The sequence below is a fragment of the Ictidomys tridecemlineatus genome, chromosome 13, assembly GCF_052094955.1.
Source record: "Ictidomys tridecemlineatus isolate mIctTri1 chromosome 13, mIctTri1.hap1, whole genome shotgun sequence".
Taxonomy (NCBI): Eukaryota; Metazoa; Chordata; class Mammalia; order Rodentia; family Sciuridae; genus Ictidomys; species Ictidomys tridecemlineatus.
Window position 1 is genome coordinate 5,148,962 of NC_135489.1, and position 288,358 is coordinate 5,437,319.

General features: G+C 40.2%; 1 protein-coding gene and 1 long non-coding RNA gene across 11 annotated transcripts; one reads left to right on the forward strand and one right to left on the reverse strand.

Moving 5' to 3' along the window:
- Positions 1–94,786: 94,786 nt before the first annotated feature.
- LOC120885320 (uncharacterized) lies at positions 94,787–105,468 on the reverse strand. The gene is made up of 3 exons (XR_005727854.2): positions 104,847–105,468; positions 100,240–100,486; positions 94,787–95,179 (listed from the first exon to the last, which is right to left on the reverse strand). It is a non-coding gene; the product is annotated as an uncharacterized LOC120885320 (long non-coding RNA).
- A 1,051-nt stretch (positions 105,469–106,519) lies between these two features.
- Neto1 (neuropilin and tolloid like 1) lies at positions 106,520–216,137 on the forward strand. 10 transcript variants are annotated; one of them, XM_040272110.2, is made up of 11 exons: positions 106,520–107,503; positions 109,484–109,537; positions 109,778–109,915; positions 116,307–116,555; positions 172,533–172,574; positions 172,654–172,820; positions 183,467–183,695; positions 203,212–203,325; positions 207,133–207,688; positions 208,639–208,713; positions 209,563–216,137. In XM_040272110.2, exons 1-10 carry the CDS (start codon positions 107,476–107,478, stop codon positions 208,697–208,699), a joined length of 1,638 nt encoding a protein of 545 aa, XP_040128044.1. In that variant the 5' UTR covers positions 106,520–107,475; the 3' UTR covers positions 208,700–208,713; positions 209,563–216,137. The 10 variants fall into 10 exon arrangements, with proteins under 10 accessions (XP_040128044.1, XP_005339936.1, XP_077886015.1 ...); XM_005339879.4 differs by having other exon boundaries at positions 106,522–107,503; positions 172,693–172,820; XM_078029882.1 differs by lacking the exon at positions 106,520–107,503 and adding an exon at positions 109,053–109,149.
- The last annotated feature ends 72,221 nt before the right edge of the window (positions 216,138–288,358 follow it).

Below are 288,358 nucleotides of genomic sequence, written 5' to 3' on the forward strand. Positions count from 1 at the left end.
AGCAATTCTGTAACTTTCCTTTCATCTCCTTGGTCAGATTTATTCTAGATATTTTTAAGCTGTTGTGAATATAATTTATTTCCTAATTTATTTTTCAGAGAGTTCATTATTGGTATATAGAAAAGACAATTGATTTTTTGTGTGTTTATATTTAATCTTGCTACTTTGCAGAAATTGTTTATCAGCTCTAGAAGTCTACTGGTAGAAGTTTGAAGGATTTCTAATATAGGATCATATCATGTACAAATAAAGATAATTTTAATTTTTCCTTTTCTGTTTGTTTTCCTTTAATTCTTTCTCTTGCCTAGAATAGCTCCTGCTAAAATTTAAGTAGTATATTGAATAATGGTAGGGAAAGTGGACTTCCTTGTCTTGTTCCTGATTTTGTAGGAAATGCTTTCACTTTTATTTTGTATTTGGCATGATGTTGGCTTTGGGATTGTCACATATAGCTTTTGTTATTTTGACTTAAGTTATTTCTATTCCTAGTTTCTTTGGGTTTTTATCATGAAGGGGTGTTGAACGTGAATTTAATCAAAGTTTTTTTTTTGTATCCATGGAGATAAATAATCATGTGGTTTTTGTCCTTGATTCTGTGGTGTATTATGTTTATTAATTTGTGTATGTTGAACCATCATTGCGTCCCTGGATGAGGGTTACTTGATTATGGTATATGAGCTAGTAAATATGTTGCTGAATATGGTCTTCAAGTATTTGATCAAACAGTTTTGCATCTGTACTCATTAAAGATATTGGTCTGTAATTTTCCTTCCCTGATGTGCCCTCATCTGGTTTTGCTATCAGGATGATACTGGCTTTGTAGAATGAATTTTAAAGTATTTCCTCCCTTTATATTTCATGGAATAATTTGAAGAGCTTTGGTGTTATTTCTTCTTTAAAGATTTCACAAAATTCAGCTGGGAATCAATGTGGTGCTAGGTTTCTTTGTAGGAAGGCTACTTTTTAAAATTAATCATTGAAAATTCCATTTTCTTGCTTACTCTTAGTCTGTTGAAGTTTTCTTTATCTTCTTAGTTCTTTCTTGGTGGGTCACATGTGTCCAGGAATTAATCCATTTCTTCCAGAGTGTCCAATTTATTGGCTCCTTAAAATCTTCTGGATTTCACTGACATTTATTGTAACATAATTCACTGCTAATTTGCTATGTCTTTTCCTTTGTTTTTGCTAGTTTGGCAAAGCATCTGTCAATCTCATTTCCCTTTTCAAATAACCAACTCTGTGCTTCATCAATTCTTTGTATGTTTTTATCGTTCATTTTATTATTTTCAGTTCTGATTTCTATCATTTTTTTATTGTTGTAAAAATCATTTGTTCTTATTTTTCTAAGACCTTGAGATACAACATTAGGGTGTTTATTTGAGGTATTTCTGACTTTTATGCAGGTACTCATTGTTATAAACTCTCTCTTAGAGCTGCCTTCACTGTGCTTCTATTCTCACTTGATTCTAAGAATTCTCTGATTTTTTTTCAATTAAGTATTATTCAATCTTACTGTGTCTGTAAAATTGTTTAATTAAACTTTTTCTTCAGACTCATTTCTAATATAATTCCAGTGTGCTATAGTAAGATGTAAAGAATTTTCTTAGTTTTTTTTTTTTTTTGGTATTTCCAAGACTTTCTTTTGTTGATTTATATATATAACATATTTACTAGCTCATATTATATAATATATATTATGGTATATGAGCTAGTAAATATGTTGCTGAATATGGTCTATATATATATATATATATATATATATATACATATAATTTATTTATTTATTTATTTATTTGGAGAAATCTTGAGCAGCTGAAAATAAAAGTGTATTCAGCTATTACTGCATAAAATATTTTATAGATTATTAAGTTCCTTTGACCTAAAATATAGTTTAGCTCACAGAATCCTTGTTGATTTTATATCTTAGTGAACTATCTATTAGTAAGTGTGGTGTGTTGAAGTCATCCATTATTCATGTATTGGGGCTTATTTGTCTCATTATGTCAAATAGCATTTGTTTATGAAATTGGGCTCGCTGACACTATAAATATTTACCACATTAATTCTCCATGTTTTCACTTTTAGTCTGTGAATGGCTTTGCTAGTAAAGTATGTTTCTTACAGAGAGCATATACTTGGGTCTTGTTTTTAAACTTAATCTACCAGTCAGTGTCTTTTAATTGGAGAATTAAGACCATTTCCTTTCTGAAGTGTTTTACAAGGTATCTATTACCTACTTTCCTAATTGGATTGTTTTCCCTAGCTCTCTCTGTTGTTTTTATCTTCTTATTATGTGTGTAGGATTCTTTTAACTTTTGACTTACTGGCCATGAATTCCTTAGTTAATGCTTATCTTGGAAACTTTTTATTCTTCAATATGAGAGACAGCTACCTCAATATTACAATCTAGGGTAGCAGTTATTTTCTCTTTTTTGTGTTTTTTTCCCTTTTCTTCTTTCTTTCTTTATTTCTTCCTTCCTTCCTTCCTTCCTTCCTTCCTTCCTTCCTTCCTTCCTTCCTTCCTTCCTTCTTTCCTTCCTTCCTTCTAATTAGGTCTATGTGACAGCAGAATGCAGTTGTTTTCTTTCAGGGCTTGAAATATATCATTTTGCTTTCCTAGTGTTTGAGCTTTTCCTGGAAAATTAGCTGTTGCTCAGATAGGTTTTCCTTTACAAGTGACCTGACACTTCTCTCTTGTAATTTTTAAAACCCTTTCTTTGTTCTGAATTCTTGTCATTTTAACAATGTTGTGGAGAAGTACTTTTCTTGTTATATCCATCTGGAGTTCTGAATGCCTCTAATAGCTACATGTTCATTCCATACCCAAAATTTATGAAACCTTCTGCAATTATTTCACAGGTTAAATTTCTATCATTAGCCTGGATTTTCACTTCTGCCTAAAGACCTACAAGTCTTAAATTTGTTTTTTTTTTTTGTGATGTCCCAGAGCATTTGGATATTCTGCTCATATTGTTTTTTCTGTATCACTGACTGAATGTTCCAGTTCTCTTGCTTCATCTTTGAGCCTCATATTCTGTCTTTTGCTTTATCTAGTCTACTGGGGGGATTTTCTATTGAGGCTTTTACTTACTTATTGTGTCTTTTATTTCCAAGATTTCTCTTTTATTCTTTTCCAGAATTTTTCTATTTATCTATTCAAATGTGTTTTATATTCTGTCCTGTCTTCCTTAGTTCATTTCTTAGTTCATGCATGAATTCATTGATTGTTTTTATCATTAAGTTTCTTTTGGTTTGTCTGGTACATCCTTCTCCTCAACAACAAGGAGTCAGTTCCTGGGAACTTTGAAGTTTTGGAGGCATCTTATAGCCTGTTTCTTTTATGTTTTCTGTTGAACTTTCTTTTGTTGGGATGGATATCTCTACTGTTAAGTGTCTGTTCAGTGAGTTGCTTTCTCTTTATAATATGTCCCAGCATGTGAGTTTATCTGATCTTCAAAGGGCCCACTCTATATGTTCAGAGTGCTACCTTCAATCTCCAGCAACACTTTGAGAGGGGAGAATGACCATTAATGACTGCTACTGCCTGAAAGCAAATGACATATGACCATACAGTAAGAACTTAATGAAAATTTTATCTAAATCTCCACTAACCGAGTGATTATATATAATAAATTATTATTTATAAAATAAAATTAATATTTAACTGCATACAAAATGTATAGAAATGAGAGAGAATGTAAAAGAAAACAAAAGAAGAGAAAACAATTTTTAAAAATGAAAATACAAGAGTGAGGTGAAAGAACAGAGAGAGTAGAAAAACAAGAAGAGAAGGAAAAATGAGGAAAGAAGGAAAAAAATAAAAGAAAAAAAGAGAAATCTAATTAACAAAATTTAAAAATCACCTAATATTAAATTGAAGTGTGAAATAATTGATAGTGGTGGAAAATTGAAACTAACCCCATAAAAGAGAATACAGGTGAAATATAAATGCTTGTCTTTAAAAAAGATCAGCCATCCTCCTTGCCAAGGTGTGTAAGATGCAGACTTATTCTGGGCCTTTCCAGTTTTGCTATTGGTATGGCCCATGCCCCAGCCTCCCTGGCATGTTCTCCAAGGGGCTTTGGGAGTGGAGGCTGCAGCAAACCACCTCCCAGCTCTGTACTGGGGTGGGCGCTGGGAATTTATTGCTCCCATGTCGAGTTCAGTCTCTTCCTTCCAAAAACTGCAGGAAGCTGGGCCACCATGGCCTTTCCACCCCGTCTTCACCCATGCCTCCTCTGACAGAAGCTAGGTGACTCTGTGCTCTCCTGTGGGCCTGTGAGCTGGCAGGGCCCCTGGGGACTCTGCCAGGGTGTCCCCAACCTGGCCATCAGACCCCCCTGGTATAGGTGCCAGTTTGTGTGCTCCCAGAAAATGTTTTGTGCCTCAGGAGAACCATCACAGGCCTAGACAGCCAGGAAAGCCTCACTCTCCCCTCCTCTGGTGCAGAGCCATGTGGCTCTGGGAACCTCTGTGTCCCTGGATGTTGTAGAGCCACACAGGTGGCTGAGTGTCCCCTGCCCAGGGGCTGAACCCTCTCCAGGCCAGGAGTCTTTGGGGTCTGGGCTCTGTGCCCTCAGGTAGTGGGGGCACAGTGGGCCTAGCCCGATTCCTTCTGTCCAGGCATTTCACTGGCTCTCAGTTCCCTTGACCTCACAGCATCAGGTGGTCAGACTTTCTACAAGGTCTTCCTCCAGGGCAATTGGTGCTGTGATCTCCAGGGGAGATGGAAATGGAGAGAAGTGTGCTTCTTCAAGATACAGGCCTAGGCATGACCCCAAGAAGGTGGTTCCTGCCACAATTCTCTGCTTACAAACTGAGGAAAGTGGCCAGTCCTCCTATTCAGTCTCTGGTCCAGTCAAGTTCAGACCAACCTCCTCGGCTGATGCTGCTGCAGCAACAATTGTCTGGAATGGCCTTCCACTCTCTCCCTTTGTACAGGTCCCTCTCCCTGGCCCGCCTGGTCACCACAGGGGCAAGTATGGATTTCAGGAACTTCCAAAATGTCTGTCCCAGTGACCAGAGTCTCTGAGTCTGTCCCAGTCCCATGTTGAACCTCGGTATGTCCCCTCAGCTCCCACTCATGGGGCAGCTGTTACCCGGGTGTTTCGGTTCCCATCTGCAGAGGGGCTGGGCTGCCCAGCCTGCCTCTACTCCTTGTGCAGGGTTAGATTTCCATAACCTGTCAAAGTGTTCTGTGAGGTTACTAAGGAAGCTGGAAGCAGGCCATGTGAAATATGTGACAGCTCCAGCACAAAAATATAGTCACAGTGACTTCTTACTAGACAGAAAACCACTACATTAACATGTTTGCAAGGCATATTTTTTATTGAATATAAATAAGGAAATGCCCTGGCATTTCCAAGTAGTTGTCATTGAATCATCTGCTGATGTCGCTGCCATTTAGGTTTTTCTTTTCACTGTCTGGACTGTGTCGGTTTTTGCTTAACCTACAGACATGATAATAATATCCAGCTGTGCCAGAAAGAAAATACAGCTAAACCAGTCTAGCTGTGATGAGCAAGCATTGCCCTTGAGATTATAGAAAATTAAATATTTTTCTCAACCAACGAATCAGTATGTGTGCATTTGTTCAAAGTCTGACGGAGACTACATCAAGCCTTTGCACTAAAAGAACAAGACTGCCTATTGTTACACTAAATGTTATCTATAAATGCTCACATACCAAACGCTGAGCATCGTTTCAAATCATCTGAAAACTCATGCATTTTTTTTGAGAAATCTATTATTTATCTTTATTGTTATGCTATCTTTAATAGAAAGAAAACTTGTCATTGATGTTAGGTCAAATGAGTAGGTGATACTCCATTCAAGACGGAAGACGGTTTTGTATAAATGGAAAAAAATAATTTCTTCATATAGATTTTGACCAATGACTGATGCAGAATTTTTTAAAAAACTGACTAATAGTCTTAACTTTGGAATATATTTGGACTTCAACATGGAAGTATGCATTGATGCAGGAAACTATATATGAATTATCTGTTACCCTTTATTTTCAAGAATATTAAGTGCCATTGGACCCTGTAAAAAAGTCCTTTTCTCTGATGGAAACACTGAAAACACTAACAGTAACTTCTAGTTTGCCTTCTAAGAGTCTGTGCTAATGAGTGTGGGGAGCAGCAATGATCTGGGCAGGAGGCAGGAGGCCTGTGTTTGATTGTGATGTTGAGTCTGATGACTAGTGGACTAGGAGAAACAATAATAGCACTTTCCATTTCTAAAATATTGACAAAGTTTACCCTATTATTACAAATGACATTTCCTGAAAATTCCATGCACAAAACAGGATACAAATGAAATAACACTTGTGTTAATCTGCTTCCCATTACTACATTGAATGTGTGAGGCTACTTTATGTCAAGAAGAGGGTCTGTTTGGGCTGATGGTTCTGAAGGTCTCTAAGATCAGGTGGTCCCATGGCTTTGGGCCTCTGGCAAGGGCCACCCATAGCAGCAGGAGCTTGTGCTGGAGCAAATCATTTCATGATCCAGGAAACCAAGAAGAAGAGAGAGGCCCGGCTCCCACAATACCCTGTGAGGGCAGAACCCCATGGTCCTAGGACCTCCCTAGAGGCCCCCCTCCTAAAAGTCTGCCACCTCCCCGGGGACCAGCCCTTCAGCAGGTGGGACATTGTGGGTGGGGGAGTTCATCCAAGCTGCCAAAATATTAGTACTAAGGATGTTTCTTAATGGAATGTTCAAGAAGTTGATGATAACGTAGGAGACTGTTCATTGTGTTATGATCCCATTAACAGGATTTGTGAGCCTAAAACTAAAATAAATGTGAATTATAGGTATTGCTATTTTCCTATCTAAATTATCCCTAATCAGTGTGGCCTCTCACTTGCCAGATACATTCTAATTACTTTTAATTTTCTCTATTATACTTGAAAATATTTTATGCAAATTTTTCATTATGAATAAGTTTAGATATATACTGATGTACATCATGGAATTTATTTTTTTTTAATTTTCTATTATCAACAAAGATATCCTAAAAATATTTTACAATGCAAACAAATGAATACATCTCTGTAAGTCTACATCTTCCATAGGGCCTATATACTTACATAATTTTTGGAGATTAATCTTTCTATGTGAGCTTCATATAAATTTACCTTCTATGACTTGTGATTTAAAATTCTGGCAAAATGCTACATAATACATACTAGCATTACTATTTTTTGAATGGTCTGTCTTTCATCGGTTCATGTAAAGCAACACTTGATGAAGAACAAAGAATAGCACTTACTCAGGATGAGCTCAGCACCGAGCTGACCCAGGCCAACATGAGGAGGGACTGTGCAGGAGGCAGGGGGGACCGGGGCTGCTGGTTCCCCAGCTGGACCTCAGTCCTGTGTTACCCAAGGCTGAACTGTTGTAGTAGAGTTGCCCCCTGACCTTGCTCTGTGTTGACCACAGTCCACTCTGGAAGTTTCTCTGTGGACCACACTCATACCGTGAGAACGTGGGGAATGCAGTGTCATGAAGATGCCCATGGACACAGCTACCACAGAAGAACCTTCAGAAGCAGGTGCATAAGGGGAATACTGGAGTTGTTGGATTTTAGCTCTGACTCCTCCGTGTTGGCCCTAAATCAATTAATGGCACTATATGAAGTGCCTCATATCCAATAAAGCAACAATGAGACCTGAAAACTTAAGAAAAAATGAAATAAAAGGGTCTAGTATGAAGTATTCACCCCAAAGCAGAAAAACAAACAATCGACAATGGTTTGAACTCATTAGAAAATGTAGTACCCTTAGTTTCCAATTTTTCTCTCAGTGTGAACTTACAATCATGTATTTTGTATTTCTTTCTGCAAATGAAATATGGGGTACTAAATAATAATTTTAAGAACATTATAAATGATTTTAATTTCATAGAAAATACCAAAATATAATTAGCCATATTTCATTGCTACAGAAACAATATTAAAAATGTGTTTAATTGGAATCCAAAAAATGTGCTGATTGTATTTTGAGTGTTTTTTATGGCAAAGAATTAAAACAGAAAAGTGTGTCTAAATATTCAGAAATACCAAGTCTAGCGGTGGTGAATAATGAAGGATCTTTCAGTCGTAAGTAGTTATGACCTTATGATAAAGCTTTAATTTATTTTTATATCTTTAATGGGCATAACTCAAGGGGCATTTTTGATTTATAAGAATTTTCAATATGACCATGTCAATGCAGAGAGTCAATCACTGTTGTTAGCTTTTTAACAATTTCCTTTTCACCTTCAAATGAATTGTTTTCTTAATCAGTATTTAATATTAAATAACAATATTTAAATAAAGATGAAATTAAGATATTATATAGCTGTGCTTTTACACTGAGTTAAAATGCCTATCTGATGGTAAAAACAATACATTCAACATGCTGTAGTGTGGCAAAAAATTACTTGTTTCAAATGTCTTCCTTTTTCTCCAAAAGTTTTTCCTATGGAATTTATCAGGAAGTCTGTTATGCAACTTATGCACTGGGTGAAATAAGCCAGGCACCTGATTTCTGCATGAGTTCACTCACGGCATCTTAAAGAGGTGACCCACTGAAGTCCAGAGCAGCATGGCTGCTCCCAAAGGTGGGGACCGCCAGGGAAGCTAAAGAGGGATTACACTGGTGACAGGATGCAAAATTGCAGTTAGATTAGGGAAGGAGTTCAAGGTCCATTTTTTTGGTGAGGTGACTACAGGTAATGGAAGCATATTGTACTCTTGAAAAATGCAAAAAAAAAAAAAAAAAGTGGATGGTAAGTATTCTCACCAGGAACTTAAGACTCTGAGGAAATGCCTTCCTTAGCCAGCCAGGTGCAACTACTCCACAATGTGCCAGGAGTCTTGCTGCACTTAGTACATGTAATTTCTTGTCTCAGTGTCTTAAAAAAAAAAAAAAAATATATATATATATATATATATATATATATATATATATAGTCTGTGTGTATATATGTATATATACATATATACCATGTATATATTTATATATATTTAAGTGTATATTTATATATAATATATATACACACAAGAAAAATAAGACTTGCTTCATATGTGGAATTTGAAAAGACAGTAAAACTACAGTCAACTCATTCCAAAGATATTGTCCATCAAGACTGCAAAATTCCACCAACTGGTTCATATACAAGTTATCACTCTTCAGCTTCCTTAAATATCTTTGTCCCCTCCCCTGGTAGGTGAGCCTGTCAGGCTGTGCAGCGTGCACAGTTCAACCTTCCAGCAGCTCATCATGCAGAGAACAGGGTTGTGTCCTGCACACATAGGATGGGAAAGGAGAGTTTTCAGAGCATGTTTTTATTAATCCAGATCATTCTGTTGAGTATGAAAAAAAATGCTAATTTAAGTTAAAATGAAACAGGATATTAACACCCACCAACAAGGGACTGTGGAGTTTAGATTCAATGTTCCCCCAAAATTGAGAATTAAGAATGTGATTTTATCCAAGGAAATATTAAATTCAAAGGCATGAGTTTGGGACTGGAAATAAGAAAAGTGATGAAAATGTGATTGATGTACATTATTGATGTACATGTACATTAAATCCACAGATACAAATTAAATTCCTGAGATTTTTGTGCTACAGATTCTGGGCAGGCCTTTCCAGTTCAGGTTTGCAAGGCTTCTGTCTAAATGTCTCTGCTTCTTCTAAGTGCAGTGGGGACTGACAGTGGACTTAGCTACTTTGTACAGAATCCAAACCATCCTGGGTTTTGAGTTTACCTGTGGCCGAAACATGTGAGAGGTAAACCCCAGAGCCAAGCGTGGAGCACTCATAACCCCCCAGAGAGAGAGAGAGAGAGAGAGAGAGAGAGAGAGAGAGAGAGAGAGAGAATACGCTCAGAAGCCCACAGGACCTTCCTCTGGGCCCTGTGCTCCCACTTGTCAGTAAACCACTGTGACACAGGAAGCGTGTCCTGTGTGCCCAAGACAATCAAGCTGAACCCAAGCCTGGTGACAGTGACATCCTGCACATTGTTCATAGTTTCCTGCAGAACAGCCCTAGAGGTTTGGGGACAGCCACCTGCTACTACCTAACATGTCCAGTGGGGACGCTGGGTCACTGAGATGGATGCCATGGAAGTAGACGTCAGGCACCTGGTACCGCAGGTGAAACTGACCTGTCCCTTGGTACTGAGCAAGTTTTCTGGACAATTCCACACACGCATTAGAAAACTCTTATTAAGGAAGAGAAAGTGGACTTCCAGTTTATTCATGGCCTACACAGGATGAAACACTAACTCGAATATTAATAAGAAATATGAATCTTCTTATTTCCCAGAGAACATGAGCATCTCATGTAGATTTATGATTACTCAATCATTGACACGGAAAGCCTGTCTATTCATCTGAATCCTGTTTTTTCTGTTCCTGAAGGGAGAAGGATCCAGAGCCACGTACTTCCACTGAGTCCTCAGTGTCTCCTACCCTGCTGCAGGGACCTCAGAGGCTCACTCAATAACAAGTAACTTTTTAAATGTGTTTCTCAAGGTCCGTTGTAAATATGAGCCCAGGCAGTCAGACCCAGCAGAGGGACTGCAGCGGCCTATTCTGTCATCTTGTCACAGATAGTGTCTGTGCTCCTGGTGCTGATGGTGGTGCACAGAGGGTTGGTGAACTGAGGCCTGCTGGTGTGTGCACTCCCTATGGGGGACCGTGCCTGTGTAGCCACATCACTCCCGCGGTGGCCTTGCTGCACATCTTGCTTTCAGAAGGACTGTAGGTTATAGGCTGGTGGTGGGGGTGGGGAGCAAAGGTATTCGTATTATCTAGGGAAATTAGACTGGTTCTGTGGCACCAAGGCTGTAAACACGTCACTGAGGGGAGACTTAGGAGGCCATGTGTCGCTCTGGCCTACGGGCTCAGTGCTGTTCCACCCGTGCCCTGGTCTCAGCTCCGACCCATCCAGTCACTCCTTGAACCCTGTTGTGTTCCAGTTGCTAATATATTTCTCAAGGAAATCAGTACAGCCACACATCGTGCACGTTTGTAAAGTTCACACAAACTTTTAAATTAGCAGAGTTTTATAATGGAGGCATCTAGCCATTAATTTGGATTCCCTATTTTTTAGTTTTTTCATCTATTTGAATAGGTTGAGGTTGACACATCTGATTAAAATGGTACTAGCTTCTCCCAAACCACTCTGAAGACATGTAGGGGTGGTTTCCCTAAGAAATTTTTTTAAATTAGCTAAATGGAAGGGGGCTTAAAGCTTAAATAGTGGAAGCCTTTTATTTTCTAAACAGATATTGGCATGCACAGTTTACGACGATTACACATGAACAAAACCTGTGAAGTTTAGCCTCAGCTCTTAAACCTTTCCGTAATGATTTTTATTAAAGGAATGTCAGGTTTTATGTATTGGTTATCACTGGAGACAGGGGAGACACTAGCCCTTGCTCTTTTGGGGGAAGTGAACATGCTATTTAATAATTTGGGTTTTCAGAAACAAGCACTTTGGCTTCCATACTTAATGAAGCTAGTCTGGGAATAGACTTTGTTGAAAAATTAAGCACGTTTATAAGGCCACACATATTGAATTTTGGTGTATGTTAATATGTTTATAAAGGAAATTCTGAAATACACCACTAAGATATCACATCCAAGCGTTGGATGCTACCATCCCGCCATAGTTGGCTCCCTTCTATTGTGTTACACAATTAATTTAAAAATTCAACTAATTAAAAAATAGTACTATCTTTACATTCCCTTTAGCCTAGTTTATGAATAAGTGCCTGCTTTGAAGAGCCACAGCCAAGCTGTCTGTGTTTGTGTTGTGTGTCTTCACTCCACTGTCACCTGGTGACTCAGCTGAGTGTGTTCATGTTACGGTGCTGGGAGCAAAGGTGGTGATCCAGCCCTGATCAGGAACGCTCAGCTGTCCATGAAGGAGGAAGGAAGGAGGGATGGACGAGCAACCACTGGGGCTTGTCAGTAAGGGCTCTGTGGACCTGGTCATGGACAGGACACACAGAAAGGAAGACAGATGGACTGGTCCTTTAATCTCACATCACCGAGAATGTAAGCATGAGTGATTTGTTTAAGTAACTTTTCATAGAAATTGTCATAGACTGATTTATCATATTTATGCAGATACATTTTTGATCTTCTTAAAAAAGAACAGATTCCAATTAAAACTTAATTTGGTATAAAATTGAGTTTCTCAGATATCTATATTGCCATTTTAGTTTTGTACGATGCAATATTTATAGGCATGTTCAGCCAACATTTTACTTTAAATTGCTTACAACATGGAATTGATTATGCCAAATAAAGAAATGTCTTGTTCTTGGTTGTGACCATAGAATATTTAAAATCAATTAATATTCCAAAATTAATTAGAATGCAATTCACGGCTCACAAATTTCACGAATAAGGTCCTCGTTAGAAGAAAGACATAAGGAGGCATTCTGGGGACAAGATAATCGGTGCATGTGGAATTTGCTTTGTATTTTGTGGGAGGATACTATTTTAATTGCTTTAATGGCCCAGGGAAGTGTATTTCTTAGCTGGACTGTAGTTACTGAGGCTCAGAGGAGAGGCAGGACTTTGTCAGGGGTGAGGGGAATGAAGGTGTGCTGTGAGTCAGAGTCCTGTGGAAGTTCACTTTAGATTCTGAATGAAATAATGGGACAAGTAACAGGCTGAAGAGCAAAAGCCTTACTTCCTCCAAGGGGCCATGGAAGCTGCTTCTCCAGGTCATGTACGGTATGCAGTCCACAGATGTGGTGGGGCAGATTCCACCTCCACAGACAAGACCTCAACCCCGCCCTTCTCCTGCATGCCTCTGTCCCATGTCCACCTGCACAAACTGAACGCCACTGAGTGGCTGCCGAGCGACTGGCAGATGGGACTTCTTTACCCTTGAGATTCTCAGGGAGCCAGCTCCATGCTGCGAAGAAGTCCAGGCAGCCACTGGGTGAGGTCCCAGCACAACCTCCGGCCTGAGCCAGCACCAACCCCTGACCACCAGCCATCCAAGGAGGTCACTGGTCCTGGTAGTCACCCAGTGCTGGGGTCAACAAGCCAGAGCAGGAGACAGGCCTGGCCGACCTGCAGAGTCCAGTCAGACACAGGTCTTCCTGAAGCTGCTGAAGGCTGTGCACTGCAAACAATGCTCCCTTTAGGGACAAGGGTCGTGAGTTTTCCTTTGTTTCCTTGGGGGAGTTTATTTCTTTGTTTTGTTCCCTGGTTTTCTTTTTGTTGTCAGTTCACCACAAACTTGCAGCTTATATTCTGAGGAAGAAAATATACAGTTAATTATCAAAGTTCTAGAATTAACCACCAAATACTATAGGAGACAGGATATCTCGAGGGCCTGTATCCTCTGAGAAGTCCCAGGAAAGGTATGTTCAGAAAAAAGAAGCAAGTCTGAACAGTATTTTGTTGTTGGTTTGTTTGTTGCAGTGCGGGGCATGGAACCCAGGGCCCAGTGCTTGCTAGACGGTCCTCTGCCACAGAGTCACATCTCCAGCCCCTCAAACGGATTGAACTCACAGTCTCCCTAATCACTGGACTGAGAAACACATGCATCACAGGATATTTTTGATAACCAAACTTTGAGAAAGGAGGAGTGCAGAATTGTGGGGGTGCTTCCAGACGGAGAGAGAGAAAAGGAGGCTGTTCATGGGAAAGGAGCTCCCATGGGAGGTTTTTGAAGATGTTCTGGCTGTGGTGAGATGATGTCTGAAGTAGCCATGAGTGAGAGACGCCTGCAACAGGGGCCATGAGGGAGGACCAGAGGCCCTGGAGTGGCACGGCCACACCATGTGCTCAGGAGGCTCCACTGAGGACTGGGCCACGTCATTGCAGAGGACAGACTGCTTCTGGCCCCACCCTTCACCCCTGTTAAGTGCACGTATCCCAGGGGTTCGTTTGATAACCAAATTTGGAGGAAGTTGTTGCTGTGGTATCTGCCAACACATGTACATTAACACAGACCTTAATACAGCTTTTCATTTGCATCAACATAAAAAAATATACTCTAATTGCTTTCTGTCTTTTGGTCAGAAGTTAAAGTACTAAAAAGCTTTAAAGAAATTATCTTTCTTCTAAAACTGAAGATTCATACTTTTCGGTGCACAGTGAATGCAGGTTTCAACAGACTCAATATTGGATAAAAGGCTCTTGATGACATAGTTCTTTTCCAATTTCCTTTATTAGTTTCTTTATAGGATATAAAGGTATTTTGGCTGGGTGAGATTCATTAACAGCTGAAATAAAATACAAAGCAATTCATGTGTCGGTGCTTTTCATTACATAGTTTATTTACTGAGGCATATAAAATCTTTCTTCCAACAAAAAATGGTGAGCACTACTACAGTTCATAGTGGGGAGCAAGTTTTCTAGGAGCGAAACAGGTGTATCCTAACCACACAAGATTTTTAAAAACAATTTTGAGTTTTGTCATTTTTTTTTATTGAGGTATGGCACATTTCTTCAAAATGCCCTATAAGTAGCAGATACTGAAAGGGCACTTTGGGACGTATGATCAGTTCTATCTCTGTCTTTGACCCCTGAGAACCCAAGCACCTTCTTCACTTGAGAACGATTCTTCCAGCTGTTACCGCCACCTAACCCACGTTTGCTCAGGTCGGGAGGGACGCTTGACCAGGCAAGGGGCTCACCAGCAGACTCTCCTGCCCTCTCCGCGGTTCACCTTGCAGCGTCAAGGTCAAAGGTGAGAACAGTGGTCAGCATAAACGGGATCCGTAGGGAACACGATGGCTCCCACCAAACCCTCCCCATGTCACTGGGGCCACATGGCTTCTAGCAGTCAGAGCGCTGTCACTTACACAGCTGTTCTTTTTAAACAAGTAAGTCGGCTGTAATGAAAATATTCAGCCCTAAATATCGGTGTGCTTCTCCCATTGTGCACTTCTCAAGTACAAGGTGAACTAGAGGTCATTTTCAAAGGCTGTCATGTTGTTGTTGTTTCATGAGACATTTAAAGAGAAACCTTTTGTGTGGAACAGACATATTGGTGGAATAAATGAGTAAGTGGCGCCCATTCGTTTAGTATCAAAGGCAGGCCTGCTTTGTTTCCAGCCTGAACTGACAACGCGGAGTGCACCTGTTGATGGGAGTGACGGTGGCCCCGAAGCCAGCCGAGGACTGCCGTGGAGGGGGAAAGCAGACCAGGAGAGAGGCGGGAGGGGCTGCCGAGAGGGGAGTTCTCTGGCAGTTTTTGAGTGGAAGACTTTCCCATGAATGTGTAATCCTAGGACCACCAAGGAAATGACCGGGAACAATCAACCGCTCCTGAAGGACTCTCCATGCCTCAGGGGGAAGAACATGGGCCTCAGCTCTGCCCTCAGTGTGGCCTGGGAATGCAAGGTGACCTCCTGCTCTATGGCTGCTCACCCAGATGTGGGACAGTGACGTTTCCTAAAAACACAGTCTTCAGTTTACTCACTGTGTGAAACAGTGCCTGGGCCACACGAGTGGGCACCTGCACTCCCTATCAGGTGTCTGTTCAAACAGGCAAAGGAAATGTGTAAAATACAAATGACCAAAGAATGTGTGCAACTGACGCTCCACGGTTGGTAAAGGACTTGCTAGAGAATCTGGAGAAGGGAAGATGTAGATTACCCCGACAGCTAAGTCTGGATGGTTTACTCCATTACTTTGGCAGCAGAGATGAGAAAAACATCAGGACTGTGTGTGGGAGAACAGACATGGGCACAGCTTGTACCTGCCGTGGTAGAACTGGGGGACTGTGAAGTGCCCTGACTTTCTGCTTCCCGTCTCGGAGTCTGCATCTGCATGAATCACTAGACAGCAAAGACATATGGATCAGAGTCATGGTGCCAGCCCCCCACCAAGACTTCCCCCAGTCCTACACAGGAAATAAAATAAAGCAAAACAGTTGAACTGGGGGCAGGCCTCCCACAGCCTGGCCGGGAAGGGTGTCCTGCCACCACAGTCTGAAGTCATCTGACTGTTTTTCTGACATCTACATTTTCTTGGCCCATATTCCATTTTTAAGTTTTCTGTTCTTAATTGAACTTGGGGCCTGTACTCCTTGTCAATATGGTTGTGCGGTTGTCAGTGCTAAGAGCTGACAGCTTAAAGTGTCAGCCTTCTGGTACATTTATACTCAAGTAAAAGATTATGAAGTCATCTTCATAAAACTTGGAGTAAACTTTACCAATTGAATGATGCATTTCAACTCTACAGTAACAAGAGAAGAAAGGGAGAATTTCCTGCATTTCTCCCTATGTCATATTAAAAGGTTGATCTTCTACAACAAAATGACTATTCTTCCTCTACGTTGTCGTCAGGCCTTTGGTTACAGTCATGAAAATTTACCTGACAGACGCGTCCCGTCAATGTGCATACTTCAACTTTTGGGGCCGAGCAGGCATATTTAATAAGAAAGGGTTCTGTGCATGAAGACTCAGTGTGGACTAAAGAACCTTCTGTGGGCTTATTGGTTTTGTCATTAGCATGTTTCCAAGAAATGCAGCTGGGCCCATCCCTTCTTCTTTCTGGAGACATTTCCCAACTGTCAGGGGATAGAGGGTACCCCAATGGTGCTGTTACCTCCTTCTCCCCTGGGAGCACTCAATGTCTACACTTGTGACCACTGAAGCCATCAATTAATCTTCCCTTGGAGACTCCATTTAAAAATCAGTCAACTCAATATGCAAATACATCCACAAGTACAGTCTTCTGCAAAAACCCATGTGTATATAACGTGTGGGTATAAAACAGAAAAATTACAACAGATGGAAAAATAGAAAGAGATCATGGTCTCATCTGCCCTTCCAGGAACCACCCTTAACAGGTGTGGAGTTGTGAGCTGCATCACATTTTGGTCAACATTAGGCTGCATGTGTGATGATGATGCCAAAGGTTATAATCAAGCTGTGAACTCTTGCTGTCCAGAGATACCACAGAAAGTGCAAGGTCACAGTACTTCCCATTGCCAAACACATTCACAGTGACCATGTAAAGTATATAATACTTGAGGAGTGGCCCTGTTACTAGTTTATGTGATTTACTATGCTCTATTTTTATATGAGCATCCTGCTACTTGTTTAAAAAATTCACTGCAAAACAGTATGCCAGCTCATGCTGGTAGGAGCCCTGTATCTCTGTCGACTGTGCCTCCTGATGGTACCTTGTCCGATGTTTGTACAATGACAAAGTCACCTAATGATGCATTTCCCAGAATGTATGTATCCCCATCATTAAGTGACGCATGATAATTTTAATGTCTTTTAACAGAAAGCATCAATATGTGTTTGAAATTATTGACAAAAATGATGCACTTTTATTCATTTGAAAATATAAAATTTTACCCCCAAAACTGATACGGTACAACATAAAAAGATAAAGATAAATGTAAGACATCAACAATTGGGTATCAGAGAGTTGAAATATTAGAGGTTTTCTACAAAATTAGTTTAGGTGGTACTTAATTTTAGAAAACCAACCAGCTGTTTTTACAAGCCAGACATCTCAGTCACCTGTTGAGTCTGCCGCTGGCTCCCTTCTTGCTCACCTGTTCTCAGGCTCCTTGGTCATTCTGTGGCAGAGTCTGGGCTCTGACCTCACGGTGGGCTGTAGGTGAGTGTGGCGCGTCCCGTGGTGTGCTCCCTTGATTCCCCTGCTGACTCACAGACGAGCCTCAGCACCGTCCTCTTAGCTCCGCTGCGACCAGTCATCATGCTCTTTCATCCACGTTCCCTGGACATAAAAGACCCTTCAGAATAAGGGGACTAGGGAACAACAAAAGCTACATCAACTTGAGCTTCTTATCAACCATTTCTAAAGCCCTGAGGCCACTTCCTGTTCCCCAGTGGACTGCCAGGGGCCAGCAGATTGTACAGCAGAGCCTGCTCTCAAAGCAGGGTGCTTACGAGAGGGAGGAAATCACAAATGGCGAAACTCAAGTTCTGAAACTCAAGCTCCTGGAGGTGCTCAGCTCTTACAGTTCCAGCCACAGTTTGACTTGCAAGTAACTGAAGAGCAGGTTATTACTCTTGCTCAATTAATGTGTCTGCTTTGTCTTTGACTCTTCTTCATCCTCAATCCATCACTCTCAATCTTAGGGGAAAAAAGGATTGTAAAAGACATTCAAAATGATATTAAAAATAGCTCATTAGTTTTCATGAGGACAGGACCCTTTTAAGATTTGCAGAGAAAATTGGCTAAATGTTTTAAAACAAGCCTCTGACAATCATCTTCTCTCACTGATTAGTATTATAAGATTTATATTACATATAAAGATAAATTTAAGGCATCAATAATTGCTGAATGATCCAAGGACCGAACAACTTTTCTATTTTAATATTTCATTTCCTTAACTTACATTTTTACTAATAATTATAATAATATATTCATTCAATTCTTACTCTCAGACTTTCAGCTTTCTTTTTCCTTATTGTGGTAACATGAGATTCACTCTTTCAATAATTGTTTTCCTTTTATTTCCATTTTTTAAGTTTGTACTAATGAGTTATACATGACAGTAGAATTCACTTTGACACATCATACATAAATGGAGTAAAACTTCTCAATCTTCTGGTTGTACACAATGTAGAATCACGTTTCCCCTACATCTTCACCAACATTTATGTAGTCATGTAGTCCTGTATGCACATGATGTAATAATGTCCGATTCATTCTACTGTCCTTTCTACCCCCAGACTCATCCCTTTCCTTCACTCCACTCTACCTAATCTAAAGTAACTCTATTCTTCCCTAGCCCCCACCCCCATTGTGGATTAGCATCCACATATCAGAAGAAAACATTTGGCCTTTGGTGGTTTTTTTTTTGGATTGGCTTATTTCACTTAGCATGATATTCTCCAGCTCCATCCATTTACTAGCAAATGCCATCATTTCATTTTTCTTTAAGGCTGAGTAATATTCCATTGTGTATATATGCCACATTTTCTTCATTAATTCATCTATTGAAGGACACCTAAGTTAGTTCCATAGTTTGGCTATTGTGAATTAAGCTGCTATAAACATTGATGTGGCTGTCTCACTGTAGTATGCTGATTTTAAGTCCTTTGGGTATAAACTGAGGAATGAGATAGCTGGGTCAAGTGGTGGTTTCATCCCATGTTTACTGAGGTATCTCCATACTGCTTTCCATAATGGTTGCACCACTTCGCATTCCCACCAGCAATGTGTGAGTATGCATTTTTCCTCACATCCTCACCAACATTTATTGTTTCTTATGTTCTTAATAGCTCAATTCTGACTGAAGGGAGATGAAATCTTAGAGTAGTTTTGATTTGCATTTCTCTAATTGCTAGAGATGATGAACATTTTTTCATATGTTTGTTAATTGATTATATATCTTCTTCTCTGAAGTGTCTGTTCAGTTCCTTAGCCCGATTATTGAATGGGTTATTAAGTACACTATGCAGTATTGTTAACTATAGGCAACATATTGTACAACAGATCTTTAGAACTTATTCACCTTTGTTAACTGAAACTTTGTATGTTTTGAGCAGCACTCCACCTTCCTCAACCACTGGCAGCTACCATTCTACTTAATATGTCTCTAAATTTGACCCTTTCAAATAGTTCATTTAAGTAGAATCAACAAACCACAAGTGAAGACAGAAAGAGAGGAAAAGAGGGATAAAATAACTAAAATGCCCAGGAAACCCACAAATAAAATGGCGGAATGGGAATATAGCTTATTTGGTAGAATGCTTGCTTCACATGCACAAGGCCCTGGGTCAATCCCCAGCATCACCAAAAAAAAAAAAAAAAAAGGCAATAGAACCATCTTACCTACCAATAGCTACTATAAATGTAAATGGATTAAACTTTCCAATCAAAAGGTATAGAGTAGTCGGGCAGATAAAGGAGGAAGACTCAAGTGCATGCTACCCACCAGACTCACTTGAGAATCAAAAGCAAATATTGACTGAAAGTGTAGGTATGAGAAAAGAAATCCCATGCAAATAATCATCAAAAGAGGGCAGGATTGTCTGTAGTTTTACCAGTAAATAGAATTCAGTATAAATCTATCACAAGAAAAAAAAAGGCAGTTCATTACATAATAATGAAAGGGACAATGAATCAGGGAGGTGCACCAATTATACAAGCTCCCATCAGAGCATCTAAGAGTATACAGTAAACATGAACAGATTTGAAAGACAATATAGGAATCAGTGCATTCATAGTGGAGTTTAATATTCTATTTCAGCAATGGATGGAACACCCAAATAGAAAAATCAAGGAGAAAATGGTACACATGGGCAACACTACAGCCCCAAAGGATCTACCAGACATGGAGTGCTCCATTGTTCCATTCAATAGCAGCAGGATATGCATTCTTGTCAAGTGTCCTCACAACATCCTCCAGGACATATGCCATGCAACATAACAAAGGCTGAATTTAAGAGCATTCAAATCATTCCAAAAACAATAGAATGAACCCAGAAATCAGTAAAACAGGGACATCTGGGAAGTTCACAAACATGTTGAAATTAAATAGCACATACATAAAAAAAAATCAAAAAGAAAACTAGAAGCCATTTCAAGACAAACGAAAATGAAAACACAACTTTACAAAGTCTGCAAGATTCAACAAAAGCAGTTCAAATAGGGAAGATTATAGTGATAAAATCTATATGTTAAGGAAGAAGAAACATCTTCAGTTCACTGTAACCACAAACAAGAAATGAAAACCGAACGAAAGGAGAATTACAGTTGTGCAAGCCATACAAAAGTCATGAAAGAATTAAATCATAAAACTGAAGTAATCTAATCCCCTGGAGGAGAATATTTGTAGAAGCCATAATTTTTTTTTTTGGAGATAGGAGAAACAATATTTGGTCATACTGGGGTCTTTGAGCTTTATTTTCTTTCTTTTTTTTCTAGTTTATTTTGTGAAGAAAATGGAAAAGTAACAAATATTTGGGATAGATAACTCTTGGGCCTGTACTTCATATTGTGCTGTCGTTCTTATACATTTTATGATATTAAATTATTTTCAAGCATTGTTAGAGAAAGGTATTTAAGCCAGAGAGTTTGGGAAGGATCATTAGCACTTAATATTCATAAACCACTGGCTGTGCTAGAACCTATTTAATGCACTCAGACTATTGAGAAGTGGGGCACATACTTTAAAATATTCTATCTAAATTAGGATCTTTCAAATTTAAGGCAAAGAAGAAAAGAAATTTATTTTGAGGGAGAAAGTGTGGCACATATTCGGCATGCAATTAATATACGCTGTATAATTATAGCATCCATGAGAAAGTAAATATACACACAGACACTGGTCAGACCACATATGAAAATAGAACTCTGACGCAAAATCTGTAGCAATTTATTCTGAAAACCAAACCACAACTTCTGCAGCATTCTGCCCCAAATGGCCAGGACTGCCTGCTTCCCAATTTTTGCCTTGTCTGCATGTCAGGAATGGCCAGAGACATTAACTGTCCACTCAAACCTAACACAGATGGCCTGCTTCTAGCTAGCCAGCCTCCAGCCTCCCCACTCCACCGCTCCATCCAGAGCACCCCTGAAGACCCCCACATACTCCGAAGCTCCCCACTACCTTGTCCAGCTTTGTATCTCAGCCTCAGGGCCATGGCTGACCCCATACTATGGGCATCTCTGAATAAGCATCCTCTGCTTCTTCCCATTTGATGGTATTTTTAATTTCCTTATCTATAATCCATCATTCCTATTAACAGTTTGGCTTTGAAGACAGATGGCTGGTTTGGAGTGCAGAAGGAATGAAATCTGCTAGGTTAGTGGACTGGACTCTGTGGCCTGAGCTTCCACACAGTGGCAGAAGAGCTATCACAAACTCACAGGCAGTGTGCTACACACCTTTTTCTGTTGAATCATAAACATTTTAATTATCGCCTATGTTTTTATTGTCTTGTTGCTCAGTCATGAAATTTAATTTAAGGACATTTCTTTTTCTTGGTTATTTAAGTGACTGTGGACTAACCTGGGCTCAGCCATCCATTAGCACCAATATAATAAAACTTGCCATTCAATGCAGAGATGGAGCAATTTTACACCACATTTTTGTGTCAATTAAATAGGCTACTTTTTCTATACTGTACGTGTGATTTAATTCATCTTTAAGATTGGGAAGGTGTTTCCATATTCTACATTCTTTCAGGAATCATGTTAGAAATGTTTCAACTATTTCCAGGAGCTAATAAAAATTCAAAAATAGGGATTGCGTTTCAGTGGTAGAGAGCTTACCTAGCATGTGTGAGGCACTGGGTTCGAGTCTCAGCACCACCTAAAAATAAATAAATATAATAAATTATAATAAACCTCCATCAACAACTAAAAAAAAATTTTTTAGAAATTTCAAAATACATAGAAGACATATAGAAATCCCCATAACAGAGACACTGAAACAGTATCTACAAAGACACAGCTGATTAACCTAGTGATCAGAAATCCATCTCGGAAGGTATCTTCACGGGGCTTTACCCAGCACAAGCAACTTCTAAGGGTGGTGAACCCAAGCCTTTTGGGGTAGATAATGCCTCTGTGACCCTCTCAGCAAGACCAACAAGGGCACGGAAAGTGATTCAGCAATGTCAATGCTGGGAATGGAGGAGCGGCTCTTATTGGGTTTTGGCAAATAAAAGGACACATTGTCAACAGATGATGAATGAGATTTGTTACATGCTACTATGCAACGTACAATATATGTTTGAAACAACACAATATAAAATAACATAAGGGATTATTTTACATGTACAGGAAAGAAAAATTGAATCATTTTAACAAATGCTCGAGTTTAGTTCTCATTTTCAGCTGTAGAATAAAATCACAAGGTGGAAATCTTATGTTTAAACAAAGTCGAGTGTGTCTACAGGAAAAGCCGAGCGCTGTTTTCACATCACTGAGCCACGAGGCCTGAGCGCCTCCCCTCTTAGGCACTTGGTAAGCATGAGGCAGGCACTAAATTAAACCCAATTTGTGCTCCTTAAAGCTGTTTCTCCACTTCAGGAAATACCACTCCAACCAGAAGAGAGGCATCCCCTCAAACTGAATTGCAACTGACGTTAACAGGGGATTGCTTTCAGAGACATATATTTTATAGTATATTATTTTAAACTTCTCTTGTAATTTCAGCCTTCAATTAAAAAACACACATATGGCATAGTTCTCATTAAAATGTCACAGTCTAAATAAACCAAGGGGTGAGAAATGACATTTGTAGGAGATTTGATAATGAGGAAAGAGGAGGCACAGAAGACGTGCCAAGGCAGGGGAAGGGTTTTTGTGGTCTAACAGAGATGAAAAGTTACTCTATTTGCAAATGCGCTGACAGAAATAATCAAGTTTCAAGTAAGATGAAGGTTGCTTAATGGCTCCAGGTGTAAAAGTGGGAACGAGTGAAATCTGTCCTCTGTACCATCCATTGACATGGAAAAGTCCAACGTGCCATGTCTTCCAAAGGCAGCCCCAGTGTGCAGTGGGTGCTTTCGCTCCTTTTTCTCTTTAGTCTAGAAAGTTCAAGCGCCTGAAACGAAAGTGTGTGAATCAAAGTCTGAAATGACACCAGCCAGACTCCCAAAAGGATGTAGGCATATAGGGCATTTGCTACTTTCAGGTGGAACCACAGCAGTTCTTGTGACCTCTAGCTCTGTCCCCTTGCCCCAGTGACACTGGAAAAAGAATGCTGAGATCCAGTGTCTCAAGGTGGTGGGGTGCCCTCGGCTGTCCACCAAGAACATGCAGCTGGTGGGAGAAGCAAAACTTTTGTTCAGTTGCAAAAATACTGCAATCATTGTTAAGGCCTCATCGACCAGCTGACCTTAAATGTCAGTCATGAGAACTTCACTTTGCATATTTGCAGTTTCTTCCAAATAGTAAGCCACGTCACAACACCATGTTACTTTTATTATATAAAATTCACACTAAGTTAGAGATGGGAAAAACTCTGAAAAACTCAGCTTTTATGGATTCTACATGTATCTAAATGTACCTGTATTTCTCAAAAGGTCAATGTCTTAATAAAATAAAACTGTTTGTATGCAACTTTCTTGTTACAAAATATTCAAAGATGATTTAAAAAGGAAAAAAAAAGGTTCAAGAAATTTCCCATAATGGAATTAAAATAAGATCACCAAAATAATGTCTGTACCTTAAAAAAATTTACTCACAGTCCCTTTAAACATGAGATAATTCCCTTTAACAAACAAAGCATGAGAAATATACTAACGATTTAGGAGACAAAAGTATAGGAGTCTGCTATTAAATTTAAGGCATAAAGAAAAGCCAAAGTCCTCATGTATACTAAGTTCATTTTTCCATCACTTAAAAGTGTTTCAGTATGAGTTCTCTGAGGGTCTGGCTACCTAACAGAAGCATGAATTCTAATGACTGGCCCAAGTTTGCATCACTGACATCAAAGCCAGGTGGTTAGTTCTGAGACACCCCATGTGCCTGGAAACGTGCTCAGTGGGATCATGACAACACAGACCTTTAGGGAAGTTTGTAGGCAGGGCGCTGTGAACTTTGTGTTTTATATATTCAAGGTCCTACATAATGCAATCTGTACTAGTCTCTTTGTGGAATTTTGATCGTTTAAAATTTGCTCTGAAATTATAGAATCTGAGATTTTTAAACCAGCAAAAGATAATTGAGGGGATAGAGGTGTTTGGTATTATCAATTCATCAATTTATAGCATGCAGGAACCTTAAATCAGCTAACCCAACATGACTTGTCTAAAATCCCATGTCAGATACTGGTGGGTACCATGAGTGGGCTCCAAATTTCTTATTTCTGATTCAATGCCTGTTCTTAGTAGCCCACAGCCTAATGTGGAGAATAATAATTTTTGTTAACATAAATCCTAATAAGGTCTAGATTTTAACTTAATCTTTTAAAATGGCCTCATAAAACCTATTAAAATATGTATCTAAGACTTCCAAAAGTAAAAGACCAAAAAAAAATATTGGTGATTAAAAATGCCTAAAATATTAAATGTACCTGAGTACTAATATTGGCGAATTTAAGATGTATTTCGTTTCCTAAAGAGGATTCAATTTTTTACATGTAAAAAACTATGTTATCTAAAAAATGTGGTTTCACCATAGAGACAACTTCAAATAAAGAGTGGGCTGGCTTCAGACTGACTTGTTTGGAATTAAATCTTTTCAGATTAAAAAAATATATATCATATACTTGACTTTCAAGAAGGTAAACAATCTGATTTGGAATAATTATTCAACTTTATCCACTGTAACCTCTGAACAGTTCCAGCAACTCAACAAGTGAATGATGGTATTCTAATTTTCAGTCAATATTTATTAACAAATACTGACTTAGGGGAGAAAGAGTGTATTTGTTGAAGGATGCCAACAGGAAAGGTCGCTGCTATGAATTGAATGTGTCTCTCCAAAATTCATGTATTGAAGACCTAACGGCTAGTGTGATGGTATTTGAACTTGGTGCTACCGAGAGGTGCTTGGGTTTAGATGAGATCATGATGGTGGAGCCCCCAGGACAGAATGTGTGCCAATGTGAGAGCAGAAAGAGACCAGCCGTCTCCCCACCATGTGGGGCACAAAGGATGCTTAATGCAGGCACTTTGACCTTGGGCTGGCAGCCTCCAGAGTGGTGAGGAATGAAAATCAATTGTTTAATACTCTACTGTATTTTGTTACAGCAGCCTTAGGTGACTGAAAGAGTGGGGAACAATAAAGAGAATCTTTGTTCTTTTGCTGAATATTATTTAGTTTCAAACTATTGGGGAAAACGCTTGCTTACCATTGTCAGGTGAAGTACGAATCTTTGAGAGAACTTAAAAAACTGTTTATATGAGAGAAAACTAAAGGAGAAGTGTCACAAGTTCCAAAAGAAATGAATAGGCTAGAAAGCAGGAAATGCAGAGCAGTGCTGATGTGGTTCTGTGAGAAACCTGCAGTTTGGGGCCTGTAGAAGTGCGTCCTGGAGCACCAGGGGCACCTGTGGGGCTCTCCCCTGTGAGAGTGCTGGGTGAAAGGTGATACGGGAAGCCCACTTTTTGGAGACTTATGGTACACACACATCACACACAATGAAAGAGATTATGCTAGGGAACTTTCCTTCATGTATCCGTGCAGTTGGCCACAGAAAACCTTCCATTCAACAGCAAATACTGCTGAAAACAATGAAGCTGTTAATTCCCCAAGGCACAATTGGCAGAGTTTTAAAGGGACGAGAATTTGAGTCAGATAAATACCTTTTCCCATATATTCTGTGTATAAGGGAATGTATATAAAACATCAGAACTTGGTTTACAAAGGTGCAGGAACTAGATGGATACTAGGGTTAGAGGTGTTCTGGCAGCCAGCACAGGAGAATAAGGCAGAGGTCTGGGCTTTAGAGAAAGAGCTTGCGGATTGGTGTGGATGGAGTGGAATGAGCAAGGGAGCAATGGGAAGAGCAACTGCAGGATCTGGGACAGGTCATGGAGGGAGGGGGAAGGCATGGAGGCTTTGGGTGCTCCCATGAGAGGTGGGAGGCCGGCACACGTTTTCTAAGCAGGTAAATGCCGTAGTTGACTTTGTGCCTGTACCATATTGAGAACAGACTGTTCTGGAGCACTAGTAGAAGCAGGGAAGCCACTGTTGGCAATTCAGGTTTGAGGGAGACTGGACAGTCACGGCAGCAGAGCAGGTGAAGAGGAATGTGCTCAACCTTGGAAAATGTGTGGTTGACATTTGAGATTCCATGAAACCAAGTGGTGCTCTGTAGTGAGGGCATGTTAAGCTCACTGCTTGATGTGGTAGAATGTTGCAGGATTGAAATGGTTGTGTTGTGTGTCAACTTGGCTAGGTGGAGTGCTCAGGTACTGGGTCAAACATTAGCTTAGATGTTTCTATGAAGGTATTTTTTAAAAGTGAGATTGACATTTAAGCCAGTAGACTTTGAATAAAGCAGTTACCCTCCATACCTTCAGGATACAGGCTAGCCTCCAATCAGCTGGAAGCCTCCATACAAAAACTGTTTGAAGGTAGCGTAACAACTATTGAATTCTGGTTTTTGTTTTGTTTAGTTTTTTTATGAAAGTCACTAGGAGTACTGTTGAAATGCCCAACCCTAGGGATAAACAAGACCTACTGGGTCAGAAGTTCTGGACACAGGACTCAGAAAACTGTATCTCATAACTCAAAAATCCTGGTGCAGGGCTAGGTGCGGTAGTGCGCATCACATCTATGATCCCAGCAGCTGGGAAGGCTGAGGCAGGAGGATCTCGAGTTCAAAGCCAGCCTCAGCAAAAGTGAGGTGCTAAGAAACTCAGTAAGACCCTGTCCCTAATAAAATACCAAATAGCACTGGGCATGTGGTTGAGTGTCCCTGAATTAAATCTCTAACACCCTGATACCAAAAAAAAAAAAAAAAAAAAGAATCCTGGTGCAGGAAGTTAAGGATCTGAAATTTGAAATTTTATCACTATACTGTTTGGTAAAAGAATCATAAAAGTATTGTAAAAATAAATTTTAAAGGTTTTTATGTTAAATCTTTGTCAGTGGAAGAGTTTAAATTCGTATCCTCACTATTGTATTAAGTGTCTATTATTATTTTAGTAAGGAAATGACTGTGTTCATACTGAAGCATTTCTCCTCAGCCTCACACAAGATTAATGCATGCTGCAGGAAGTAGCTCTTTCTTTTAGACCACCCCCTAAAGTTTTGTGAGCAGGACTACACCAACCTACTTCACAGATGTAAAGAAACTTGAAAGGGGATTTGTTCCCTTGTGCATTTTTTCTATTTGGAATGTTGAAGGTGCTTTTCTCCAAGTATCCCCCTGAACAAATTTTATGCCCTAATATTTAAGGTTACTTAAATCAAAAATGCCATGGAGACTGAAAAACTTGTTATGTTGTATGTGCATTCACTGGGGAGTTTAGTATACCATCATTGATATTTAAAATATGTGGTGGTGGGTAGAGAGTGTGGGTGTCAGCTGCTCAGGACATTTTAAGAATAACTCAGTATCGTATGAGTGTTTTAAAAAGGTACAATTATGAATAGATCTGGCTAGTATTTTTATGTTCAGTTAAAGATATTTGCCTATCCTATATCAATATTATTCCAGCAAATGCATTTAATTTGATGGGCTCCTTCTCTAGGAATTACTTGATTAAACTCTGACTTTGCAGAACTTCGTAGGTTAAATCTCCAGTTACCAGTGTCATTACTGCTGTGTTGTTCTGTGCTGGGAAATAACAGAGCCTCTTGTTTATTTTGTGTGTAAGTAAATGACAGAACCATTAAAAATGGTTTTCAATATTATATTATTTTCAAGATAATCTGGTAAAATGAGAGGGGATAATTAGTACCTTTTTATAAATAAAATAAATGGATATCCCAAGCCTTTGAATGGCTCAACCAAGTAAACCACAAGATAATGGTGAAAATTGGGGGACATGTAGATCTGTGGACTCCTTATTTAGGGGTGAATTACTGCGTTTTGTATAAGTGACCTATAATAAAGTCTGTTCCATGAAGTTTATCTATGTGGACGGTCATCTACCTACACAGTATGTTTCAGAGGTACTGTAACATTGGCCTTCCCAAATCACTTCCCAGAGAGGTTGTCTGAAACCCATGGGTCCACCTGGTTACTTTCTTTCAGGATGCTGTGTGTACTGCTTGAAGAAAAACAAGTCAATCCTCTCATCCAAGGATGGGTCCATGGATTCAATCAACTTGGAATGAAAATGTCCAAACTAACTGTGTCTGTACAAAACATGTACTATTGTTTCTTTTCCTGATTCCCTAAACAATACAGCCTATAGCGATGCTATTGTACTAGGCACTAAAAGCAATCTAAAGGTGACTTAAAGTGTGGGGTGTAGACAACACCATACCGTTTTATGTAAGGGAGCTGAGCATCCATGGATTTTGCCGCCATGCGGCTCCTGGACCACGCAGTCCCTCCTGGATGCCAAGGGATGAGTGTTTATCTCTGGGCATGCTACCAGTGGCACTGTTGAACAGGGGACCTTTGATGGCAGAGCAAGGGAGGGGCAGTGGTGCCTCTTCTGTGGCAGTGCTGGCTGCAGTGTTGGAGTAGTAGGTGCCTGGGCAGGCATTAAACCCCTGGAGGGCTGTGGGAGAGAGCAGAAGTGCAGGAGAGGGTCCAGGGCACCTTGGCTATCAGTACCGCTGACCAGGGCCTGCCCAAGGCTCTCCACGGCAAACTACTCCAACTTTAGTTAATTTTCATGTGGATAGCTGCACGTGCCATGGTCTTCAAATTGGCTGTGATTAATCAAGGAGTTCATGGCTCATATCCATAGCACTCGCCAGGCTCATAGTTCACGAACGTGTAGATTTATTTTACATTTCTGTTTCCTGTGTACTAAAACTGAAATGTCAACCTGAGGTCAACAAGGAAAGCGAATGATTAAATGTCAAAAAGAAAAAAGAAAGCCACCTACAAAAGGCGGTGTGGGGATTTTGAGGGAGAAAAGCTGTTTTGTTTTGTTTGTTCTGAGAGAAGAAAATGAGGTGCAGTGGTCTGCAGAAGGTCACCAGCAGTGGCTTCTTCGGGACTCTGGACTGACTCCTGAACCAGGGTCCCTGTCCACTGCTCTTCCGCTGCTTCCACCCTCCCCCCTTGTCAAGCTGAGTTATGAATTCAATAAAATCACCAAAGCATTCCAATTTTAAAGTCATCTCTCAATATGTAGGCTTTTTTTTCAGCCCCCAAGTTATCCTTAAAAAGGCTTAAAAGTATATCTGTGCTCCCTTTGCCGGATTCTGAGAGACTGAAGACACTAAAGCTAGTCTGTTTATCTGTATCACGGTCCATTCGCTTCTGACCTCTGCGACCTTGGGCTGGTTACCTAGCATCAGTGTGAAGGTCTTAATAATAATGGCCACATTTGTTTATTGCAAGGGAACAGCAGTAATCAAGTTAAACACTCAGAGCAGGACCTACCAAATCCAAGCCACGTTAGATGTGCCCCTTACCAGGTAGGATTTGGTCACAAACTTGAGTGGTGAGTGATGTGGGAACGTCTACTCCCAGTTGGAGTCAAAGTGGTCTCATTAAGATTCAGACTGCAGCTATCCAGAAGGTGTTCATTAGTACTGAAAATTCCAGCATTGATTTGCTGTTTGAGATATGAAATATGTTTCCATGCATAATGTAGATATAGTCCTTTAAATAATTTACCAGCCACTTTATTGTCTCCAAAGAAATTTTTTTTAAATGTGTGAAAGACTAAGAAACCAGTAAATCCCTTCTATTTGTGATTTAAGACCAGAGATTTAGAAATGTTTACTGTCTTCATTCTCTGTTGAAAACAGTTCTCTAGTGCAGTGAGCATTGTGTTATTTTAGGTTTTGTTTTCTTTAGGGGGCATGGTATCTTTGCATAAATACAGAGGAATTATTTGCTGACCATCTAGAATAGGATCTCTCTACAGGCCTGTCAGCTAGCATCTCAATATTAAACTAAATACCTAACAACGTGAAATAATGGTATCCAAATTCCTCATGACAATCTAACATCCTCACATGATCTGACCCTGATTTTCTTTCCAAACTCATTTCTAAACACATTTTACTTGCTCAGTCCACTCTAGATCTGATGGCTTTTTTTTTTCTTTTTGTTTTAAAACATGTCAATTTAGTGCACGCCTGTAATCCCAGCGGCTTGGGAGATTGAGGCTGGAGGACTGTGAGTTCAAAGCCAGCCTCAGCAAAAGCAAGGCACTAAGCAACTCAGTGAGACCCTGTCTCTAAATAAAATACAAAATAGGGCTGGGGATATGGCTTCCTGATCGAGTGCCCCTGAGTTCAATCCCTGGTACCAAAAATAAATAAATAAATTGGAAAAGAAAAACCTTAGTCTTTTTTAATTATTTTTTTAAATACAGGACAACAGTGGAATGCATTATAATCCTGTGGGGGGGAGGGCTGGAGATTACAACCCAGGGCCTTGTGCATACAAGGCAAGCACTCTATCAACTGAGCTATATCCCCAGCCCTACAATCCTTATTTCACATATAGAGCACAATTTTTCGTATCTCTGTATATAAAGTAAGTTCACTTCAATTTATGCCATTATACATGTACTCTTTTTTTTTTTTTTGCATTAACCTTAGTCTTTTGCACTTGGTTCTCTCTCTCTCTCTCTTTCTCTCTCTCTCTCTCTCTCTCTTTCTCTCTCTTTCTGCACAGTTTTTCTCCTGGTTCTTCACAGAATTGTTTTCTTTGTCTTAGCTTGAGGTTCAGAACAAACAGTTGGCTGCCTTGTTCTCCCTGTGGTGGCAGCCCTGGGATCTGACAGAAGGCCACGGGACAGCCATGGGGTGAAATCCAGCCCTTTGTTGGTCCACTGGCGGTCACGCCAGCAGAAGTGTCATGTGCTGGGCAAGCAAACCCAGGTTCACAATGTGTGCGTGTCCCAAAGGAACCCTTTTGCCGTCCCCACAATGGGAGGGTGCGGTTACAGCTCATCTGTCACCCAGGGGTCAGGCTGCTGTGTGCAGGATTGGTTCAGGTCAGGGACTGAAGACCCAGTATGGGTCCCAGTTGATGGCAGATTAAGTATTCAGCAGTTGCCAGGTCTTAATCAGAAGCCTATGAGTCCTCTCTACTCCTGCCACTGAGGCTGCTGTGTTGATGGGCCCACTGAACATGGGTGAGGGGAAAAGGCTGAATTATATCTCCTGAGGTGGGTGCTCATGAGCTTGCCCATACTGTACCAAAATATCTGAGATAGTTAACTTAGAAAGAGGGAAGGTTTATTTGGGTTCAAAGTTTTGGAGGTGTCACTCTATGGTCAGTTTGCCCATTGCTTTTGGACCTGTGCCAAGGCAGAAGGACATGACAGGAGCCCATGGTGGAAGAAGCCTCATGGCAGCTGGGAAGCAAAAGAGAGAAAGGAGAAGCTTCCTACTGCACCCTTCAAGACCATGACCCCAGTGATCTAAGACCCCCTGCTAGCCACCACTTCTTAAAGCCTTCTACCAGCTCTCTATAGCACTAAGGTGGGGTTCAGCCTTCAACATGTTCCATTGGGGGTTCATTCAAGATCCATAATATAGCAAGGTGGTATCTTTGTCCTCCTAATTTTTAAAAGACTCTCCTCCAGTGCCTGTCTCTGGGGTGAGATTCTCAGGCAGCACAAAATTGTGAAAGTGTATCCACCTGCTTCTTCCAAAAAGGACTTGAGCACCAATCTCATGGTGTTCTTTATAAATTCCTGAGCACTCACCAAACCAGTGGCAAAAGTCTATGAGTCAGTACGAATCAGTGCCTCTGTCCACCTTCCACTTCAGAAAGAGTGGACGTCAACTGTTCCCTGGGAAGACCTCTTTTTCACGATGTTCCTTCCCGTTTGTCCCCCAGTGGTCCTGGACTGCTGTAGCTGCCCCTGCTGAGGTGGGGCCAGCATGTGAGGGAGCACCAGCTAGACAGCAGGCTCAGGATCAGTGTGTCCTAGTGAAATGGTCAGAGAGGTCTCTAAGTATCCTCAGATGGATTGAGAGGAGAAACCATGAATGGTGGCTGATGACAACAACCTTGGCCACCTGTTCTTGCAACCTTTAGGACCTGCCTGAGTTCAGAATCATACAGCCCACTTCCATCTGCTAAAGTATGGCCCTTCACACCCAAATGTATGGCAAACATCACCAATGTTAGCAAAACCACCAATTAATGTTGGGAGCTCAGGTCACAAAGTCGCCTGATGTCCCATGGTTAAGTCCAGTTTCTCCAAAGACTAAGAGCAAGCCAAAAACTACCTCAAAAAAGAAAATCATCATCTGAGAGGGGAACATGGATTTGTTCCAAAATCCTGGAGGTCTGTGCCATGATTTGAGCATCTGTGCTTGCCTGAGGCACCACATAACATCCCTGTCTGCTGTGGACACATGGAGCAACCTTGCTCCTGCTGGAGTCTGGGGCAGCTGATGCTGCAGCTGGAACTTGCTGCAAGTCCTCCTCCTGCCCTGCCCCATGCGAAGCAGGCAGCCTTATGGGTTACTCTGTAGATGATCAAAGCAACACACTCAATAGGGCACATATTACCTCTAAAATAACATCTCGGGTCTTTTAAATGTACCATCTTAAAAAGGATTCTGGAAAAATAGTTATTTTAAAGTATACAGAATTTAGAAGCATGTGCTTCTAAAAAATATATAATACTTTTGAAATGGTTATATCAAAACCCAAAAGGTCCCTTCCAACACTAAAATTACATAATGCATAAGTGATATTCAGGACCCACATACTTTTCAAAATAATCTATCACTGACAAAGCATGCTGTGCTATGTATACTCTTAATTTCCACAAATGATGAGTCAGTCTATTTTAAATACCATGTAAAAGGTCATTTAGGTCAAGAAAGCATATGATTTCTTCTCATAAAAATTTTCTGAATGAATAGCACAAATTTACATTTAAATCTGTTTTATAGGAGACAATTATTAAAAAATTATGGAATGAATATATGTATATATATGTGTGTGTATATATATGTATATAAACACACACACACACATATGCATATATATGATATAAAATTTGGTGACTTTCCATAGTACTGAAAGTCTGTAGATTCTCCAGAATAAACCTATACATTTTCAAAGTTATATATCTATAAACGAATGTGTTTCAGTTTTCTATTCTATGTAGAATGTGTAGGCATAACAATGTTTTGTGTTATAGGCTCTAAGTCACACTATAAATTTGTCATGTATATGAAATAATTCCAACATTTTATGATAAAATAATCAAGCAGAAGGAATGAATGTATTATTCACTAAAGCATATATATCCAACCACTGGAAATCAGTATTTGAGATTATTCTATGTCATTTAACTCTCATGTCTAATTCATCAAGACTTCAATCAAATATAAGCTAAATGTTCACAATTCCAAAGCTTAATTCTGTTTTAAGACATATAATAGGAAATCCAGCCTCTTGGGACCTTCTGCAAACCAGCACCCAACTGGCTGAACTTATCGTAAAACCTGCCCAACCCCATGCCCTGAGGACGCGGTCCACGGTGGCCTTAGGGTTGCTCAAGGCACGTCTCCCTGCTTCCTGTTCCCATCCTCTCTCACATCTCTCACTAGCCCTGGGCCCGCACCGCTCCTGGGGCCTTCTCTCCACCCCTGCACCACTCACAGGCACGCCCACTTTCAGACTGGACTTTACCATCCCCTCAGGAACAGACCAGCACTGCCCAGCACTAGACAAACACATTATCAATGATATGCAAATTGCTCTGATTATGTGATTGAGGTTTCTGAATGGGAAAAGGAATTTTATTTTCTCAGGTTCACTCTATCATAGACCCGGGTAAAGATTCAGGCTTACAAAACAATGTGAATCACATGCCACAAGTAGCCAAACTCTGATTTTAGAAAATTCATCATGGAAGGTAACTTGCCAAGTGCTCACTTAAAGATGATTTATTTTAAAACCAAATTACTTTAGCCTATCTAGAATCTTCCATTCTAAAAAGAAGTATATAACATAGATGGATAGAGAAAAGTTCACACAAACAGAAAAGCATGAATTTTGCCAGTTAATTCATGTAAAAATAATTTAATGTAATCATGAAATCCCGTGGAATATTTATCAAGAACGTACCTTAAATAGATACAATGTTTTACGTAGATGTCACTGCACAGGCAGTCCTCTTCTCATGGGCCAGTGTCCACTGGTCCTCGTCCCAGCAGTCAGCACCCCTGCAGCAGGGCTGGAGTTGGACAGAGCGCAGCAGCAGCTACTCCTGACCACCACTCACAGCACCCAGGTACAGTCAGGCTAAGTTTACTTAATCATTCCACCATCCAGGCCAACGGGCTGCAGCTGGACGAAAAAAGAAGAGCCTCACAAGAGGGGGTGAGTGGATCCGGTCAGGCTACCCACACTTCAGTCAGTCTCAGGACCATACCATACGTCCACCATCTCATTCCTCATCCACTCACACTGCATAACCCTGTGTTGGTCAGCTGCTTGTCCTCGTGATTAAAACACCTGTCAAGAACAACTTAGAGGAGGACAACTTCCTTTTGGGATCACGGTTTCAGATGTCCCAGTCATTGGTCAGCTGACCCCATGGCCCCAGGCAGGAGTGAGGCAGCACATCATGGTCAAAGGATATGGCGGAGGAAAGCAGTTTAGATCACAGCAGCCAGCAAGAAGCAGAGGGTGAGGCAGGGGACAGGGAGAGAGGGACAGTATTAGCCAGGCACAAGATGTAATCCTCAAAGGCACGCCCCCAGTGACCGGCTTCCTCCAGCCACGCCCCATCTGCCTAGAGTTACCACCAGGGAGTTCATTTAAATTATTAATCCATCAAATGGATGAATGCATCCATGAGGTATTAATCTCATCATTTCACCTCTGACCATTCCTGCATTGCCTAAACGTGAGCTTTTGGGGTGACACCTTATTTCCAGCCATAGCAACACTCAAACACTCATTGGTGCGTGTGCTTCTTGTATGGTGAAGTAGCACCCCAGGGTCTCTGCATCCATTTATCACATCTTTGGCCACAGTTGCAGCAGTCGCACATACACAGTTCTTCTTGCAGATGGAAGTCCCCGCAGGCACACGGTGGATCTGCTGAGTTCCAGGGATACTTCTTCCCGCCCCACCATGAAGGAGCAAACGGCTCTCCTGAGTCAATACTGGCAGAGTATGAACTCTCTTCTCTACTCAGGGGCCTATTGGCCTAAGGACCCAACAGGGCCTGAGGCCAGCCATAACTTGAATTCTGAGGATCATTTACTAGGTCCCTATTCAAGCACAGTCTAGGGCCGAGAGAACAGGAAGCACAGAGTACTCAAATGGACCTATTCTGCTGCTCTCTTCTGGCCATTGGTCAAGGTTATTCTACCACTAATACATAGCCCCTAGTACACCACCTTCTTCATAAAGCCGGTCCCTTGGTCTAAGGCAGTGTTGGGGGAGATCTGGCGGTAGTTATTATTCTGTGAGTACTCGGGTAGTGCTGCTGCCTGGGCCATTGTAGGCAAAGAAGGCCATCCCAGAATATGACTCTTTCTAGGGACAAACTCTTTCTCCTGAACATGGAAGGAGTCTGACACAAAAAGGCTGTCATCACATGACTGTTTTATCCTGAAGCAGATAAAATAAATAAATAAAGTATTCCAGTTAGTGAGAAGGCATCAATCGGGGTTATTAATTGTGAAAAATGTACCCTACTGATGTACAAAATCAGGGGCAAAGTTCACTGGAGCTTCATGTTATCTTTGCAATGTTTCTTTAAATATGAAACTTTCCTAAAACAAATTTTTAAATAAATAAGAAAAGAAGACCTGGGGCCAGCTAGACAGCAGCCTGCATTTGTCTCCCTTCCTACCAGCAGACATTCCCCACAGCAGGGGGGGGTCTTAGCAGACGGACACTTTTGAACACAGATTATGTCCAATCATTAGCTGACCCTAAAAATACAAACCCAAATGTAAAATCCAGAGCATTTGCAAACAAACAAAAGGCTTAGGCAAGACATCAGGGCTTCTCCAGTAAGAAATGAGCACTTCCTTGATCCAGCCTGTGTGAGCTGTAAAAGAAAGAAGAGCAGCAATAGTCTTCAATGGAAAATACCAAATCCCTTCCTTCCTTTCTTCCTTCCCTCCTTCCATCCTTCCTCCCCTCCCTTCTTCTGTCCTTCCCTCTCCCATTTGCTTTTCCTTCTAATCTGACTTTCCTCCAATATTCCTTCAGAGTCAACGGTGCACATTACAGAACTGAGCAGTTTTTAAAAATGAATGAGACTCTTAGACAAATCAAAACGGAATTTCGAATCCAAAGATAAACGGTTCTGGGGCTGGGGATGTGGCTCAAGCGGTAGGGCGCTCGCCTAGCATGCGTGCGGCCCGGGTTCGATCCTCAGCAGCACCACATACCAACAAAGATGTTGTGTCCGCCGAGAACTAAGAAAAAATAAATAAATAAAAAACAAAAACAAACAAACAAAAAAAACCCACCAATCTTTTAAAAAAAAAAAAAAAAAAGATAAACGGTTCTTTGTTGTTCTTGTTTTCTGTACATGAGTTTTCTTTTACATAGAGCAAAGACTACTAATGTAAGAACATTTTGACACCCAGCTCTGACATTTCCTCTTATTCCTCTAACACCCCTGAGTCAGTTGGAGGAGGATACTTGGCCCCGGGGAACTCTTATAAAAAGCTAGGGCTTCTTACCCCCTTATGAAAACATGGCAGAGGTCTCAGGCAGAAAAGAGGCCGAGGAACAATCTAGCTGCTCAGATAAACCAAACTGAACTCCTTCCAATGATGAATGTGGCTACGTTATACTGGCATATTACAGCCAGACACCTGCTTTTAATTTAAGGCCTATAGATATCAGCTAATTTAAGGTGGATGTTGACCAAAGTGAAAAGTCTGATTGCAAAATAACAGGTGCACCAGTGACACAGCAGCTCTGCTCCCCAGAACCTCACCACATCGTAGGCAAAACAAATCCAGCAAGGGTCACAGCACGTGGGGAAGGGGCCACTCGCAAGGGCTACGCAGCATGGAAGTGCAGCGCCTACTGACAAGCTTGGGCCTCCACCAGACGTCAAGCATCGCTGCATCTTATTAGCTTGGAGCCATCTATACTTGCTTATAGAAGTAACAGAAGACAATACAGGGATACTCAAGAGCTAGCAATTACTAGCTCCAGAAGGGGTGAGGAACAATCCGCACCAGCAAAGCACTGTGCGCTCAGAGCTCTCCTCCACCTTCGTGCACAGCACTGAGTATGCCATCTGGTCATCATTCACTCCTGTCGCTGTGCATGAAGCGAACTGAGGCTGCAAGAAGGACAAGAAGTTTAATAACTTCCCCAGATTCATGTGGCAGGAAGAAAAGGGGTCAGCGTTCATGTCTGGTTGACCCTGTTGTTTGGGTCCTTGTCAAGGAACTGCTATTCTTACACCCAAACACTACCTAATACAGCCCCAGTAACACACCTGCATTCACATACAGGACACCCATTCAGCTGTGTCAAGCAGGGTCCCATGAGAACATGGAATCATTCTAGTTGTTAGGCAGAATGCAGGAAGGAGGCGACACACACCTAGGCACTAGCCAGGTTTTGAAGACTGCAAAGCACAAAGGTAACAGTGGGAAATCATGGTGTGGCAATGCAGGAAGCGGCCACTTCTGAAAGCTCAGAAAAACAAAGGGTTAAAGTTATTAGACTATGGGAGCTCTGAAGAATGAACTCTTCAATGGGACATGGATGTCTAAGTGGAGCCCTGCCAGCCAAGGAACATACTCAGGAACTCAACACAGGGGCCCATGTATGTGTCAAAGAAGAATGTGGATGAAAACGCTGGCCTGGCATCCAACGCAAAGTAGACCAGGGTGGGTTTGAAGCTAAGTGACAAGAGCTTAAGAGCCAATGTAATCACCGAGGCTGTACTTCTGCCAACTCCGATGCCCGTTTTGTAATTTTCAGAAAAACCTTCCATAGGTGTGACTAGGAGGAACACCACCATTGATGGAAAGAACTCCTATCAGGAGCTACTGTTAAGTGTTTTATTCTCAGCATTCTATTGGATGTCCATAGGCCTTAAGTTACAAAAATTAAATTTATAGAAACATTCAGACCTTCTTTGGAATGATATAGAATTCATATATGTATACATATAGATAGATAGATGTTTATTTATAAAATGATGACTAAATTTCATTTGCATTTCAAAATTACTTCAGGAGTGTTGACATTTCCATCATAGACCCATGACTAAATATAGTTCATCATAAAATATTTACTTAAGTATAATTGTACTACAAAAACTTATTCAAATATCAGGCCTCTTGACGAGATTTTTTCACAGTTGTATTAGATCTAGACAGGAAGGTTAATCACAATGTAATTACTCTGACCTTAAACCACATATCTCTTTTTATACATCATACTATTTTAATACACTGTCTGATTAGCCATCTCATGTATACAAGCCTATTTAGAAAAACCAGTCATCATTATTGTCATCAGAACACACAGACATCAGTAAGAAGTGGTACTGAATGCCTCCTCAATGTTCTGGAGATCCTGGGAACCGTACAGACTCGAGTCCACCAAAGCCGACACTCATATAGTGCCACACACACGAGAGCTTCCACACTCGCAGTGACTCCCCGGACACCAACACTTTACCATCTGTAAGTGCTGTAAGAATTGAAAGGAGAGGGAAATATCCCTATGTGAAAGACTGCAGTGTCACCAGCAAGGGCAGGGGCACCTGCTGTACTCAAGATGGAAAGAAGGTTGCAGCATGTACAGGAAAGCAGCTTTGCAGGGTCCACTTCAATCACCATCCAAAACCTCTCGGTCCAGGTGCAGGGGCTTCCTTCTCCCCAGAGGACACCTCACACCCTGCAGCCTGTCTTTCTCTCTGCTGTCCCCCAAAGACAGCCATGGTTTTGCTCTCTGTTATTACAGACTAACTTGCATTTCACATAAAGGGGACCGTGCAGCCTGGGCAATGTACATGCATGCACCTCACGTGTTCTGGATTTCATGTCTGTCTTCCTTCACGGGGCATATGACTTGAGAGTTTCCTCCATGTGATTTATGTATACGGATGTGTTTCCTCTAATGCCAAGTAGTTCTCAATCCTCAGTTGTGTGGATCATCTTTTCAAGGGTTCATGGACTTCTGTTTGCGATAATGAATAAAGCCACTGTGGTCATGTGAGTACGAGGCTTTATGTGGACATGTATCTCTTTCAATTCTTTTGGGTAGATGCAACTCTTTCCTTTTTTATGATGCTGTTGTTTCAGGCCACTCACTCAGAGCAACTGAACTTACATTGAAACAGTAGTTATAATCATGAAAGCCATATCTGGTTAACTATTAATGTATTTATTAGAATTATATTTTCTATTTTATTTTTAAAAATATTTGTCAGTCATCCTAGTTACTTTAAATTTTGCATATTTATCTTCAGATAAGCATAGAAGCTATTCTTTGTAAGACCTCATAACACAACAGCTCAAAAACTATATTGTCATGTGTGTGTTGGGGGTATGTTTCTAGATTTTCAATGATGTTTCAGAGTGTCTTATAGGAATTATATTGTAACTGTAGACTGTTAAGGTCTATAAACAAGTCGGGATGGCGCCTGGCATTTTGCCAGGGGGAGTGGTTTGTGAAATGGCGCCAGGGAGGCATTAAGTATGGAGATTCCTTATTGGTTGACTGCTGTATCTAGTTTATGCTAATTAAGATAAGCTGTGTGGAATGTATATATACCCCTCCTGTCCTACAATAAACGGCTCCCACTCCGGCTGTATCAATGTACACAAATTGTTCGTCACCCCCCGGTTATTTTACTGCAGCCGGACAGCAGCAGTAGATTACTTTGGATAGTATGTACTTTTAAACAGTTCTGATTTTACACATTGCTTTGGTATTCTTAAGACAGTTGGGGAAAGTATGTCTTAAAAATTGATATCCAGTATTAAATACTGGTTTGAATACCAAGCACCTATGTGGTAGTGGGGCACCCTGCGGTAACTGCACAAGTTTCCAGGTTGAGTGATAACAGAATTTAGTTTAGTCCTGCAGCATATTCTCTCTGTAGGCAACACAGATGACTCTAGCCCGTTTTTTTGACATACAATCCAAACTTCCATCATAACAGCTGCATAGTGTAAGGGATAATTGTTATTTTACTTATCTGCCTGACTATTGAATGCAAACTGTAGAATATAAGTGTTCTAAAAAGGAGAAAAGCAAGCTTTTATACAACATGCAAGAAAAAAGAAGGGAAGTTGAGAACTGGTGTATAAATAACCATGCTCACCAAATAATCCATTTACTCCCTCACACTTCCCAGCCTTCCTTGAGTTTGGCGTGGGTTGTACATGGTGATAGTGTCAGATGGGGTTGGAGAACTACAATTCCAGTCTACTGCCACCGTTTCTCATTGCCCCTTTGTCTGTGTCTGTTGAGGTCACAGGATGACATGATGAGGGGTGAAATTCCAACATTCACCTAAACTCCTGAGAAAGTTGCTGGAGCCCTGTGAATGAGAAGTGAACTGGATGTGTTTAACCTGTGAGAATTAACCGTTTGGGTGTTAGAGCAGCTAGCGTTAGACACCCCACGTATTTTCTTAGACAACTTAATGCTTATTGCTTATGGCTCATTGTTAAGAATAAGAGTCTCAGGGACAAAAGATTGGCTTGCTAATAGTAAATATAGTATGCTGGAGAAGTTAGGGTTAAGCTCTTAAGTACCACCTCACTTTTGGAAGGCATGAGGAGAACAATTATAATCAAAGATAATCTTGAATTCAAAGGTCAAGTCAAAAAATAACAAATAAACTTCCCAACCAAGGAGACACTTATAAAAAGATCATGCAGTCAACATCATAGGGATCATTTGAGATCTTGATCTCATGGTGATCCATAATGATATGTCACATAAGTAAAGTAAAAAGCATCGGCACTTACAGAATTCATTTATGCAGCGATTCTAGTTGATTTATTCCATGAGTGCTCAATGTATTTTTGCTGATATAAATTTAGCCATTAACCCTAATCCATAATACATACCATTACTTTTTTTTTCACAAAAGCCCTTGAATAGAGCCATCACATTTAAATCAGACCCTTTAAATAGTTTTTGCAAATGTGTACTGAGAAGGAATTATTTCTTAAACTAGGAGAGTATTATCAATGCAGCTGAATTACTTTTGAGTAAAAGACTTGATTTGGAGAGCTCAGTGATCCGTGTTGTGTGAAGAAAAAATTTCATGCCATATTTTGGTAATTTTCTAAAAAAAATGATGTTTCGGGGGGGACTACATCACGAAGTTCTCTAAAATAAGATGAGGAAATTACTGTTGTTTCCTCACTGTATGTTAATTGATAATGACTGAGTATATGCAGCCCATGTGAACTGGCCTCAATGGCAAGTGAAATAAGGTCACAGAATTAAAACGACTATGCAGGAAAAATGTTAGCAGTGTAGTCCTGAAGCTGCCCACCTTAAAAACACCTGCTCTTCAATAAGTCCTTGTGCTTTCCAGAGGGTTCCCACCACCCCGTGATAGATTGGCTCACTGTGACTCAACTGTTACATAAACAATGTGGCTGCAGAAATGACTTTGTTATCAACGCAGCCAATCCCCAGCATCAACCCTGAGCTCTGAGTCTCCAGTGAGCTTCTCCTGGAGACGCCCTCAGGTCTTGTCCTCAGAGTTTGGCAATGGTGTGACTTACTCCTGCATTCCACTCACTTGGCCATTCCACATGCACATTTGCGGCCATTTTCTGGGTTTTCTTTGTGTCCTTGCCCTGTAATAATTCACAATTGTGTTTATAACTGTTCAAGTTTTGAGTCGTCTTAATGAACCATCAAGAGTAAGGTGGTCTTAAGATCTTTCACATGGAGACTTTTAAGTTTTCTACATAAAGCCGCAGGAGTTCTGCAACAAATGCTACTGTTGGCAATTTATGTTGGAACTATAACAAAAATGACTGAAACTATGCATGTATCTGTAGATATCTTTGGTGTGAGAATATTTGCTGGTTCTTGTGCACATACTCAGCTAAAATGGGTGGAAGCTCAGTGACAGGGAATAGAGTTGATCCTAAACACACTGTGGTTTCTCACAAAAAATGATATTAGTAAAATTATGAACAAAGTCGCGGATGGGGCCTAGCTGTCTTTAAAATAAACGCAAATGCCTTCTTTCTTGTAGAATTTATAGCTTTAGAATTCAATGAGTAATTGCTTTATTTAGAAATATTTTTAAATGATACAAGCATATGGACTACTTTATAATTTATTTCCAGGATATCCCGAAATACACATATGATTCTCAGGACCATATCCTGCCCACTCGAGCTTCCCAGTCACCTTCTGTCTGAGTGTTCACTGCACTGAACCCCTAATTCACAGGAATGGCACACTCTGACTCCAATGCACGGGCATCACTTTGGGTCTTCAGTGGGTATAATTTACAATTTTGAACTTTGACTATTGCAGGATTCAGAAATTAAATATCATATTGCAAAAGAATTAACACAAATTTTATCTATGATTTGTCTCTATTATCACATTTTCAAGTACTGACTGATGTGGTTTATCTAAACCTTGCCCCCACACCATCAAGTGCTTTGTGACTTCATTGTTCTTTCTAGTATGTCATGAACATTTGATTTTCATTTCAGCTAATAAGATCTGTAGGTGTAGAACCTTGATATACTATGATTTTTTATGATTCAGAATGAAATTAGTAATGCTCAAATTATATCTCTCAGTGGGATTCTTCTAACAGTAACTTTAATACTATGTACTCCAAGGTTTGACCATAGAAAATAAAGCAGAATTATGCTCAGGTAGAATTAACATTTTGAGAACAAGATCACATCATAGCGAGATATGTCAGTCTCTCAGCAGAATAATGTGAGTGTGCAAAGGATGGGTTTGGTAGAAACGGATTTAATTATTGGTCTCATATGTTAAATTATATTTAATTTTTCAGTATACAAAATTACAACAAGGTCTATAACATAAGCTTTCTCATTTTCACATTTATTTGGTCAAGTCATTAGCAATACTTAAGCAGACATTAACATATACCAGGACATCTTATATATAAAAGGAAGACATTTTATAATGTTAGTTATCATGCGTAAGAAATGTGCTCAATAAATTCATGATTTCCAAATTTTTACTTCTCTTTAATGACCACAGTTATAGTGAAAAATATAATTATTCTCATTTACTGGATTTCCTAAAAACAAGTGATTTTTATTTTCTCATATTTCATCACATAATATCAAATTTGCATTTTAAAATGGTCCATAAAATGTTGTCAGATTAATATACATTATATGATTTTGGATACATTGTTGTGAACATGATTATTGATTTATATTTTACCAATGCTAACTGAATACAATCTTTTAAAATACTCAAGATCCTTTCACATGAATCCCTGAGCATATTGATCAAAATCCTACTCAAAATGTATTGAATTTTGATTTGTCATTCAAATGAGGATTTAATATGTTTTTGGACTGGGATATTATTTGAACTATGTTATTATTTGCTTACACATTCAAACTCAAAAGTGAGTTGATGCTTAGTAAACTAAGAACAAAGAAGAATAACATCTAATTACCTATTTTGATCATTTTGTAAAATAAGTATTATTTTTTCTGGTACTAGAAGACCAATATTCCCATCAAAAACAACTGCAAGAGGTACAGAAGTAGTTTCACAAATTTGTGCCCAGGTCTATGCACTGCCAAGCTCCCTGACGGCCAGCTGAGCTGCAGAGGGAGGGGAAGCCAGGAGGGCGGTCCGTCCTTGGCACCACCGCGCCCTCGTGCCTGTTGCCAACCTTCTGCCGCAGCCACAGTTCTGAGCGAGGCAGAGAGTTCTGCAGTCTCAGGGGGCTGCAGTGGGAGTAAGAAAGATTGAATTCCGGATTCTCCAAGGAAATTGCCTCAGTAAACACACACGATTTTAGTTAGGATCCGAAAATGACCGTGCAGTGTAGGAATGAAGGCAAAATTGGAGAAGCCAGTTCTCATAAAACTCAAAGCCAGGTTCAAGCAGCTCCGTTTGCACTCGGAACAAAAGCTGCTGCCCTTATCCTAACGGACATCTGTAAGCATGACTCCTGCCTGGCCAAAAGAAGAGCATCATCCAGGTTCCTAAATTATCCTTAGAATTTTTCAGACACGGTGTATCAATCAATCTGAAAACCTGCGCCTAAGAAAGACAAGCACTTGCTATAATCAAAATATAAGAATAGGAGAATAATACAGCCAGAGGACCTGACAGTATTGCATTTAACCAACAAGCACTTGAAAATAACGACGAGGGGGGCTGGGGATGTGGCTCCAGCGGTAGCACACTCGCCTGGCATGCATGCGGCCCGGGTTCGATCCTCAGCACCACATACCAACAAAGATGTTGTGTCCGCCGAGAACTAAAAAAAAAATAAATATTAAAAAAAATTCTCTCTCTCTCTCTCTCTCTCTCTCTCTCTCTCTCTCTCTCTCTCTCTCTCTCTCTCTCTCTCACTCTCTCTCTAAAAAAAAAAAAGAAAATAACAACGAGGAATGTAGGAAATTGAGAAGAATAATCAAGGGGGATTCTAGAAGTGAAAAAAAAACATGAAAACAAAACTAGTTCTATAAATATATTTTAATATCAATTAGGACACACCTGAAGAGGAGAATAGTTCATTGAACTATATCAGAAGAAAATGCACATACAAAGCTAAGGACATAAGAAGCAGGAAACAGAAACCAATTGACACAGGCAGGATTGGAGTCTGAGAAAAAGAGGAGACACAAAAACAGGAGAGAAGCAACATTTGAAGACGTAATAGATGAAGAAACAACTGTTCCAGTGTGAAACAGCTCAATGGGAAGATTTGCAAAGCCCCATCACCCCAAACAAGGTAAGTACAAACCAAACCGCCCAGGATATCATAGGGAAACTTACGGTTTAAGAGGAAGAGTTGAAAACATCACAAGAAAAGTTATCTTAAAGACACAGAAGGGCTGGAGTGTAGCTCAGAGGTAGAGCCTGAGCAGAGAGCAGGCAAGGGCCTGTGTTCACCACCCAGCACCACCAACAAAACAAACTAATGAAGTAAAGAAAGAAAGGTACAGATGACCCCTCACAAGATAAAGATAGAAACCCCAAGGGACAAGACAAAGGTAATGCTGTACTAGATTTCACTCTTTCATATTTTATGAGCTTTATTTGGATATGATTGACACATTTTGGTGTGCGATGTGATCTTTTGATGTATGTAAACATCGTGGAAGCTAGTTAGATTACACACTGCCTCAGGTACTCATCCCTTTTGCATAGGCGAGAGCATTTAAGATAGATATTTAAAATCTTTTGCCGGTTTTCAAGTAGGCAATATGTTCTTATGCCTGTGGTTGCTCTGCTGTACCACAGGCCTCACGCTTTGACCAACATCTCCCCATTCCCTCCACCCACTGGCCACTGGTGCCCTTCGTTCTGGCCTCTGCTTCTACGTGCTGAACCTTCTCAGGATCCACATGTAAGTGAGGTCCTGTGACGTTTGTCTTTCTGGGTCTGCTCTGTTCCCTCCGTGTGACACTGTACAGACTCATGTGTGATTGCCAATGACAGGACTTCTTTCACAGATGTCTCTTTAACACGCTGATTTCATCTCCTTTGGATGGGTACCCAGGAGTGGGGCTGCTGGATCATAAGGAAGTTCTATTTTTAATTGATTGGGGAGATTGGATGGAGTTTTCTTCAGATAGAAGAAATAGTGATTCCAGATGGAAGTATAGATAAGCATAAAAGAATACAAACCTCACCTAAGGTAAATACATAGACGCATCTAAAAGAAGTTTGATTGCAGATTGATTAAAGAAGATACTAATCATACAGTCTTGGGTTTGTGTGCATATATGAAAAAAAAAAGTTGATCAAAATTGCACCATAAGCTAGGCTGTGAAACTAACACAGAGTTAAGAGTGTTTAAGGAGGCATTTAAAGCTTACTGTATCTTCTAGGATGTATTAAAAATAGTGTTATGAAATTCAATAAATATAATTCATCACATCAATAGACTTAAAGGTAAGAATCATAAGAATCATAAGGTCATATATTAATTGATGTAGAGAAAGCATTTGACAAAATACAGTACCCCTTCATGTTCAAAACTTTAGAAAAACTAGGGATAGTAGGAACATACCTCAACATTGTAAAAGCTATCTATGCTAAGCCCAAGGCCAACATCATTCTAAATGAGAAAAAATGGTAACATTCCCTCTAAAGACTGGAATAAGATAGAGACACTCTTTCACAGCTTCTATTCAACATAGTCCTTGAAACTTTAGCCACAGCAATTAGAAATTAAATTAAAGAAATTAAAAGGATACAAATACAAAAAGAAGAATCCAAACTATCATTATTTGCTAAAGACATGACTCTATATTTAGAGGATCCAAAATAACTCCCCCAGAAAACTTCTAGAATTAATTAATAAATTCAGTAAAGAAGCAGGATATAAAATCAATACCCACAAATCAAATGCATTTGTATACATCAAATATGAATCCTCTGAAAGAGAAATTAGGAAAACTACCCCATTCACAATAGCCTCAAAAAAAAAAAAAAAAGAAAAGAAAAGTACTTGGGAATCAACCTAACAAAAGAGGTGAAAGACATCTACAATGAAAACTACAGAATACTAAAGAAAGAAAATGAAGAAGACCTTAGAAGATGGAAAGATCACCCATGCTCTTGGATAAACAAAATTAATATTATCAAAATGGCCATACTACCCAAAGTACTATACAGATTCAATGCAATTCCAATTAAAAATCTCATCATCATTCCTTATAGAATTAGAAAAAGCAATCATGAATTTATTTGGAAAAATAAGAGACCCAGAATAGCCAAAGCAATCCTTAGCAAGAAAAGTGAAGCAGGAGGCTTCACAACCTTAAACTATAGTCCAAAGCCATAGTAACAAAAATAGTATGGTATTGGCACCAAAATAGACAAGTAGACCAATGGTACAGAATAGAAGACACAGAGAAAAACCCACGTAAATACAGTTATCTCATACTAGACAAAAGAGCCAAAAATATACACTGGAGAAAAGAGAGCCTCTTCAAAAAATGGTGCTGGGAGAACTGGAATCAGCAGGCAGCAAAATGGAAATAAACCCCACCATGCAAAAAAACTCAGCTCAAAGTGGATCAAGAATCTAGGAATCAGTCTAGAGACACTGAGACTGATACAGGAAACAGTAGGCCCCGACTTCCTTAACAAGACTCTGAAAGCACAAGAAATAAAATCAAGAATTAACAAATGGGATGGACTCAAACAACAAAACTTCTCAGCAAAAGTAACAGTCAATGAGGTAAAGAGAGAGCCTACATTTTGGGAGTAAATTTTTGCCACATACACCTCAGATAGAGCACTAATCTTCAGGATAAATAAAGAACTCAAAAAACCTTAACACCATTAAAACAAACAACACAATCAATAGGTGGGCTAAGGAGCTGAACAGACACTTCTCTGAAGAAGATATACTTTTTTTAGAGAGAGAGAGAGAGAGAATTTTTTTTAATATTTATTTTTTAGTTTTCAGCGGGCACAACATCTTTGTTGGTATGTGGTGCTGAGGATCAAACCCAGGCCGCACACATGCCAGGCGAGCGTGCTACCGCTTGAGCCACATCCCCAGCCCAGAACATATACTTTTGATCAACAAATATATGAAAAAGTGTTCAACATCTCTACAATTAGAGAAATGCAAATCAAAACTACTCTAAGATTTTCTCTCACACCTGTCAGAATGACAGTTATTAAGAATACAGACAATAATAAATGTTGACGTGGATGTAGGGGAAAAGGCACACTCATACACTGTGAGACTGAAAATTGGTGCAGCCAATATGGAAAGCAGTATGGAGGTTCCTTAGAAAACTTGGAATGGAACCACCATTTGACCCAGCTATCCCAATCCTTATGTATACCCAAAGGACTTTAAATAATCATACTTCAGGGATGCAGCCACATCAATGTTTATAGCAGCTCATTTCACAATAGCTAAACGGTGGAAGAAACCTAGATCCATTCATCTATCCTTCAATAGATGAATGGATAAAGAAGCTGTGGAATAATATACAATGGAATGTTACTCAGTATTAAAAGAGAATAAAATTATGGCTTTTGCAGGTTAACGAATAGAGTAGGAGAATATCATGCTAAGCAAGGTAAGCCAATCCCCAACAATCAAAAGCTAATGTTCTCTCTAATAAGTGGATGCTGATCCATAATGACACGGCTCACAGGTCAAGGTTAGTAGACATTGGTGAGCTCCAAATGGTGGTTGTATCGCTTCATTGTGCTTTATTCTTTAATGCTCATGAGGTAAATGAAATGTTGCTTATCCACTGACAGATTATTTGGTGTTTTGTGCAGGGGAGAAAGAGAGCAGGGCAAGATCCAGGCATTGAGAGAAACAACCAGAGAGTAAGAACTGAGCATGGTGTTAGATCTGACCTGACTGCTATTTGGCATTTTATCAAACTGCTCAGCATTTCTACAGAAACTCACAGAAGTGGGAGATTTGCAAAATTCCAGAAGAAAAGCAGAGAGTTATCCTTCGCTTTTCATTGTTTTATCTTATTGTAGATCTTCACAAAATGAATAGGAACATATCTTATATCACTCCAGGGGCCATAGTAATCAAAAATATCCAACTTTCCTTCTTTTTCCCTAGATTTTCTAGAAATATATTCTTCCCCCTTTATTTAAGAATCTATGACACTCTAGAGAAAATTGTGTGTGTGACTGGACATGGTGGAGCACACCTATAACCCCAGCTATTCAGGAGACCCGGAGAAGTTAAACTCTGTTTCAAAATTAAAAAAAATAAAAATAAAAATAAAAGGCTGGGGATGTAGCTCAGTGGTTTATTATTTGTCTAGCATGTGCAAGGCCCTGGGTTAAAAAAAGAAGAAGATGTGTGTGTGCACGTGTGTGTGGGGAGGTGAGAGAGAGAGAGAGAGAGAGAGAGAGAGAGAGAGAGAGAGAGAGAGTGTGTGTGTGTGTGTGTGTGTGTGTGTGTGTGTGTGTGATTGCATACAAAGAAAATAAGAGATGGGCTAGAGATGCAACACAGTGGTAGATCGCTTGCTTAGTATGTGTGAGGCCCCGGGTTTAATTCCCAGCACAGCAAAAGACAAGAACGAAAATACGGCAAATACTATATATTCTTATATACAATAAATTTGATTTGGGACGAGGAAATATACAGAGGCACTGGCTCTCCGAATAACAAATTGTGTACCCTGTGCATTTGGGGACTTCAACCAAGCCAAAACAACCTATTTATAAATGGAAAATTTGTATGATGTACCTTGCTTTAATCATAAAATTAGTGAGAATTTTCTTTTGCTTTGACACATTTTATTACCCATTAAACATAAATATATTTTCCCTTCCCCATAGATTTGAGGAGAATGCACCATTAATTTTCAGTACTAGCAAGCAAGTGACTATCATTAGCTGGTAAAAGTCTAATTCCAGTGATTTGTGAAGTCAATATTATATTTACTTATTTTGCGGTAGGTTTATTTAGTTAGACTGAATTTAATTTGAGGGAAACTCTGAGTATCTTATTCTAAGCTGCATTTTAATGCTAAATACACATTCATATGGGAATCTACAATTCCAAATGCTTCATGATCCATTGTAACAGGAAGTTGGCCACATCACCTTCCTTTCAAGAAGCTCATGGAATTATTATTTCAAGATGTTGTATTTCAAGCTGAAATTGAAGAGATGTGGAAATTTTTATAATAATATTCAACCAAGGTTTTTGATTAGATATAATGCAGCATTTTCAAAGTCTTAAATGTATGCTAATTTTTTATTTATCCAAGTTAAGATAGCTTAAAATTATGTCTTTGAAATTCTTGTTGAAAGATTTGGAATAAGTTACACACTTTTATCATCAAAAAATGAGTAGTTAAAAATTAACAGCGAAATGTGAGGTGAGGGCATAGGAAAGGTAGCAGAATACAACAGTCATTAATATGGTATTATGTAAAAATGTGGATGTGTAACCGATGTGATTCTGCAATTTCTATTTGGGGTAAAAAATGGGAGTTCATAACCCACTTGAATCAAATGTATGGAAGATGATATGTCATGAGCTTTGTAATGTTTTGAACAACCAATAAAATAAAACAGATAAAATTCTGCAAAGTAAAAAAAAATAAAATAAAAAATAAAAAAAAATAAAATAAAAATAAAAATGAAGAGCGATGTGGGCAAATAGTAATAGAGGCTGGTCCTAGTTCATCCAGTGGCAGGAGGAGGAGGAGAGCTGGCCAGGTGTGGAGAGCTCGCGCAGGCTGACTTTGGATGTCCCTGTGCAGTTCAGCTTGGAGTCACCCCTCAGTGCTCTGCCGCGACCCTACTGCAGGTTCCTCTAGGACCTGATGGGGATCCACTCAAGAGTGATGTCTGACACCGGAAATGTCCTTCTGCTTTCTCTCCTTCCTGCTCTGAGGGAACATGGCAATCTTGCAGCATTCAGACAGCTTGCCACTGCCACAGCCAACGTCCTGCCCTGTTCACTGCCAAGAGGTAGAGTGTCCCCTGAGAAGGAAGGCCAGCTCCGAGCGAATGGCAAGGAGGGGTCCTTGTTTCCTCTGGAAGCCTCATCAGCTGTGCAGGCCTAGTGTTCACAGTCTCCGAATCCATCACTCTTCCTAAGAACACTCACCAGGAGTCATGAATCTGCTGAGGAAAATGTCAAGAACGCACAACGAAGGCCAAGATCAAGTGCTCTCTTGAGTGAATTGGTATCATTTAAATGGGTGTGAAATTTACAGTGAGGCCACCTTCCTTCAGGGAGAGAGAGCGCAGATGTTCTCCAGAAAAGCATGTGATAACAAGAACTGTTTCCAATCACACCATTGACAAAACGTGACCAGTGCAATGGAACCGGGCATGTAGATTTCAGAGGCTGTAAATAAGAGGAAGGTTCCCAAAGAAAAATTCCAAGTGGAAAAACAGGTAGAATCCATTTTCTTTCTAAGATGTGTGCTAGATAGTACTGTAGATTGAACCCTGGAGTGCTATACCACTGAACCATCTCCCCAGACATTTTGTTTCATTTCATTTCATTTTAAGTCAGGGTCTTGTTAAGTTGCTGAGGCTGGCTTTGAACTCACAATCCTCTTGCTTCAGCCTCCCTAGTTGCCGGGATTACAGGCATGTGTAACTGTGCCCAGCTTAAGCATGTTTCTTAATTAAAATATTTAATAATCATAATAATATTATGACATAGGTACTATTTCTATTTCTGCATTGTAGATAAACAAATTGAAGCACTTAGGTGTTAATTAACTTGCCTAAAATCACACAACTAATAATTGTGTTTCCTGAGTTTTACCATTGCCATTATTCCAAGGAGTAAGCATTTCTGGAATGCCAAAACATTTTTTTAAACTTTAATATAATTATTGGCTATATATGTGTCTGTTCAGTTCCTTTGTCTACTTGTCTGTGGCTTTGATATTAATTGATTTTTTTCTGCATTCTGGGTTTTTTTTTGTTATTTGTTGGTACTGGGGGATTAAATCCAGGCGTGCTTAATCACAAAGCCACATCCCCAGCCCTTTTTATATCTTGTTTGGAGACAGGGAATGGCTAAGTTGCTGAGCTTGGTTTTGAACTTGTGATCCTCATGCCTCAGCCTCCTGAGCTGCTGGGATTATAGGTGTGTGCCACTACACTGGCTTTCATTGTAGATCTTAATCTGTCAAAGGACAGCATGAACCTGGAAGGGGGATTTTGAGTGTAGAGGAAAGGGATCAGGGGGAGGGCAAGTAAGGGAGTATCGAGAAGTGAAATTAATCAATTTGTGTTCTACGCATGTAGGACTATACCACACTGAAACCCATAATGCTGTATAAATAACATGCATCAATTTTAAAAACCCTCTAAACAAGATGGGTATTTATCCTTTCTATATTACTAAAAAAATGTATTTCCGATACCTTTTTGCTTTTTGTGATTATTATTTACCAAACATTCCATGAATTATATTGTTTTGATCATCTGTATACAATGATAATTACAATGCTATGCCTATTTGGAAGAAAAAGTTTAAGAGTCTTAAAAACATTTTTTAATTTCATATGCATGTTTGCAGAAAAATACTATGGTCAATAAAAATAAAATAAAATAGTCTTAAAAGTAAAATTATAATAGGGAGGAAAGATAAAATGTAATTGGGAATTCAGAAAGGGAAATGCATAAAAATACCTGAAAGTTGAAGAATATATTTTTTCCTACATATTTCAGAAAGATTCTGTGAGTTTTGAATGACATTGATGCCTATTATCTATGGCACATACCTAGAGATAACATTGTTGTGGTTCATAATGCTGGTGTTTGTAACAATGTAGAATCCATCCTTGACAACTCTTTGAACTTGCAATGGGAAATATGAGATGCTGATTTAAATGAGAGGAAACATGTTTGTTTCCAAAGACACTGGTAACATTATTTGGAATTCACAGCTGTAAAGAACTGGGAGATGAGTGCTTTCTGCACACCTGAGATATCTTAGCCATAGCTGGGAGCCCAGGGTAGTGCTCCAGGGTACATGGAGAAAGCCTTCATTCCTTCCCAAATTTGGCAAGTGTGCCCTTCTGGCCTCTTCCCTGGCATACCGAGGAAAAGGAGATAGACTTGAATTTGACTCAGTCCAGGCAAAGGTCACAGCTAACCACTCAGAGGGGCTTAGGAAAAACCCATTGTTCCTGATTAAGCACAGGGTGTGAGGAGTTGCCGCTAGACTGTAAGTGTTTGGAAACCTCTGCCTGCGCAGGGTGTGTCTTGATGAGTTCCTTTAGCTGCCTGAGAATAAGACAAGTCTGCAGATGGGACATTTCAGCAAATGACGTTTTAGCAAAAAGACCCAAGAGAGTTATTCTCCTTTTCATTTTCACTTAACTTCAACAGTTGTAAGTCACTTATAAGAAGCATTTGGCAGTGTATCTTTGAGGATCGTTAAGAGGTTTATAATGTCTCTGTCCTGGCAAGCCTCCAGAGCAGTATTCCAAATACCCTGGATCAAAATGGTTACACAGAAAGAGCCACCAAGAGGGACTGGATGATGCCGGCTGTGTGAACCTTTAGGTGCTGCAGATTTGGGAGCTCTCCTCCTCCTCTACTGCCCAGGGTCCACAGTCACAGAGCTGTATAATTCCCTTGGTACCAAAGTTCTGAAAGACATAACTGTCACTTTCCTATAGTAGAAAATTTAGTCTGGGATTGTTCCTTAACTCCGCTTGATGGTGGCATCCCTAGAGAATAAAGGTAGTTCCCAGAGCTACAGACTTTTTCACACATTTCAGATAGCCCTAGGTTCAGAGTCTAACATCCACATTCCTGAAAGCACAAGTGAGCCTCTAGATGTGCGTGGGATGCGTGGATGCCCTCAGAGCGAGGCCTCTGCATCCCCAGCTGCACAGCATCAATGGACCTCAGGAGAACCTTGAAATCAGCAAGCCCCGGCCTGAGGGTGTCCATGCTCTCTGGGGTGATCAATCTCAGTAATGACTCTACCTTGTCAGCTGGCCCCTGCCTGTCCACTCATCTCCTTTCAGTGCAGTTTTGCCCCCTGTCCTGGTGGTGAGAAGGGACAGTCTCAGAATGCACAAACTGTTCTACCCACACTAGAAGTGCTGTAGGGTGGACAGTCACAATGGAAGCCCTCAAGGTGAAGGACAAGATGAAGGCTGTGCCCGTAGACCGGAAAGCTTTTCATTGCTACTTTCACAGATTGCCACCGACCCATCATTCTCAAGGCTGATACATTTCCTGTCATTGATTCTGATAAGTTCCCCAACCTGTCAAGCATATTCCATGAAAAGTAGCATGCAGGGCCATGTAGGGGCTGCAGGGCACTGTCCACTGTCTGGAGGCAAGATGGACATTTGCTTCCTGTCCTCTTCATCAGACCAGGAGCACTGTTGCTGGTATTTGTTTGACTTTTACCTTGAAGGTACCCTTGTCCTCTGTACAGAAACGAGGATAATTTCAAAAATTATAAAATATTGTTTTTAAAAATATTAAAATGTTCCTTCAAATACTCCTTACTATAGACCTAATAACTATAAAAGTCAGAATAACTGAAAGTGCATATCATGCTTATAGATTGATGTTTAATGTGCTGTGATTAGTTAATATTTACCTGCTCACTGGTAAGAAAACTAACTCAGTTCTATTAGTGACTATTTAGGATCTATGAATTAGTGTGAGAGCCTAACAACTACTTGCATTGTTTATGTTAAAAGAAAATATATCCCATTTTTCAGGTAAAACAAGTAGTTTTTTTCAGAGGCAAGCCCTATTGTCAAGAAGAGACTTCTTGCTGAGTGCAGTGGTACATGCCTCTAATCCCAGCAGCTCGGGAGGCCAAAGCAGGAGAATCACGAGTTCAAAGCCAGCCTCAGCAAAAGCAAGGCGCTAAGTAACTCATTAAGACCCTGTCTCTAAGTGAAAAATAAAATAGGGCTGGGGATATGGCTCAGTGGTCCAGAGCCCCTGAGTTCAATCCCTGATACAAAAAAAAAAAAAAGAAGAAGAGAGTTCTCCCAAATCAGCCTCATGTCCAGGAATCTGCACCAGAAAAGCCTCCCTTGTTATTCTAGCTGATCAAACTCAATCTGCCTGTCCTCTACATACCTTTATTTCCCTTTTCTTTATAGCATTTAGCAGTCTCTAGCCTGTGTTTCTGTATCATCATTCTCTTTCACTGTGAACACAGAAAATGAGACTTGACAATTCCATATGAAAACTCAGGGGAAGGCACCTGTTTAGCTTTCTACAGCAAATCTCAATTTGAAGTAAAAAATGGAGAAGTCATCAAGGCACAGATCTGTCAAAAAGAAATTGCCTAGAAGGGATGAAGGAGAAGAGCGTGAGACATCCATTTGCTCTCATGACCTCTCGGCAGCGCAGTCAGACACCAGGAGAGGAGAGGAGGAGCAGGAGAGATCAGTAGGGCCAGGCCGAGGAGCAGGGCCCCTGAACGAGGGCAGTGGGCAGAGACGCCTTGTGGTGACCCCAGGTCACAGGGCTCAAGGGTTCACTCAGAAACACAACCACAAGGCCCGTCTTGAAGAGTAGCCCTAAACCTGTCAGGGAAATCAAGAGAGAGGAAAAAATATTGAGCCTTAGATTGATGGCACTCCAGGATGAGGAAAATTAAAATTATTTTAAAAAATATATATATGAAAGTAAAGACATGAGCTTTCTGATTTTATGTCAAGAAAAATAAAGATTAGCTTTCATTTCTTTCAACATGGTTTATGTGCAATTTGGTACTTAAGTTTTCTTCCTGTTTCTATGTTTTTATTTTTATTTTTTTCTTCAAAAATGTCACTAGTACCTTATCCTGAAACAATTAGAAGGAAAGGAGTATGGGCTAGGAGAGACCCCTGGGGCCATTGTTCACAAGTCTGTGCCTCCCCATAAACCCTGTCACAGAATTTGGTTGACAGGTCAGGCCAGCAAGGTTGGGGTTAGAGATCTCTTGAGCTGGGATATGCCACTCAATGTCTGATGCACCAGTTTTATGGACAAGACTGTGTATAAGTGTTATTATCCCAAGGTCTAGGTTCGGGAGCACTTCCTAACAGTTTTGCTGGGATAAAATCTTATATTCAGTTGCCATATGGACAGGATGTGAGTCTGAATCTCTGCCTCATTGCAGAAGCACCACGGGGCTCCCGGGTGCTCCCAGCCTTCGCAGACCAAGGTGCATGGTCCACCGTACCCCAATGTACACGTTTGTACTCATAAGCTGCATTTCCTTGCAGAAATGTGTACACACCCTTTTGTTTGACATCTCTTTCAATTAACTTTAAACGCTGTTTTAATCGGCAGACGCTTCCAGCGTGGAAAGCTGGGCTCACAGTGTTTATTCTCAGTTTCAGCAGATTTGAGAACCTTCAATAGTCTGGAAAAGAATGATGGGAATGTGATATTACATCCTTTCATCCCTGAACAAGGAGCAATCACATTCGGCTGATGGTGCTGAATAAAGTGGATTCACACTAGAGAAGCTCACGTAATTTCCCAAACCCCGGGGAGGTCCTGGAGGCATATTCTCACACCAGAGCCCCTACCCACGGAGAACAGGGAGCCATCAGTGAAGGACAGCTAGACACTCTGCCCATCTGACAAATCTGTTTGAATTATTTAAAACTTTTTATGTAATTAACAAAACATTTTGAATGAAAACTATTATTAGATGTAATATTTGTATATGAAAGTTCAAAACTCATACTGTGGAATTAATAATCAATAATAATCATCTAGATCCTCACTACTAAGACAGAAATTCAAAGAATCTTGTAGATATGTTGCAAATATTTTTTAAAAAGGGAGGTGATACCTGAGAACCCAGAATATGCTCCACAGTGACATCTCAGAAGGGCTAGATATTAAATGTTGACTTTGTTACTGGTGATTAACCTCCCTGCCCACCATTCTAGCATAACTCCCAACGAAACTTGAGCTAACAATAAAATATACTCCCTGAGGGAATAAACCTAAACTGGGATTCTGCATTAATACTGCTGATAATATTAGACTCTGATGCTGAGTTTATCTGATCACATTTATTTGAATGTTTCAGTATTAATTCAATAAAGTTAATTTAAATCTGTGAGTTAAAGGAAGATTATTCGATAACTGTTGGGATAATCAAGCAAATGTTTAGTGAAAAAAATAATAAGTCACACGTGTGTGTAGCTTTTGATAAAATAAATCCCAAAAGGATTGATTATACAAATAAACCAAAATAAATCAGGAAATACTACAAAAATATATATTATAGACAAAAATTGGAACATAAGATTTTTGTAATCACAAAACAAATTAAGGATAATTTTTTTAAAAAACATAAATGTCATTATCTAAAATACCACATTTCTCTCCATGACAAAAAAATTGCCACAGTCATATAGAAAATTTTAAAAAGGGGGAATTCACTTATGACAAATAGGAAACTGTAGACTTTTTATTCCTAAAAAATCAATGATGACAAGTTTAAGAGATAAATAAACCAATGGTAAAAAGACAAAGAAAATTCCAGAGTTCTCTGAAAACAGAAATGACTTTAATCAACATGAAATGTTATTAATTTCATTCACAAGAAGAAAGAAGATGAACAGGGCCATAAGATGTCATTTTTACATAAATATTGCAAAGATCAAAGTGTTTGATAACCTGACAAAGTAGAAGAAAGAGACTTCTCAAGTGTACAATCTTAGTTGCTAAAGTACCCCCCCACACACGCACACACACTCCTTTAACAAGAAGACCACAAAGCCCAGCTGGTTGGAAAGATGAGCTCCTCCATGATGTCAGCACACCTGCTGCAGGGGCGCAGTGCTGAGTGTGGCCAGGAGGCCTTCTGGGATCCAGGCATCCTCCCTTCCTTGACCTCCAGGCCCTCCCCAGAGGTCTGTCCTCTGCATAGATCAGTCCCTGGTATTCCTACAAGTCACTGCTCCAGATTAGTGGGCAGGCACAGGCATGGAGAACCCTAGACCCACGACAAGAAATGGCACTGAAAGCGTCTTCTGAGTCTTCCCCACCTTCCCCCACTAAGACCCCAGATGACCAGGTGCCTGGACTGTGAGCTGTGGTCTTCTGACAACCAGCTGCTCCACACGCAGCCCTCAGAGATAGATACCATCTGCTGATATGAACCTAAAAGAGCAAAGAAAAACAAAATCATCACAAAAGCAAAAACCTCACAAAAGGCCCTAATGACATAATGGGGGCAGGTGACAGATGACATTGACATAGAAAAACAGATAAAACGGAAGAGCATGTAGAAATCCCAGTATAACCTTTAGGAAAATATTCTTGTAAATAATTGTTTTCTGAAGAGTAAAATTTGTTTATATATATATGTGTGTGTGTGTGTGTGTGTGTGTGTGCATTAGGGTGTGTGTATGTTTGTGTGTGTCTGTGTGTTTACATCTCCAGGGAAAGCACTAGTCATGCATCATTTCACAAATAATATCTTAATAAAATTTTAAAAGCATAGACTTTTAAACCGTGATTTGATAAAACTATAAATAGTTTAAAATGTTCTTCAAATACCTTGATTGTTGTAAATTAGAAACCCATTTTCTAATAAATCCTAAAGAAAAAAATAATAACAAAAATTGAAATAACAAACCATTTAGAAAACAAAATAAAATTATAGAAAGTAAAACATGCAATTAAGAGAGCAAAAAGAAACTGTGAAAGCTAGACAAAACACTTTTCATTAGAAATCCAAGATCATATAGATCATTTATACAAGTGATCTGCCACATATATACACATACAACAGATATAACTCCTTGTATAGTATCTCTGAAATAAAAAAAATCAATCTAAATGTTATATGTTTGAAAAGTGTATTAAAATAGATAAAATCCCTTAGGGAAATTAAGAAAAAAGAAAAGATTTTTTAAAAATGATTGGAAATGAGAACAACTAGCCAATCACCTTAAAAAAAAAGCTAACTCCAATTATGTAACATAATATTACTATATTATACCCATAAATGTAACATTAATTCACCAATATCATCTAGTGTATTATTATTATTATTATTATTATTATTATTATTATTATTATTATTATTATTGATTGAACTCAGGAGCATTTAACCCCTGAGCCACATCCCCACCACATTTATTTTTTATTTTGAGACAAGGTTTTGCTAAATTGCTTTGGGCCTGGCTAAGTTGCTGAGGCAGGCTTTGAGCTTGTGATCCTCCTGCCTCAGCCTAGAGAGGGATTACAGGCTGTGATTACAAGTGTGCACCCCAGTGCCTGTCAAGTGTTTATTGAAATAACACAAAGAATCAAATTGTGGAATCAGACTCCCAAGAAACTGACAACTCATCAAGTATCACAACGCACCCGTGGTGCAAAGACCGAATAATCCAGAGGCAAAAGCAAAGGAGGAGCAGGTCTGAAACCAGGAGCTCAGCCCTGCAGGTCCCATTCACCCCTGGCCCATCTCTCTGGATGAAGAAGAGGCAGCTGTGCACAAGGGGTGCAGTTCATAGTTGTGACTCCAGAGAGCTGGTTAGTCGTGAAACCATTCAGCACTCTGGTGTCTCTCCTGTGAGCTCCTATAACATTTTCCAAGGAGTCATGTCCCATTAAGGGACAGTAAACGCTGGCTTCTTGGAAGTAATCCAAGACACCCAGCACATTCAGCCTCCATGTTCCACAGGGTAAGGCCCCTGGATTGCTGAAACTGTTAACTTCTTGTCAGAATGTGTGATAATGGACTGTTTCACTGTAATTTTTATTTCCTGGGGACTTCCCACTGGTAATAGGGGAGAATAAATTGCAGAACTGCTGCTTAATTCTTTCCATCCCAGAGGACCATCTTTAAATATCCTCATTGTCTTAAAAATACTCTGTAAAGCAGTTTTGTCCTCATGATTCACACATGACATTTGATTTTCAAGTCTCTTTATTTTAATCAAATATAGAGAAGTCCTTTAAATTTTTTGTCATTTATGACAATGACTTTATTTTAGAGTCTACATTGATTGTTCTGCAGGAACTCCCACATTCTGGTTTCTTTGCTTTTCCCGCTCATTGTTAGAACACATAAAACACTGTTGGCAGGAATATCACATGGGTGATAATGTACCTTAGACATTTTACTTTTATATTCCCAAGTCATTTAATTCACTACTAATCATTATTGATAGGATGCAGTGTGGATGCTGTGCCTGGTTCATCACATCGGGCACATTAGGAATCCATCCTGTGATGAGCCAGGCACAGCATCCACACTGCATCCTATCATACATACAGGCCAAAGAAAAAAACTCCCCAAATAATGACTTTTACGTGCATCTAAATGTATCATCTAAAGCACGATTATTTGTTAGACAGCTTTTCTCAAACAAGGAAGGTTCTTGAACCCAACCCTAAACAGACGCTGGGTTGACAAGCAGTGGGAATGTGAGCCCATGGTCATGGGGAGCGCGGCTGCAGGCTCTGAGTTGAGTTGGCCTCCGAGAAGATGAACAATGCTTTCCTGCTTCCTTCTTTTTCACATAGCTATTCTGCTCTGAAATCTGCAGCAAGAGTTGTTCAACCTTTGGTGGAGAACATGAATTGGTGTTATGAGCATGGTTAGTGCCTACGTAAGTCACGAATTGCTATTTTACCATCTTATTTCACTGAACTCTTCAGATAATTTTCCTGGTGATATTTATATCTCAATTGTTCCCCTAGATTTAAAAAGCATTTCCTGGCCTGTTGACTGTTTCCTTGCACATTCCTAACCTGAACGTTAGTTACAATGCCAGCCGTCCCTGTCCTTTAGTGAACTCTTTGCTGCAGAGTGCAGTCCTCTTGTGACTATGTACATAGTCACTTCCTGTTCTTTGTACATAATGTCACTTAGCATTGATTTAACATTTCATGACTTTTCACATTAACAGCAACTTTTTCACTGAAAATTCTTAGTATCTTATATCTGTAGTTTAAGAGGGTCTTTTAATCTAATATCATTCAACTCTTCTAATTTCACAGATGTATGAACATTTCTTAATATGAGACCTAAATTTCAAAGCATTTGGTGATACTTATGTCAAAGCATGATTTTCTGAGGAGTCAAAAATTGTATAGACTATATAGATATTGCCTATATTCATATTGATAAATGACCAAAGACCCTGTACAATAATTGCTTTTTGTTTTAATTAATTTTACATGACAGTAGAATTCACTTTGATAAATCAAACATAAGTGGAGTATAATTTCTCATTCTTCTGGTTATACAGGATGTAGAATCACACCAGTTGTATAGTTATATATGTACGTAGGGTAATAATGTCTGATCATTCTACGATCCTTCCTACCCCCATGCCCCCTCCCCTCCCTTCACTTCCCTCTACCTAATCTAAAGTAACACTATTCTTCCTTAGTCCCCTTGTTGTGAATTAGCATCTGCATATCTGAAAACATTTGGGTTTTGGTTTTGGGGGATTAGTGATAAGTTCTAAATGCCTTCTAGAAATAAGTGGCATCATGATCATTTCCACTCTGATACCATTGAAAAGAACTTGGGGTCAGGAGCTCCAGATAGGAAGTTGACTGGTAGGCTATGGTTATGGGGTGAGGGAGAATAGATCATCATTAGAGAAATGTCAGGAAACCCCACATTTGAAATTAATTCACAGAACAAAGAATGGCTTATTACTAGATATTAAAGACTGAAGTATTTTTGGACATGAGAGCACAGGACAGATACCCACTTGGGTCACATAGCCCATGACCTTACTTCAACAGGTTGCATAGTATAAATTGTCACTGGCCAACATGTCCAAGGTTATGTCTAGGAACTCCCCCTTTGGGGAAGAAGTAATGTTATACTATTATATTATTTTAACTTTCTTCACTTATTTCATTTTTCTAAGACTGAATTAATTTTTCTAAGAATTAATTCATCAAGACATATCTCAGAATTCAAAATTTAAGTAGTAAAGCTTTATGAAAGAAAAGATATTACAGAAGATATATTCTAATTTGATTAACATTTAATTTGGTTACATTGTCTTTTCTGTTTGCATGTGGGTATTGAAGGATCAAAGCATATCACAAAAGGTTAGAATTAACTTATTGGGATTCTCTCCCCTCTAACTAGGTCAAAAAGTGTCTCTTTTTTTTTTGGCTCAGGTTGTCATGAAACTTAAATTCACGGTATATTTATATATATAAGAGTATATAATTAAACCCAGATATTCTTTGTGTTATATAAAATTGTATGTTTCTGTTTAATAGTTGTGATGTAGATTTTTGTTTTTATATGCATTAATGTATTTCATATATTAATTTTTGTCACATTTGTTCACTACAAATTAGTTAAAATGTATGTATTTTCTAGGATAGAAAGATTGTTCATTATAATGAAGAAGTATCTGTACTCTGAAACTTCTGCCCTCAGCCCGGCAATTGAAATCTGTTCACTGTGCTATGTGCTAGCCTATCCTTTTCAAGCCAAGCCAACGGACCAATCCAAAGACATGCAATCAAAATGTGTCTACAGTATATTGAAGCACATTTTGACCACAATTGTAACAGAATTTGACTTTTCACAATAAAAAATGAAAATTATGGTTTCTAGTGGTACAAAGAAAAGATCACCTTGAGTTTACTGGGTAAGGGCGACTGGGCTCCTGGAGACACACCTACTTTGTTCTCACCATGCACATGACTTATCCAGATAGCCCTTTAACTTAGCCTTCCTTGTGGTCATACTTTGATGTGTGAAACTTTTCATTTGGACTATTTAATCAATTTAATGATATTTGTTGACTTTAAAACCAAGAATATTGAATAAATTTACTTAAGCATTTGTTTTTCTTTTATTTTCTCATATTCCAAAGTACCTATATGCTAAGAGATATAATGTCATAAAACGTTCTTGTAGATTAGAAAATCTGAAAATTTTGGCAGAAACTAAGAAGCAGAGATGAGAAAACTATGATCCCACCACTAGTCAGTGTTATCTTTCAAGGTTCATTCCAATCCTGCAATTAAATACTACTTATAATCTTTGTTCTTAAATCTGAATTATAATTTCCAATCTAAAGGATAATTGGTTGATGAACAATCAATTCTGATTGATTAATTATGTTTTTTATTAACTGTGATTTGATATTTCACAAGGAAAAAAATAATATAGTATTAACAAAGATACTGTTGCAGATGCATGTGAATTAATAAACTAGGTAGGGAATGTAAGCATTGATCAATCATTTTATTCTGGAAAATGCTTAGTGAGAAAAGCTCCCTGGGAGAAGATGCTGGGTGAACATACAAAGATTAAAGTTCTAGTCGAAAAATCTAGGAATCAGTGAGAGAGTAAAATATACAGCTAAGCATCATAGTGTGAAAAACACCAGCAAAGAAGTGAGGAGAGAATCCTGTTATGATTTGGATATGGGATGTCCCCTGAAAAGCTCCTTCGTTAGGCAATATAGGAATGTTCAAAGGTGGCATAATTAGATTATGAGAGTTGTACCCTGATTAATCCATTTAATGAATTCATGATTTGAATGAGTTGCTGGTGGCAATTCTGGGTAGGTAGGGGCTGGCTGGAGGAGTAGGTCACTGAGGGTGTGTCCTTTCCCAACTCATCTCTCTCTCTCTCTCTCTCTCTCTCTCTCTCTCTCTCTCTCTCTCTCTCTGTCCCTCCCTTCCTCCCTCCCACATTCTCAGCTGCCTTGAGATGACAGCTGGCCTCCACCAGGCCTTCTGCCATGATGCTCAACTTTACCTCTGGCCATAGCAATGGAGTTGGCCAACCATGGACTGAACCTCTAAAACTGTAAGCCCCAAATAAACTTTTACTCCTCTACGTTGCTCTTGTAGGGTATTCTAGTCATAGCAATAAAAACTGACTAAACACAAATTACAATGTGATCAAGAAACCAAAGACTATTGCTGCTCTCAATAGTACAAAAGTTCCTTATACTCAGACTTCAATGTCAAGACAAATATACAAGTAATTTCATCACAATCTAAACTGCATTCTATTTTAAAAGGCAACAACATGAGAAGGAAGGCTATCAAGCACAAATGCTGTTTTTTTTTATTCAAATCACTCATTTTGAGGCATTTCACCAAGATTGGAAAAGATCAAGTATTGATATTACTTCTAAACCTGTGAACATCTAAAATGATGGTGCTTATTTACTTCAACAATGAAAAATAAGTTTTTATTACTACAGTTTTCATATTCATTAAAAATATGACATTTCTATTAAAATGGTTTTATGATTGAAAAATAAATCTCCAAAGTCTATGTGTTTCTGATATCTTTTATCTATGGAAACTTCATAAATTAATTTAAAATGATGATGGATTATTCACTATGGTATGATTATTCTCTATGATTATCAGTGTTATCCAACATGATCTGAGTTTGCCCTGATGTCTAAGAAATAAATAGCCCAGGAACACACTACCCTGAAATATTTAACCATCTAATTCCCATCCCTTCATACCTTATTGCTTTCTGTATAGAAATTATAAAGTGGAAGTTAGTGTAACCATTTCAATTCTAGAAATATACAATACTTACAAAAAGTGACTGAGAGTTTAAGCAAATCTATATATAAATATGCTGATAGAATTACAAGTTCTATTGAAAAACCTCTAATCTAACAGCTAAAATCTACAGCTGCTACCACACCTAAGTCAGAAACAGCAAGGAAAGAATAAGTACAGACCTGATCAAAGTATCAAGGTGAAGTGTGGCTTCTGTAGAGAAGCTTGCAAATTCAGTGCCCACCGAGGAGGTTCAAAGTAAAATGAATATCATTCTGTCTTCTCTCCTACCTTCCCTACCTTACCGCCTGCAAACCAGATCAGAAATCACAGAGCAAGGAAGCTGTCTCATGACTTCCATGGACGTCCTCCTCCAGAGCAGAGAGCCGGGTGGAGGAACCTGGCAGGAGCAGCTAGCTGTGAGAAATGGAGCACACTCAATTCATTGAGTTGTGGAAAAAGATGTACTTGAAAATCTACTCAAGCATGGTGAAAACCATTTATAGCATTTCACAAGACAAACAAACATTGTGAATTCTGTATTCTATTGTGTTGACTATTTTTATTTTTTTAATAAATTTTTTTTGGTTTTACATAGGCACAATATCTCCATTTTACATGTGGATCTAAGGATCAAACTCAGTGCCTCACGCATGCAAGGTGAGCACTCTACCACTGAGCCACAACCCCAGCCCTATGACTATTTTTCTTTTAATTTGTGTTCTTGTACTTTGTCAACACAGTGGAAATGGATTGTAACAGAGATGGCTGACAAAAATGAAAGATGATAAAGTTTCACAGGCAACACTTGATGGAAACTATTTACATAAAATATAATTAGTATGAAACATTCCTTGTTGCATTCTAATTCTTTGAGAATTACTTTGCGAGGAAATTCTTAGTATTCATGTTCTTATTGTTGCATTGAGCAATGTAAAAATTGAATATTAAGAAGATAGAATTTTGGTCTTTTTATTTGTGAATGTTTCACACAATAGTGTGGTTCATTCTGACATAATCATACATGCATGGAATATAATTTACTCTACTCCGGTCCTCAGTGCTTTCTCCCCCCCACCTCCTCCCACCTCCTCCCTGCCCCCATCCTCTTCCTCTCCTTTACTGGTATTCCTTCTATTTATTTATACTTTTTCTTAATTTGTGTGTGTATATATATATATATATATATATATATATATATATATATATATATGTATATATATGTAAAATCCACTGTGCTATATTCACACATGTACACGGTATAATTTGGTCATTTTCATCTCACTGTTCCTCTTTTTATCTGTCCCCTCCCTCTCCTCCCATTCCCCTTTCTCTGTTCCACTGATTTACCATCTATTTTTATGAGTTTCCCCCACCTTTTTTCCCACCTATTTCGCTCTAGCTTTTGCATATGAGATCAAACATTGAGCCCTTTAACTTTTCAGAGTCTGGCTTATCTCACTTAGCATGTTCTCTGGTTCCGTCCAGTTACTGGCGAATTCCATGATTTCATTCTTCTTTGTGACTGAATAAAATGCTATTACACACACACACACACACACACACACACACACACATTTTCTTACTCATTCATCTGCTGATGGGCACTGGGGCTGGTTCCAAAGCTTGGTTACTGGGAGTTGCTGGGAGTTGTGCTGCTGTAAAGATTGAGGTGGCTACTGTGCAGAAGTTATTTTAATTTGATGCTGTCCTACTTATTGATTCTGGGTTTTATTTCTTGTGTTTAGGAGTATTGTTAAGATTTAGGGTGTCTTAATTATTTGAGATATTAATGTTTAGGGTGGCTATTTGGAGTGACCTGGTTCCTCTGGGCAGAGGACCCCCCCAATGAGATGCTCTCTGTCTTCCCCTTGAAAATATACCAGCTAAACTGTTACATTAAATATTTTCAGAAACAATTTTTTAAATTAGCTATGAAAAATAAAGATATATTTTAGGAATAAAATAATGAATAATATATTTGATTCTCAAAATAATATGAAAACAGAGCTGATCTCTTCCATTTCACGGTTTTTGCTCTATTTATTGTATGTTTTATGAAACAGATGTTCCTAATTTTAATCTAGTCTAGTTATTTGAAGTGCCTCTTACTATTATCTTTTGCATCTTAGAAAATCTTACCCTATTTAAAGGTCACAAAGGTATTTCTTCTTCAGTCATTTCCCACAGAATAGCAAAGTGGTGGCTCCGAGATGGTGGTTCAGTATTCCTGGTCACTGCACTTTTTGCCACAGCCATCGATGCTGACCTTTCTACAGAGGTCACAGTGCTTAGAGTGCTCCACATGTTGATTCCACTTAGTCCCCACGATACAGGGGATAAGATTTATTCTCCTCTTGTCTTACAGATGAAGAAGGAGAGGCCAAGTCCTCTCACGGCTGTCTCTCCCTCGACCATAGTCAATGTCTGTGTCGTTTTGGGCACCATTTGGCCTGTATGAAAAGACTGGACACCAACTGCAATGCAGGAATGGAAGACTTGAGATGCAGAAATTGAGCGCAATTTTAAATTTTGTCTATTGGGGAAAAAGGTCATTTTCTGTGTGCAGAAACAGGGTTAGAGACATGGGGTAGGACAGGAAGGGCTGCTATCCTTCAATGTTTGTTGAAGTTTCTGTGATGTTTGCTTGGAAGAGGGTTCAGCCCTTTTGCTCCTATGGTTTATGCTATAAATACTTTCCAGGTAGTCTCCTTACCCTCTTTTTTTCCCACTGTGGCTAGGTGTCAACATCAGCATAGCCTTGCAAGCCAGGTGCTGAGGATGCAGTTTCCTTTATCAAGATAACGTGTCTGAGTGCCTTGGGAAGAGAAGACCACCCTGCTCTGGGATGTCAACAGCCCTTGAGCTGAGCAAGAAATGCTCTCAAGCTGCTGAGACCACAGTTCCCTTTTGAAGCAGCTAATATAAGCTTCAGTGCAACATCATAGAGTTAGCAGGGAAAAGATCAAGTATTGATATGAACTCTAAATTTGTGACCATCTGAAATTATGGTGCTTATTTTCTTCAACAATGAAAACTAAGTTTTTTATTGCTATAGTTTTTATGTTTGTTATAAAAAAGTGAAAGCAAACAATTCAAATCTTATTTTATTTCCTTTTTTCATAGAGGAAATGTTATTTAAAATAGAAAGGGCAAGAACAGTGCAACTAGAAGTAAATGAAGGTTTGAAAATACACCAAATTCTACCATGTAGTTGCAATGAACATTATTGTTATCATCTATATTAAGACAAATCAAAACAAGATAGTCATTCAAAAGGCAGAAAAGGACAAATATTACCATCCAAAATTATAATAGAGTTTAAATGTAGATCATTCTTGCCTCAACTTCCAATAAAACCCTGAAAATTCCAAAGAAAACCGATTAAGTTTAAAGGAACCATAAATTGTTGCCTATGAAAATTATTTAGAATTAATTTTATTTTCTTCTTTTAGGGATCCTAAACTAGAAGGTAAATGAGTGTTTTACCAAAATATGCCTTATTCAAGGTCTCCAATTTAATGTTGTTTATAAGAAGAGGAAAGTCCAGATGGTGACCTTCTGTCCGGTTTTCCTGGTTCCTCACAGATGAAACTCTAAGGGTAATCATTTGGTGGGATTTAGATTAGCTCCCAAGGGCAGGTAGAGAACTGCACTCTTACTTTTCTGACAAAGATGAAGAGAGTTCGGAGGCCATTTGGCTCCTGGGCCCCCGGTGCTGCTTTTGCAGGAGACCTGCCTTCGCATTTCCCCTGGGCAGTGGTCCTGAGAGTGGTATCTCTTCTGGCTCAGTCACAAAGTCGGGGACTTCATCTTGCCTCTCTGCTGTCTCAGGCATGAAATCAGCTTAGCTTAGCCTGTGATCCTCCCACATCTTTGTTAATTATTGAGGTTTTACCCTGGCTGGGCAAATCCCTTCCTCAGGCTGACTGTGCCTGGACTTCCCTGTCATTTCCTCCATTTTCGTTACCCAAGAAGACACTCTGTGGCCATCTGAAACCAGGCCCCCTCCCATGTCTGCCATGAGCCGAGGCTGCGATGGCCTTTGGGTACTTCCTTTGGTTACAACAGTCCCTCCATGCCAACCTCAGACCCCCTTTCAAACACTGTCGTCCTCCCCTCTGGCCTCCTCCAGCCTGTTTACAACCTCTTGCTAAACATTCCTCATTTGCTCTGCAGTAGATCTCTAAACCTTACAATATCGATGTCTTCTCCTTAAAATATACACATGAGCTGAATGATGGCAGATGGCTGACTTTGCCAGAAGGACAGTGTTCCACACGCTGCTGTGATGTGCATGGACGTTCATCAGTGGGCTCTGTCAGCAAATGTTTATTTTAATATTTTATCATGTACTTGCTTGGATATAAAATGCCAGTTAAACAAATATATTGGGGGCACAAATCTAGGAAGCAGTCATATAGAAATGCAGCAACAGTGCTTACAATGGTGTTTGAGAAGTTGTCAGGACAGAGCAGTAGAAGAGATCTATAACAAGGAAAATCATTCACTGTGTACAGAGTATGTCTGCACCTGTGTGTGGAAAGGAAGCAGTATGTGCAGGGTTTAAGAATGTAGACTGAACCAGAAAGACCTCGGAGCAAATCAACAAAACACTCCTTCCACCTTTGTGACAACGGCAGGCAAATTGCTTAAGACTCAGTTTCCTCTTTCTCAAGTGGAAAAGTGGAAAATTTGAGCAAGATTGTATGCCTAAAGTACTTTGAACACTCAAGAAATTTTATTTGCTTTTATCAACATCATCATTATTTCTCTATGGGAGAGACTAGAGTCAAAAGAAGTTTAGGGGAAAAGCCTGGGATTAGAGGTTAACCGTAAGCACAACGTGAGCTGTATTGCCATTCCAAGGCTGGATAAGGTAGGGCACTTCTATGCTCCATTCCCAGAAGAGATGCCGAGGCCTCAGGGAAGCAGCGGCCTCTGGCAGGTTGTGGTGCAGAGCTCTGCAAACTCAAATGTGAACAGCAGCCACTGGGAGATCTCTCTAATCAGTGATCCGCAGGTCCTTAGGTCAGCATGAGGTCTGCATCTCTGATGAGTAGAGCTGCTGCTGCTGACTTGGGCAAGGGTCCAGAACAAATTTGGAGAGTATGCTTCATTCTGGACACCAAATCCAATGAATACTGACAAATTAGACACTGACTTTAAGAAAAATCATCCAAAAGTTAAAAAATCAAAACTTGTTTCAATGGCAAGAGAAATAATGGAAGGGATGCGTATATTAACACAGGAGTTAACAGCTCATTTAACTTATATGAAAAACATTGCAAATAATTTATTATTGAGAAAATATGGAATATACCCCCTATATTCCAGCCTTGTGAGGATTAAGCAACTCTGAGATACTTAAAAATACTAATTTGCGGTACTCGGCAATTGTGAAGTATAAAAGTGCTAAAAAAATGTCCTTATATGTTCAGTCTTGCTAATGTCCTCTTGTTAAGGCATAACATTGATTTTAAAATATTTATTAAATAAATTAATATATGTGTATACATATATTAGGCTATTTAATACACACACACGTTTGTAAAATTGTGCTTCTGCCTGGAAACTCTGCAAAAATACAGTCTGCATTTAACAACGCACAGAGATGTAAGCTAAGTAGATCCATAAACACGGATTCATATAACAAATAAAATATAAGACAATGCAATACTACAATAGGTAAACTGAATGTTCAAAGAAAAGCAAAGATGTAAAATGTATTAAATCTTGCATCAGCAAAATAATTTGTAAAAACATCCATAAGATCCAGGAGTCATACACAGCCAAAATCTCAGCCACATTTAATTCATTGTAGAGAGTGTGCATGCCATACTCTACTCCAAAAATTAGTTTAGCAATTTATATCATTGCATGATTTCTTTGGTAAGAATCTACAGACTATGTACCTATAACTGGATATAGTGGTTGGTTTACAAACACATGGCAATTGAATAATCCCTAATTTCTTAAAATTACTCTAATGAAACAACACCAAACCTCTTGATAGTTGGCTTATTTTGATGCGACTTCATTTTCAGTTGGCTTCTGTTTCTCTGCCAGAATCACTATTAAATAGATTGCTAGAACCACTAATAAAAGCACATTGCTTTACAGGTCACTTTGTCAGACAGAATGTATATGCTAATCTAGAAAAATGGTGATTCAAGTGTAATTTTATGTATTAAAAATAAATACCATCAAATACTCTTACAATTGTATAATGCAGCTTTTACCTCTCTATGTGGGATGTTGGGTTATATTTTGTTAAATGCTTCCATAATGCCAGCATTAATCAGATGCAGGTAACAGGGGAAAATCACAGTATTTGCCCACAGTTGGCACTGGCTCTTTCTGAAAACAGTGGCCAAAATAGAACTGCAGGAAGAAAGCTGAAGGCGAAAGCATTTGAGGAGTTGCAACGTGTGGGCATCAGACAGTGAATGAGACATTAGAAACAAATTTAGATCAGTTATGCCAAAATCTAAATTTTAAATCAACTGTCAAGCTAAGTTGTGCTGCTTTCTGTAGTTATGTAAGGAAAAATTTTAAAAAAAATGTACCTAATTCTCAAAGGCCCAAGGTTAAGAATCCAGGTGACTACAGTATTGATTATCCACAACCTGATACACACTGTGCTGTAGATGTTGTCACTGACTGCGATAAGACAGTACTTCTACAATAGAGGTGAGAATCAGAAAACCAGGAACTTTAACTGCGCTCTTTGTAATGAAATTCTCAATTCTGAAATACTCAGAGACTAGAAGATATGATGCTCACGGGAAACTAACACTCTGAAATAAGGCCATGATAAGTTCTTATTCAACAGAGGAGGGTGGTATATTGTAAGGTAGCATTTTATATTGTACAGTGGTATTCTCTTTTGCTTTATTTTTCTGTTTTTTTTAAAAAACAAAAAACTATGAACAAATTCATATTCTTTCCTTGGCCCTCACCACTCCTTATTCTGAAATCACTGTAGTTTGTCTCAGCCTTATTTATCGAGTTGAAGTCTGAAGGTCAAAGAAAGACTTATGATTTCACAGGAGGACAAGTGGCCAAAGAGCTTTAGTGAACCCAGGTTCCTTATTAGACAGGTCTTAGGACCAGGTGGAGACATAACAAGGGCTGTAAGTGAGTCCATGCCCTGAGTCCATCTGATGGGGGAGGAAGTTTCAGGCAGCCACCTACCAACAGCTGGTTTTAAAGAATCACAGGCACACACACAGGAAATAACAGAGTCCTCCAGCATCTGGGACAGATAAAGAGCAAGTGTCCTAAACTCCTTATTCTGGAGCATCTTTTGAAGTACAAAGACAACCTTGGTAAGCCTTCTTTTCAAATAATGCCCATTTGGACAATTCTGGAAAGATCAGATAAAAGAGGTGGGAGGTGTTGAGTGCTGGAAGTAATGTTAACTTTCAATTTTTCTATATTTTAAAGAGACAAAAGAATAGTGGCAATTGTTTGAATAAGTGTATTGCACATTATTTGAAGAAAATAAGCACCAAAGCTTTAACATAACTCACCCTTTAATACACTGCAGTATGCAGAGTGAAGTCACTAAATATATATCTTAAAAGCATCTATTTATATAGCTCACCTGCCAATTTATTGCAGTTTGAAATTATTGCACTTTGAAATGGTTACTCGTTCTGTTTTAAGAAATTAACGTCTAGGCATTTTGAAGCATAACCATGCCTGCCATTGCCTGGGGCTTGGAGCACCTTTTCACTTATGATTGATGTTTCTGCTTCCATGTTTCAAATTTACCTTTTTCACCCTATAAAGTTGAACAAAAGCCGCACTGCCCTTTGGGTGTGTCATTGATCCTTACCATGGGACACAAACAAGAAATATCTCAGTTCCAAACTGAGATTGAAATTTGCAAGATTGAATGATGGTGATATAATTGCTCCTTTGTATAATAATTCCAGTCCCAATTTATCAAACTATGATCTCCACATGTAGAGGCCATATTTTTTTAAAGCATGGAGAGCTGCTATTATAATTTTTCAGAAGTGAAAAGTCTTTGCTTCAAAGGCACAGACATTTTGTAACGTGCAACATGAACACGTGGAGAGTGTGCGAACTGCTGCTTGCTCTGAGTGCTGGTCGTGATTATTGCTTTTCTATAATGAAAACTTCTATGAAGTAAAATCATTTGATTTTAAAAGTGTATTCATTATTTCTGAGGTAAAGAAATAGAATCCCCCCCATGTTATAGATTTTTCTGAAAATCATTCTTAGGTTTTATATCTAAATACAATCCAAAAGAAAATTTTCTACGAAAAGGCAGGGATCTAATACACCATAAAGGAGATGATAAAGCTAATAACTAGGTAATAAAAAGATTTTTAAAAGCAGTGGCAATGCTTGATGGAATTCTATTTCTCAAGACTTGAATTTGGGGCTCTTTTGTAAATTGCTACACAATGTCATCATGTCGGTAGCCAATTATATGAATTCACACACATTGTAAGCTTGTCGATAAGAATTTATTTACCAAAAGTCATAATGTGATGAATGCAGTGTAGTCTGATCTGATGGATTGAATCCTGAAATGAAAAGTAAAAGACATTAATGGAAAAAATTTATAGCAAAAGTTGCCAATGTTGGCTTCTTGGTTGTGACAAACATGCTGAGGTAATATGATTGGTCAGCACTGGGAAATACTGAGGGATGTACCAGGACTCTCTAAAGTATCTTTCAACTTTTATGCAAGTCTAAAATCATTCTAAAATAAAATCAGTATTAAAAGCCATAATTATCCAGTTATGTATTTTTATACCTCTGCTGTGAAAATTGCAGTTCTTTGATTTAATATCCTTCCTTAGTTTTTTATAGCTTGTAGTAGACAAAATAATTAAAATCGATTTGTAATGTTTCCTCCAAAAAAACCCATGGTAAATGACAGCTTATTTTTCTGTTCTGCTACATCATTCCACTCAGATGATAGAGACTAAGATGAGTTTACTAATTATTATGAGTAATTTTTATTTGTTTAGCAAATACTATTTTTATTAAATGTGTTCTAGAATGTTTTTGAATGCCTCAGATAGTGATCAATTATAAGCAGTAAAGTTTTTTTCTTTTCTTTTGCAAGTAGGCTGTTCTATACTTCATATTCTGGAACGATGATCCTCACTTTTGACACTTCACAACCACATGAAGTTCCATAGAGTGTCTGACTCCCATAAAGTGGTGATGACGATAGTTCCTTCTCTTAGATCAGATGTCACCACCACAGAACAGTCTGTGTGTTCCTTCTGCCCACCAGTAAAAGACTAGCAATATTTGTTCATAGAAAATAGACTCTATTTACCAGATATTGAAGAGATAAATCTGCTATGTGGATTCTAAATTGATTACAGCTATCATGCATTAAACACCCTATCTGGCAGGAAATGGGAGAAAATTGAAATGTTCAGTGAATCTGTAACCAGAGCTCTTGGGGGAGATATTGTCCAAAGTGAAAAGATAACTATCAGAAATTCACATATGCTCAAGACTGGGAAGAAATCAGAGATGAGCTGAAGTCTAAGGAATTCCAACATGAGTACTACTGTGAACCAAATAACAGTGACAGCATCTACAAAAGGAGGACCCTCTGAGGGAAGGGGGTGGAACATGAAGTTCGGTTCAGTCTGAGACTTGTCAGGCACAGCTCTAAGCAGAGGAGATGCAAAAAATGTTCATCCATGCCCTCCGTCTACAGGAAATCCCAGGATAAAGAGAGTGTCATGATACAATGTAACCAGCGAAAGAATGAAGGTGTGAGATGGAAGACAGGGACCCCCTCAGTTCAGGAAAGACGAGCTGGAAAGGCAGGAGGCTGGAAAAGCTCTGCTGTAGGGGCTTGGTTCTGAAGGCAGACCAGAGCTCTAGAGAAATCCAGGCCTCGGTGTCTTCATTTCCAGTGGCGTCTCCAGTATCTTCCACCACATGTCTGGTGTCCAAAAAAGTGCTCAGTAAGTACTTAATGAACTAAGTTGTGCAGAGCATTCATTCACACATGCAATACCTCTTCTCAGAAAGACCATCACACACAAGACACTGTGAGCGAACAGAAATGAAGTCATCCGTGAGTGACTTCGTGGAACTTGTATTCTAGTGGGGGAAGAAAAAGGCAAGAAATCGAGAAGGTGTAGATGTGGGCGCTATTGGTATTGGGTGGTTAGAATGAGCTTCACTGATAACATTAGGGTGGAGAAGAAGGGGAGGTAGAGGAGAAAAGTATCTTGACTTCTTGGTGCTAGTCCACCTGGGAAGGTGAACTGTGCAATTATGCAAAGCCCTGAAATGGGACATGGGCCAACCTGAGCAAGTGAATAAAGTGGAGAAATAGGAGGAGACCATGTCAGAGACATGACAGCAGAGAGTTTTTGTAGAGCAAAATCAAGGACCAGAATATTCCTTGACCCAATGGAATCCAGTGGAGGAGGCTGTGCAGGGTGGAAGCCCCCAGCTTGCTTAGGTCTTGCTGGGTGATATGTGGACATTGCACCACTGGGGAGCTCAGAGTGAGGCACCAAAGCCCAGTGGAAGGTGATTGTTCCAGCAGAGATGGAGAATGACACGGGGCATTGCCAAAGGTCGATTTGAAGAAAGGGTCACAGCATTTACTGAGGAAGGACAAATAAAAGTAGGAAAGAACAAGCAGGCAAAAGAGAGGAGCCCAGGGAAAGCAGTGGCCATGAGGACAGAGGACACTGCTGATAGGCGAGTGCATGAGTGCTCAACAGACAGTGGAAAGTAACCAGAGGAAAGAGCAAAAGCATTTTCAGGAAACATGTGGCTCTAGATGATGCGAGTTAAAAATCCAACAATTCCATTCCTTTTCTTTCTTTCTTTCTTTCTTTCTTTCTTTCTTTCTTTCTTTCTTTCTTTCTTTCTTTCTTTCTTTCTCTCTCAAGCTTCTCTGCATTGTTAAATTTTGAATGGACAGGAAACAGAAAGTCATTTTAGACGTAACATATGCATTTACAAAATAACAGAAAGTTGTGAATCAATGTGAAGTCAGAGGAGATGTCTAATCAACACATTCCCGTCAGCTTATGTCTTTTTCTCTGCTAGGAATTCATTGAAAATGGACACTAAATATAAATACTAGCAGATATGCACCCTGCATTAGCTTCCTGAGGCTACCTGGAATCATTACAAACTCTGTGGCTTACAAAAACAGAAATGTTCTCTTCCACTGTTCAAGAGATCAGAAATCCAAACTCAGTATTGGCTGAGCTGACTCCTTCTGGAAGCTGTAGGAGACTCTGTCCCTGAACCTCCTGTGTCTGCTGGCTGCTGGTGCTGACCCTTGGTGATGCTTAGCTGAGGTTGTCCTCACCTGGGCCTGCATCTTCACTTGGCTGCCTTCAGTTTCTCTGTCCCTCTTTACAGGATCCTACAGGGACACACATCCCTGAGTTGAGGATTCACTTTAGGATCATCTTTTCTCAAGACCCTTACTCCAAGGACCTCTGCCTAAACTCTTGTTCCAAATGAGCTCAGCTTCCTGGTTCCTGGTGGCCTTGAGATTGGAGGATAACATTCTAGCATCATGACTCTCTCGGACATGCTTTTCCTATTTTGTGGTCAGTTTCAGTGGCTTCCTTTGATCCTTTCAGAATTTCCTGCACTTCTTCCATAATCCTCTATGACAAGTGGCTTGAGGCTTATTAGGTAAAGAAATTTAAAGCAAAATGACTTTTTTATGACCAGAGGTACTCTTAGTAAGTATATTAGCAGTGAATAGCAATCGCTAGTATTTACGGTATTTTTTAAGAAGTTAACCTTTATTTTTATTTATTTATTTTTTTGTTTGTTTGTTTGAATATTTATTTATTTATTTATTCTTACGTGGTGCTGAGGATCAAACCCAATACCTCACCTATGTTAGGCAAGTGCTCTACCACTGAGCCTCAGCCCCAGCCCTATAGATGTTTTAATGAAAAAAGTAGCATTTTCTTCTGAATCTCAGAATTGCTGCATTGCTTCACAATTTTTTTGACATAATATTTGTATTATAGGAAAATAATCTATAAGGCAACTTGCTGTTTGAGAAACACGGACTATATTGAGGAAACTAGACTGTAATTAGCATGTTCAGGGGCATATTGTGCACCTAAACATAAAGTCTGTACTGGAATACTTTGTGAACTTGAGTCTAGAACATAAGGGACATAAAGGCACAATTATGACCCCACTTCAACATTGACAGTTCATGATGCAAAATTTGATTCTAATCAGAACTTAAAATATTGATAACAAGTTTTCTTCTTTGGGGTTAGACATATTCTATCTTTCTACAAGAATCACCATGTTACACAAAGTTTACAAAATTAGTAGTTTCATGAACTTACATAAGAACCAAACAAATACTTCATGTTCTATTTAAGAAATTCCTCATCTTTTGTGCTCAAGTCACAAAAGCTATATAAATACTTGATGCTCCACATTATTTAATTGTATGAAATATAATCTATGGTATCTAAATATTCTAAATATTTTAGATGATGCTTTCATTGCACAGTTCATTCATAACAATGTAAACTCAAGTGATCTAATTATGGGCTCTCCTGTGGGCTACTGAGTGTCTCACAGCTAGAGTAAACATGTTTACACTAAAGCACCTCTTATGAGATGCAGCTACTAGATATAACTGATGCATTTTAAAATGTCTAAAACAACTTCATCAATTTCAATAATTCTTGGTTTCAGTCAAAATTTGTGCCGTAATGTTCATAAATACATGTCGGGGTCCCATGTGCCAATTGGTACATTGGTATAAATATAAGATTACTGGATTTAAGTAATATTTATAGAATAAGGTTTGTGGCAAAATCTCAGGAAGTTGTAAAGTGGCCTTTGTGTTTGAAGATAGATTTGCTGCATATTCTGCTAATGCTTCCTATTGTTTTTAAGCTTACACCGTTTCCATAGTTACCGTATGAAGCTCCCTATCGCCTCTTTATTTGTAACACAGTAAAGGGTAACTTTAAAACAGGCTGAAAGAGTATAATTTTCACTGAATGTTCTTTCAGATAAAGCAATTTTTATTTTACTATCAAACTCTATAAAACACGCACTTATGAGCAGGAAATCACGATAGTGAGCATGAGTAACAATGCTTCATTTTCTAGTTGTTGTAGTCAAGGAAGGAAAGAGAAATAAGGTAGTTCTTAGCCTGGTTGATTTTACCTTATTACAAATGTCTAATCTTGTTTTTAGGTTTGTAACCATAAAACGCCCATTTTTTAGTTTAAAAATACTTGACGATTCAGAGTTTTTAGATTCTTGCCTCCGTGGAGACTCATTGCGACTCATTTGATGGCAGCTCTTAGGATGGTGGTCCTTCCTTCCCCTGTGGCTAGAGAGGCTCTATCTTCCTCTTCAATGCCATGTGCATCAGGGTGAGGTCCCTCCTCTTTCCCAGAGGCGCCTTTCTGCACTGAAAATGCAGGGGTGGTGGGACAAAGTGTCTGGCCTCTCACTCGCAGAGCTGTGGGCTGGGGAGGCAGGAAGCTGTGGGAATGAAGGACCCCTGTCTACAGGGAGTGCTGGGCACCTTTCAAAATAAAGGCAGAGCATTCTGCAGATATCTGCTTATTCTGGTTAATTCTTCCATTAGAGAGGCAAGCACAAAATGTAGCAAACAAAGGCAAAGAACGGTCTTCGCCCCAAAGGCAATTTCTGAGGATTTCTGTGGAGCCTTTGACTTCCGTTGTTTGGATGCATGTTCATAATTTGATGGATTTGAAGCGTGAAGGTTGTATTAAGTAACTGAATGGACCAATCTTTCAGAAACTTCTACCTGTGCCTGCAGGAGTCACCTCATGACTTTGGAGCTAATGACTCCAATACACCAGTCATTTGTTGCGCTGAAACATTTCACAAATAGATGCAACATGCTTGTTTTTTAGTGAAAAAGAAATACAGTTTCTATATATGCTGCTTTCATTCTCGTGGGGGAAAGAGATTGTGTTCTCAATTTAAAGCCAAATGCTATCATCAATATCCCTTGGAAATTCTACTTAATTAAAATGCTCGAGTCATAAAATGTGCCAAATAAAAACTTGGTTAGGTTTTTCAATTAACTGCATTTAATTAGAATTATATAATATGGAGAGGATCTGCTTGTTTAGCTTATCCTAAACCAAGAAACTCTGGTTTGGCCAAAATAAAGAGCACATTAGAAAAAGTAATGAATAGGAATAGAATAAAATGTTCTTCTCAAATTAAGTCCTCATCCAGCTGACACAACCCAAAGGAGCAGCCGCGTGTTTTCATGCAGTCTCTACGTCCCTCTATGTCCCGCACAGTCCCCGGGACCCTGCCTGCTGCAGCTGATTGCCTGCAGCCACGCAGTTATGGCTCAGACCACAGGGCAGCACTGGGCCTGCTGCCTTCTCAAACCCATTACAGGTCTATTCTTGTGAATCTGGCTTGAAAAAGGAAAAGTTGAAACAAAACAAAAACAAAAGCAAAGCAAAAAACCTGGCCCCTTTTAAACCAGATGAAGTAAGAGCTATGATCTGATTCCAACCACCAATGGAGATCTTCAGTTCAAAAAGGCACACCAAAAAGTCACCTGCATTCCACACCATGCAACAAGACTCCACCTCGAGGTTTAAGAAGAAAGGAAAAGGGGCATGCCCCGGGACAACCACAGGCAGGATCAGGGTTGGCCATGGCCCTTCTCTCTGAAGTCAAGGGCAGAATTTCCCCGGGTATGAGCAGGGGTGATGCAGGACATTGCCCCAGGGGAGGAAAAGCACTCATTAGTATTGAACTATGGACTAAGAGAATGGAGGTGAAGGGAAAGTCCAAGACGCTCCACGCTTGCAACCAGAGCTTCACCTTTACACACTCCCATCAGGAAACTTTTCAGAATCGCAGAAGTCTCGTAAGGACAAGCTTAGCAGGTTATGGCTCTACCTGAACACATTAGGAATAAGGGAGCTGTGTCACTTGGAGTGGAGCCTCACTTCAGTGTGTGACCACATCTGGAGCAATCTGGAGAGTCAGGGCATTGACAGGAAGAGGGAGACCCAATAGGTCAAGCTCCAGGCTTGACCTGGGCCGAAGGTAGACAAGAAATGTGGACACCTACATCTTGAGATTGTTCGCTGCTATGACTCAGTGAAAGTCACACCTTTGAGTTTTGAATGTGAAGACCTTTCTTGATGCTTTGCCATGACCATAAGTGGCCCTGGCCTCCTGGCTGCGGTCACACCTGATGGTTTTGATGCTGACTTCTTCCATCCTCTCTACCACCCCAATGCACTGATGTTGTTATGCACTGTCTTGGCTAAGAGTGTGTAGGGGGGCCAATGACCCAGGCTTGGCTCAGCCTCTCCCAGTGATGGTTGTTTGTCATCTGGTTCTTACATGCTCCATGATTGATTGTGCTCACAATGTTTAGACTCTAATGTCAACATGGACTGGGCTTGCAACGGTCATCCTCAAAATAGCTGTCGTCACCCTTGCACTTGGTTTGAGTGGCTGAGTCCTCCCAGAGCCAGTACAGGGAAAACCTAACCCAGTGCCTGGGAATCTATCTTAGTTAGAGAGTGGTCCACTGCAGATGTGATTAGTTAAGATGAAGTTAACTGGAGTAGATGGGCCATAACTCTGTGTAACCATGTCCTTATAAAAAGGACATTTGGAAATTCAGGCACAGAAACAAAGAGAACCCCTCATGGAGGGGAAGGTATTGGGTTGATGCTTCCACACACCAGGGATGCTAGATTGTCAGCAGCCACCAGTGGATGGGGAGAGGCATGGGGCTGATTCTCCCTCACAAATCCTAAAAATGGAACAAGCACTCCAACCCCTTGATTTCAGACCTCCTCATTCCAGAACAGTGGGGCGATATACTTCTCTTTACCTCATCCTGTTTGTGAGATCTATTCTTTATTCAGCAGCCCCAGCAAGCCAGCATTCACCCAGAGAAATGTGTGAACTGGAAACTGGAGAATTGTCACTAAGTGCACCAGCTGGGGGAACATTTTGGAGTCCTTCCTTTTGGGGACACACCCTTCTCTGCATTCCCTGGATTCCAGTTCAGAAAACAAGTTCAGTTCCAGAAACTGAGCGAGGATTTCAAGCTATTTTTTGGCTTCTGCTTTCAGCATCTTAGTCTTGGACCCCCTGATTTCCTGTGGGGCACAAGCCCAGTGCTACTCTGTGACTTCCTGTCTACATTCGGTAGGACTTACATGTTCCAACTTATCTGTATTCTGCATGATATTCAGGAGATCAGCATCTTTGGCTGCTGGCATTCAAACCACCGTGATAGATCTGACCTTTCAACCAGGAGGCCTCCATACCTCAGGGGTCTTTTGTTCCCGATCCTAACAGTTTGCCTAATCATAATGTGACCACTCTCATCACCAGCTTGGCTGGAAGAAGAGAGCCCAAACCAAACATGTGTGATTCTGGTGCTTCTGCCACCAATCCAGTCATTTCAATGAGAACTAACTATGCCCTCCATGCTACTGGGTGGCTCATAACTATCTGCAAGACTTCCATCCTCACCGAGTACATCAACCCCAGCTCCTGAGTCTTTCCTTCCTTGTTGCTAACATCTGTTATGCAATGCTGGCCTTCCAACTCCACTTAATGCTGGATTCAAGATATGCAGACAGGTAGACATTCACGGAGGCTGGAAAGAAAATTACCTGAGTGAGTGCTTAGTTATGGACGCACACCTCACCTCCATGCACAGAATTTTGCCTGCTTGGCATCTATTCTCCTTCCCATTCCCCAGGCACATAACCTCAGGTCATCCCCAGACAAATCCAATGTCCTCTCAGGAGATCAATCCACAGTCAAGAATGGTGTAGCCACTCAGGATACTTATATCTAACTTGAGTTCGGCCATTCTCAAGCAAATCAGGCAATCGGCAAGACTCCTGAAATGCCTAGACTTCCCACTCTTTTACCCACCTTATTCTTAAAAATATTTAGCAAATTGTTGACAAATACGTGAGGAAGACACATACCTACGTTGCTGGAAAAGCAGATAAAACCCAACCCTACATGGTACATTTTCATCACATTTTAGAAATCAGGAAGAATTTGGATATTTTTAACATGTTCAGAAATAAACATGCAGTGAAACTATGCAAGAGTCTCATAATTTATTTTTTCTTATTATTCATACCAGACTCTAAATGCTTCTGACATATTGGGGAAAATTATTTTTAATCAAGAATTTTATATCACACCAAACTGTAAATTAAGTGAAGAATCAATAAAGGATTTTCCAGACATGAAAGAACTCAAAAATGTCCTTCCCCTTGCAAGTTGTTCCCCCTCCAAATTACATGAAAATGCATTCTTAGTCAAATAGACTATTAAAACAGGAAAGTGTTAGATCTAAGATATCAATAAAGTCCTTATAAACACTAACAGAAAAACCAAATGCAGACCAGATTATGCAAATTATCATTAGCACCACCACCATCATCAAAATTAGGTAGCTCTGCTATGCTCATTTGTATCATATTAAAATTTAGAAGAATTTTAGTTTTATCTTCAAACCACTCCATCCTCCAATTGATGTCGTCCCCTGTTCCAGATTCTCTCCTCTTCTTGGCTTGTTAAATTTGATTCTGTCTTTTTTGACTTCAAGTGAAGGAAACAAGTAGAGACACAACATGGTCTTAATCTCCTGTTTCTGGAACAGAGGGCTCCCCTCTGCCTACACCCCTACATAAAACACCCAACCCTCTAAGGCCTGCCTTCCCTAGTCCACTGGATTCATGAAGGTTGGGAGAATCCCACAGAAACCTCATGATCAGAGAGTGGGATAAAGCGGTCCGATGAAGAGTCCTTGGTGCAGTGAGGGAGGAAGGGGGATGCATAGACAGCAAAGGCCTGGGAACCGGAAGAGCCACTGGAAAAGCAGGTGGGCGAATGAAAAGCTCAAGGTCAAAGCTGAGAGGGCAGCTGGGTCAATCAAAGGACTCAGAGGTTTTCAGGAAAACCATGATCCTTAGAATACCTGCCACTTCAAACCTCAGAAACAATTGTGCGGCAAAAGGACATTACAATAAGAAAAGTCGAAACTCCACTGAAAAGAGAAATGAAAATGCGACAGAAACGCAGTCCTGATATTTGTGATACACCAGTGGACCTTCTAGTGAGCGCTGCTTGCAGGACCCTATGGCTGTGCACACCACCTGTTCATTTTCTCATGTGATGGAGATATTTATATATATATATCTCCCCAAAGGATGAATTGGGAGAGGGTTGTGTGGTGGGAGATAGCTGAATCCTTATCCATCATAGCAAGAAGCGAACAGGTGTTGTCCAACTCTGAGAAATCAAGACTAGCAGTCTGCCTTACTGTAAAGATACTGGCATGGCTACCAAAAGAAAGACATGAGGAAAAGAGATAAAGGAGAAGAGAAGGTGGGGATCATTTTTCATTAAAAAAAAAAGATTTTAGGTTTATTTTTCTATTTAGCCATGTTTATGTATTCTTGGAGTAAAATTATTTTTTTCAGGATATGCTCAATGTATCTATATTAGTCTACAATTAACTCTAGATTCATGGAACGTTTCAAGCTAAGAATTTTTTTTTTTTTTGATTTCCCTGCAAATCTTGAAATTTTGAGCAACCTTAGTGTATTTTTTTTATTTTTTTTATTTTTTTTTAAATTTTTTATTTTTTTATTGGTTGTTCACAACATTACAAAGCTCTTGACATATCATATTTCATACATTAGATTGAAGTGGGTTATGAACTCCCAATTTTACCCCAAATGCAGATTGCAGAATCACGTCGGTTACACATCCACAATTTTACAAGGTAGCAGAATACAACAATTACTAATTGGGCATTATGTAAAATTGTGGATCAAGCTAAGAATTACATGAATTTTTCAATACCCAGAGAAAGTTTTCTTTTTTTTTTTTACCTTTATTTTTCTAATAAAATACGAACATAGTCTGGAAATGAATGACCACTTTCCTTCTTGTCTTACACTCATGCCAAGTTCTCACAATGGGCAAAGTTTGCACAACCCCAGTTTTGATGCTGTAGATCACCAGCTGAGTGTAGAAAATGGAATGAACAAGTGAGACTTTGAGACTTCATTATGCAGTCCAGGCATGACTTCTCTCACCTATGAGATGAAATAAATATACAGACCTGCCATTCATCTTCTCACCAGATATTAGAAGAAGATATCCTTAGGCAACTGTAACAGGGAAAAATAAAGTCAATCAAAATTAAACACTCTGCTTCTCTTGAGCTTTGTACAATTTGGTGTCTCCTACTCAAATAAAACTAACGACCTTGCATGTAAAAATAGGAGCACACTGCTCAAGAACTTGAAGGAAGAAAGAGAGGATGGGATTCCTTGCAGCTTGCTCCCACCTGCACCTTCCTCATGGACATGCTGCATACACCAATACCTCCACTGTGGGTTCTATCTCCTTGTCCTCTTCCTGTTCTGCTTCTGCAGGCATCTGGTTCCTCTCCCAACAAGTCTCTGCAACCTCCTGCGGAAATGAGTTTATTTCTAAAAGCTTTTTACTATTGGATAATTCTTGAAACAGATTTTTTTAAAAGAGTAGGTATGGAGGACAGTGTGACTGCTGGCTGCAATTAATGCATGAGATGATTTGTTTTTCTAATACATGATACACTTTCCTATAGGTGTTATGGGTTTCATCTTCAGGGTGCCAGTATTTTGAAAAAGTTTCAGTACTCAATGTTGAATTTCAGTATTAATAAATCTAGATATCATTTTTAAATCTGTAAAATCAGACTCTAAATGTTCGTGTAATATTAGAGAAAATTATGCTTTATATGGAGAAACAAAACTTGACAATAATGACATATTTTAAACCTACTGAAAATTCTAAGTGGTTTTAACAGTCATGGTCCCGTCAGCAGCCAGTCTTCACCATCTCACCGACAGCCTGCAGCTTGTCCTCCATGTTCAAAACAGCGCTAGAACTTTCTCTGATACTCCCCCAGGAAATGTGCCTGTAATGTGATTTATATGAATATACTTATAATTGCTGTGGGTCTGTTTCTAGGCTAATACTATAATTAAAATGAGCTATATTATCTTATGGCTCAATATCAGATTTTCTTACAAAAAAGTAATTATTTATCAATAACCCAGACTTAGAGATAGTATTTCATTATTTTAAATAATAAAAATTTATTCTTACATGTCTAAAGAATATTTTGGTAAGCTTAATTTTCAATGTTATTTCTCACCCCTAAAATATTTCTAAATGACGATTTTTGTAATTGAGTGTAGGTTAGACATTTTTTTTTTAAAGAGAGAGAGAGAGAGAGAGAGAGAACTTTAATATGTATTTATTTATTTTTAGTTCTCGGCGGACACAACATCTTTGTTTGTATGTGGTGCTGAGGATCGAACCCGGGTTGCATGCATGCCAGGCGAGTGCGCTACAGCTTGAGCCACATCCCCAGCCCAAGGTTAGACATTTTAAGAGATAAACATCACCTCTAACTTTCATATTTTATTATTATATCATACTCTGTTAATTCACTAGCCATTAATTCGTGCACACATTAATCATTCAATTAAGCAAGTGATAACACCGTGGAGAAACGGTATGATCTAATATTTAAGTACAAGAATTCTGCAGCAAACTGGCCTACATTTGAATCGGCTCTTTGGTAAATGAAACTCACTATGCCCAAATTTCTATGCAGGGAAAATAGACATAAAATTTATGTAACTTGTAAAATTATTTTTTTAAATATGTTAACACATGTGAATTGCTTAGAAGACTCCCTGGTCCAAATAATTACTAAATATTTTTAGCATAAATATATGTGATTCAAAAGGGTATATCATTATTATAACTGGTATATGTTGCTGTTTGTAAATGATTATAAATAAAAAAAATGGAAATGTGGGAGTATATCAAACTCAAAAGCTCTGCATAGCAAAGGAAATGATCAAGAGAGTGTAAAGATGGGTGGGGCTGGGGTTCAGTGGAAGAGCACTCTTCTAGCACGCGTGAGGTTCTGGGTTCGATCCTCAGCACCACATAAAGATAAATAAATAAAATAAACGTATTGTGTCCAACTACAACTAAAAAATAGGTATTAAAAAAAAAGAGTGAAAAGACAACCTAAAGAATGGGATAAAATATTCTCAACTATTCTGCTGACAAAGGATTAACATCCAGAATACATAAGGCTTTCCTATGACTCAATAGGCAACAAAAAGTCTAATTAAAAAGTGCGCAAAGATCGTGAAAAGTTCTTTGAGTGGTTTTGATTTGCATTTCTCTAATTGCTAAAGATGTCGAACATTTTTTCATATGTTTTTTGATTGATTATATATACTTTTCAAAAGAGGATCTACCAATGGTTAGCAGGTATATGAATAGATTCTCAATGTCACTCATGACAGGAGAGCGAATTGAAACTACAAAAGAGATACCACTTGTCATTTAAGTAAAATAGAAGCACCTTTGTTGATTAGCACCTATAGATTTGGAAAACTGAACATCCAGCAAGAGAACTACAGGCATAATTTCACATAGACGTTCAAATTATTGGGAATTTTTTTCTGTATCATTTTGAGATCCTGTTTTCCATTTTTTATTTTATTTATTTATTTTTTTAAAGATGAATATTTTATTCAGTTTCCATTATTTTATTAAATTATTTATTTATTCTAATTTGTTATACACGATGACAAGATGCAATTCAATTCATTTTACACATATAGAGCACAAAGTCACTGATTGTACACAAAGTATTTTCACACCATTCATGTCTTCATGCATGTATGTAGGGTAATGATGTCCATCTCATTCCACTATCATTCCTACCCCCTTGCCCTCTCCCTTCCCCTCCCTCCCCTTTGCCCTATCTAAAGTTCCTCCATTCCTCTCTTTCAGCTCCCATCCCCATTATGAGTCAGCATCCTCATAACAAAGAAAACACTTGGCTTTCTGTTTGTTTTCTTTTTCTTTTTCTTTTTTGTTTTTAAGGTGGTGGGGTGGGGGTAGGGGGTGGAGGGTGGGAGGATTACATTATAATCTCCAACTCCATCTATTTACCTGCAAATGCCATGATTTTATTATCTTTTAATGCTGAGTAATGTTCCATTGTGTATATATGCCAAAGTTTCTCTATCCATTCATCTACTGAAAGGCATCTGAGTTGGTTTCACAATTTAGCTATTGTGAATTGTGCTGTATATAAATTGAGATGGCTGTGTCCCTGTAGTATGTGTCCCGGTAGTATGTTATATATATTGAGATGGCTGTGTCCCTGTAGTATGGCTGTAAGCTGATGAGTGGGATAGCTAGGTAAAATGGTGGCCCCATTCCAAGTTTTCCAAGGAATCTCCATAATGCTTTCCATATTGGCTGCACCAATTTGCAGTCCCACCAGTAATGTATGAGTGTGCCTTTTTCCCCACATCCTTGCCAATACTTATTGTTGTTTGAATTCTTGAAACCTGCCATCCTGAATGGAGTGAGATAAAATCTTAGAGTAGTTTTGATTTGCATTTCTCTAATTGCTAAAGATGTTAAACATTTTTTCATGTTTTTTGATTGATTATATATCCTCTTCTGAGAAGTATCTGTTCAGTTCCTTGGCCCATTTATTGATTAGGTTACTTGTTTGTTTGTTTGTTTTGTATGTGTGTGTGTGTGTGTGTGTGTGCGCACGCGTGCGCGCGTGCTAAGGTTTTTGAGTGCTTTATATATCCTAGAGATTAGTGCTCTATCTGATGTACTTATAGTAAAGATTGGCTCCCATTCTGTAGGCTCTCTATTCATCTCACTGATTTTTTCTTTTACTAAGAAGAAGCTTTTTAGTTTGAATCCATCCCATTTATTGATTCTTGGTTTTAATTATTTCGCTATAGGAATGTTATTAAGGAAGTTGGGGCATAATCCAATATGATGGAGATTTGGTCCTACTTTTTCTTCCATTAGGCTCAAGGTCTCTAGTGTAATGCCTAGGTCCTTGATACACTTTGACTTGAGTTTTGTGCATGATGAGAGATAGAAGTTTAATTTTATTTTGTTACATGTGGATTTCCAGTATTCCCAGAAACATTTGTTGAAGAGGCTATCTTTTCTCCATTGTACATTGTTGGCGCCTTTGTCTAATGTAAGACAACTGTAGTTATGTGGGTTAGTCTCTGTGTCCTCTATTCTTTACTATTGGCCTACAGGTCTATTTTTGTGCCAGTACCATGCTGTTTTTATTAATATTGCCCTGTAGCATAGTTTAAGGTATGGAATAGTAATATTACCAGCTTCACTCTTCTTGATAAGGATTACTTTGGGTATTCTGGTACTCTTACTTTTCCAGATGAATTTCATTATTGTTTTTCTATTTCTATGAGGAATGTCATTGGAATTTTGATTGGGATTGCATTGAATCTGTATAGTGCTTTTGGAATTATGGTCATTTTGACAATATTAATTTTGCCTATCCAACAACAAGGTAGATCTTTCCATCTTCTACTGTCTTCTTCAATTTCTTTCTTTAGTGTTCTGTAGTTTTCATTGTAGAGGTCTTAACCTCTTTTGATAAGTTTATTCCCAAGTATAAGTACTTAGCAGGGAAATTGGTAGGTCCGATGACAGTTCTATACTTTCTTGAGCAACCTTCATCCTAACTCCCATAGTGATTATGTTTTGCATTATCACCTTGGAAAGAGCTCTGATTTCTCCACAGCATTCATCTTTTTATTTGTTTCTTTATTTGTTTGATAGCAGATAGTTTAACAGTTGTACTATTGTATCTTGTGCTTCTGATATGCATTTTTTCTGGAGATCAGTGGTTTTGAGAATCTTTTCATATAACTGTTGGTTATCTGTGTGTTTTTTTAAACATGTATCTTTAATAAGTCTTTTGCCCATTTTCATTTGATGATGATGATAATGATGATTATGGTAACTGCTACTTTGTCATAGGAGTTCCTAAATATATTGAATACTAACATCCCATTAAACATATAATTTGCCTCTTCACTGCCGTTTGCTTTATTATGCAAAAGTGAAGTTTTGGGTTTTGTTTTACTTATTTTTGCTTTTGTTGCTTGTGATTTTAGTGTCATGGATGAATGTTGTAAAATGTTCCCACTCTGTTTTTTTTTTCTAGGAGTTCTACAGTTTTGGGTTTTGGGTGTAAATGTTTAATCCATTTTAAATGGTTTCCATGTATGGTGTAAATAAGGCTCCAACTTCATTCTTTTGCAAATGGATATTCAGTTCTCCCAGCACATTTGAAAGTATTCTTTCCCTATTGTTTATTCTTGGCATCTATGTCAAAGATCAGCTGACTGTATAATTGTGAGTTTATTTCTGAGCTCTTGTATTCCACTGGTCTGTTCATTTTACTATTGATGGGAAGAATATTCTATTATAGGTGCTGCTACCATTAATATTCTTGACCTTGCAACTTTGTTCTAATGCATGCATCTCTATTGGATACATACACAGTGAAGGAATTGCTAGATTATATGTATGCATATTTTCTATCCTTAGACAAGGCCAAAATGCTTTTCAGAGACGGTGTATCAATGTACTCAGCCAACATCAGTGTATTATTTGTTTATGCAATTTGTCATAATACATGGTACCTTCGATCTTTTAAATTTTAACTCTTGAAGTGGATGTAAAGAGAAACCTCATTGTAATTTTAATTTTCATTTTTTTTGGTGACTAATTGAATTGAACAACTTTTCTTAAATTACTGTTTATCTGGAGACTTGTTTGGTGAAGTCCCTCTTTAAATCTTAGCTTCTTTATGTTCTATTTCTCTTCTTAATTTTTTTGTTCCAATTAGTTACACATAACATTACAATGCATTTTGACACATTATACATAAATGAAGTATAACTATTTATTCTTCTGGTTGTACATGATACAGAATCATACCTGTCCTGTAGTCATATATGTATATAGGGTAATAATGTCTGATTCATTTTGTGATCCTTCATACTCCTATACCTTATTCCCTCCCTTCACTCCCTTCTGCCTAACATAAAGTAGCTCTATTCTTCCCTAACTCCCTTTTTTATTCTCTGTCTAGTTTGAGAAGTTACAGACTGCAAATATCTTCTGCAACTCTGTACCTTGTTCCCATTTTTAATGTCCCTGATTTGGGTAGAATGTTATTTCAGTCAAAAGCATTTTATTTTAATAAAAGTTTGCAAATTGTTTTCCATTATTAGTAGAGTTTTGTGTGTAATAGAGTTCAACAAATCTAAGAGTCTTAAAAATATTTTTCTGTTTCACCTTCCAGAAGCCTTACTGCCTTTTTCTCATAATAGTCCTAATGTTACCTGCGATCAGTTTTCATAAATGTGTGAGGTTTTCAACATGCATTATCATCATCACTTTTTGAAAGACTCATCATTCCCTTCTGTTTGCATTGTCACCTTCACGATTAATCAAGTGTCCATCAAGTGCGTCCATCTGTTTCTGAACCCTCCTACTCATTCCATTGGTATACCTCTCTCCCTGCACTAAAAGTACACTGTATCATGGATTTGATAAGTCTCCATGGTCAAAAGCTATTACTCCCTTGATTTCTTCCTCTTTCTCATGAAAGACTGAGATTTTTCTATTATTTGAATTTCTATTTAAATTTTAAAGTCAGTTTGTGATCTTCCAAAAATATTTGAGATTTCGAAAAGAATTACATTGAATTTTTAAATAAATGTTTCAGCTTCAATTAACATCTTTGCGAGTTAGTTTCTCCAATCTATGAAAATGTTAAATTTTAGAGTCTTTTCAATAGTATTGTAATGTTTTTTTTATGTAGAGGCCTTGCATATTTTTGAGGTTTTTTTTACATTTTTGATGGTAGTAAAATTGTGCATTTTTTACTGCATGTGTGTATGAATGTGTCTGTTCATGCACATGAGCTTTTCTTGCTGCTACTTAGTTGCAAGTATAAACATATTTTTGGTGAAAAATTTTACAGGTAGTAACCCTGTTTCACTCACTATTTAATTTCCATAATGTATTGGTAGATACTTCTGGAATTTTTCTATATACAATCATATTGTCATCAAATATTTGTAGTTTTATTTTGCACTAAGTCTTGCATTTTGTTATGCTTGCCTTTGGTTAGGACTATTAGCACAGTATCGATTCAGTAGCAAGAAGCTGACTCATTTGTACATTGGGCATAGTTTTACTATTGTGTCATTATTGACAGACAAGAAGGTCCACTTTCCTCCTAACCTGCTTTTGCCTGGGGTACTCTTTGAAATTTACTAAAGTCATTTTATACATCTCTTACAATGTTTATATAATTTTCTTCCTTTTTCTGTTAATTGTACTAATTAGTTTTAAGATTAAAATACAATTTGAAAATTAAACTAACCTTGCATTCCTGTTTAGAGTGTAGGATTGTATTGGTTTGATTTTTACTGATTTGGCCATTCAATGTAGAAATTAAGCAAGTAATTTGTCTTTTAAATCATCGAATATCTCTTTTATTAGCCTCCTTCATTTAAAAGCTTTAAATGAGGTATATAGATGTTTCATTAGGCTGCTGATATCAGAATTTATCATACATGAATATAATATCTTCATGCATGCTCTTTAGAAATATATTTCCCACAATTTTAATAAGGCAAATTTCAATGAATTCTTAGACTAAATAGATTGATTACATAGGAAGGTAATTATTTTCCTTTAAAATAGGGATTTTAGGTCAACTATACCCAGCTTCTCTCCTGATTTCCCTTATCTGTAAAATAAAACTGATAGCTCTTTGATGCTACTATCTCCATATTTATAATTATTTAAGAACTATTTCTTTATTGATTCAAGGTCAGTAAAATAAATTTTTACTGTATATTGCTTAAAAATATTGCTTCCATGCTTCAAGTGATTCATTTTGGTGATATTATTGATTATAGCTTTATTCTAGCTGACATATTTGAACTTTGACAAAATGAACACCTAAGCCAAGAAATAGATTTTGGATTTTGTTCAGATTAATGGTAGTAGCCAAAAAGACTGAGTCATTAGAGCATTGATATGATAATTTTCTTTGAGGGAATTATGTCTTTTTAAAAATCAAATTTATTTTAACTGGTACATGAAGTTGTACCATATTAATGGAGTAACATTATGTTTTGAATACATATATATTGGGTTATGTTTAGATCAGGCTAAACAAATCTATCTCCTCAAATGTAACATTTATAATTTCTTTAGGAGAAATACTAGGAAATTATATTTGCCAAATTATATTGCTATGTTGTACAAATATATAACAATGAGTCCCATCATTATGTACAACTATAATGCACCTGTAGAAAATATAGAAAAATGGTTTTGAAAAGGAGAAGGGAACCCTTCCAAATCCTTTCTTCTGGCTTTTGAGAATGTATAGTACATTATTGTCATCCAGAGTCACCCTGTGTGCAATAGCACATCAGAACTGCTTGCTTCTATCTAACTGAACCCTCTGGTCACTCTCCCTATCCCTGCCTACCCCTTTTCTCTCCCCAGTCTCTGGTGACCACTGCTCTACTCTTAGGTTCTATGAGATGCACCTTTCTGATTCCACATACATGTGAAATCATGTGGTGCTCATCTCTCTGTGCCTGGCGTGTTTCACATAACACGATGATCTCCATTTCCATTTATGTTGTTGTAAATGTTAGGAATCCAGTCTTAATTACTGCCAAACAGTATTCCATTGCATATGTAAATCACATTTTCTTTAGACATTCACCAGGTGGTCCTTTTGAAGATTTCATTTGCACTCAGCTAAATCCTGATCTCAGTCATAAAGAAATGTATGCTTTTTATAACAAGATGTCCAGCGATGAGCCACGCTTCAGGCACAAGTCAGGGCTCTGAGTTCTCAGGTCTGCAAGCCTTGGCTTCTCCCTTCTTCCTGATGTGTGCATAGCATCTGTAGACTCAGGGTGGCAAGAGAACAGCAACATTATGGAAAGACAACCCTGACAGTGGAAGGTTCATAATACAATCAGTCAAAGGAAGAAAGTAAGCCTCCTCCTTTCTGCATTTCTTTTCAAGGTCATGGTACAATTCTTTCTAGAAAAACCACATACACTCGTCCAAAATGATCATTGGCAGTGGTTGGGGCACCACCATCACCATTTTAAACACTGTTTAAGCTGAATCTGTGTGCAGAAATGATTGATCACCTTCACAAAATCAGGTTTGAATAGCTGAAGTCAAAGTGAGCAATAATGATGCAACAGTAGCTGTCAATGACTAGACCATCTGCACTCCTCTGACTACACAGCATCCCTTCCTACCCTCCACTCTGTACTTACACTAAAACACAGGTCTACAACAGATGCTCTCTTTCTTTACAAAATCCCCACCTTCTCATCGTTTTAGTTCTCTAGTTTAAAGTCCAGGATCTTGTGGCCATGTGTAATCTGCTCTAACATGTCTGGAGGTAGTTTTTATAGAGCATTTTGATAAGGGAAGCCAGAAGAAGAATATGCACCCCAAACATCTAATATGCAATGGCATAGAAGAAATAGGATAAAGTGGAAACTGGCATTCATTAAACAGAACGGGAAGCAACATGAGGTAGGTCCTGGCCCAGCGCCTGCCTCAGTTCCTACCATAAAGGACGAGTGAGAAATCACTGCTTCCTTAGCCAGACACCTGCATTCTCCTCCCCTGGCTCAGGTGGAGTTAGACTGGTGTGTGTTATTCAATTATTGCCAAGGACAGAGGAGGGAGACCTCCATGCTAGGAGCATATGCCCACATCTTTCCTCATTGATAACATGATACCTACGCTAAGAGACAGGACTTGTGTTGGGATGAAATATCAAAAGCTGCTGCAGACACGGGTTTTTAATGAGCAGATATCTTTTCTTTAATATTACTTTTGACTTTTCCATCATCACACTGAATATACTAATTGTAGAAAATTTAGAAAAACAGTAGGGCAAATAAAAGATTCATAGCATCAACCAATTTGGGATTCACCTTTTTTCCTGCTTTTCTGTTCTTTCTTTCTGCCACTAGAACTAAAAGACATTTTCAGATTCAAAGGTGCATGTTGAGAGCCTGCATTATAAATGCAATTGAAAAAGTCCCAAGAGTCACCACTGAGGGAAAATGAAGCTTTAGGAATCCGCACCATCATCATCATCAACGACAGGGATGAGGACTGTAGTAGGTAAAGTCACCTCTCTGAGGGGACAGTGGCCAGCAGAGGATCATATACCTAGAAGAATTTTTCAATGTACAGGTGAGAGTAGAGTAAATAATTTTCAAAAATAAAACTTATCAAGAATGTGCATATCCTGTGAACATCTTTTCTAAAATCTGATAGATACCAAGTTTTGCAATTTAGAAAAAAAGCTAACATTAATTTATCTATAATTTGATGAAAATAATTTTTTTATTGAAAAAGAGTACACCAATGACTTTTATGATATATAATTGATCAAGAATTGCAATCCCCCATTTAGGGTACTTTATTAAGCCATTCTAATCATTAAAATATCTTTGCTCCATTTTATCATTCTAAAGTGATTGGCTATATATTTTTAAACAAGGCTATCAATTTTAAATGGCTATCAATTAAGAAATTCATAAAATTTCAAAAGTTATGGAAACATAATCAAATAAGAGATCTTCCTTGAAAACTGGCGTCTTGACAAACTCTTCTAAAAAGCAAATATGTCCTGAGCTCTCTGCCCCGGACCTCTCTTGAAGCATATTGCAATCCATTTGGTTTATTTCAGGATAAATCAAGACAGGAAAAATAATTTGATCTGTACTTGACTCCACTTATTTAATATATTCTATTTCATTTGATAATTTGCAAGATCCTGTGTGTGTGTGTGTGTGTGTGTCCTAGTTCTTTATCAAATGAAGTTTTCCACAGCAAAGAACAGTCAAACCTGATTTCATGCCATTTCTCTTTCTCTGATATCCTCTTAAGTCTTCTTGGAAAAGATTGCTTGAGAAAGCTACTGACAAATTCACATTCCACAGAGCAATCGGGAAACTGAAAATTTTCTCTCCAATTAAATATGTGCCATTATATAAATTAACTGACAGCACACACACAGTAAAACTGATGCTGAATTTTATTAAGAATGATAATTTTAGGAGGAATTGATAAATTTTAGGCTTTCAGGTAGTTCTAAAATATAGAACATAGAAATAATAATCATTAAATCATTTTATTAACAATACAAAAGCTGAATAAGTTTGAGTGTTTCACATAATGTCTATTTTCAAGATATCTCAGTAGCTTATTAAAGTAAATCAGAATTCAAGGTATACCAATGGTGCATTTTTATTGACTAAGCAAAATGCTCACATTGTATTTTAGTAATGATTTTAAAAGCTATATTTCATCTTGCATTTCTTTTCTCCAAGTTATGCTTGCTGTGACAGACTTTAATTTTGTATTCAATATTGCAGAAGAGCAGATTTTCTCTCCAAGCACCTCTCTCCATATGTATGCAGTTACAAGTCCTGAGTTGTGTGCCTAAAATTAAAGAATATGAGTCAAAGGTATATACTAAGAATATTTTATAAAAAATTCGTATTGCTAAGGGTAACAAGAACAATGTGTTCCATCTTGAAAATACAAGTTTTATAAAGAAAAAAAATAATTTCAAAAAAATGGATAGGAACATACTTAAAACTAAATTGTAGACAAAAATAAGATAGTATATTTTGATCAAGTCTTTCATTATCTCTCTACCTATCTACCTATCTCCCATCATTATTCATCTATTGTCTTTTTCTAATGTAGGAACATTAGTAGAGAGCAATACTTTAATTCTTTGCAGAGGTGGCATGTCCTGTGGTACTATTGCCATGTTAGTTGGCCCTGGCTCTGTGGTTGTGTAGGGAGATTTACACTAGCTCCATACATTGGCTATTTGTGGATCAGCCTGACCTTCTCTCTCACTCCCTTGCAATCTACTCTGTTTATCAATATAGAATCTTTTTGAAAAGTAAAACAAAAACACACACAGGAAGAGACTTTCTTGTATAAGTGTTCTGTTTTTCCTTGGAGAACAGTGTCATTTGAAAAATAACTAGGCAGAAATAAAATAAAATAATATCTACTCACTAAGGCAATTGTCATATTTATTCAGATAATATATTATTTACTCTAAAGACAGTCAAACTAGTGATATACATTTATCACTAGTTTGACTGTCTTTCTACCTTCTTGGGAATCATCCCAACTTGATTGAGGCTCTAAAGCTGTAACAACTATCACAGTATTCCCATTTTAAGAGTTAAGACAAGTTCCCAGATTGAATGTAAGGAGTCTGGTAGGGTCCCCACAGTAGCCATATGAATTTCACAAGAACTATCTCATTCGTATTAGAAAATAAAATTGTCTCGTGGGTCAAAGGAGACACCGGCACAAACACAGTAGGCAGTGTGCTCAGTGTGAGATGCAGGGCAGGTGCCTCACTCTCATGCTTTCAAATTTGCTCCAATAGATGGCAATGATCATCAGGAGAGACAACAGGATCACCTGTGACTTAAACTCCATTGCTTGTGTCCCTTCACTAATTACAGACCAGTGACGAGGTTCAAGGCTCAGCATGTCTCTACTGGGAAGTCCTAATGACATGAAGGACAGTTATCTTCAGCCAGACCTTGGAATCCAAGGCTGGGATAGCAGGGTACTGGGAACAAAATATAAAAATCAACAAGGTTTTTCATAGGAGACAATATTTCTGTGACTTGAAATTTGATGATTGATGCTTACTTAAGTAATAAGAAAATAATAATAAAATACAAATCAACTCCTGGAGGTCTTCTTGAAGCTTCAGAAAGAAAACAATGGCTCACAATGAATCATAGAGAAATCCTGAATTTGAGGTTTGTAGCTCCCTCCAGACCCACTCTCAGGTAGGCTAATGAGCTGTTTCCTCAGAAACATGACATTCCATACTATTTTTCTTTATTTTTTTCCAGATGCCTTCTAGGAAAGAGTTTCAATTTTGTTCATTCCAAAACACTCGTTGTTTTTTAATGTGTATTTCAACAGCAATCATCATTATACCTGATATTTCTAATGTATTTTACATCTGTATCAGTTAAAATATTGCTATGAAATAAATTAATGCAAAACACAGTGACTTAAAATAATGATAAATTTCTTGGTTTCGATTTTTGGGATAAGCAACTGGACCTCAGATCAGCTGGGTCAAGTTCTGGATGCTGGCACCTGAAGTCACTTGCTCCCCAGCAGTGCTTGGTGTCTCTTCTAGTACTGCACAGTTTGAGGTTTTCTCACTGAGATGCTCCACAGGGAGCTGGCTGCTTGAGGGGGATTCTGCTGACATGACTCACCCATGGCCATGGCCGGGTCATCATCTTCCAACAGGCTGTGCCAGAGTCCTCAAATAGCAATGCAAATCTTCTTCCCCCATTGGTAAGCCTTGGCCAAGTCTGTACCTGCTTTATGTTTGCCAAAGTGAGCCCCAGGGCTGAGCACAGATTTAGGTGGTGAGGTGTAACTCCAAGACATTAGGAGGAGCCTCAAGGTCATATTTTAAAGGATCCTTTAGACATGGAGGATAGAATTGTGGTGACCATGTTTGAGAAAGTTTTACTGCACATTGTAAGTTCTTCAGGTTTCTGATAAATTCCCAGTGTGGTGAGTGGTTTGTATTGAGTCTGTGTGAGTATTATGCATGGTGTTCCTGTCAGCCTATTTGCACAACTGTTAAATAGTTTGTCAGTCTCTTGGGATTGGCAGCTGTCTTGGATGTGATCCTTATATAAAAAACAAAAACAAAACAAAAACAACAACAACAAAAAAAAACACAAACCCCAAGTGTTACCTTCGTCTTTCCCACTTGCATGTCAGGGGTGAGGGTTTGGAGTGTGCCTCAAGGATGCAAAACCTCTGTTTTCTTCTTGATTTAGTCAGTCCCTGTACCCAAACTCACCAGATCCTTGTCCCAAGTTCTAGGGCTTCCAACTTCCTTTGGACTTTCTCAGCCCATGAAGAACAGGATGGGGAAGAATGCAAGGCTGACAAGTACTTCCCACTATTGCAACTGCTCTGCACCATGGCCTCCCTGCTGTCCCCTGATACTGCATTCAGCTGTCGCTCACCCTCATGCTTCTAGCCCAGGGGCAGCAATGGGACATGAGTAGCAAAGTATGTTTTTCAAGGATGGGTTTAAAAATACCTCAAAATCCTCATGCCCTCCGGCACTGTGACCATGTCCTTCTAATATTAAAATACAGATTCTGTTTCATTCCCTTGAATCTGAGTGGGACGTATGACTGTATCAATCAGCTGAATATGACAGATCTTGTGCCATCTTCAGGAGCGCTCGTCCACTGGCCTTGCAGCTTCTGCTTCCTGTTCCTAGCAAGTCAGAGCCACTAGAAGAAGTGTGGCTAAGCCAGCACTCCCACGTAATGAGAAGCCACGCCATCTAGGGGACCCCAGAGGAGGAGACATCATTATGAGGAGTGGGAGAGCAGCAGATGAAGCAGCAGGCAGAGAAAGCGGGCACACCATGCCAGTCATTTGGGTGGGGCAGTTCTCCTGGAAGGTGGCCCTTTGCTCTGGTCCCTCCAGCTGACAGCATGTGGGGCAGAAAGAAGCCACCCTTCCACTGGTGACTAGTTGAAGACAAATCCTTGCAGCTGTTCGTTACATAGTAGTATGTGTGCTCCTGGAACATAATGGTACTCAGAAGGGCAAAGATGTCACTGTGGTAGAAAACTAAAGAAAGTGGCATTGGTTTGGGGACTCAGCCAGAAAAGATGTCTTAAGGGACCTAAAGGTGACAGTGGGAGCAGAAAAGAGAGTGCAAATGTGACCAGGATGCGAAGTGACGTGTGCTGTAGAGGAAAGGAAAGGGTAATAAAACTGCCATCCACAGTGATGTGGAAAAAAGAAACACACTTGATAATGTAGTGAATACGACTAAAAAGCTCTAGAGCATGGATGCTCAGATATTTCTTTTAGTTGTATATGATAAGGTGCAACTAGGCAGAGAATAACTAAAGATGAAGCTGATCAGCTTCCAGGCAGAATATAGGGCAGAAGTGAGCATCTGGATCTAAAACTTGCCATTTTCAGTATTTTCAGAAGGCAAAATACTCTCAAGACTAAGAAACAGATTCAAACTATAAATCATATTTGGGAAATGACCAGTGAAACTGGGCTTCAGATTTTCAACTAAAAGAACGTGCATTGGGCTGGGGTTGTGGCTCAGTGGCAGAGCGCTTGCCTCGCACATGTGAGGCACTGGGTTCGATCCTCAGCACCACATTAAAAAAAAAATGAATAAACAAAATAAAGATATTGCATCCATCTAAAATTTTAAAAAAGATTTAAAAAGATAAAAAATAAAAGAACATGCATTAAAAATTCAGGAACACACACACACACACACACACACACACACACACACACTAATCTTAAGGCAAACCTTGAAAGCCCTTAAAAGGAGAATAGGGTGAGTGACATTCTTGTTGGCATTTTCCCACTGCTTCTAGTTTTATTCCAAGACAGAAAGGGCACTATCTTAAATAAGTTGTGGATGTGATTTGCTTCTAAAGACAGGAACCCAATCTATAGGAAACCCCCCAAATTTGGGGGAAAGCTGTAATGGAAGAAGCATCAAAGTAGGATATGATGGCATTTTTACAAAGCTGTCTTTCAGAAATTCTGTGCTGATAGCACTTAGCCCTCTCCATATAAACAAATGTTCATTCATGGCAGTACACACTCTCCAGTACACACTCTCGTGTACCCCAGTACACACTCTCCTCTGCTGCCAAAGAGTCTCTCTATATAAAGCTCATATCTATAGATATGCCTACAGCTATAGTACTACTTATACTCCTTTCAATATTCATGTCTAAATTATATTTACATTTATTTATTATCAAGCCAATTTTTAAGTGTTAATTCAATAATGCATCAGATAGATACATAAGGCTGGAGAACTTGGTATACCTCATGGGCAAGATCAATAATGAATAATAATACTAATGCATTTCTACTTTCTATTTACTAAGAGATATCTGGTACCTTGCTGTTTTTCACAATGTACTTGTCATTTTCTTTTGTTGTTCTTTGAATTGCTGCTTTCGAATTAACTCTGATGGACACTCATTACATCCAGCAATGATCTGGAGGTTTATACACTTTGGAATAAAATCTTCAAACTGAACAGCAACTTTTTTATCCCCCAGTAAGTCACAAGGTCTGGGCTTCTACCAGCTGTTACAAATTAAGTGCCTTGTTTTGGCATCAGCTCCTTCATTTTTAAAATTATAAGATTGAGGATTACTAATGAAATGCATATGGAGGACAGGCAAATAAGCCTACCTCATTTTAACTATGTTCTATGTCCTAAATGGTGAAAATTATCGTCATACAATGTAAATAGAGACGTAAAACCGCACCTTCATACAAATGAAAGGGCAAAATGGCAGTGGTATGGATATTTCTGCCTTGGCAGCAGGGAATAGGTGAGAATGGAGGATACTGAGGTGAACTAACCATTGCTTGTTCTGTTTAAATTAGCTGCTGGCATTCAGTACCTTTGGTTAACTGTAGGCCAATCAAGAATTCTGAGGGAAGCAGAGATTATCCAGAATTGAACTCAATAAAAGACATTACTCAAAAGCATCCTCTTGTATTCTTTGGCTCAAAAGAACTCTGCTATACTTTCCCGTTGTAAATTAAAATAATTTTAACGTATTCACTTCTGATCTTCATTCAGATATGAACCCAGTTCTCGTATCCTGACCTCTGTTCTTGGGATTTTTCATATCTCCATTTTATTATCTACAAGAAGAAAACAAAAATATTCTTTAAAGTATTTGAATTTGTATCCCATGCATGTATAAATTATTCTCCCTTTAATTCCTGTCACTTTCACTGACAGAGACCTAGGCTGCTTGGAGGACTGTGTTGAGACAGCCCTCAGAGGCTCTTGGAAGGTATGGTTTTTCTGTCCTTTCCAACAACGCATTATTTCATTTCATCCCATTAGAAGGCATCATTTTAGATGGAATGCAATTGTGACAGCAGTCATGAGTTGTAGATAGCCTAGTAATAACTATAATAAATCCTTCTAGGTCCCAGAGAAGTGTATTGAGAAAAGAGCTGTGAATGTCAATTAGAAAATTGTTTTAAAGACTATTATTTCAATGGATAATTTACTTAAAACATAACGATATTTTCCCTTGTTTTTTGAAACTATCATAATCCTAGCTGCTTGGCAAAACTTCTATCACATTACCACTTTTTAAAATTGCATTATTTTGTAGCTTGGGCTACCTTAAAATTAGGAAGAGGGCTAAACAGAGCTATTTCATATATATCCTATTTCTTTCCTTCTTTCTCTCCTTTTTGTGTTTCTTTCGTAAAAGTCGATGAAAATATTTTAGGACATTTCCTTATGTCATATCAATTATAAGAGAATGGACATTCAAAGAAAGAATAATGGCTTTGTTATTACCTTTTTAAAAGCATTATTTTCATTCATCACTTACTTTCATACAACAAAACATATTTCTGTCTTCCAAATGATTTCTTGAGTCAGAGGTGAGTCATGTCCCACTGTAACTTCCAGAGTTCTTGTCAACAAGAAAATCTTGGCTTTTATTATTCTCCTTATCCACATAAGAACAAATCAAAGCAGCATTAAATGTCCCAAGTAGTGATAGTTGGTAAATTTATGGGATATTATTAATTCATATTATTAAGGGTAAAAAAAACACCCAACCCATAAGTTATAGTCACATATTGAATTAGCAACCTTAAGTAATATTTAGTCTGTATTCATTAATGGCTATTTTGGCACAGAATGTGTAGATTTACTCTGTAGTTTAACTTATGTTTTCTAAGTATGGTTAAATCTGTTTGTCACCTAGGATAGAAACTTGTTTTTTCCACAAAGTGGTAGTGAATGGATGTTGTGATTTGATACTGTACCTAAACAGAGATTTTATACTTTAAACCTTAGGATATGTCCTCATAATTCTTTCTGTGGTTTATTCTGATTTATAAATTGCAAATTGTTAATCTTGTTATTACGAAAATATTTTGATGCCATTTTATAAGCCTGTCAAAAATCAATCAAAATGAAAATATTTCCAAAATCTAAGCATAGGTAGTAGATAGTAGAATTATTTTCTCTCCCTGTGTCTCCCCAAATTGAGGCAAAAATTCATTGTCTTGGGAGCACAGTGTCACATGTGAAACAACCTAGGTAACAACTCTGTATCAGAAGCTGCCAGTTAATATTGGAAGATCAAGGACATACTGTGAAAGTTCTTTTCCGCAAAGGGATGATATTATTGTGCTTTTAATTCTCTATGTAAGTACTTCTAAAAAAATTTTTTATATTTCTCTAGTAGTGATCGTAAAATATCATCTTTGGTTTAATTGTAAGATTTCACAGATTTTGACACATCTTCTATTTTGTGAAGGCTTCTCATCTGTCAGGATACACCTACAGATGGTTGAAAAGAAATTGTTTATCAATATTCCTGAAAACCAGCTTCATCTTTAAGTATTGCACATAAGTTTCAAGAACACTACACTATTTGGCAGAAAATTATTTAGAAATACATTTTTGAAAACCTAATATTATGGCTTGTATGTTGATGAGTTAATAAAACAGGAAAAAAACAAACCTCTACACTGCATAACTGTGAAAAGAAATGAAAATGTTATTTAGAAATAAAAAATATTAGCATAATGTGGTTGTGTACGAAGCACTATTTCATTTCACTGTTTTGTAACATCTTCTCTTTTAGCAAAAGAAAGGCGATAGCAAAGATGTAGCAGTGCTGCAGGAAGGCATCCAGTCTGCAGGAGCTTCTATGTCTCCTACAGAGAGTTGCAAGCGCAGAGTCAAGAAGTCATGTATTTGAACTGAAGCAGTGAGTGTCTCCACCAGTGGACCCAGGGTTTTAGAAATCTGTCTTACCTGTCATTTTTTTAATTATGCTCTTGTTTTTATTTTTATTTTTAATGTTTTTATTAATTCATCATAATTACACATAATTTTGGGGTTCATTTTGACATAATTATACATGCATGGAATATAATTTGCTCCAACTCAGTCCCCAGTATCTCTCCCCCTTCCTTCACCTCTTCTCTCCCTATTCCCTTCTCCTACTCTACTTGTCTTCCTTATATTTATTTATAGTTTTTAAAATAGTGCTTTGCAGATGTACATCAAGGTGAAATTCATTGTGTTATATTCATATATGTACATAGAATAATTTGGTCCTTTTCACCCCACTAATCCTTTCCTTTCCGCCCCTCCTCTCTCCCCATCAATCCCCTTCTTTTGATCCAGTAATCTCCCTTCTATTTTCATGGAATTTCTCCTTCCTGCCTTTACCCCCTTGTTTTGGTCTAGCTTCCACATATACAACAGTCAATCCTTGACTTTCTGGGCCTGGCTTATTTCACTTAAGATGATGTTCTCCAGTGCCATCCGTTTACCAGCAAATGCCATAATTTCATTCTTCTTTATGGCTGAGTAAAACTTCACCATGTAGCCAATTGTTTTCTCTGATAATCAGATGCCGACCACAGTGGGGTGAGAGGATAGGGAAGAATGAAGGTACTTTGGTTTGTGCAGAGGGGAGTGAAGGGAGGAGTTGGGCTGCGGGGATGGGAAGGAAAGTAGAATGGGACAGACATTATTACTCTCTACACATGTGTGATTACACTACTGGAGTGACTCTGCACCATGTACAGCCAGAGGAATGAGAAGTTGCACTCCATTTGTGTACACTAAGTCAAAATGCATTTTACTGTAAAATAAATAAATAAGTTTTTAAAAATTGCCTTTGAGAAGAATGCCTTAGATGAATGGATCAAGAAAATGTGGTATCTATACAGTATGACGTTTTACTCAGCTGGTCATTGTTTTGAAGTTGCAAGCCAGGAGGAAACCAATGACCCTTAATTGGGGCCAAGAAGTTTGAATTCTGCATTATCTTTCATGGTAGTCACTATTTTAATTCTAACTTAGGGGAACCAAAGGAGGTGCCCTCCTTTCCTTAGCGAAATTTTCCCACATTGTTTTCTCTTAGAAAGAAAAATCTTTTGGGGCCTATTAGAGAGGTAGGATTACTCAGCAAGAGGAGATTCTGGAACTCAAGAATGAGATGGCCATTTGCCAAGCAAGTAGCAGGTAGCGGAGGGTTAAAAGGATTTGTGCATGTGTGATGAAGAAAAGGAAAAGGGATCATCAAGGGAAAAGGTGCACCTGCAGCCTGGGAGGACCAGGGGAGAAGGGCAAAACCCTCTGCTTGTGCTATGCCTCAGCTCCTGGTGATGGAGTCCCTTAGTGTACCTCTTTGCTGAATGGGGTCCAGAAGGTCTACACTCAGGCCTTCAGCATGGAGGCCAAGGAGGCAGTGAAACTCCTCAGACCCAGGCACTGCACAGGTAGGAGAGTACTGGCACTCAGGACCAGAGAGACTACTGTATGAGAATTTGACTTCAAACAGAAGCATGGTCAAGGTTTACAGTCCTTTCCTGGATTTCCATCCTGAGTTACAGGATTCCCCTTGTGCTGCAAGGACCACCCCTCCAGCAAAATTTGTCACGGCCACTTCCAGTGTTGGGTTACAGCATCTATGTCTTGAGAAACTGATCTAAGAAAAGAGGAAGGAAGGGGTGGGGGATTCAGCCTAAATCCAAGTTTTCATTCCTCAACTGTGATTGAGAAATGCAGTAAATTTCCTTAAAATCCTTTAAAATGTTGCCACGGTTCCTTTGAAGAGTTTAATCATTTTCGAAGGAAGGCATATTTTGGATATGAAAAATAATGACCTTCCATTCCTACGAAAGATTCAATATTCAGCTATCATCTCGCGTCTCTGGCAATTTTACAAGAGCCCCACCCCTCTCCTCCAGAGGTGACCCGGATCCAAGCGACACTGCCCAGGCATTCTGTGTCAGTTATTCATACCTCTTCAGCTGTCCTGGACAGACTGATGGGTTTTGTTTCCACCGGGTGGGGCGGGGGGTTCTCCCTCAACTCCACTCCCACGGTGGCTCCCCACTCCCCTCCCCTGCCCTGGCTCCGGAATCTTACTGGTCACTGGGCTCCAGCGGACCACACCTTATTTTCCCCTCCATCCTTTTACAAGTGCATATGTGGGCAGATACTTACCCGCTTTTCATCCATCCTCTTGCCCCTTTCCCTTTTCTTGAGCTTGTAGCTCCCCTCCCAGGCCTCGGGTTCAGGTGGAGTTGGCACTCTAAGGGCGCGCACCGTCTCCCCCGCTCATCATCATCACCATCACCATCACCATCATCAGCATCATCATCGTTATCTCTCCCTTCCTCCGCCCCCTCCTTGACTCCCGCTCTCAAGCTCTCTCTCTAGCTCGCTGTCTTTCTCCGTTCCCTCCCTTCCACATCTGCCAGCCTTTCCTCAAATGGATGGACACCCGCTCCACTTGCTCACTTTACCCCACCATTAAGGAGTTGCAGCTTCCTGGAGATCGAGGAACCAACAACAGCTTGGTAGCTGGAGTCTTGAAGGTTGCGTTCGGATCTCAGGAATCCCCTCTGGATTTGGGGGTCATCTCATTATCCCTCATCCCAACGTATTGGCAGGAGACCTCCACCTTCTCTCAGCGCTGTGATGGGGAAAATGTGGGCAGGAGCGCGGCGAGCACCCACACCCCGCCCATGCCCACGCACCCACGTGGGCGTCCCAGGGCCGCAGCAGCAGCAGGTGCAGGGAAGTGAAGGCCAGGAGCCAGGCAACAGCGCCCCAGCCTCAAGCGCTCTCCAGTTCCTCTTAAGACCTTCCCCCCCCCTCTTTCCTTAGCCTTTTAGGGCGACCCCTGTCTTCACAGCACGGAGTCGGTGGGCTACCGGCCCCCTTTATCTTTCCCCACCCCCAGCTGCTCATCGCCATCATCCCAGACCCGAGCGCAGTTGGGGCTGTGAAACCCGAGGCTCAGGGTCGGGGGATGAGCGCCCTGGAGGTCCGGGCCACAAGGGCAGTAGCAGAGCTTTGACTGCCTCTGTGAGCTTGAGGTCCGGCCCGCACAACAGTGCTCCGCGTGGGTAGAGTCCGCAGAGGCCCGGGAGGGCGGGACGCATGTGGGAGGGGAGGAGGTGCTGCTGCAGCGTCCTGGGAGGGACTCCCCACACTCGCGGCGCTGCCTCGTGTTTACTGTTATTTGGTATTCATTTATTCTCTTTTTACAAGCTGGGGCTCTTCCGGTGCTGTTTCTTCCCAACTCCTTTCAGAGTTTAACGCACCAGGAGCGCTGATGTTCTTGTGTGTTGGGGTTGGGTGGGGGCATCCATGTTTATCTGGGGATGGTTTTAAACATTTTGAATAGGGGAAAGATAAAAGGCAAGAGCTTGCCTCTTTGTAGGGGCAACTTGACGGGGGCAGCCTTGGTAGCTGGCCCAGTGACTTACGGGGAAACTTTCACAGCTTTCCCATTCCTCTGGAGCCCAAGTCTCATCTCCCAGACCAACCGGTGTAGACGGTGAAGTCTTTACCCACTGTAGAGGTGAGAAGGCTAGAGCGGTCCCACTTCCCTTAGAGAGACGGAATCCAAGGGGTGGGAGAAAAACGCACCACAATTTCTAACCCTTAAAAAGTGGAAAACCGAGCCCCAAAGGTGATTTTCACTTGATGGCCCCTCCCCCTTCCACGCCATGTATCCATCACCCAGATACAGCTGGGGATTTGCCCGCGCCTTTCTCGCCCCTTCTACCCAGACTAGAAGAGTGACTGATCCCAGTCTGGGCTTCACCCCCTCCCTCCTCCCTCCCTCCCCCCGCACCCCCCCATCCAAAGAGCTGTGATGTCCTTGCTGTCGCCGCCGCCGCCGCCTCATTCCGCCGCGCACCAGCCCTGGGGGCGCCGGCTGCGCGGAGCTGCCCAATTTCACCCCTGTCTCGGGCTTCCTGGAGGGTCCTGTAGCGCAGGGCAATGACTAAGGCGCCCACTTGGTAACTCTGCCATCTTCCTGCTCCTTTCTCTTCCCTCCCCGCCCCGCCCCCTTTAGCCACCCCCGTTCCCCTCCACCACCCTCGAGCCCTCCTCCCAGACGCCCACCCACCCGCTCCTCTTTCCGCAAGATCGCAGAGGTGGCGCGGAGCCCGGCAAGCCGATGACGGACCCCTTCCTCCAGTCTTCAATGCCTCAGCGGAAGATCCCCCAGGGCTGGAGAGAGGACTGCTGCTGGACATCCTCCCTGGGAGGCTGCTCCGACCTGCTGCTCGGGGTGTATGAGACTGGGGACTGAGCGAGCCCCAGTCGCCGCCGCCGCCCGCTCCGTCGCTGCCGTCGGTCGGGACCGGCCCCCGCCTCGCTCCGCCCGCCGCCCGGCCCCAGCCCGGTCCCGGCTCCGGGCGCCCCGGGGCTCGCCCCGCGCCCGCCGCCGCCCGCGCGCCGACTGCCCGCCGCGTCCTTCTGACAGTTGCGGCGGTGGCGATGATGCAAAGGAGGAGGGTGCTGCCGGCGGCGGTGCTGATGGTGGCGATCCGCGCCCGGGTGTGATGCGAGCGTCATGGTGGGGATGCTGGCTTCGCGGCGGTGAGAGCGAGCGAGAGCGAGAGCCAGCCAGGGGCGGAAGACGGACTGTTGGGATCTGGCTGCTGTGTGGGCTCCATCTCTTTCTGGCGTCTCTCGCGCGCTTTCCCCCCTGTATTTTGTTCTTGGCTTGCATATTTAACATCTCCGGACTCCATCCTCCCCCCACCACTGAAGTCTTCCCGTCTCTAAATGGAATTAGTGGAGATCGGAGCCTCTGGTGTAAGGAACAGACATGATCTATGGACGCAGTTTGTTTCACAGTGAGTACCTTTCCCGCCGCTCGGCCGGCTCCCCGTGCCATTCCTCCCCTCCCCTCCTCCCCGCCAAACGCGCAGGGGAAAAGCCCAGCCACCGCGCTCCGCTCCAGCTGGACCCCGCAGTCCCAGTGAGTCTTGGGGCAGATGTAAACTTTCTGTATTGCAGCATCATAGAGCCGGGAGTGGGGGCGGCGCACAGTCAGGCCAGGAAAGACAGGCTCTCCTAGGGCAGGAACCTCGGGGTCCAGAACCTCCGGGGTGCAGTTCAGAGAAGGGCACGTGCGCAGCGGCTGCAGCCCCGGAGAGAGCGCAGGTGGAAATAGCCAGGGAGCAGGGTTTATACTTGATGGGACCAGAAGAAATACTCCTCTGCCTGGGGCTTCCGCAGCCCAGACTCCCAGTCCCATGGGCAATCTAAGGCTCTGGAACCCAAGGCTTGGGGCGAATGCCAACTTCCACTCTCTTCTGTCCAGTAGACCTAACGCTGCTTTAGAGAGTGGTGAAGCATGCAGTGTGGGGTGGGAGGAAGTGGAGGAAAATGGCATCAAAAGTCGTTAGGCAGGAGGCAAGGTAAAATATGTGGTGGCAATTTCACATTATAAAGCAGGGATATTAGAGTGTTAATCCTGTGCCACGCAGTTAAGACTAGCTTTTCCCTTTCAAACATAGTATGCGTTCAATAGTGTGATTCCATGAAAACACCGAAAGCAGAGTAAGGAAAATACCAGATGTACACCCTGAAATTGTGGATAGTTGCCTCTGTAGTGTGTGTGTGTGTGTGTGTGTGTGTGTGTGTGTGTGTGTGTGTGTATGCAGAATCATGGCGAACTAAGGTGACTTTTGCGACTTAAATACACAAAACAATGAACACGACAAAAGCAACCACCAATGTTTTTATACAGAGTAAAGATGATCTCGTTAGAATATAAAGTAATACAGTTGACACCTTCTTGAATATTATATCAGGGCCCAGATGATTTTCTTGGATTAATATTCAGGCATAAATTCCTAAGCTCCTGTACTGAATTTTATTTTAGGATATTATTATGAATTATACTCTTTCTCCCTAAATTCATTTTAAGTGGAAATATGAGCATGTAGACCTTTTATCTAATTCAGCATCAAAATAAATAAAAAGAAATTAGTAAAGAAAAATTAGAAGTTGTGACTACTAGATGGCTTTAATATCTTGTAAGTTTTAGGGTTTTTTTTTAAACATTGAGCAAATCAAGAGTATAGAAGCAAATCAAGAGTATAGAAGTTTGGGTTATAATACTATTGCAGATTTACAGTTAAATTACAGACCAGTGTCTCTGATCCAGAACAAATGACTTAATAAAATACACAGATAATAAATTTCATAGCCCCCAAAAGTGCTTGGGACAGGGATACTTGGTGATTCTGTACATTTTTTGTGAGACCTTTTTATAATACTGCTTAATACCTCCAATCCACACTCATCTGTTTGGCTTGATCTTCCTCCCTCCTTGCCCATTGGATTAAGGAAGTGTTTATGTTCTAGAATGCAGCCACATTGGCAGTGTGTTAAGATCAACCATGGAACTCTTCCTCTTGTTTGTCTCTTTTCTCCTTTTACATGCTGTCCCTGTCTCTTCCCTTAGACATGCTAGCAAAACCCTTCAAAAAGGGTAATTTAATAACAGCCTAGATCTTGAAATCTCACTATAACTTGTGTGATAATAGTGGAATATAATGTTACCTCTTAATATTGAAATATGCTCTGGCCTTAGGAGCTTGGGTCTCATCCATTCTAAGTATGCATTACTTCCTTTAGGTATTCCCAAGTTTTTCCTCTGCACATTCTAAATTGGTTTTTGCAAGTTCTGAATCAACTGATAACAGTTAATAATATAAAACTCTCTACTTTGGTATTCTTTTATCTTTAATTGTTGTTTTATGCTCTTATGAGATTTGGTCATTTCAGAGTATATGATCTCTTTCTATTTTCTCTTTCTGTTGCAGTTGCAGCAAGTTTAATCATCCTCCATTTGTCTGGGGCAACCAAGAAAGGAACAGGTATGTTTCCTTGAAAAAATGCTAGTGGAAGAACTCTAGTTATTTGCATTTTCCTGTATTCCCCATTCTCTTAATATTCCAGAATATCTGAACATTTTATAGTGTGTATAATTGATTGGTTTTAGCTAAGAGAGCATTTCAAAATTAATTTGCTAATGGATATTATAAGAATGTCCTCTCTATTTTTAGTATTATAAAAACTGGATGATGGCTTTATTTATTTATTTATTTATTTAACAGAAAAACAAACCACCTCAGAAACACAGAAGTCAGTGCAGTGTGGAACGTGGACAAAACATGCAGAGGGAGGTGTCTTCACCTCTCCCAACTACCCCAGCAAGTACCCCCCGGACCGAGAATGCATCTATATCATAGAAGGTAAGGACAGGGCCAGAGCCGGGGAGCACAAACACAGAACCTGGCCTTCTCTGGGTTTTGGATGGGCAATATGCACATAGACATTACAAAAATTGATTTTGTAGATGGTAGAAATAAATATCTCTGAGTGAAGCAACTGCAAATCTGGAATAAGGCTAATTACTGAAGTTATTAGCAGTGGGTTATGAACAAGCAAATTCTGTTAAATAAAAACAAGTTAACAATCTAAGAGCCTATTTTCAGCTGATTGAATTGGTTTAGAATTCCAAAGTAACAGACTGGATTGTAGTTGGTGTAGTGTTACCTAATGTGTAATATTTTTGAAAAACTGGTATTTTTTTAAGTTAATAGTTATTAGAATGACCTATGCATTCATTATTTTCTTATTTGAGGCATAAAACAACACAAATATATTGAAGTCAAAGATGTATTTATACTCATGTTTTATAAACACTAATCTGAATGGCAATTACCTTATTTTGTGCTACCAATTGACATTACATTTTTAAGTGAAAGTCAGAGTTTTAATTTATGAAGATTTCTTTCACTAGCTTGGAGGATAAATAGTACTAAAAAAAGAGACTCACCTCTCTTTGAACTTATTCCATTTCTGCTAACTTTGAGACACTTCTGTGTTAAATATAACTTTTAAAAATATATGAATATTTTATCTAGTGATAAAGTTCATCAATACTTTAAATATCAGTGCCAAAACAGGTAAGACTTATGATACCCCTGCACACACATAGACATGCACAGAGGAAGCTAATTTAGTGAAAAAGGCATATGTGCTTAGCATCAGCATCCAGGTTTAAACTAGGGAGATGCTCATTTGATTGATGTTTCAAAAGAAAAAGGCTCCTGCTTAACTGACTTCAGAATCATTATTTAGATACTATTCTTGCACTCAGGGATGTAGCTCAGTAGTAGTACACCTGTCTAGCCTTCATGAGGCCCTGGGTTCAATCTTCCTTAGCATTGGGAAGGAAAAAAAAAGATGGAAGAAGTAGAATGATTATTTTTTTATTGTAATTTTGAGTTTAGAATATTTTTCTTCCCCTTTCCATGCTTAAAGTAGAACTTTTACCAAATAAGTGGCATCCTACACAAAGGAAAAACAATAAACTCTGATATTAAAGGAATAAAACAAAAAATCTGAGATCTGACAGTTTTGATTGATAGACAAGGAAATTGAATTATGGAGGTTCTGGCCTGGAAATAGTTGTTCTTTTTGTCAAATTACTACCACATATCTATGAACTACCTATGCTACAAATAACATAGATTACAAATTTTGAAGAACTCATCAATACATACATAATAAGAAATATTTTTCTTGTCCTTATTTTACTAATTAAGAAACTAAAGCAGAGAGAGGTTAAATATCCTATGTAATTCACAGAATGATAATTATTTTTGAAACAATATTATTTTAAAATAATAAATAAATTATTAAAAAAATAAAATCACCTTATAATCTCTTATCTCAAAAATTAATTCAGAAACAAATCTTTGCATGTTAATTAATTGCATTTTCATGTTTATTATTGTTTAAAAATAAAAAAAAACATTGCTAACCTTGATCTTAATACTATGTACAAATTCTCATTCACTTGTAGTTATGTCAAGAACAAAGCTAAGTGAAGAAATGGATACAACCTATTTAACTATTAATATTGCTTCTATCCCAGTAACTCAAGAGGTTGAGGCAAGAGGACTACAAGTTAAAGGCCGCAAGGCCAGCCTGGGTCACAAGGCCAGCCTTGTTTCTTAATGAGACCCTGCCTCAAAATTAAAAAATAATAATAAAAATAAAAATAAATTCAAGATGTAGAGAATTTGCCATGTTCAGGACCCTGAGTTCAACTCCTCTAGTACCTAAACTCTTTCTGAAACATGTTGCATATTATTTAAATAACACTGAACAGCTGCTATTCTAGGTAGAGTATAGAGAGCATTGAAGAATGTCATGCTATTTGCAATAAGATGCTTGCAGTGTGGCCTGAGCACTAAACTCCTTTCACTTAGCAATCTAATAGGGCTAAGAGATTGGTACACAAGATGGTTGGAAGAGGAAGATGAAAGAAAAGCCTGTCAGGAAGAATGCCAAAAACTTTCACTTTTAAGAATATTCAGGAGGTAATCATTCTATACAACATATGCCAATATTCAGAGGTGTGGCAGGTTGGGAGCTCCTTGTGTTCCTGTGAGGGACAGAGACAAAAGAGACCAGAAGAACCTGAATTCCATCTGTCACACTAAGGAAGCTGGACTTTGAGTTGAGACAACAGGTACCATGGAATAATTTATGTAGAAAAGTGATGAACTGAGATTTTTGAAGAAGGAGAAACTAAGAAACTGCTGTAAAGGACCAAGCAAATCCTAGTGAAAACTTGGAACTAAAGAAAGGAACTGGTGATGGAAGAAAGAGAAATATTTAGGAAACAGGATCATGAATGGGTATGGGGTGTGAAAATAGAGAATAGAGAATCCCAGGACCATTCCAAGACACTTTGCTTGGTGATGTATTAGGAAGAGTGTCATGCCAGACAAGAAATGTAGGTGGAAAAGAGAAAAAATAATGTGCTCCATTTTGGCATTTGTGGAGATGCCTTAAGAAGAGATTGGATATATGTATCTTGAGCTCAGTGGAAAGATCTCTGCTGGCAAAGCCTATTTATAGGACACAAGCAAAAAGATTGTTACTGAACTTAGCGATGTGAATAAAATCACCCAAAATATTTGAAGCTTTATGTTTCGACTCCTATAAAATCTGACGATGGCAGGGCCCTGCCTGTGACTCCTGACTCGGCTGGTCTCAAGTGGAGCCCAAGGGTCCTCTGGGGAACACCGGTGGCATCCAGGGCGCTGGCCTGAAATGAGAGTAGAGAAGATGTGGGGTGGTCTTCTGGACATAACAGGGAGGGCACAGGCAGGCAGAGAGAAACCTGGGGGTGGCAAGAGTATCAGGTGAAGGACCTCACGGGGCTGGTGAAGGCGGAGTTTCAAGCAACAAGGAGTCAGTTGCCAGGGAGCCATTTGATACAGCAAGGGACATAAGGTAAAGGCGGAAGGGTATCCTGCAGGAACCAATTAAGAGTGGCCACGGATTTAGGATGTGCTCTCCTTTTGACACCAAGGGTGAGAGACAGTGCATGCAAGAGTAAGGGACCATGTATCTGTGGACAGTGGGATCCGAAAAGTGGAAGACAGGCACTTGCTTGCTGCCGCTCGCACATGCTCTCTCTCTCTTTCTTTCTTTTTCTTTGTCTTTTCTTCTATTAATGGGAAAAATACAACTTCAATTCTAAAACTAATAGCCTATTCTGCAGAAGTAGAGGTATTTTTTTTTTCTTTATGGGGCACTGGGGATTGAACCCAGGGCCTCCCACATGCTAGGCAAGTGCTCTAATCATTGAGCTCCACCCTCAGCCTTTAGTTAATTTTCAACTTAGAGAAAGAATCTCACTATGTTGCCCAGGCTCGCTTTGAAATTGCAATTCTCTTGCCTCAGCCTCCCAAGTAACTGGGAATATTTAAAATACAAGAGAAAGAAGCATAAGCAAGGGGTGAAGTTTCTTGAGGTAAGATGGGTTGTGATAAAGAGTACAGGGGACGTCTCAGACACAGAAATTACATGAGCTCAGGAGTTCAGGTGGTCTTAAATTAGAGGAAATGAACTGTACGTATGTGCACTGTTCCAAATGAAGTGTCCATGGTGCACAGCATGTTCAGAGAGCTCCAGGAGTGTGAGTCTTCTCCAAATCAGCCAGTTTTACATCAAAGGCAGCTCTGAGAAAATGTGGATGTGAGATGCAGCTGTGAACCGAGCATTTAGAAGGTGAAAATAAATGCATATTTAAGGAGTTGGATGTGGACAGCTGGAATTCGTTTACTTGTGCCATAATCACTCATTTTATAAATCTGCAAGAATTTTCTGGCATACCTGGGGTGGGGGGCAAGGAGGTTCTGGAGATTGAAGCCAGGGAAACTTTACCACTAAAATACATTCTCCAGTATTCTCTTCCTCCCTCCCTCTCTCCCTCCTTCTCTTCCTTCCTTCTTTCCTTCTTTTTTTTTCTGTCTTTTTCAATTTTTAGGCAGAGGATTACAAAGTTACTGAGGGTCTCACTAAGTTTCCCAGGCTGACCTCAAACTTGCCCTCCTCGTGCTTTAACCTCCCAAGTTGCTAAGATTACAGGCATGTGCAACCATGCCTGGCTGGTAGACTCATTTTGTCTTAAAAGGTTATTTAATTATATCCTAAAACTCAGCCAGTGGCATTTTCATATGTGGGTATATATGTAGGTAATTTTAACATGCTGGAAAAAGAAAATCAAATTTTCCACATACAATGTACTCTAATAAAAGCCAGAGTGATGGGGCTGTTTTCTGAAGGAACATGGAGCGGTTTGCTTCTCCATGTTGGACAGAACTTAAGTGACAGTGATGATGGTGAGAATAAATAAGCTTGTGTCAAACAGCCATGTCTTTCCTAATGAGGACGGCAGATGGGTGTGTGTTGCGAGAAGACAGGCAGATAGCTCTGAGTAAGTCAGCCCTGGCTTCTCACGGCTCCACTTGTCCTAACACTATGTTATTTACATCTAAGAAAATTATAAGGATCCTGAGTGGTTTAGAGGGGCCAAGGACACCTCTTGGATAAGGCACCAAGATAACACATACAAATGGTGGATGTGGTCTAAGCGCGTCAACGGGTTCAGTTTCTCAAGCATCTGCCATTTTGCTTTCAGAATACTACTTGGTTTTCAAAGCCATTTCTTAGGGTGTTTTCAAATTTGCAGATTTCAAAATATTAATGGACACTCTTCAAATCTTTCATTATCTTGGGTATTATGTCTATGGAACTCTGTGGTGTACATTAACGTCAGATAAAATTATGCCTGATTTTTAATGAGTCATAAGCATCTCTTTTAAATGTCTAGTAAGTCAGAGATATTCATAAGGATTAAGAATGATTCACAAAATAATCTTTTTACATGATCTGATCTTTTGCCTATTGATTTTTAAATTTGGACTTGGAGGACAGTGAAATTTTATTTTACTGTTCCAGTTATTGCATATCTCAGTTATATACACATTTTTGGCATCCATGAATAGAAGGGCTTAATTTTTAGGTCATCAAGAGTGATAGTGAATACACATTTAATAATCAGTGGATGGTGGACAACTGCCATTCAGCATGGTTTACTGACCACAGGGACAGCACAGCCTGATGCCGTTCAAGCGTTTGGAAGGGCAAGTAGTGAGGAAGTCCTCCTGGGCCCAGGGCAGTGGCTGGTCATGAGCTCCTGGCCGTTTCACCAATGAATGGCCACTCTGGAACATTGTGGAGGGTAAAACTGACTTTTAGACTTTTTTGGGCCTGACAAGGGGGAAGTGGGAGGCATTGGCAAGTGCGTTCATGTGGAGCTTTATGTGGTCACAGCCCCAAAGGCCTCTCCTGGATCTTTTAGAGAGCTTGAAAACATGTATGAAGTTAAGTTCATTTGTAGTTCAGTCAAAAAGACTTTGTTTTGGAAATCCTCAATGGCAGATATTGTGTCATGGTGCAGAAAGAAAGAAGATAGACAAGATATGGTCCTCATCTCTCATGAGCAGAATCAAGAGGATTCCATTAAACAAGGCCTCCCTAAAAAAAGATGAATTAAAATTTGAGTCTTTAGATATACAATAAAGTGGAAAAATACATGTTCACCTGAAAGGTGTGTCATCTGAGAAAACATAACATGTTGGAGGTGTTCTGAGTTCGGGCTGTCTGTGAGTTGATAACCCTCGAAGGAGGGAGTCCTCAAAGCTTCTCCTGTGTCCAGTGCCCTGGCCATTGTCCTGCAGGTGCCAGAGCTGCTGAAGTTTAAGCTGAGGGTGACAGGATCGGATCTGGGTTCTAGAAAAACTGTCCCTAACAGCCTTGTATGTACACTTGGAGCTAACTGAGATTCCTGCGTGGCTTCTCTTCAGTGCTCCTGTAACTCCATGCTGAGCTCCTCTCAGGTCGTGTCTGACCTTGAACTTGAGTACTGATATGAGAAAAGAGAACAATGCCTCTCTACCTTCTATATCTGAGGTGCCAGCCTTTCTCCCAAATACCATCCTGGTGTGATAGTTCTGTGGTAGACATTGAAATGGTTGTTTTAGATCAAAGTAGCATTTTGTGCAACATCATCAGTTTTGAGGACTACCCCTTCAAACGTTTTTACGAAAATACCCTTTAGAATACTGAGTATCCTCTGATTTCTTTGTATTTCCATGCATATCATCTTCAGAGTTCGATAAAAGATATAACAGTTAAAACCCAAAATAGAATCAGAAAAGTCAATCTAAAAGATTTAAGAAATGCCCTTCTAGATGCAATCTTTCTTTTTTACAGCTGCCCCAAGACAGTGCATTGAACTTTACTTTGATGAGAAATACTCTATTGAACCGTCTTGGGAGTGCAAATTTGATCATATTGAAGTTCGAGATGGACCTTTTGGCTTTTCTCCAATAATTGGCCGTTTTTGTGGACAACAAAATCCACCCGTAATAAAATCCAGTGGAAGATTTCTATGGATTAAATTTTTTGCTGATGGAGAGCTAGAGTCTATAGGATTTTCAGCTCGATACAATTTCACACCTGGTAAGTAGGAGCTTGTTTTTTTCCCTCTATTTATCTATGTGTTTTTCTTTCCTAGTATTCTATCTTCATGGTACAAAACTTTTGTAAGATATTGTAATTTTCCACAGTATATTAGAATTCTATTTTAAACCAAACCTACAATGCTCTCTCTTTTCACTTTATAAATTCTGAAAGGAAAAGAGATTTTCCTCAAACTTAGCCAACCCTGGAGTTAAAGTGAAATGACTCAGAAGTCCAAATGATCACTAATAACACAATTAATTAAATGGACTTATGAAATGTGTAATTTGAGAGGACAGTACATCATAAAGAAGCTATATATATGTGTGTATATATATATATATTCCCAATAAACTTGAAAGGGCTATTGTAGTATTATTAAAAATTATTTATTAAAATGATTTTTGGAGAATTTGAATTTTAGAAAGTTAATTTGTTCTAAAAATTACCATTTTCAAAGCAAATAGATCCCATTATAAAGCAGTTCAATGTCTGTTTTAGAAATGTAAATTCCTTAGGGTTTTGATGAAAAGAAAACCGAGGTCCATAGCAGCCAAATATCCACTTTCAATATCTGGCAGACATCATGGGCAATTATAAAATTATGCAGTCTCTGTCAATTTTCCCTTTAGCCTGTTAATATTTTAAACAATCTCAGATGTAGACTGGCTCTCTTCCTGAAGTGTTAGCATCCTTTACAATACAAGTGGGTTATCACGTTTTTAACCTGCAAGAGCACCACACATTCATCACTTGAGTTTGATGAAGTGAAGTTTTTCTTTTAAGTGGAAAATGATTTAAATTATGCACAACATATTATGTGTATATGATTAAAGATTTTTTTCAGCTTATATATTATGTTTCAGTTAGGTTATAATGGACAAAAAAGTACATGTGAAATTTGTTGAAATTACCATGTTACAGAGGTAACATACAAATAGTGTTTTGTTGAATAAAGAATTAAATTTTTTAAAATAATGTAAGGTGATTCATGATAACTTTCATTATGATCTCATAGTATGTTAAATCAGATGATAACTGTATCATGATTCAACCTTCAGCATTAGGATTATTTGATAATATCACTAAGGGATTGTGGTTTTAATTATGCTTTGCTGTTATCAGACCACTCATAGAAATCACAAGTGTTTCACATGCCACATTCAAATGAGCTTGAATTTTTTTCAAAAAATTATGAACATTTTTATTACTCTGTCAAATTGTTAGCCCAAGAGTTCTAAATGGAAATGTGTTTTTTTCTTAGTTGATTATTTGGAGTTACCCTGAACCTAAAGGTAGTAACATGGGGCATGAAATAGCCCTTGTAAGCTGCATTTTCATTCTGGGTTTGGTGATGATGTGGGAGCATGTGTAGGGTATAACACTGGTTTTGTAAAGGCGGGACCAGCCAACCCCTTCATCACCTGGCCACACTGTCCAGGTTGAGCTCCCCTTGACAGACAGACTGCTGGCCCTCTCGCTGCTGGCTCAGGTTGCCAGCAGTCATTTGGGTGCCAAGGCATTGTTCTTTGCTGGGTTTCTTTGGGGCCTTATGCTTCGTCTCTAGCAGGGGAGGATGCTATTGCCAGGAACCTCCAGGAGGTAATCCCAGATAATTAGAGTGAGTCGAGGATGGGCCTATGCTTCTTTTTCATTTAGATAATCTGCACTAAAGCTGGTGGGGAAGCCTGGGCGTAGTAGCTGGGGGATGGCAGGACTTTGCAACATGTCCATGACAGAGATGACACTGTAGGGCCCAAGGCCGTGGCCTGAGTGGCTTAACCATGTCCAGCTGGTTCCCTGAAGAGACAATGCAGCAGAAGCCACTTAGCTATTGACCCAGGAAGTGGGCCCAGAGTAGCCATGGCTTAGACAACACTTGAGGAATACACACTCCTCAGGCTTTAGTTGTCCTTTGGCTTCGTTCTTATCTAGTGGTGAGACCTGCGGTGACTAGGGGAGCTTGAGTGGGGAGACTTGCTCAAGCCAACTTAGTGGCTCAGAGTGTGAAGTAGAGCTGACATCCCCATCACCACTGCGAGAGGCCCTGGTGCGGGAGCCACATCTGGCTTCCTGACCCGGCTTTTTTTTTTTTAAATTTCATGCAGTAACCTTGGACATAATCCCTAATATTTTATCCTTTGATATTTTTAAATTTTGAAATAAAGATAGTATTGATATTCCCACAGGATTGTTTGAAAGATAAGTCATTCAGTACATGTGAATGAGTTTCTTGAGTATAAGACCTCAACCATTAGCACCTATTAATTTTTTAATTAACTCGATTTTGTGTTCTTTAAAAGGAAAGGAGGTTTGGCATAGGTTATTGAGAGGCAAGCAAGTGTCTTGTAATTTTTTTTTTTTTTCAAGTTAGAACCTCTTGCTCTGTTTCTTGGAGAGTCAGGATGAAATCTAATATTTGCATCTTTTCACTTTTTGGTAATGTTAATGGACCTAGATATCAAGGTGGGGATTATAGTTATTTCTGATGGCATAAAATAGATCATAAAATATGTAAAGGCAGAAATAACAGCAAAAAGGCCAGGTGGTCTTTATTATTTTCATGAATTTACCACAATCAAACATAGAATCTCAGAAAGTTGATGTCAGCACATTGAGAGAACATCTCTCTCTTAGGAATGAGTCTCATTTGCCCAGGTAAGAAAATGAACATACATATGTAGTTATATTGTTATAAATATATGCATATGTACTACACATATATACATATACACATCTGTATGCACACACACACAAACACAAACACACACACACACACACACACACACTTTCAAAGTAAATTTTTAGAATCACACGCCCAATTTTTTCTGCTTGCAAAGATATGTAGCCAGATTATAATCAGATTAAATCATGAGTGTGCAATCCAAAATTTGACACTTAGTTAAATAACAAGCATACTTAAGAGCACTGTGCTAAGGTTCCTGATGCTTTACTTCCATAGCAGGGATTGATTTTTCCAATGGTGCCTTAGGTCTCAGACTCCCCAGGGTTTGTTCCTGACCCATCTCTGGCTTCCATTATGCCTGACTGGCACGTTAATTTCTGTTAACCCTTATCTCCAAATTGTTTCTGTTTTCTCAAATCTGAATCTCTGACTTCCTTTTCTACTGAACTTTAAAATAGTGGTCTTTTTATCCTGGCTCCTGCTGTTCCTATTTTCTGTGATTCTGAATTCCCAGTGACATCTGGGCACCCGCCACCTGGAGGTCATATGTGGACCTCTTAGAGGGTAGGATGGCAGAGCCAGAGAAATACCATGGGCAGTCTTAAAGAAAGCATTTTTGTTTCCCCTGACATATTTTGATGATTCTTTACTCTTTATTTCACTAACGGTTACTTTTTTTATCTGAGTCTTGTCCAGGGCCACGGTGCCATGATGAGTCACCTAGAATCGCAGTCTAGCACGCTTAAGGATTGGGAGATTGAGGAGGCAGTCAGCTAGTTCATAGCCTGGGGTCGGCAAAGCACATGAGAGGGCTCACTGAAAACCCAGAGCTCTTGGGGAGGCTCACAGATGGGGACTTCTGGTTTTGTGAGGTCATCTCAGCAAACACCGTCCCAATATCAAGAAGAAGGATAAATGCAGAGTCACTGAAAGTGCCAAAAAGTTACAAGAGGGAAAATTTGATAATTCACATTTGATAATTCGATAATTCAACAAGAAAACAGAAGACCCATGAAAGTGCTCCTTACACACATTGCTCTCTCATATAGTGAGGCCTCATTTTAGAAAGTTTAAATTCAATCTCTCATAAAATAGAAAATAGCTGGAAAATACCTCAAAAGTACTTGATCATACTGCAATCGTGCACACCAAGCTCACAGCAATGGTTGCCCCAGGTAGAGGATGGCAGGAGGTGAGGAAGGAGGAGGACTTTAGGGGCCCAGTGAACATACAGTAAAAATAGACTCAGGTTTCATGATAATAATAATGCTTGCATTTTTGAAAGAATTTTTTATTTTTGGTATTACTTGTTTTAATTAATTATCTAAGAGCAAAGGTTTTCAAAAGAGAAAGTACTATAGTTGATGATTTCAACGTGAATACTTAAAAAGGAGAATATGTTTCTCCATATTCCACATTTTCTTATTCAACCTAACAGTGCATTCTGAGAATAATTTTCCCACAGCCAACTGCCTTCTTTCCTCAATTTTCTTTGCCACTAGGAAACATAATCTAAGAGGAAAACATGGCCTATGTTCTCTCTACCTGTGGGTCCAGTGGCATCATGTGGGGGCTTTATGGTCAGCAGTAAGGCACACACCCAGGGTGCTCTCTTTGGGGACAGGGGATGGGTGGTGACCTTCCCAACCTTTTTTGTAACAGATGTCTTTTGTTAGCCTTTTATTTTCTAATGAAGAGATTTTCTGCTATTTACAGACACGGAATGGGAAATTTATGGAGTGGGACATTTTTGGAATCTTCCGCTTTTGATGGTATTCTTTTCTGTACTATTTTTATGAAACAAAGTTACACACATCCTACTGGTTAAATTTCACTTAAGGACTAGGGCTCAAAGTACCAAATAGGTGAGGCTGAGTCAGGCACTGGCATTGAGGTGAGTGGAGTTGTTAAATATATAGAAATTATTATGATACTTTGTACTTAAATAGCAGCTTTCATCGGAGGCACTCAGAGTCTTTTAGGGACATTCGAGCCAATTCCTGGCCTTGGCTCCTACCGCATGCCGCTGGGCTTCAAAGGCAATGGAAGAGTCCGCGGTGGTGTGGGGATTTAAATTGAGCATTTTAAAAAGATTTCTATGCAAAGTAGAGGAAATATATTATTTAGGTAAAATGTTATCATGGATTTGATGTTTTTTTAATTATTCAGAGCAGCTGTGTGGCTCTCTGTCACAGAGATGTGATGCCATTTTGAAAGTATCTCAATTTTCTTACCTAGGCATTCAAAGTTCTGACATCCTTTCTGGTGACAAAGACAGAAAAAAACATCTAGTTATTGATTCTTTTTTCAGTATCTAAAGTCTAGTTTGCATTTTGCATTAAAAGATGGAAGAATAGAAGGTTTTAAAGGCTAAGGTTAAAAGAAGAACTTTTATTTATTTTTCATGTAGAAACAGGAGAGTAAATAAATGTAGACTACCGTATGTTATCTTTTTAACTATTATATTTACACTGTTAACTCCAAAATAAATAGTCTCATTTCAGCCACAGCAAAGACTGTCCAATGGAAGGTTTAAGGGGTAAAATCACATTTCCTCTTGAGGCATACTTTTCAAGAAATGAAGTTAAAAACTTGAAACTCACAGCAGTAACAAAATTGGGACTGCTTACTAGGCACCAGAGACCTCCATGGGAATGATCTCTTCTAACCCTATCGCCCTCACCCAGCCGAGTCTTGGCTGACCCCATCACAGAGCAGTGGGCTCAGGCAGAGGGATGAAGAATAAAGACAGACACAAAATGCTGTTTTGTCTAGGTGGGTGTTCAGGAGAGAAGCTGAGAGTGGGAGAGAAAAGTTCCAGGATTAGCTCCCATCTGTGCATAGAATATTGCAAGCAACAGCAAGGAAAAGGGAGATTGGGAAGCAGTTCCTCTACTCAAGGGTGCCCTCTTCATTTCCTGGAGAGGTAGAGAAAAGTGTCCAAGGCTGTTTATCTTTATTTAGTGGCTAATCGCCAGGATCACACCATGCAGGATCCCCATCTATTTTCATTGTAGATGTGTATCTTCGTTAGATTGCCAAGAGACCTAGGAGTTCATTTCATGGAACCCTTGCATTTCAGAAATAAAGAAGCCAGAGGTCTAGAGAGAGCATTTGTCTGGGTTCATGACCTCTGTGCAGATGTTGACCTGATGCTGGCTTATCCATTATGTAACACTGCGCTGAAGCACCTTCTACAAAGGGTGGAGATTATGGCTTTAATTACATCACATCTTGCAAGTGCTTTTAGTGCAGTTATATTAAGAAATTTAATTAAGCTCTAATACTACATCACCCACATTTCACCATTAACTGGTGCATTAATTTAAAATCACCTCTCTCCTCCTGTCACAAAGGTCTTTCCATTTGCAGTGACCAAAGAAACAAAGGTCTGTCCCCGCTGGCCTCTCTCTGCTTTTCAACCCATCTGAGCCTGGAGTGCGGGCTTCCTTTCCTGTCCTTCACTAACATCTGGTCCTTTGCTGGAGCAGCACTGTCTTTAGTTGACACTGTGGCACTCATGTTAAATATCCCAGGAAAATGCTATCATTTCTTGCTCCAACTTACTACAACTTTTGTACTCCCTAACACATATGTATCTTTGGCTTTTTTCCTGTGATGTGAGTCTCCTCCAGTCACTTTAGACCCTACACTTCTACCTAGGACTGCTGCATCCATCTGTGTATCTTAAGCTCGCTAAATTGAGGGAGCAAGATGGACGTGTTGAGAGACAGTGCATTCAGACCCCTGGGATCAGGGCTGCATGCAGACATGGCTCTATTTACTAATTTACAACTAGATGCTTTAGGACCAGTTGTGGCTGTGCTTTAAACTACTGTAGGGTCACCTGTGCATCCAGTTCCTCATCTCAGGACCAACATGCACTCTGCTACATTGCTGCAATGGGAAAGTGCCTCATTTGAGCAAGAGGAACATTTAAGAAACTTGATAAAAGCAAAACAGAGAAATAATGCGTGTGCTCTTCCTCTATTTTGAATCCTTTTGTTTCTAGGTGTGTCTAGTTACAAAGCTTCATGACACAATATTCTTTTTTCAGAAACATAATATTTCATATTCAAGAATATTTTTGAGATTATGAATACAATATTTTTCACAATAAAGTATTTTATAATCTGTTTATTCTTTGAAACATTTCCTTTTTTAACAATTTGCAGATGAATTGAGGCTTATTGTAAATTTAGTCATGTATAAAATAGGTCAAGAAATTGTCAGAAAACTCAATGTTCTTTGTCTTAACCAAAACTGTTTCCTATTTTAGAATTTGTTTGTCATTAAAACTACTTAAGTACAACTAGCATTACTCTTTTTAAAGTGGATACAAAAACTATCTTGATTTTCACTGGGCTGCACTTGCTGCTCATATTTATTCACTATATATTTATTGATCCCCCGTGCTACACTGTAGAAATATAGTATGTGCGTGACTTCAGACTGTACTACAGAAAATTCAGTCTCTTAGATGACTGTCATGCCCACTTCAAATATGCACATCCTCAGCCTTGCTGTCTGTGAATGTGTTAGGCTCTACAGCAAAGGGAGATCACAGAAGCAGAGGAGATGAAGGAGGCTTCTCAGCTAACTTTAGGGAGATTATCCTGGATTTTGAGGGAGAACCCAATGTAATCACAAGGGACCTTCAATATGGACAGAAGGGGCAGAAGAATCAGGATCATGTGATGTGACATAGGTCTTCAGCTGACTTTTAAGATGGATGAAAGGGCAAGAAGCTAAGAAACCCAGAGGTTCCTACCAACTAAGAAAGGAAAAGAAGGCATTCTTCCCTAAAACATTCAAACCGAAACACAGCTGACACCTTCTCTTTAGCTCACTGGGATTCATTTCAGACTTCTGACATCCAGAAGCATAAGATAATATGGTTTCATTGCTTAAAGCCACTAAGTTCATGATAGCAGCAGAAAGAAACAATTTTAGTTCCTGCAAGTGGAATGTTGCTGTAAAAACTATCTTAAAAATGCAGGAATGGTTTTACAATTGGTCAGTGGGCAAAAGATAGAAGAAACTTGAAAAGCATGTTAGAAAAGGGTTTACATTCTGTTGAATAAACTATTAGAAGAAATATGGATGTCACTAGGTCTCCCAGTGGGACTCTCAAGAACTGAGGAGCATGGCAGAGAAAACATGCCTGCCTTAAAGAACAGCTCAAGCGTCACAACCAGGCTTCTGGCAGAAATGTGGAAGTTACAGGTGCTGCTGGCAAAGGCTCAGTGAGGAATGGGGAGCATATATTGGGAAACCCAGAGAGAGGGAATTCTTGTTCTGTTGAGTCAGAAAGATTGGCAGAATTATATCCCAGAGTCAGGTGGAAAGCAGAACTTTCAAGCAATTAACTTAGTTTCAGAAATTTACTATCAATTAAAATCTAGGGTATCTTTGTACAGGATTGGAAAATCCTGGTGTAGAGCCAATACTGAGCTGGAGGACCTTTTGCTAACTCCTAGAAATGCCAGAAGATCGGAGTAGTCAGTCTCACAAAAGGCACTCTGAAATGATCAAGTATGTGATTTAGAAGCATCTTCATTCATTTCAGCAGAAGTCAAAAGGAATTATGGTGTCATCTAAGGAGGACCTATGAGAGAAGCCTGTGTCTAATGGAGTGAGTCCCATGATATACATAGACCCACAATGTTCTTGAGAATGCTATATTGGCAAAAGCATTGCTATTTTGAACTAAATAAGACAACAAAAGAATAAAGAGAAAGAAGATTACCAGACCCCCAAATATCTACTAGCCAGAAACATGCTCTTGTAAACATTCAATGCAAGCATCTGCTAGCTCTTGTGGAAAATGTAGGCTGACTCTTCTAACTCAGAAGGCGGAATCCCAAGCCCAAAGGGCAGGGCTTTGAGCTCAGAAGACAGAGCAAAGAAGCACAGAATAGTTCCAAGGCATTTAAACCAAGTGAAATTTGTCAGCTGGATTTCAATATTGCTTGAGATTATTGAATTTTTTCCCTTTTCATTTTTTTGAAGGGGGGTGTTGGCTTTTTGAGCAGGAATGACAGTAAATGGTATTCTACACATGTCCCACCATTGTTTTGGGAGAAGGAACATTTCTCTTGAGTTTCATGGTTCAGAAATGGAGCAAAGTTGTACCTCTAGGTGGGTCCTACTCAGAATCCACCCATATGGGATTTAGATGATCTCAATGTTTGGTGTGGAGCTTGTGCATAATGGGAATTAGACTTTGAGTTGATGTTGTGATAGGTTGAGACTTTGGGGTTGAGACCTGGTAAGAAATGAGCATGTTTTGCATGTGGATGGGGTATGAGTCTTGGTGGGCCAGATGTCCTACTGTGGAAGGAGGAATATTGACCCCAAAAGATGTCTACATCCTGAAGTATGGACCCTAGCAATATTTTATATTACATGGGAGAGGGAAATTAAGGGTTTTGTGGATGGAAGAGTCCTTTAGCATAGAATAGGGAGGCAGAACAGCCCAGCATGAGAAAAGCCCAAGTGACCATTATTGGCTTTGACAATGGAAAGACCCATGAGCCAAAGAATGGGCAGTGTCTTGAAGCTGGAAAAGGCAGAAGAAAGATGCTCCCCTAGAGCCTCAAGCCGGGGACATACCTCTGCCAGCACCTGATTCAATCCAGTGGGGCACTTTCTGAGTTTCTGACCCTGAACACTGTAAAATAATACATTTGTGTCATTTAAAGTCACTATTCATATGGTATTTGTTTCAGGAGGAAAAAGAAAATTAATATAGCATGCAACTTAAATTTTAAAATATAGGTTAGAATCTGGAAAGTGGTATAGAAAGTAAATAAATTATGCAAGAATTTATCTGTGGGAATAACAACATAATAATTTGGATTTATCAGTTCTGACTTTAAAGACACTTGTTCTAAATGCAAAGTATAGAGTCCTCCCAGCTAAAATTTTCTACAAAATTAATAATTTATATCTAGATTATATATACACATATGTATATTTGTCTTCTTATGTCATTTGATTTTAAATGAATTTCCTTTTATAAATATGTATGAAAAATAATCTACAATCCTTTCCAAAGATGTGCATAGGATGGTGATATTTTTGTTTGTGGCAATAATAGCTATTTGTAGAACCTGGCACCCTTGAAGCCTCTGCCTCTTCACGGCATATCTGCCTGATGCATTTGTGCTAAAGAACTGGGCTGTTCTTGCTGGCTCAGTTGGCCAGCTGCCCACCACTCCACAGCTATGCTGACTTGCTTGAAATTCTGCATCAGTGTGTCCTTACAGCATCTTCCCTTTTCTGACTACTTTCAGACACCTTGCTTCAACTAGACTCCCGCAGAAATTGCAGGGTGACTGTAAATAGTAGAGCTGTTCACAATCGGCAAGGCACATGTCCCCAAAAGAATTGAAGTTGACTTTTTTAAGCAGGAAGACATATCGGTCATAAATGTGCCACTTCTATTCTGTCTCCTATTGATCATAACCCAAATCAGAAGATTCCTCTGTTCCCTGGGAACTTGTCTTCAGAAATCTGCACTTCAAAGCCCCACAAGTCTCTATATCTGATTCAGAGAGCATCCTAGCTTAACAGGTGTGACTCAGAAGTCAGCAATATCTCCATTTTGCTCGTGGGCAAGGTCTGAAAGAATGTTTTTTTCCTCTGGCAGTTTTGGCGGGCAAACAAAATAGAATTTGTAGAATGGTCTGGGGCTGGGCTGAGGAAGTGGGAACGCACACAAGAGGGTTGCCATGACAATGAGAGGTAACATCTGAAACGGAGTTTCTGTGAGCATAAAAATGAATCAGCCTTGCAGAGACCTGTTATTGTAAATAATTGTTTAACTATTAGAAAATTCTTCCTGGCTTTCTTTGCATTTGTACTTTGCTTTCTTTTAAGAATCATTCTCAATATTTGCATCTCAGTTTTAAACAAAAAGAAAATGATTATTTAAAAAAAAATTCCACTGAGATCATCCTCTGTCCACAGCTGTGTTGTGGCTTGGATGCCATTTCTGTCCTGCCCATCTCACGCTGGGCCCTCCTGGGTCTTGCCTGCTCTTGCCTCCCTCAGCAGGGCGGCACACCTCTTTCCTTGACAACTGCAGGCCCTGCATCTCCCACGACCTCCCACTTGCTCCTTCTCTGGGCTCTGAGTTACATCTCCTGATTCTGGAGCACCATTTCTTTTGTGTGTTCCTGGTGTGCTCCCACATTTTATAGAAAAAAAGAAGCATTTATGTTGGAACTATCTACTAGCCTGCAATATAGGAAGAATGTAGCGATTATATGAAAACAGGGTATTTAGTTTCCTGTTCCAAATGCCAGTGCTGACATTTACGTTCACTGCGCTAGACTTTTCACTGTGTAGCTTGAATTAGAAATAGTTTTTTGTTCTAACAACAACTTACATATTCTATTCTAGATCACAAAATAATACTGCAAAGTCACACTTTCCATAAAATGGTTATAAAAATGTGGTTGGGAATGACGTTCTCTGTGTCTATGGGTAAAATATACTTTTATGCCCAAGAGGTACCATCATTTTCAATGATTCATAGTTATTTTTAAGGTGATTTTTATTTCCTCATCATGGAAAAAATTACTAGTCACTTGTGGCTATCAATTTATAATACATGGTCACTTAGAATATTTTAGGTTTTTCCTTAAAAATATATAGATGATGCTCGGTTCCTTTCAGAGAATGTAGACAGTGTGACAGATAATTACTGTGGTCTATTTGTGTAGTTCTTCAGTTTTTTATTTGTGCATTAACCCATGTATCATGCCACATAGTTTCATATGATGCATATGTTTACATCATGGTACATGTGGGTCATGGTTTCATGAAACAGTTAAACATGGACTAATATGTCAGATTATCTGAGTTCCATTTCTGGCTCACTTTCTTGCTTTGTGACTTTGGGCAGCAGAAGTTAATCTCTTCAACATTCAGAATTTTCATGACATCACATGGATTACATATTTTGCTGCCTAGTTACTGGTGTCACTGAGCATGTGGTCATATGTGACCACATCTCACCCCTGATACACTGTTTCATAGGTTCATTCAACAGCAACAGAAGATCACTGACCTCACCGTCTAGATTTTGTACTCTTGCTAGATGAGAACACTGTTGAGATTGAGCATCTACTTTTGAGGACCTTATGGTGTGTTTAAAGATAAGAATGTTTAGACCTGATGCAGTGGATGCTGTGCTGTGAACGCAGTGCCAAGTGACCTTTGAGAAGTGGGCTATCACCGGATATGATGTGAGAGCCGTACCTTTGTGGCTTTTTCCCACACAGCCCTCACTGCATCCTCAGGGTGTGAGGTGAGCACCTGTGCTCACCGAGCCGTGCTCCATCATGCCCTGGGGAAGGGCATTACAGTGAAATACTCTTCCTACCACCCACACTGAGCGTCTCAAAGGAAGGGACTTTGATGCACCTGTTTAAATATCCAGTGCCTCATCCGTGTTCGGCAATGGCCAGAGCTTGCTGAGAGTGCTAAATGGACCCCTGAATGGGCCAATGAATGAATCAATAAGTGGATGCAGTTAACCTATCAAAGAGGGTAGAATGAGCAGAACACCAGCTATGAAAAGGGTTGCTAAAAGGTGGGGTCTAAAATTGGGAGTGAGACCATTTGGAAAGTAGTCATCTGACTTGAAAGGGAAGAAGTTAAGAGTGAAATAATAACCAGATTAAGATGATCGAGGGCTCTGTAAGACATGACAGGGATTCACACAGAATTTCAGAAGTGGGAAAGAGTATATTTTATATACCATTTCTGTATACATATTTAATTGAATAGTAACATTTGAGACTTTCGTTGCAGGAGTACTTTTTCAGAAGGTGCATGATAGATTGAGTTCAGAGAACGAAACCCAGGAAGAAACCACAGTTAAAACACAACTAGAGCAAGGCAGGGAAGAAAGGGTGAGCACCAGTATTAAGGTCCTGTCTTTGGCAGGTGGTAAAAGAACAAATCAGGAGAGGGTCACATTTAGTAGCCACTGGGGGTGCGTGTGGAGAAGAGGAGTAAGAGTGGCTGGGATTTGGTGAGTGGTCACATCACACTTGTGTTGGAGAACAAAAGATGCCACTGGAGACTTCCCAATGAGATGTCTCCGTGGCTGTGAGACCTCTAGGGCTGAGGCAGAGTTGAGCCACCAGGGAAGAGGGACAAGCTCTCCGGGAAAACTGCTACGATTTCTGGTATCCCTGTGTTAAAATGGAACATCACTGATTTGAGCCAATGCACTTGTCTAAGCAAAGTAGAGTACAAACTTGTGGATTTCAGAACTCTGCGTGTTGCTCCATGTTAGCCTTTTTTCTCGTGGGCTAAAGGCCACTTAGCACGCTGCCAATCGACGCCAGTTGTTCTTTGGGGAATAGTTGGATCCTAAAAATGAAAAGTTTTATTTTTTTAAGTTGAGGGGAGAGTTTTTGTTCTGTACCATGCTTGGAGGGTTCCTTTAAGTAGAGAGTTTTTCCAGATATTTGGAGAGGACTGCTGTCCTGAGGCTGGTCACTGAAAAAGGTGTTTCCTTGGGGTATTTCTGAAAGGGACGAGGGTGGACATGAGTGATATTGTGTAATAAGTGACCAGCCCATTTAGAAAGACGCTGTTTAGTAGTTGGCTGTTCTTCTTGTGTAGCTTTGCCATGCTTCTTTTTAGGAATGATCTTATTGTTTCTATGCCTCGTATTAAAAATACCAGATGACTGTTCTCAGGATGACTTCAAGTTTCTTGTATTTGATTTTTGATCGTGTTTATAAAAGGCTGGAGGGAATGCTAGAACAGAGCCACTGCTTCTATTCATTGCATCGTTTTCTTGTCTTTCAGACAATGCTTACTCTAATACTGTATCTGTCTCTTGTTTCTGTCCATTGGAATTTATACTAGTTGAAAATGCACACTTTACCACTGTGAAATAACAATACCTGCTATTGGCTGCTACTTATATGGGGAAGTAATTTGGAAAATATTCTGACATATATAACCTACATAATATGAATAACTTCTTTCTTATCACATATATTCAGTTTTGTTTATTAGATGAAACACACCCTCTGAAGTTTCCCTGTAAAATGGTGCTGCAGAATAATATGTGATAAATGCAGTCATTCAAAATTAATTCAGATGAAATATGGTACAATTAGGCGATGATTCCTGCTTTCCAAAAATCCCATTATAAGAAATTCATCTTAATAAAAATAATGAGTTATTGAATTCTTGTTTTATGCCAGGCATAGTTCTAAGCACTTTGCACACATTATCTCATTTGATTTTTATAGCCCACCTCTGAAGTATTATATATTTCCATTCTTTATTTTTTATTTTTAAAGGATACTTAGAATGTTCATCTTATGTACACGAGTTCATCCTCCAAGCAAAGCTGAGATTTGAACACAAGAGTATGTGTTTAGCTATTGCGTCCCACATGCATCCTGTAAATAGCTATTTGCTTCAGGTTAAAACTCAAAGACACTGATTATTCTTGCCCTCTGTAATTTTACTGAGTACTTTCAGATGTTTTTAACAATTCTAGAATTTGCCTTTCTTTATGCTCTGATATCTTTCATACAATTGGAACATTTGTCCATGTATGAGTTAAGCAAAAATTTCCCTCAGAATTTTAAAATAATAATTTCAATATTATTTCTTTTTGATGGGCATCCTATTAGTAATTAATATTAGTAATAATAGTACTGTTATCTTAAGAATTAATTTTAATCCCATAACAATATCCCATAACAATACCATTCATATTTCCAGATATATTATAATATATACTTGTCATTGGAAAATGATGATTAATTCAATCAATATTATCAGTTAGTAGTGGAAAAAAGTGAATAATGATTCCAAATGTTGAAATAATAAAGGGCCTTAACCTTCTTCGTTTTGAATATATTTTACCCATAAGACACTACTGCACAGTTCTATGTATCTTAAAAATTAACTTTGAAACAATATTAAACTTACAGCAAAGTTGTAGATATAGTACAAATATCTTCCCTCCCTTTCACAACACATTTTTTTCTCCAATCTGGTAACTGAATGTAGGGGTGCTTTTACTACTGATCTACATCTCCAGTTCTTTTTATTTTTAAGCTTGAGATAGAGTCTTTCCAAGTTTCTGAGAGTGGCCTGGAATTTGTGATCTTTCTACCTTACTCTCTCAAGTAACTGAGTGTATTAATTTTTTGTCACTGTGACCAAAATAAGTATTTAACAAGAACAACTTAGAGGAGGAAAGGATTATTATGACTCACAGTTTCAGAGTTCAATTTATGGGAGGATGGCACCATTGCTTTGTGCCCGAGGGGAAGCAGGACATCATGGCAGAAAAGTGTGGTGGGAAGATTGTCCTGTTCATGACCATCAAGAAGCAGAGAGAGCAGGGTATGGGGCAGCAGGAAAGATGCACCCTTCTAGGGCAGCCCCCAGGAGCCCACCTTCTCCAGCCATGCCCCACCTGCTGATAGTAACTAGCCAGTCAGTTCATTCAAAGTAGGGTGGACTGACTAGGTTACTGCTCTCACAGTCTAGTCATTCCACCTCTGAATATCCCTGCATTCACCCAGGAGCTCCTAAGGACAATGGTGGATTTATAGGCAAAGGGCACTATACTCAGCCTTTCATCAAGTTTCTCCCTATATGTTTTATTGGATGGCTTACTATGTGAAAATGGTATTAGTCATGTTCATGTTTTCATTGAATTTCAGAAAAAGCTAAATATATTTTCTCTGAACCACACTTCCTTGACTATGAATGTCCAAGTGCTACAACCCTTGGTTTAGCAGGTGGCAGCAGATGGAAGTACCATGTGACACAGTGAAAGAACACCCAGCTTTGGATCAGAAAAGACCAGGCTGACACTGGGTCTTTAGATTTGGTTAGTGGATAAGTGAACACAGATCTGGGATGAAAGGCACACGTGAATTCAAGCACTTAGGATACCATCTTGCTATTAATTAAAACAAACAGCCTTTCTCAGCTCAACATGTCTGCCAAGTGCTTCCTATAATAACTGTTTGACCCAGTTTTTCAAGGATTAAATAATGTCTGTGTAACCTGCTCCACGGCTCCTTTGCAACTCTGCCGCTTCTCTAGGGCTGTTACAGACTGGTCTCAGCCATCTCAGTCCTCCATACAATGGCCAAGTCGTTCATCCCCAATACAGGTTTTGCTAAAGGTTTTTCAAGGACTTGAGTTAGGTAGTTTTTCAAATATCAAAAAGCAACTTTCCTAAATATTTGGAAGAATATCTCTCAAAGCTCTGTTCCCTATCTCCTTAAAAACCCAAACACAGGTAGAATAAGGGCTGTCCCTGAAGCCTGGTCCCAGTTACATGACAGACCCCTGCTGCTCCTCAGGCTGGTGCTACTGCGGGTGAGGATGCAGTGCCTGGGACAGAGTGAGGCACAGGGCACTCCCCAAAGGGGAGCTAGCAGCATGGACCATGTGGAGGGCACTGTTCACTGGCTTTGAGTCAGGGCTTCTGAGAGTGTCTTCACTATACAACTACAATTACATCCAGCAGGATCCCAGCCACAGACAACGGCTTTACCAGGAAGTCCACCCTACCTAAATTAGCCATCGTCATATTGGTTAAATCAAAGATCATAATTTCCAAGCTCCTCCTCCTTTTTAATTTATTTATTATTAGTTTTTTTTAATCTCAGAATTTGCATCAGAACAAGCTCAGATTTCCCAGTGAGTCACATAATGTATCATGTGGGAGTTTTCTCTAGGCCACTAACAGACTCCCCAAGAGCTCTATAAATCACCCTCAGTTATTGCTCCCCACGGCTTGTAGCAATGTAAGAATGATCCTGGAGATTGGAAATGCTTGACTGGCATGCCACAGTCTAGCTGGTGTGCGTGCTTGCTTGTGCTTCTCACATGCTGGTATTAAGTGTGATGGATTCTAGGTGCAAGATGAACAACTGCCTACAGACAACAGCTGAAAGTTGTTAGACCAAGAATGTGATCTTCTGACATCTCCCATCCTCCTGTGAACACAGAAGGCAAACTAGGCCCAGCAAAGGTGGAGAAGGGAATTGTGATTACCCCCAACATCTCTGGTTTCACACTTTGCAGTTCTGCCTCCTTCTGACACTGCAGCCTGCAAATGCTCATTCTGAGCTAGTAACCCCACTGGAGAAGGGCCCTCTGCACCCTTTCTCACTAAGAGGAATCCTCCTTGAGGAGGAAATTTACTTGCCCCTGCTATGACCCTTTAATTTAAATAGTGGGGCACCAGGACCAACACTCACACTGATTCCAAAGGCATGAAACATGGAGTCCATACTTCTAGGCAATGGGACCATAGACAGATGGCAACAACTTCTGACTATGGAGCTAATGACAAAGACTTCAGCTGGCAGAGAGCATGCCTCCACAAGATGTGCATCAGTCCTCCCCATGTGCTAGGAACTGGATGAATAAATACAAAGCCCTGCAGAAAGTCCTGCTCAGGAGGAGGAGACCAACAGCGTGATCTTGGCAAATGCAAAGGGCTAAAGCTAAATTCAAAAGAAAAATGAACTTATAATAGCCTTCACTGAATATGCTTGAATATTCGAACCACAGAAAAGTCAGCCTGTCCCTGTTCTGTATCCCTTTCGTGCCGATAACATTGCCGTATTTACACTCTATACCCTAGGGAGAGTTTGTACCTTTGTTGTGACAAGAACTAAAATAATTCGGCATTTTAAAGGCATTTGAGGAGTTCTACTGAAACAGGAGAGTTATTCACCTTCAAGGCACTTGCATAACATCGTGGTCCCTAGGGGCGCTGGACTAAGAACTTGGACATGTGACCGTGGCAAAGTCCTTCCCCCACCGAGGCCTCCATTTGTAAAAGGGCTGCATAGAACTAGATGTCATCCAAATTCTTCAACCCTGACATTCTGAAACGGTGGCATTCTTTACTGTCCCATTAAAACTGCTTTTAGGAACATTGATCACTTGATTTTTCAAAATGAAATTATAATGTTTTCTCTATGTCCCTGTTTTATAGATGAGTCATTTGAATTTTGGAGCATCGAATGTCTGGTACACGCTGATGTGACTAATGACTGGGGGAGCTCAAATTTAAACCCTCTCTTTCTGTCTCTAAAGTCTACTTTGTGTCTTTTCACTCAAATTGGCAGACAGCAGATTTAGACTTTTCCTTTCATATATTCAGAACGTCCCCTTGATATTCGGTTCTTCACAATAGCCTGTAATAAGAAAATATCGATCATCTTTCCCATGTGATTTCTTTTGACTTTGTAGAAGTTAAAATTTGTTAAAGGCCATGTGGTTGCAAGTGCGGAGGAGAGCTGTAAGAAAGAAATGGTACCAGGCCAAGTCTATTTATGTCCTTATGCTCTGTCCCCTTTGATCCCTAAAAAATCCTAAAAGCTTAAGCATTCTTATGAACATTACGGGATGTAATTTTTCCTGTTGCCTCAAAATTTTAGTCAGGTCTACAGTTGAGGAAAACTGGTGGTGAGAACAATCCCAGAATCCTACAGATGTCATAGGGTGCAGCTGTGCCTCACGTTTTACCCTCAGTTCCCCAGTAACTTTTAGTAACTGGAATTCTGAAAATTCACAGTGTCTTTGAGTAGGAGAATTTTAATCCTGGCTTGGGTCTCTGAGAACCAGGCAGGACACTGTGGGCTCCTGCAGGAGTGGGCACCAGGATGCTCTAGAATAGGCTGCCAGTGGACACAGGGATACCCGTGCCCAAGGCTGGAAGGACAACTGCGTCTTGCTGGAAGCAGGTCAGAGTCTGGAGTCTGGATGGAGCAGCCTGGGTGGCAGAAGTCATGTGAGCGGCCTCTTCTCCCCATCTGGGTGCAGCAAGAATGTGCAAGTTTCCTGCGTCACATGGTCCCAGCGGAAGCCCTCTAGAAAGAACCACCCATCACGATGGCCTGTCAGGGAAATGAAAACCAATGCTGTCACCAGAGCTGTCTCAAGACATCAGCCAGAGAAAATGGGTGTGGGAGCTGGAGCCAAAGTGCTCACACCACTGCTTCCTGTGTCTCATGGGGTAGGTGTGGGGAGTCAGAGGTCGCTGCAGGTGTCACCTGCTGAGCTCCTCTCCTCCAGCCAAGGAGATGCAGAAGGTGAGAGGGGAAATGGAGCTGGAGGAGGGAAGGCAGATTGGTGCCTCTTCCCTCTGTAGGTCCCTAAGAAAAACACTTGTTAGGGGGTGGGAGGGGGTTTTAATTTGACACTAAACACTTGCTCTTGACTTCTACGTGGTGTTTCCTGTGAAAATGAAAGTGATAAACTAGGTTTATTAACAAATGTCTGCACCGTAAGGAGGAACAATACTTTGACTACACTTGGATTTTGCTGATTAATGCAATGGTTGTTTATTCTTAAACTCACACCACTTGATATTTTCTCATCTATCTTACTGAACTTTCTGTGGAAATCCAGTTCTGCAATCAGAGCTCCCACTGGGTTCCTCAGATCTACTCCAAGTATTATTTTATGATGGCCAAATTTGAACTCATCAAGTTAACTCCATTTCCCCAAATGAACATGCTCTTCTGAAAAATACCCCAATCCCAAGCGGCTTTCTGTGGCCTTTTAGATATTGACCATACCATCGTGGCCTGATGAATTTGAATCATTAATCTTGTGGGATTTTTTTTTTCTCCAATCCTACCAGTCTCCTTCTCAAGTAAGACTTTCATTCATGCAAAACAGCTTGTAATTTAAATCTTCTGGGCCTTTGCCTGCTTCTTCTGCCTGAAGTGTCTTTATCAATTTGCTCAGTTATTTGTGGATTTATTCATCATATAAGTAGTGCATATTTGCTCTGTGTAAGGTTCTACTGTACTGGGTACTGGGAACACAGTGATGATCCAGACAAATGTGGATCTTAGTCTTTAGGACCCTAACTATCTAGTTGCACATATTAAATGACATTTAAATGGTTAACGATGTGCAATTACTATAAATAAGTGGGATAAAGGATAAGAAGAGCGTGTTATGAAGAGAGTTTGACAAGGGGGGCTGAGTTAGGTCATGGATGCAGTTGAGACTTTCATGAGAGAGGGACTTGGAGCTGAGGTTGAGAGGTTGGTGGGAGTGAGCCAGGTGGAAGGATGAGGGACCCATGGGCACTGGCAGAGACAGGGGGTTGTGTTCAGGATGGAGGAGCAGTCTGAGCCCAAGTTAGGGGAGCAGCACAGCTCCCCTGCGGGCTGCAGGAAGACTGCGCCACTGTGTACAGACGGTGCTCCAGTAGGCAGGGGTGGTTGTCTGCTTGGGAACTTCTGGCTGATTTCTGATGAATTATCCCCACGCAGCCCCCAGCCCCCTTGCTGGCTGCCCCTCCTCTGTGCTCTCAGGGTGCCTCATAGTCATCTGTTTACCTAGGTTTCTGCTGAACTGTGAGATTTCCAGGGAGTAGGCTGTGAGTCATGTGGGTGTTCCCAGCACCCGCCACAGTGTCAACCCGTGGAAAATGGAGCTTCAGGAGTTACCTGCTTCTCACCCGTTCCTTTCTCTTCCTGATGCTGCTGTTACTTGCATTTCCTCTTCAAATCTAAATCATCCATGTGTTCCTGACAGGAAGCTGGCTTTCCATTGTCTTTTGGTTGTGGCAGTGATGCTCCCTGGGCCTCTCGGGCAGGCAGCTGTGAGTTATCCCTCCTTCTCCCTCTCAGACTCCACCGTCTTCAGAAATGCTCTCCTGCCTCTCTGCCTGACCTCTCTTCAGCACGCATTCCAGGCCCTCCTAATGTCCTACCTGCATTACTACAATAGATTCCTAACTTGTGATGCTACTTCCGAGCTTCTTCTCCCATGTTCCCCAAACATCCGGCACAGTGGGCTTCCTAAAACCCCCAGCCACTCAGGACACTGGGCTACTGCACTGCTTTATTCACTCCCTTTGCCCCCGGGGAAATGTCAACTCCTTGTGCTCTCCCTCCTTTTCCATCCTCTCGTCTCTCGTCTCCAGATACGATGGTGCCTAGAAGGTTCTGCTAAATCCTTCCTGACCCACATACAGAGTGCCTAGGGCATCATGTTCTGTACCAGTGGAAACGTTCTTTGCTCCATCTAGAAAGTTCTAGGTGGCGTGCTCTCCCACCTGGGAAATTCCAGCTCCTTCTTTAAAAATGTGATGAAGGTCCTCACCCAGGGGTCCCTACCTCACCATCTATCTCTGAAAGTACTTTTAATTCCCAGAATCTTCCTAACATAATGTTAGTAGAGAACATTTTAGGAGGCACCCAAACAATTTATTCATTAAAATATATCCTTGCCCCATATCTTTTGGATTCTTCAGCCCAGAAATTAGGCTTTATTTTCTTATTGTCAATAACTGGAATTACCATATATTTAACATATTCAGATTTTGTTCAAACAATTGAACAGTTAAAATGGAAGATAATGTGCCATTCCTCTACTCACTAAGTTGGAAATGATTCAAGGACCAAAAAAAAAAAAAATACACAAATAAATTATAAAAACACATTTTCTATAACCCTAACATTATTGTGATCTGAATAAACAACAATGTTGTGAAATTAACTATTACATTATTTTTATTAGGTCTGTATTATTCATAAAGTAATTAATATGCAGAAAAGTTAATTAACTTTTAATGATACCACAGAATTTAAAAATGGAATGGAAATTTGGATCCAAACATGTTTTTCCAGTGTTTTGGGTTTTTTTGTGAATATTAATTAGATATTTTCTATTTTCTTTACTACTTTCACGTTGTCTGGCTCTAAATCCCCTTTCTATTTAATGTCTTCCCTTTCTTTCTAAAAGTGATAGATTAGATTATAGGTTCCTTATTCACAAAATTATTTCTGTCAATATTTGTATCACCATAGTGATAGCTTATCTTAGGTCATAATGGGAGTAGTTGAAACTCACTTAAAAATATAATAATAAATATTTTACAGTGCACTAATATGTACATGCTTTATTTCCTTGAAGTACTGGTATCTTGTATACACAATTTGTTAGAAGTTCCAAACACTGTGGCTTTGAGTTTCAGCAGACATTCTTCCAAGACAATAATGTGAGTAACCAAACCTAGTTTTTCTTTACCTGATAAAATGTACCTAACTCTTGAAGAATTGGATGTTAGATGTTAGATTCACTATGGACTTGCGCATTTTAACATAGTAATCTCATAGAAGAGGAAATCATCACTGAGGAAACATATTTTAAAAGGAAAAAACATTAAACCATTGATAAGAGAGATAATGTTTGGTGTAGGCAAGCTGAAGCAGCTATTTTAGTCCAGGGATATTTTGAGTTTTTAATTTTGCACAGTTATTTTGAAGTAGAGACCATTTTAGGAGGCACCCAAAGAAGCAATTTGTCTTCAGTTTTTAAAAGTCAGAAGATATGTGCACGGTATCTATTTCATGCCCACCACAGGCTGTGTCCTGTCCTTGGCTGTCACCCCTGGCCTGAGGACCTGAGATGATGGGGAAAGACTGTGAGCAAGGAAGTGGGCCTGGGGCTCGGGTCAGGATGATATAAGACTGGGGATTAGTGGAAGAAAGTAATGGGGTAAGAATTTGTTCCTAAACAATTTTTCCTTGAGAATTACTAGGTTGCAAGCACTGTCCTAAATAGAGGCATATAGGAATAAAGACAATAGACCTTAAAGTTTAGTGGCAAATGCATCCTTAAGCAAGCCATTCAAATAATGTTTGAGTGTCAAGATAGAAAAAGAAGAAAAATACAACAAAAGAATCTCATCTAGAGGTCAGAGAAAGTGTCCTTAAAAATTAACATTCAGGTGGGGTATGGTTTAATTCTAAGAGTCAGAGCTCAAACGGCACAGCAACAAAAACCTGTAGATTCACATTTTTGTATAGTTGTTTTGATCTGACTGCATCAACATATAGATGTGTCAAAGGTCCCAATATTGGATTTGAGTTCTAGGCCCATTGATGACTGCAAAGCATTTGTTTAGTTGTTTATATATTGCCTTTAAATATAGTTCACAGAAGTTGTAGGTTTGTTGAACTGTCTGGAAGCTTAGAGTTCAACTAAATTTGTGCACACATTTTTCTTTGGTGAGGGCCAAGTATGTTAAAAGCTTTGGAGAAGACACTTTCACAGTATTCTAAAAATGTCATCAGTTCTGAAAATAACAACTATAATTTAAGGTCACATGAATCAGGGGGCAATATTTTGGGGGGTGTATGTATTTATTCAGGAAACGTCGTCATTGATATCTGTTACTGTCTAGTAGACTGTACCTATGTGGCAGTGGTTAGAACTCAGTGCTGTGGGTTCAGTATAGAGTGACACATACTCAGATCCTTTCAAATACTGTTTTAAAGCCTGTGCTTCACCAAAATATAACTAATAGTTCAGGTGGAATATCTCACCTCAGGGAATTTGGTCAAAATCCTGCTCCATCCCTTCACATGAAGGTGTAAGGGAAGCTTCAGATCTCCTACCTATGACATGAGAAGGACACTGATTTATTGTGACAAGATTTAGATACACTGCAGAAAAAATTGGGGGTATTCTAAATATATATATTCTAAATATAAATATATATATAATAAATTCTTTATTTTTTCTATATATATACGACAGCAGATTGCATTATGATCAATATTACACATATAAAGCACATTTTTCATATCTTTGGTTATATATGAAGTATATTCACATCAATTTGTGTCTTCATACATGTACTTTGGATAATGATGCTCACCACATTCCACCATCATTTTTAACCCCATGCTCCCTCTCTTCCCTTCCCACCCCTCTGCCCTATCTAGAGTTTGTCTATTCCTCCCATGCTCCCCTCCCTACCCCACTATGAATCAGACTCCCTATATTAGAGAAAACATGCAGTCTTTAGTTTTGGGGGATTGGCTAACTTCACTTAGCACTGTTTCCTCCAACTCCATCCATTTACCTGCAAATGCCATGATTTCATTCTCTTTTATTGCTGAGTAATATTTAATTGTGTGTATATGCCACATTTTTTATCCATTTATCTACTGAAGGGTATAGATTGGTTCCACACTTTAGTTTTTGTGAATTGTGTTGCTGTAAATATTGATGTGGCTGTGTCCTGGCACATGTTTCTTAATAACCATTTGGGCCTATCATTTTATAAGTCTCTGGATTCAGTGTAAACATTTGAATGTTCAGAGCATTTAAACATGAAGCATAGTTAGATCTGTCTCCAGGGCAGGAAAAAAACAGTTCTGTGGCTGCCTTTAATCATAAGCTAAATGCAACCTGCCAATTCCTCATTTTGATTGATTATTCAGTTGAATGATTGGGCTGTCTTGTACTTCCGTCTTTGGAATCTGTCAATCAAGATTCCTTGGTAGTTGTCATGGCCATCTTGGACACAGTGGTAGGAGAGGGGAAATGTGAAGACAGCATTTTTCCTCTATGAAAATCCTTTCACCACCCTTTGCCACATTTTGTTTTTTTAGTTTCTACCATTATCAAAAGCACAGTTCACCTAGAATCTTTCCCTCTGCAAAAATAAAATAAAAAAAAATCTGCTGCTCTGTTTTAGAGTGTTGCTTCTCCAAATCCTCCACCTGCAGTAAGCTTTCTTTGTGTAAACTCTATATCTTACCCTTCTGTAGACTGAGGTTCAGCAGTTATTATATATTTTTGTTATTATTTACACTTTCATGTTAGTGTGTTAATATTTTAGGTGAGCATTTTACTATTTGTAGCTAAATAATTTACTGTCCTGAATCTAAGATTGTGTTTTGTACAGTGCATGTCATTAGTATTTTGGAATCAGTATATATTTAATGATTATAGATTGAAGACCAAAGAAATGGAGTAAAATAATTACTTTGAAAACTTTTAAAAAGTAATGACAACTATTTTCATTAAATGGTGTTCTAACTATGGTCATGCATTGCACCATGAGGTTTTAATAACAGATTACATGCATGATGGTCATCCCATGACTTATGGCACTTAGTGACATTGTAGCTGTCTTAGATTGTGTAAGTATACTCCTGTGTTTGTACCAAGACAAAAACCACTTAATGCTGCATTTCTCAGGATGTATCCCCATCCATAAGTGACACATGAGTCTATTTAAGAGGGTTTGTAACCTTTGTTCTATTCATTCAAGTTTCAATATATTAGAACTATAAATCACACATAAAAAGAATAAGTGTCACTTGCTTGTGAAAATATAGAAATAGCTTTTTATGACGCTACAAGATACATGAAAATATGCATATAAACCCCAAACACTCTAAGGTTTTATGTTAAAAGCTGAATTATAAAAAGCCTCACTCTAGTCTGTCCATTACTAACAGCTTGTATAAATGAGAACAGCCTGCAGAATGTATTCAGGGAGTCTAGTCACACATCAATCCCTTGGATGACACTGAGAATCCAGAAGCTGTTGTGTAACTGGGCTTATAAAGCTCATCTGCCAGATGTCACCTAGGAGCTCAAGGGACCAAGTTGTAAGATCTGCTTATTGCGGTTTATGGGTTAATAAAATTCTAAAGAAGAATACTTGGCTATTTCATAATTCTTTTGCAGTGTAATTTAGAAGTGGTTCTTCCTGAATGATAAATGTAAGTAAATAAAATATGAAGTGTTTACATTGCCCCCAAAGAAATTTGATACTTATGAGTATGATGCAAATTATTTTAATTACAGACCTGAGACTTATTAACTTTTGCAAACAATAATGTTCTCTCCTAAAAATATTTTGCATCATATTTAAATTTCTAGAATGCTGTGAAAGAATTGCCTACAAATTTTAGAGACTAAAATTTAATTTTTCTTCCTAGGAATGCTATATGAAATTTTAAGAATTGGGAAATTGAAGAATCAGCAGGAATTTTAAATATCTAGTTCATCCATCAGTTATTCTTTTGCTCATGTGCCAGGCACTAGAGGCAACAAATGAAATTCAGACCTGCTTATCTCTTATTTAGGGATTTTGGTAGTACAACATGATATTGCATAATAGAGATATAATAGAAGCAAGCTGATCATTTTCAGGAGGTCAACAGCCTTTTAGCACAGATTGGGTTACAAAATCAACAGCACATTCAAGAGTTAACACAGAGCTGTCTTGAAGCACTTAGAAGACCCCACTAGGACAGGGGCTAAAAATGTCCCTCCAGGCTGAGAAGGCTCAAAGACAGAAACACTACTTCTGCTTTTCCATCAGAGACATCATCAGTGATAAGTTAGGTTGAAATAAAGCCTGTGAATAGAGACTTGATGAGAGAGATGTTTGAAAATGTTACCAAGGATGAGTATCAGAGTTTGGTATGCTGCATAATTTAGTCTTGAAACAATGAAAACCAGCCAAATGGTTTATGCATGAAAATAATCACATTTGAGACGCAAAAACACCACTGGATCATAAGATGGAAAGTAAAATGGGACAGGCTGGAATTATTGATGAATTGAGAAGCCACAAAATAGGCTAAGGTGAATTAATATGAGCACCAGAGGCCTCACTCACTGGATGTGATCAAGAAGAAACAGCTTCAAGATCTGTCTATGTAGATGTTGAAATTTATGGCACATTCTGTCTGTCTGTGTGTGAGGCAGAGACAGTGAGTTATGTTGGTACATCTGTGGCCTGAGGGTCCTCTGAAATATAGGAGCAAAGTAATACTGTATCCTTTATTATTTGACAGACCACAGTGTAACTCTGTGAAGGCATATATCCTTTTAATTCATTGTTGCAGCTCCACTTGTTGAATAGAAGTTGAAATTATAAGAGAGCTCTGGTCTGTGGAATCAGATGTGTTAGTCACTGGCGTGGAGGTGGTGGTAAAAATCATGGGTGTGATGACATTGCTCAGCAAAGAAATATCAAGAAAGATAAAGACAGAACATTTGAGTAGGTGTGTTGGCAAGGGATGAGGCAGGCTTCTGTCTGAGAAGCCTAAAATAAAACCTGAAATGTGTGGCCAGCAGCCCAAAAGGAGCCTAGTGTCAGAGGTGGGGGTCTCCCACTCAATAGGAAGACAGACTTAAGTCAAATTAGTAGATGATGTGTTGCAAGGTGGAATCCCATTATCCAACAAACAGATTTTGCAATTAGAAGGAATGATTGATAACCCTATCAAGTACAATTTTCGTGCCGAGGTAAGGTTGGAATTCAGACTGTAGAGAACTAAATAGTGGATAAAAACTGAACAGCTGCAGCATATAAGCATAGAATAATCTTTCAAGAACCTTGCTTGTGAAAAGAATTTCATGACGGCCGGATCTAGAAAAGAGTAGGTGGTAAATTTGAGGGGCAAAGTCAATGGGGATATTTTTAAAGTTCATTTTAATTTTTTTTTTGGGGGGGTGTCATTTCTTACAAGACTTGATTCTAGGAACCAGCCCTAAGGCAGCTTTTCTTTTGCTTTGCCTCTCCCTGGAGAATTCCACCCTCTACCCACCCATGATCCTGCCAAATCAAGAGCTGCTCCTTCAAAAGTCTGTCCTGCCTTGTGCTATACTTCGGCTGGTTGAGGAATTGTGAGCCAACCCTCAGCCCTTATATTTGTTATTACTTTTTACTTCTTGCTGGGGTGCACCAGACCCTTTGGGTGGCCAGCAAAGGTGCTGCTACGGTGGCTCTCTGAAACCCACGTGGCACCACTGATGTGAAAATTCAGGTCCACCTGCCACAACAGCCTGGCGTTTGGACTCTGTCCATGGTGCTGAACGTGTTCCCGCTGACTCCCTGCTTCCTCCCAGCCCCACAGAGAGTCCCTGCTCTCCCAAGCCTGCTCCTATGTGGCACTGTTGCTCCTGCCTCTTTGAGGTTTCTCCAACCTCTGCTGCTGTGAACCCGCTCATGTGGACAACCTACCACACTTTGTGATGATAAAACTATAGGAATTGGAGCATTTTAAAATTTCAGCCACATGTGTACAACTGGGAACAGAACTGAGTTGATCTCAGAGGCTCATGCTGTGATCTCTTCCACATCACCTTCTCTTAAGCCTTATTTGTATAACCAAGATTTTCTCTGTTTGGGTGAAGTCTACCATTTCCCTTCTATGCATATGCTGGAAATACGTTCTGAAGTATCTTTGCCTGCCTGAGCCAATCCCAGGGTGATACAGTTTCATCTTGTACTAGAATGAATGGATGCTCTTGCTTATCTATGGGTGTGTGGCCTTTAGGGCTACTCCCATGGCAGCAAGACTAGTGCTGACTCACACCCTCCCCTCCTCGGCCTACAGCACCAAGGGAACCCTGGCTCTCTCCCGGCATGAGAGCTGCGCCCCCTAACATGGTGTGCATCCCTACCGTTCCTTTTTGATCTTTATTATACCATACTCTTTCAGACTGTCTTTTGAAAATGGAACAAATAATTTATTTTTTATTCCAAAATGTAGACAACTAGGTTCAAGAGAACTTAGAACTATTTTGGAAGCTAACATAGAGCTTGGTTGTGAAAATATACATTTAATTTTCACAAGCATGTCAAGGTGACTGTCCTGCAGTTGTGAGTCTACAGTGACAGTAAAAATGATAGTGACAAAAATAAATAAGATTTAATAACTAGAAGGAATGTTTTGGACATATTTGTCCCTTTATATACTTCCACAAAAAGTTGAGAGTCATGGATTGGGACTAGGGTTCAGTGGTGGAGTGCTTGCCTAGCAAGTGTGAGGTACTAGGTTCAATTCTCAGCACCAAATATAAATAAATGAATAAAACAAAAGTCCATCAACATTTTTAAAAAGTTGAGAATTAGCTTATCAAATATTTTTAAAGATAATCACCATTGCTATTTTAGCCTGTTTGTAGAATCCTTGAAAAAAGTTGCTATTTTTATTACGTTGAGTTTTATGTTTTGTGATTAAGGTATATGATATAACTTTAAAGATCTTATCTAATATCTGACTAACATTCAGTTTAAAGTCTTTACAATTTCGGAAGCATCTTAAATATAATGATTGTATTTTTCAATTTCTAAGTGAAATTTATGTGTTTTTTTTTTAGGGGGGAGTGGACTGGGGATTGAACTTAGGGGCACTCAAACACATTCCCAGCCCTATTATATATTTTATTTAGAGACAGGGTCTGATTGAGTTGCATAGCACCTCACTTTTACTGAGACTGGCTTTGAACTTTCAATCCTCCTGCCTCAGCCACTGGAGCTGCTGGGATTATGGATGTGTGCCATTCCCCACTCCAGGAAATTCATGTATTTTTGTGACTAAATTCTAACTTCAGAGGTGTGATTAAGGAATCATGAAATGTTCTTTGTTTTCTTCTTATCTAGTCACTGGTCTGCATTAGTGAATTTTCAGGTCATTTTTACTCTTCTTGAATTATACTCTTCTTGAATTAAATTTCCTTTAATTCTTGGAGGTAGAATCTTTCAATACCCACTTGGTCCCTAAGCATCTTCATTTGTCCTTCAGCCTACACAATTCCAGCTTGACAGGTGTTTTCTCCCAGTTTGGGAGATACTCAAGTGCCTTTTGAGTTTTTGCTGTTGAGTCATCCGCAGCCATCCTGATACTTCCCTTCCTTGACTTATCCTTCTGTCCCTTCAAGACTTTATCTTTATCTTCTGTGTTTACTAATTCCATTGCTATGTGTCTAGGTATGAATGTGATTTTGTTTATGTATTTATTTTTGGTGTGTGTGTGTGTGGAGAATATTATGCCTTCTTGGTCACTGACTTTATATTTTTCTTCAGTTCTGAAAAATTTGTACTGGCTCTTTCTTAAACATTACAAATATTTAACTATTTTATTTGTAAATATTTGTATGGCAATTACACTTTACATAATTTTATAGTTTCTTATTGTATGTTTATCTTTTGCAAATATATTTTTCCCCAAATGTTGCATTCATTCTAGAAGGTATTATATATTTGATCACTGTAAAGTCCTGTTGTATGCTGTTTTTATTTGCTATCAAATTGTGATGCTCTTTTCCTTTTTTGGGGGAGCTCTTTTATATTTAATTATATATATATATAATATATATATAAATATATAAGTATGTGTGTGTGTGTGTGTATATATATATATATATATATATATATATATATATATATATATATATAGCTTTTTCAAGCTACTGCTGTTATGCAGACTAATTTTGGGAAACTTTTCTCCTAAGATGGCTTATTCCAGAAGAAAATGATAGTTTCTCATCAGAGCGTCCTCAACGTTCTTCAAAAATTTTAGTGCAGAAAATATTTCCAAACTCAGTTTCACTTTTAGGTTCTTTTCAAAGTTCAAAATTCCCAGAGAACTGTTTTTGCTTTGCTTTGTTTGTTTTTGATTTTGTGTACCAGGGATTTAACCCGGGGCAGAAGTGGGGGTTACCACTGAATTACACTCCCCAGCTCTTTTTATTTATTTTATTTTTTATTTTGAGACAGGGTCTCACTAAATTGCTGAGGATGAACTTGAACATGCAGTCCTCATGCCTCAGCTTCCTGAGGCAAGAAGCATGGGCCGTTACACCTGCTCCAGAAAAGTGTTTCTACAGGGCTAGCTATCAGAGCAGCCGCCCTTTTTGCATGTTCAAACATTCAGCCAAATCTCTGCTTTCTTGCTCCCCAAAGTTCCTCTTGCTTTGGACGGGACTCTACCTTGGATTCCATGTGCTTTCCCCCCAGCTACCATGTCAATACTCTGTTCTCATTGGACTCAGGTCAGTGGCCACATCAATCAGCCTGCTTCCCAGATGGTAGAAATACAGTCTATAGTCTGTATTACAGTCAAAGCCATTGAAGGAAAGGGAGAATACAAACATCTTAATGAAGGTAGGAATTGAGAAAATGAAAAGAAAAAGGATTCTATGAAGAAAGTGCAGAGTTTGAGGGTGAAAACAATGAGTAACTATAAACAGAGTAAATTTACTAGTTAAAAAAATACGTAAGAAATAGAGTAGGGAAAAATCCAACCTCATACTTAAGAAAACACACCCAAAAGTAAATACACATACACATGTGCAAGAAGGTTGAAAATTAAGAAATATAAAGAGATGGAGAGTCCTTGTCTGAAAGAAATCTTTTACAAGTAAAATCAAAGTCAGATCAGCCAGTCATGATGGTGACTGCGTATAATCCTATTGGCAGAGAAAGCTGAGGCAGGAGAATCACAGGTTTGTGACGAACCTCTGCAAATTAGTGAGACCTGTCTCAAAATTAAAAATAATAATAATAATAATAATAATAATAATAATGATAAAATAAGGGCTGTGGGATGTAGCTCAGTGGTATAGAGCTTACCTAGAGTGTGAGAGGCTATGTGTTTCATCCCAGCACTGCAAAAAAGTAATTAATAAATACATAAAAATAAAAGCCTGGGGGTGTACCTAAGTGGTGGAGCACCCCTGAGTTCAATCTCCAGTAAAAAGAAAAGAAGAAGAAAAATGTTAATGTCTGATGAATTAGAATTTAGGGAAAAATCATTAATATGAAAGGAGTAACCGTGTAATGGTGACGAGAAAATTTTCAAATAAAAAAAGTTGCCTTTAAATTTATTAATTGAAAGCAGATATTTAAAAGAACAGCCAAAGCACAAGAGTCTTGGATTGTTTGTCCCTGAAGTATAGTTAGTGTCTTACTCAAAATGAGAGTATAAATGATCCAAATAAGGAAACAGCTATTAGATCTAATAATCATGTTTTCAAGCCCACATCAATTAAGCACATAAATGATTTTCAACAACAGAAAGTATTTGCAAAACTTTACCATAGAATCACAAAAATCTGAATACTTATTAAAGTAATAATTGTACAAATCACCTTTAATTTAATTAAACAGGATCAATAAAAAGATTATTTAAAATCATGAATGTTTGGAAACAGGATAAAAATGATAAAATGGAATCTTATGCTAATGAAAATATTAACAAAAATTTGTATAAAAACTCTTTTGACTCTCTCTAAAAGTAGAAGTTAAAAATTGAGAAACAATTACTAAAAACTAAGCAAAAATAGTTAAGATTTAAGCATTATTTCAAGAAGCGAGGAAATAGTAATAGACTAATGTTTTTTTAAGTAGAAGTTTAGGAAACAGAGTAGGACAAAAATTAAGGACAAGAAACAAGGTAGAGTATTAAAGGAAGCATAACTTTTTGAAAACAATCTAAAAATCATTCATGAAATAAACAAGGCAAGAATAAATAAGAGTGAAATTAGAACATGTGAATAGAGTAGAAAAAAGGGAAAAATCAGGGTAAGCAATTTTGTCAGTATATTTGAAAAGTTAAATACAATAAGTCAATGTTTAGGAAAAATAAATAAAAATCCCCTTGAATTACTCCTGAAGGAAGAGGAAGCCTACAGCTGCTGACCGTTGGGCAGGTGGCGTCACTGGGAAATCCCTGGGGGCCCTCAGATGCTCCCCCAACCAGGCTTTGCATTGCCTTCTGACCTTTTTCCTTTGGTCCTGCCCTGTCTCCCTTGGGATTAGCCCTCCGTGGTCTTATATTGCAACATCATATCCCAAATTATGACAGGTGACTTCATCTCCCTCCATTTAGGATGTCTTTCCATGTCTAGGTTGACTGTGAATCCATGGCTTAGAAACTCCCAAGGAACATTTGGCAACATTTCTCATTCTACTTTTCTAACACTAAGAGAAATTTTTATGTTTAATATCACATCTCTTTTATGGCAATTCAAGTTGCTCTCCCAGTCTCAAGAAATGAAATGGGTGTCTGTGAGTTATTCTCCTATGCTGACAACCTCAGCAGCCCATGAGTATTTCCCAGTACTTTCTTCATTGTCCAGAAGGGAACTTGAGCACACACGAAGCAAGTATCCACGGCCAGATATTTGTAAGTCCTATCTGAGGTCATAATTTTAAGATTTGGGCTCATAAAAATTTTAGAAGAGAAACATATTGACAGTAGAATGTCGTAGAACGATAACGAGGAATGATGTGATGAGCAGCCGCGTTGCAGCCTGAGTGCATTAGCTCTTTAAGGAGGATTTAATGAGTACCCACCAAAGGCGAGGAATTGAGAATTGTATTTACTGATGGTAAAACACATAGACAAGAAAAACTCTCCATTTTCGCCAGGAGTGGCTCATCTGTTCGTGCCTTGGAGAAGCAGACGTGACTGCCTGAGAACACAAGGCTAGGAGTTGCACATAAAGTTGTACAGTTAAGTCAAGCCCAGTTCCAGCAGAATGCCTTCCCTGTGGCGGTCAGCACCACAAACCCACCCAGGTACAGACAGGGAGCTCCCAGCGCCCAGGATGCTGTGCATCAGGAGTTGTCAAACTCCCCTTCTGGGAAAGACCCGGTAGTCAACATTTTCCCCTTGGGCAGCACCTTCTTTGGCAGCCGCTCAGCCCCGCCAGGGCAGCAGGAAAGCAGGAATGGGGGGTGGGGTGGATGTGTCACAGTAAAACTATTGATGGACACGAATATTTGAATTTCATACCTTTTCATAATGTTACAGAATGTTCTTTATCACACAATATTCTTTCCCTGACTTAAAAAAATCTGCTCAGGGGCTGGGGATGTGGCTCAAGCGGTAGCGTGCTCGCCTGGCAGGTGTGTGGCCGGGGTTCAATCCTCAGCACCACATACCAACAAAGGTGTTGTGTCCGCCGAAAACTAAAAAATAAATACTAAAAAAAAAATTCTCTCTCTCTCTCTCTCTCTCTCTCTCTCTCTCTCTCTCTCTAAAAAAAAAAAAAATTCTGCTCAAAAATGCAAAACTGCTTTTAGCTAATGAGTTTTACAGAATCAGGGGAGCAGGGCTAGAGGGCCAGCCCTGCTCTCATGGTCCCCTCTCTCATCTTCTGGACTGCCCCGCCTCACGCTGCCCTGGCCACTCCGGCCTCACTGAGGACCAGTCCTTGACCAACCTTGAGGTCCTTAAGCATATTCTCCTGGGACACTCTTCCTCTCCCCACCCCCAGCACGGCTCTCCCTCTTCTCTCCAGGCCCTGCCAGCATCACTGTATCTCAGAGGCCTTCTCTGACCCCTGCCCAACCCCATTTGAAGAGCAGCCTGGCACCTGCTTAACCCTAGTTAACTTCCCATGTGGCGTTCTTCACTTACTGCAGGATGACTTTTAGAAGTTCTTATGCAGTCCCTTACTACCTCAGTATTAAGGCTATGAAGTTAGGAACTTTAAAAAAATATTGCTTTCTCAGTATTTAGAACTTACAAAGCCCTCAGTAAATCCTTGTTTGTAATAGATGGATGGGAAGGACACCGAGGAAGAATGAGATCCCCTGGGGGAGGAGACACGGGAAGCTCTTTGGGTTGTGCCTCTGTTGTGAAAGTGATGTACACTGTGAAGAAGCCCCAAAGTACAGAAATGTATGGAGAAAAATTTAAAATCCCTCAGGCTCCCTGTGCCCCCACCCCTTTGAGGCATTGAAAACAGTCTGCTCAGTAAACACTCACACTGTTCTTTCTGCTCAATATATATGAGGACAAGACAAACATGCTCCCATATAAGTAGTCCCTCCTCCTTTCTGCTTGTCTCTTTTGGAGGGCAGAATTGGAGAATTTGTTGCTACTGCTAGTGTTGTGTTCTTGTTCTTACAGAAATGTGATTATATATGCAAATTTAATAATTCATAAATAAGTTTACAGAACAGTGCCTCCCCAAAGCTGCGTTTTCAGCTTTGATTCTTATGACAGCCTATGCTGTTTTGATAACTGTAGTGCAATTATTATATTTTACAGGTACAAGATGCACAAAAGCTCAGGAATAAAAGAATGGCATTCTCTTTTAAACCTAAGATAGTTTTCTAGACTCTGAGCTCGCAGTTTCACTTGTGAGCTCAGAGTCTAGAAAGTAGAAAACTTAATCTTACACAGGGAATTTTCTTTCTTCTCTTTTATAAAAGTCAGATTGGAGAGTCAATCAAGGGAATTCTTGGAAAGGCCCTCTGCAATGGCTCCTGTGCTGGGAGGTGGCTGGGGCAGTAGTGTCCCTTCCTTCCTTCTCACCTGTGCTGCCCTCCTAGTCTCCCCTGAGGTTTTACTGTGCCCAGTGCTTGCTCTCCCAGGTGGCACCTGGGCATCCTGCAGCTCCTGGCTTGGTGAGCCCATGGCAGTCAGGCCTGGCACACCCCTGCCCACCTTCTTGCCAGCTCTCCCTCTGGGAGCCACCTCTTCTCATTCCCTCCAGCCTCCAAGATGGCGCCTCAGCCAAGTACCAGATCATTTCTGTCCACCTTTGGTATTCACAGGTCCCACTCAGATTCCCTTCCTGCTGTGAGGAGAAGTCAGGGATGTCCTCACAGTCCCCTCCTCCTGGGTGCTTCTAGTCCTGGGTACCAGTGACACCAGAGCTATCCTGGGAATGCCTCTCACTCATCAGACCCTGAGGAGACCCAGTGACAGCTTTTCTGCCCGCCCCCACACCTTCCTGGAGAGAGTTGAGAGAGCAACAGGAAGTGACAAGGAGAGGGGCGCTGAGCAGGTGAACAGCCAGGGGCGTGGCCCACACTCGCCCCTCCCTGGCCTGTTGCAGTTGCTGAGCATTAAATTTTAAAAGGGCACTTGAAGAGCAGAGGGTGGGTTTGAGAAGAGGTTAACTGCACTCACAGTCCACCTTCGCCTCTTCACCAATTTTCTCAGTCACTCGACGTCTCCTTTCCAGAAAATTTAAAAAATTGGAATGGCAGAAAATTCGGCAATAGGTATTGTTTTGAAGATTGAGACGATTATTGTTAAAATTTCCAGCATAGGGCGGCACATAGAAAGGGCTTACTAAATACTACATGGCATCAGGAGAGAATGCCTACCCTTTGATCTATTTCTATGAAGAAGAGGACATTCCAGTTAAAGAAAGCAATGTGTCAGTGACGGAGCTCCAGGAGACATAAGGCAGGGCACTAAGGAAAGAACAGGATGGGATTTGTCAGCCAGGAAAAGCCACTCCCAGATCAGGAAGTGGAAGGGGATGTAGGGCTGTTTCCCAGGCAACAGGTGAGCAGAAGAGAGATGTAGGGGCAGATCCTGGAGGCCACTTTACCACCTGTGTTAGCCAGGGTTCTAAATAGAAGATTATCTGTCTACCTGTATAAAGGACTTGTCATGGGGAATTGGCTTGCACAATTACATCTCACAATTTCAGAGGCTGAGAGGTCCCAAGATCTGCAGTTGGAAAGCTAGACACCTAGAAAAGCCAATGGTCTATTCTAGTATAAAAGCTGGCCGGCTTAAGACCCAAGAAAATTCGGTGGTTCAGTCTGAGTCCAATGGGAGAGGCCGGGTGCTAGCTCAAGCAATCAAACAGCAGGTGTCCCTCTTATTCCTTTGGCTCTGTGCAGGTCTTGCATGGCTGGATGAGCTCACCACACTGGAGAGGGCCTCTGCTTTTCTGTCTACTAGTTCAAATGTTAATCTCCTCCAGGAACACCCTCACAGACACACCCACGTGAACCTCAGGCCAAATGTGGAGTGCTCCCAGTGGCTCAGTCGAGGAGGTATATAAAATTAACCAAAATCCATCCTACGCATTTTCAAAGCTGTGGCTAAGAGGCAGCTCTACAGCAGGAGAGTGGATGGATGGGCTTGGCAGGGAAGGCAGAGTCCGCCTGTGTGGCTAGGTGAGGATGGTGAAGGGGAGCGCCGGCAGTGTTTTCTATGGTTGATTTTTCTTTCCAATTTGATGTATTTTCAACACGTGAATCTCCTGGTTTAGTTGCTCTAAATCAAGGTGTGTCACAGTGAGTTCCCATATCAAAGTAATCTGCACACATTTATTGTTGGTCTTTTCTAAAACATAAAAAATAAAACTCACTTATCTTACTTTCAGTGTTCTGAAGTAAATTAAATGAACATTAAAGGACTATCCAAAAAGTCTCTCCAAAATGTTTTAGAGGAGCTTATAAATTTGAATTGTTTAAGTTATATAGCTCTAATGTGAAATATGTTCTTCACTTCTTTTGGATACAGAAATATATCTTGGCTTCTTGCAATTTTGAATAACCTCTGTCCCTTGAATCAAACCTGGGTCTGAGTCTTCCAAACCTTGTGGTTGTCTTATGTGTTCTCCCAACCACGGCTGAAAGTTTTCCCAAGGACTTCTGGCCTCAGACCCTAACCAAATTTCCCCTAAAGAAAGTAGAAGGCTTGTCTGCTGCACTCAGGGTGGGCAGGGGGCCCCTGTCCCTGCCTCTGTGAAGCTGGGTGCTTCAGTCCTGCTTTTGGCTGCTTCACGGAGTCGCGTGGGGACTACAGTCACCTGTGGCTTGTGTTGCATTCTGCAGACATAGATTTCCTCTGTGAGGAACACCTTGTGGGACTGCAGCCTTCCTCCCTGTACTCCTCAGCCTGCATTGGGGACCAAAGGGCCTGCGTGGTGAGGAGTCCTTGCAGCCAGTGGCTCATCCTTTCATGCTCTTCACTGTGTCTTTGGAAGATGAAAAGTTCCTGATGCTAATTTGATGCTATTTTATCTTTCATTTTGTGACTTAAGAAGTCTCCCTTATCAAAACTATGGGGCTGTTCTTATTATCTGCGTAATACCATATTTGCCACCTCCCAGGCTTTGAGTTTAGTGTGTGTGAAGCAAGGTGTGAAGGGTGTGGAGCAAGGATTCGTTTCATGTCCTTAATGTGTGGATTCCAGCTACATTGACACGAATGATCAAAAAGTACATCTCCCAGATAGATGCTGCTGGAGGAAGTTGAGCACCTCCACCCTTCACCACATGAGTTTAAGGCTGAAAATATCCCTGCAAGTCTGACCTCAGCAGCATCAAACAAATTGTGTATGCAGTAATTGTATAGTGATTGTTGCAGTAAGAGGCATCTTTTTTTTTGTTTTTGTCTGTGACAAAATCTGTCCCCAAGGTTGATATACTTTTATTTTTCTTGGATTCCAGAAACATTTTATTATGTTATTGTTCACATACACTTAACATTCTTCTATCTCCTCAGTGACTTGAATCTTTTGCAGTTTTGAAGTGACTCAATTTGTATCTAGTAATGTTTTTTTGTCTTGAGATGGACTTTTACCCTTATGACAATTGGCACATCAGGGTCTCTCTGAATTCAGGTTTTTTTGATTCTGAAACTTACTCCCTGAATTTACCCCCACATTGCTCGTCTTTAGCAGGGATGCATCTGTGTTGTTCTCACCCCATCTTTCCATCTTCATTTTTCAGGGGTGCATTTAGCTCCTCCGTATTCAAACAGCCAGGTTGAGATCAGCCAAGCTCTTTCATACCTTACTTTTCTCTATTCTTTTATTCCTGTTTTTTTTTGTTTCCTGTTTCTTTTGATTACTTGTTTTCTTATACACTTTCTACCTCTATTTACTTCTCGAATTAAATCACTCTTTTCCTCTCCTAATAGCGGTTAGCCAAGCATCACAACATGCAATTATCTTCACAAAATCTGCCTTGATATTTTCCTTGGAAAACAAAAGAAACTTAAAGATTTTGTATCTCAAATTACCTTCTCCTCATTTATATGTTACTTTCATTGTCCATGACGGACTTTTTCAGCCAGTGGCCATTTGTGCGTATTCTCTATTCCTCTTTGCATCGACGGCTGGGCCTCTGAGTGTCTCTTGCTTCTGCCTGAACTACATCCTTCAGAAATTCCCTCAGTGGAAACAGCCTCTGCACAGGAAGCCTGAAACCATCCTTTTTTTGTTTGTTTGTTTGTTTTCATTCTTGCAAGGGTTTAGCTCAGGTGCTGAAGTCCAGAGTGGTACCTACTTCCTCTCAGTTGAATGATCAGTCTGGAGCCTCCTGGATCCCAGGGAACTCAGGTATCCATCCAATTACTGCTCCTTGAGAGAGAGTGCTTTTTCTTTGGATTTTCTCTTTCTTAACAGCTTGAAACTCAGTCATTATCCCTTTTTATCTCATGTCCCCCACCAACTTTTTTTTTTCTAGAAATCAGATAAGACCATCATCCCTTACTCTGTCCTCTTTTAACTTCTCTTATATTTATTTCCCTCACATTATCTCTTTGCACTATTCATGGAGAATTTCTTCTGATGACTTCCAGTGCATTAATTCTAATCTGCTGCCATCCATGTATTCAGTTGGCAATTTCAGTTATTGTGATTTACTGACCTGATTTTTTCTTTCAAGTATAGGATTCTTTTTGAGGGTTTCCTGTTTCCTGCAGATACTTTTAATCTCGTTTGTAATTTCTTGAGATACTGTGAACATAGGGATTGTATAACCTGTAAGTGGCAGTTGTGTTACCTGGAGCCTCACAAGCCCCCTCTGCTGGGTTTTCATTGTTTATCCTCAAGGTCTTTTTCTCTTCCGTGGTTTACTTTTGAATATAAACAATCTCATGTTTTTGAGAAAATTATGGAAACTGCTGGGTTCCTAGAATAAAATTATATTCTTGCAGAAAATAGGTGCATATGCTTTGATCTGAAACTATCCCTTCACAACCCTTGGAACTTAAATATGTGGTCTAAGGTATTTTGATAATCCAGGTAATGTTTATTTGGGCTGCAAATCTACTGGCATGAAAAGTTGCATTGAAATTCCTCATACAAATTTTCATCCCGCACTGCTCAGCAAGGCATATTTCTTTTCTTCTTTCTTTGTTTATTTGCTGTTTCCTCTGAGGGTAGGGTGGGAAGTGGGCTCCCTCAGTTCATCCCACACAAGTGGTGGTGCATCGCTGATTCCAGATTCACAGAGGGTGGCTCTCCCTTGTTAGACTTCTAGCCCTGCTTGGACCCCACACTTTGCCTTCCGCCACATGTATGTGAAGTCCTAAAACCAAATATTAGAAAGATAGTACCTAAACCATCTCTGCATCTATTTATTTCACTACTCTAAGATGTAGCCCCAGAAACAGAATTGGTAGAGAAAAGGTGGAACTCATTTGCATCTCTGTCATCAATTGACTTCAGTTGAGAGTATTAATTGTCACTACTACCAACTTGATAGCAGTACTTAATTTTCTTATTTATCATTCTTGGTATTCATTTTTTATCAGTTGCTAAATTGAGATACAAAATATGGTATTGAATTCTGTTATCAAAGCTCATTAAATGGGTTTGCATGAGATTTGGAGGATTCTAGGTTCTTGGCAATTTCTATCCCATTTTAGAGCTTTTTCTTACTCTTGTATTAAAGTTTTTATTCATAAAAACATAAATAAGATTTGGATATTGAAAATCTAACTCTACCTTCCCCTTCTTTGAAACCACTTACTGTGAGCTATGAATGTGAATTACTTGTGTTTCTGTTTTGATGTTCCTGTTCTCGAAGCTGTTTGCCTCAAATATACGAATTGGGAGAGCAATCGTTAAGTGTTTCTCACCTTGTCTCATATTTCCAGATCATATTTTGCTTTTGGTAACTACAATTCAATTTCATGATTTAAAAGTCTAGGTACCAATATGGTTTGTTTACTCTGTCTGGAAGCACACACACCTATGTACACATGTGACAGATTCACATAACTGTGGCAAAATAAATATTATGCTTTTACTAGCAAAGAACATGCAGAGGTAAAGTGTGGATGAAGCAGAAGGTTTGGACTTTGAATCAACACACTTGAATATATACTTGAAGTTTACATATTTCTAAATGTTGTATTTGGGTAGGAGATTTGAGTTAGAAGATAACCACATTGACTTGGATGGTGTGAAACATTGTCTCCAGGTGTGTTTCCCTTGAAGGGAAACTCAGGCCCTTTCTGATGGGGTGGAGAACAAGGTGAGCTGTACATTACAAAAGCCAATCTGCCTGTGAATCCAATATCAATGTATTTTCACAGTTTTAGCTACACATTGGAATTTCCTTTTAACTAGTTTTCTCTCTGCTTCTGGCTCTTCCAGAGCTCTGAGTAGGTGCATCCTAGTGGTCATCAGTGAGAAAATGACCTCTTGTCCTTCTGCACTTACCATCTCACTCCTGATTTTGCCCTCATCTCTCCTTCTTCCGCACTCTGTTCTCCCTTCTGTGCACCTTCATGCATAGCTCTGCACGTGCTTTTGCTGTGTTCTTTGTACTTTCTTTAAAGCTTTTCATGGTTCCTTTGACCTGGTGTAGTCAGCCAAATGGCTAGGAGGGCTGTGGCTTTGAATTCGTGTCCCAAGGGGTTCTCTGTCCCCTTGTCTTGCTCTGCAGCCTTCCTGGGGATACGTGGTTCAGTAAGACGAGATTTCTGCGGCTCCTGGGAAATCTCCCTCTGATTCACACTCCAGTGTGCATCCTCCTGGGGCAGCCTGGCATTCAGGGGGCCCAGGGATGATTCTGCCTCTTCTCAGTGAACCCCCTCCCCCACTGGCCCACCACCAAATCCAAGGATCCCCATGCAAGACCACAGAGGATATAACACGAAGGGGATTAATCATGGTGGAAGGGATTTTTTTCTGGCCTCTCTCCCTTGGGCAACTTGGCACAAACTGAGGGCTGTTAACATCAGGGACAACCTATGCTCCTGTGTATCCTGGACTGCTTCCTGTGAAAAAAAGATAGATCTACTTCGTCTTCATTTCTATCTTTATCAAATCTAAATTTCCCTCACTTTAGTAAAAGCCAGAACAATAATTCTGTATTACACTTGTTGTTACACAGCGGAATTTATGTTTCATTTTTTAGATATACAAATTAAGGCCTCTATCACTAAATGCCTATTACTTTCATTTTTAATTAACTTTAATTTTATGAAGTGAATATGGCTAGAAAACATGTTTTATTGTTGTGTGGAGAGATGTTTTCAAAGGTATTATCAGTTTATCTTTAAGTGTGTGGGGCTTTTATAAAATAATGTTCTCAACATTTGAGAACTTTAGAAAAGCTGTTGTTGCTTGAAGGGCTTTTCTTAAGATTCAGCAAACAGGGGTGGGTCACGTTCTAATTCTGAGACCCCCAGCGCCATTCCTGAGGGATACGCTGTGTGTACCAGCACATGAAGACCACCAAAGAACTTGGACTTCCAGGCATGTTGAACGAGGTGGGTTTCTTCTAGGCTCTGTGACATTGGTGACTCAAGTGACCTTTGTAATCTTTAAGTTTTTGACATGTACATGGAGATTAAAGTAGGTTGGCTTCCAAGGATGTCGCCAAGTTTCTAGGTAATTAATGAATTCTGGCATTACATGGTGGGTACACACACACACACACTCACACACACACACACAATGTTAGCTAATTTATCACATGGATAAATACTGTTTTATTTGTAAAATTGCTGGGAATTGTTCTAAGTTATTTTCTCTAGACACTGATCCATGGAGTCCCCTGGGCAATGCTGTGATAGAAGTGTCACCGTTAGTCCCTTTGTGAGGAGGAAGCAGGCCTGCAAGAAGGTAGGAAACTCACCATCGACTCAGGCTGTTGCTGTAAGGCCTGAAGTAGACACCCTCCGGCCCTGGCAACCTGTCCTTAGTGTGTACCCTGAGCCATGACCACAGACTGCCTCCAGGTAGACAGGAAGGAAATCCAGTTTCTAACCTTCTCTGCGAGACAAATGCATGCTTCATTGGCTAGACCAGGAAGGCAGAGTTTAAAACGCCTCCCTCATGGGCCTCGATTTCACCACCTTCTCTCAAGCTAGTGATACTCTTTACCCTAACAATTAAAGTTGCTTTTGAAACAGTTTGAGTATTTAGATAAACGTTCTAGGGACTGCAAAGATATTTAATTACATAATACTAAAATGTGTCCCTAGACACTGGATGCTAAGGCACCACCTAATCCAGCCCTACTGGAATAGAATCCTTGAGATTGTAGCCCATGCTGAGCCCTGACACACTCATCCAGGGACACAGGCACACTGACACCTGAGAATTAACAGTCTATTAATAGGATATTTAGTTGTAAATTATTTATTATTTAATATCTTTCCAATGAGTGAGTTAAGAATCCTGGAAAGCTCACCAGTTTACAGTTCCTATTTGGATTTTATGAAGATAATGGTATTAAAGTAGAACTATCTCCTGAGTAATATAAAGCCAGCTAAGTTTAGTGGAATTCAATATAAGCTTTTCCTTTTTTAATTTTTTTTAAAAATATTATTTTATTTTATTTTGTAGCTGTCATTGGACAGAGTGCCTTTATTTTATTTGTTTGCTTTTATAAGGTGTTAAGGGTCAAACCCAGTGCTTCACACAGGAGAGGCCAGCACTCTGCCACTGACCTATAGCCCTAGCCCACAAGTTTTTCTTAATAGAGTCGTTGTCTTGTCCTCAGCAAGCATACTTTGTAGCAAAGGAGCCAACATAAGCACATAGAGCCTTAAACGTTAAGCCAATGGTCAGGTAGGATCTAAGAGAATGGTCTTGTACTGTGCTTCTTGGGAGTCTTGTGGAAGAAAGCCTTCTTCACAGAGGTGCTGGTGAACTCTGATGGGAAAGTTACTTGAGAGAGGCTTTAAAAGTGCCACAAGGTCACCATATGTGTGCCTGGGGATGAGCACTCCCTCTAGGACACTTTAGCCAAAGACAGTTTTGTGGCACAGAATTTGTCATGCACGATGAAGGAGGGAGCTTATTCTGACCGGTTGTTGACTTTAAGAGAAACTCGAAGAATGGGTCTCGAATGATTCATCTTAAAATGACCCTTAAGAAATCCAAGCTCTGTTCTTCACGTATGGGAGCAAGAAAATCTTTCTGAAGAAGTGGGCAGCATCAAAGGCATGCTTGGAAAGCCCAGCTTCTGAAATCAGAAAGGCAGGGTGGGCCACTGATGGGTCCTGAGTGTCACTGGAGGAATATGAGGGGAAAGAGATTCAAAAGTAATGTAGGGAGAAGGTTTTTAAGACAAGAATTCTCATGACAGTTGTGGTGCATGGTAGTGAGGGTGAGAGAGAAGTCAAACAAAACGCCCCTGGAGTTGGGAGCTTGGCTAACTTCAAACTCATGATGACATTGACCAAGGTGGGAGGAAAAACGGAGGAAAGATGATCATGTAAGTTTTAGAGTTCCTGATTTTGACGTGGGAAATAAACATCCAGACGGACGTGTGGGGCTGCACAGTCTGTGAAGCTGCTGCCCGTATCCGAGGCTTGAAGGGTGAAGCTGGATGCACCACGCACAGCCTTGCAGTCGAGGAGACAGGTGCTAATACTGCCTCCTCCTTGCCAATTTTGTGACTTTGGGCAAATTCTTTGATTTTTTATGATCTTTGTTTTTTTTTTCTCTTGCATTCCTTAAAATAGCTGTATATATTTCATACTGTGATTTCACTATGAAAACATCATCCAGTCAAGTTTCACCTACTGTGATTCCTCATAAGATACCAAGCTTGTCCTTGCAACTATAATCTGAAGCCCGAATCACCCTGCGACACCAGCGCTCGCAGTATTATTACTTGTCTGCTCAGATCTGCCTGCTTAGTTCCCGCCACTCTTGAACTGGGAGTTCTCTAGCCAGTAGCAGAAGCACAGGAGTAAATGGAGAGAGCCAGGAAATGGGCATTGAGACTCAAAACAAGAATTTCAGGAGCCAAATTCATGGACTCATTGATCAATTTCTTTCCTTGTTGTTCCATGAAATATTTTTATCATTTATTTTGTACAAGTTTAGCAAAATAAAGTTAGTAAGATAAATTAAAGACATTTTTTTTGTGGCAAAACATAAAAAAAAAAAGAGCTACAGAAATGGACGGTTAGGGTTTGGCAGATAGCATTGTGGCTGGTGAACAGCTTCCTTGGGAAAATGGAATCGGGAGGGTTTCCAAGTTGAGGGAAACCTCTTCGTTGGAATCTTCCATAGTGAATAGGACTAGGGAATTATTGGCAGAATGAGTGCTCAGGGATTCCTATGGGTCCTGATCACCTGAGCAAGTGGCACTGTCACTGTGAGTGGGCAGAGAGAGACGCTTAGACCCAAAAGTCAGGAAGGCACGTGCCAGGCACTGGCCCAGGAAGGGATGAGTTCAAGCAGGATGTTACGAATCCAGTGCCCTCAGATGATGACGACCAGGACCAAGAAGCCCGCAGTGGTACAGAAAATGAGGGAGGGTTTTTCAAAGAGTAACTGAAAGTTGTTGGTATCTTGCTGATGAAAGGAAAATGTGAGGAATGAGTCCAGTGAGTTTGATTTTGAAGTTTCTAGCATGAGTAATCAGGAGAAGGCTGATGATTGATAAAAATGAAAAATCTAAGGAATAAAGCTGAAGACATCTCATCAATCTCACTCTGACTAAATAAGAGAGACCGACTCTTTCCTGCTAACATAACAGAAGCAAAAATTATGATAATGATTTACATGGCTTTCCACCACTCCTTTGGGGCAGCCTCACACCTCTTAATGAAATTACCTTTGGTGTTTTGCATTTGAATGACAGAGAAAAGAGCATAGGGACCACAGATTAAGCATGTGTCTCAATAAGCAGCTGGGTCTTAAAATGCAATCCAAGAGCCAGTAAACCATTTTAAAATCCTTTTATGATGCAATGTTGTTTTCAAAATTACACTTTTAAAAAAATATACTAAAAATGAGGAGAAATTATATAGCACAATTCAAAGTTCTAAAACTTCTATTTCAGCGCACATTTACTGTTGCATTGATACACACAGGATGTGTTCTTACTTCTTCAAATCCTCATGAGATGACAGGTTTGGGAACCAGAGTGACCCCGGCAGCCAATTTCTGCCTGAAGCTCTGGGGTTTGACATTCTGTCTAATCTCCTAGGACACAAGCCATACATTGTAGAAATGATTTTTTTTTCTCCAAAGCAGAGGGATTCAAGGACTGTCATCTAAACTTTATCAAAGCAAAGCCAAACATTAGTTCCCCAAGTGGATCACTTCTGATTTTCACTAGCCTACCCATTAGAAATACCTGTTTCAGACACCAATTTATACGTTAATATTTGGAAAAACAAGTAAGAGTGGATGAAAAGAAATACAAGAATTGGAGGTGGCAGGACTCTGGATTCTTCGGCAAGCCTTTACTTCTTCAAACCTAAATGAAGCAAATTTGCTGCTATTGCAGAATGCACACATGCATCAAGGAAAGCCCTCCTTGTTGGCCAACTTGACATCAGATTCAGGCTTTTAAAACTGCTTCATATCTATTGATTAACCTGATATTACAATTATCCACAATGTGGGTATAAGTTTGGAGCTAAATGGTCACAAAAGGGCTTTTTGTATCTAGATATGTTGCTTTATTTTAAAAGAAAAGTAAGTATCTGGGCATTTAACATTATTTGGATATCTATAAAAAGACATTAAGAACCATGTTATCAATTTTCTGCAATAATTCTCTAGCCAATCTCAGATGTTGAAAAAGTAAAGGGAACTACTCATTTACACTAAAAAATAAGTAAGGTCTAATGAAATAAGTGCAGAATATAAACTAGCCAGTGAGGTTACAATAGTAGCATTTGGTTTGGGATAATGCTCATATAGAAGAATTAATATCTTAAGTAGTTTCAACTAAGATTATCGTATCCATCTATCACAAAGGAGCTCAAATTCTGAATCACACATGCAACAGATAATCTCCATTTACACAGCACTGTGTACAGTAGCAAAGCTAAGTCTCATTCACTTCCTAGTTGATATTTGCAAGTGCTCTGCTTTGTACCAACCCAGGTTGATATTTCAAACCCCAGATTTTTAGAAGAGTATCAATTAAAGCCCTAGAAGGTAAAACTATCTCAATGGGAGAATCTTAGATATGGGCTCAGCATATTAAAACTTTTTGGTGAATTGTTCTTCAAGAAGTGAAGCATTTGACTTATATTTCCATTATATGCTTTGGTTTGGCCATTAAGTCCATTTTGTGTAACATAATCTGGTTATATATATTTTTTTCTTTTTTCTCGTTGTTTGGTGTATTTATGTCCTACTTACTTTGATCTTTCTACATCAGTATGTCACGTGTGGCTTTTACCAAAAACAAGTGTCTGGACTTTGTGGGTCTGAAGAACAGAGAGATGAACAGAACTCCACGATTATGACCTTGGTAAAGAGTCGTACCCTAGAAGCTGTGATATAAAAAGCCAGGGAACTGGGGAGTGGCTCAGTGTAGACCATGTGCTTAGCAGGCGGGAGTCCCTGGGTTCCATCAGAGCCCCAGAAAGAAAGAGCTAGAGCGTTGCACTTTGAGATACAAACTGTGGCAACTTGTGTCCTCATCCAGACGGATGAACACGCGTGCTGTTCACACCCGGCGGAGCTTCTCCAGGATTTAGCAGGAGAGCCTTGTGCATGCTCCTTGGCCAGGCGATTGGCAGTGGTGGCACTTGGCATTCTGCATCTGCTCTTCTCTCCCAGTTCCATGGTGGCTCCACTTGCCTCTGGGAGCCACTGGTGCCTGGCAGGAAACTCCAGCGTCCTTGCCAGTGGGAGTGGCAGCGGGTGCTCCTGACGTGGTCATCAGAGGCCGCTCCAACTCTATTTAGAAAGGCTGAGGCTCCTCAGAGTGACTGGGAGCAGGAGAGATCTGGTCTGGAGGCTACATTTGCCTGGATTTTACAGGTTTGCTGTGTCCTTCGTGTATTTACGTAGCTGTAACCTAGAAGGCATCCTTTTAAATTAATATTGAGAAGACACAATTTGCCCTAAAAAATGCTTTGTCTCTTGGTTTCATCATTTATTGAGGTTACAGGGATGTAAGCAGATGGAAGAGGACGGTGTGGGGGTGGTGGCATGCTGTCACACACTCACACACACTCACAATCACCTGCGGTGCCTCACCACTGTCCGCCCTGTTGGAGCTGGAGCACTGTCCTCTCCACAGCGGGGGCCAGGCCTGCAGCTGGGCCCACCCCAGTGCAGTTGGTTCTTCCTGGACCCTCACTGCTTGCGTGGAGGGTCACTGCTGTCCCTCTCCTTGGCCTGGAGCTCAGACCCAGTCCAGTCCGGCGGCCACGGCCTCAGCTCTGAAGCCCTGTGTGGTGTGCAGTCCCTCTCCTCCCACACAATGTGCTCATCAGTGAATGCTGAGGGCTCCTGGGAGGGACGAGCATGGGCCGTTGATAGAATGAGGACATGGAGGTGTCCATTCACTGTCAGCCGCATCACCGTGGGGCCAGCAACAAACGCCCTATCAAACCAGTTCTCGTGGGAAGGCGGCTCCGATGGCCTCTTCTACCTAGGGTTCCGTGTGATCTAGAATGTGCTTGTGGATGCCGAGCAGGAGGACGTTCTGAGAGAATCCAGGGGAAGGCGCACTGCCAATGTGCAGTCAAGAACTTGCGTGGATGCCCCTGGACAGGAAAAGGGAAGAAGAAACAGAGGTTCCGTGGCAGCTCCTTGACATATGCACGGGTCAGCTTTGGGACAACCCGATGTGCTTTGGTGTTGTGTTGTTGCCATTCTGTCTTTTGTCATTCTGTTTCTGCCCCTCTGTGCCCTCTGACAATCTCTTCTCTCTCTTACCTAACCCTTTTCCGTATCACTTACAGTAAACTCTTGTTCTCTCCATGTAATTGTACTATTGCCTGTGACAATCCACCAAGAGTGAGCTTTGTGAAAGCCTACCTAATGTCAATCCAAGCAATTCCAGCTTTTGATTACCAATGTTATCAAAGTAATTGTCTCAATTTATCTAAAAATGTGAATATAAGCACTGTGAAAAAAACTATATATTAAAGTTGTATCAAATGATAGCACAACAAAGCTATGATATAAACCCTGCAAATATCAATAATATTTTAAAGGGCATAAGAAACTCTTCTCTGTGAATCTCATAAGTTCTAGTATTTAAAATCTAGGTATGAGTAAATTTTTTGTTAAACTAGAAAAAATAAGTCATGCTATATAAACCTCGGTCTACAATGAAACCATTAAGAAGAAAAACTCAAAATGAGCAGCTGTGATTACTAACTCCATCCATGCTTAGAGAAAAGAGTAAACACTCAAAAGCAGTTTAAATGCGGGAGTATGAAATTGATACTAGAATGGTATTTGATACTAGAATGGTGCTGTTTCTAGAGTTGAATGAGATTAGATTATTAAAATAATATGATCATGCAAGCTATTTTATTACTGAGCCATCAAGATTTTTTTTGCACTTGGTTTTTAAAACAATACTTTGAATTTAGTTAACTGATTTCAAAAACTACAAACACCATAATTTTTAATCTTGAATGTGAAGCGCAATCTCCACTGTGGCATGTTGCCAACAGAAAAATAAGAGTGGAAATAGGAAGCTGGTCATTGAAGTGTGCAGTTAGTTGGGGTGTAAGAGACGCTTCAGTGAAGTTAGGTTCCCAGACTGCAGAGCTTTCAGTGGTGGGTAGGAGACGTGGAAGTGACGTAACCTGGAATTGAATGTGGACAGGCAAGAATGCGCAGATCATGGGGAAAAAATCAAAGGAGCTTTTGTTTTCTATTTAAATTTACGCAGATTTATTCACTGAAAGGGTGTAGATGACAGAAGGTAAGTTGAAAATGGGTGGATAAGAAGATAATTGCTGTGAGGGAGTAGTAAGTAGGGAGACCAGGGACAAGTGGTCAGATTTAGAAAGGGGATTCCTCCAGAATCCAGTGGTGAAGATAGAGGACAGGAGTGGGTCCAGATGAGGTCCCAGGTGCGGAGCTGAGTGACTTCCCGAGTCAGGGCATCTGTGCTCATTCAAATTAGAGGACTGAGCATTTTCCCTGGGCTTTTTCTCTTTCATTCACTTCCCACACTCATTGCTATCAGCAAATACAAAATAATCGCTCTTTGTAGATTTACTGCAGGTTGTAAATTTGACCAAATTTGCTGTAGACCCAGAGATGTCACATGCTAGAAGAACTGCTCCCAGAATCACTATTTTCTGTCCTTCCCTGCTGCCGAGCATGCCTACCTGCGCATTTTCCAAGGCAACATTTAGGTCTCACTGTTTCACACACAGTCTGTTCTCTTGGAGTCTAATCTTTTGTAGAACAAATGGGAAATATCCACTTTCCTCTGTGGATCTTGATTTTTGACATAATTAATTTAAAAATTTTAAACATATTTGTATTTTTAAATCCTACTTCTAATATCATCTTCAAACTTATTTTTACCATGACAAAAAAAGCATTGCATTTCACAACGTATTTCTAAATAAAATGGTTTCAGGTCATCTCACTTTCGTTCAAGGGAAAGCGGAGAGCAGCTAGGTGGAGAGTCCAGACAGACCTAGTGGGTCGACCAAGGGCACCGTGAGCATTAGCAAGTCTGTCATCAAAAGTCACATTTATTTACCAATTTGAGGATGTCCTAATGAATCCATTAATCATTCTTATGAATCCACCTATAGATTGACAACAGGAAATCTGGAGCTGACAGCCTGGTGCGGATTCCAACCTTATCCCTCCATAGCTGTGTGTTCTCTGGCTGTTGTTCAGTCTCTCTGAGCCTGTTTGCCTTATCTGGAAATTAGGCATAATGTTTTATATGCCTCATATTATGATATCACAGAATAAAGGATTACTGCATTTGAAGTAATTAGAATAATACCCCATACATATTAATTATTGTGATAACGTTAACCATTTTTACAAACCTTGCTAAATTAAAATAACAGGAATTAAAATGCTAAAACAAAACATTTTAATTACATAGGCATATTTTAAAATCTTATTCTTTTTAATTGTATAGAATATTATAGAAACATTGTACCTCATAAAACCTTGACTGTAAAGTTATTACTACTTTTGAAAATTTCTAGGAGATTGTAGTTAGAAACAAAATTGAGAAATGTCCTAAAAAACATAAATTGACTCTAAAGTCTTTATTCTCCTTTATAATATATGTGTTAATATCTGTAAAATATTGGGTTTATTTTCCTTTGACCAGTCAGTAAATGCTTTTCAAGTAAACATTGATGCTAGTTTACTTCATAATATTTTAAGAAGATCAAAATTAAGAAAATCAAAAACTAGCAAAATTTTAGTGCCTTCACATTTGTCTTGGGATTTATTTGATAAATATTTAACCCTTTAAAGATCATTAATTCCTCTTCCGATATCCAAAGCCAAACAAAGAGACATTGGAAACTCTGTAAGGAGTAAGGATTTCACCTAATCTTGCTTTCAACATTTGCTTGTTAGTAAGGTGGATGGGGCAAAGATAAATGACATGATTCAGGCCAGCTGAGACTGTGGACAGTTGAGGACATTATTAACTAACTTTTCCTGGGTCTCCTATGTCAGGTGGTTGAACTGTGCATTGAAACATCAGAACCCATGTTTACCAGGAGAGGTTCTAGGCCCCTGTGTTTGCTCATGAACTGTTGTCGTATTGCAGGAACAGCACTGGGTTCTGTGATAGAGTAGCACTCTGGGTTGTAAAAGCCTAACCCGAAAAGATCCTCCTTTTAACCTAGTAAACAAACAAACAAACAAGACACACCCCTAGACAGATCCAGTGATTTGTTCAATGTTCTAGAAACAACATTGAAGCTACTTTAATCTTAGGTTAAAAACAATTTGAATTTTTATAAAGTTGTTAAGCTCCCAAGCCTTTTCCACTTTTAAAACCAACATACCTCTGATAGGATTCAGTCATGGTCAGTCAATACAACACTAATTTCCAGATAGTCCATCTATCTTGTGGTTAGCTGTATGGAAACTTCTTTGAATTTTGAAATCAGTGCATGGACTTGGCCACAGTTATGGGATTGCATCAGGTTCTCCAGGAAGAAGCTCCAGGGTGGAGATGAGTGTGGAGGGCTGAAGTGCTGAAGCTGGCAGCTCTCAAGGCCCCTTGCTCTCTTAAGGCTTTGACTAACTGGCTTATTTAATAGTCACCATATTGTCTATTTATTATTATTTACATTATATTATTATTTATTATAAATACATTATTTTAGATAACTATTAATTCATATAAAATTGTACTAATACATCAATTATGTGTTAAAATACACAACATTTTATTAAAACATTGATTATTATTAAGATGTTAATAAATATTAAAATGTTGATTGGAACATTTTTTAAAATTTCATGTCTGACTTTTTAGAAGATAGGGGGATTCACACATCTGCTCATCCCTTGAATTTGGCATGATATGTTGTTTTGGTAGAAGAAAATAAAGAAAATCCAAATTCATATAGTTATATAGCTGGTAAAGGGAAGAGTATTTTGCTATAGTCTTCAGAGATAGTAACTAATTCTTTTATACTACACTAAGCCTCAGCAAGGGATAGTTTTCCTAAAGGTTAGTTGAAATGTGAAATGTGAAACAGTATCAATGAATTATTTTGTGTTTGTTACATTAAAATCCAGCCATGCGTGTTTTTCTTTTCAAATGCCCTTTTATACATGCATGATCGTGACATAGATTATTCCCTTGGCAGATTCTTCATCACTTGATGCAGAACTTCCAACTGTTGATACTGTTTGCTTGTACCAACAACAATCTCATTCAATAAAATTGTTCTAAGTGTTGAGAAGCTGTCAAGTGCACACTGGCAAATACGTTTTCTTGATTTGAATTTTATTATTGGCAACAAATATTGTCAGTTGTTTTTCTTAAAAGTCAACAGATTAGTTTTATTCATTTTCAACAAAATGTCTGCCAAATACCCAAATCTGAATAACTTTGTCTTTTAAGCAGAAATGATGCTCCCTGAATAAAGCAAGCAATTTGGTTCACAATCAAAACAATTACAAAAGTGCTTTATCTTAAATAAACCACTGTACAATTCAGCCTACAGCAACATGACTTATTCATAATCAATGTTTCATCCTACATAAAATTAAGACATATATTCAAGACTTTAGATATTAAAATAGTTGTTGTGCCTCATCAAATAGATTTGAAATACAATATTTTATCTTTTCTAACCCTGAAAATGCATGGTCTTGTGCCAGGGCATGGGCTGCTTCGGTTTGGTGCTGCTGTCCTGATGCATTACTAAGACACCAGTACATTGTTTTTGCACCATCAATGCAAATGTAAATCCAGAAATTCTAGTAAAAGTCACAAGACTTGTGATTTAGCCAGCAATCTGAATATTTCTGCATAACTTGTATTTGTTGTCCAGCATGCATGTTAAGGATGACCTTCAATGATTGGTCCAGATCAGCTAAAATAAGGAAGCCCAACTATGTCTGTACAACCATCCATTTTTAGACAAAAGTTAAGGTTGGAGAAAACATATCAATTCTGTTCTCCTGATTAAAGTAAAACATCAATCCATGAATTATTATCTGGTTGGAAGTGAGCAGTGTTCTGGGATTTTTTTGTTCGTATTTATTCTGTGCGCAGTTAGCAATGGCAGCTGCAAATGACCTTATCTGTCTCACAGCTCTTTGTGTGTGCTCCTCAGCCAAAGCAATGCAATAGTTTACCCTAAAAGATGTTTTAGTAACTTCCCCATTTTTCCTTGGAAAAGCAGTAGTTGGCTTTTAAAGAGAAAAATATAGGAAAATCAGTATAAGTAAAGTAACTATTTTTCTATATACAGAGAATTACATTGAATTCAATAGTATTCACTGTGCATCAACCATGATGCAGGTCCTGGGGAGAGAGGATCAAGAGAGATAAGATCTCTGAAATAGGCGATTTTGTTATTGGCTGGTGGGAATGGGTGCTTGGTTAAAAAGTAAACAAAAGCAAAACAAATATAAAGTATACTAAAAACCAGGAAGAAAATAGAATCTGAGAGGCAGCACTAGATTGGAGAGGATCACCAAAGAAAACCTTTCTGAGAATATAGTATTTGAGATGTCAACTGAAGAAGGAAAAGAGACTCAGCTATGCAGAACTTGCAGAAAGTCTTGAAGACAGAAGAAGGAGCAAGTTCAAAGTGCTGTGGGAGAAACAATCTTGAGTGTCTTTGAAATAGAAATGGGCAGTGTGAATGGAAGAGGAGAACTGGGCCCAGTGTCATGGGACTCTGTGATCAGGGACAAGGACACAAGAAGAGATGTGGTCTTATTCTAAGGGACATGGAAAGCCAGAGAGTACCATGACTGACTTGCATTTTTAAAAGTAGTTTTGTAGAGAATTGATTTTGAGAAACATCCAGGGGATAGAATGCTATTTTTTTAAGTCCAACTTTATTGTACATGTCCATAATAATTTGTCTTTGTCCCCAAATAACCCAGACAATCAATCAAACTTTATATTCTTAAATTGAATTTAGGCAGTTTCAAAACATTTTGGATTCTTTTGCTAGTCAAATAAGCCATTTATAATTGTGGTATTACTGGTGGTTAATATAAATGGAATTACAAAAACAAATTTTTCCTTATTTAAAAAAAACTACCAGTACTATCACTATTAATACAAAGACAAAAATAAATTTTCATTTCCCAGAACTGGCATTTCTCTCAACATTGTCTGGCATAAGTCATAAAAATGACAAATGTTAGCCTTCAAACTAGAAAATAGAATATGGACTACATTTTCACAAAAATTGTAGGAATAGCCGTGTACAGCTGTTAGAAAGCTGTTAGAACAAAGACAAATGTTCTAATAACATAGTTGATAATGAGTATTAATAATGAATGCAATTAAACAGTATTCTAAAAAGTAAAAAGGGTATAATGCATACCCAAAATTTAGATATCTGTGGTGGACAAAATCGATATTAAAATGAGGAAAATATGCATGGACTCTTTAAAACCAAAAAAATCTCCTTAATGGTATCAACACATAGGAGTAGTTTTATAGAAATCATTTTTTTTTCTTGCATGGGTAGATATTAAATGAATATGTATTGAAAGAATAACAAATGATGTACTGGATTAGGGTATTTAAAAACTTCCATAAGGGAATTTCATGGTCTATATTATCTATATGTCCTCACTTCTGAATAAACTAGCATTCTATTCCTTGGAAATTGCTTTCAGGGTTTTGTTTTTTTTTTCCTTTTCTTTTTTCTCACTAAAGTAAAATAACTCTTCAAAATAGTCATACAAAGTAATTTGTTAGTTTCAAGAATTTGACTCTTGATTCCAAATTTATAATTCCATTTCAAGTGCTCTGTAATTAAGTGTGTTTAAATAGTTGATATAACCAGACTGTAGCATAGCTGATCCACATGGAGGTGTGTACAGATTGGTTCACATCACTGTTTGACAAAACAAAAAGCAAACAAGAGCAAGAACATTGCTTAATGAAGACCATTAAACTAACATGGTCAGCATGCCTTAGAAGTTTAGTGTCTCTGTGAGCACAGAAACACATAGCTGCAGACTTAGATCTACATGGACATATGAACTCGTATGATCTCATCAGTATCTAGACCTAGAAAGATTGGTGCCTTTTCTTATTGCATTCTTGGGTCATTTCTGAGCAGTGCCTCCCACAATATCTCCAACTGTCTAAGATTTCTATGTGAGTTTATACTATAATACCAGTAGCCATTGCTTCACCACCATCTTTACATTGTACACAATGTATCTCCACCTGGAGGTCATAGTCATTGACACCTTTAGCCACACACAGGGTGAAAGGAAATCCATTTCAAAGTGGCTAAGGTATAAAGACGAGTGTGGTTTCACAAAAACAAAAGCCCAGAGAAGATAGAATAGGTTAATACGGTGCTCAGTGGCATCCTGAAGGACCCAGGTTCCATGTCTCCCTTCTGCTCCTCATCAGTTGGCACTTCTCCCAATGGCTCCTCTCCAGCTGAGAAGTTGGGCACTGTCCCTGATTGATTTCAGTGGTTCCTAAGTAAGTGACTACAATGTGAGTCAGAAAAACTATGTGTCTTGTCTCAATGTGAGGAATACTTCCTCATAAGTCCTTTAACAGGCTTGCCTTTATATTTCCTGGGCTACGAACCTACCTTTAAAACAATTCCAGGAAATGGGAATGAGACCGATGTTTCTGAGGCTCATACTGAAGTGAGAGTCCTCTGAGACACATAAATGAGTAGAGAAGGACAGATGCCTAAGCCAGGCAGGGACCACTGAGAGGAGGAAGAGAGAGGGGGTGGGTGTTGAGTGGACAAAGTAGGAATACTTTGAAAGCCAGCATGGCACCAAATGAAGATGTGATGAATACAGAATAGTTCCGCTGCCAGAGGAGAGGTTCCTGCATCTTCAATCTTAACGTTGTGTTTCCAGTATTTCAGGTGAGAATTGTGTTTCAACAATATATAGAATCATTTGAATCAGACAAAAGAATCCTGTGTAGAGTTATGCAGCTGATCCAAACCTTGTGTTACCCATACCTGTGTCTTACAAAAGCATCTATTGTCTGATTATGGTGTTGCAGAGAATAAGTGAGATTTGTATTTCATGACTGGATGTATGAATGGCATTGGAGGATTTTTTTAATGGCTTCTTTTGTACTGAGGGAAAAACAATAGTCATGCAACATTATATAAATTTAATATTAACATGAACTTTTAATTTTATCATTTAATTTCCCCTACAATGTTTTTTAGGCTGATTCCCGGGTGATTTGGTGGTAAATTAATCAACATCTTTGTTAGTAATAAATGCAGAATAGGACTAATTGTCTTTTTCTCAATTTTTAAGATCCTGACTTTAAGGACCTTGGAGTTTTGAAACCCTTACCAGGTTGGTAAAATAGATATTTAATAATGTTCAGAGGCCATTGTTTTCTGCTATAAAATATACTTTTGGTTTATTATTCAAGCTCCATTTCTGTGTGTTTGTTTGGCATCTTATTATTTAGCATGTGAGTTTGAGATGGGCGGCCCAGAAGGAATTGTGGAGTCCATACAAATTTTGAAGGAAGGCAAAGCTTCTGCCAGCGAGGCCGTGGATTGCAAGTGGTACATCCGAGCCCCTCCACGATCCAAGGTCAGTCTTAAGAGGAAACCTAGACCTGAAGATTGACTTGAGAATAGTCTAGAGTGGACATCTCTTTGAGGCAACTGGACATGCTGGACACGTCTCAGGATGCCATCACAGCTACCATTTTATTTTGATTTTGAAATGCAACCTATCTTCCCTTATCCAATGTAACTTTCTGCATCATAATTTATAATATGGAGAAGGTGATGAAGGGATCACTTGATAACCCAACTGAGACAATAGTCTGAAGTAAGTCTACGTCTCCAAAAGTTAGATGGAAGTGTTAGGCATGAGCTGGGGTACTAACCATAATTACAATTATGCTCTGAATGTCAGTATCCGCAGTTTATGTGTTAACTTAAACTAGTGGAGAAAAGGGTCAAGGGTTATAAAATCGTGCGTCTCTGGCATATAAAATACAGGTGTGAAAAGGCTAGGACAATGGTGACGGGATTGAGGAGTGTTAGTACAGACCCTAGGTGAAAGTTCAGGCCCTCATGGTCCCAAAAGATCAGGCTGAGCCATGCATATGCCAATCAAAGGGACTAGCAATGGTGATGGGCAGGAAAAGAGCTCTGGTCAGTGTGGCCAGGTGAGAGCAGATATGGAGGACAGTGACCAAAACTTGTCTTCAAGCTACTGACAGAAACTTTAAGGCTTTGTAAAAAGGTGAAGAAAGGCAAGGTTTGGGGACTTGACCGACGGGGGCATTGGCACAGCAGGTGGAGTCTGGGTCAGGCCATGGTGTGGTTGGTGATCCTCTCAAGACGGTGCTGTGGAGCTTTGAGAAGGTCATCACTGTTTGGAGGGCGACTCAGTCCCCGTGATGAGATGTGTCCTCCTGCTCAGGGGGCAGCCTCAGCTTCCATCATGGGGTAATTGCTCCCACTGAATGATTAAAAAGGAAAATGGAGTCGGAGAGGAAAAAACAGAGGTAGTTAGATCAATCACTGGTCCCTCGTTCCAGAGCTTGTGTCCATTGGAAAGGGACAGTCCCTCTGTGATTGCCTGTTAAGCTCTTTGTGATGGTTAAGAGAAGATGTGCAGTCGATCCTACTAAGTCTTACCATTTTTTTCCCTGGTGCTGAAAGTCTAGACTCAATGTTGATCACCCCATTTTTGGCAGTACATTCTAGAATGGCAGCCACTTGGGACACACTTCTTTAGGATAACCATATTCACCCTATTTATCTTCAGAAACATTGGGAATGGGTAGCTTCCATGGGTGTGAAACTTTATTATTTACTTTCCTCCTCCTTTGTCTCTCATTCCTGTTACAGCAAAGCATTTAAAAAGTACTGATTTATTAGATCCATACTTGACTATTTATTGAGTTTGAAACAGTTGATTATTTCATTAACGCCAATATGATAGAGAAATAATAAAGCCTCCTAAACCTGTCCTCTGGTGTTCACCTTCCTGCTTAAACAAATATGTGACAAAAAATTCCAAGCCCCAAGATCAGGTCGCCCAGGTGTAGTTGAGTGTAAGTAAAGGAGGAAGAGGCACATGCACCTGGTCAAAGGTGGAACCCATGACACCTGGCGTGTCAGGCAGGCAGGAGGGCAGGCTCTTCAGGAAGAGGGAAGAGCATCCGGGAGGCCATGGAATCATGAGAATGAGCTTTTATGAATTAAAGAAATAGCATGCCATCTTATCAAAGCACCACGGTGGAGGGGCGGTGAATCAGGAAGCTGAAGGGCTCTGTGGGCAACCCCACCAAAGAATCTGGGCTCCATCGGGGTGCCTCAGTGATGTGGAAGAGGGGCCAAGCAGGGAAGTGTTGCGAGCAGGTTTACATTTTGAAATGCAGTGTTTTCTGGAGAAGACAGGACAGGGCACATCACTGCCAGGAAGCTGTGCTCCGACAGAACCCAGGCTGCGACCTGTCTGCTGGTAGACAACCACAGAAACACACGAAGGACAGGGACAAAGAATTTATGATGGGATATTCAGGTCGAGTCACCTTTGAGGGAGTGGACATCTCAGGAATCACCTGTGTCCTGCTCGTCCTGAGTCTCCCTGGGATCTATCTGTCTGCAGGGTCTGTGTGTGTAGGAGAAGAGCAGCACTCTTCACCCACACCTCTGCTCCAGAGATCCCCAGACCCCTCTCCACCTTCCTGCTTTGACACCTGCAGTTCTATTTGCATCTGAGAAAATCTGTGAAAGAGTTAATTTCATTATGAAAAGAATATTTACTCCTCTGTAAAATTTTATTCACTTAACGCTCTTGGCATCATAAAGCCATAAATACCTACCTGGATTACCAGAGAGCTAGAGTGCATTTTATGATGACTTCTTACGTGATTTATGAATTAACATGCAAGTCCTTTCCACTTTTCCTAACCTCTATGAATGAAAGATTTTTAAGGCTTCTCACACGCAAGAAGTACGTGAGCAGCATCTCACTGCCTTAGCCCCTCAGTGCTGCCTTACAGGGAAGGTTTCCATGAGAGAGCAGATACACACCTCTTTCTCCCAGCTGGTAAATAGGCTGTCCTTTGTACACTCCCAGAACAACAATACCGAGTGTACCTGTCTGTTACAGAAGTTGGCATTCTGTGACCCAAAGGGGAAGCTGCCTGCAGAGCTGGACAAAGATGGCTCTATTGTGACAGGCTTTCTCTGCTAAATTAAAGGTTAGAGGACAGGAAGTTGCTTTGAATGCTGTGGAGAAAAGCAAGAACTGGAGATTACTGCCTATGTGGGTTTTCTATTTTTATGGAGCTCTTAGCAGTTTATGAGAATAAACTATCAAAGCACAAGTTAAACTTGTGAATGGCTTGATGGCTTGCTGTGAATATTTCAACAATACCTGGTGACTGAACCGTATTGCACAATGGAAGTGCTAAATATCTTCCTGGAATTCCTTTATAATTTAAGTGAGTTACATGATGCTTCTCAGGTTTTGATAAATAGAAAAGGTGATTTCTGGCATCTCCTTTATTTAGGAAAAGGAGTACAGATGATTCCCTTTAATTAGAATGTAATCTGTCCAGATTTCTTAGATTTTGAAAAACTAAAGCCAGAAAGAATATTGGCAACCAGTAACAAGGAAATCATTGAAGAGGTGACCTGTAGAAAATGTCTATCTCCCATATATACAAATGCTGAACAAGGGTGGTAGAAAGTATTATTTTGTCCAGTTTCAAATCTTCTCCAGAAAAAAGCCAGCAGGGTGGAATAATGGGAGAATAAATCATGATAATAGTTCGAAACTTAATTCTGGGAGGGCTGGACCTAGGGTATCTGTTGTACCCTAATCTCAAGCAAAAGATTTGGCATTCAGTTAAAACTCAAGGAAAGAATAAATGGATGAGCACTCAGAAGAAAGATACATTAGCAACCTTCAGATACCTGAAGGACGGGCATATGAAGAGGAGTAGGCAATCTGCATGGATAAAGTACTGCAATTTCTTTGAATATTTGAAACTAGAGAAATGTAGCTATTAATTAAATGAAGAGAAGGTTTTTGTTTTAATAATGGAGATCAAATGAGATTCCAGAGGAGAAATCCAAGCATAGTTTGGCAAGGACTTTGTATAATAATTAAAACTCAAGTAATTTTTTGGCAGAGATAATATGAAAGTCTTCTCAAAACCAAAATCCCATGAATCTATGATAAGTGATTTGCTCAAATATTTGGCTAGTTAATAACAGAACTGGCATTAGGTCAACGTCTCCTAACTCCTGGTGGAGTCTAATATCACAAAAGCCCACTATTGTGGGAAATGATAAAATTTGCTGAGACAGGAAAGGGAGATGGTGTCAAAAGACTTATAAAAGATGCGGTAAGGAGGTAACTAAGTCAGTGAAGAGCCTTTTGGGAAAATAAAATTTTTATTATTTATCCATCCTTTAATACTTCAAATTAATTTTAACTTTTTACCTAATTAAAAACATTTTGAGGCGAGATACAATGGCACACACCTGTAATCCCAGCATCTCGGGAGTGAGGCTGAGGTAGGAGAATCGAAAGTTCAAGGCCAGCCTCAGCAAAAGCCAGGTGCTAAGTAACTCAGTGAGACTTTGTCTCTAAATAAAATACAAAATAGGGCTGGGGATGTGGCTCAGTTGTTGAGTGCCCCTGAGTTCAACTGCTTGTACAAAAAAAAAAAAAAAAAAAAAATTGAATCAAATAATCTTAAAAACCTGACAAATATGTCTGTGGTCATTTAGAGTAAAGTTGTGTGACAGTGACTTTATAATGACCATGAATATTGGAGGCAGAATCTTAAGAGAGCACCCAAGATTTCAGACTCAACCCTGGAACTGAGAAGATGACAGAGTACCACATGTCTGCTTATGATAAAGTGTCTGGCAAGGGGATTTGGGTGATCCATCAAGGCTACCAATCAGTTGATTTTGATCAAGAGGGAGATTTTCTAGGTGAGTCTTATCTAATCATATGAGCCTTTTAAAAAACATTGCTTTCTCTGATTTTGGGCAAAAGAGAAGCTAACCAGGTGACTCAGGAACCTTCTCCAGGAGGAAGGTAGTCGCTGGTAAAGAGCCATCAAGAAAACAGGCCCTCCCTCCTGAAGTTCAAGAAACTAGGATTTTAGCCTCAGAAAAGCACAGTCAAGCCTGGAGCACTTCTAAGCTATAAAACAGGGGGATAATAAATGGGTGTTGTTTAAACTGCTAAATTTGAGGTGATTTGTTATGGAGCAATAAAAAATTAATGCAATAGACTAAGGGTAATCACTATAATGGATTACAATGAAAAGTAATACCAGTTCTGAAGATTGAGTTTGCCTTCAGTATTTCCAAAAATGAGAATAAAATTGGTCAAAGTGAAAGTCTTAGCAGGTTAGATAACTACCAACAAAAATGCTATGGCCCAGCTTGTTTTTAAGGAAATATTTTTGTATTATCAGATTTTAGGGGGGAACTCAGATGAACTTGAAATATTTTGACATGACTCTGGGCTTACATGAAAATTACTTTATTATTACTGCATCAAGATCTGTAGTTGAGGTGTATATATTTCCCATTTCAGGAAACAATACGATAGTTTGGTTTGTTATCCTCCAAATTCAAATGATATCTCACCTGAGATTGTAGACCTGATATGTCCATCACAATTAAAACAGTAACCACAGAAGTCTTAGGTATGTGACTTTTAGAATATGGCTTTATTTATAAAGTATCCACTGCTATTGAAGCCATTTGCAGCATTTCTCAGGCTGTGGAATATTTAATTCTGCATAAAGCAGCTCTTCCAGGTCCTAGATAATCACCTCAATATTTCTTATTTGCATGTCATGATGACCATGAGAGGAGGCACCAGGCTGAGCAGTTGGTATTAAATTCTGTTTGTCAATATAATACTTAGTATATTGTTGGATAGATTTATTTGCTTTGTGAGTAAAAACAAGTATTCTGCCTTCCATATTAGTGTGACTTGAAAAACAGATATTTCTAGAACTGGCTAATATTCTGATTTCCCACGTCATGTTCAATAAATCATCTTGTCAGCTCCAACTTTTTTTGATTGATTAAAAAGAAGAATGCATCAAAATGATTCACTGAGAAGAGATTGTAATCTGACGATTTTACTAGAGTTATATATTATTCTGTTTATCATTTTCTCCTTTCTTTAGCAGAGCAATTGAAGAGTTTTCTATTATCTGCTACCTTAAATAATTCTTTCCCTTGGCATTATTATGGCACAAGAGCTAAACCGAGGAGACAGTTGCTCCGATCTCGGCACAGGGAGGGATTTCACATGACTTACAGGAGGGCTAGTGAGGGACACTTGGTCACCTTTTCTGGATGATGGAATCCAGCCTTTGCTCTGACAGCTCTGGGCAAGGACAGCCAATACCCTACCAGCTTGTTGTATTTCTTCTTCTATAGGATATAAAAACTGAAGTCCAGAAAAAGCATAAAATGCTTCAGAAGTGATTATATAAAATCTAGTGATGGTAATTGTTCATGTCCTCTATAAATAGTGCTCTACTTACTAAGAATGCCCTTTAAATATAGGAAGTACTTCGATGCAGTCATTGCACTTCATGTACAAATGCCAGTCAGTTACCTCGTAAAAAATATGGAGACTCTCCATTGCTGTCAGTGATGACGCAGGAACCAAACATGCTAACTGACTTAACTGACTTTCTAACCATGGCAATATTCTTATAAGAATTTATTTATTTATTTTTATTTTTGGTACCAAGCATTGAACCCAGGGACACTTAACCACTGAACTACATTACCGGCCCTTTTTTTTTTTTTTTTTTTGTATTTTACTTAGAGACAAGGTCTCACTAAGTTGCTGAGGCTGGCTTTTAACTTGCAATCTTCCTACCTCAGCCTCCTGAGCTACTGGGATTACAGGCATTGTACCACTGTGCCTGGCAAATAATTCTATTTTTAAAGAATTGTAATACAATCATCAATTTTGAAGGAACACATTTCTGATCTATGAATTTCTTTTATGTTTTGACAGTCAACATGTTTCTTAGATCCTTTAGGAAAATGGAAATGCCTTTGCTTTGCTTGCTTGTTTATTTCTCTTTGATTACTTATTTTCGCTGCAGCTTGTTGTCTTTAAGAGTCTAGCTTTCTTCCTGGAATCTCCATCTTGAGCTTCCTTCTTTATGAGGCTGCTCACATAGTGAGACCAGGAGCAATGATGTGCCATTCAGAGTTGTTCTTAAAAATCAAGCCATTGTTTAAGGGCCTGAGCCACTTTGGAAAATTGTGTTAATTTTTCTAAACTCATTTTTCTTCATCTTAATGGTTAAGCTAAGTAGCTATTGGTTAGGGAACTGAGTGAAGTGGTGCACTGTCAGGAGCTGCTGCCAACATACCAAGCAAACTTTCTTTTCCTAATAATACATTAGAATTTCAAGCTGTATTTTACAGCAGAATAAGAAACTTGAAGTAATTGTTCAGACACATTAGGCTTGAAAACATCAGGTGTGTTTTATTCTTTATTTAGTGAAATGATTTCCTTACGAATTTTTCCTTCAAACAATTATTTCAAATGTCTTTCCTTCTATGGGCATAGTGTTTGGTTTTCATAACTTTCAGAACTATTGAGAGGATGATTAGTTTGTACCGCCCATCAGAGAGTGAATAGACTGCCTTCCTACCCGTGGGTGTTCATCTTTGTGATAAGTTTGTATGTTTTCAGTTGAAATTGTGTTTTCTTTTGAGAGGTGAGAAACTATGTTGCATACTATTTTAGAATGTAATGTATTTATTTAACTTTGTTTTTCATTTAAAATTTTTGTTATCTTAGATGAATACCTAAACTTTAGCTTTTATTTTTATTGTATTTTCATTTGTTTACAGTTAGTTGGAAGAAGGCAAAGTATTGTGGCAAAATGCTTAATCCAGGATTGAGGATTTTCATCCTATTCTAAGCCTCACGCTACTTTGTTTATATATCTGGTGCAAGTTGTTGTGTCTTCTTTGCTTCATGTTTCTAGTAAGATCATCGGGTAGGGTGGGGGGCTTCCTTTTAAAGAATCTGCCTGGATATTTGACACACAGAGAGCAGTGATTGGCAACAACTTGGATGCTAACATTTTTTTGGATGCATGCTTCCTTAAACTAGACATCGCAGGAATTCTCCAGATTGTTTCAGGAGCTTAGTACTATGTTGGAAAAATAGAGGATAAATGGACCATGCGAGTAATATTTGCACTCGTAATGGAATAACATAAAGCATCAACCCAGGCATGAGGACAGTGCGGGCTTTCTTGGCATGTGTGTGTCATGTGGCTGCCGCAGTAGCAGTTGATTCAAATGCATCATCACAGTATTGGAACTTCGTGACGGCCTCCAGCCCAAGTATTTTGATTGCCTAGATGCAGAAACCTTGCAGCCGGGCAGCGTGCCCTGGAGCTCCAGGGTTCTCCACTGATGCTCATTTTCATTGAATTCTTCGTATTTCTCTGTTTTGTTCTTCTTCCCAAAGTTATGTTATGACAGTCTCACTAGGATGTCAAAATACATTTCCAGCTTCCTGAAAGACTGCACATGTTTGTTTTTGATATACTTCATTATTCTTTAGATTGGCACCATTCCTTGTTTTGATCATTATTTCAAATAATTTCCTACTATATAATAAAATCATGATTCTAGATAATTATTATTTTTAGCACTTTGAAACAAATATCTGGCTTATAGATTCCCAACAAACAGTTGATTAATGCTAAAATGAAATCAGTTTAGAAAACAGGATTTCTAATTATTTAATTATTTGCAGGTATGTACATTCTCAAACATTTTTTTTCTCTTTTAATTAAAAAAATTTTTTTGTTTGTTTGCTTATTACTGAGCATTGAACCAGGGGTGCTTCACCACTGGGCCACATCTTTAGCCCCTTTTTGAATTTTTCTTTTGAGATAGCATCTCACTAAATTGGTTGGGGCTTTCGTAACTTGCTGAGGCTGATTTTGAACATGTCATTCTCTTGCCCCAGCTTCTTAAATCTCTGGGATTAAGCCACCCCACCCAGCTTAAAAGTTTTTAAGTGGTACATTTTAATTATACATAATATAGGACTTCGTTGTTACATATTATCCCATACACATAACAAAAGTTGACCAAATTATGTTCTGTGGATTCCAGAACTTTTGTGGAATGTTTAATATTTTCAAAACATGGTTGAAGGCTTAGGGCATGAAAATATAAAGCACTGCCCCATCTTTTCATGAGCACATAGTTTAGCAGAAAGAATATATCAGCTGTAATTTCAGTTTAATGTACATTCAAAATTACACTGTAGCATAGAGGGTGTTGAGAAAGGCTGTGCTAGGGTTAGGGAGTAGGCATCGCAAAAAATTCCAAACCAGACATGCAGCAACTGAACTAGACCATGGCGACTCCGGAAGAGGCTGGCAGAAGGTCGTGGTGTACGGTGTAAGCTAACATCGTGTACAAATAGGATGACATTGTAACAAATAAATGTAATTTGAGGACATAAGAAGGAAGGCAAATTTGACACTTTATGGTTTTTAAATATTTTTATTTTATACCAGTTCAAGATTTTGACTAAAGAGTTGTGATTATTAGATTCATTACTTAGAAATATAGTGGGGTAGGCTTGGGTTTGGGGACAGACTGGAGGGTCTGTACCTGCAAATGTCCAGGCCCTGTGGCAGGCTGTATTCAGGTGTCATCTGTTATGGATAGAAAACAGTGGTTTTGAACATGAACTTAGCAGGGACTGGTACCTAACTTGACAAGAACACTGAGTACAAAAGAGCATCTCTATTAATTGAGATACAGGAATTTAAAATTGAGGGTGGACACATCAGATTTGAGAGAAAGTTCTCATGAGATTCAATGTTTACATAATAAAGAAAAATGAACGCAGGAGGATGAAAGATATGCATTTTTAATGTAATGCATATTTTGTTTTCTATTCATGCTACATCAAGAGAAGCAGATCCAAGACAAAGTAGCCTATAGATAAGCATGTTAAAATACAGAGCCAAGCCCTTGGGGGATCCTGTATGAAGGCTGCCGTTCATTCCAGAACCATCTGAGTACCCCTCCTATTGTGCCTAGGCTTTTTAGTCTGGCTTTGTCTTTCTTCATACAATCCCCACAGTTTGACGTGGTTTCCTGGTGTCATGACCCGATGGACACATGGGTCAGCACTGGCCTTCCTCCTGCTGGTCACCTTTGCAGGCACAAGGCCTTGGATTGTGTCTGGGGCCAAGTAAGAGGCCAACCTGCTGAGACTGCAGAATGGATGGTGAATGAACAAACAGCTCTTTAAAGACTTATCTCTGGTTGAAACAGTTGCTTGTGATTCTGAATAAATGTTGGTATGGAATCAAATATTGTCTGTAGATCAAGAATCAGTGTGTCTGAATCAATGTGGCATGTGGAAGGACATGGACTGGGTGTGAGACAGAGCTCACTACTACCTTCTAGTTTACACCTTCAGAGTCTGAGTTTCCACATCTGAATAACATAGCATAGGAGCTACTGATGGAATTGTTGGGAGTTTTAAAATGTAGCATACAACATAGGTCAAAAGTGCTTTAGATCACACGTGCTTTTTTCTCATTGTTAAATTAATGTTTATTTATGTGGATTTAGCTAAATGCTTTGACTCCAAGTATGGTGAAAATGGTGTAGACTAGCTTTGCCATTTTTAATTTACAATATACTCCACATCAAAAATGAAGCAGGGTAGTCATGTTAAATAATGTCAACCCCCTGAAATCAGAGACTTTTGATACCATTTTTGTTTTCCTTTAATAGTTAACAAATTGTTTCTTTCCATATATTTTTTGGAAGTAAAAGGAAGCTATGGAATTTTAACAAAAATGTGTCAGGAATATTTAAAACATTTTTCTAACCAAAGCAAAGAAGTGTATAAGTTTGCAAAACTAATAAGTGATTCCAAGTAAGTTATGAAAATAGATAAGGATCATTTGGGTAAAAATACTCAGTTAAGGAAAATGATACGTTTAAGTAAAAAAAGATAATAATATTGAAAAAAATTATTCAACACAATTTGTTCTTGCTTGTACATCTTCTTGCTCTCCACTGGGGGAAAATAATAAGACTGATTGCAATCAAGACTGTCTTGTGAGCCTGAAAGAGAAAGGAAGTTCTGGTACTTTCTGATCTACATTTTTGAAATGAAGAAATGTTTTTATCTTTGTTTTACAGATTTACTTACGGTTCTTAGATTATGAGATGCAGAATTCAAATGAATGCAAAAGAAACTTTGTGGCTGTGTACGATGGAAGCAGTTCTGTGGAGGATTTGAAAGCTAAGTTCTGCAGCACTGTGGCTAATGACGTGATGCTCCGCACTGGTCTGGGGGTGATCCGCATGTGGGCAGACGAGGGTAGTCGAAACAGCCGATTCCAGATGCTCTTCACATCCTTTCAAGAACGTAAGATTCTCTGCACTTGACTGTATGTCCTTCAAATATGTCATATGATGCTAGTCTCATAACCCGGTAATAGTGTTTTCTTCATGCAGTCTGAGCACAGCAGGGTGTTCTCTAAGAAGTGGCTAAATCACTGATATTTCTTTGGTTTTGATCTAGTGGCCAAAGAGTGACACATTACATTCTGATGACTTATTTTGGCATATGCATCATGGCCTTGCTTGTGAGAGTTACCTATACAATGGGGAAATGATGGGTCTTGTTTGTCTTTGGTTTAGCTCTTTCGAAGCATGCGGAACTGCAGCAGCAGCTTCTGATGAAGTCTGAGTTTAAATCTTAAAAACCTGCATAAAAATATTTGGTAGGTTCACTTTAGTAAGCTTCTCTTGCAGTCCCATTTATTTAAAATAGGTTTGTGATTACAGAGTCACAATTAAAGCATGGAAAGAGAGGGAATTGCTTCAAAAATCAGCAAATAGAAAAAGCTTCATAAAAATGTCAACAATGACACCATAGGTGATACTCAAAGTTAGCCTCTGCAGCAATGTTAGAAACTTATATCCTAAGAAATAGTGAATTGTATCAATAGACATGTTTGCAACATCTGAGAAACCCTGAGAATTTCATATTTTACAAGGTTCTGCAAATCAAAAAGAATCCTGATAAATTCAGCTTTCAAGAATCGTTACCTTTTATTTCAAAACCATACACTTGTTTAAATAAAAAAGACAATACAATGCTGATGAGATTTCACAGTTTTTTTATTATGGTCAGTGCACAATGGCCCCTGGACAGCACATTTTCTTTTCTTTCTTTTGCAACCCAGAGCTTCACATTCCCTAGGCAAGTGCTCTATCATGAGCTACATCCTCAGCCTCAAAAAAAAAAAAAATATATATATATATATACACACACACACACACACACACACATACACACACACACACACATGCATTTTAATTCACAAGAATTAAATGTATTAGACAAGTCTTTTATATAACGAATAAATAATTTTGGTTTTAAATTTCCTACTAGTTGCTCAGTGGAGACCTTCATGAGGTTAGAACCACTAAATGTCACTCAATCTTCTTAAATCTTGGTACCATCCTCCAGTTGATCAATGTCCTTCCAAATGTGATGTCAGATTCCAACAGCATGTTGTGAACCATGGAGCTGAGTAATATATTAGAGTTAGTGCATCTTTATTTCAGTAGGTATTTGAAACCGTATTAACATTTTCTGGACTACAATATGAAGGAGTTAATCCTACAGTATAACAGTTTAATATCTTCCTACAGATTGCTCTGCAAATTTAATTAATGGTACCTTTGGTGAAGGTTTAGGATTATGTCTACTTTAAATTATTTTAGTTTGCATTTGTGATAAGATACACAATCACATAAAATATACCTTCTTAACCATTTTTTGAAGTTTAATAAATATTTTCTTTATTTCTTTAAAGTGGCAGATACAGTTGTATATATTTATCATTTGCACCATGATGGTTTGAAGCATATATACATTGTGAAAAGGTTCAATCTAGCTAATAGTAATGTATCTTGTTCTTGAATACTGCTGGTAGCAAGTATTGTTTTTACCACAAAAACTATGTGATATATATATATATATATATATATATATATATATATATATATATATATATATCGGCTATATTTGGCCACTCCATAGGGTCTTTTATTTATTCAATATTCTTCCCCATTTTGGACAATACCATTTTAATTCAATTTAAATGACAAAAATATGGAAGGCAATCTAATATGTTAGATGACATACATATTCTAGATTTTTAAAATATCATGAAAAATCTGGAATTATTATCAGAACTGTATTTTTTAATGCTTTAGGCTTAAAATGAAAAATATATTATTATATTTTAAAAATCAACTAAACAAGAGCATGGAGGAATCTTGACTCTTAAGATTTAAAGATTCATTTAGACTCAATATGAGCCAAACTATATAGACAAAAATCATATTAAGCTGTGTATTAAGGAAATGCAATAATTATACAAAATGTGGGCTCATGGAAGTTGCCTGGTCAAAATGGAAGAGGTGCCGTCTGTTCTTTTCTGGGTTTTCTCGAGGAGAGTAGTCAACTGGAGGAAACTGACGAAGATGGGAAACCAGCGGGGTCATGACAAACGCCAGAGAGAAGGTGTGCTCCTCTTGGGCTCTGTGTTGTGGTTCACAGTGTGATAGCTACACAGACGCGTGCTCCGGCATGTGGATCAACGCCTAAGGTCAGATCAGTGTTGGACCAACACAGGGAGCTACTGAGCACAACTAGAGGGGAGCTGCCTAGGTCATGTGAGCTGTGAGCTAGAAGAACTGCATGGGTACCCGTAAGGAGGCTGCGGATAGTGACTAGCCTGGAAATGGACCGTCAACTGGCTTCCAGCATGACTGGTCTACTACTCTGTTCAGTACTACAACAAAAAATCACTAGCATCTGTGGTTCTTTTTAATTCTACAATAGATTATTAAATTCTATGAATCTTTAGTGGCCTACATATATAAGAAATGGCAAATTGATACCACACCACATGTAGGTGTGATCAACGTCCTTCCCCACGTGATGTCAGGTTCCAAGAGCATGTTGTGAACCATGTTTTCACTTCTGGAGCTGAGTAATATGTGAGAGTTAGTGCATCTTTATTTCTGTAGGTATTTGAAACCGTATTAATATTTTCTGATATATCTATTGGCTCTGAAAAGATTAAATCGTCTCTGGGAGTCAATCCAGTGTTGGTGAGTGAGCCACTGTGTTCTTCCTGCCTAGGGGAAAAGAGCCCCTGACCCTTGATGTGCCTCTACAGTGGATAAATGACCACTAGAGTTGGGGAGAGTTAGATGGCATTCTTGTGATCACCTTGTACAGTTACAGTAAGCCTCCACCACAACCTTTGCACACCCCCCAGTGTCATGCTGACCACTGTGTTCTGGCTGTCTGTCTTCCCCAAATGCCCATATTGGAGATCTAATCACCAGTGTGAGGCTTTAGGTATTTGGGAGACTCTTCAGTTATGAGGACAGATGCCACGTGAAAGGGGTTTGTGCCTTGATGAAAGGTCTCAGCTGCTTTGGCTCTTCTTCCTTGCTGTGTAGCACAGGGAGCTGCTCCAACTGTGAGCCAGGAAAGGGGCACTGACCAGACACAAGGCTGCGTGAGCCTTGATCTTGGACTTCCAGCCCCCAGAACTGTGAGCTCCGTCTTTCTGTTGTTGATGAGCTGTGGCATGTAGCTGTAGCATCCTGAATAGATTAGGGTGTTTGAAGTGCTTTTTTTTATCATGATGTTTTGTTTCTGCTTCATTGGCTAAAGTCATACAAAATTCTACCATTAGATGAAACAAACATGGAATCATGGGTAATAAACTATGTGGGCATAGACCAGGTCCTTATTCATTGAAATCAAGGTATTTCCTGATATTAGAGGGCTCAGGGTTTCAGAGGTCTTAGACCATCGCAGGCCAGCTCCATTCCTCAGGACTTGAGGTGAGGCTGAGCATCAGGGCGGGGAGCATAGCGGAAGGAAGAAGCTCACATCATATCCAGAAGCAGAGAGAGACTCCACTTCCCAGAAACAAATATGTACCCAAAGCCACACCCCAGTTTCTACCTCCCCCAGCCACACCCTACCACTTCAGTTACCACTCAGTTAATCCCTATCAGGGAATTAATTCACTGATTGGGTTAAGATTCTTATAACCCAATCAATCATTCCTCCTCTGAAACTTCATGCATCATCTCACATGTGAGCTTTTGGGGGACACCTCACATCCGAACCATAACAGTCCAGGACTGCATCTGGTGCTGGCAGAGCCCCAAGGTCATGAAGGGCATCACATGGTAAGAAATGGCTCAGTGTGTGTGCATGTCTACCCTCTGGTCTCTCCCCTCTTCTATAGTTACCAGGATTTAATCTAATCTGATGATTTTATCCATTCCCAACCATTTCTCAAAGACTTCACTTCTAAAATCCATCGTCAGATTCAATTTCCACCCTCTTAATACTTCCAAGTGGGGTTTTAACTCCTAAGTCCTGTAGGGGGTCACAAACCCCATTCAAACCATAGACATAACTATACAAATTCTGTGCTTATATTATGTAATATATAATTGCATACATAATATAATATAGCAAATAATAATATAGATAATACTTAATCTATGTTTTTGTCATTTCAAAAATCCATATATGGAGACTCTCACCCCCCTGAGATGGTGGGACCTCTGTGAGGTGATCATTTCAGGGGGCCAGAGCCCTTGGAAATGGGGTTGTCCCATGACAGAAGAGCCCAAGGGAGACCACTTAGCCCTCTGCCATGTGAGGTTGGAGTGAGAAGACAGGAATCTATGAGAGCACCCCCCTCACTTCACTGATACCAAATTTGTCGTGCCTGGATCTTGAACTTGAAACCCCAGCACTGTAAGAAATGAAATTCTGTGGATTATAAGCCACCTGGTTCATGGCATTTTGTTACAGTGGCTGCGCTGTAACAATCATGGGTGCACAGGAGCAGTCTGAGCTCCTGTGGTCAGAGGTGTTTATAGGAGCCTGAAGGGTAAAGCCTAGACTGCCCGCCCAGATGGTAGGAAATTGGACTCGTGGGGCCTGGAGGCCCAGAGGGCAGTTCAGATCTGTTGTCAGAAACTGAAAGAAAGAGAATCCCTGGTCTATAGTGGCAGAAAGCTCAGGAAAATCGTGTCTTGCCAGGATGCTGCCAACCAAGGTTGTGATCATGGACTGCACAGCAAAGTCACTGCCCAGTAAGGTGCCAAAGATGTCAACTGGGTTCTTCTTGCTGCTTATGGTACATGTGAGAGGGGACAAATAAATCAAAGGAAGAACAATTAGACCAAAAGTGTATTTGAACTAAATTGTTTTGAAAACGCCCACCATCCGTGGTAGTAAAAGTGTTTGCTGAAAGTATGACTTAGAGAAAAGACTGAATTTGTGGCTGTACAGGCTTTGCTAAGCCATTGGAAGCATCAAAGCGCACAGGGTTTAGCAACAAAATTGTGCTTTGAAGAGGTGAAATTGTGCCTCTACATCAAAGTAGCAGGCTCCCAGAAGGATGAAGGGCACAGACTTTTGGCCTTCACAGCAGGAGCCCAGAGAAAGGACCATTTCAAAGTGATTTATAGGGGTGGCTTCACTTAATGCAGCAAAACTCCCTGAATCTCACGCAAGGCCTACAAGGTTCTTAAGAAAATCATTTCAGCAGAAATACTGTCAACTTAGATTGAAAGGCACAGAGAAGCAAAAGAAAAGGTTGTCAGAACCCCAAAATGAAGCAATCTGATAAGAATACTCAGCTGCATATATATTTTACATTGCATGAGAGAACTCAGCAGAGCCAGGAGCTACAGAAGGGTGATTCTTGGACCTTAAAACATACTCAAGAAAAATCAACATCTCCCCTCATGGATTTCAAAAGGATGGTAACCTAGTTACTCCTCTTTGCCTCTATTTTCCCTTTGAACCAGAATTTTAAACTTGCCCCCTACAATGTGCTGGGAATTTGGGGGCCAGAGATCTTGTGTCTTTGGTTTCCTGTGCCCACACATGGAGAGAAACTTCCCCTGGGCTTTCAGAATCCTCAAGAATCACACCCAGAAATCTCCTCAAAGGGTTTTGAAAATTTAGATGACAAGATTTCCAACTTCAAGCCAATGGGTTTTATATCACATTTTGGGCTTTGAGTCAATGTATCACAGAATGATATTCATGGAAACAGTGGGCAAAGGAAAATGTATGACGAAGCACTGGCAGCCAGAGAAGAATGATGGGAATTCTCTCAGGACCCCAACATTTCTAACCCTGGTTGTACAAACTTTGGTCTTTTCCTTGGATACAGAGTCTGTGGAAGTAATGGGTGATTTCTCCATGATCATGTTATGTTATATGACAAAAGTGATGTGGCACATGGAGTTAAAGTCCCTAATCAATTGATTTTACATGAGTCTAAAAGGAAACCATCTTAGTGGGTCTGGCCTAACCAAATATTCCCACTTAAAAGAAGTTCTGAAACCCAGGAATGGAAGAAATCAGAAAGATTCTGCACTGTAGCACCTGTTCCTGCTGGCCACCGAGGAACAAACTGTCACATAGAAGACCTGGGCAGGGAGTTACAGGTGGTATTCTAGAGCTTAGGATCCTTCAGTTGGAAAGCAGCAAGAAAGCAGGTAGCCCTGTCCTATAAATCCAAAGTACTGAGTTCCCCCAGCACCATGAAGTCTAAGAAGCCCACCTGCTTACCTGAGAACCCAACCCAAGCTCACACCTTGACATTAAACTGTACAGCCCTAAGAAAGAACTCATCTAAGTCCCACCAAGACATGTGACATGAACAAGGGCATGATAACAAATGGTTGTTGTTTTAAGACAGTAATTTTGTGGTACTTTAGAACTCAGTCATAAAAACCAACATATTCCTATTGCAATGATGTGGATTTTTAATGATATAAGTGTCAATCTTAACATATTACATAAAACATTAATTTATTATTGATTATGAATATATTACTAATTCTAAATTTGGTAGTTTATGAACCCTGGCAAAAAATAATTATACAAAAGCAAGGAAAAATAACTACTCCAACATCAGTTGACCCTAAAACTTGAGTGACTACCACTGTCTTCTAAGCCTAAGCATCAGTGATTTTTCATTGTGTTATTCCTATTTGCACTTTTGCTGTGTAAACAATTGAGCACTCAGAAGTTGATGCATACAGCTGAGTAAGATGGTTGCTTTTCCTAAATGTGCTACTGAACCACACTCATTCAAATTCAACTCAAGGGTGTGACTCACTGCACAGAATCTTCATTTATATCTGGTATTCTGTTCTGCACCTCCCACCACATGTTTCCTCATTGACTTTAGTAATTACCCAATAAAACTTTTTATTCTACAAAGCTGAATTCCTGCTAGCAGAGTGTTTTTCTCAGCACTTGTCTGTATTTGTTGGATCCTTGATCTTCTGCAGGTGATGGGTTATGATTTCAGCCCTCAGTTTTATTATATTTTCCTGTCTAGAACATGGTATAGCCTTCCATCTAGGTCTTGTTTACAAAGTTGGCATTCTGTCCTGGATAGTGCTTGTTTCTAATTTTGAAATAACTAAGTAAAACCCAATAAACTAAATTTGATGGATCTTAAACAAGAAAGAATTACAGATGATAACTTTAAATGTCAGTGAGTTTGTTCACCATGTTCAGTGACACTTTGAGAATATGCACCAAATATGCTGACAATAATCTGGTCAAGTTTATCTTTGTAACCACTTCTCAGAACAAAACAGAAAAAAAGATGACTTTATGTTAGTTACAGAAAAGTAAACAAGCACATTTTTAAATTAGAATTCTTTATTTAAAGAATGAAAGAGAGAAGACGGGAAAAAAAACACGAATCTTCTCAGTGCAATATTTCACAGAAATAATATTTGTTCAACAATAATGGTTTTTCCTCTTAAAAAAGTGAAGGCAATGGGCTGGGGATGTGGCTCAAGCAGTAGCATGCTCGCCTGGCATGCGAGCAGCCTGGGTTCGCTCCTCAGCACCACATACAAACAAAGATGTTGTGTCCACCGAAAACTAAAAAATAAATATTAAAAAAAAATTTTTAAAAAGTGAAGGCAAACACAATTACAACTGTGTGGTACTTCCTAAAGTCAAAAGGCAGTGCGTTTATCCTGCTTTTCTCCAAACAAAGAGAATTTTGTGTACTAAAGAAGGCAGTGTGACCAAATATAGTGTTTTCTAAATTGTAGATTGATCTTGACATATGTCTAAATACCTCAAAATTATGAATTGATGTGTCCTAATAAGATTAAGACCACTTTTTGGTGTAGGAAGTATTTCCTGATGACTGTCATACAGGAGCATCAATACCAGATGGTAGAGGCATAAACTTCAAGTGTACACAAAGCATGCTGGGGAAATGCTGGATGTGTGTCATAGTTTGGCAGGTTTTCTTAAAGTACCCATAAAAACAGTATAAGAGAAAATATCGCTCTACTCAAACATATAAAATTTAAAATATGTGTTAATATGAAAACATTGTAGGTACAATAAATAGGGGAAAGATGAATCAGAGAACAGTTCGCAAGATAAACCTCAGGCAATAAGTAAATTTTTATTCTCCAAAGAATAAACGTTGAATAAGACAAAACAAAAGGATACTTATCCTGTTAGAAAATGAGGCAAATGGAGTGAAAGATTGATTTACAGAGGAAGAGCAAATGATCAGTTGTCTAGGAAGCAAAAATGCACATGATAATGTCCAATCATGATGCCATTGCCTGTTCATGTGCCGAGTTATTAACAAAGGGATGGGATTCCCAATTGGTAGGAGGCAGGGCGAGGTGAAAGCCAATATGCTGCTGGGAGGAAAAGGAAAGTGTTCTGAAGGGCAGTGTAAAACTAGGCCTCAGAATTACAGAACACAGAGCAGACCAAGATGGGTCTCACCTCATCCTCTAGGCTAGTAACCTCTAAGAGTATGGACTATGTGACGGGTGTGTTTGAAATAATGGGGAAAAATGGAAAATGCTAAGTGGTTTGGCTCAGTGGTCCTAGGAGCACACGTAGACTTCATTGTTAAGGTGATGGGGTGGGTGAAAGCTGGCCTAAAACTGTACCGAAACAAGCCACTAAGAGCATGTAGAAATCAACACACATGTCATCACCAATATACTGTAAATATATGGGATCCATATTTAGTATATAGCACCTGTTCAACACATAACACATGTGCAGAGGACAATGAAATTAAGATATTAATACTAATTATTTTTAGGTTATAATGGTTTCTTTATTCTTTCTTTTTTTCTGCTCTTTGGGATATTTATATTGTTTTGTTAATAGATATGAAATCAAGATCTAATTGGAGGTATTAAGTCTAGGAAAATAAGACTGTACATACTATTTTCTAAATTGAGATGATTAATACTCATCTATATTTTCAGAAAACAATCGATCAATACAGTTTTAGTTATGCTGATAGCTAAGGGTATGTCATTGCTGTCTAATGATCTATTCTCTCAGACTAAAAACCACTGTGAATCCACCACAATAGACATTTTCCAGTTTGTCATCTGACATGCATTCAACCAAGTACTGGGGATGAGTTCCTCGGTGAAGCCCTGCAGTGTGCAACCTCCCAGGACACTAGAGCCTCCGCACTTGCCTCCCACTTGATTCTGAGTGAACATACCCTTGAATTCACCTCCTCATTGTAAAGACAGAAAGATGTTACCCTGGGCACATTTCACAGCCAGTCCCCATGTGGATTGTCAGAGACTCCTGGTTGACAGCAGCTGCCCTCCCAAGTGGAGGTCCATTCCTACTTTTCCATTTCTGGCGGCCACTTCCCCTCCTCGCTGTGTGGACAGCAGCCCTATCTCTGCAGAAGGCTGGCCAGTCAATGCTCTGACCACCGGAGCTGCCAGCCCTGGCTATTCACGGTGCATCAGTCTCCTACTGTAGTTGTAACGCAGTGTTCAAACAACAGTTCCGTTCACTACCTGCCACTTCTGGAGGGTTGTGGGGAAAGAAGGTCCCCTACATTTTTCCAGGGCTGTATCCTTGGCCCATGCCACTTCTTCAGGACCAGCAGCACAGCACCATGCATAATTCTGTTTTCTGTGACACCACCTCTGTCCCAGTCACCTTCTCTCTCCCTCTCTGTCTACTGATTACACTGACCCTCCTGGATGATCCAGGGAAGTCTCCTCCACCTGGAAGGCCTTAATTTCATTGCACCTGTGAAGGTTTTTGGACACAGACTGTAATCTTCCAAGGCTCTGATAATTAACATGGGGACACGGAGGGAGAGGGCATTGCTCAATTTACCACAGTAGGTTGGATATTTCTCTTCTACTTTTTTCTTATTTTATTAACTAATGAGCCGTTTGTCTGAAATTATGGGAAGACTAATTAGGTAATCTTGAAGCTCGATTGTATACAATGCCAATTGGTAATAGTGCATCTGAACACATGTCCACCTCACAACTATTAAGTTCTCATCTATATAAAGAAATTATTATTATCATTATTTAATTTTATTGTTTTCCATAAATGGAGCACAAATTTTCATTTCTCTGGTTGTACATGATACAGAGTCACACCTTTCGTGTAATCATACTCATACATAGGGGTAATGATGTCCATCTCATTCTACCATCTTCTTTCCCACACACTCCCCTTCTGTTCCACCCAAAGTACCTCCATTCTTCTCTTGCCCCCTGACCATTAGGAAATTATTTTTTAAATTAATTATTTTATTACTACAGAAATATCTACAAAATGGAAATGTGCTCCAAAGATCAATATAATTTACCTTGATATAAATTGAATATGTGGTTTGGAATTTTAAAGTGAATATGTGTTTAGAAGTTTAAAACTAATGCTCACTATTTTCCAGAAACAAAACTACAAATTAACTTTTAAAAACTTGTTTTGTTATTTAAAAATAAATCCATAATTAAGATGACAAGAATTGTAAGAGCATGTGCTCAGGGACAGTCATTTAGTTCTGCCCCTTTGTTGTTTGTAATGACTAGACTTTAGACTTCTAATCCCTTTTCAAAAAAATGGGGAAACATCACAGTGAATGGGTAAAGTTTTGAATACATGTGTCGGGAACTGAGCAAACAGCCAATGGAAGGTGGCTGATATCTCCCTGTAAGCAGGATCATAGCACCCTGAAACCTTGATAGTTAACACTGCTCACTTTCAAATGCAATGAGGCTGTTAAGCTAAGGAAAGTGGTGAAAGTATATCACCTGCCAGGCACACCCTCTTTCCTTTCTTCCCTCTCTCCTCTATCTTCTTCTTTTTCACCTTTTTACACTTTTCTTTCAGCCCAATCATACCATAAAAGAAAACACAAAAGCATTTTAAATTTGAAATGTATTCTCTCGATGGACTTTTATTTTTGACATGGTTTCTCCAACCCCTGAAAAAAACTCTTCTGTGTTTATTCACATAGTTTAATGAATCACGTAACATTAAAGTCGATTCATTCTGGTGACTTGTTAGATCAAAACAATCGCATTAATTGAAACAACCTAGCTCCTGAGTTTCTTCCCTGAAGAGCTCAGCCTGTGGGGCCTTCGCTGAAGGTTCCCTGGCCACGCGGCCTGCCGTGGTGGGTCAAGCCACCCTGTGGACAAACATGAAGGCAGCTGGCTTCCTGTGATTTGGGGAAGGATCCATTGGGATAATATGTATGATCTCTCTGGTTCAGGTTCTGCAGCCGCTGTAGTTCACATCCATCACTGAAACTACACACTATAGGTTTGCTCCATGGAGACAGAAAATGAGTATCTTGATGCATTAGCACACGAAGTACAGAGTCATCACCAGCTCCAGGGTCTGTGGTCTTTATTTACCACAAGTTCCCTTTTTGGATTTTGGCATGTTTATCAATGAAACCAAGTAGGGTACCTTTATAAAAACAATATGTCTAAATGAACCAAGTGTTGCCTACGTGCATAAAACAGCCACCTAAACGAATCCTGGACCTCGAGTCCCAGGCCTAATAATAATCAGAGCGCAGACTCAGAGCAATTCAGGATCTCCTCATTGTAATTGCAGCATCTAATTGCACAAAATGAATAAATCATTGTGCAGCTGACCCAAGGCAGAGATGATAGCATAAAAATATACAGTAATTTCTTGGAATGAAAAAGGAATAGATAACTCGTGATGTGGTTCACACCATGTGACAGGAAAGAAATTGTCCCTATCTGCAGAATATAATTTTCACATAAAATGTCTTTCTGTTTTCTTAAAATAATATCTTTTAAAATAGCAGGAATGCATGGTTGAGGAGGAATCTAATAATTGTATGTGAGATTAAACTCAAGTTCTTGAACAGAATGTCCCATATTTAAAAAAGGAGAGTAAGATGTAACTTACTTGAAAATGCTGAATATTTTTGATGATTACTCTAGTCACAGCATTTTGGGAACAGGTATTGATTTTTTCAAAACAAACATGAAAATAATGCAGGACATGAAGAGAAGATGCACAAATCTATTTTGACCTCAAATTTCTTCAGCATTTTTCAAATAGAATGTCATTTCTTGTATCTAGGCAGCATAAGGGCCACATGAAGGTTAAAATATAGTGACAGGGGAAATTTTTCCATTTATTTTAGAGAAAAAAAAACCAAACATTTGTTTTGGGGGCAATGCTGAGGCCTGATATTCTTTATACTTTCTAACAATTTTGCTCCTATAATTAAAATACCACAGTGAAAAATGACAATTAAAGCAAAATATACATTTTCAATCCAGTCTTGAAGTTTCAAAAGTGCATACTGAATTGATTACTTATCATTCCCATCTCTGATGTTTCAGTTCTTTTCCTCCATCAACTTTGTCAGGAAAAGCTTGAAATTCCTTAGAAATCAAAGCCACTGTCAGATCTAGTGAAAGGGTAGCACTTCATATGCATGGTGCTGCCTCAAGAATTTCCACTGGGGTACGTGGCCTGCCAGCAAGCCTGCATTAAGCACCTAATGAAGCAGCACAGGGATTTGCCATTTGGCCTTAGATGAGGAGGTAAATGATGCTCAGGTAAGTTAATTAAAGAGAGAAAGCTCAGTTCCTCACAAGGGCGGTGGAAGAAACCACCCAGGGTCACCTGTGGGGCAGCAGGGATGGGTGCATGTGCTGTACTGGTGCTGGTGACGGCTGAGTTCGGAGGCACAGGTAGGCCTGGGGCAGTCAGCGGCTGTGAGCATAGAAGCCGCTGTGAGCTAAGGACGTGGAACTAAGTCTACAAGGAAGGAACTGGAGTATCTCTAGCAGTGGGGAGTCACGGTCTGGTTGAGACTGCCCAGTGGCCAAGCTCCCAGTGGCCCATGTCTCCAAAGACCCTGTGCAGAGGGTGAGGTGGCCATGCTCTGTGGCAGCAGTGGAGACTCTAACAAGAGCCTGGGGTTGAGGCACAAGTGATGGCCAGTTTGCTCAAGGCTGTCCAGGAAGAAAGGACTCAGGAAAACCTTGAGCCTCAGGGCTGGGGGAGGCCAGACCCTGTACTCTGTGTGGGGGAAGAGTCAAGGTGCAGGAGGACACTAAGAGGACTAGGGGGATGAGGATCCTCTGTGGCCCCAGTCAGCCCTGCTTCACTCGAGACAGTAACTAGAATTCCAAGTGGAGATGTTGAGAAGCCATTTGAATGATCAGGGCAAGTCTGGTTCTCAGACATGAGTCAGAGCCGGTGTGAGCCCAGAGTCAAGGGCGTGGGCTCAGAGTGCAGCTGAGGGCATCACAAAAAGGTCGAGGCGGGAGAAGAGAGGGAGCCCGTGGTGGCTCTGGAAGTCTGACTACAGACGTCTGCAGACACCAGCCACGTGGCCTCAGAAGGCAGAGAGCACACCTAAATTGATCAAAATTTCTATGAATAAAATCAACGGAGTTTCGGGTGTGCTAGATTTTGCTGTGTAGTATGAATTCACTACCTAACTGTATATAATGCTGACATGATTAAAACAATGTGAAGCTTTTTTCACATCTCGGAACCAAATACAGCAAGAGGCTCCATAGCATCATGAGGTTCAGAAAGTTTTAATAAACGTAGACATGGGTCCAAGCTGCGTGCAGGGGTGCACGCCTTCAATCCCCAGTGACTCGGGAGGCAAGGCAGGAGGATCACAAGGTCAAGGCAAGCCTCAGCAACACAGCAAGGCCCTAAGAAACTTAGTGAGAAAGGATGAAAATGAAGAAAGAAAAGAAGCAGAAGTCCCAAGGGACTGGGTGTGGCACTGGGGTGTGGACGGATGTGCGGTAAGTGTGCATGTGTGTGAAGGAGCATGTGGCTGTGCCCACAGGCTGGCAGAGGTAGAAGACAGGATTATAAGGGAAGCAGGAAATGAGGGGGACTTGCAGGGAGAACGGTGGGTGGGCGTGGCCAGGGGGGTCAGTGACCCTGGGACTTGTGCCAGTTCAGATGATCAGTGGAACCATCGAAACATTATAAATTGCAGATTTTCTTGATGCAGTATTATGATTCATTTGAATTCATCTACAAATGATAGTTTTACTAGTCACAAATACAGGTTTTTGAATTATCAGTGTTTCAGAGAGAAATCTACCCCTTTTACTTCAATTTTATTTTAATAGTTCTTGAATATTATTTAGTGAATTACTGGATTTATTTTAAAAACAGAATGGAATAATCCAAGTAGAATAAGCTTTAATGGCTTCAGCATTCAAGTAGCAACTATAGGTATAAAGCCCTTTAATTGTGGATTCAAAACAGTGCTTGCTAACAGATCAGACAGATCAGACACACAGGAGAATGATGCTATACTCTGAGGTCTGTGGCATTGTAAGACATGTGTTTTATGATTCCTTATTTAACACACTCTGTAAAACTTCCTTAATTTTGTATGTTGGCTATCCATCTTTCTTGCTTCATAATTAAAATGTGCTCAAAATTATTTCTGTCTCCTGCTAAATAGTTTATTTCTAAAGAGTCAGTAGGATGTGCATATAAACGTGGTTAGTCACAGGTGCATGCAATCCTAATGAAGGATTGAAACACTGTCACTGAAGTTTAGTGTGTGGCCGCCACCTTGTGGTCAGAATGGGAACAGATGTAAGTTTAAAAGAAAAGGAAAAAATAAATAAAAACAAAAGGAAAAAAATTTAAAATGAAAACAACCAAAACCTAGAAACAATGAAATACATTTTAAGTTCTTTATTCTTGGATATAGCCAAGTATAGATGTCATGCAAAAATTACCATTTGCAGACTCAAAAATCCCATAGACAAAATTGGATTTCTTGGTTAACATTTGGTATTCTTTTCCTGAAATGTTATGAGATTTTCCCCAATAATGAAACTACACGGGGTGTTTTTATACATATACTTTTAATTCTGTGTATACATGTCTATGTAAAAAATCTGAAAAGAGCTAAGTACAGTGTAATTGGAGTAATTTCTAGAAATTACTATTGCATTTTGACTTATGTATTTTCAATAACATTTCCATAAGAGTTTTTATAGTTCTTCAAAAGTATGTTCTTATTTGTCACCCAAGTTTATGTCTTGTAATATCCTAGACTATTCTATATCTCCTTAAGAATTAAGGATTTTTTTTGTTATGATTTTAAACACAAGGGTGATACTTCCTGAAGTTTAAAAATGTTTTTTTTGTGAGCAAATGAAATTAGAACTACTTGGATTAAATGTTAAACAAAGTTGAACAGGCTTTTTTGCCGTGCAACTTCTCTGACAACTTCAGTTTGCAGTTGACTCTAAGCAAGTCCCAAACCCTGCTTCTTGGTCTCACTTTCTCACAATATACTTCTTCCCTTCTGGAGTTAAACATCGTACTAAATTTTGTGTTTCCAAAGAACTAGTTGTGAAATGTGTAGATAACTATTCACTGGACACACTTTGAATTGAAAAATTGCAGTTAAAATACCTATAAATATAAAATCTGAATGTATGCAATTTCTGAAAATTGTGTTACTACCATTGTAAGAAAATATTGTCACTTTAATTCATGCCTCAATTGTATAGGATCACTCAACACTTTGAGAAATCATTCCTTTTATATTGGAGCCAACAAACCAAGATGCATTCTCTTCTAAATATTGTTTATCATGTCTTTCCAAATGAGACATGAATATCTACCTGACAATTTGATGTTAAAGAATGCATGTTATTTTGATGGTGAAACTGTTAAATATTTGATTGTGAAACTGTTAAAAATGGAATATCAAAAGTAAATATCTTAAAAACAGTTAAGTCTTTCTCCCATTACGTAGTACAACCCCATGCTGAAACTTACAATTATCAAGATATTTAGTAGGCATAAATTTTGTTTCCTTCTCCCCTTTTAGAATCAAACCAGTGTTTTATGCTGGGCAGGGATGTGCAGAGACATATACCCTCCAGGATATAAATGTACCTAAGCCTCACGGAATCTCTAGTTTCAGGGACACCCCAATCATATGTTTGAACTTTTCATCCTCATGCTGTGCTAACAAGGGTCCGTAAATGACAGTCCCTACTTCACAAGTTAAGAAATTCGGTATCCAGTAAGTCACTTAAATTTTGTATCATTCATCTCCTCCACATTGAAAAGTTTTATTTTATATTTGGTAAGTTTCATAGTAGAATAGTTCAAAAATAGCTAAACTCTATTTATCATATACACTGGGACAGTATCTGTTTTATGGTGTTTATGAGTTTATCACATTTAATTCTCATGATGACTCTATGTGGTAAAGATTGTCACCATCAGACAGATGTAAACTGGAACAAAAACATTTGAATATGTTTGCTCAGAGTCACACAACCAAGAAGTGCTGGGCCCATTGTTCAAAATGAGATGTTTTGACTCACAGTCTCTGTGCAACATTCTCCTCACACAGTCACCAACATGCCTCTGTGCGTCTGTATAGCCACACTATGTTCTGGACATAATGCAATCTCTAGAGCAAGCATTACCTTCCCTTATTTGGCAGATGCGGTAACTGGGTAACTGAATGCTTAGCCAGCTCCAGAGCAAGGAGTTTGAAAACACCCACAGTCACTGGTCAGTCTCAGAAGCCTGCTTCTGCTCAAGGAAGAAGCAAATACATAAGCATTCTTCCCGTTTGCAGCCAGAGTCACAAGGCTGAGCTTTATTCACAATCCAGTTGATGGCACAGCCCAAACAGTACACTTCTCACTGTGCACATGGGCTGATTCGTGAGGGAGACAAGGTCAGTGAGGGAAGACTCCTTTGGCAATGTTATGGGGTTCACTTTCTATTAAGTGGTTATTTAAATCAAGAGCAATAGTATTTTATATGTATGCCATTCTCTTGACCAACTAGATGATTTCACTGCATTTTAACAAATCAGTTTCTATTTTCTCTGCCCATGAAGTGGGATTGTAGTAGGAGGGTCCCCACAGCTTATGCTCAGGAGGCCCTTGAGACCAATACTCCTGTGAGCTTGAGTTGGTTACCAGAAAGTACCCTTTGAGTTCTTAAGCAGAAGAGAAATGAGAATCTTGAAGGACCCACTGCCTATCTATATTTATCAGAGAAGTATCCAGACAAGCTCACTACATTCAGAAACCAATATAAAATTACATTTTTGCTATTTATAAGACAAAGATTAATTTTTGTTCAAAGTTATAGTTGTTATAGATCAGTTTTTTAGCCATGCAGTGTTTAATTGCATTTTTGGTGTGTGTTTGTGTGTGACGGAGAATGCACGTATTTTGTTTGTCATTTGCCCAGGAAGTCTATAAATTATTGAAACTAAAGGAGAAAAGATATGAAGCATTGCCTAAAATAATGCAAAAAAGAGTGATGATGATTTCCAATTAAACTGGCATGTTTGCAAAATTTTTTAATGCCCAGAAGCATCAGGAATGTGATTTATTGATATTCCTAGATTATCTATTGAATGTCAGTAAAACCACTAAAATTTGATTACTGGTTCCAGCACATCAATTGACAGTTTCACAATTAATAAGAAACAGAAACAAGTAAGATCAATGTGGACTACTTGAAATTCAAATGTCAGTGCTCTTATCAACATAGCATTGAACTTCACTGAAATCCAGAATATAGTAATGCTTTTATTTGCATATTTAGAAGTATTAAGTTAACCCATTCTATTAGATAATTTTTATAATAATTTTCAATTCTTTATGGAAGATCAATAAATATTCATGTCTCTCTACAGGTATTCTTTACTTGTTGGATGACTAGCCTTCTGAAATCACTGCAGTGAATTAAGTCATGCTTTTTACAAAACCATTTTGCAGTTATTCAAACCAATTTGCAGAAAACTCCCTTATGCTTTGTGTATAGATTTTGACATCATTTATTATCTGCTCAACAGACCATATAAGTTCTACAAAAACGATTATGGTTGGCTACAGAAATTCAAATTTAGCACCATAATAAAAAGCAGATTTTTGCAGTAATGTATTAGATGATTAAATTTCACATTGTAGCAGTTTTTAATAGTGCTTAACAAGTCACTAACTCAATAAAATGTCAGGTATGAGACTGTTCTTTTCAAAATGACTGTATTCTCTACTTTTTAATATATAATGAAACTGACTAGGAAGTCTTTGCACCCTCTACCTGGAACTTAAAAGTCAATGGTGGGGGTGGGGGGGAGGTACTGTGTCTAAATCCAAGATAGCTATGTCTTGCTTTTGACTTCTTGGGGTTTGAGAATTTTACTTTAAGAATTTATCTAGAAGTGTTAAAATATTCCAAGTTGCCTTATGCAAAATATTTTCCTGACCATTTTGAATCATATCTAAAATAGACAAACAAAGCTAATATTGTAAAACACAGGCACTAGTTTTGAAAATGAAAAAAACATGTCATCATGTACGACTGTAGTTTTAAAAATTCTTGATCCTTAAAAAGTCTTCACTGGGCTGGAGGGTTAGCTCAGTGTAGGGTACTTGCCTGAGGATTGATTCCATCACAGCAAAATAGATCAATAGGTTTTTATTGCTCATTCAACTAATCACCACAAATTACCCATTTTGTGTAGGCCATACATTTTTCTAGGATGTCTATATGTATAATAATTACAGAACTATTTAAAACAATAAGAATTATAACTCATGAGGTGTACAGTGATTACAGCGGTAAAAACAAGTTTGTCTTAAAGGACTCTGGACCTACTCTAATCTACAATGCAGTGTTACTATAGAGGTTGCTCTAAACATGCCATTCTTCTAATCATAAAAAGGAACATTTTCTTAACATTAAAATCATATCTAACATTTTACCTTGCTGAATTGACTGTCCCATGTAATTATCAACCTAGCTTTCTTGTTTTCTTTGAGTTTCAGTTATACTTCACAGTGCCTAAATATGCATAATAATTTGGAAATCATGGTCATTGTAGTCTGTCACTAGAATGTATAAAATACTTGCATATGGGCTAGTTTTATTTTTTTGTGTGTATATAAAATTTGAATTAATATAGTGTTTCTGATGTTCAGGATTAATTTCCTCTTGATTCTGAGTATCCATGACTTGTATTTTTTTAAATATGCCTAAATGACTTCACAGGAATTGATTTAAGAATATTTTCTCATTATTATCTGATACATATTTTTCAAAATATTTTAATGTTGCAATTATGTGGTTTTGTACAGCAAAACTAACTTTATATATGTGGGATTTCTTTGTAAAGAATAATCCACATCAGTAGTCGGTATACAGGCTTTGCTCAATTAATGTATGACTTAAAAACAAGCTAGAACCCTCTGTGGATGGTAGGATTCATGGCAGAAGTCTCATGCCGTCTTATTAGCTGAGCCCCCCAGAAAAATACAGAAAAATACGCAAGAGACAATGAATGCTAAAGCCATACTTCTGAATATCGCATGGCCGACTTTTTGCCTTGATCTATTGGCAAATTATCAATCTAATCTTTTTGCAGTGTGATTTATGACTGAGCTAAGATACAGCTCTCTTTCTTTGTCTTGTTCTTTGTTTTTAGCTCCTTGTGAAGGCAACACGTTCTTCTGCCATAGTAACATGTGTATTAACAATACATTGGTCTGCAACGGACTCCAGAACTGTGTGTATCCTTGGGACGAAAATCACTGTAAAGGTAATGATCAGATCTTGAAATATGTAAGGTTCCCTTCCTAAGGAATGGGAAGGAAGTTTGTATGCACCTGACTTAAAAATTGAGCATATAGTGGCTTCTATGAGCTTCATCTGTTTTATATAACCAATCTGTAAGCAATTTTCTTTACCTTGATTTGCACTGTATCCAGAAGTTTCCTAATTTGTGCATGTATACTGGACGATAATTGATACTGGAATGGCTATTAAAGAAATAAACTTGTTAGAGTCTGCAGAACCATGGAAATTATATGGATGCCTACAGCACAGCACATTTTTTTCCCTAGTGTAACGGGTACCCCTTAAATCCATGGTGACACTTCTCATTTACTCCAGTTTGTCTTTGTTGCTCTTTGAGCTCATCTTCTAGTGATAAAATATGTTGCAGGGGCATTGATACTTCCAATTGCTTCCCGCCACCCAATTCCACTTCTATTTTGCTACCAAAATGCTTTTCTTTCTTTACAATAAAAATAGTAACTAGTGTCCCTGAGCCCTTCTCTAGCCTATGCACACAGATTTTTTTTTTCATTTAAACAGAGTTACTTGGCTGGTTTGTGTGGCATTGATTAGTTAAGTTCCAAGTGCCGTATAAACTCTTTTACTCAAGGTCAATATTAAACAATTATCAAAGAAAAATAAACAGGCAAATAATTCTATTATGTTTATAAAAGTCCAATGTTATCTATCAAAAGGCTTTCTTCAAGCAGAAGTGTTGAGTAGCCATTGCTTGATTGAGTCATTTAGAATGGCAGGTCCATTAGAAAGAATGGTCTGGTATCAAGTACTTCCATGGGGGTGTTGGTGACAATTGTGGAAGAACCACTTGTGAGCAAATGAGAAGTTAAATACTGTCGGACCTGCCCTTATGCAGCACTGGAGACGAGTAGTAGTCACCATCAGCCTTCTGCCCAAGGTGAACTTGTGGCCATACCTGTAAAGAACATTGGAGCCAAGAGCATTGAGAGAATGTGTACCTGTGAGCTTGGGGGAAAACCAAACCCCTTTCTCCAGATGAGGAAAACTTAAGTTTGCAGCTCATTCTCTTGTGATAGGAGAATGCACTTCTTTCTTATCATTTCAATCATTTCTAATTGATCAGGTCTGCTGTTGGGGCTTAGCCTACAATGTAGCCTAAAAGAATGTCCCACATGCCCTTGAAAGGAACGTGTCTTGTTGATATTGGGTGAATCTGAGACACTGCTGCTATGTCTAATAGGCCTGTTTCAGAGGTGTTCAAGATTTTTGTTTTCCTTTTGATTTTCTCGCCTCCGGTCCATTATTAAGAGAGAGTGTTCAGTTCTTTAAGTATTATTCTTGAATCCTCTGATTCTCTCTTCAACTCTGTAAAGCTTTTGATTCGTGCATTTTTTAGCTTGGTGGAAAGGTCTGTAAAAATTTACAACTTTTTTGTCTCCTTGATGGATTGACCCTTTTATCAACATAAAATGATGTAATGTTAAGAAACTTTTTTTTGTCTTAAAAATATACTTTGACATTGGTGTAACCACCTTTCTTTGGACTGTAATTCTACCCTTTTAATTTCAGACTGTGTCTTTGCCTATAAAGCATTTTCTCTGAAGGCAATGAATTGTTGGATCTTATTTTTTTTAATCCAGTCTAACAATCTCTGCTTTTTTCTTTAGTCATTTAATCTATTCCCATTTCATCACTGTTAATATAGTTGGATGTATATTCACTATTATAGTTTTTGTTCTCTATATGTCTCATTTTTTTATCTTTAATTTCTTTATTTTTCTCTTCTTTATAAGTTAACATACTCTACAGTAACATTTTAATTTTAAATAGTTTTTCAAGGTATTCTTGATTTATTTTCTTAGTGGTTGCTTCAGGGTTCTTAGTATATAGCTTGATTTCTCAGGATATATTTAAGATTTATAACAAAAATTCTAGTGAGATATATAAAAACTACTCCTGTACAGTTCTATTCCCTCTTCCATTTTTCACATTTTCTCCATATTACATCTATATATGTTAAATTCATTGCAGTAGTCATTAATTTATGTATTTTTATATCTCATATTGGGAGAAGATAGGACAGCAGACATAGATTAATGTAATTTGTTAGACAACTCCTTTAATCGAATGTTTCTGGACTCCTCATTTGTTTTCATGAATTTATATTGTCCTCTGGTGTAATTTCCTTTCTCCCATAACAGTTTAGTTTCTACCAACCTTTTTTATCATCATCACCAAATACATTACATTTCCATAAGTTATAAGCTCAGCAATACCATTATATACCCTATGACCTTGCCTTTTTACAATTTTAAGTAAGGACTGTGGGTGAAATATGCCACTGAACTTCCATAATTATTCACATAATTTCCTTCCTTGGATGTGTTCATTTTCCTGTTTCAGTTGCTGTGTCTAATTTTTTCATGTGGATCTGTTATTAGGTCACATGCTTCCAGCTCAGAGAACCTCCCTCCATACATTTTTAAGGCAGCTCCTTCAGTGTTGGCTTCCTTCTTCCTTTGTGTTTACCTGGTATTCTCCATTTCACTTGGACAGCACTTGCCTTGGCAGTTGGTCTTGGTCTGCGGTGTGTAGCTGTGGCGACCCTCGGTTGGTCTGTAGGACTTTATGTCTGCCCCACGTGGCCCGCTGGCCTCCACTGGTGAATCGGATCGTGGCCTCTCGGGGCTCTTCTCCTGGGCTGCTTTGTGGTCCCTTGTCCATGTCTACGTTTCAGGGTGACCTTGGTAACATTTTTGACATTGTCTGGGTGTGGTGCTCTTACGTTGTCCTGCTTGGACTCTGTTGAACCTGGATATGAGATCTCTTGTCGAGTTTCTGGAATTCCCGGATGGTTTTCTGGTTTCGCTCCCCTCCCCTCTGCACTCCCATCATGTCAGCATGGTTGAGTACTGGCTGCTTTTCTCACACTTGATTTCTCCTCATTCTTTTCCCCACTTCTTCAGATATTGTGATTTCGTTCCTCTGTGTTCCAGGGTGAACAGGGCTCTTCTGTTCCTCTCTGAAGCATCTCTGGTTAGAGATGATGATTTGAGGGCCAAAAGAACTGGTCATGGTTCAGAAGCACAGGAGTTCACTGTCCCTAAAGAAATATAGCAGATATGTTCCAGGAAATGCCTCTGCATTCGCCACACACCATCAGGATGTTTTACAGAGTTCCATTAAACAGAGTTTAAACCCTTGTCTCTTTGCCTCTATTTTTGTCAGTCATGGCTACTTAATTTGGGAAAGAGTCTACGCAAGCCCTCATGCCACCATCCCCAAATGTCTGTCCTGAATTTGAAATGGATTATCCTTTGGTGTCACAATATTGCTGTTGTTTTAACTTTAGTTTCCCTGTCAAACATAAATACAAAATGATACAGATGCATTTCATGTTCCTCATATGGGAGTTTTGAGCTTTCTCGTAACTAAGAAAGAAGTTAATGTGTAAAATCACCAGTTCATTCCTGATTGTCATGCAATTTTGACCTGGTACATATTTCTTCAGCATTATGTATATATGAATATGCGTACATACATGCACCTACGTGTACACACGGATGTTTATTGAAATCAGAGATGCTGGGCAATAGGACGGTCATCGTAAGGCTAGAAGATAGGGCCTTTTAACAAGTAAGAAATTTTGTTGAATTTAAAATATTTTCTTCTGCTGCTTTAAGCTTGCAAAATTTCGACGCTCAGCCTATCTCGTTTCTAAGTTTTCAGCACATGTTCTGACCGTGACATTAACGTGTGGTGGGTTGTCTCTCGTTGTCTGTCTGTCGTCTCCGCTCTCTCCTACCTGCAGAAAAGAGGAAAGCCAGCCTGCTGGACCAGCTCACCAACACCAGCGGGACTGTGATTGGCGTGACTTCCTGCATTGTGATCATCCTTATTATCATTTCTGTCATTGTACAGATCAAACAGCCCCGTAAAAAATACGTCCCAAGGAAGTCAGACTTTGACCAGACTGCTTTCCAGGAGGTGTTTGAGCCTCCACACTATGAGCTGTGCACCCTCAGAGGGACAGGGACGGCTGCCGACTTTGCAGACGTGGCAGATGACTTTGAGAACTACCATAAACTGCGGAGGTCATCTTCCAAATGCATTCACGACCATCACTGTGGATCCCAGCTGTCCAGCACGAAAGGCAGCCGCAGCAACCTCAGCACAAGAGAGGCTCCCATCCTGACAGACATGCCCGCCCAGCCAGTCAAGCCCCTCGGTCCTCCCGTGAGCAGAAGGAACATCCTCGTCATGAAACACAACTACTCCCAAGATGCCGACGCCTGTGACATCGACGAGATCGAGGAGGTGCCCACCACGAGCCACAGGCTGTCCAGACACGACAAAGCCGTCCAGCGGTCAGTATCTATTGATTTTTTGATGATGCTATAATCCGAGGACTCTACCTGTCAGAGTGTGCTGTGCCAGTTTGTCTCCAGATCTCAGTCCCCCAGGCCCCTAGTGAAGGCTCCAGCCAGGGTCTCAGCATCTCCCCCTCTTCCTTCCCAGGGCTGCCCACACTCTGTTGAAACCCCTACGTGCAAGATATCTCACACAGACCAAAGCATTCCTATACATATATTTATTTTTCCAAAAATTCTGACATTAAATTAATAACAGATTTATATTGCTGATTTATTTCCACATAGTCATGAATGTTACCCCTGAAAACATTTATACACTTTAAGATAAAATGATACTTGAAAACAGTTGCCTTACCAAGATGGCTAACTCATCTTGTTGAATAATTGTAATGCACACATAATATATTTTGCAATATTTTTACTTTTTGTATGAAAATGGAAAAAAGTTTCCTTGCACATATCTCATTATGCTTATATTACAAATTGGTCACAATAGCATATATGCTAGAAGACGAAACACTGATGTTTATATGCAGCGAGAGTTAGTTAAAATATTTTATCATTGTCCTTTCTATACAAATAATATATACCATATTATTTGTATTCTATTATCAGCTCCTAAGAGGAGCAAAAGTTATGGAGACAGAGAACCTAAAATTAGAAAATATTATTTTAAGTTCACACATCCAGTCTTCTTAAACCATGTTCTGCATGTTTCCTAGCGTTTAGTTTGTTCTATGAATTTACGCACCGTCTCCATTTGTTATACATTCTCAAAATATAAAGTATTTTAGTTGATTTAATACGTTTTTGCATGCTGATGTAAAACAAGGACTTCCATGGTTTTATGAGTTTTCGAAATGCTTTGCAGTAAATAGTTGTATGCGTATGTTTATTTTTGTGCGAATATTGCTTTGTTGAATGAAACAGCCGTAACCTTCCAGGTTCTGCCTCATTGGGTCTCTAAGCAAACATGACTCTGAATACAACACAACTAGGGTCTAAAAAGAAAATTCAAGGTAAGCAAAAACCCTTGGTTCCTTTTCCCACTTTGTTGTATTCTGTTTTGTTTTGTTTCGTTGCTATCGTCTTGTAGTTTTTCAGGAATGTGATGTTTATTCATTATTTCTTGAGATATGTGTTTCATGGCATTTCATAATTAGAGACATAATGGAGATCATGGAACAGTGCTGATGGAGGGATGATTCTTGGACTATTTAACTTTAAAATAAATGTTAGTATTCTTACCAGTAAGCATTGTCCTAAAATGTTACTTAAAAGGATGTTGACAATTTTATGTATTTTAAAGTAAAGATACTAAAAACAATGAACTTTCTTTAAAGAAAAAAAAGAAGAAACTCAAGTTTTATGAAATAAAAAAAGTCATTTATTTTTTTAAAACTGGAGTGAATATATAATACTAGTAATTACTCATATAACTTGACAATATTCTATTCATAACCAAAACACTAAGTATTTGGAGATACTCATAACATTTTTGCACTCTTAGTTTTGCATGAATGTGTAGCTCATCTCATCAAAATTAAATGCAGCATGGTATGTCAAATTTTATAAGATAAAACTTGAATCCTTGATAATGTAAATGGTTTCATTATTATAAGTTGTCTGTGTGCACATCTGTTTTGTCACCAGATATCACAGTGGCTCTATTTTTGAAACTTGCAAGAGTCTCTATCAATGTCCATTTAAATTTGTTAAACAGCTAGTCTCCTCAGGACTCTTCCAGTCTATCCACCATTCCTGAATTAGATAAACGCATTTCCATGCTCTGTACTACCTTAATAAATTGGTGTATTTGCTTGCATTTTTCACTGGGAGAAAATGTTTTAACTGTGTTTTATTTTCAGAAAAGAACTATTTATACAAACATGGGGACTGTGAAAAGAAAATTCTATAGTGAATTGTGAAAAGTGGACCTATTTCTAAATTCATTCCACTGCCTTTATCCAAACTTAAGAATTACAGACATTTGTTATTTCTTCGGCAAGACATCCCCGCTGCACAATGATATGTTCATTTCGTAATTTGGTTGCTGGCCACCAAGTGCTCCTTAGTTTTTAAATACATTTTGAGATTTACTGGAAACTTGAAGAAGAAATTAGATCCTGATTAAGACGATCCCAACTTTATTTTTATTGTCAGTTTCACTTTTGTTTCTGTGTTGGTTCTGTCTTTGTTATGTAATTGTACATTGTGTGATGTGTGGAAAACACAACCCTGGACGAACCTTCGGTTACATGTAATTGTTTTCATTATATAGACTTCTTGAGAATAGTGCGTTCCTGAGTGGTTTTGAACATGCTACAGAGGAAAGTGAAAATGTGGACCATGGAAACACCAGCTAGAGGTTTTATGGACTACACACCTATTGTTTTATTATGATTAAATGCAGTAAAAAGTCATGAGTCCAATTACTAGATTGCAATAAGAAAAATTTCATTTTTTTTTCTCTCCTACATTCCCTTGATTTTTTTTTTTTTGTTGTTGTTCTCTATCAAAGGGAGATACCAAGTTTCAAAAACAGCTTTTGAAACCAGGTACTTCACTGTTCATATCCTACCACAGAGATGTTTTTGACTAAGTACTTAGCAATAGGACTGGATCGACAGTCTGAGAAACTACCCTGCATGTCAGTACTGGATATTTGAGTTGGGAAAAATACCCTCTTTATTAGACACATTGTAAAAAGCATGCATTCTCAAATATTGCTGTTACTCTTCCATTTCTTTGTGTCACATGCTTGCTACTTGTAACGTTTTTATATAAAGATATATAAAATGTATAATTATTTCCTAACTTGAGTTAAGAGAAATGTTTTCTTCTGTTAGACGGATTCAAACTCACAGGAGAACAGGTTTTATTTATATCAGTTCTCCCCACCTTTCAGAGCATAAGACATCCTTTAGTATTTAGGTTTACTTCCCTAAATATTTGATTTTTAGAATTTTATGGAGTATGTTCTCCTTTTAGGATAGGAAAATCATTTTAAGCACTTTAAAAGCATAGGCCTTTATGACCTTGAACTGCATCATTGAAACATTCTTGTCCTCAGCACACAAAACACTTGAAAGCTAGTGATGATGATGTGTTATATACAAAGGAAGTCAAACCCTGTAATGGTAACTGCTGCTGAATTGTATACACACTCTATATTTGATTTATTCAGTGGGAAATTTTAAAAATATTAAATACATATTCTTTGAAAATGAATTTTAAGAACCAGTATTACTATAAATCTGCTTACAAAATTTTCCAAACTATTTGATTCTATAGCTGAAAAGATTCTGACCTTCAAATAGAAAAGCAATCTGGTCTACACAGTTCAGTCCTGGCAACACAGGCAGGCTTCACCAACTACCCAGATAAATCATGTCATATGCCCCTGTTAGGAAGTCCATTTGGTTTATGTTTAAAAAAAAAGTAAAAGAAAAATATAGTAATTTTATAATAGAAGAATCAAAGAATTACAGCAATTCTGAATATTTCATATTTATTGAAAAAAAACTAACAAAAATAATCACTTCCATGAACTTGATAAACTGGTGAATAGAAAATGTATTGGACATTATAAAGATCAATTTTTACTATTATTTTACCTATTTTGATACACGTTACTTGTGATAAAAAATTAACATTTTTTCAAACTTTGCTTGGCTGATTTATTTATTACCATACTTACTTTTATGTCCCTTATTTCAAAGTTGATGCACCAAAGATTATTTTTAAATAAATAGCCATATTTTATATAGTTTTCACTCTTCAGGAATCTTTATAGGCCCTCATTTGCTTTAAATGACTAATATTAACCATATGACACACATGTCTCAACTTTTTATTTACAACAGCAATGAAGATAGGAAAATAAAGTAGGTGAAGTTTACTATACTACAGGCTGAGTCCTGTAGCTCTTCACAGGATATCCATTCCCTCCATTTCTTTTAAAATGTGCAGAATGGTACCGATCTGCTTATTCTCTGCTTAAAAGATATTTGTAACAGGAATCCACTAATAGGTACTTCAAATTTTTTATTGTCAAACTAAACTAAGTATAATGATAGATGGATAATTTGCATATATTTAAAACACAATAGCTCCACAGGAAAAGAAAAATATTTCAAGTGAAGAATGGGCCTCCTGTGTGATGATGGTAAAGTTATTTAACACACATAAGCACCAATTCATCAGAAAAGAAGATGTGGTAATGCTGGGGCAGGGACCTGGAGGCACTCCTCTGTCCCTGGCACCAACTTGAGGCTCTGAACCTGGGGTGCAGGGCCCCAACAAGGCTTGGACATGTTCCTTGGAGAACCCTGGATGTCTCAAATTCAGTATTGAAATCTCTTTTTATATCAAAACTCCTGTTTCATGGTTTCGTCAGACCCCATCAATTTTAGCCTGTATTACAAAATGGGGACACCTGTAGGTAAGGGAGAATATGTTTGAAATCTTTTAAATCAAATTATTTTAATGAACAATTATATTTTTTCATAAAGTAAATTCAAATATGCTAACCTGAGTGGGTTTTTTATTTTTTAATCTTTTTTTAAAAAATTTCATTCTTCTTAGTTATACATGACAGGAGAATCGATTTTGATAAAATTATACAAACATGAAATATATCTTATTCTAATTAGGACCCCATTCTTGTGGGTGGGAATGATGGTAGGATTCACTTAGGTGTTTTCATATGTGTATGTAGGAACATGATGTTAGATTAATTGTACTATCCTTCCTATTCCTGTCCCCACTTCCGCCCTTTCATCCCCTCTGTCTAATCTAATGAATTTCTCTTCTTCCCCTCCTGCTCTTTATTGCAATTTAGCTTCCACATGTCAGCAAAAACATTTGACCTTTGGATTGGGGGGATTGGTTTATTTCACTTAGCATGACAGTCTCCAGATACATCAATTTACTGGCAAATGTCATAAAATCATCCTTCTTTATGTCTGAGTAATATCACAATTTCTTTATCCATTCTTCTGTTGATGGGTGTCTCGGTTGGTTGGTTCCATAGCTTAGCTAATATGAATTATGCTGCTATGAACATGAATGTGGCCGTGTCACTATAGTATGCTGATTTTAAATCTTTGGGTATATGCTGAAGAGTGAGATAACTGGGTCAAATGACAGTTCCAGTCCTAGTTTTTTGAGGAATCTTCTTACTGCTTTCCAGAGGTGTTGCACTGATTTACAGTCCCACTAACACTGTATGAGCACTCCTTTCCCCACACTCCCGCCAACGTTTGTTGTTACTTGTATTCTCACCATCCTCATTCTGACTGGGGTGAAATGGAATCTCAGTGTAATTTTCATCTGCATTCCTCTAATTGCTAGAGATGTTGCACTTTTTTTTCACGTATTTGTTGATCATTCTTATTTTTGTGTTTTATTAACAAAATGTCTTCAAATAATGGGTGAAGTTAGCCCAACGTTGGTGTAATAAAGCTCTGGTGTTTTTCTATGTTTGGATTCACTGTGCAAAATCTTGGTGGTGTGTCACACTCACAGGCAACACCAGTGAAGCCCTGAGTAAGGCTGTGTACCTCTGCACACATGCCTTTTTGTTCTCTTCTTCAAGGTTGGTGTGGAAATCTCCTTTTTAAAACCATTTTTACATACCTGCCAGTTGATACATCAGACTGCACAATTCACATATGAGGTAGTTGATTTGCCATAATTGATTTTGATTTGATTACATAATTAAAATGTGGCTATAAACACAATTGAAGATCCATGTTTTAAAGTTAGACCTTTGACTTTCCTTGAATATTCATGTAAGTGACTGCATTACCTTTTTCTCTATTTTCCCCTTAGGACATCAGGGTTTCCTTACATTTTATAACTTTTTAATAAAACCAGTGAATGGGTTTTCCTTGGCCTCAGAATATAATAAAAATCTATGAAATATGATCCTGGTTCCCATTCCCTTTATTAATGGAAATAGTGCACAGATGTTTTGGTAGTGAAATAAATGATAGCAGCTTATCACGAAGCTTGTGCATCACACGATGTGAATGCACATCAGCCTCCAGCTCTGGAGGAAAGCTAACGAAGTAGACTGAGTTCCCTGCATCCTAAATGGACATGACTGGAAAGTGAGTTTCAGTCTGCCCAGTTTGACAGGTCACTTTCTGCCTACATTTTCCTTTATTGGCTCATTTCTGTGCCTCACAGGATGGCACAAAGGACCTGGCCAGGAAATTTTTTAGTAGATGAAGGAATAAGGAGAACCTGATTTATGTAGTTAATCTAATCTCTTATTTATGTAGTTCATATTTCCCACATCCCTTTAAATGAATAAACTATCAAATAAAAATATATTTTTAAATATCCATGGATCTTTTAAATCAATAATCCCAATTCAATAAATCCAAGGCCCTTAATTAATTTAAAATTACCATATTGGTTTTTAATATATTTTAGTTGTTGATGGACCTTTATTTTATGCATTTATTTATTTGAGGTGCTGAGAATTGAACCCAGTGCCTCACACATGTGAGGCAAGCGCTCTACCACTGAGCCACAACCCAGTCCCCCATGTTGTTCTTAGTAATGAATGTTTATATTGTGCTACACAATTTTTTAAAAGTTGATCATATCATTCAAATAATTGGGACAGTGTTGCAAAAGTTGCAGGTAGAGGTGACTGGTGACACGTGCTCCTAACAACTCCTGAGTCTCCTTGCTGCTCAAGTGCTATATGTCCTTGGAAGTTCTCAAGGAGGTAAATGCTTTTACCTGGCCTTTAAGTTCTTGAGGGTTGGAAAAGTGAACTCGACCTGTTTCAGACTTCTTCCCTCTGCTTGAGTGTTTTCCAGAAGGTTCTACTCCCTGATTCGCTCCTTCCAGAGGTCTTGTTCCCTGATTCACTCCTTCCAGAAAGTCCTGTTCCTTAATGACTCCTCTGTCCAAAGTGATTGTGCATCCAACCTGATCCTTTTCATCCTTACTTTCTCTCCAACCACTGAAGCATGCTATTTTACAGTGATTCCTTCTTTGAAATAAACATTTTGGCCCTTCTCTTAATATTCATGGATACTGACATAAATTTTTTAAAATTATGAGAACACAAAATATATAATTCCTTTTGTATCAGGTTGCAAAATTTATACTCTTTATTTTCTTGCCCATGAGTTAAACTTGCCTCAATATGGCTAGACTTTTTGAGTCTATACAATGCCCATGCCAGACTTCCTCCTAGGTACCTGGGGAAAGAAAACAAAGAAGGCAATCTAGTGGGGCACACAATGACAAGGACAGGTAGAAGGAATGGGGCTTTGAGGAGCTGTAGAAGGGACTTTTTCCATCTTGGAAAAAAAAAAAAACCCTGTGTTCCTGTTATATCATCTTCTGTGGAAGACAGAACATACTCAACTGCCAAGAGACTACAGTACAGACGATGTTTCACAATCAAGAAGTTAGTAGCAGAAACAGGGGAAATAACTTCTAAGCAGGATGGGAAAAGGCACGTGGTAGAAGACTGGCCTTCTATGGGGTCTTAAAGAGTGACACCATTGTCAATCAGCAGTGCAGAAAGGAATTTCCACCTAGAGAAATGAGAGCAGCTGTAGTCTTGGAGGCTCATTTATCTGAGTTGAATGGAGCTTAGGAGGAGACGGGAGGGTGGGGGTAATTATAGTGTGAAGAATAGGTAGGAGTTTACAGCATGATTTCTGCTTGTGTTGGATGCTTAGCCAAAGGAGTTTAGCCTTTATTCAAATGGATCGTTTTGAAGTTTCTTGAGAAATGTGGTTTATGAATCCTCTGAAGACACTGTTGCCAAAATGATCGAAGAGTGGAAAAAAGTATAGCCAATTAGACCAATGGAGAAAAGAGACATGAGAAAGACTAATGATGAATGGACAGGGATGCGGAGTGTTTGTCTGGCTTTTCTATTTATTTTGAACCCTATTTTATTGTTTTGTGGTCTTAGTTGACTACCTGATGAATGTATCGAGGGTCACAAACCAAACACCATTCTGAGTGTCTTACATGTCATCTTTTCCTTGGTCACTTTAGTAATTCAATGAATAGCATCAGTAGTAATAATATTTTTTGGTAATATGTTAATAACCATTGTACAGATGAGGAAACTGAGGAAAGTTTCAATAAGTGAGAAAAGTTGTACAATAAGAGATAAATTCAGCTCTGAAACCAAGCTGACTAACTGCAAGTCAGCCAACATTCTTCCCAGATGTGTGACACCTGTCCATCAATATTCAGCTCAGTCCATTTCACTGAGAGAAGTTGATAGTTATCCATATTAATCCCAGAGTTTTGTGTTTCCTCATCTGTAAAACATGTATTATAGCACCATCCTTCCACTTTCCACCTTAGAGGGTATGAGGATCAAATTATCATGCACTGGAAGATATTTTTTATACCCTATAATGCATTGTAAAAATAAATCATTTTTCCTAAATCATGTGTACACTTTATTTTATAATCGACCTGGAACAAACACATCCTCTGTAAAGAGCAGTGATGAAGAATAACTCCTGGCTTCTTTTGCCTCCAGTGAAACATAGGCCTCTGGAACCCACCCATTCTCAATTCACCTGAGTACCACTTCCTACAATTTTTTTTTTAATTGCATCCTGTTATAGGGGTGCTGTTCATCTTGAGTGAACAACATTGAAATCTAAAGCTCTTAAATAACCTCCAAGTCCTCGTTATCAAGTACACAGCAAGATAGCAACACTTGAAAGAAAATCCTTTTTCCCAAAGACAGAAAATTGTCTTGCACAAATTCACATATTACATCAGTGCAAAGACAAACACAGTTGTGCAAATCAGTGCAATCTCATAAACGTAATTTTGATATAAAATGTGGTATGCTACCACGAAAATAGCTTGCCAGTGGTTCAAATCCAAATTGTAAGTGCAGTTCATGCTACATATGTGTTCTTTTTTTTATTTTTATTTTTATTAGTTGTTCAAAACCTTACAAAGCTCTTGACATATATTTCATACATTTGATTCAAGTGGGTTATGAACTCCCATTTTTACCCTGTATACATATTGCAGAATCATACATATGTGTTCTTTAAAGAGTCATTTGAAGGCTCTGAGTTTCACCCCAAACTGTAAAACAGAGCAGGCTATAGCTCGTGAAGGAGTTCCCACAGGAGCCAGAGCGGGGTGCAGAAACCAACAGCTTGAGACAGTGAGCTGCAGGGAGATGGTGGCATGTGCCTTTGTGTTTGCCAATTTGCCTCAGCATGGGGAAGTGTCTCTCCCCGTCAGCCTCCCATACCCCTGTGAGGCAGGCAGTCCCACAAAACATCACGCCCTGCTTCTGACATCCCAGTGGGTTTAGACAATGGGGGAAAGACCTCACCTTCATTTCTGAGGGATCCGATATAGGACCAGGCAGAGGAGGTGTGAACGCTCGGTCAGGTGGGAAGGAAGCGGCAGAGGGAGCCTGCAGGCGTGGCGAGCCCCATCCAGCATAATGAAGAACATGGTGCCAAGGCACTGGCACCACCAAGAGCTGCCGACTCCAGAACACAAACACGTGAGGACACAAATCAGGACCAGCAATCTGCAAGGATCCTGCAAAAACGTGCTGCTCCCTAAGTAGCTGGCTGTCAATGTGTGTCTGAAAAAACGGGAAAAGGAGTGGAACAATTAAATATTTAAGTTTCTTTTTCACAGGAGCTCTATCCTGACACCTGGTTTAGATTTATTGATGATACCACTTTGCATATGAATTGACACTTTATCTGAACTTATTTATCTTTCCATTCCTTGTCATCTGCTGTGCACATCCACAGTTTTGGTGGATGAAAGATAATTCCATAGCAAAGACAAACTCTGAATAAGTTTAGTATTCAGAGTCTAGTTCAAAATCTGCAGAGATAAAGTAGTAATAAGGAGATGGGAGCATTTACTACCCTGATTTGGTCAGTACACATTGTGTATGTGCATTACTTTCTACAATTATTACGTGTTAATCAAACATTTTAAAACTGTGATAAGAAGAGGCTAACTACACCATTTTGATCATCATACTGTAGCCCGTAAATTAAACTTCCAACTAAAATAATAAATCCTTTTTAAAAATTAAAAATTGCTTTCTAAGCAAAATTGGTAGCTAAAATGCAAAAATTGGCAAGATTTAAAGCATAATAAATTTAGAGATTAACATTTTCACTGAATTATTTGAAGTGCATATCAATTCAGTATATTTAGAATCCATAGGGAATTCTGTCTTTTTATTTTCCTCATATAAGCTAAATTTACGAATAAGTGTCTCTAAAATAGAATATTTCTAAGTTGATCCTTATCCTTAAGATATATCCTGTGACAACATGATTCATATATTGTATTTGCCTAATTTCCTGAAAGGATAATCATTATTCATTACAAAAAGTCTAACACTTATTGATGATATTAACAGGACTTTAGAGAGAATTCATGTTTTGGGGAGAAAATGATTCCTCTTTTGACTCCTTTTCTATAGCAAAACATTTTCTCCCACCTGTCTTGAGAATTTTACAAAATATGCAGATATTTCCTACATGTCAGATCATTGCTGCTTCTTTTGTCTCTTGAATATAAGCGTGATCTTTTAAAAGACTGTGCCAGGTGGCAAGACATCCCATCTCACTTCAAAGCCCACTGTGCTTTGAATTAGTAGGGCTGGGACTCCACCAATTCCTTTGCCAGCTGACCCCAGTTAGGATGCCCTGATCCTGGTAAGGATTCCTCAGGACCTTTCATCAGAAGGTGGCTCCCAGAGCAGACAGAGGGCAATGAGGTCGCAGAGCCCTTTCTGCCAAGTTAGCTCAGCAGCAGCACCTGCAGCTCTTCCCTGAGAGCTCCCCCAGGGCTCTGTTTCCCAGCCTCTGGATTAATAGCACCACTTTCCCTTTTGTTATTTCCTCTAGCCTAAGGGGGTTAGAGTGTTTTAAGCTCATCTCTGTGTTACCTTCACCTTCTCTCCCTCCCCCCCCCCCTCTCTCTCTCTCTCTCTCTCTCTCTCTCTCTCTCTCTCTCTCTCTCTCTCTCTCTCTCGCTGTCTCTCTGTTTTGTTTTTTAGCCCTCCAATGTGTAAAGGATTCCATTTATTAAAATCTCTCTGTGGATACATCTTGTGTGTTCTCTTTCTTACAGAGCAGAGGATTAGGGTGGGTTTTCATTGGAATTGTTTTCCTTCCTAAGGGCATTTAAAAATACTTCCCAGAGACACTTTTGTTAAACTTACAACTTTGTCTAATTAAAGTTTTCACTAGAAAGAAATATTTGTTTAGATTGTTTCTGGAATATTAGTTCTGTACCAGGAGATTTTTGTTTTTTTGCTACAATGTATATGTTTTATAGTGAGCAGTTTTATAAAGGGTAGACAATTCTCCTAGGGATTTTGCAGGGGCATATAATTTGCATTGAAATGGCTTTGACATGAAAGAAGTGCATCTTTCCAACTGATGTTCCTCATGGAGCCAGCTTTGGATAACTTCCTAATTCAAGAATGCAGACCACAGTAAGTCTTATGCGCCTCTAAATTTGACTTTGTTCTGTAAAAGCAAAATACCTTTCAAAATGATTGTCCAGCTACGGACCTCTGTTGTCTTGTAGAAGGACCTGGGAACTACTCTGGCATTAGAAGTTTCAAAGCATTTCCTAAGAGAGTTAATAACTGGAATTCTAACTAATCAGCCACAGAGCTTGGAAAGTTAAAAATATACAAACTCAATCTTTCACAGGGAATGATTTTAAACCTAATCACCTGGTGATAAGAATTTTAATCTATTCAAAGTCAACCACCATCGAACTTTTATCTTAAGCAAACAGAGAGTCTACCAGATGTGGCTGATAGAGTTGAATGATTTTGACTCTGCCTGTGGTCTGTTTAAATTGTGATTCCCTACAGTCTGTGATTATACAGCGGGAAAGATTCATTTTTCTAGTTTAATCAGATGAGACTATAGCTTCTTATGATTAAACTCATTTTATACAAAAAAAATTCCTGACATTTCTCCAATTTGGATTCTTATATAATACTAACATGTACATATTCCTATTTTCTTAGAAAATCTAGGAAATTTAGCAAATTCTGAAGGCACAAAAAGAAAAAACAATCTTGACCTCAAAATAAAGACAGCCAGCAACAGTCAGCCTTGCAATGAAGAAATCCCCACAAATGGCAATAATCAGACATTCAGAATGTTTGGGTGAGGCACAGTCCCAAGGACCGGGCAGGGATTTATGTGGTTAATTCTCAGGACAACACTGTAAAGTAGTTATGAGCTGTGTTTTACAAATGAGAATGTGAAGTCCAAGGAGTCAAATGACCTCCCAAGGTCGTGTGACTAATACCTTACAGGCCTGTGTCTTAACCTTAGAAGGGCAGCTACGGGATGAACAGCCTTGACCACCATCCTGGGGTTTCTCTTGGTTATGCACTCCTCAGTGTGAATGCCTGAGATGTCAAGTTTAGTTAGCCTCTGACCGAAACTCACCCCCCTACTCAGCAAGCCAGAGAAAGAGGAGACACTAGGAACAAAAGAAAGACCACAGTCACTGCCCTTGAAAACACTCCTAGGAATTCCTTATGGGTCTTTATCTGTGGAATGCTTTTATCATGATGTACCTGGTCTGCCGAGGTTACTTACAGTAAATTCATTTATAATTGTGGGACAAGATTTGCCAAAAAGGAATATTGCATCAGTATGTAATTTTCTGATTGGAAATGTCAGTATTCCATGACTGAACTATCTCCTCTTGTGTAAGACGTGTTTAATACAGTGGGGTTTAATACTATGTGCCTACAGGCTTCACCTGCATCTCACAGTCACCTGTATCCTTTGAATCACTGGTAAATTTTGGCCCTGTGTAAGACGTGTGATTTCTGTAAGTCTGATTGGAGAGTCTGGTTCTCACTGTCATATCAAAGAGTTTCCTTTACAGTCAAGCTCTTTTGAAATTCCAAGATGTTAGCTGGTCTTCCACCTCTGCCTATTTATTCCTTATAATACAGAACTATTAATGGCATATATTGATACACAATGAATACATTTTGGTTCAGTAAAAAACTGCCAATCAAGGGGGGACATCGTGGGTTAAATTGAATGCTAAGATGCTCAGGAATCAAAGTGGCAAGTGGAGACGTGTGTGAAAGGGATGCACACGGAGGGTGTCGCTGGCATCGAGAGGGTTAGGACTGGTGAGTCAGTGAAGGAAGAAGGACCAGAGCAGGCGGATGTGGACGACACACGTGGGACTCACAACCAGTGTGGGCCTGGCACGGCCAGGCTTGAAACTGCTGTAAAACATGGAGTGGATCATTTCCTTCTTTCTACGAGTTTTTTATTTTTTAATCGGAAGACACTTTCATGATGGACTTTAAGGAAAAAGTAGGTCAGAGATTTATATTCTCCTCAAGGCTTACCCAGTATAATTGAATCGATGGGCTTGTAATTTTTTTCAGATGCCATTACATCTCCTTGGTGCTGCTCTTTGTAAATTGTAAATGGACAGCTCAATCTTCTTGTCAGGTTCTGAAAGCATATATCCACAGACTATTCCAGAAAGTATCTGGGAACTCTATTACAAAGGCGCCAGGCAATCACAGGAAAGTCCTTCTAGAAGGAGGCTCCCTGCCATGGCTTTCCACATAGCTCTCTGGTGTACTGCTGGACCTACGCGGGTGGGAGTTACAGCCTGGGAGCTGCTCTGTCCCTGCAGAGGTAAACAGCACTTGCATCTGATAAGAGGTCGGGCCACACAGCTGTAGGCTTTTCAGGTCTCTAATGTCTGAGAGACAATATGCATTTGTGTGGAAATGGCAAGTTGCTTCACAATGAGGTCAACTCTAAAGAAGACTTGGACACGTGTGATTTTTATCATTGTGCCGCAGGCTGTCATGCCGAAGGAAGACACTATGATTTACAGGTAAGTACACTCAGTCTTACAGAAGTCAGTCCCGTCCTCAGAGCCAATAAACGGGGGCCCAAGACTCCGTAACCTAAGTCTCCTAGTGATAAGCCCATTTTCTAACAAAATAAGACTTCATACATTGAGCCCTAGAGATGGGCCAGTGTGGATGAGCATCGATGAGTTCCAATGTCCACAGGCAGGAAAAGGGCATCCTAGTTCCAGAAGGTGGGACCTTTTTTCCATCTCTCAGACAATTGTGTGGGGCCTCACATTACATAAAGTGGATCTTCCATATATATATATATATATATATATATATATATATATATATATATATATATATAGTGTGTGTGTGTGTGTGTATGTGTGTGTATCAAGAAGCTAACTTATTTCTATTCAGATGATCAAGGAAAAAACATGAAAGATATCAGATTATTTTGAAATTCACATGGCTGACATTTAATGCATACAAAATTTGAGCCCACTGTATATAAACATTTATGTGTTTTGTGATGGATGATATGATACAAAAATATCAAAATACATTCATGCAAGCCCTCACTTAAAAATTCTGTATTTTTCCATCACAGACTGTAAAGATAGGGTATTACCAGGCACCAAGTGGCAGCACATAAAACCATATAGGTGGGGAAAAGCCCCAGCTTCTTTGTGCAGATTAAACAACCTAGACTATAAAATGATAGTACTGTTATCACACTTCATGCAAAGGGAGTCCTTTGAAAACAAAGCCTCTAGTCAATGCTCAGTGAAATTATGAATATGAAACCCAGTCCCATCTATGAAGATCCACTTAATAAAGATCAGCAGTCTCTCTCTGTGGCAGGTGGTACTTACTCTGTGTCTTTAAGGGCTAGAAGAATTATGTGTAATATGTTTGGATTTTATCCTTGAATCAAATTACTGTCAATGTGTACAATTATTTGTCTTGTAATGATCTGATAAAGACTGTTATATGCCACGTTACCAGCATGTGAATGAAACAGGGTACAAATAATGGTTTTCTTTAGACATGAGTGAATAATGATTTGCAAATTTATAATAAAATATCTTTAGTATAATATTTTTTAATAATAGGCTGGAAAAGAGCTAGATCTGTAAGGTGGTAAATATCAGGGAACTTCCCTGAGCATCCTCACAGAGACTGTGTCTGGGACCAGTGCCCACACAGGAACTCGCCCAGCCTCTGCCTTACCTGGAGTCTAACTACCTCCCTTCCCAGCATCAACCTGAGTGATGAACAGCTGACAGGAGCCCTAGGGGAGATGTATGGGCAGTGGTGTTGGCCTTCACGTATGTGGAACACCCTGATGCCAAGTCTTAATCTGTAAGCCTAGAGAATAGAAAAATTATTCAGAATAAAACTCTGTCATTTTCTTAGGAGATGTGTGTCTTTGTTACTTATTTTCTAGCTTTTGCAATGTCCATTCTTGCTGTTTATCCTTGTGGTTCACCTTTTTATTAAAAAAATTCTAATTTGTCATATATGACAGCAGAATGCATTGCAATTCATATTTAAACACGGAGCACAATTTTTCATGTCTCTCGTTGTTTACAAAGTATATTCACGCCATTTGTGTCTTCATACACCTACTTAGGGTAGTGATGGTCCTCCTTTTGTTTGGCCAAAACGCCGTGGGTCACTGCTCCTCAGCCAACTCTCAGTCACCTGGATCAAACATTGCTGCCCTTCCTGGTGTTCCTGCTGGGCGGTCCTCTCCCTGGGTCCTTGGTCCACCTGCCTGTAGAGATAAACACTACTCCAAGGGACCAATGGTTGCTATGAAAGCACTTGCTCACGGGACAGCTCACTCCCTACAGGGCAGGCACAGGAGTGGATGTTTCAGTGATGTCTTATAGGTCCAGGCACACACACACTGCCAGTATACCTTTGGTGAATGAATATATAAGTGAGATAGATAAAATATTTTCAAAGATCACAATTTGTGTTTAATTCATTCTCACATCTAGACACCAGAGAGCATTTTAAATATCTAGAATGACATCAAAGACTATCCACAAGTTGATCAGTTTGGGCTTTATGGTTTCAAGCACTAAAGCACTGAGCATCCCCAGACATTTTTTTTTTTTTTGACAAAAGGTCTCACTAAGTTGCTGAGGGCCTCCCTAAGTTGAGGAGGCCAGATTTGAACTTGAGATCCTCCTGCCTCAGCCTCTAGAGTGGCTGGATTACTGGTGTGTACAACTGTGCCTCACAGTGCTTTTCTTCTGTAACCATAAGATTAGACCAACAGACCAATGGCTTTGCCACAGACATTTATCCCTCACTCTCCTTAGCAATTTTAAGAAGGAACTAACTTATCCTCAAGTGATTTTGATATGGAAAGCTGGGGATTTGGTCTCTGTCTGCAGGTACTGGGGCTTTGGGTCTCTATTTAATCTTTCCTTGGGCAACATATTCTCCCAACCTACAGTGTTAGATATGAACGAAAAAGTGGTTTTGTTTTTTCATCCTCACTCTAGAGATCTTCTAGCTCCCTGTCATTCCTGGAGTCTTCTGTGGAATCCTTCTTCATAAGAAAGGTATCAGGAGACTTACGTAAGACTACAGTTACCAACAACAGGAAACTCAGCTTTGCAATTTTGTTCTTAAAGAAGAATCTCCATTCTGTCCCACCCACATTCTTTCAAAACATCTTAGAAAAAAGTGTCTGTTCCTACTGCCTCCCAACCTGAAATAATTTGACAGATTGCTCCTGAAATGAATCTAAACTTAATGCAAAAAATAAAACTTTCAAATTAAAAAAAAACACATATAAATAAAGCTGTACACATAAGTTTTACTTAGCTTTATGGTAATTTGACATATTGTTGTATTGCTTTTAGGCTCTTGGTAAAAAATCAAAAGTGTTCGTTCATTTCATGATAAAAAGTACTGTATGTTTACTGTAAGTATGTAAAGTGGTATGTGATTATATATGTGAATATGGTACATGAACAATATATTTTTGCAATACAATAACTTGACTTTGTTCCTGAAAAAGTCTCTCATTTTTATATTTCAAAAAATATTTACACTGAGTCCACGTAATCCTTCAATCATGGTTTCATACATTAAATAAATATTTATGAAGTGCTGATGCTGCCCGACATCTACGGGATCAAGGAATGCAAATAGTAACATTCATGGTCTCGTGAGAAAGATACAAAATAGATCACTGCAGTAGATTCAAGCTAGAGAGAGAGAAAAATGTATTTATTCGTTTATTTCATACTGTAAGTATTAACTAAATATGGTGAAGGAAGCTATTTACGTGCCCAGTATTGGCCTGGTATTTTATACACGATGACTCTTTTTCACCCCACAAACGCCACTGACTTCTCCACTTAGACCTGAAAAACAGGAGCTCATGAGGGAGGCTCCTGCACAGGATCACAGAGCAGCCAAGGGCAGGCGGGTTTCAGGGCGATTTCCCGACTCCTAAGCCCACGCACTCTTAGGCTGGGAATCCAAGGGAAAAGCCAGGGACTTCAGATGAGAAGCCAGCTAAGGGCCTCGAGGGGGAGGGTGGGTGCTGGTGCTTGCTGGAGGGATCCCTGTGTCCCAGGTGCTCTGCCTGGGAGCGGGACCAGAGGGTAAGCCGTCTCAGTGGTCTTGTTGAGTGGATCCTCTGGTAATGTAGTGAGGTGACTTGTCATTCACTCTTCCATCTGTGACATTCAGACATTGAAAAGGAATTACAAATAGATGGTACAGTGGTCTTTATAGTTCAGGAAAATTAAGCTAGACATACCTATTCTTCATTCAGAGATGACCATGGAATCTAAACATAGATTCCACCTTATTTAGACCAGTAACTGGAGGAGGCCATGGATAGGACTCCCCAGAGGAACCTACTAGAGACCAGGTCACGACTTTTAGTGGCCTCTCGCCTGGGGCACTTAGCTTAGATGGGGATGTCCCAGATGCAGGCCTATGCAGGGAGGGAGAATCCAGTTTAAGCAATTTGGGATGGGGAAGGGAAAGGTGTGCAGCAGGCTTTAGGGTGAGACCCAAATTTAATAATAATAGGATTTTTTCTGCTCCAGAGCCAAAATAATAAGCCCAAGTAAAAATTGCACACACAGGAATCAATCTACCTACCTATCTATGTAATTTTCCTCTGACTCCAACGTTATAAAAATATAGAAACTTTTCAACTATGAAAGTCAAGTTCAAGTTGAGATTGAAGTGAAACATACTGTGCTAATTGGGTATGTTTAAATATACCATAGTGATTCATAGGCAGCTTATCAGCAGTTCATGAACTAAACTTAAAAAAAAAAGCCTTTTGACTTAAGAAAAATAAGTTGAAATGTCCTTGCCTAAAGAAATGAGAAGATCAATATAATATAACCAAAATTATTTTAAATTGTTTAAAACAAATTAATAAACAGAAAACATTGGAAATGAGGAGGAAATTCATACATGGTGAAGTGATGCACTGCCTGTGAATCAGAACCAGGTATGCACTGAGTTTGTAATTAGGCCCCAACTGTGAGTCTGATGTCTCCATAGGAATGAAATGTGTTGTCCTGAATCCATAAAATGTAGGAAGCTGTTCCATGTAAGGCTGGGACTCTGATGGACCACCAAACACAATTATTAGGGTTTTAGGACATTGAGTTAGGAGTACTCCACCTACCAGCACAAAAAAAGAAAATATTTATGATATTATTTTCTTATAGACATATTTAATAACATACATAAGAAAATCATATATAAATATGTATTAATAATCTGAAAAAAATATGTGTGTGTATATATTTGTATTTACATCTGGAGAAATCTAAGTTTCAGATACTGTACATAGATATGTGATAAACATTCATGATGACTAAATATAGTGTGGAATCCTAAGAGATATTAATGGAAAAAAAATCATCCCAAATGAGTAAAATCCTGAGTCCACAAGGAAGAAGCAAGGGCAACTCCTCTCTGAGGAACTGAAGCCCAGGTAAGATGTGGTACAAGTCGAAGGGAAACTCCTGGAAAGGGAGGGCTTGCAATTATGAGTTAAACTCAATTAAATAACCATCCTATAAAAACTGGAGAAGAGAAAATAAACAAGAGAATAAAGGTCAGAGTATGAGGACAGTTGCCAGGAAATTAGAAAGTAAGTTCTCATGAATAACTAATACAAAGGGTAAGGGGGCAAAGGTCTTTAAAAAATTACTTAAATTTTCAAAAGTGTGCTTGTGAGTTGTTAGATAGTCTCTGAAGAAGGAACTTATAGGCTGAAAGAAAGACCTGAAGAAATCACCAGAATTCAGCTTAGAAAAGACAGGAGAAAATGTAAAGTAGTAGAAAAAAAAAAAAAGACAGAAAGGGTTTTCATCAGCATTTTTGCTTCTGTGACCAAAAGACTCAACAAGAACAATTTGAGAAGAGGAAATGTTTATTTTGAGGCTCACGGTTTCAAAGGTCTCCGTCCATTGAAGGCTAGCTCCGTTCCTTGGGGCTTAAAGTGAAGAAGAACATTATGGGGGGAAAGTATAGTGGAGGAAAGTGGCTCAGGACATGTTCAGGAAACAGACAGAGGGAGACTCCACTCACCAGATATGAAATGTATATCCCTAAGTGAAGCCAACAGCCCACCTCCTCCAGCCACCACCCATCTGCCTACAGTCACCACTCAGTAATCAAGGAATTAATTCACTGATTTTATTAAGGCTGTTGTAACCCAATTATCTCACTTGTAAGCCTTCTTGCATTGTCTCTCACACAAGTCTTGGGAGGACACTCCACATCTAAACCATAATAGAAGGATCCATGAAACTGCCCAAAACACACATATCAAGAGGCACAGATAGATAAAAATCAAGCATGGGGAGTCACAATTAATAGAGGGTCAAATTGCAAAGAAATTTCTAAAAAGTCTCAGAATGAGAGCAGGATAGCTAATAGACATACATCCATAAACTTTGGGTATGATTTCAGGTAATCAACAATATAGGGAAATCTTGAAAGGAGTCAGAGCGAAAATAAATAATCTTGAAAAGTTAAGAAAGTCAACTGACCATAAGTAAAATTTTTGCACCAAATAGCTGGGATTTGTGTGTCCTCATCAGTCAACTGGAAGCTGGATTTTCAACCAATTCCTATTAAATGGGATGCAGCCAAAGCACGTCCTTCCCCTGTGGTGAGTACTAAAGAGATTAACTGGAAGGAGTGCTCGGCATCCTGCATTGCATCCATAGAGCCACACAGATCTATTTTCCAGAGCATGGAAAAGGATTGACAGAGCAAGCTTGGTCGATTCAAATCCTGTACTTTCCAAAGGAAAAACGAGCCTTGACTGATAGTGAATCCTTTGATGGTGAAGACCATCAAAGATTGAGTGCCCAAGCTGTGGAGGGAAACTTTCTACTACTCACATCAACAATCTTCCAAGAAAAAGGGGGTTAAGACTTTTCCAGAAAAGGGATGAGAAATCATGCCACTTGGGGTTGAAAGAACTACCAAGCTGCACTATCCTCAATAAGAGGAAAACTATAATCCCGAGAAAGCATTGGAATCCACAAAGAAAACTGGAGCAGAGGAAATGGTAAGTGCTGTGTGGGTAGTCTGTGTGGTGGTGCACCTGGGGGACTAGCCTCAGAAACAGCTGTGACACGCTAGGGCTGCCTGGAGTAGAAGGATGCAGATTGGCATCAGCAGTGGGAAAGGCACAGAGAAGTCCAGAGGAAACTAGGCACTGGTTTCCAGCTGCCTTCTCCAGCAGAGTCATAAGCATGGTGCTTAATTTTTCCAGCACAATATGTGGTAATGTGTTCAAAGTGCACCAGTCAAGGAAGTTCCCCCAAGCCTTAGTGTCCAGGGATTTATTGGGTATCATTCCTGAAGGCATGCAGTGGGTCTCCAAGGTCAAGCTTATACAAGGTAACCCAAGAACTCTGTGCAAACCAAGACAGATATTCTCCCACAGTCATATGGTTAACATAAACCAAGTGGTCAAATGGTTACAATGTGACTCAAAGCCTGCAACATTCAAAACACTCGTAGAAAAGAGTATCTAAGAGCTCAGACATTATTTTCCAAGTATCAGTCAAGACTAGTTTTTCCTTTGGAAAGTACAGGATTTGAATCACCCAAGCTTGCTGTGTCAACCCTTTTCCGTGCTCCTGAATAAATCTAAACAAACGTTATGGATAAAACAAACAGATGAACAAGAAATTTGGTGCTTTGTAGGCATGAAGGGCACAGAATTCAAAACTCATAAAATGATAAATGAAACTTACACATGGCCACACTGACTAGGGAAGGCGCAGGGCCTCTCCACCTGGAGGCTTCTTGAAGTCTCCTTTATCTGACCTACTTTCAGGTTCCAGGCTGATCTTTGAACACAACCACTCATATCCCACATGATTTATTATATTTAATTTAATTGCAATCAATAACTTACTTAATTCTTCACCATCTTCAACATTTTCTTTCAAACTACGTGTATTGTTTACTAAGAAATGACTGTGAACATTTAACTTTTGTGTATGTCTCCTCCTTTTAGCTCTGTAAGATTCTCCTTATGTTTCTGAGGACTAGGCATTTAGTAAGATAAATTTGGAATTGTTGTATTTTTCTGGTGGATTGACCTTTTCATCATTAGGCAATATCACTGTTAACTTCCACTAATGTTTCTTGACTTGAAGTCTCCTTTATCTATTATCATAGATAGTATACTTTTTCTTATCTTTTATATTGAGTTCACAGATTTTAAGTGTTTACTTTCATGAGTTTGATAAAAGTAACCTCTGTACTACCAGTACTACGTTTAAGATTCATAACATTTCTGTCACCTCAGAAATCTAGCCTTCTTAGGTAAGCATTGTCAACCACAGATTAAGAACTTTCCTCCGTTGAAGTTTCTTGGAATGTAATCATACTGTATGCACATTTTAAAAATATGTCTTCTTTTGCTCAACATGTTGTTTTCAAAATGTGTCTGTGCTGTTCCTTGTATATGAGCTCCTTTGTGTTGGGATGTTCCATTGCTTAAACATGCAGCAATTTCTCCTGACAATAGCAATTCACATATTCTTTAGGAAGAATAAAGCTACCTTTAAAATTCATATGCAAGGGGCTGGGGTTGTGGCTCATTGCCTCGAATGTGTGAGGCACTGGATTCAATGCTCAGCACCACATATAAATAAATGAATAAAATAAAGGTAAATCAACATCTAAAGAGTATATTAAAAAAAAACTTCTTATGTAAGTATTTTGTGGATAAATGTTTTTTTCCTCTTGGATAAATGCCTAAAAGTGGAATTTCTGGATCTGAAGTTTGGCGTGTGCTTAATATTTTATGGAACTGCCGAACTGTCTCATTCTTGCATTTCTGTGCTTCAACCTGGCATCATTTTCCTTCAGTCTGAAAAATCTCTTCTATTATTTATTTTGTATGCATATGCTCAGGTTTTCTCAGCCTTCATTTGTTTTATGAAAATGTCCTTGTATCACCTTGATTTCTGATAGCTGTCTCTCCAAATTGGCAATGTTCCTTCAGCTTAGATCCCTTCCTGCTGTCTTCTGGGTTTTATTATTCACATTTAAAAGTTACCTGTCATTTAATTCTTTCTCTTTGGGAAGTAGTACATCGTTTCTCTAGCCACTTTTATAATTTTGATTTGGTCTTTAGTTTTCATGACTTTCAATGATGTTCTAAGCACAGCTTCTTGGGTATTCAGCTTGGTGTGGGTCACAGTTCTGGATTCTGCTTTCTGACTTCTTGGGTCAGTTTAGTAATGATTTTGACCATCACCATTTGTCCCCACTTAGTGTTCTCCTTTGTGTTTGCTGTTTTCCCTTTTCCCCTGTTTCTATTCAATCTTGGCTTTTTTCCTTCTCTATATTCTAATTTACTAATTCCCTCTTTGGCATGTGTCTAATCTGCTATTAAACCTATCTAGAGAGTACCAATTTGAGCTATGAGAACTTTTATTTTAGAATTTTGTTTTCATGGTGTTATTCCTTAGTTTTTGCTCTAATTTCATCCGTTCTGTCAGATGTATTAAATCAAAGGGATTTTGTTCTTTATGTCTTGTAACTCAGATTACGAGTTACTAGATACTGTGTGTCTGCTGCCTCCTTTTCATTGTTGTTTTTATTTATTTGGTTCTGTTTTCTGGAATGACTGGCATATCTTTATTGCACTACAGATACTGTTTATAAAATTAAAGATTTTTATTTGTACCATCTTTATCCTAGAAGGATTTTACTTTAATTCTGGCAGAAATTTAGAGTTTTCACAGTTGCTTTGTCCAGTGGGAAACGAAGAAGCCTTTGTCCTCCTAAAGATCTGCTTCTGGTATCCTGGGGAGGCCACCCAGGGCTTCCTTTGGGGCAGTGGTGGGGTTCATCTCTGTCCTCTGAGACTGTCTCTATCTACTACGTAGCTTTTTCATCTCATCTTGTGGCTCGTATTTTCTGCTTGGTCTTCTTGTCCAGCACTGCTTAGGAAGGATCCATCCAGTTATCAGAGAGGAGGTGTGTTGAATATCAGCCTCTCTTCTTCGCCTTTCCTCTTTACCAAGCTCTGAAGTCTCTTTAGCCTGGAGCTCCAGAGCTGTTCCTTTCAGGTCTGTGAGCATTCTAACTCTGACCCACCGCCATCACCTTATTTTGATGTAATCTTCACATTGGAGGGAAATGGCAAGTGCCAGATTCTTACCAATGCTTTCCACTTCTCTGTAGGATTTGCTTCTTCTACTCTTGAGTCTGTGGTTGATGTTTTCACTAAATGAATCCTTTAATGCATAGTTAAGGAAGGTTGGTATGACAGAAGCTACCTTATGAGAACAGAAAGCAGAAGTAAGTAAGTAACCGGAGCCATGCAATAGTGTTGCCTTGGCTTCTAAATCTGCGAATATCATCAACTTCTCTCACTTTTATAGGATCCATTTTCAAATTACCCATTTGCTGCAGATGCTACCCCTACCTTATGTCCACCACCTCTTGTTCTGCGACCATCAAAACTCATCTAATATTTCTTAGAGTTTCCATCAATTCAGACTATGGCTGTTCAACTACCAACAAAGTAAATTCCTCATTATTTTGTCATTGGTTTCTCTGCCCCCTTTTTTCTTAGTCATTATGTATATTATTTCCCCAAACTCTCCATTATTGACATCCAGATAATCTGATTTTTTAAAAATCTGACATCCTAGATTAATTCTCCTTCTTTAGATAGAAAATACCCTGGTCTAAATATTTCCATGGCGACAGGTCAGCATTCTGGAGACAACATTCTGTTTGCACAACAGTAGCTTCTGGTTTAAACCATGGGCCTTGGCAGCACCTCATTGGGGTCAGGTCATGCATTCCAGAGTCAGTGCACCTGACTTGTCTGGTGGTCCCACTCTTCTGTTTTGTATGCGTAGACACATCCAACACAGCTTTTGCAAGACAGAATTGCAATGTCAGGATTCTGTGATTGTGCCTCTCGGTAGTATTTGAGTCTTTGAGAGGAGGGACTGTCCCATTTATAATTTGTCACTAGAAACTTGCCAAATTTCTGATGCAGTTTTTGTCCAGTGAGTGTTTGCCAAGTTTTTAAGTAAATGATTATACCTTAAGTGAGAGCAAATTTCCTCCAGCCCAGTCTTAAACACAATCATATTAAATATTCCATGATCTTTTGTATTTTATCCAAAAATTATTCTTCATTTCTTTTTAAGTAATGTGTCAAATATGAGTAAACACCTTTCATCCACTGACCCATCTGAACTGAAGCTCTGTGGGGGGTGGGGGGGCAGAGTGGTTCTGTCCATTCGCTTCCTGTTTCGAGTTTCCCAAGAAAGAGGTGAAGGTGCTAAGGACCTTCGTCTCTTTGGAACCAGAGACTGAGGCAGCACTCATCAGTAACAAGAGGGAAGCAAACTTAAATTAAGAATGTTTCCCTCAACATACGATTTTTGGTGGTTATTAATAATGTTAACTACCGAATTCCTCCATGCAAAAATGATAGGGTCTCAGAGGTAGGAATGAAATGTGTGACTAGGAAACGCGCGTTGACCAGGACTTGATTAGAAAGGCGGCCATTCTTCTAACTGCTCTATTGGTGCTGCTCCCTTACGGCCCCCGTGTAGTCTACCGAGTCCACCCCTTCAGGGAAAGCAGTGTAGATCCCAATGCAGCGCAGAGCTGACCTCAGCTCCAAGCCTATATTTTATTCAATTCTAACAAAATCTAGAAGGGAAAAAAAAATATTGTCTCCTTTTTTAAAAAAATACTAGGACTTTTAGGTAACAGTGTTATGGAATTTAATGATCTCTTGGAACCTGCCGGGGGTAGAGAACCTCAGGAAGCCTAGAGATGGGTGTGCAGCCACTTTGGCATGCTAATTGTCAGCTCCTTGGCGCACAGCCTCAGGTGTCGTCGCCATTGTCACAGCAGATAAAACATATCCGCTTGCCTTGTGGAGTCCTTTCTTGAGACCAGATGGGTCCTAATTAATGCGGTAGCAGCTATACACAGGCCTGCTGCCTTTTGTTCCTAAATGAAAGCCTGAGGTCCATTTGGGTTTTATTTTATGAGTCTTCTCCAGGAAACTACCATTTACATTAACTCTCTGCCATGTCTAGGGGAGCATTTAGGGAGCTGTTAATATTAGGAAGAAGAATAAAATCAATTCTCTGCACCATTAGACTAATCAGGCTTAAGAATTGGTTTTGTTGTGGTTTTTTGTTGTTTGTTTGTAAGAAGAATGATATTCCAGTAACTTTAGAGTTCCCCCAGCCTTTAGAGTGGTGCCAGAATTTTACCATTTTATTTATGAACAGAATCCCGGTTTCTTCAGAGTATTGGTTTGATCCAGGTGAATGTTGGCATGCCCAGATAGGTGTGGTCACGTGAACCAAGGCTTACCCCTGGCAGGATGAGTGGGGGCTTCAGGGTGCCATGGTTTAGAACAGAACAAAACGTATCCTTAACCTTTGCCTCCTCTTCTTCCACTTGGACTGTAGATAGGGTGTCCAAGATAGAAGCAATTATTTTGACTTCACAAGGACAAAAGCCCCATGATGAGGATGGCCCAGTGGAGAAGGGGACTCAGATGAGACCTGGCCTTGTGCCTGCAGGGAACCGAGATGTGCATAGCGGGGAGGATCCCAGATCTTCCTTGGACTGAGCAGCACCCAGTCATCCCCCATGCCCAGGAGGTTCAGTTTTGTCAAAAAGTCCCATTTTATGGGTCACCTTTGCTTACCAATGATAACGTTTCCATTGTCACGAAAATACCTGTGAATGAAACCAGCCTCTCACATTCCATTCAGCACCCACCATCCACCCCACGGGCATTCTGAGTGCAGGACTGGATGCTGGGTATCTCTGGAAGGGTGCGCCCACGCTGAGCCCTGACAGGCCACCTAGCAGAGATCTTGATTGTTTGTCTTCTGGGACCCACAAAATGCAGATTTTCATGACCATGCTCCATGAAACGAGGGGCTCCTTCCTGCCACAAGGTCTTCTCTCCATCCCTCACTGTGGCTTTCCTGTCTTTTTGAAAAGGCTCTTTGAAATCTGAGCAGCTAATCCCTCCCTGTCTCCAAAGAAGCACTTCATCTTCTGGATGCCACCATATCAACAGGAGCCTGGGCTTTCTACCTCGGCTGTGATTAAGGATTCATTGCTTACTGTTTCTTTCAAAAATATTTTGTCTGACCAAGAGTAAGGTTGGTACCAGTTCCTAAGCCATAGGATTGTTTTCACTTTATTATAAATAAATAAACAAAATGTGTGTGTGTGTGTGTGTGTGTGAAGATGTTGGCCTATAAAGCATTTGTTCTATGGGAACCTCAGTAGTTAAATGTCTACTTCAAAGGGCTGATAACCATCCTTTCAAAAAGGCTCCTGAAATTCCAGGAGACTCTCAGAGAGTGTGAAGAGCCAGTGAGTGTGGCACAGTGGGAGAGGCAGAGGCTTGCAGGCCATTCACTTGGTTGGCTCTTGGATCAGTTTGATTTTTCTTCTCCTAGAAAACAAGAGCACTGTAGTCGTTGTATTTCTTCAAAGATTCATGAAACCACAAATTCAGGCTGCCTAACACAACAAAAAAATGCCGTAAAATTGAAGAGCTGTGGTTGATGATGATTTTCCATGGAGAAAGATGACAGGTTGTAATTTGAAGATTGGAAGACCATATCTTTAACCAAGTCTAGAGCATAGTTTTTATTCTATATTTACACTTTTTCTTAAATTTCAACTTCACTATATACTCTCTTGGATATTACTTCAGGAATGAGTTAGTTATTGCAGAGAGGGGTAATTACACCGTTAAATAGCGTATTACTAACCTACCATGACTGCTAGAAAACAACACAAAAGGCAAAGATTACTCTCAAAGGAAGACCTCAAGTAGAGCTTTCTCACCTGGTGAAACCCATGCCCCTTGCAGGGCCACCAGCACCCTGCTGAGGCTGTGCCTCCTGGTGACTCATCTCCAAGGCCTCTTTTTCCTTGCATGTGTAATAGCTGCAGATGGGTGAAGTAAGAGGAAGCAAATGCAGAGGTCAATGGTGAGGGCAATTGGACTATGTCCTCACCAGCCCACAGAGGCATGAGCAGAAGGAGGCCAGGAAACTCCCTGTTTAGACGTCAGAGTCTACACAACATGTGGCGTGAATATTTATACTTGGGCCCTCTGGAACTAACAAGCTTTTTTTATATTTCAGATCGAGCATCAAAAGTCTGTTTATTACCTGAATGGAAAAATACATTTGCTTTATTTTTTTAATTTCCAGAAATAATGGACAACCAAATAAGCAGATAAAAATTGGTAAATGTTCTTCGTGATTATTAACCTATGTGAGAAAGAGAACTCCAATTTCTTCTTGTAGGGAAGGTCATATATATTCTTCTTCTGAGTAGGTAAAGCCATTTTTCCCTTTTATACTCAGTTATTTTGACATAAGATATAGAGCTGACCCATATTTGAGGAGTATATATTGCTTTAGAAAGAAATTTTGTATTTAAAATGTCCTTAATATAACTAGCACATATATACGACATGGTCTCATTCTGCTGCCCACGCTGGCCTTGAACTTGCAGTCTTCCAGCCTCAGCCTCCTAAGTAGCTGGTATTCAAGCTGTGCATCACTGTGCCCAGCCTACTGTGGAAGTCCTGCTGTGGCAAGGCTGACCCTTCTGTCTTAAGTCCTTACATGTCCATCTGGTTGCACAGAAAAAGCCAGGAGGGGTCTGTGCTTGCAACTGTCCTCTGACATACAAGCTGCCAAGTGCTTTTGTGCACAATGGGAAACAGGGGATTTGCATTTAACCCAATTGATGACTTGGGGCTTTCCAGTGTAGCATCTTGTCACTAGACAGTGAGCATAAAATTTAAGCTCTGTTTGAAAACACAGGCTCAGCTTCTCCATCTGCAAAAGGAAATTATGATATTTAGATGCACCACAGTGAGATGTTGTGAATGATTCCTTATAAGGATTAGGTCATTGAAATTATAGTCAGTGTTAAGACCCTTTTAACCTCTGCCCTTCACTGCCAGTGGGGTGGAGGGGATGAGCAGGAGGATCTCTTCATTCTAACAAATTGATGTTTAAAGAGGTCATCTGTCGTAGCAGATGAATGGAACATGTTACAAAAATTAAAAAAGACTATTCAACAGCTGCTGGCTATTGGGTATCACTCATTTACATGACATCATAATTAGACTAGCTTTCACACAATCTTCCCAGCTTCTGACCCTCCACCTGCAGCAACAGTGGGTTTCTTGAGGCGATGGGACTGAGCACTGTCACTCATCTGGTCTGCTTCCCATAAGACAGCCACATGCTGGCCTACTCTGCTGAGAGCCACAGCCAAGTAGGAATGACGCATGGCATTTTTGGTTGAAAGGTGACGCCAGTAAGCCATTGAGATGATATGATTATGTTAAGATCTGCATTCAATTGGATATGGTTCGGCATATTTCCCAGGAGCGTGCGTGGCATTGGCAGGAGTTTCAGAAATAAAGTTTGTTCCTGCTTGAGTGGCTTGTGATTTTGTGCCCAGCCAGACTACGGCACTCCTCATGTCAGGTCTGTGTACAACCATCCTCCTGGCTGAGCCTCCAAGGTCACTCTGTCCACTGCAGCAGGACCTGCCCTCTTGTGCCCCTCTGTTACCACTTAACACTTGACTTTGTATTTTCACCCTGATCATAATCCCTGATCACCATGTTTTAGATGTGGGTTACCTAGCACCACACCGAGTCCAGGCAAGTCCTGTGAGAGCATTTTCTCACCAATGTGTTCTCAGTACCAACAGTTACTGGTCACGTCACAGATGTTCACTGAACACCAGTGGACTGACAGAATGAGCAAGTGCACATGATTCTGCAGTGTGCATCCCACAAGGGCTATTCCACAGGTTTGTGCATCCAGTAATCGCTGATCAGCTCCATGTTTGCAGTCTACACTTAGAAGATAGAAAAAAGTCTTGGCTTTCAGAAAGTCTTACAAAATAACTGTAATTCAAGAACACTGCATTTGAATTCATTGTAAAAACGCCTGATAAGCACAATACAAATATGCATCTTTAACCCAACAATTTTCTATCATGTTTATTTATAAATAAATATCGTGTTTATAAATATTTATATTTAAAATACAAATATAAATAAATATTCATTATTATTTATTATAATTATATAATTATTATAATTATAATTATTTATTATAAATATTTATAAATAAATATCATGTTTGTTTATAAAACCCGAGTTTATTTTAAACTCTCCTTGGACTAGCACAGATTGAGGTTCAGACGGACCTGGGTTTCAATCTAAAGAAGCCATTTGACAACTAAATTTTGTGTGAACCATTATTCAGGGTATGGTAATGCCTACTTAGTTTTCTTAATGATGATTCATTAAATAAGATCATATTAGCACTTCCAGCAAAATGAGAGGTACAGATTGTCCACTATACGTTAGCTTTCTTTCTCTAATAGCAAATTATCTATAAAATTTATCCTGGAAACAAGAAAAGCATCCAAAATCTTAATTTTTCTTCTTTAAACTGGCTGAATCACCCTTGGATGACTTTGCTGCTGCTGAAGCTGTAGCGGCTTTCTCTGGCCAGGTACTTCCTCACTCTTGTGGCTGTTTTTATACTTCAGTAGCAATTTCCTTATTTGCTCTTGAGCTTTCTTTCCTACAACAATACCATCAATACTAATTTTTCTAAGGACTCTTTTCTTGTCTCCTTGCTCTCCTTATGCCATAAATTTTCCACAAGTGATTTCATTCCTGCATTTGTTTTCACTCCAAACTGCTAATGCTCACCGAGCCAGCCTCTCGTCTCAGGCCCAGGCTCCGTGTTCAATCATGCCCGGACTATGCTGCGTCGAGGCCTTTGATGAAGTTAAAAAGCAGTCCAACCTTTGCTCCCCAGCAAAATTCTCACTCTCAATGCATTTGTTCAACATCTCGATGGGGACAGGTAAGCTCAAGGGGTGGAGGGGCAGGGAACTCTGACGCCCAGGTTCCTCTCTAACCTGGCAGCCACAGCGGGGGATGGAGAGGGATGCAGAAGAGCCTGCTCTCCCACATGGTGCTGCTCATGCAGATGAGGAACTACAGACAAGCCTGCAGCTTCTGCTTCAGCTGGGAATCTGTTAACATCTGCAGAGGCAGGAATCACGTTCAGAATGAGGAGCGGACAGCCTATCAAAAGGTCATGCAAAACTTCATTTAAATCACATAGAAACGGGCCACTGCAAATGGAAGACACTTAGAAAGGAACTGGCTTATGATTTTTTAAAGTGTCTAGACCAAGATGGTCAGGAAATACTGAGAAACAGATGTGGCAACCTATTTCCAGGTGTGACCAGGGTTGTTTGGCTGTAAAGAGTGCTTTTGGGGACAGCTGGCAAGGCTCAAGGGGGCTGAGGAGTGCACTGTAGTGACTTCTCCACTGTGATTTCCTGTTTGGCAGAACACTGTGATCCTGTGGAAGGCTCTTGTCTGGTGGAAATACACAGGATGGGATTTAGGAAGATGGGACCCAAGTTGATAACTTTTCTGGAATGTTGAGGGGGGAACTGTGCTTAGAGTTTCTCTGTTAGTTTGAGATTGTTTCAAAATGACTTTAAACAGAGGCTATAATTTTTCTAAGTGCTAAGTGCAAAGCCACTGTGTGCTCCACAGCAACATAAACTGCACTGTGTGCTTCTCATTCTCACACTCATTCTCACTGAGTCACACCCCCAACCCTTTTTATTTTTTATTTTCAGATACATTCTCAGGGTCTCAATAAGTTCCCTAGGGCCTCACTAAGTTGGTGAGACTAGCTTTGAACTCATGATCCTCCTGGCTCAGCCTCCAAGGCCACTGGATTACAGACAGGTGTCACCATGCCTGGCAGAGATTTGCGTTTCTCAAAGTTCAGTGTGGCTGCGTCATGGAGAATATATCTGAGGAGTGGGAGGGGGCAGGACCATGACATCCCTGGTGTGCACTGTCCCCTTGGGAAAATGCCAGTCAGGTTCCCCTTTGGGAAAACAGGTGAGAGGATGGCAGCCCAGCCTCCAGGCTGGCACGGTCACCACCACGTTCCGAGTCCATGACAGATTAGAGTGAGCTTTTGGGAGCACCGAGAGCAGATGGAAGGCCAGAGCCACTGTCCACAAAGCACAGGACAAATGCCTTCGAAGAAGAGGGCTTCAGATATATTTTGAAGCTAGAATGGATAGAACAGGCTGAAGGAGTTAATGTGAGGGTGAGGAAAACAGAGGAATTAAGAGTGACTCATGCAGTCTAATTTAAGCTGCGGCTTTCAGCAATTACTTATACAGAGATGGAGATGAATAATTTGGGGATAAAAATCCAGAATTCTCCTTTCATTATGAATATAAAAATGAAGTAGAATAACACATAAAAGATAACCTACCACAAAAATAAAATTCAACTCAAAATAGCAAGCATTTTGGGCAGTAGCTGAAACTGTATTTGCTTTCAAATGTGCAGACAGGAATAGGTAAATAATTTGGCCTTTGAACCTTTGCCTTTGGTTTTTAGCAAAGGTAAGTTGACTTCGGTCACAGGAGTCTGCAATCTTACCACAGTCCTGGCAAGTCCGCCAGAAGGACCCCAGCACACCATGCACACCCCCCCCCATATCCAGGTCCCCTTTATCTTATGCCCTGTCTCACCTCTAGGACCCAGGGCTTACCCTTAGACTCTTTGCACTCCGCTTATAGAAGCCGAGAAGGCAGTCATGAGATGGGCCCACCACACAGGATTGGTAACAAGTCAAGGAAGGGGCCGTCTTGCAGATGGTGTGGCCTTGCTCAGCGAATGGCCAGGGTCACACTCATCCTTCTTCTCCAGCTGGCCCTGGGACGTAGGAGGGCCAGACCAGCACTGGAAGGCAGCGAGTTGGAAAGGAATGAATGCAAGGGTTATAAAGAAGAGTCCCTCCTCTGCTCCATCCCTGGGATACGAGCTGGAAGCAGAGGCAAGATGCCCGTTTTCCGTGGGTAACACTGAGAATCACCTATTATCATCACACTGAATGTTTCAGCAGCTTTGAACAACTCAGCTGGCAGTTAGCTAGAGAAGTACTGACGTCTTCCCTCCATGGGAAGACAGCGAACACAAGTTAAAGGCAGAGGTTAAAGAGAATAGTTTTCTTCCTTTTAAGGCACTAATTCCAACTCAATAATTCAGTTCGATTGTTGCTTACCTATATGGAAATACAATGTTACCATTAAAATTATGATGCATAGGGCTGGGGTTGTGGCTCAGCAGAAGAGTGCTCGCCTAGCATGTGCAAAGCCCTGGGTTTCATCCTCAGCACCACATTAAAATCAATAAATAAAGGTATTGTGTCCAACTACAACTAAAAAATAAATATTTTTAAAAATTATAATGCCTATTTATATTTTATTCACTGGAAAGATGTTTTTGCTGCAATAAATTGGAAACTAATCTATAGGGTAAGATCATACGTTTGTAAAATGAATGTATGGAGCTCACGTTAAGTGCAGACTTATCTGTAGATCTTTGTGTTTGCGTAACTGCATGGAGAAAAGGAAGAACATACACCCAAGGGTTGGGACCCATCAGCCTTGGTGCACGACCCTTACAGTGAGAGATCAAATGCTTTTCCCTTTACGATACCTGCTTTTTAACTTACTACTAATTTTTACTTACTTGTCATAATTTGGGGAAGGAAAAGGATAAATATAAGGATAACAGCATGAAGTAATCAATAACAAGTGGAAGTATAAAAATATAATGTGGGCCAGGCGTGGTGGCACATGCCTGAAGTAGGAAGATTGTGAGTTCAAAGCCAAACTCAGCAAAAGTGAGTCTCTAAATAAAATACAAATAGGGCTGGGGATGTGGCTCAATGGTGGAGTGGCCCTGAGTTCAATCCACAGTACCAAAAAAAAATTTAAAAATGGGAGAGGGGTTGGGAATGTAACTCAGTAGTGGAATATCCCTGGGTTCAATCCCTAACTCTGCAAAAATAAGTAAATAAATAAATTATATATATATATATATAATACACAGCTATACATATTTTATATATATATATAATATAAAATATGTATAGCTGTGGCATATCATCCATTTAGTCTTTCAAATATTACTATATTTTCAAAATGTTTTAAATGTTAATAAATTAATAAGTAGATAAATAAGTTAAAAGCAATAAAAATATTTGCCTTTAGATTAATTACATTTTTTTCATGAATCTTTTATCTTTCATCCCATCTCAGTATTTCCCTTTCATTTTCTATGTCTTCCACTTACCGTAGTAGATATGAGAATTGCAAAACTTATTTAATAACAAATGCTTCTGTGTTGGAGAAATAATATAATTTCACGTGGAAATTTTGCAATGTGCTCACAGATGCTCCTTCCAGCATGTGGGTGGCAGGATTGTCCTTGCCTTGTACCATCAAAACCCACCTCACTGCACGGTCCTGGCTGAGGAAGCCATCAGCTTGCTGGCTGCAGCCACCTCAGCTCTCATTAAATTTCATGAAACGCGCTTCTCTTAGCAAACACACCCTCCCTGCAGTGCTGTGTCTTCCTGCCCAGCAGTCTTCTCTCTCGTAGCTGCTCTAAGCATGGTCATCTGTTCACTGGTTTGTTCTCAATACATTTCTCCACCTTGTGGTGGCAAAGCCAACTTTCTTTCGTATGCATCTGTCTTGCTACTGCTCAGGGTGTCTGGGAGATTGCCCATAAATGCAGAAATATCCCAATGTATTGGGCAACATTAATGAATCCTGCTTTGTAATTGTGTTCTGAGACTTATTGAATACAAGCAGTGTGCTGTAATTATTACAGTCAGAAGACAGTTGACTTATACATTGGTTACTGACACCCAATGGGCATGGTGTCTGCCTTGACCCCATGACATTAACCTACAACCAATACCAGTGTACTTGCATATAGGATGACCTGGACTGTCTCGTTGGTCATAGTGTCACTAGGATGATGTTCTATGTGCAATACATTGGGATATTTCTGCATTTATCTATCTGTACATTGATTTTTTGGTAGGGTGGTTACTAGGGATTGAACTCAGGGGTACTCGACCACTGAGCTATATCACCAGCCCTACTTTTTATTTTATTTAGAGACAGGGTCTCACTGATTACTTAGCACCTTGCGTTTTTGCTGAGATTGGCTTTGAACTCGAGATCCTCCTGTCTCAGTCTCCCAAGCAGCTGAGATTATAGGTGCATGTCACCACATGCGGCTTCCTATCTGTAGATTGATGGATCTATCTATCTACCTATCTATCTGTCTATCTCTCTGTCTCTATATATCTCCTACCTACGTGTCTACCTATTTTCTTTATAATCAATAAAAGTTATAGCCATAGGTTCTCATTACTCCTAGGTATATTTACTAGTTATTATTTTAAAAGTTTTTAGAAGCACTAATTGGGTGGAAATACTTTAGAGTGTTATTGAGTTATCTAGCTAACTTAGTTGCACTACCCACAAAACTGAGTGTTTTATATTATAAAATATAGCTTTCTATTTAAAAGTAAAAACTGTGCCAAACTACTGAGAAAATTTCATTTTTCCCTGAAATATCGATTTGTTACGACTACCCTAGTTTCTAAGAAATTTAGTTCTTCCATGACAGCTCTAAAAACTGGATTCTCCTCTCTAAGAAATGAAATCAGCAATCTGTTCATTGCTTTATTCAACACCCTGGACCTTCCAATATCCACCAAACAATATTTTAAAGGCACTTGGGGGGATCAGTTTACAAGAAGCAAATGACAAGTTTCCTTTTCATATAGCTGTTGCTCTCTGAGTTATGTCCTCACTTAAATTTTGGTTTGGTGAAACCTTGAGTTTTCTATCAGGGTAATTCCAAGTAGTTTATGATATTATCCTGGAGAGGATGGTTGTTTTCAGCCTGAAGAATATATTCAACATAGTAGAAAACTGTGCTCCGGCATTTAGTGAATGGTGAAAAATTAGTGTGTCAAATGCATTTTGATGACAAACTCTTTTCCTAACACAGTGTCTGAGCGGGATGTCCCATGGCACCTGTGTCACGGTCCGGGGTCGCCAGCGCAGTGATGCAAGTCTTCATGCAAATGGCAGGCAGGAGTTGGCGCTGGAGGTGGGCAGCTTGGTGCAGTGAACAAAGATGGTGAGGAGCATCTGATCACAGAGATGTGCAGAAAGGTACAGCTGATGGGGAGGGACTGTGTTCTTGTCCTGGAACACAGAGTGCCTGGCCCAGAGGCAGAGGGTCTTGCCAGCTGTGTCAGGGAATTTAGATTCCATTTGTAGGCAATTAGAAGGTGAGAGGGGAGGTGCAAGAGAAGGGAGGTGAGGTCAGAGTGTCAGGGCTGTGATTTAAGAGGATTATTCTGCCACGCTTATAATACAGTTGGAACTGAAGACTTAGCTGTGTGGGAACCCGCTAGAACTCACAGTGAGAATCAGACCAGCTCTATATTTCCTGCTTCATTGCCTTGACACATTGCCACCAGTTACAGAGTTTAATTACTGTGGCATTCTATCACTGGGAAAACAGGCCAGAGATGTTCTGAAACCCTTGCAAGAGGCCACAGTTCCTAAGCCCCGGTGCTGGGATTAGAATGGAGGCCTGAAATCCGGCATCAGTACTTAATCTTTCTGCAAGATTGCTGTTCTTTGGGTGAGAGGGCTCTAAACCCTCCCAGGCACACCTCCCGCCCCCGGATGTGGTGGCAGAAGGTGAATGTGGAAGCAAAGTTGGAAGAGCTCCTAGCCAGAGGGAGTCAACTCTGCACTACCCACTCACAAGGACTTGCCGCCAAGTGGGAATCCAACTTTCTGTTACATGTAGCTGGTCAGGCCTTCGCTTGTGTAGGGGCACACAGCACACTCACACCTTGTGGGTCAGGGCTTGTCCACCAGCTCCTCTTCTCCAGCCTGCACCACCCACAGGCCAGGTTTCAGCTGGTGTGTAAGGGGATCAGCACCTCACTGCCCCGACAGCTTTCTCACATTCATTTAACCAATACATTTTTTTTTCTTTCTCACCGGTGTAATGCACGGTGGTTGGTGTAAAAAACAGATTGAGAGGAGGTCATTTTTTGTAGCTGGCTTACCTATGGGATTAGGTTGCAAGGGCTGCTGTAACAAAGTGCCACAAAACTGATGGCTTAAGTAATAGAAATTTACTGCCTGGGAGTTCTGGCAGCTAGAAGCTCAAGGAGGAGGTGAGTCCAGGGTCGGTCCTTCTGAGGGCTTTTGAGAGAATCTGCCCCAGTCCTCCCGCCTATATGGCTGTCCCCTATGTCTCTCCACGTTGTCCTTCCTGTGCATGTCTGTCTCTTCTCCAACTTCCCCCATTTTATGAGGACTGCAGTCTTATGAGGTTAGTGCCTATCTAATGCACTCATTGCAATTTAATTACCTCTGTAAGGACCCTATATCCACTCAGGGTCACATTCTGAGGGTCTGGGAGTTAAGACTTTAACATGCAAGTCTTAGGAGCCACCAAACAACCCACAATGCCCATGTTGCACACATTAAGCCACCAACTTCAGGTGTAATATTTCACACTGAATATTGAAGAAAGCATAATAAACTGAACTCTTTGGACATGTGCAGTCAGCCACCTAGAAGCGTCTTGTCTTGCCCAGATCTCTGTCCCGTGGCTAGGCCAGCTCAAGCAGCTCCTCAGAGAGGTGGCTCCCAGCCTTCATCTAGAGCTTCGGTCCATCACAGCCGGTTTGCTTTCTGGAACTGGCTCTGGGATTTATGTGTGTCTCTCTCACTGCAGTGGAATGTGAGGTCCTTTCCTGCAGAGTCGTGACCTGTTGTAGTCATTGTCTGTCCCCAGTGGAGAGGACAGTGCCTGACACCGTAAACTCACAAGATGACTGGTGAATAAATATACAGGCACATGGCATGCAACATTTTACACCATGCATCATATACAAACCATGTCCCCAGGGGTCCTGAAGCCTCGTCGTGCCTGGAGCATGGAAGATCTGTCTGCACACCAAGTCTCGTGACTCGAGGGAGCTCCCAGTTTTCTCCCCTGCTGCCAAGGCTCTATCTTATCAGCTGCCTTCTATGTCATATGTCACTGTTTCCTGTCCATAGCTGCATGAAGCTAAGTGCTGACTTGAGTTTTCAAAGGTAAGCAACAGATACCAGAACAAACCCATCAATCAAACTCTTCATCTTAAATCCCGAGGAATTAGTGGTAGGTGGTGAAAGGATTCGCCTCCCTAGTTCGTACAGATTGAGACTGCAGCTGAGTTCTCCTGGGCTTCCTGGTCTGTGCAGAGGGAGCTGGAGGCCGGCATTCTCTGTTCCTGTGTGCTCCTTCTGCAAGGTCTTCTTGACTGCCTGCTGAGGGTCAGCAAAGGCCCTGCCCACCTCCGGCTCCCAGCAGGGCAGTGCCTGTTCTCAGAGCCAGGGAACCCTGGGGGGCCAAGGCCAAGGAAGCTGGCCCTCCTGTCCTCACCCAGGTGCAGCTTCCGCCAGCTGCAGGCTCCTCACTGCATCCTGGCTTGTGTGTCAGCTGCACCTCAAAACTTAGAGCCTGACGGCCTGAGGTTTTGGGGGCGGCAGCGTAGAGAGAAGGGTAAGCACTCTGAGCAGAGTGGAGCAGTTTCTGTTTCCAGCTCTGCTGCTGACTTGCCCTGACCTTGAGTAAATCACTTAATTCCCTGATTTCCCCATGTGTAAAATAAAGAGCTAGATGATTTCCCAGATCCCTCTTGCTCCGAGATTCAGTTTATATTTCAAATGGAAAGTCTCTGCCTTAAGGCATTAATATATTGCTCAATTTTCCAACAAACTACTTTCCAATAAATAAACTGCCTAAGGCCACTTAAATAATAACCTCTCTTTCTGTCTCTCTCTCTCCATCTTTCTCCTTCCCCATTCCCTCACGTTAGATTAATTATGCACTAATTATCCCACCTTTTGCACTGACGTCTGACTGCATTGGTCGCACAATTCAGAATCGTTCTGCTGGTTTCCTAATTTCTCACCTAGATTTGGGTGAGCTCTCATTGGTGGGCGGTGGGCATCAGGGCTGGAGGAAAGGGCGTCTGGTTAGCCGGGCTCTGGCGAGGCCTGTGCAGTTGTCTTACCTAAGCAGAGCAGCTGGCTGGTGAAGGGGGTGCATTGTGCTGATTGATCTCACTTGCATTTTGAAGTGTGTTTATACCTGTCGGGGAGCAGCTTTGTAACACGCCTCATGTTTTAAGTCAACGGCATTAACTAGGGCTCATGGTGTTCATTTTTCATTAGGAATAGCGGATAGGGCTTTGTTTTACCTGTTTCTTATATAACAATTACTTGCAGAATTTTAAGGCTCCTATGCCATGAGTCAACGTCAATGGGGAATTCAGAGCTCTCCATCACACCAACTTGTTAGAGATTTTGTTTCCAAAAGGAAATCACCTCACAGCTATTCCCTCTGATATGACACACGAAAAGGACAATATCTACACACCCCACTCAACATATCAGCACAGTGTCTTAAAAGGTCTTGATAGATGCTTCAAACACACTTCAATGGCATTCCTTTCTTCTTTGAAGTTAAATTGTTCTTATTGCCATCAAAGATGCGGGATTAATTGCTGGTGTTTATTTGAAGAATAAAATCCTTCCCAGAAGAAGCCTGGTTCTCCTAAAACCTAACAGTGGGCACCTCTGTCACTAGACTGCCCAAAAAAGGCTGACCAGGGCAATGACCTCTCAAGTAGGATCCGTATTTGGTGTCTGTCCATAGATACTGCTTCATACACATAATAACAACAACATCAAAAAAATCAAGCCACCACAAAGCTAGGACTCCACGGCAATTACTACTAATGACTGAAAAAAGATAATTAAAATATTGTATTATCACATAATTTTAAGAAACTAATATTATGTGACAGTGATGCTGATTCAGTCTTAGTTTTCTGCTAAACATCCTGGTTCGTTGTCTTATTCAATCCTATAGGAATCACTCAGAATCCTATGAATATATCAGTTCAGTGGGTTTTCACTTAGTTAAAAGCTTTTTGTTTTTTTCATTTCCCTTGAGACTTCCTCGTTGACTCACAGATTTTTTTTTTCAGAAATACATTGTTAGTTTCTAAGTTTCCTGTGACTTTTCTGGGTTTTGCTTTTTGTTTAGTTCCACTGTATCTAGGAACTCATTCTACACAGTGTCAATTGTTGAAGTTTATTGACGTTTTCTCCATGACCAAGGGTACTGTCCACCATGGTAAATGGGCCAAGAGCATTGAAATTGCTGGGTATTCAGCTCTCACAAGTGTTCTGGAATCGCTGATCAGCTCTGGTCAGTGGCTGGTGGTGCTGAGCGTGGGGTCCTTGTTGGTTTCCTGTTTGTTCCGTGGGTTGGTGTGACAGCTGCATTGCGTCTCCGACTGCAGAAGTGAACTTGCCCACCTTCCTCTCGTTTCCACCATTTTTGCCTCAGGAATTTCGCGGATCTCGTGTTTGGCACAGGTCTGCCTTGAGTACTTCTTAAGGTGGGTCACTGTGTGATTCCTTTTTTGTCCCAGGTGATTTTCTTTGCTCTGAAGTTCTCTCTAGCTGTAGTAGAGAAACGTCTTTCTGTTGGTGTTCACGTGGCAGAGCTTTGCTCAGCCTTTCATTTTCAACCCACTCATCCCTATATTTGAACTGAGATTCTTAAAAACTTCTTATAACTGGATCAGGCTTTGTTTGTTTGTTTGTTTTGGTCTGTTCTGCAAATCTCAGAGTTTTAATTGGGGTGCTTGGAACATTTAAATATAAAGTCATTGCTGATACGTTAGGGCTGAACTTTTTCATTTTATTTTTTGGGTTTTAGTTTGTTCTGCGTGTTTCATTTCTCTGCCTTCTTATGGTTTTGTGAAGGTTATTCTGAGTTTACTTTGACCTGTCCATGTGTTTTGGGTTGGTCTTTTGAATACCTCCAGTGGTTGCTCTGGGATTATATATGGCTAACAGTCTTCTCCTGCCAACGTTTTACCAGCGTGAATGAGACGTGGGCACCTTCCCTACCATCTCCATTACCATGCCTTTCCCTACGTGCAATAGAATTGTCTTAAGTGTTCCATTTGCACCGATTTAAACCCACATCAGACAGTGCTGCCTTCTTGCTTTTCTGCTTCTACTACTGATTCAACTTAGAAACTCAAATGCAGAGGGTGGCCGGCACTCTTAGCCATGTCCGTGCTCACCGAGCTCTTGCAGTCTTTCTGAAGGGCCATCTTCCGTTCCTTCCTGTCTAGAGGAGGACCATGAGCCGTCCACAGGGTGAATGTGCTGGGAGAGAACTAGTGAGTTCCCCCACCTGAGAATGTCTCCATCTGCCCCCGCCTCATTACTGAAGGACACATTTGCTGGATACTGATTTGGGGCTGGGTAGTACTTCTCTTTTGTCACTTCAAAGACTTTTGTGAAGCCTCTGGTTTGTGCTTTTTGATGAGAAATCTCCTGCTAGAACAGTTTTTCCCCTGAGAGGGTGAGCATCGACCCCAGTCTTCCTGGTTTTTGCAGAGTCCTAGGTTTTCATAAACTTGACTATGATGTGTCTCATCGGAGATTTCTCTGCATTTCTCCAGCTTGTAGTCTGCAGTTTCTTGACCATTTAGAATTATGGGGTTTTGTTTTTGATTTTGTTTTCTTGTGCCAACTTTGGAAAGAATTTGGCTATTAAGTTTTCCAAGCCTTTCCCCCCAATTCTTTCCTCTTTCCTCTGTCCACTCAGAATTAGGAAGATCTACTCAGTATTGGAAATCTCAGGTTATGATCACCAAGCCTGGGTGGCTTTGTACATTTTTTTATTCAATATCTGTCTTTTTTTTATGTGTTGTATAACATCTGTTTTTCTATCTTCAGGTTTCCAGATCCTTCTGTTCCTCACTCTTTATTGAGCCTACCCACTGGGTTTTTCATTTCAGCTTTATTGTGTTCCTGATTAACACGTTTTTGTCTTGAGAAAGCTTTTTCCACTTGCCAAAGCACCTCGTTGTGGCTATCAGATGGGTCTAGCATCTGCATCATCTCAGGATTTGTAGCCTGTTAGGTGGATTTTATCGTTCAAAGGAGGATTTTTTTTCCCCTGAGTCCTTGATATGAGGAGGGATTTTCAGGTGACAGGCCAAGCAGGACACTCTGTATCTGACTTATTTTCAGCCAGGCTCCTCCTACACCCTCAGGCAGAAGAGGGTGCACCACACTACTGCCCAGTGGGAACAGAGGGCCAGTTCCCTACATAGTTTCTGTGTGTGTGTGTGGGGGGGGGCTGCTCCTATTGTTGGGTGGGGTGAAAGTCGTGGCTCACTTGGGAGCAACAAGGGGCTTTATTCACTTGGCCTCTCGTGAGGGGGACGTGCTGGCCTCACTAATGCCAGACTGTTGGCTACTGGTGATTCCTTATTGTCCCAGTTCCTCTAGACACTGCCCCAGCATGGAGGCAGAGGGGCGTCTCAATGCCGCTGGGAGAGGGTTGCAGGCTTCCCCTGTGGTTTCCACTGGCTCTGCAGTGTACAGGGACCACTGCCCTACCAGGATGGCCCGCCCACAGGGAGTGAATACTTTTGGACCAAGACATTAATATTGTTACTGTGAACTTTTCACAACTACCTCTGACTTACTTACTATAACTTCAAGTAGCATCAAAACAAAGTTGTAAGACCCTAAGACCCATCCGGTTTTCATAATCTTTACAACTCATGATTTGTTGTGCCATTCTTGCTGAGATAAGGATTTCATTTGTGTTATTTCATACTTTACAGCAGAAGAGTGCAATTTGCTTAGCATAAAAATATTAACTCTCTTCCTCCATCATACAAAAAAATATAATTTGGATCCTTTAGCATCATTTTATTTTAGAGACACGTTTGTTTCACAGAGAGTAGTGGAATATTTGGGCTTTATAGTTTAACATTCAGTCTCCATTATCTAGGGACATTTGATTCACTTTGATTCCTGTTGTCCCTTTTTATCACTGTTTACAAAATCATTTCAGAGAGCAGAATTGGCAGCCGAAGAAGCCCTTCAAAGAAATGCTACTCTATTTATCTAACTTGAAAGACATGTGAAAAGTCAAGTTGCACTTTTAAAAGACTGTTTTAGATTTCAGAAGATCTTAAGGGATCTAAACCCTTTCTGGGAGATGAGATAGATTACCATATTCTGTTCTCATATTGACTTCCTGATAAAAATGTTTCCAAAATTTATTAGTAAAAAATGGTTTATTAAATCAAGATAAACTATTGAGGCAGATGTTATACAAATTACTTGGCTTCTGAGCCCAGGCATATTCAATGAAAACCAATATGAAGGCCACCAATAACTCAGATATGGAAGCTGGTTTCACATTGCGTTTAGGAACAGGGTTTCATTTTGTAACATAAGGAGCTTGACTTTGAAGTGATGCAGACCCCATTTTACGTTTACAGTTGTAGATGCTGGATTTTCATTGTCTCCCTTACCTCCATCAAATTTGTTGCCTGTCTTGTAAAATGATGGGAGCAATCATGAATTTTGCAGATTTGTGGGATTAGGAATAGCCTTGCTTGGGGGAAGAGTACCTTGAGGCATTGTCTTTCAACATGGTCTCCGTCAGCATTTAGTGCAAACTAACATAAAGGAAGCAGGGTGGAAGAGGACAGCCTCTTACTTTAGAGACACGTTTGTTTCACAGGGAGCAGTGGAATTTTTGGGCTTTATAGTTTAACATTCAGTCTCCATTATCTAGGGACATCTGATTCATTTTGATTCCTGTTGTCCCTTTTTATCATTGTTTGCAAAATCATTTCAGAGAGCAGAATTGGCAGCCGAAGAAGCCCTTCAAGGAAATGCTACTCTATCAAGAGTACAAAATCAAGAAGTAATCACTCAATGTTTCTATCTCTAATTATCCCTAGCAGTTTCTTACATTGTAAGAAATTATTTGCTTACATTGTAATCTTATCATCAGTTCCCCACATCCCCTACCCCTGCCCTGGGTACATGGACAGAGCCAGATGCACCCTGTGTGTACCAGAGATTCGTACCACTAGAGAGGAAATATGTAATTATGAATCTCAGAATTTATAGGATGCAGCTGAGCAAGCCACCCATCTTTCCTCTAGAGAAGGAGAGAGAAAGCCCTTAACTCAGGACAGGCTTGCTCCACTGCAGGGAGACTACGTTGTTACTCTGAGGCTGCCACACATGCTTTCCCCCGAGTACTGCAGCACCCCTGAGTTATGATCTCAGACTCAATGTGACCCAAACGGCACCTTCTGCACACCTTCCCAGAACCTAAGGGATTTGCCCTCTTGCCCTTCAATGTTGTGGGAATAGAGGTTGCACACTACTGCCTGCAGAGCAGCTCTTCTGAGGTTTTGGTTAGGGTCGATAATAACTGAAACTCCTCTAGTCTTTGGAATCATAAGAATCATAATCAAGTTTTATTTGTGTGTAAACAGTAGAAAAACATTTTTCTAACAATAACATGAATTGACATTGATTTTTCCAAAAGCACATGAAGCTGAGAAAGGGGAATGTATCACTAAACATCTATAGAAAACACTTGTTAAAAAATCATTGCCTAATGTTATTTTCTAGGTTCTTGGAGAAGTGTAAGGGCGACATCTACTGGCTGAAACAAACACGTCTTGTTATCAGATGTGTTTTCAGTTCCAAGGAGATAAAATAAACAGACTTCCATTGCTCCACGATTTTATATGCTATACCCCAGAGACCAAAATATTATCACAGTTGCGAAGATCCAAAGATCTGTCTATGAAAATGTGTGGCCACCACGTGGCCCACTGTCTGGAGATTCTATTTCTGATTCAAAAGCTAAATACAGAAATCACTTTGGTAAATCAGACAAGTGTTGCCTATCTAAATGATACAGAAAAGGGGCAGCTGTCATACCCAGCTAACTGTGGAGCATCTTCCTGAATGGAACAGAAATTTTAGATATTGCTGTGACCTCAACAGAACATTTCACATGCCTTCCCAGAACAGAGAAGATTTAGCCTCTTCCCTTTAAATGTCTCGGAAGTAGAGATTACAAATACTTAGAGATTCCCCATTAATTAGAAGAGCTGTGGTTGAATAATTTTGTGACTGACAATCATAGAAATTTACCTTAGAACTTTCTAGAGGCTCGGTTACACCAATATTTAACTGCCGTTTCATATACATAAACTTGAAATGATTCTTTGTGTAGGTGGCCTGGATAAGGGTGAGGACATTCAGTCCTACATTCAGGTACAAGGTGTGATGCTGTTACAACCCACACCAGGGTGCCCCTGTCCTCAAAGCTTGCTCTCAAGTCAGCTCACGTGGACAAACCTGATTCACATATTCTCTTTATGTCGATATTCAGAAATCAAATAGAGGTCATTTGTACCGACCTGTATGGGACTGGGCTAATAGTACCCAGCGTTTCTGGAAGTTTCAAAATGGAAATCATATAAATATAGAACATAGGTGATAATCTTAGGATAATAAGATGTATGATGTCTTTAAGTCCAAAGGCCTTAGTTAAAGTGATCTTATTAGTTCTCAATTGAAATTCTTATTGAGATAACTAGAGAATCATGTGCAATTATAGGAAATAACACACATCTCCTGCGCACATCCCTGGCTCCCCAGGGATAACACTTGACCGCTGTATTTAATACCACAGCCAGGATATTGACATTACAGAGTCCGTCCAGTCTTATGCAGAACTCTCCAGCCATGTGGGTTTATTTCTGTCTGAGTACTGACTTCTATCTAACGCTGTCAGCTGTGGGAGTCCAGGTGTTCACCATGGCCATCTATTCTTGAGAGCAGATGCAGCCGTCACACGGAACACCTGCCTTGGTGTGCCATTGCCAAGCGTTCAAGCTTCAACTTTTCATTTATCCTTCCAAACAATATGTTTAAATGATGATGTTAATTATAATTCTTATGTTTTAATTGGGTGGAAAAGGAGGCTCCATGCACTTGAATGACCAATGAGACCCTGTGTGATCTAATTAATATAATAAATTTTATCTAATTTTTCTGAAAAGTCTGCTTGGATGCCTGACAACCAAGTGTTACCAGTGTTAAGTTAAAAGCGGTGAAGATCTGAGATATTTGCCTTTCTTACAAGTCAACAAATTCACCTGGGGTTGGATGGCTAGGCAGACTGCAGAACAGGGACCATGTGGGACTGTGAGTCACGGCATCTCCTGGTTGTCACACTGGCTCCTGTCCCCTAGAGAGAGCAAGGGAGAAGAGCTCTGCTCTGACCTGCAAACCAGTTCTTTCTGGGGGCTTCACGGAGTCCAGCGGAGGCCTTGACCCCTCGCCTCCCTAGCGGTCCCCGTGCTGCCAGGTAGATCCCTGTGGGTTTTCTGTCCCCGCAGGCTCAGGCTCTCCTCTGAACCCCCACCTGCTTCACTCCACCACACGCTCTGGCTTGGGTGGCTGCCGCCTTCTGCTGTTCTCGGTTCCCAGCTCCGTCACCCCCTGCACCAGCCTGAGGAGGAAGCAGGCTGCAGGCTGCGAGCGACCGACCTTGGGGTGGGCTCCACAGGGATTTCATTTCTGGAAATTCTTCAGTCTCTACTCTGACGTGGTGGTGGCTCTTTTCGTGTGCAGTGGCCTGATTTATAAAGTGTGTGCCTGGCCCGGGTGTGGACTCCGGGAGCCATTTGACGGTCTCTTGGACCTTGAGGGAAGATGCCTGCTCATGGCTCTGAGGTGTTTGACCTCATCCTTTTCCTTTTCCACGTGTTCATCAATGATTTTGAAGTGATACTGGGATCTTATCCATTCTTTGGCTCATATGGGAAGAAACAGAATAAGGGAATAAGGATGCACACTACTCGATGGCTTAGAACAAGAAGATAGATTTTCAGAATATTTTATGTGATACAAATGGAACACTGAGATGTGTGTAGAGAATTTCCGTTTCATGAGGGGAAGCAAGGAGATGTGGATAGAGATGAGGTGTGCCGGGAGTCACCCCTGCAGGGGGCAGAAGGTGGGGGAGGTGGGGAGGGGGCGTCACCCGAAAGCCCAAGACAGCCCCAGACCAAACAAAGGGACTAGCAGGCTCTGGAAGGAGAACAGCCATTTCCCTGCTACTGAGACGGGGTACAGGACAGTCTGTGTAGACAATGAACGATCAGATCAGGGGGGTGGAGGCTGATTCAAAAGGAAATAAAATGCCAATATTTCCAGAGCACTTCCCTCTCCTCCCAGTTTCCAAGGTCAGCTTCCTCCGGGGGACTGTTCCTCCCAGCAGGATTGTTAATGAGTGCCCTGGTGGCTCCCATTCCTTCTGAGAAGGTGTGGAAAATGGGGAGAGGTACCTCCAGGGCAGCTCCTCTCTGGGCTTTTGGTCACCACATGGGCAGAAGGGGAGGAGGGGGCATGAGAAGAAAGGAAACCTGAAATCCACCAAAGGGCCCCCCCCCACTCTCTGGGGCCGCAGCTCTGGGCCCCTCTGGAGGAGTCTCTCTCTGTTCTGTCCTTTAAATAAAACTTTTTGCTCTTGCCTTGGTGTTTCTCAGGTGTTCAAGCTTCAACACCAAGGGAAGAGCAGGACTGATCCGGGTTTTCTAGACGGTTTCAACGCTTCCATCCCCACCAGACTGCAAGGCCACAGCCAAGCAGAAGTGTATTGCGAAGGGGGGAGAGAGAAGAGCTCAGCCCAGGGTCATGCAAGGATCCTTAGCCTGAGGGACAGGGACAGAAGGCTTAGAAAAGCAGGAGCCCCCCACCCCCACCCCTGCTCCCCACCCCACACACCTTCTGGGGATGCATTCCCCTCTGGTATGTGGGACTCACTCCGGAGTTCATGAAGCCCAGAGGAGGTCTGTGTGGAAAAGGATTTTTTTAAAACTTGGAAGATACGTTTATTCAATAAGTGCTTCTTAAATGTCTGCTAGTACTTAGAACTTCCCTGACGGCATCACACCGCGTCTGGATATGTCCAGTTCAGGCTCTCTACTGCAGGGCGCTGAGACAGGTTTCGGAACACCAGGGGACCACAGAAGCCACTGCTGGTGGAGGCTGGGCCTGCTCTCTGCAGATCTTCCTTAACGCTCTCCCCCATTCGCCCAATTAACCCATGTGACTCTCCCTGTCCCCACTTTGGAAAGGATGATGGATGTAGTGGTGTGTGCCCCCTGGGACTCGGACTTTTCTGTGCCTTGAGCAAAGCAGGCTTCAGCATGTTGACGGGGTGCTGGGAGTCTGCTGTCCCTGAGGGCCAAGTGGCAAGTTATCCAACTCATGCATGAGTTCTAGTCACGGTTTTTAAAAATCTAAGGTGGACAGTTGAAGAATGTTTCAGAATGTTTTTATTACTGCATTATAGTTGCACATATCAGAGGGGTTCGTTCTGACATAGTCGTACATGGAATGTCCCCAGTTCTTCCCCTTTCCCTTCCTGCTCCCTCTCCTGCTCCCCTTCTTCTACTCTGAGGGTCTTCCTTTGGCCTATTTATTGTTTTTTTTTAATTGGAGCATTATTGGTATACATAAGGATGGAATTCACTCTGTTTTATTCATATACAAAGAGAGCAAGATTTGACCGATTACATTCTGAAGTTTTGAATATCGTATAAGATCATGGTTTTAAGGCTATTAAAAAAAATACATCTGAAAGATTTTCAGAAGAACATGGTGGATGCCTGTGGTTGAGAGTTCCTGTGTGACTTTACTGCTGCATTGGCTCTGGTCTTCTTTGTGACAATGTCAGTTCCTGCTTGTGGCTTCCACATGCTTCAGGGAAGCTTCAGAATGTAACAAAATGACCCACAGATGAAAATTGCTAGGTGCTCTGCTTAATATGTCACTGTATCCAACAGTATTAAAACAAGGGGAAGTGAAATTGTCCTCCGGGTCCCATGGTGGGGCACTACAGGAGCTGTCTTGGGTGCCTCCTAGAAGATGTGACCAACAGCGAGGACATGAGCACACCCTTGGGGCCTTCCCATGAAATACAGGATTTTTGAAGTCTTCGTATCAGTGACATTTTGTCTAACAATCTTAAGCTCTAGCAGGAAGATGCTCCTTCTAATATGTCATTTCTTCCCATGTAGCCATTGGGACAGTAGATCCAAATGAGAATTATAAAATGCATTCAACAAACAACTATTTCCAGGACTTTAAAAAATATATGGTGAAAGAAAAAAATTGTGCTTTTCTAAGGACCCTCAGCTCTCAAAGTTTTGGCACAAGTAATATTTTAGTTTGAGCTGAGTTTAGTATCCTTTTATGGAGACATGATATTTGGACATCTTTGTGGGGTGCATTAGGATACATATATGTGCTGGATGATCACCAAATCAGGGTACTAAACACTTCTACTTCTTCCAAGATTAATCATTTTTGTGTTTTGTGAATACTGTACTCTTGTAGTCATTTAAATATATCACAGATGTTTTCACCAGCACTTAACCCTGCTGTGCTAAAGAAGCCAGCCCCAATTCCTCCCATGTTTTAGTGCCCTCATCTACTTTCTTCCTGTGTCCTCTGTCCTCCCCGCTGCCCTTCCCAATCTCCATCTGTTCTTCTAGGAGATTGAGTTTTATGTTTCATAATAAGTGAGAATATGTATTTTTTCCACATCTGGATTACTTCAATTAGCAAAATGGCCTCCAGTTCCATTCATGGTTTGGTGCCTCAGTGACGTCCCTTTGGGTAGACCCCACATTTTCCTCTTGCAGCCACCCCCTGATGAGCAGCTGAGTTGACTGCCTACCTCAGCTGTCGTGAAGAGGGCTGGAGGGAAGACGGCAGGTATCTCTGGCATCAAGACTGCGCCCCCTTGGGATACACACCCAATACTAGGATTACCAGATCACATTATTAGGTTCTATTGTTAGGTTTTTAAGGGAGCTCCACATTGTTTTTAATAATGACTGTAGTAATTATATTTCTACTAGTTTCTTACTTTGAAAGGCCAAAAATTTAAAGTGTACTAGAGATTTAGACATTCAAAAAGATGGAGTCATGTAAAACTAAGAAGAAGAAAAAAAGAAAACTTGGTTACCTACTGTTGTGATGGGCAAAATGTGCAATGTATTCAGTCGAGGGGGAGAGATAAATACCTACATGCTTCTGTCCTTTTCAATGCTTTATTCACTCAAATCACTCAATGCAATTTTACTCTGTAGGTTCTTAATCAAGAAAATGACAATGCTTAATGCTAGGCACTGCCATAGACATAATCAATTCACAGCAAACAATTCTAGATTAATTCTAAGCACTGCAAGCACACTTAATCATGGTAAGCTCAGGGTAGGCATTCCCTCTGGGTGCTAAGTTCAAGAGTCAGATCAAAAGTCTCAAGCCTTAGGCTTTAAGTCCAGCAGATACCCACTCACTCAGACCGCGGTGATCGGGTTAGGAACCAAGGCAGGCTTCTCCTGGGGTGGAGGTGACGGCCAGTTGAGGATAAGGTCATAGGGAGAAGTCGTGGCTCTCACCAAGGTCAAGATGTGGATGTAGAGTTTGAGAGCGGTGAGGAGGATGCAGAGGATCAGGCAAACAATGAGAAGACTTGGAATGTCAGTCCAGGTCCTCATCAGGCTCTCCAGCATGAGGGCATCCTGTCAGATAGCTAAGTGTCTGCTCATTTGCTCCTTCCTTTATACCTAATTTGGGGGCTTCTGACCACCCTTTCAATCCTTATCAGCTGCTGCCAGATTTCTAGTGACGTCATTCCTCCAGGTTAAAGCATCTGGTCTGGTGGTCCCCACCCTGATTTTCTTGCTTCTCACTCTTATCAGAGTGAGGGCAACAGGCCAGAGTCTTCACTCAAGTTTGTCAAGGTGGGAAGAAGAGACTCCTTTTACCTGAGAGCCAAACTGGAGGGCTCCCTAGATGTGCCGGGTGAGACTGCAGGTTGCAAACTGGAGTTTTAAAATGGAGTTGATTAGGCTGAGGCCTAAGGCCATCCTTACATCTCTTAATCAAAATAACAGTAAAGTAGCTTAGAATGAGCACACCAATCAAGAAACATACTCATAAGAAATTTTAACTCTTACAATCAAAGGCATGAAAAAGTCAGGATAGAGCAGAGAAAAATTGGGGGGTTAGACATGGAACATCTGGTATGCGGCAGCTTTTGCAGCAAATATTATGCCTAGTTAAAAGCAAACTAAATGCTCCATAACTAATACATCATTTTAGCAGAAAGAACACTAAATTCTAGCTTTTCATTATTATATTTTTTTCAGTATAGGATTCATGAGTTCCATTTGTAAATTACCTAGTGAATAAGCCCATTTAAAATGAGCAAACTTCATAAAAAATACTAACACATTTCATTGCTTCCTTTCAAATTCATCATTTGAAGTCATAAAACTTGATGAATAAATTTCTTTCTGCAAACACTCCATTACTTTCCGTATCCACTGAAGTTTGATCTTTCACTGCCTTCTTTCACATGCTGGACTGACTAGAAAACTTCAAGATAAAACTACATTTTTAAAAAAATCTGTCCTTCCAGACAAACAGCAGCCCACCACTGTGCTCCCAGGCCTAGATTCCCCGTCTTCTGCTCCTAGAGAACCATTGATCAACACCATGAACTATGGGTTTGGGCCAAAATGGACAATTTTTCCTTCATGGGGTGGGTGGGGGTTTGGATTAAAACAGCGTATCCTCTGCATGTACTATAAAATAGGGAAGTTACAAAGCTTCATGGGTGCGTGTGGCATAGTCATTCCTTGCAGACTTTCTTAAACTGGGTGGAATAAACCTCTCCTGACAGGACCTGAGGGCACAGCCCCTGTACAGCAACATATGCCAGTGACAGGTGGTTACAGGTACCACCTAAAACTCATGCCTGTGACAGGTGCTTCTGTGTCACCCTGAGCAGACCAGAGGATGCCCAGCTACCTCTGAGGGTGCTTCTGGAAGAGATTGGAATTTGGCTGGGGAGATTAGATGGCCTCTCCAATGCCGGTGGCACCACGTGGGACCTGCTGGAGCCTGAGTAGAGCTGCAGGAGGGTGGGCATGTCATCTGTTTTAACTGGGACAAGGGTCCTCTTCGGTCTTCAGTCCTTGACTCAGAACCCTCCATCACAAGCTCTTCAGAAAAAAATCATGTCTGCAGATTGTACCATCTGCCCATGAGTGGCAGGTTTGTCCACCTCTGCGCATGAGCCAATGGCTTATGATGAATCGTTCTTTATCCACACCTGATACTCTTCTGTCTCTCTCTGTCATCTATTTACCAACCATCTGTCCATCTGCCCTACGGCTCCCTTTCTCTGGAGAACCCTGGCTAACACATGCTTTCTTTCAGTCCCTCTGGTTGTCATCCTCACTGGTCTCTGTGTGACCTACCCTAAGCTTACCTCCTCCTGGAGCCTCCTAATTCCAAAGCAACTCCTTCTCTTCAAATTTCAGACCAGGTGACGTTTTCCTGATGAATCAGTCTAAATCAGATTCCCTGTGTCCCCTCCTATCACACCCAGGATTACCCACAGAGCACTTTGCAAGGTCTGTCTTTATAAACACAGGCATGGGATAGTTTGACTAACTCTTCCACTAGACCACAGACATGAAGGTGAGGACCATCGGCACTCACCCACGATATTAAGCCAGCATCGACTTTATAGACGAGCATACCATAACTTTTAAGACTTTAACAAGCCATCCAATAGAGTATCAGACACAATCTACATAGAAGAAAGGGTGGGGAGTTTGGAAGTGCTTTTAGTACAAGGAGGATTTGTTCCAACCTGGTACTTCTATGGCAGGGCTCTGACCCAAAGCAGCTGAGCACAGGGCAGTGAGTGCAGACAAGGGTGTCACCTCAGGTCAGCTTGCCAGTCACAGGTCAGCTTGCCAGTTTAAGTTAACGATGACTGGGTTCTGCAATCTCCCCCTCTTGGTTTCCTCATTTGCAAAATCAAGATCAGATTCACTTTGTGTGATCTATGCATGTTTCATTTGTCTTTGGAATAAGGAGGGTGACATTTAAAATGGATTTTTCAGTGGTTATATAGCATATGCAGATTGCCAGAACCAACGACAAGTTGTAGGAAGAAGTGGAAAAGCTCAAGAAATTGATTTTCTACCAGGAGAAATTGATTTTCTACCAGATCTGTCTGCACAGACAGATCAACATCAAAGGTCATACAAAAGGAGCAGCAAAGATTTGAAGACATTATAGCCATTTAAAAAAAAAAAGAATTTAAACCAGGGGAGGTAGGGCCAGAAGGAGGGAAAGTGTCCAAAGCCACCTACATAAGAAATGTGAGCCAAAGCAAACAAAAGAACAAGACATTTGACCTAAAACACTTAGGATTAAAGCAATAGTACCTAGAAAGGAATTCATTGTTTTCATTTTGCTCAGGGGGATCTTTCAGAATTTAGGTAGTAGACTGTGAAGTGATGTTTAGTAATATGTCTCAGATACTTACACATGTGTACACAGACTCAGAGGTCACAGGTGGCCTTGTGGGTTGATTTCTCCATGCTTCTGTTTCCTGGCCCTAGTGAGTCTAAGTTCCTCCCTTGAGTGCTCAGAAGTGCCCATCACCACTGACCTGGGGTACCAGCCTTGGGGAGTACCACACCTCAGGCACTACCCGGTCTAGGCTCTGCTCTGCGGTGAAGCCTTGTGCAATGCACATGAGACAGATGTGCACTAACCAGTCAAGAAACATTAGCTTTAGTGTTTGTCACAAGTAACTCCAGGCATAACCCCAAATGTGGTTTTGAAGCCAATCGCTGATCCATTACGACATTTGACCCAGGAGAAAGCTCTCCTCCTGCTGCCCGCACCCTTCCTTCTCCCATCTAAAGAAGAACCTGCTTTTTCAAAGACCAAGAACCTTTATGGGTGGAAACAGTTTTACTGGAGTCTATGGAGAATTATTTAATATCTTTGTAAAAACTCGGACATCCCTGTTCTCTTTGGTGAATGTCAGAGAAGAAATGTTTGATATGAGCCTGTTTTGACTGAAGGGGACACAGCCAGCTGATGGATGAAGTTCTCCGTCCCCACCAGCTTCATGATTCTGTGAGATGGTTATCAAAGAGTGACTCTTCCTGTGAACCCAGTGGTAAGCAGGTGTTTGGTTCTTGGGGGGCGGGGGTTGTATAGAGAAGTCTGTGCCTGAGTGTGGCTCTGCCCCTTTGCAGCTGAGTCATAAGCAGCTGCTGGCGGTGTGTCAGGACAGTAGTCCTTACTTATCACCAGAGAAGCCACAGTCATTACCAGTGGTGACAGAGCCATCAGGCCCTATGAATTCCACCTCTCCTTGTAGGTGTCTTCTCAAGGAAACTGCTCTAGGTTTTTGTGCCAGCTGTTGATAAACCTACACAAGACAGAGAAAGAGGAAGAGCAAACTGAAGGCAAGGGAGGGGAGGAGCAAGGAGACAGCCAATTCTGTGCTGTTCCTTCCTTACTCGGCTCCACGGGGCAGCTGGAGCCAGCAAGGCAGGCCTCAGAGCAAAGAGCACTGGGCTCCTTCCCAGAGAGTGAGAGAGAAGCTGGGGGAGTCCACGCAGGCCAAGCGCCTTCCAGGCCGACTTCTGCAGACCTTCCAGGTCAGCTAGCTGGGACCCCGAGCACATGTCCACATCTGTCCCCAGATTCCAGAGTCCTCCAGGAGGCAGTTTACAAGAGAAATGAAATCAGCTCTAGGCTATGAGGTTAGAATAACTGACCTATCTGCATTTGGGGTAAAATTGGGAGTTCATAACCCACTTCAATCTAATGTATGAAATATGATATGTCAAGAGCTTTGTAATGTTGTGAACAACCAATAAAAAATAAAAAATTAAAAAAATAAAAATAAAAAAAAGATATACTGTCAAACTACTAAAATAATAAAAAAAAAAGAATACCTGACCTATAACAGGTTCCAAACCAAGCTTTCTCTACCATGTTTTAGATTCCTCAGGAAAAAAGAAAACATATTGCACTGTAATAGTCTCAATACACATGCCAACGCTGTACCACAAAATCTGAAAATAATCACATGAGACGGCACGTTTCAATAGAGCCAAGGTGTGTTTCTCCAAAAATGAATATTTTGCCTTTGCAAAGAATACAAATTATGTCCTAATCCCAGCCTAGTGTTTTTGAGAGAGATCAAACCTTCCAATAGCCCCTAGTCCCCATCTTGTGTCAATCAAAACTGAACATATTCTGCATCAAGAGATTGTCAAGAAAGACAGTTACAAAATTTTAAAAAATGCAAATCATTCATAGGATAAAATTCTAGTATCCAGAATACATAGAGAACCCTTAAAATTAAAAACAAAAAACAACAACAAAAAAAACAAACAAAAAATAGGACAAGCAACTTCATTTAAAAAAAAAAAGAAAAGAAAAGAAAAAGAAAAGTAAAAGGAACGAGGTGGTGTATGGTGCCAGATACCTATAAACTTATGCCCAGGAGGCTGAGGCAGGAGGATCACAGATTTGAGGCCAGACTATCCAAATAAGAAAGATTCTGTCTCAAAATTAAAAATAAAAAGGGCTGGAGATGTAGCTCAGTGATAGAGCACCCCTGAATCAATCCCTCATACTAAATAATCAATTATTTTTAATGAATAAATGCTAAAAAGAGAGGATTGAATGGATATTTCTTACGTGAGACTACCTGATACACAAGTGGCGGGAAAGCAGAGGAAGAGACCTTCGGCCTCACCAGGACAAGTCGGCCCTGGTCCACTGGTAGGAAGAGTGTGAACTGTGAGCTGAATCATCAGCCTCAGGAAATGGTCTGGCGGCCTTGTAAAGGCCACCCATAGAGTCACGCGTGACCCAGGGATGCTTCTCCTGCCTGCATGCCTGAGGCGATTGAAACCACATGCCCCAATAAAAACATGTGCACCGATGATGATCCTAGAACCCTCTGCCATCTTCAAAAGGTAGGGATGACCACGATGTCCATCAGTGCAGAGCAGGATGAGCAGAGTGTTCCGACTCACGCACTGGAACACTGTCAGCTGTGGAAAGGATCCGAGTGTGGAAACAGGTCTCCACCCTGACACACCTGGCTGTGGTCTGCATGCGGGGTGTCCTCCTGTGAATGCAGGGAGGTGCGGGGATAAAGTGAGCTGGGACCTGATCAGCCCATTCTGGTTTGAATGGAAGGACTTGGTTGTAATTGCAGGCAGGAGGACATGGCTGGAGGAGGTGGGCCACTGCAGACATGCACTAGGAGGGAGCGCCTTCCTCCTCATGACCCTTCCCCCTCTCTCTGCTCCCCCCTCTCTCTGCTTCCTGTCTCCCGTGAGCCGAGAAGTTTCCATTTGTCACACCCTTCCACCCTGATGTTCTACCTTACCTTGGGCCCTGAGCAGTGGAGTGAATCAGCCGTCTATGGGCTGAGACCTCTGAAACCATGAACCAAACAAACTTTTCTTCCTCTGCTTTGTCTTTGTCAGGTATTTTGTAACAGTGATGAAAACTGACTAATATACACTTTAATAGAGTGAGAGAAGCCAGACACAAAAGATCTCATGTTGTGAAATTCCATTTATATGAAATATCCAGAATAGGCAAATTCACAGTTACAGAGAGCATTTTGGTGGTTCCCCAGAGACAGAGGAAGGGAAGGAACAGGTAGTGGCTGGCTAATGGGTATGGGGTTTTCTTTTAAAGTGATGAAAATGTTTTGAAATTTAGTAGAGGTACTGGTCATACAACATGGTGAATTAACTAAATGCCACCAAACTACATTTTAAAACAGTTAATTTTATGTTATGTGAAATTCATCTCAATTTAAAAAGTGATAGGCAGAGACAGACTCTCTACCCCACTGTTTGCTGGTCTGTAAGTAAAAGGAAAGAGGTGGTGTATGGTGGAGGGTCACCATACTTGCACCACTTGTGCAAGGCACAAGGACAGCATTGCTGACCAATTTGCAGTGCAACTATGCACACCACTGTGTTGTCATTTTTCTCTTTGCTGACCCACTGAATGGCAGAGAAGAAAAATGGGGAAATCCTCCTCTTCAGAATGCACTTGAGCTGGTTAATAACCAACAACAAATTATCCCTACCCCTGTATTCCTGTTATTAATAAATCTCTTACCAGTTAGGACATTTGTGAAGGCTGTCAATTACAGCCCAGAGGGACTAGTTAATCCTCCATGCCACATCCCCCTGTTTCCCACTGGTTGTTTCCAGTATCCTGGGAAAGACAAAATTAAACCAGCCCTCTCTGGCTTCTGACCTCTCTTGAGATCACCTTTCCCTGGACTAAACTCACTTCAACTTTCCATAGAGACATTTTAATCCTCTACCTAGCTCCAACACTTTGTCTGTAAGGTCGGTGGTCCTCAGGAACAGCTTTATAAATCTAATCCCAAAGTTTATGACTCAGCAGACCGAGGGGGGGCTCAATAATTTCAAATTCTAGCATTTTTTCAGGTGCTGCTGATCTAGAAACGAGAGTTTAAGAACCATGGGTCCAGGTTCCTATGAGAACATGGCTCCCTAATGCACTACTGAAGGTGGCCTCAGAGCAGTGACGGGCATGGAGGAGGGCCACCTCCCTCAGTATTCACTCCATGCTTATGTAATTGCAGGCTGCATTAGCAACAGCCATAAAATGCTGAGCTCTCCGTCAACAAAACCCTGTACTCTAGATCCTCTCCCTGTTCTGCAGAATGGTCAGTAACTCTGATTGGGTGTTAAGGGCCAGGCGCTGACCAGCACTGCATTTGAACTCTTAGTTAACCCTATGACCAACCTTGAAATGGACGACTATCTTCTTACAGAGAGGCTGAGCTCCAGGGGAGGAAAAGCTTGCCCAATTCACCCACCAAATAAGTGAAGGGCTAGTGTTTGAGCTTATGCTAGAGAACTCTGCCTTTCCGAATCCTCCTGCCTGACACCGTCTGTCCCCTAGCTGTCCTTTGGGTCTGAGGCAGATCTGGCTGATTGTGCCTTCTTCAGCTTATTTCTCTCTCTTGTCTCCAAAGCCATCTGCCCTGACTTTTGCCAAGGTTTTCTGAGTCTCCCAAACCTCCTTTTCCATTATGGCTTAATTCCGTCCCGTCAATATTTGTTTTCAGTTCATTTCCTCTCTTTCCTTTCCCTGTTTCTCTGCTCTAACCTGCCTTTGAGCTACTTGAATATAGTTAGGACTTTATCTTGATTAATTTGTAGTGTCTTTGAGAGAGTCATGCATCACTTAACAATGGGGATACATTCTGAAAAATGCATGATTAGGTGATTTCATCATCACATAAACATCAGACCCTATACTCCCACAGGCTAAGATGGCCACACAGGCATGGTCTCATGGGACCACATGGTACATGTGTCCTGTCAGGACTGAAATGCCGTTATGCAACACAGGACCATAGGACCAAACAGAGCTTCGTACAGTTTTCTTAGTGTTTGCTTTAGGTAATTAACCACCATCAACTGGTATACGTATTTTTACCCACTCAAGTGAAGATCAAAACCTTGCTTTCATCTTGGTTTCTTTATTCTTTCCACTTTTAGAATAAAAATGTCCAAAATTTTTATTATAATACATTGAATACTGCATGAGATGATGTTATAATTTTTCTTCCTACCATAAAAGATGATTTAAATATCTAATATGAAAAATAGTCTATATATATTTTTTCTATTTTTAACCATTTAATTCTTCTTTCTTTTCCTTTTCTGAAGTTTCTGGTCATATGTTTTATTTTTAGCTAGTTTCCTTTCTTTAGCAGTAGGTTTTCTAAAATGAATTTCTGAACCAATTCATTTAATTTTTCTTTGTCTGAGAATCTCTTTATTTCCTATACAGTCTCTTGAGAGATAATTTTGTCAGCTATGGAATTAGTCTTAACAGTCCTTTTCTTTCAGAATGTCAGGAGTTATCCATTTCCTCCCGAGTCCCATAGTTTTAGATAAGAAGTCTGCTGTCAAGGGAATACTCCATTTTCCTTGGCTTTTCATCTTTCATTTTCAGAAATTTGTTTCAGAAATGAGGCATCTGATTGCTGATTTCTGTGGAATTATTTTACTTGTGACTTTCACAATTAAAAGTTTATTTCTTTGGCTAAATGTGATAAATTTCTAGTCCTTAGCTTTTCAATTCTTCTATTTTATCTCCTGAGATTTTAATATCAACATCAACTCATTCATTCATCATTTTTTCATAGCCTCTGGAACTATTTATTTGCTCTTCAGTCTAGGTTATCTGGTTAGTTAATATAGTTAAATTATCTTGATCTCCCACCAAGTTTGATGATTCCATTCTCTACGATTCACTATTGAGACCATCTGGTGAGATTTTTGTTGCAGTTATATTTTTCAGTTCTATAATTCCCACTTGATTCTTTTTTTTAATATTTTCTATGACATTGCAGATTTTTTCCATTTGTTTTAATAGAATTTGTAATTGTTTGTGTTTTTTATGACTAAAGTTTTAAAACATTTTCCAGACAATTTTAAAATTTCTATTAGCATCTATTAGCATCTGTGGATTATCATTTCCCATTCACACTGTGATTTTCCTGGTTCTTGGTATGATAAGTGAATTTTTATTGTATGCAAGTTTTGGATATTGTAATATGACTATCTAACCCTTTTTAAGTTTTGTTTTCATCAAGCTCTCCCTCTCTTGAGGTGTAACAGGCCCTGGTCTTCATTTATGCCAGGCTTCCTGCTGGGAATCTTCTCTTTGCACTATTAGACTTTGAGTTAAATATGTTTTTGAAAAAGTACTTAGCAGCCATGGAGTGCTGGTTCCAGATGCATAACAGGAAGGTCAGTTCTCTCCCCATAGGCCCCTAGACTCAGAGAAGGAGTGGGAGAAGCACAGTGAAAACCAGCCCTGCCCCTGAGCATCTCCTTCCACCTGTGGATGCTGATTCGATGAGGCTCAGCTCCCCAGTGGACTCGCAGGGATGTGTTCTGCAGTTCTGACAAACCCTGTTTCTCTCTCCTTTCTTGGTCTCAGTGAGGGTGGGAATGAAACTGAGTTCATCTGTCTACCTGTAGACCACAGAAGACTGAAGAATCAGAGCACCCCTGCTTCCACAGGAGGGAAGGAAGCAGCCTTCTCCTCAGTCGCCAGGGACACTCTGGGAGGCTTCTGATTGCTGGCCCCATATCAGTGAGAGGTCTGCTCATTCCCCCAACTGAAACCTTACAGAAAGATAATATGGCTGGGTATGGTGGCATATTTGTGTAATCCCTGTGGCTTCAGAGGCTGAGACAGGAGGATTGTGAGTTCAAAGCCAGTCTCAGAAAAAGCTAGGTGCTAAGCAACTCAGTGAGACCCTGTCTCTAAATATCTAAATGAAATACAAAATAGGGCTGAGGATGTGGCTCAGAGGTCGAGTACCTCTGAAGTCAAACCCTGGTACCAAAAAAAGATATGGTGTTACTATTGGTATTTAGCTGGCACAAGGTAGACAGTGCTTTAGAAAAAAAAAAAAAGGTTTTCTGTTTATAGACCACTTTATTACTGGTCCTGCAAGAATAAGTGGACTTTTCTGGGATCTGTATATGATTGTCCTTGTTGACCATCCTAAGATTGGTGGAAAGTGATAAGGAGAGCCAGGGAACTCACTGCCAGGTCATTTTTCATGTCCTCAGGTTCCCAGATGTCCTGCCTCCTCCTTCCTCCTTCCTGAGTCTTTCTGTACTTCTTACTGTGTACTTTAGATATTTCAGTTTTAAGGCAGAGAAACTGGGAGGAATGGAGGTTATTCCATCTTTGCTGGAACTTGGAGGAATGGGGACTCAATATACTTTTGAAATAAAATTAGGCCTCAATATTTCTGTCACACTATTGCAGAAGATGAGCAAGTTTTAATAAGCAAACTTCAGCATCTAAAAGGGAGCAAAGTCTTTTAATAAAATGGTTTATGGAAAAAACATGGGTTATTGTAAATGACTCATAAAGGGCCATGGAATACACTTGCTTTGAAAGCGATGATGAGATCCCTTCAGAGCTGACAAGCCCCATATCTGTGCTTGGCTGTTTTTGTTCAGTTAGTGGAAATCCTGTCTTTGAGCCAAACCTTTAACTATGTCTCCGTTTGTGGCTGAGTAGCTGTCAAACGAAGAAGATGCAAGAGAGTCTGATAAGGGGAAAGGAAAACAAAAACAACCCAAGATTAAAACCTTTCAGGGCAGGAAGAGTGTTCTCTTCCCCTGGGAGAATTCCTAATGACTTCTAAGGAACGAAGACAGGTAGGAACACTGCCAATTTCTGAACCTACGAGTCCACTAGGCTAAAAATAACTGCTGAAAGAGAGGTCTTCTGCCTTGTCCAGGAACTGGAGGACACACTGCCCAGAGTCCTGCCTTGGTCCTTGGATGAAGGTGCTACCAGGCTAATGCTGGATTAATTTAAGACAATGGAGGGCCTTGTGCTCATGTACCAAGAGCAGATACTTCCATAAGTTAGTCTGGAATAGGAAAAGCCAGATTACAAAAGTCAGAGGTACAGCAAAACACACCTCCTTTCCACCTGTGGCAGAACTCTCTGTGGTGGCAAGGAGCTCTGTGGAGCGGCTAGCAGAAGAAAAGCTGCTTAGACAGACACAGGCTACTGTGGCCACCACGTCAGCACACTTCAGGTAGATTTAGGAACTGTACCATTGGCTGCGTGAGTCAGGAATACATGCTACAGGTGTGGGAGAATGTGCACAGTGAGGTGGACCTTTCCCCAGTCCCTGCCCAACCTGGAATGCACTATCTATGAATATGTGAGGATATCTGTGCACATGCACATATTAAATATGCACTGTTTTTTCTATATGCAGTAGGCATTGATTACATAATACGACCATACTAATTCTCTCATATAACTACATATTAATTACGTAATACAATAATTGCATATGGCATCTAGGTAGGGAACACTGACAGAAAGCTTATTTTTGACAGAGCTGGGACTTCCCCCAGCACTCTGAGGCTGAGCCCATTTGATACACTTGGTCCTAAGAAAGAGGAAGGGAGCAGAGGCCAGGCCAGCCCAGGGAAGGGGGAACATCTCAACAGCGGGAACACCCAGGTCCCTGCCATTCCGTGCAGTTAGTGAATGAGACCGCTGGGGCTTCAGGCTGGGGTGTACTCAGCAGAAGAACTTGCCTAGCACATGCAGGGCGCGGGTTCAATCCCAGTACAAAAAAGAAAGAAAAAGGAAAAGAAATCTCTCTGGCATGTGATTTATTTCTGTATCCTCAAGTGAGGTGGACATCTCTTAAAATAATATATAAAAAGACATGTAAGTTATTTTAAAACGAAATCGCTCCAGAAGCTTCCACAGCCCTCTTTGGTGGTGGTGTTCCAATTGGGAGCCATTACCACTGAAAGACACTTCATGGGAAACCTGACACCAGGTTTAAAACCTCGCCTAGTTGTGCCACATCACCGCCTGCTGTCCGTGCGTGAACGTGACCTTGGTGAGCCTCACCTGGGGCAAGGCCGCCGCCAACTCCCGCGCAGGCCTTGGTGCCCACCGCTGCTCTGTGCACCTGCGTCGCTCAGGGTGACAGCCGTGACATTCTCAACATTGTGAATCGCATGCCTCACTGCAGGCTGGCGGAGCCCGTGCCTCGGGTCTGGTCAGAGCTGTCCCGTGCGTCCTGCGGGCTGCAGCCTGTGAAGTGTGTGCGTTCTGCCCTTTCCCTGGGCCAGCGCTTGGGGGGCACTTACACAATCTTCCGCTTGACTGCGGGAGCCAGCAAAGCGGGACTCCTGTCTCTCCGCGTCAGCCTCCGCAGCTGGACGTTTCCAGACGCAGCTGACTTCTGCATTTGCAGCAAGGTCTGCTCAAGGGAGACAGATTAACAGGATCCATCAGCGCATTTATGGGGATTCAAGAATGTATCATTTATGTTCAAAACTCGCATACACATAAATCGTTTGTGAAATTCTAAAATAAGCTTAGTTGTGGAAACACAGGCGGATTCTTTCATATTACTCTGTTCTCACGAAAACCAAGGGACAACCAAAATCCATAGGCAGCTGCATGGAGGTAATGTCCCCAAGTCGCCGCAAGAGGGCGCCAAGGACTTTCACATGGACTATTCTTAATCCTTCAGGGAAATACAGGAAACTCCATAAACAGAGGTTCTAAAATCTTTGATTTCCGGATCTCATCCAGCAAATTAAAATTCTGAAGTGGGCTGGTAAGGGTGGCTCATCTCTGTTCCCAGCGACTCAGGAGGCTGAGGCAGGAGGATTGTGATTTCAAAACTCAGCGACTTAGCAAGACCCTTTCTCCTAATAAAAAATAAAAAGGAGAGAGGGTGTATGTAGCTCAGTGGTAAAGCACCTCTGGGTTCCAACCTCAGTACCAGAATAAAGAAAGAAATTAATTAAAAAATTCTAAATTGTTGTATTGATTTTTTATAAAAATGTGATTTAAAAAGCTCATGTGTGAGACAATGCAAGAAAGTTCAGAGGTGAAATGATTTGGTGATGAGAACGTTAACCTAATCCATGTGTTAATCTGCTGGTAAGGATCAGAAGGTGGTTAACTAGAGGCAGGTAGCATGTGGCTGGAGTAGGTATTTCCCTGGGCTGTGCCTTTGGGGCAGGAATTTCCTCTACGGGGATTGGAGCTGGCTCTCAGCTTCCTGGTGCCATGTTCCACTCAGGTTTCCTCTGTCTCACACTGTACCCCGATGCTGACGCTCTGCCTCACCTTAGGCTCAGAGCAATGGAGTCACCACCTAGGGACTCAGACCTCTGAAACTGTGAGCCCCCAATAAACTTTTCCTCCTATAATTGTTCTTTGCAGTCCTTTTGGTCACCCCCACAAAAATGCTGACTGAAACACTCCTTCCTCTCGCTTCAGAAGCAAGAGATTGGGATAAGGATTGAGACAGAAGGAAAAACCCTCATGTGCTTACACATGCATACCCAGGCATACTCGGTACCCATGCATGCGCCCCTCAAAGTATCAATCAGACTTAAAGCACTATACAGCATTAATTGCCAAATACTGCTTGACATCCCACTTCCAAATCAGATTTAAAATTCATGTTAACTTTTAGTTTGTTGACATATTAACTTCTTGGTGTAAAAGCTGAGACAGGAGGATCATGAGTTCAAATCCAGCCTCCACAATAGTGAGGTGCTAAGCAACTCAGTGAGACCCTGACTCTCTATAAAATATAAAATAAGGCTGGGGATGAGGCTTAGTGGTGGAGCGCCCCTGAGTTCAATCCTCTGTAACCAAAAATAAAAAAAAATATTCTATTTGCAATTAACTTGCCTCTTTGGGCATAGGACAATGGGAGGGAGGACTGAGAAGAGAGGACTCGCTGTTTGTTCTTGGTGCCTTCTTAAGCAAATCTACACTCAGGACTGGACAGAGGAGCAACACTCAGGGATGTGGGTGTGTGCAGGCCTGAGGGGGAAAGCTGTGTCCCTAGCTCTGGGGCCTCTATTCCTCAGTGTATTTATGTAGTGAGCAGATTCTTGTGGTTATGAACTTCTTTCATGCTTCTTGGAAGAATTTAAGGCAATAATTATTTCAGAAGTTAATTGGAGCTAATGGAGATGGTCTCTTAATGCTTTGTCATTTAACCCAGAATGCCTGGTTCCTCTCTTCATTTTGCCTCTTTGACATGCTCCTATCAGGCCATGATTTGGTGCTGGAACTGGCCAGCAGCATTCTCTCCAGATCTTAGACTTTCTGCTTCCTGCAGTTAACTGTGTGCTCATCAAGGTAGGCTTTTGTTTCTTCGAAATACCATTTGTAGGGGCTGAGCTTATTATTTTCACCATGTGATATAATAAAGTATCATCTAATAAGATCAACTCGAAGACAAATCCAGAGGGTTTTTTAACCTAAAAATATGAAATAAATTTAAAAACCATTATAAGAGTAAGTGAAAAGAAATTCACTATTTATATAGACATTTAAATATCAAAGAAAATATGGAAAAATTCAAGAGTGAATCTGAAATCAAATTACTTTCCAAGTCTGTAGACTCCTTTTTTACAATTAAAAAAAAAGATGATACTGGATTGTAATTTTCTTAAGATAAACTGAATCAAACTTCAATAATGGGTCTGAAATGCAAAGCAAGACTCTGGCCTGTATTGAAAGATTGACAAACGGATGCACTTGTGTGTTTCATGCTTAAACAGGATGTTTGCAATGCCTAAGTATCACATTTTGCTCTGACTCATGGATGTAAACTGCATTTTTATTCACTGATCAACCATCAACTTCTTTTGGACTGGAAGAACTACGGAGCGTCAAATTCGCTTCCTTCAACTTTTCTAAGAGGCAGTGCCAAGGAGCAAGGCAGACACGTGCGTGACAGAAATTGTGGATCCCTTTGGGGCAACCGGGACAACAGGCCCTGACTCAGGCTAAGGAGCAAGCTTGTTGGAGACGAGAACCAGTCCTCAGTCACAGCCTCAGCCTCGCCCGTCCTGGGGACATGGGCTGAGAAAGGAAGGGAATCCTGGCTGGGGTTTGGGCAGGGAAGGCTGCTTCCTGTGTGTTCCAGGGTCCAAGGCTGTGCTTCTGAGAGGAGTGGGCAAACATAGACTTCTGCCATCCTGGGAGTTGAAATAGTTGTCCCCAGATGCACAGGGAACCCTTGAGCCCACACCATACCTGCTGACCTGCTGGTCAAAGGCACCAGCCAAGACCCTGGTCACTGCTAAGATGAGACTGGCAGATGTGACAAGGTCAGTAGCTCAGCTACCACCTCCCCCGTTTATATCTCCCAGTCCTTGGGGGAGTCGGTATATTTCCCTGGATGTGCAGATTGATTCTGTGGGTCAACAGAGTATCCAGATATTTGATCTGTTGTGACTCTGTGGCTCTAAATGTGTTTATGAATGAGATTTACATTTCTACCAAATAGCAGTTTGCTCTCCCTAATGTGGTTGGGCCTCATTGAGTTAGTTGAAGGCCAGAAGAGAACAAAAGCCAGTTCTTCCCAGTTTTGGGGATTTCTTCTGCCCATTGGCTTTCTTTCTTTTCTTTTCCTTCCTTCTGTCTTGGACAGATGTGATACTTATGTATTGCAAACATCCTATTTAAGCATGAAACACACAAGTAAATCCATTTGTGAATCTTTCATTATAGGCCAGAGTCTTGCTTTGAGTTTCAGACCCATTACTGAAGTTTGATCCAGTTTATGTTAAAAAAATTACAATCCAGTATCATCTGAGACATTGGCTCCCTGGACTCAGGCTTCCTTCTGCAGATTTCTTAAATAAATTTCTTATTATAAAATTCTCTCTATCTATCTATCTCTCTCCCTCTCTCTCTCTCTCTCTACCCACACACAAACACAAACACACACACACACAAACACACACACACACACATATTGGTTTTTCTCTAGAAAATCATGTCTTGTACCTTGGACAAGACGCAGAGTGCCACTACTCTTTGGCTATTAGTTTTCTCCTTTCTCCTGTTTCCTTCCTCCGCTGTGTTTAGATTTGCGAGCTACCGAGAAAGCAGTGTATACACCATCCTCTTGTCCGGAACTGACACCTGAGCCGGCGTCTCCAGGATAGTAAGGTGTCATTACCAGCCGTACAGACGTGCTGAACTGGCAAAAGCTACATTATTTTGTGTTTTATCAACATAGTGATTTTATTTTGTATTGTTCTGTACAATACAATAGCACAAATAATGTCCCCTTAAAAGCAACAAGACATGGTCCCAGCTCTATTTTAGGACAGATTTTACTTTTCAGAAAGCAGCTCCTTATGAGTAGGCAGGATTTCAGGAAAGCATCCAGGCAAGAGACAGGGTGGTGTGTTTAAGGAACAGCTAAAGAACTTGAGAGAGAAAGAAGAAAGTGGGATCTGCTAAGGGAAGGGAAAACTTCTGAAAATTAAAAAGAAATGGGGATTTGGGAGGATCTGCCAGTGATATAAAGAATCCTTCTGTGTCTCTGAGAAATCATTAGGATCATGGTAGCTGTGTCTGGGCCTCAACTCATTTTTTCCTAAATGTCATTGCAGATCCACAGATAACTGTTGAAAGAAGTCAGACTCATAGGGCTAAAATCAGAGAATCATGAAGACATAGCAGTAAAGCAAGATTTGTTCTAGGAGTTAGGGCCTTTTCCTGCTGTCTTAAAAGATAATGATGCTAAATAAAAATTAAATACTTGGGAATCAACCTAACAAAAGAGGTGAAAGACTTCTACAACAAAACCTACAGGCTAAAGAAAGAAATTGAAGAAGACCTTAGAAGATGGAAAGATCACCCTTGTACTTGGGTAGGCAGAATTAATATTGTCAAAATAATCACACTACCAAAAGCACTATACAGAGTTAATGCAATTACAATCAAAATACCAATGACATTCCTCATAGAAAGAGAAAAAGAAGACATGAAATTCATCTAGAAAAATAAAAGATGCAGAATAGGTAGGCAATCCTTAGCAAAAAGTGTGAAGCAGGTGGCATCATTATACCTTAAACTATACTACAGACCTTAAACTATACTACAGAGCAATAGTTAAAAACAAAACAAAAAACAAACAAACAAAAAACTAACATGGTATTGGCACCAAAATAGACTGGTAGACCAATGGTATAGGATAGAGGATACAGAGGCTAACCCACATAATTACAGTTATCTTATCTTAGACAAAGGCACCAAAAACATACATTGGAGAAGAGATAGCCTCTTTAAAAAATGGTGCAGTAGAGAATCTAGAGAAATGCAAATCAAAACTATTTTATCTCACTCCAGTCAGAATGGCAGCTATTTAGAATACAAACATAAAGTGTTGGTGAGGATGTGGGGAAAAGGTACACTCATACACTGCTGGTGGGTCTGCAAATTGGTGCAGCCAACATGGAAAGCAGTATGGAGATTCTTTGGAAAACTGGAAATGGAACCACATTTTGAATCAGCTATCCCACTCCTCAGTCTATACCCAAAAGGACTTAAAAACAGCATCCTACAGGGACAAGGCCACATCAATGTTTATTACAGCACAATTCACAATAGGTAAACTATGGAGCCAACCTAGATGTCCTTCAGTAGACGAATGAATAAAGAAAATGTGGCATATATACACAATCGAATATTACTCAGCAGTAAAAGAGAATAAAACCATGGCATTTGCAGATAAATGGATGGAGCTGAAGAATATAAGGCTAAGTGAAGGTAGGCAATCCCAAAAAACCAAAGGCTGAATGTTTTCTCTGATATAAGGAGGCTGACTCATAGTGGGGTTGGGAGGGCGAGCATGGAGGATTAGACCAACTCTAGACAGGGCAGAGGGGAGGGAGGGAAGGGAGGGGACAGGGGGGTTAAAAAGATGGTGGAATGAGATGGGCATAATCACCCTGAGTACATGTATGAAGTCACGAATGGTGTGAATATACTTTATATACAACCAGAGATATGAAAACCTGTGCTCTCTATGTGTAATATGAACTATAATGTATTCTGTTGCCATAGATAACAAATTAGAATTTAAAAAATTAAAAAATAAAAGACAAAGATGCTACCCCAAGGCCAGACTCACCTCTCCATGAAGCCAACCCATTATCTACCTCCTACTGCACAGAACGTTCTATCCTGTTGACACCCCCCGGTTATTGGTGCCGCTTCCTGCCTCCTCACTTGGTGAGGTATGACATTAGAGAAGCACTCGGAGGTAAGCCTATAAAGCAGGGTTTATTTTAAAAGGGGTGACAGAGACTTCTCCCGGGAGGGAGAAGGGGGCCATGGCTGGTTTCCTGGTGTCCCCAGAAGTGAGGGCATTTTCTATATGTCCTTGGCTTCCATTGTTCTCCTGCTCTCTTCCCCTATCTCTCTCCTTCCTGCGTAGGTGACTAGGCCCAGGAGGTGCTCAGTGGGGTGGCCAAAGGGCGAGAAGTAGATGGGAAGGGCCTGATGGAGCAGCCCAGGTCACATTCTCTGTAGGGAGGGACAATTGCTGGTTCAAGTTACCTTCCCCACACCTTTGTTCTCATCTTCACATTGGAAGCATTATCCTTGAAATAGTACTACCAAACCCAGGCGAATAGTTCTGGTTCTTTAATCTTAACAATTTCAAGTGGTGAGCTTCCAAGAATTTATCTTTATTTTCAAGATATCTTTTGAGAGCTGGCCTCTGGCAATTCAGAGATGAAAATAAAAGTGGCAGCTGTAATCTTGCAGTCCACATTGTATGTGAATTTGTTTTGTCCTGAGGATTTCTCAATGGTCTGAGAAAGAACCATGCAAATAATCTCCAAAAAATCTCCATTCTTTTTTGAAGTGTGGGATTTCAAAATTATTTTGCCAAGGTTAGGGAGATTTTACAGAAGAAGGAAATAATCTACAAATAGTCAACAACAGCCAATGAGTGTTTTCTGGATTTAACATAAAAACATTTATTCAGCGTTAATTCAGATTGATGATGCCTGAGGGTACATGGGTTAGATATCATCAGGCAGAGGCTGCCCAAGACAATTCCGATTTGATCTGGGCTTTGTAACCAGGTTTTGTCACAGATACAAGGATCCTTGCAAATGTACACAAGCACGGAGAGGGATTGGTTTCAAAAGGGCACATTATATTTTAATGTCTGCTTCTGATTTTCAAAAGATGAAATCATCTTCCTCGTAAATCTCTTGCTACTGGGTTGCAGATAATGTTTAGTTTGACTTTTCTGAGCATTCACAGTCTGTTGCAATGGTCTCAGCCATTTCTTATTTAGGTTCAATTAGGAGAAAGTATCAACTTCCTTTCGTGGTTTCCCTCACCTCTCAGATGCTCTTTCCTTTCCCCGTCCTGAGGGGCATCTGTGGGCAAGGTTCACGGAGACCTCCCAGCACCTGCGGAATGGCATCCTGTTTGCTGGACTCTGGGTGTGTCCATTTGTGGTCTCTCGCTCTTCTGATGTGGACTTCGAGGTCAGCATCAGAGACTCCATCGGATCCTCCTCCCTCCAGACCTAGGGCTTTGGGCTCTACTCACCGCTCAGCTTTGGGGAATTTCCACATGCACCGGTCTGACCCCAGTTCCCTCTCACCTGGGCCCAGTTGAGTGCTGGTCCTCACAGGTTGGGCCTGGTAGTTGGAGGCCTGTGTGGGAGCCGAGAGGCCCAGCTGCTGCGCCATCTGTTTGCTTAGCATCTGCATCCCCTCGATAGACTCAGAGCCCCTCCACCACCTCCATGGTCCTCTGGGGATTCAGTCCCCAGGCTGCCAACTATGTCCAACCAAGAGCAGCCACTTTATGTTGGCTTGAGACAGGTAAGTGGTGTCTGTTCAGGGGACCAGACAGGAAGAGGGCACGGTCCCCGCTGTGTAGAGCAGGGCTCCATGTGGGAGTCAGCTATTCTTTCTGTCATCTGCCCGCTTCCCACCCTGGTCCTTGAGGGCCCAACAAGGACACACCCCTCTCTGGGGCCTGGCTCCTTTCATCTCAGCACTTGGGCCTCTCCCCTCAGTTCTGCAAGGACTTTGCTTCCTCCTGGTCGGGCAGGAAGCCACGGCTGGGCTCTACAGGGGTCACCTGCCAGGGACTTCCTTGTAGTCTCGCTCTGCGTGATCCTCCATGGCTCCCGTACATAACTGTGCCGCCCCTCCCAGCAGACACACAGGTTGGAAAGGCTGTCCCCCGCTGCTGTGGACTTCTGAAAACGAGTTTGAAAGCCAAAGACGGGGCAGCAAGCGGCTTTTTACTAAGGTGATATCCGCCCTCCCTTTGAGACAGGAACGGGTGATCCTGGGCCCTGGAAAAGTGTCCAAAAAACAACATTTGACGAATAAAGAAACTGGAAAGAGCCCAGCACATCCTCTCCACTGCACAGGAGTCACGGACTAGAAAAGGAATCTCCATATTGACAAACTGAAAAAGAGGAGGAAATCAGTGGGGTTTTCATCTTCTTAATCCCGTGATTTAGAAGAATGAGCGAAATGGTGACAGCTTGGGACGTGGACGGAAGTCCCCCTGACGTGGGGAAATGGCTCCACTTGCTGGCGGGTTTTCACTCTCCACCTCAAGGGCTTCGGGTGTGGATGACTGGAGACCGGCTGAAGCTGGAGACTGAGGCAGACAAGCCCCCAAACTCAGGTGCCTCCAGGGGCAGAGTCAAGGAGTGGCCGCAGGAAGGAGGTGCGCCCCTGCTGAGCGGGGCTGAAGGGCCAGGAGGAGGCTGAGGCTGTGGCGGAGCTGGAGCTGGGACCACAGCAGGGGCCAAGGCTCTGAGCAGCTTCCATGCACCATGTGATGAGGCCCAAGCCCTTTCTGTATTCTCTCTCCTGGAGAAGCGTGACGTGTTGTTGGCTTCTTCAATGTGCCATTGGGGATTCGTCCTCGAGTCCCTGATGGTCCTCCCAGCTGAGAGCTGCACATTTTGGCTCCTTTGTTTCCTGAGCTGATGCGGAGATGTTGGGTTTCCTGTCCAGGAAGGCCACTGCCCTCTTGATTCATCAAGGCCTTTATCTTCCTTTAATGAGGCCTGCAATGCTGCAGCTAGGGGGACCCTCCCGGGTGTCGCCCACAGAGAAGGGGAGAGGAGCAAGCAGATCACTTGAGCCCATCATGGTTGGTGACAGCCCTGCATTCACACTCTATGCCTCCATGTTGTGGGGGCTGTGACTCCATAACTCTTGGCTTAGTACCCCTGACTTGCAGGCAGTGTGCATGTCACACAGTGCGGGGCACAGGTGCCACAGTCTGAGCACTGACATGGAGGATCTGCGGGGGATGACAGTAGTGAACGGTCCTGTTGTAAATAACAGAAATGTCACTGTGGGCTTCTATTAGAAACCTAAAGTAAACAACTCACCAAAGTAACTCTTTCTAGTAGGATTTAAGCCAAACCTCAGAGGGAGAGATTAAGCAGTTCCACCGCCTTCACTAATTCAAACAGCGTGATTTCATCTCATGAAGACACGTGCTGTGGATGCCTTCCTCTGCTACACAGGAGCGATTCCAACCTCTGATGATGTGTGTCACCATAATGGACGCATTAGCATGTGTCCCATGGGGAAGGGTTTCCTGATTGGGGTGTAAGTTGTCTGTGTATCCTAGGAAGAAGCAACACAGAGAGGAATCAATGACCAGGTATTTCCAAATCGATGGGTTGGGGATTCACTTCCCTTGATTTCTGACTCCCACTGGCCCTCCTGCTCCACAGAGTCCATGTCAGTCTGTTGCTAGTGCATTCCTCAGAACGGGAAGTCCCTCTGCTCCCTGTTCTCCTCTGCGTACTTCCAGCCTGATGTGGGTGCTCATGGATTGGCGGACATCAAGTGTATGTTGCCATAAGAAATGACCAACCAGATGGAATGTGTATGTCACATCAAAGCCAGCAGGGTGCCTGGACACAAGACACCTGTAACTTAGAGTCTGCTGCAGGGATACTGCAGAGTGGCACAGAGGAGGAGTTTGTACCCAGCTGATCTGCATGTGTCCCTTAAGTGTTTCCTGAGGGATGTTGATACCCCATTATTCCAGAATCTGGGGCCTAGAAGTGGAAAACTTTTAGCTGTTTCTCTAAAGTGAAAAGCCACTTGAACAGCAGAATCAATTCTGATGTAATTGCTCTTCCTCAGGGTATCCCTTTAAAGTTCATCTACTGTTAAAAAAAAAAAAAAAGCCATCCTTGAACTTCACGTGGGCCGTGTGAACTGAAGAGCAGAATCAAAGGAACGCTGTTTTCTCTAAGCTTCCGCAGGCTATCTCTCTGGGAAAGCTGAGTGACAAGTCATAGGCCCAAGTTGTCTTCAGTCCCTGTTTGCCGTGCTTTCAGTGTGACCCTGTGGTGCTCGCCTGATGCACCCCAAGCTGGAATAGAAAGATTGAAGTGGGACACGGGAGGGGAAGGGGCAGGTGAAGCTCCACCTGTGTCTTTAATTCCAAGTGAAACGAAGCTTTCACTTACTTGACGGAAGTCTCCCATGACTTTAAAGGCAAATCAATATTGTGCATGATTATAGGATTAAACTGCTATGTGATCACCAAAATCCATCCTCATTTCTCAAAAATTCATAGCGTGCCAAGGCTGATCATAGGCCAGAACTAATGCAGACTTGATAAATGCATAGATAAAAGAGGATGCTCCATCTCTTTGATAGTTCTTGGCTCCCTCTCCACCCCTGCTGAGATCACCCTGTGCTAACCCCATTTTCCCAACCCCCTCACACAACTGAAAAAGGTAGTGAGGAGGGAGATGAAGAGGGAGGGGAGGAGACACCGGGTGATTATCAACATCTTTAGTCTGCCACAGGCCTCTGAATCCATTTTCCCTCCCCTTCCAGCAGGGCCACTTCATGTGAAACAGGAACAGGAAAGGACAGAAGAGCAGAGGGACACGGATCAAATGGAAGGAGAGGGTGAGTTGGGTCCTTTCCGCCACCTGGCATCTCTCTCTTTCCAGAGACCCTTTTCCAAGGACCCTCCCAGAGATGAAGTGCCCAGCCTTGCTCCTGAGCCCTCTGTGGCCTCTCTCCCCCTCCTCATCCCTCAGTCCCCTGCTAGACCAGCAGAGCTACTGTGAGTTGTCTACTGAGGCTCAGAGAGGACGAACCTCCTGGCTGACCACAGCACCATGAGCTTGTGCAGCCCAGCAGGAAGAGGCTGCCACAAGCCAGTGCATGGGTCATGCTCAGAAGCCTCCAAGAGGCTTACCTTGTCAGAGGTTTGTCTTCTTTCTTTTAGGCACGGAGATCCATATTGGAGGGTGATTTCTGGCCAACATCTCTGGAACACATGGATAATAACAAATGACTGTTTTATTAACTGAGCATGAGTGTCGTCACCCTTATCTGGTCCAGTTTCTAGTGTGGGCATGTCCAGTGCATGCTTTTCTTCCAGAGAAGGGAAATCATAAGTAGAGATTTCCTTGGTTGGTGTGGATGGGGAACAATGGAGATAACTTAGCTGGGTATATGACAATGATAGGCACTGACTGCTGGGAGCAGCTAGTTCCATAATAGAAAAGTTCATGCCAATAGAACCAAAATGTATGCGTTCTGAGAGTAACGATACTGAGTTTATTGAACCTCAGGAATTTGCAAGACACTGATTATTAGTAAGGAACCAAAATGACAGAGGTGGCCCTCATTAAGCATAGACTGTGGAAGAAACAGATTTAAAACAAAACATTTTTAGGTGGGGTAACAGAGCATGGTGACTGTGTATGCTACTATCTGCCCACTGTCTTTCTCATTCCTACTTCTGGGAATAAAGATAAAATGATTTGAAATCTGACAGCCATCTTATGCTGTAAGGTGATATGAATGATGTGAATAGATGTTGGGATGGGTGAATGGCACAATCCCAGCTGATCCTAAAGGACACAGGGGAAAGCTCCACACAGGTGGCCACAGGTGACCAACTTCTAGATTTATTTTATATGGTGCCACTTTATTCTAGATTATTTTCCTAATAAATGTAACAGGAATTAACATTAGTAGAATCTGCCTTTCTCTGCAATTTTATGCATAGTGAGTGTGAAAGGGTCACTCAAGCAGTTCTTTATAAATCCATCCTATGCAGGTCCATAGTGTGTTCCTGATTTCCCTGAAGTCTCTCAAAGTTTGTCCTCCCATCCAGTTCCATGAAAAGAACCCATAGAGCCCAGTGAGAGGACATCCATACCCTGCCTAGGATTCACACACTGTCTGTGAGAACTGGCTCTAAGAGAAGAGGAGGAAAAGAAGGAGCGAAAAACATACACAATTTACTTTAGCTGAATTGTGTGCTTTCTAGGTGCAAGTGTGTGTGTTAAAATTTCATCTCTATGTAGAGAAACTGCTAGCAATTGAGAAGTTTACAAAGCAAAGCAAGTCAACCAACAAAGTACGCAGTGAGGAGTGTTCCTGACCTTTTGATCCTTCTGCTTTGGTTCTACTTTTCATTAGGTTGGTCCTATGCCTGTCTGTTCCTCAGGAGCTGCTCCTTATCTTTTCCCAGCACCTAAGGGCCCGATCACTCTGCTATACCTAAGTGTGGAGAACTTAGGACGGCACTCATTCATTTTCCTCAACAGGAAATGGCAGAATCGAAGGGAAAGCAGATCATTCTAACTACCATATGTGTTAAGTTTTGGGAAACGTCCATTTTTATCCTGTTACGTGATGAAAACGATGTTGGTGAAACGGACCTAGCTGGTGAATGAAAGAGTGAAAGAAAAAATAAAGCCATGTTTTGGATAGGAAACTGGAATCCATCTTTGATGGCACATGCCCTGGGGCTGGAGTGGTGGCTTTGCCAACCAGCTGGGAAAGGGGGAAAGGTGCCCGCTGGTGGGGAAGAGGTTAGTTTTCTTCACTCTTCTACACTACCAAGCAAAAGTGGGTTTTGAACATTTTTGAAAATGCATCTCTTTGAAGTACTGCAAAACAAACAGACAGAAAAGTGGGAACCAAATGTCCATCAACTGATGAATTAGTGAATGATCGACATGGGTCTATCATTCGTGATAAATGGAATGAGCAGGGATTCATGTTGCAGCATGGATGAATTGTGAACCCGGGTGCTGAACGAGGGAAGCCAGATGAAAGGGTCCAGGCAGCGTCTGCGCTCATTTCTCTCAGGTGGACTAGAGACAAAGGAGGACTAGATGTGAGGTTGTGTGGGGCTGGGCATCTGGAAGGCCATAGAGACACATGTAAAATGGACAACGTTTCATTTTAGGGTGGTGAAAATATTCTACACTTGGATTGCAGTGATGGTTGCTTGATTCTGAGAATACTAAAAAGCATGATATTTTACATTTTTAAAATGATTTTTAAGTGCATCTTATAGTAGGTGAATCTTTTATAATAAAGCCATTAAAATTGGGGAAAATAGAAGTTATTTTAGAGTAATGCAAGATGAACATCCTGAAATCAACATTATTTTTCTCTGTATCAGCAATGAATCGCTTCTTGTTGTGTGAAGACTGTATCGCATGACTGTAAAGCAATGACACAGATGATTACATTGAGCCATCTAAATTAAACGGCCTGACTAAATGCACAGTCACAAAATGCCAGGATATCTTTTCCTATGGGATAACAATTCCATTTTTAAAGAACACATTTGTGCTTAATTTAATAAGTGTCTTTTTAAGGGTTAAGGCCTTAAACTCGAGTTAACCTAAAATGTGCAAAATGTAACACAAGTGGAAATATATTTATGTAAGTTACATATGAATTATTCAGTGTTCAGACACCAATCTGACTTTGCATTAAATTGCATTGATAGAGGCTCCCCGATTCTGACACAAATTAAACATTTGCCGAGTCTGGCTCTTCCCTCTTTCCCTGCCTGAAATGAGTGGTAGGGGGATGACCTTCATTATGCACAATCATCCTTCAATTTCTTTTTCAAAAATGGCAGGTACTAAACTCTGCCTGACACTATGACTTCAAGGAAAATCAACTGACTATTATTATGTATGTTTTAAGGCACCTTTCTTGCCCTGTGGGTACACACAAATCAGAAGTCCCTGCCCGCAAAGACCTTAAATTCTAGTTTGTGAAAATTTATTGGCCAATAAAAAGGGTAATAAAACTATTGTCAGGAGACAACCATTCAGAGGATAACCATGTGACTCTAGGGACTGCTTGATATCTATTATTAGATCTGAAATAAAAGAAAAGGAATTAAGTTTGAGGATCCAGTAAGATAGAAACACCACCGTGTTCCTCATCTATGCATGGATCTTACATCTGCGATGAACCCTGTGCTGTTTTCCTGTTGCGTCTGTACGCTCTTGTTCTGTGTGGTTCATTTCTAGGCCTCAAGCATGAAGACATTTTTTCAGAGAGTAATTTCCACTTTCTTCCACTTTGTGATTGACTTTCTGTCATTTTGTCCACACCCTACCTCTGGTCTTACGAGAAACTTTTTACAAGGCCCAGCAGGCCTGGCAGGGCAAGATGGTCCAGCCCCAATCTGGATTTCAGCTTCAACTTCAGTACTGCACTAAATTCCCCCACCAGGAAAGCTTGTCTTCTCCTCGGGCTTCTTTCTGGTTATGGGCTCAGAGCCTCGAGCTCTTTTTCCTTGGCCTTGCACATTTGGTGGCATTCCCTTAGTTCACATGTCTTCTCTTCCACATGTCATTCTTGGGAAGCCAAGTCTCCACATTTTTTTAGCATTCTTTAGGTAATTGATTCTTCTCCTCAGACATCCTAGGAGATGTTCCGATTTTCCTTCCCTCTTTCTGCCAATCTCCAGTCTGGTATGTCCACTTTGACTTCAAAGGTTATAGAAAACTATCTTGCAAATGAATCTCCTTCCTGATGTTTATTGCTATGTTTAAGGCACAAATCGAGTAAATCAGGTGGAATCTGAGCGTTCTACATGTCAGGAATTCTGTCATCAGCCCTGACACCATGACTGAGAAGACACAAATGTGCCAGCCATTTGTAAGTCAGTCATTATGGTGCACCTGAAAGAACTGACCTAGGGTCCTGCAGGAAGTCTGCTCCAGGTGGCTGGTGTGGTCCCTGAGCCCCGGTGAAAAGGGAATTACAACCTCCCCTGAACTAGGAGTCCGTCCTCCACATAGCCCCAGAGATGAACATGGAGAGGGCCAGGATCCAGTGCACCAGTCTCTGGAGAGCAACCCCTTGTCATTACCATTTTCACGGATGTGAAAAAAGCAGGAGGGGCTTAGACAGGATTGTCCCTTCTTCCCATCTTTCAGAACTGCCCAGGTCTTCGACTTCTTGCCCCATTCCCAGGCCAATAGGATCCGTGTACCTGAAAATGAGCAGCAATCTTGTCTGAAATGTTTTATCAAGGGGCGGGGAGGGGAGGAGATTTGAACTGATGACTAGGATCCTCAAAAGGAAGAGGAGACCTAACATACTCAGGAAGAGGTTGATTCAATATTCTACGGGAAGAATTTTTCCCAGAAATCCAAGAACTATCTCCAAAGCTAGATATTGCTAAAACTACTTCCCCTCTGGGGACACAAGGCCTGCCAACGTCAGAGCCGGAAATGGGATGTGGCACTGATGATTTTGAACTCCACCTCTGACTGACGTGAGGGTCCTCCGTTGCAAAGACCAAGGCTTCCTGTATGAGAGTGAAGAACACATCATCGATTTGGAAGTGGATCAGCCGGGATTTGGGCTGAAGAAGCTGAGGACCTCAGCCGGGCATTTGCAGCTGGGATTCTTGTCACCAAACGACTGAGGAGGCAAAATACTGCAGAAGGAGGGAGTGAATGGCAGGAGCAGCAGTGTTGGGAGCCTGAGTCCAGGCAGTGAAGAGCAGGTGACCCTGCCGCCCCTGCACACTGCCCTGCAACTTTCCAACACACGGGCATTTGTGTCATGTGACATGGGCAAAGCCTGTCTGTTGACCTATCCAAACACATCTTGATGCTGGTCACTCCTAATAGCTGTTCACTCTTGGAATACTCTGAAATTTTCAAAGTCCTTGATGGACCAGCTTAATACATATTTATTGCATCTATTCTATATGCAAGACATTCTTCACATATTATAATATGAATAAATCATACCAGTGTCAAAAATCTCCTACATTAAGATGTGCAGAGGAAACACAGTGTAACTTTTTATATTCTGTATCCGATCAGGCCCACCCTAGAAGCCCCATCCCACGGGGTACCAGGGAATTGAAGTCAGCTTCTCAGTTTCTTCTGGTTTTGACAGTTTCTGTTCCTTAAATAATTTCCAACCAGTCTAAGCTTAGTTTCTGTTCAGGCTGAAGTGAGTCCAATGACTTCCTTTGCACACATGCTCAGCGGTTCAGAGCACTGTCTCAGCACCTTTTCCCCATGATGAGTCCAGGTAGAAGAGTGCTTGTGACTAGGTGCTCACAGTATGGGATGGGGAGGGAGAAGTCCTGCTGCTTGTCCTGGGTGGGTGCCAGAGAGGACTCACCCAGCAGCCTCTGAGACCTTCACTGAGTTCTGCAGGTATCCTCTGATAAGGACTGCAATTCAGCAAGTCCATGTCATGAGCTGTCACAGGTCCTCCTTGTTGTGACCCTGTGCTCCTTGTCTCCGACCGGTGGCCCCAGGTGCTTGGAGCTCTCCTGTGGTCTCTGCCTGTAACCCGGAGCCTTGTGTTCCTACCTCTTTAGTTACGTGGAGCAGCAGTGGAAGAATTAGCTGGAACTTCAGGATCCCTCCTGCCCCAGAGAGCTGGGTGGGAATTGATTCTGCACCACCACTCCTGTATGGAGGCCATCTCCTGGACATCAGGGCAAGTTTGGTCCTCTCCTCAGGACTCCTAACTGGGCAAAGACCAAGGGTATTTCTGTGTTTGCACATTTCTGTTCTATTTCCAGACCTGGCATGGTGATTGCTAAGTGCTAAGTGTGTGCACAGATTCTTTAAGACTCCTTCCACAAATTATGGCCCCGAGCCCTCTGAATACGAGCCACTCCTAACAACCGCAGCTAATGGGCTGATGCCCACTGCTCAGACTGGCCAGACTCTCCCTCTCCTCTCTCCCTGGCCATGCCCACTTTGGTCAGTGAGCCGCCATGTGCAAAGTCCAGACACCTTGGTTTCATCAGATTGAGAGACAAAGAGAAGAGACACTGAGGAGCACCTGCCGTTCCAGCTCCAGCCGTCAGTCTTCCCCGTCCAGGCACCTGGACTCGGGCCCTGTGAACCAGCAGCTGAGGAAGGAGCCTAGACATGATTCCTACTCCCATTTAGTCACCTGAGGAAACACAGTGTGGAGAGAGCTAGCCTAAGCTGAAGAGCAGACCTCATGAGACACTAACTGACAGTAACTAGAGTAAGTCCAGTGTCTTGATCTCTTTTCTTTCCCCCTAGCAGATGAGCTAGCCCGGGAGGATAGGACCTCTGCCTCTGGGCTGCTCCTTCCTATCAATTTCTGCCCCAGCCACCCAGGATCTGAAAGCAGAAGGCTTTCTATCTCCTCCTCACTCCTGGATGAGGTTTTTCTTTCTTGAAGCCAAGAGTTGTGTTTTAACAAAGCATGGCTGTCAAGATTACTGTTAGCATAGGGTTCGACCTCTCTGAGGCTCAAAAACTGACCTGGGACTATGTATTTTAGCCCATGTTCTCTTTGGGTGGAATCTTCTGCCTCTTTGCTGATCTCAGGAGAAGGAAGGCTGAGCAAGCAAAGACCCTACAGAAACAGAGGCATCATGGTGTCAAACTGGAAAGGGCATGTGCTTTATAGGAGGAAGAGAAAACCCCTCCTCATCCTGGGAAAGCTTTTGGGTTATTTGTGGATGTGAGAAGCAGAAAAAACAGAACACCCTGAAAACCCCTGTCTGCTTGATTCCGTCTGAGGGATGAAAATGGCACTTGCCTGTGCAATGGGATCATCTGTATTAGAGCTAGCAAAGAGGGTTGAAAGAGGGCCACAGGGTTCAAAGCAGTCCCTCTGACAGAGAGCCAGGAAAGACATGGAAAGGATGTCCAGGTAGAGGTCACATGAATGGAGGTGTAACATCAGGAAAGCAGAAAATATAGGTCAAGGCAGCACAAGGCTCCCGTTGAGGAACAAGCTTGTGCCCCAGGAGCAGAGGGGACCAGAGAGTGGGCAGTGGGGAGTCCATCAGCTGCTAGGCAATGAGCACTAATCTTTTGAGCATATTGGAATCCAGGAAAAGGTAAGTGAGCAGAGAAATGACATGCTCAGAATGGCAACCCAGACGTGTGATTCTACCAATTGTACTCAAGGAGAGTTTCAGTTAAGAGAATCCAGGGAATTCACTGTGGTGGTGCACACATGTGATACCAGCTACTTGGAAGACTAAGACAGGAGGTTCACAAGTTCAATATCCGCCTGGGTAACTTAGTAACTATCTAAAAATAAACCAAAAAGAGCTGGGGATGTAGCTCAGTGGTAGAGCACTTGCCCAGCACACGCAAGGCCCTGGGTTCAACACCCAACACCACTTATAACAGGAATCCCAGGGAAGAGAAACGTGTTGCAATATTATATAAAGTCCTTTAAGATATAGTGTGGCAGGTTATAATTGTTTAATTAATATTAATTATTCTTCAAATTATTTTATTAAATACAGAAGGGTTTTTTTTGGTACCTAGGATTAAACCCTGGGTGCTGAATCACTGAGACACATTCCCAACCTGGTTTTTTTTTAATTTTTTTTTTTTTTATTTTGAGACAGTGTCTTGCTAAATTGCTTAGGGCCTTGCTAAGTTGCTAAAGCTGATCTCCAATTTGTGAGCCTCCTGCCTCAGTCTCCCGAGCTCCTGGGGTTACAGGTAGGCATGTGCCACCCAGCCCAGCTGGAAGTTGTATTCTTGAAGATAATGATGATGAATCTAGATTTTGGAGAATGAGTATAATTTGATAAGCAGATATCTAGAGATTATTTTGTAAAGATGAAGTCACAAGAGAAAAATGAAAACAGAAAAATGAAATAACTGAGAGAACCTGTTTGTGGTTCAGTTT

Bases quoted from the DNA above. Each gene is read 5' to 3' on its own strand.
- Neto1 (XM_078029882.1), top strand. From the start codon at position 109,098: ATGCTGTCCCTGTCTCTTCCCTTAGACATGCTAGCAAAACCCTTCAAA. The intron at 172,821-183,466 runs GTCAGTCTTAAG...TTTGTTTTACAG, and splicing joins GAGCCCCTCCACGATCCAAG to ATTTACTTACGGTTCTTAGA. The intron at 203,326-207,132 runs GTAATGATCAGA...TCCTACCTGCAG, and splicing joins GGACGAAAATCACTGTAAAG to AAAAGAGGAAAGCCAGCCTG.